Source organism: Bipolaris maydis (genome assembly GCF_028858645.1).
Source record: "Bipolaris maydis strain C4 unplaced genomic scaffold PSV08scaffold_19, whole genome shotgun sequence".
In the NCBI taxonomy this organism is placed as follows: Eukaryota; Fungi; Ascomycota; class Dothideomycetes; order Pleosporales; family Pleosporaceae; genus Bipolaris; species Bipolaris maydis.
This window is the reverse complement of record NW_027093875.1, coordinates 1,215-257,373: the sequence shown is the minus strand read 5'-3', so window position 1 is coordinate 257,373 and position 256,159 is coordinate 1,215. Positions and strand designations below refer to the sequence as shown.

General features: G+C 50.3%; 81 protein-coding genes across 81 annotated transcripts in view; 39 read left to right on the top strand and 42 right to left on the bottom strand.

The window, feature by feature from the left end:
• Positions 1-2,314, top strand: part of PSV08DRAFT_383339 (uncharacterized protein) — a gene marked incomplete at its 3' end in the record, with an annotated part of 6,301 nt that extends 3,987 nt beyond the window's left edge. Inside the window, exons 6-10 of the mRNA XM_066093417.1 lie at positions 1-91; positions 122-172; positions 203-307; positions 341-425; positions 474-2,314. The exon at positions 1-91 is cut by the window's left edge and continues 442 nt beyond it. Coding sequence (XP_065947932.1) covers positions 1-91; positions 122-172; positions 203-307; positions 341-425; positions 474-2,314 — 2,173 coding nt within the window. The remainder of the gene's footprint in view (positions 92-121; positions 173-202; positions 308-340; positions 426-473) is intronic.
• Positions 2,315-3,128: 814 nt separating this feature from the next.
• Positions 3,129-4,443, top strand: PSV08DRAFT_406118 (uncharacterized protein; the record flags this gene model as incomplete). The annotated part of the gene is made up of 1 exon (XM_014217757.2): positions 3,129-4,443. One exon carries the CDS (start codon positions 3,129-3,131, stop codon positions 4,221-4,223), a length of 1,095 nt encoding a protein of 364 aa, XP_014073232.1. The 3' UTR covers positions 4,224-4,443.
• Positions 4,444-5,647: 1,204 nt separating this feature from the next.
• On the bottom strand, positions 5,648-11,260 carry PSV08DRAFT_191496 (Spo7-like protein-domain-containing protein; the record flags this gene model as incomplete). The annotated part of the gene is made up of 5 exons (XM_014217759.2): positions 5,648-7,162; positions 7,926-8,566; positions 8,618-9,810; positions 10,111-10,124; positions 10,796-11,260. 5 exons carry the CDS (start codon positions 11,258-11,260, stop codon positions 5,648-5,650), a joined length of 3,828 nt encoding a protein of 1,275 aa, XP_014073234.2.
• Positions 11,261-11,451: 191 nt separating this feature from the next.
• PSV08DRAFT_212471 (Alpha/Beta hydrolase protein) lies at positions 11,452-13,550 on the bottom strand (the record flags this gene model as incomplete). Its single annotated transcript, XM_014217761.2, has 5 exons — positions 11,452-11,919; positions 12,276-12,506; positions 12,604-13,269; positions 13,328-13,402; positions 13,454-13,550. 5 exons carry the CDS (start codon positions 13,548-13,550, stop codon positions 11,834-11,836), a joined length of 1,155 nt encoding a protein of 384 aa, XP_014073236.1. The 3' UTR covers positions 11,452-11,833.
• Positions 13,551-14,003: 453 nt separating this feature from the next.
• Positions 14,004-14,823, bottom strand: PSV08DRAFT_233201 (uncharacterized protein; the record flags this gene model as incomplete). The annotated part of the gene is made up of 1 exon (XM_014217762.1): positions 14,004-14,823. The coding sequence occupies one exon, from the start codon at positions 14,821-14,823 to the stop codon at positions 14,014-14,016; it is 810 nt and encodes a 269-aa protein (XP_014073237.1). The 3' UTR covers positions 14,004-14,013.
• Positions 14,824-34,805: 19,982 nt separating this feature from the next.
• PSV08DRAFT_383316 (uncharacterized protein) lies at positions 34,806-35,483 on the bottom strand (the record flags this gene model as incomplete). Its single annotated transcript, XM_014218311.2, has 1 exon — positions 34,806-35,483. The coding sequence occupies one exon, from the start codon at positions 35,481-35,483 to the stop codon at positions 34,926-34,928; it is 558 nt and encodes a 185-aa protein (XP_014073786.2). The 3' UTR covers positions 34,806-34,925.
• A 1,619-nt stretch (positions 35,484-37,102) lies between these two features.
• On the top strand, positions 37,103-38,057 carry PSV08DRAFT_406114 (uncharacterized protein; the record flags this gene model as incomplete). The annotated part of the gene is made up of 2 exons (XM_066093733.1): positions 37,103-37,346; positions 37,405-38,057. The coding sequence occupies 2 exons, from the start codon at positions 37,103-37,105 to the stop codon at positions 38,055-38,057; spliced, it is 897 nt and encodes a 298-aa protein (XP_065947931.1).
• Positions 38,058-39,033: 976 nt separating this feature from the next.
• PSV08DRAFT_252742 (uncharacterized protein) lies at positions 39,034-40,403 on the top strand (the record flags this gene model as incomplete). Its single annotated transcript, XM_014218386.2, has 3 exons — positions 39,034-39,184; positions 39,247-39,691; positions 39,914-40,403. The coding sequence occupies 3 exons, from the start codon at positions 39,034-39,036 to the stop codon at positions 40,401-40,403; spliced, it is 1,086 nt and encodes a 361-aa protein (XP_014073861.2).
• A 522-nt stretch (positions 40,404-40,925) lies between these two features.
• PSV08DRAFT_366818 (Alpha/Beta hydrolase protein) lies at positions 40,926-42,808 on the top strand (the record flags this gene model as incomplete). The annotated part of the gene is made up of 4 exons (XM_014218303.1): positions 40,926-41,036; positions 41,088-41,134; positions 41,187-42,564; positions 42,638-42,808. The coding sequence occupies 4 exons, from the start codon at positions 40,926-40,928 to the stop codon at positions 42,806-42,808; spliced, it is 1,707 nt and encodes a 568-aa protein (XP_014073778.1).
• Positions 42,809-42,930: 122 nt separating this feature from the next.
• Positions 42,931-45,013, bottom strand: PSV08DRAFT_22221 (thiamine pyrophosphate enzyme, N-terminal TPP binding domain-containing protein). Its single transcript, XM_014218385.2, has 4 exons — positions 44,987-45,013; positions 44,772-44,934; positions 44,429-44,722; positions 42,931-44,380 (listed from the first exon to the last, which is right to left on the bottom strand). The coding sequence occupies exons 1-4, from the start codon at positions 44,989-44,991 to the stop codon at positions 43,061-43,063; spliced, it is 1,782 nt and encodes a 593-aa protein (XP_014073860.1). The 5' UTR covers positions 44,992-45,013; the 3' UTR covers positions 42,931-43,060.
• A 559-nt stretch (positions 45,014-45,572) lies between these two features.
• On the top strand, positions 45,573-46,610 carry PSV08DRAFT_252739 (uncharacterized protein; the record flags this gene model as incomplete). The annotated part of the gene is made up of 1 exon (XM_014218302.1): positions 45,573-46,610. One exon carries the CDS (start codon positions 45,573-45,575, stop codon positions 46,608-46,610), a length of 1,038 nt encoding a protein of 345 aa, XP_014073777.1.
• A 286-nt stretch (positions 46,611-46,896) lies between these two features.
• Positions 46,897-47,790, top strand: PSV08DRAFT_357359 (P-loop containing nucleoside triphosphate hydrolase protein; the record flags this gene model as incomplete). Its single annotated transcript, XM_066092938.1, has 2 exons — positions 46,897-47,626; positions 47,678-47,790. 2 exons carry the CDS (start codon positions 46,897-46,899, stop codon positions 47,788-47,790), a joined length of 843 nt encoding a protein of 280 aa, XP_065947930.1.
• On the bottom strand, positions 47,716-49,879 carry PSV08DRAFT_233189 (glycoside hydrolase). Its single transcript, XM_014218384.1, has 5 exons — positions 49,692-49,879; positions 49,405-49,599; positions 49,074-49,201; positions 48,938-49,026; positions 47,716-48,873 (listed from the first exon to the last, which is right to left on the bottom strand). The coding sequence occupies exons 1-5, from the start codon at positions 49,796-49,798 to the stop codon at positions 47,872-47,874; spliced, it is 1,521 nt and encodes a 506-aa protein (XP_014073859.1). The 5' UTR covers positions 49,799-49,879; the 3' UTR covers positions 47,716-47,871.
• Positions 49,880-50,468: 589 nt separating this feature from the next.
• On the top strand, positions 50,469-52,126 carry PSV08DRAFT_383313 (general substrate transporter; the record flags this gene model as incomplete). The annotated part of the gene is made up of 3 exons (XM_014218383.2): positions 50,469-50,748; positions 50,810-51,853; positions 51,905-52,126. Exons 1-3 carry the CDS (start codon positions 50,491-50,493, stop codon positions 52,124-52,126), a joined length of 1,524 nt encoding a protein of 507 aa, XP_014073858.1. The 5' UTR covers positions 50,469-50,490.
• Positions 52,127-53,700: 1,574 nt separating this feature from the next.
• On the bottom strand, positions 53,701-54,807 carry PSV08DRAFT_233186 (uncharacterized protein; the record flags this gene model as incomplete). Its single annotated transcript, XM_014218382.2, has 1 exon — positions 53,701-54,807. Exon 1 carries the CDS (start codon positions 54,718-54,720, stop codon positions 53,701-53,703), a length of 1,020 nt encoding a protein of 339 aa, XP_014073857.1. The 5' UTR covers positions 54,721-54,807.
• A 1,303-nt stretch (positions 54,808-56,110) lies between these two features.
• PSV08DRAFT_233184 (uncharacterized protein) lies at positions 56,111-57,200 on the bottom strand (the record flags this gene model as incomplete). The annotated part of the gene is made up of 4 exons (XM_014218381.1): positions 56,871-57,200; positions 56,596-56,825; positions 56,325-56,545; positions 56,111-56,277 (listed from the first exon to the last, which is right to left on the bottom strand). The coding sequence occupies exons 1-4, from the start codon at positions 57,150-57,152 to the stop codon at positions 56,111-56,113; spliced, it is 900 nt and encodes a 299-aa protein (XP_014073856.1). The 5' UTR covers positions 57,153-57,200.
• Positions 57,201-58,022: 822 nt separating this feature from the next.
• PSV08DRAFT_22185 (uncharacterized protein) lies at positions 58,023-59,068 on the bottom strand. The gene is made up of 2 exons (XM_014218380.2): positions 58,396-59,068; positions 58,023-58,330 (listed from the first exon to the last, which is right to left on the bottom strand). The coding sequence occupies exons 1-2, from the start codon at positions 58,983-58,985 to the stop codon at positions 58,138-58,140; spliced, it is 783 nt and encodes a 260-aa protein (XP_014073855.2). The 5' UTR covers positions 58,986-59,068; the 3' UTR covers positions 58,023-58,137.
• A 286-nt stretch (positions 59,069-59,354) lies between these two features.
• Positions 59,355-60,658, bottom strand: PSV08DRAFT_233179 (uncharacterized protein). Its single transcript, XM_014218301.2, has 2 exons — positions 60,517-60,658; positions 59,355-60,465 (listed from the first exon to the last, which is right to left on the bottom strand). The coding sequence occupies exons 1-2, from the start codon at positions 60,567-60,569 to the stop codon at positions 59,610-59,612; spliced, it is 909 nt and encodes a 302-aa protein (XP_014073776.1). The 5' UTR covers positions 60,570-60,658; the 3' UTR covers positions 59,355-59,609.
• A 190-nt stretch (positions 60,659-60,848) lies between these two features.
• On the bottom strand, positions 60,849-62,295 carry PSV08DRAFT_343366 (uncharacterized protein). Its single transcript, XM_066092773.1, has 3 exons — positions 62,205-62,295; positions 61,947-62,150; positions 60,849-61,890 (listed from the first exon to the last, which is right to left on the bottom strand). Exons 1-3 carry the CDS (start codon positions 62,276-62,278, stop codon positions 61,089-61,091), a joined length of 1,080 nt encoding a protein of 359 aa, XP_065947929.1. The 5' UTR covers positions 62,279-62,295; the 3' UTR covers positions 60,849-61,088.
• Positions 62,296-62,864: 569 nt separating this feature from the next.
• On the top strand, positions 62,865-64,430 carry PSV08DRAFT_212440 (mitochondrial carrier domain-containing protein). Its single transcript, XM_014218378.1, has 3 exons — positions 62,865-63,071; positions 63,124-63,421; positions 63,474-64,430. The coding sequence occupies exons 1-3, from the start codon at positions 62,886-62,888 to the stop codon at positions 64,220-64,222; spliced, it is 1,233 nt and encodes a 410-aa protein (XP_014073853.1). The 5' UTR covers positions 62,865-62,885; the 3' UTR covers positions 64,223-64,430.
• A 46-nt stretch (positions 64,431-64,476) lies between these two features.
• PSV08DRAFT_413213 (exocyst complex component Sec5-domain-containing protein) lies at positions 64,477-69,177 on the bottom strand (the record flags this gene model as incomplete). The annotated part of the gene is made up of 4 exons (XM_014218329.1): positions 64,477-65,358; positions 65,409-67,510; positions 67,563-67,886; positions 69,165-69,177. The coding sequence occupies 4 exons, from the start codon at positions 69,175-69,177 to the stop codon at positions 64,606-64,608; spliced, it is 3,192 nt and encodes a 1,063-aa protein (XP_014073804.1). The 3' UTR covers positions 64,477-64,605.
• A 2,251-nt stretch (positions 69,178-71,428) lies between these two features.
• Positions 71,429-73,074, bottom strand: PSV08DRAFT_366806 (uncharacterized protein). The gene is made up of 2 exons (XM_014218317.2): positions 72,987-73,074; positions 71,429-72,758 (listed from the first exon to the last, which is right to left on the bottom strand). The coding sequence occupies exons 1-2, from the start codon at positions 73,006-73,008 to the stop codon at positions 71,704-71,706; spliced, it is 1,077 nt and encodes a 358-aa protein (XP_014073792.1). The 5' UTR covers positions 73,009-73,074; the 3' UTR covers positions 71,429-71,703.
• Positions 73,075-73,369: 295 nt separating this feature from the next.
• On the bottom strand, positions 73,370-75,816 carry PSV08DRAFT_406102 (major facilitator superfamily domain-containing protein). Its single transcript, XM_066093732.1, has 7 exons — positions 75,481-75,816; positions 75,363-75,434; positions 75,178-75,310; positions 75,024-75,128; positions 74,650-74,976; positions 74,369-74,585; positions 73,370-74,321 (listed from the first exon to the last, which is right to left on the bottom strand). The coding sequence occupies exons 1-7, from the start codon at positions 75,571-75,573 to the stop codon at positions 73,700-73,702; spliced, it is 1,569 nt and encodes a 522-aa protein (XP_065947928.1). The 5' UTR covers positions 75,574-75,816; the 3' UTR covers positions 73,370-73,699.
• Positions 75,817-75,986: 170 nt separating this feature from the next.
• PSV08DRAFT_406101 (serine incorporator/TMS membrane protein) lies at positions 75,987-77,795 on the top strand (the record flags this gene model as incomplete). The annotated part of the gene is made up of 4 exons (XM_014218376.1): positions 75,987-76,037; positions 76,086-76,168; positions 76,218-76,806; positions 76,853-77,795. 4 exons carry the CDS (start codon positions 75,987-75,989, stop codon positions 77,594-77,596), a joined length of 1,467 nt encoding a protein of 488 aa, XP_014073851.1. The 3' UTR covers positions 77,597-77,795.
• A 1,147-nt stretch (positions 77,796-78,942) lies between these two features.
• On the top strand, positions 78,943-79,822 carry PSV08DRAFT_406100 (uncharacterized protein). The gene has a single exon (XM_014218375.2). The coding sequence runs from the start codon at positions 79,042-79,044 to the stop codon at positions 79,720-79,722; it is 681 nt and encodes a 226-aa protein (XP_014073850.2). The 5' UTR covers positions 78,943-79,041; the 3' UTR covers positions 79,723-79,822.
• A 79-nt stretch (positions 79,823-79,901) lies between these two features.
• Positions 79,902-80,461, bottom strand: PSV08DRAFT_366802 (mediator complex, subunit Med21; the record flags this gene model as incomplete). The annotated part of the gene is made up of 2 exons (XM_014218374.2): positions 79,902-80,365; positions 80,420-80,461. 2 exons carry the CDS (start codon positions 80,459-80,461, stop codon positions 79,940-79,942), a joined length of 468 nt encoding a protein of 155 aa, XP_014073849.1. The 3' UTR covers positions 79,902-79,939.
• A 200-nt stretch (positions 80,462-80,661) lies between these two features.
• On the top strand, positions 80,662-82,249 carry PSV08DRAFT_343275 (uncharacterized protein). The gene has a single exon (XM_014218308.1). The coding sequence runs from the start codon at positions 80,747-80,749 to the stop codon at positions 81,998-82,000; it is 1,254 nt and encodes a 417-aa protein (XP_014073783.1). The 5' UTR covers positions 80,662-80,746; the 3' UTR covers positions 82,001-82,249.
• Positions 82,250-82,949: 700 nt separating this feature from the next.
• On the top strand, positions 82,950-84,125 carry PSV08DRAFT_343267 (uncharacterized protein). Its single transcript, XM_066092772.1, has 2 exons — positions 82,950-83,952; positions 84,020-84,125. The coding sequence occupies exons 1-2, from the start codon at positions 83,380-83,382 to the stop codon at positions 84,089-84,091; spliced, it is 645 nt and encodes a 214-aa protein (XP_065947927.1). The 5' UTR covers positions 82,950-83,379; the 3' UTR covers positions 84,092-84,125.
• Positions 84,126-84,442: 317 nt separating this feature from the next.
• PSV08DRAFT_366799 (uncharacterized protein) lies at positions 84,443-86,441 on the top strand (the record flags this gene model as incomplete). Its single annotated transcript, XM_014218334.2, has 1 exon — positions 84,443-86,441. One exon carries the CDS (start codon positions 84,443-84,445, stop codon positions 86,105-86,107), a length of 1,665 nt encoding a protein of 554 aa, XP_014073809.2. The 3' UTR covers positions 86,108-86,441.
• Positions 86,442-99,597: 13,156 nt separating this feature from the next.
• Positions 99,598-101,716, top strand: PSV08DRAFT_212426 (uncharacterized protein). The gene is made up of 2 exons (XM_014218316.2): positions 99,598-99,703; positions 99,973-101,716. The coding sequence occupies exon 2, from the start codon at positions 100,065-100,067 to the stop codon at positions 101,271-101,273; it is 1,209 nt and encodes a 402-aa protein (XP_014073791.1). The 5' UTR covers positions 99,598-99,703; positions 99,973-100,064; the 3' UTR covers positions 101,274-101,716.
• Positions 101,717-106,021: 4,305 nt separating this feature from the next.
• Positions 106,022-108,351, top strand: PSV08DRAFT_22123 (uncharacterized protein; the record flags this gene model as incomplete). The annotated part of the gene is made up of 2 exons (XM_066092166.1): positions 106,022-106,103; positions 106,329-108,351. Coding segments are annotated over 2 exons (1,906 nt in total), but the record flags the coding sequence as incomplete, so codon positions are not given.
• Positions 108,352-108,475: 124 nt separating this feature from the next.
• On the bottom strand, positions 108,476-110,125 carry PSV08DRAFT_413205 (uncharacterized protein; the record flags this gene model as incomplete). The annotated part of the gene is made up of 1 exon (XM_014218332.1): positions 108,476-110,125. The coding sequence occupies one exon, from the start codon at positions 110,123-110,125 to the stop codon at positions 108,476-108,478; it is 1,650 nt and encodes a 549-aa protein (XP_014073807.1).
• A 1,954-nt stretch (positions 110,126-112,079) lies between these two features.
• Positions 112,080-116,345, top strand: PSV08DRAFT_413203 (uncharacterized protein; the record flags this gene model as incomplete). The annotated part of the gene is made up of 8 exons (XM_066093950.1): positions 112,080-112,455; positions 112,503-112,685; positions 112,737-112,851; positions 112,903-112,994; positions 113,089-113,644; positions 114,056-114,115; positions 114,174-114,584; positions 114,640-116,345. Coding segments are annotated over 8 exons (3,499 nt in total), but the record flags the coding sequence as incomplete, so codon positions are not given.
• Positions 116,346-116,566: 221 nt separating this feature from the next.
• Positions 116,567-117,273, bottom strand: PSV08DRAFT_366793 (uncharacterized protein). The gene is made up of 2 exons (XM_014218369.2): positions 116,829-117,273; positions 116,567-116,772 (listed from the first exon to the last, which is right to left on the bottom strand). The coding sequence occupies exons 1-2, from the start codon at positions 117,117-117,119 to the stop codon at positions 116,734-116,736; spliced, it is 330 nt and encodes a 109-aa protein (XP_014073844.1). The 5' UTR covers positions 117,120-117,273; the 3' UTR covers positions 116,567-116,733.
• A 3,299-nt stretch (positions 117,274-120,572) lies between these two features.
• On the top strand, positions 120,573-121,159 carry PSV08DRAFT_191693 (uncharacterized protein; the record flags this gene model as incomplete). Its single annotated transcript, XM_014218368.1, has 2 exons — positions 120,573-120,874; positions 121,024-121,159. 2 exons carry the CDS (start codon positions 120,573-120,575, stop codon positions 121,157-121,159), a joined length of 438 nt encoding a protein of 145 aa, XP_014073843.1.
• Positions 121,160-122,116: 957 nt separating this feature from the next.
• Positions 122,117-123,419, bottom strand: PSV08DRAFT_383270 (carbohydrate-binding module family 20 protein; the record flags this gene model as incomplete). The annotated part of the gene is made up of 3 exons (XM_014218367.1): positions 122,117-122,763; positions 122,817-123,255; positions 123,318-123,419. 3 exons carry the CDS (start codon positions 123,417-123,419, stop codon positions 122,117-122,119), a joined length of 1,188 nt encoding a protein of 395 aa, XP_014073842.1.
• A 1,422-nt stretch (positions 123,420-124,841) lies between these two features.
• PSV08DRAFT_212411 (carbohydrate-binding module family 20 protein) lies at positions 124,842-126,899 on the top strand (the record flags this gene model as incomplete). The annotated part of the gene is made up of 3 exons (XM_014218366.1): positions 124,842-125,103; positions 125,157-125,266; positions 125,324-126,899. The coding sequence occupies 3 exons, from the start codon at positions 124,842-124,844 to the stop codon at positions 126,719-126,721; spliced, it is 1,770 nt and encodes a 589-aa protein (XP_014073841.1). The 3' UTR covers positions 126,722-126,899.
• Positions 126,900-126,931: 32 nt separating this feature from the next.
• On the bottom strand, positions 126,932-128,080 carry PSV08DRAFT_233136 (uncharacterized protein; the record flags this gene model as incomplete). The annotated part of the gene is made up of 1 exon (XM_014218365.1): positions 126,932-128,080. One exon carries the CDS (start codon positions 128,078-128,080, stop codon positions 126,971-126,973), a length of 1,110 nt encoding a protein of 369 aa, XP_014073840.1. The 3' UTR covers positions 126,932-126,970.
• Positions 128,081-128,490: 410 nt separating this feature from the next.
• On the bottom strand, positions 128,491-131,885 carry PSV08DRAFT_212404 (uncharacterized protein; the record flags this gene model as incomplete). Its single annotated transcript, XM_014218315.1, has 3 exons — positions 128,491-129,574; positions 129,624-131,606; positions 131,654-131,885. 3 exons carry the CDS (start codon positions 131,883-131,885, stop codon positions 128,547-128,549), a joined length of 3,243 nt encoding a protein of 1,080 aa, XP_014073790.1. The 3' UTR covers positions 128,491-128,546.
• A 1,671-nt stretch (positions 131,886-133,556) lies between these two features.
• PSV08DRAFT_357327 (uncharacterized protein) lies at positions 133,557-134,241 on the bottom strand (the record flags this gene model as incomplete). Its single annotated transcript, XM_014218364.1, has 2 exons — positions 133,557-134,106; positions 134,180-134,241. The coding sequence occupies 2 exons, from the start codon at positions 134,239-134,241 to the stop codon at positions 133,557-133,559; spliced, it is 612 nt and encodes a 203-aa protein (XP_014073839.1).
• Positions 134,242-134,670: 429 nt separating this feature from the next.
• PSV08DRAFT_413199 (glycosyl hydrolases family 31-domain-containing protein) lies at positions 134,671-139,310 on the bottom strand (the record flags this gene model as incomplete). The annotated part of the gene is made up of 8 exons (XM_014218325.2): positions 134,671-134,835; positions 134,889-135,420; positions 135,473-135,887; positions 135,937-136,142; positions 136,193-136,241; positions 136,957-138,434; positions 138,481-139,234; positions 139,295-139,310. 8 exons carry the CDS (start codon positions 139,308-139,310, stop codon positions 134,671-134,673), a joined length of 3,615 nt encoding a protein of 1,204 aa, XP_014073800.2.
• Positions 139,311-140,336: 1,026 nt separating this feature from the next.
• On the top strand, positions 140,337-141,110 carry PSV08DRAFT_406087 (uncharacterized protein). The gene is made up of 2 exons (XM_014218324.2): positions 140,337-140,627; positions 140,687-141,110. Exons 1-2 carry the CDS (start codon positions 140,488-140,490, stop codon positions 140,970-140,972), a joined length of 426 nt encoding a protein of 141 aa, XP_014073799.1. The 5' UTR covers positions 140,337-140,487; the 3' UTR covers positions 140,973-141,110.
• An 853-nt stretch (positions 141,111-141,963) lies between these two features.
• Positions 141,964-144,736, top strand: PSV08DRAFT_383243 (uncharacterized protein; the record flags this gene model as incomplete). Its single annotated transcript, XM_014218323.2, has 5 exons — positions 141,964-142,172; positions 142,489-142,625; positions 142,712-143,226; positions 143,294-143,645; positions 143,705-144,736. The coding sequence occupies 5 exons, from the start codon at positions 141,964-141,966 to the stop codon at positions 144,538-144,540; spliced, it is 2,049 nt and encodes a 682-aa protein (XP_014073798.2). The 3' UTR covers positions 144,541-144,736.
• Positions 144,594-146,061, bottom strand: PSV08DRAFT_366787 (uncharacterized protein). The gene is made up of 7 exons (XM_014218362.1): positions 145,888-146,061; positions 145,815-145,834; positions 145,718-145,754; positions 145,596-145,663; positions 145,154-145,533; positions 144,998-145,099; positions 144,594-144,948 (listed from the first exon to the last, which is right to left on the bottom strand). The coding sequence occupies exons 1-7, from the start codon at positions 146,030-146,032 to the stop codon at positions 144,630-144,632; spliced, it is 1,071 nt and encodes a 356-aa protein (XP_014073837.1). The 5' UTR covers positions 146,033-146,061; the 3' UTR covers positions 144,594-144,629.
• A 3,656-nt stretch (positions 146,062-149,717) lies between these two features.
• PSV08DRAFT_22045 (fatty acid hydroxylase superfamily-domain-containing protein) lies at positions 149,718-150,945 on the bottom strand. The gene is made up of 3 exons (XM_014218361.2): positions 150,313-150,945; positions 150,166-150,232; positions 149,718-150,111 (listed from the first exon to the last, which is right to left on the bottom strand). Exons 1-3 carry the CDS (start codon positions 150,854-150,856, stop codon positions 149,781-149,783), a joined length of 942 nt encoding a protein of 313 aa, XP_014073836.1. The 5' UTR covers positions 150,857-150,945; the 3' UTR covers positions 149,718-149,780.
• Positions 150,946-151,594: 649 nt separating this feature from the next.
• PSV08DRAFT_233121 (ferric reductase like transmembrane component-domain-containing protein) lies at positions 151,595-154,021 on the top strand (the record flags this gene model as incomplete). Its single annotated transcript, XM_014218360.1, has 2 exons — positions 151,595-151,691; positions 151,965-154,021. The coding sequence occupies 2 exons, from the start codon at positions 151,595-151,597 to the stop codon at positions 154,019-154,021; spliced, it is 2,154 nt and encodes a 717-aa protein (XP_014073835.1).
• A 2,289-nt stretch (positions 154,022-156,310) lies between these two features.
• On the top strand, positions 156,311-157,039 carry PSV08DRAFT_366784 (uncharacterized protein; the record flags this gene model as incomplete). The annotated part of the gene is made up of 1 exon (XM_014218314.1): positions 156,311-157,039. The coding sequence occupies one exon, from the start codon at positions 156,311-156,313 to the stop codon at positions 156,779-156,781; it is 471 nt and encodes a 156-aa protein (XP_014073789.1). The 3' UTR covers positions 156,782-157,039.
• A 5,554-nt stretch (positions 157,040-162,593) lies between these two features.
• Positions 162,594-165,735, top strand: PSV08DRAFT_233119 (uncharacterized protein; the record flags this gene model as incomplete). The annotated part of the gene is made up of 4 exons (XM_014218358.1): positions 162,594-162,708; positions 163,039-163,071; positions 163,178-163,194; positions 163,696-165,735. The coding sequence occupies 4 exons, from the start codon at positions 162,594-162,596 to the stop codon at positions 165,733-165,735; spliced, it is 2,205 nt and encodes a 734-aa protein (XP_014073833.1).
• A 92-nt stretch (positions 165,736-165,827) lies between these two features.
• Positions 165,828-167,296, bottom strand: PSV08DRAFT_343136 (RmlC-like cupin domain-containing protein). Its single transcript, XM_014218357.2, has 2 exons — positions 166,769-167,296; positions 165,828-166,691 (listed from the first exon to the last, which is right to left on the bottom strand). The coding sequence occupies exons 1-2, from the start codon at positions 167,139-167,141 to the stop codon at positions 166,081-166,083; spliced, it is 984 nt and encodes a 327-aa protein (XP_014073832.2). The 5' UTR covers positions 167,142-167,296; the 3' UTR covers positions 165,828-166,080.
• Positions 167,297-167,481: 185 nt separating this feature from the next.
• On the top strand, positions 167,482-168,953 carry PSV08DRAFT_22022 (uncharacterized protein). The gene is made up of 2 exons (XM_014218356.2): positions 167,482-167,842; positions 167,936-168,953. Exons 1-2 carry the CDS (start codon positions 167,600-167,602, stop codon positions 168,800-168,802), a joined length of 1,110 nt encoding a protein of 369 aa, XP_014073831.1. The 5' UTR covers positions 167,482-167,599; the 3' UTR covers positions 168,803-168,953.
• On the bottom strand, positions 168,828-169,724 carry PSV08DRAFT_233108 (glycolipid transfer protein domain-containing protein). The gene is made up of 3 exons (XM_014218331.1): positions 169,473-169,724; positions 169,301-169,419; positions 168,828-169,250 (listed from the first exon to the last, which is right to left on the bottom strand). The coding sequence occupies exons 1-3, from the start codon at positions 169,674-169,676 to the stop codon at positions 168,956-168,958; spliced, it is 618 nt and encodes a 205-aa protein (XP_014073806.1). The 5' UTR covers positions 169,677-169,724; the 3' UTR covers positions 168,828-168,955.
• A 281-nt stretch (positions 169,725-170,005) lies between these two features.
• PSV08DRAFT_233107 (uncharacterized protein) lies at positions 170,006-171,412 on the top strand. The gene has a single exon (XM_014218355.2). The coding sequence runs from the start codon at positions 170,144-170,146 to the stop codon at positions 171,242-171,244; it is 1,101 nt and encodes a 366-aa protein (XP_014073830.1). The 5' UTR covers positions 170,006-170,143; the 3' UTR covers positions 171,245-171,412.
• On the bottom strand, positions 171,068-172,248 carry PSV08DRAFT_233103 (peptidase S24/S26A/S26B/S26C; the record flags this gene model as incomplete). Its single annotated transcript, XM_014218354.2, has 1 exon — positions 171,068-172,248. The coding sequence occupies one exon, from the start codon at positions 172,246-172,248 to the stop codon at positions 171,325-171,327; it is 924 nt and encodes a 307-aa protein (XP_014073829.2). The 3' UTR covers positions 171,068-171,324.
• A 165-nt stretch (positions 172,249-172,413) lies between these two features.
• PSV08DRAFT_343090 (uncharacterized protein) lies at positions 172,414-174,004 on the bottom strand. Its single transcript, XM_014218306.1, has 3 exons — positions 173,839-174,004; positions 172,680-173,672; positions 172,414-172,622 (listed from the first exon to the last, which is right to left on the bottom strand). Exons 1-3 carry the CDS (start codon positions 173,923-173,925, stop codon positions 172,548-172,550), a joined length of 1,155 nt encoding a protein of 384 aa, XP_014073781.1. The 5' UTR covers positions 173,926-174,004; the 3' UTR covers positions 172,414-172,547.
• A 1,445-nt stretch (positions 174,005-175,449) lies between these two features.
• PSV08DRAFT_233098 (uncharacterized protein) lies at positions 175,450-178,973 on the bottom strand. The gene is made up of 5 exons (XM_066092273.1): positions 178,829-178,973; positions 178,297-178,766; positions 177,304-178,237; positions 176,782-177,219; positions 175,450-176,682 (listed from the first exon to the last, which is right to left on the bottom strand). The coding sequence occupies exons 1-5, from the start codon at positions 178,956-178,958 to the stop codon at positions 175,601-175,603; spliced, it is 3,054 nt and encodes a 1,017-aa protein (XP_065947924.1). The 5' UTR covers positions 178,959-178,973; the 3' UTR covers positions 175,450-175,600.
• A 162-nt stretch (positions 178,974-179,135) lies between these two features.
• PSV08DRAFT_233096 (uncharacterized protein) lies at positions 179,136-181,155 on the top strand. Its single transcript, XM_014218330.1, has 3 exons — positions 179,136-179,286; positions 179,433-180,639; positions 180,753-181,155. The coding sequence occupies exons 1-3, from the start codon at positions 179,207-179,209 to the stop codon at positions 180,960-180,962; spliced, it is 1,497 nt and encodes a 498-aa protein (XP_014073805.1). The 5' UTR covers positions 179,136-179,206; the 3' UTR covers positions 180,963-181,155.
• A 420-nt stretch (positions 181,156-181,575) lies between these two features.
• PSV08DRAFT_343066 (cytochrome P450) lies at positions 181,576-183,704 on the top strand. The gene is made up of 4 exons (XM_014218352.1): positions 181,576-181,792; positions 181,857-182,007; positions 182,066-183,317; positions 183,371-183,704. The coding sequence occupies exons 1-4, from the start codon at positions 181,630-181,632 to the stop codon at positions 183,410-183,412; spliced, it is 1,608 nt and encodes a 535-aa protein (XP_014073827.1). The 5' UTR covers positions 181,576-181,629; the 3' UTR covers positions 183,413-183,704.
• Positions 183,705-184,363: 659 nt separating this feature from the next.
• On the top strand, positions 184,364-185,640 carry PSV08DRAFT_191506 (cyclin-like protein; the record flags this gene model as incomplete). Its single annotated transcript, XM_066091983.1, has 2 exons — positions 184,364-184,771; positions 184,831-185,640. 2 exons carry the CDS (start codon positions 184,364-184,366, stop codon positions 185,638-185,640), a joined length of 1,218 nt encoding a protein of 405 aa, XP_065947923.1.
• PSV08DRAFT_343050 (uncharacterized protein) lies at positions 185,633-186,360 on the bottom strand. The gene is made up of 2 exons (XM_014218305.2): positions 185,891-186,360; positions 185,633-185,842 (listed from the first exon to the last, which is right to left on the bottom strand). The coding sequence occupies exons 1-2, from the start codon at positions 186,065-186,067 to the stop codon at positions 185,696-185,698; spliced, it is 324 nt and encodes a 107-aa protein (XP_014073780.1). The 5' UTR covers positions 186,068-186,360; the 3' UTR covers positions 185,633-185,695.
• A 1,074-nt stretch (positions 186,361-187,434) lies between these two features.
• Positions 187,435-190,686, top strand: PSV08DRAFT_413185 (P-loop containing nucleoside triphosphate hydrolase protein). The gene is made up of 6 exons (XM_014218350.2): positions 187,435-187,470; positions 187,569-187,584; positions 187,705-187,762; positions 187,828-188,483; positions 188,537-190,312; positions 190,366-190,686. Exons 1-6 carry the CDS (start codon positions 187,463-187,465, stop codon positions 190,381-190,383), a joined length of 2,532 nt encoding a protein of 843 aa, XP_014073825.1. The 5' UTR covers positions 187,435-187,462; the 3' UTR covers positions 190,384-190,686.
• A 247-nt stretch (positions 190,687-190,933) lies between these two features.
• On the top strand, positions 190,934-193,460 carry PSV08DRAFT_366772 (uncharacterized protein; the record flags this gene model as incomplete). Its single annotated transcript, XM_014218349.1, has 4 exons — positions 190,934-190,998; positions 191,064-191,185; positions 191,253-192,862; positions 192,915-193,460. 4 exons carry the CDS (start codon positions 190,934-190,936, stop codon positions 193,272-193,274), a joined length of 2,157 nt encoding a protein of 718 aa, XP_014073824.1. The 3' UTR covers positions 193,275-193,460.
• A 601-nt stretch (positions 193,461-194,061) lies between these two features.
• PSV08DRAFT_383205 (uncharacterized protein) lies at positions 194,062-194,936 on the bottom strand (the record flags this gene model as incomplete). Its single annotated transcript, XM_066093416.1, has 2 exons — positions 194,062-194,086; positions 194,152-194,936. The coding sequence occupies 2 exons, from the start codon at positions 194,934-194,936 to the stop codon at positions 194,062-194,064; spliced, it is 810 nt and encodes a 269-aa protein (XP_065947922.1).
• Positions 194,937-196,050: 1,114 nt separating this feature from the next.
• PSV08DRAFT_413182 (MFS transporter) lies at positions 196,051-199,586 on the bottom strand. The gene is made up of 9 exons (XM_014218346.2): positions 199,398-199,586; positions 199,068-199,339; positions 198,894-199,008; positions 198,078-198,841; positions 197,843-198,021; positions 197,273-197,386; positions 196,527-197,213; positions 196,181-196,460; positions 196,051-196,128 (listed from the first exon to the last, which is right to left on the bottom strand). The coding sequence occupies exons 1-9, from the start codon at positions 199,526-199,528 to the stop codon at positions 196,079-196,081; spliced, it is 2,592 nt and encodes an 863-aa protein (XP_014073821.2). The 5' UTR covers positions 199,529-199,586; the 3' UTR covers positions 196,051-196,078.
• A 1,853-nt stretch (positions 199,587-201,439) lies between these two features.
• PSV08DRAFT_375282 (uncharacterized protein) lies at positions 201,440-201,954 on the bottom strand (the record flags this gene model as incomplete). Its single annotated transcript, XM_014218321.1, has 3 exons — positions 201,440-201,649; positions 201,701-201,892; positions 201,952-201,954. 3 exons carry the CDS (start codon positions 201,952-201,954, stop codon positions 201,440-201,442), a joined length of 405 nt encoding a protein of 134 aa, XP_014073796.1.
• Positions 201,955-202,116: 162 nt separating this feature from the next.
• On the top strand, positions 202,117-204,427 carry PSV08DRAFT_21951 (uncharacterized protein). The gene is made up of 4 exons (XM_014218320.2): positions 202,117-202,398; positions 202,487-202,578; positions 202,637-203,461; positions 203,515-204,427. Exons 1-4 carry the CDS (start codon positions 202,278-202,280, stop codon positions 204,286-204,288), a joined length of 1,812 nt encoding a protein of 603 aa, XP_014073795.1. The 5' UTR covers positions 202,117-202,277; the 3' UTR covers positions 204,289-204,427.
• Positions 204,428-204,846: 419 nt separating this feature from the next.
• PSV08DRAFT_21960 (mitochondrial 37S ribosomal protein uS4m) lies at positions 204,847-206,356 on the bottom strand. Its single transcript, XM_014218345.2, has 3 exons — positions 206,247-206,356; positions 205,762-206,190; positions 204,847-205,702 (listed from the first exon to the last, which is right to left on the bottom strand). Exons 1-3 carry the CDS (start codon positions 206,286-206,288, stop codon positions 204,902-204,904), a joined length of 1,272 nt encoding a protein of 423 aa, XP_014073820.1. The 5' UTR covers positions 206,289-206,356; the 3' UTR covers positions 204,847-204,901.
• A 129-nt stretch (positions 206,357-206,485) lies between these two features.
• Positions 206,486-208,310, top strand: PSV08DRAFT_233067 (uncharacterized protein). Its single transcript, XM_014218344.2, has 3 exons — positions 206,486-206,849; positions 206,902-206,962; positions 207,013-208,310. The coding sequence occupies exons 1-3, from the start codon at positions 206,575-206,577 to the stop codon at positions 208,075-208,077; spliced, it is 1,401 nt and encodes a 466-aa protein (XP_014073819.1). The 5' UTR covers positions 206,486-206,574; the 3' UTR covers positions 208,078-208,310.
• Positions 208,311-209,060: 750 nt separating this feature from the next.
• Positions 209,061-211,177, top strand: PSV08DRAFT_233062 (uncharacterized protein; the record flags this gene model as incomplete). The annotated part of the gene is made up of 2 exons (XM_014218343.1): positions 209,061-209,193; positions 209,250-211,177. The coding sequence occupies 2 exons, from the start codon at positions 209,061-209,063 to the stop codon at positions 211,133-211,135; spliced, it is 2,019 nt and encodes a 672-aa protein (XP_014073818.1). The 3' UTR covers positions 211,136-211,177.
• Positions 211,178-211,463: 286 nt separating this feature from the next.
• PSV08DRAFT_252684 (uncharacterized protein) lies at positions 211,464-212,111 on the bottom strand (the record flags this gene model as incomplete). Its single annotated transcript, XM_014218342.1, has 1 exon — positions 211,464-212,111. One exon carries the CDS (start codon positions 212,109-212,111, stop codon positions 211,464-211,466), a length of 648 nt encoding a protein of 215 aa, XP_014073817.1.
• A 1,914-nt stretch (positions 212,112-214,025) lies between these two features.
• PSV08DRAFT_212330 (FAD dependent oxidoreductase-domain-containing protein) lies at positions 214,026-215,678 on the top strand (the record flags this gene model as incomplete). The annotated part of the gene is made up of 2 exons (XM_014218319.2): positions 214,026-214,679; positions 214,731-215,678. 2 exons carry the CDS (start codon positions 214,026-214,028, stop codon positions 215,664-215,666), a joined length of 1,590 nt encoding a protein of 529 aa, XP_014073794.1. The 3' UTR covers positions 215,667-215,678.
• A 2,683-nt stretch (positions 215,679-218,361) lies between these two features.
• PSV08DRAFT_383182 (glycoside hydrolase) lies at positions 218,362-219,202 on the bottom strand (the record flags this gene model as incomplete). Its single annotated transcript, XM_014218341.2, has 3 exons — positions 218,362-218,701; positions 218,767-219,093; positions 219,151-219,202. The coding sequence occupies 3 exons, from the start codon at positions 219,200-219,202 to the stop codon at positions 218,418-218,420; spliced, it is 663 nt and encodes a 220-aa protein (XP_014073816.1). The 3' UTR covers positions 218,362-218,417.
• Positions 219,203-219,730: 528 nt separating this feature from the next.
• On the bottom strand, positions 219,731-221,554 carry PSV08DRAFT_342915 (major facilitator superfamily domain-containing protein). The gene is made up of 2 exons (XM_014218340.2): positions 220,991-221,554; positions 219,731-220,921 (listed from the first exon to the last, which is right to left on the bottom strand). Exons 1-2 carry the CDS (start codon positions 221,496-221,498, stop codon positions 219,936-219,938), a joined length of 1,494 nt encoding a protein of 497 aa, XP_014073815.1. The 5' UTR covers positions 221,499-221,554; the 3' UTR covers positions 219,731-219,935.
• Positions 221,555-222,065: 511 nt separating this feature from the next.
• Positions 222,066-224,973, bottom strand: PSV08DRAFT_21927 (sulfate transporter family-domain-containing protein). The gene is made up of 2 exons (XM_014218313.2): positions 223,548-224,973; positions 222,066-223,479 (listed from the first exon to the last, which is right to left on the bottom strand). Exons 1-2 carry the CDS (start codon positions 224,810-224,812, stop codon positions 222,213-222,215), a joined length of 2,532 nt encoding a protein of 843 aa, XP_014073788.1. The 5' UTR covers positions 224,813-224,973; the 3' UTR covers positions 222,066-222,212.
• A 144-nt stretch (positions 224,974-225,117) lies between these two features.
• Positions 225,118-226,586, top strand: PSV08DRAFT_413174 (uncharacterized protein). Its single transcript, XM_014218318.2, has one exon. The coding sequence runs from the start codon at positions 225,290-225,292 to the stop codon at positions 226,451-226,453; it is 1,164 nt and encodes a 387-aa protein (XP_014073793.1). The 5' UTR covers positions 225,118-225,289; the 3' UTR covers positions 226,454-226,586.
• Positions 226,587-228,148: 1,562 nt separating this feature from the next.
• PSV08DRAFT_233047 (glycoside hydrolase) lies at positions 228,149-229,659 on the bottom strand. Its single transcript, XM_014218339.1, has 2 exons — positions 228,968-229,659; positions 228,149-228,918 (listed from the first exon to the last, which is right to left on the bottom strand). Exons 1-2 carry the CDS (start codon positions 229,568-229,570, stop codon positions 228,250-228,252), a joined length of 1,272 nt encoding a protein of 423 aa, XP_014073814.1. The 5' UTR covers positions 229,571-229,659; the 3' UTR covers positions 228,149-228,249.
• A 3,452-nt stretch (positions 229,660-233,111) lies between these two features.
• Positions 233,112-234,494, top strand: PSV08DRAFT_212315 (uncharacterized protein; the record flags this gene model as incomplete). Its single annotated transcript, XM_014218338.2, has 3 exons — positions 233,112-233,200; positions 233,262-233,810; positions 233,869-234,494. 3 exons carry the CDS (start codon positions 233,112-233,114, stop codon positions 234,437-234,439), a joined length of 1,209 nt encoding a protein of 402 aa, XP_014073813.1. The 3' UTR covers positions 234,440-234,494.
• A 1,068-nt stretch (positions 234,495-235,562) lies between these two features.
• On the bottom strand, positions 235,563-241,644 carry PSV08DRAFT_413171 (fungal-trans multi-domain protein). The gene is made up of 6 exons (XM_014218327.2): positions 241,399-241,644; positions 239,826-241,188; positions 238,590-239,768; positions 238,397-238,524; positions 235,988-237,152; positions 235,563-235,924 (listed from the first exon to the last, which is right to left on the bottom strand). Exons 1-6 carry the CDS (start codon positions 241,626-241,628, stop codon positions 235,715-235,717), a joined length of 4,275 nt encoding a protein of 1,424 aa, XP_014073802.2. The 5' UTR covers positions 241,629-241,644; the 3' UTR covers positions 235,563-235,714.
• Positions 241,645-242,871: 1,227 nt separating this feature from the next.
• On the bottom strand, positions 242,872-245,052 carry PSV08DRAFT_191631 (uncharacterized protein; the record flags this gene model as incomplete). The annotated part of the gene is given in 5 exon segments (XM_014218336.1): positions 242,872-244,586; positions 244,644-244,728; positions 244,803-244,807; positions 244,979-245,015; positions 245,035-245,052. 5 exon segments carry the CDS (start codon positions 245,050-245,052, stop codon positions 242,872-242,874), a joined length of 1,860 nt encoding a protein of 619 aa, XP_014073811.1.
• A 572-nt stretch (positions 245,053-245,624) lies between these two features.
• PSV08DRAFT_406056 (uncharacterized protein) lies at positions 245,625-247,026 on the top strand (the record flags this gene model as incomplete). Its single annotated transcript, XM_014218312.1, has 2 exons — positions 245,625-245,722; positions 245,905-247,026. Exons 1-2 carry the CDS (start codon positions 245,639-245,641, stop codon positions 247,024-247,026), a joined length of 1,206 nt encoding a protein of 401 aa, XP_014073787.1. The 5' UTR covers positions 245,625-245,638.
• Positions 247,027-248,030: 1,004 nt separating this feature from the next.
• On the bottom strand, positions 248,031-248,924 carry PSV08DRAFT_406055 (uncharacterized protein; the record flags this gene model as incomplete). The annotated part of the gene is made up of 1 exon (XM_014218309.1): positions 248,031-248,924. The coding sequence occupies one exon, from the start codon at positions 248,922-248,924 to the stop codon at positions 248,031-248,033; it is 894 nt and encodes a 297-aa protein (XP_014073784.1).
• A 2,976-nt stretch (positions 248,925-251,900) lies between these two features.
• On the top strand, positions 251,901-253,350 carry PSV08DRAFT_233031 (uncharacterized protein; the record flags this gene model as incomplete). Its single annotated transcript, XM_014218335.2, has 2 exons — positions 251,901-253,020; positions 253,083-253,350. One exon carries the CDS (start codon positions 251,901-251,903, stop codon positions 252,909-252,911), a length of 1,011 nt encoding a protein of 336 aa, XP_014073810.2. The 3' UTR covers positions 252,912-253,020; positions 253,083-253,350.
• Positions 253,351-256,159: the final 2,809 nt, after the last annotated feature.

Sequence of the window (256,159 nt, the reverse complement as noted above, 5' to 3'; positions counted from 1 at the left end):
GCAGGAAATCCAATCCTCTGGTCAGAGCGAGTCGCCACGCACGTACAGTTTGCAAAAGTTGGTAGAAATCAGTGGCTACAACATGACGCGTGTACGTTTTGAGTGGACCAATATCTGGCAGGTACTGGGCGCCCACTTCAACGACGTGGGCTGCCATACCAACACCAACGTCGTCTACTTTGCTCTCAACTCGCTGCGGCAGCTGTCGATGAAGTTTATGGAGATTGAGGAATTGCCTGGATTCAAGTTCCAGAAAGACTTTTTGAAGCCTTTTGAGCACATTATCAATAACACCAATGTCGTGTCCGTCAAAGACATGGTACTACGCTGCTTAATCCAGATGATCCAGGCACGGGGTGAGAACATTCGCTCAGGTTGGAAAACTATGTTTGGTGTCTTCACTGTGGCTGCGAGAGAGCCTTACGGTATGTTGAAATCGGTTCAGATCATGTATAGTCGCTAACGAAAAGCAGAGGGCATCGTCAACCTTGCATTTGAGAACGTCACTCAAGTGTACAACACACGCTTTGGTGTCGTCATATCGCAAGGTGCTTTTGCTGACCTGATCGTCTGCCTTACCGAGTTCTCAAAGAATTTCAAGTTCCAGAAGAAGTCACTCCAGGCGATAGAACTTTTGAAGTCGTCTGTACCCAAAATGCTCCGGACACCTGAATGTTCATTGTCTGCTCGCGCTGGCTACTTGAAAGAATCCGAAACGACCTCTTCCATACCAAAACAGCCCAGCCGGCAAACGCAGGAAGAGCAGTTCTGGTTCCCGGTCCTCTTTGCTTTCCACGATGTATTGATGACTGGCGAGGACTTGGAAGTGCGGTCAAGAGCCCTGAGCTACCTGTTTGACACTCTGATCAGCTACGGCAACAACTTTCCTCGTGAATTTTGGGACATGCTTTGGCGGCAGCTGCTGTACCCAATCTTCATGGTATTGAAATCCAAGTCGGAGATGACAAAGGTTTTGAACCACGAAGAGCTTTCCGTCTGGCTTTCCACAACCATGATTCAGGCTCTGCGCAACATGATTAAGCTTTTTACTCACTTTTTCGATTCTTTAGAGTACATGCTCGACCGCTTCCTCGATCTTCTGGCACTTTGTATATGTCAAGAGAATGACACATTGGCGCGCATTGGCAGTAATTGTCTCCAGCAGCTTATACTGCAAAACGTCCAAAAATTCACGCCAGGCCACTGGAGCCAGGTTGTGAGGGCGTTCGTCGATCTCTTCCAAAGGACAGAGGCTACTGCATTATTCTCTGCAGCCACCAGCGGATCATCACCACAGCATCCTCCAGTGAACGGATCCGGAAACTCGGCAGACAGCATGACACCAACAACAGATGGGCCAACAGGCGAGCTATCCCTACAGACACCTGCGGAAGAGCCAAAGGTAGACAACGCGCTTGGCATCAACGGTCTGTCAAATGCACAGCAGCCACCCCTTGTCGCCTCAGAGTCTACCAGCACCCTTGGCGGCGAGCAACGTATGCCCTCTCCGCTACCCAAACGTCAAACACAAGAGCTTGAGGACTATCGTCCTGAAGGACAAGACCTCCAGCAGCCTCCTGTTGTGGTTACCGCCGCCCGCCGGCGTTTCTTCAATCAAATCATAACCAAGTGTGTTCTTCAACTGCTCATGATTGAGACTGTACAAGAGCTCTTCACCAACGACGCCGTTTACGAAAAGATCCCCTCGGGAGAACTCTTGCGTCTCATGGCCGTACTAAAGAAATCCTACCACTTTGCAAAGCGATTTAATGCGAACCGCGATTTGCGGTCCCGACTCTTCAGAGAAGGTTTTATGAAGCAGCCGCCGAATTTGCTCAAGCAGGAAAGTGGATCTGCGTCGGTCTACGTCAGCATTCTCTTCCGGATGTATCACGACACGTCCAACGACCGCGCTGCCTCGCGCGCAGATACTGAAGCTGCGCTGATTCCCCTATGCGAAGACATCATCGCGTCTTATGTGGAGCTTGATGAAGAAACCCAGCAGCGCAACATTGTCACTTGGCGACCTGTTGTTGTCACCGTGCTGGACGGCTACACCGGTCTTCCTAACGCCGACTTTGAAAAGAACATTGATCTTTTCGCGCCTCTTGTAGTCGGGCTCCTGGGCACTGAGATGGCGCCAGACTTGCAGCGCAGCGTGCAGGCCCTTGTGGGGCGCATTTTCGAAACTAAACTCGGAATGGCCAAGGTACCGCTCATGCCAGCAGCCAGCCGGAGTCCACGGGGAAGTTTTATGGGCAGCCCTACGATGGCGATGCAAAGGAGGTTCAGCACAAGTAAGGGCGGGAGGTAGTGTTTTAGATTTCTTCTTTTGGCGTTTCATTTCAACGATACCCTTTTTAGGGGGTTTTACAATTTAACTCGATCGAGGAGAATAGTAGGATTTTCTTTTTCACTTAGCTTCTAGCCTCACAGCAGCTTTAGGGTCTGTGTTTTGCATATTTGGTTCCTCCACGGCTGGAGAGGGATATTCCTCTTTTTCTCATATCTGTGCATCTGTGACGACAGGCGTTTGGCTCTAGACACGAAAGGGTGAATGCAATCCAATAATGCGGCTGGAATGACTGTATGAACAAATGTACATTCGGATATGTTATTTAAGCTGAAATAATTCCCTTAGGATAACACCATTTTTTGCGATCTACAAATCTTTTTCCTAATTTCTATAGAGCCTTTTCTCCAGTGATTGTAATCTATAGCAGCTAAAGAGTAGAGTTATTTTATAAATGTGGTGCTCCAGATATTGTTTTGTAGTTTTGTACTGTCGACCTCGGAAAGGCTGACTTTCAATGTACATTGACTTAGAAGCACTCATAGTATTCATTGTTTATTTCACTGCAGAATTGGACTTACATGATAACATGAGACGAATAACTGGGCAGATCTTATGTCACAGCTTCCACGAAATGAAGGACCTAAGGATGCCAATGTCTAAAACATGGTGGTGGTACAATATCATCGGCGGTATTACGGATATGAAAACGCCCAAGCTTTGTCGATCTGGTAAACAGGTTTAGTCAGCCCCAACCTGGTTATTCTCGCCACCTCGCGACTCTCTATTCTATTTCAACTCCACTTATACTACTAGACCTTGACAAACCGCGACCATGGAACAATCAAGTCCCCTCATAGAACAGCCTGGCACCCCTAAACGTCGCCGCACCACTCCTCTGACTAGGGATGATCGGTTGAGGATCCATACATTATGGAAAGCTGGTCTTAAACAGCAATGGATAGCAGACCATCTTGGCTTCAAACTTCGCCAAGTGACATACGTGCTTAGCGGACCCGTAACACCACGAAAGAAGACTGGTCGACCTAAGAAAAAACCAGCGTCAGAGGAGGAGGTGCAGGAACTCAGAGATGGGCTGCAAAATTTGAACAGCAGACTACTCGAGTTGCAGCACGGGGTGCAAAGTCCTAGTAATGGGCAAAAAAGTATCAAAAACAGACCGGACAGTTTCAGAGGCATGCCTAAAGACATAGATCATTGTCTACAGAACGTAAAGCATCACCCACAACATTTTCAGCAAGTTCCGCAGCAAGTATACCATGGCCATCATTTGCCAGGACATGTCAACCAGGTGCCACAACAAATATACCATCATGAGCTACCAGGGCAAGCCCACCAAGTGCCGCAACACCCACACCAGGGGCTTCCACAACACCTTCAGCAGGTACCACAGCAGATTTATCAAGTGCCACAACACATCCATCCAGTACCACAGCCAATTCACCAGGCACCGCATCAAGTCTACCAGGCGCCGCAGCAGATCCATCAGATACCACAGCACGTATCCAAAGAGCTACCGCAGCAAATACCAGGACTTCGGGCGTCCCCGCAGCAAGTACCAGGAATCCAGCAGCCACAACAGCCAGTACCAAGACCCGAGCAGCTGCAACAGCAAGTAGTTCCAGAACCACAAAAGACGCCAGAAATCCAGGAACCGCAGGCACAAAGAGATCAAGATTTGCAAGATGCAAACAAAGAGACACAACCGACGGTTGAAGACAAAGAACCGGAAAAACATTCTGTAGACAAGGACCGGGAACAGGAACACATCGTTCAGAAGCCGCAAAAGACAGGCCCGCACAAGACAGAGCAGGAGCCTCAACACCCTCAAAAGACACAGGACCACCAAGAACCAGAGCATACAGACAACGGATCGCAAGATACAAACCCCGAGTCGCCTGAAGAATAACAACGTCGCAGAACGCCAAGTACACACTGCTCTCACTCATCTCCGCACCAAATGACACGAGCAACCCGCCCCGGAAAACTCCACATACAGCAATTACCGCGCCGCCGGAATTCTCTTACGCCACAAAGAACTCTAATAGTAAGCTTATGGTGCTTACAACAACTCCAGCCCGCCACTACATAGAGAGCAAGTTTTAGATCCCCCCAACCCAACCCAATCCAACCCAATAAACTGTCTCCATAAACAAGCGTTTCCTTATTCGCAATAACTAAAGAATACAAATCCACATTTACACCGGTCCGTATTCTCCTGCCACGATGTTTGCTTGTTCGTCCAAGCCCGTTTAGCGGTGTGGAAACTTAGCCATGCATCCTGCGAAGAAAGAAAGAAAAAATCGTGGGAATGTTAACGGTTGTCTAATGGGGTAACTGTTAGGACGACATGGGAGGAAGGGGGGGGAGCGGGATCAGGAAAGAAATGTGTATAGTTGGGAATTGAGTTTGATCGATGAAGTAGAAAGGCAGAAAAATATCTCCTCCGTTACTCCAATTAATCTAATTCCTACACCCCCCCATTCTAAGCTCAACCTACAAAATATAAATCCACTTTCAAACCCGTGACTCTACTCTTCTCCATTCTCACTAAGTATCCCATCCCATCCCATCCCATCCTTCCACACATCTCCAAAAAAAACGTCCAAGCTCAGCCACCACCCCCACATCACCCCACCTATTTCCACCCCGCCCCGATCAAATTTTCCCTCTTGCCCTGACCAAAAAAAAAATTCAACCATGGAAATGAAATGGAAACAAATAGACAAAAAAGAAAGCGACCGATGTGGGACTCGAACCCACAGCCTCAGCCTTAGGAGGGCTGCGCGCTACCATTGCGCCAACCGGCCTTGTTGATTTGTTGAAAGACCTGGCTTTTAGACCATTGATATACGCTATATAAAAATTGAAATGACGTACTACCCATCCCGTTCCAGTCCCAGCACTTCAAACATGCAAACATGTATTCGAGGTTTTAATTACTCTTGACAGCAGTAAAAAAAAAGAATTGTAACACTACAACACCTTCTACAACTACTCTCTTGTACAATACTCTGTGTAGCTAGATGAAGATACCAAACTATGCAGAAGAGTAAAAAAAAACAAAGTTAAGAGAAGAATGAAAAAAAGATATCATTTTGGTGAAAAAAAAAACATGCCAGAACATAAGTGCCCCATGTAGACCTACATAATTTCTCTCTTTCCCTCTCTCTCTCTCTCTCTCCAAAGGAAACAAAACGCTTTTCATAACTGTACAAAAAAAAAGAAACACAAATCTCAAACGACGCCCCCATCAAAAAATCTCAAAAGATGAGGACGATGATGATGATGATAAAGGGAGGGAAACATGAAAAAAAAGGGTAAAAATGAAAATCATGCACTTTCCGCCCTCCCACTTCCCCTCCTCCCTCCACCACTTCTACCCATCCCTTCACCAACCGACGCTTCATACCCCGGATCCTCACTCAACTCGCTCATACTCTCCGTATTGCTCAGCATACTGGCTCGTTTACTCTGCCAAGAAGAAGGTACATTGCCATCACTGGGTGTACTCGGTCTCGACGAAGTCGATGATTGCTTTTGTATAGGGGAGGGGGGTTGACGAGCGGATTGCGCCGTTCCTTGGGCGATAATCGTAGAGCTGGATCGGAGGGACGACTTGCGGCTCGCAGTGGTGCTGCTGGAGGCGTTGCTCCAGCGGCGCTCGCGGGATTCGAGGGGGCGGAGGCGGGCGTCGATGTCGAGGTCGGTGGTGGTAGGGGTGATGCTGCGGGAGGAGCTGCGGGAGTGGGAGCGGTCTCTGTTGCGGGTTGGCTGGAGGAGGCTGGAGCGGCGCTTGCGGGAGGAGCCGGTGTGCGAGAGGGTGCGGTGGTGGGCGTGGGTGTGGTGGCCGGATTTCTCGACGTCGGCGCTGCGGCTGCTGAGGCCGCGTGCACGCTTCCATCCGCGCCAGCCAGTCCACCAGAGCCAGCCGCCTTCTTCGCGGGCGATTTCGCGTTGGCGGGCGCGGACGCGCTTGCGGAGTTCGGCTCGTCGCTCGTTTTCGGTGGCCCAGTATTCGTTTCTGTAGACTTCCCACTCTTGGCGGAAGTCGGGTGTGAATGGCTTCGGTAAAAGAAGAAGCTTGATGTAGTCTCCTCCAGGCGCAATGTCTTCCTCGGCATACTCCTTGCCATCCTCGACTATACGGTGTCGTGGGCGGCCTCCGTCCAACGCATGCTTGTTCTCCTGTGCAACATTGATAAAGTGATATGAGCTTCCTCCCGTCTCTCCGCCCCATAGGCCACCGGAGAAGGGCACAACAAAGTGCGCCCACTCGACCAATTCTCTCCACCACGGCCCTCTTATGACGACAATCTTGGCATTCATTCCCCTCAGCCCGCGGTTGGCAACACCAATCCAGCGTCGTGGCCATCGGACTCCTCTCTCCCATTGTCCCGTTGCCCAGAACAAAAGGGCCGTAACCACACCCGTGATGAAGCCGACCTTTTGCAACATATCAAGCAGCCAGTATTGTGAACCACCAATTCCCTTGCCGTCCTCTCGCGGCCGTAGCCACAGCAGGTAAAAGCAGAAGCCTATCCATACCGCCAGCAGCGTAAGCACAAAAGTGTTTTGTCGGCGCCGCGCGCGGAGGGTGAGGTACTGGCTGCGCAGACTGGCTTCTAGGATGAGGAGATTCAAGTATATCTGCGGCGGAGACGACGGAAGGAGGGCCGTGGGGTCGCTAATGACGGGCGGTCGCGGGGTCTTGATGGTAGGGAGTCGGTCGTTTGCGTCGTGGGGGCCGTGTGCGAGTATCGAGGCCGAGTATGGCGGCGGGTCTCTCTCCATGCTCTCGGCGAGCTTGTTTACGTTTGTGCTGGGCGGCGGAGCGCCTTTGACCATCTGGTCCAGCGTCTGGTTCGCCATTTTGCGTGTGTGGTTCACCGTCCGTGGCGTGCTTCTGTGACGTCGACTGCGTCTGCGTCTGGCGATGACATGTGAGGCCCGAGGCACAGGAGCCGAGAGTTGTAGTAGCAGCAAGGGCAGAGCGCTATTGCATGGCGATATATGTGCCGGGAGAACGCGTCCCTGGGTTTGTGACTTTCATGTGAAGATGCAAGGGTCTCGTGCTCATATCGAACGAGAGAGAGAGGCAGAGGGTGTCGTGTATGCGCGACTCGGGTGGCATGGGAGGATGCAGCCGCTGGCCTAGCCGGGAGCGGTGAAGACTAGGATTGCTGGCACCGTTGTCTGTCTACCCCACCACGCCTAGCATCGTATAGGCAGGCCGGGCTGGGAGGCTTCGACGGTCTGAGGTGACACGTCCTAGGCCATGCACTAGATCAAGACGTGGACGGGACGGGGCCGGGGCAGACTGCATGCAGGGCCTCATGTGAGGAGATCATCTCTGCGCCCGCCGGCCATGGGAGGGGTACCGTCCACCCGGGCGGAGTCTCAACACACACCACCCATCACGAGTTGACTGCATCTAAGCAAAAAAAAAAAACACTATGCTAACATTGTCATGCCTGCCGTTGGAGAGGCTCGACTCTACTAACCAAACGCCAAGCGGTTGACAACCCAACCTCCAAACGCCCAGTACTATGCACATCCATCTATCCACCCAATTCTATCCGCGTCTTCGTTCCTGTTCTCTCCGCCTGACTTCCTCCATCTCCTCTAGCATCACCCGGTTGAATTGCTCCCACCCGTCCAGGTACACATGGTGACCAGCCTTATTGATGATGATAACCTTGGCAATGCCGTGGTCTTGCTTCTTCTCCTCGGGCGATGCCTTTGCTAGTATGCGTTCACGCTCCTGTTTCATCTTCTCCTCAGCAGCGAACCCGCCCGCAACATCCATCCAGTCATTCTCGCCGTACATGAAGATGACAGGGAAACCCTTCTCGCGCTGCGCAGCCGGTTCAGAGCCTGCAGATTGGTTTGGTGGGGCATCGCCATCCACAGAAGGCGTGTCATGTGCTTGTATCCACTGCCGCCCTACGCCCTGTATCCTCCGAATCAGAGGGCTGCGGGCAAATGCACCGGGGGCTAGGAGGTATGACAGCGCATACTCTGAACTACCACGCTGGCGGAACAGAGCATAGCTGTAGTCGTGCAGTGCCTGCGCTTCCTCTTCGGGCAGATGTGAGAACCGGCGTGATGTCCATCCCGACACAAGACGCGGTCCAAGAGGCCCTGACCAGCGGACAAAGGTAAAGGGGGATACCATATTTGCTTCCCAGAGTGAATACAGCCACCATGGTAAACGTCGTCTGGGTGGCTCCTTGCCGTCTTTTGCTGGGGCTGGGACATGTTAGTTGTGTGCTGACGCCACCAACCCTGGTCTCAACGTACCTTTTCCCTTTTGCTGGTTCATGAAATTGTTTTTATCCGCCGTTGACGCTTGTACCCCGCTTTGGTTCGTCTCGGCAGCGTCCTGGGTAAACTCGTTTGCCATGGTTGAATCCCGGGGTCCAGGCATCTCTTCGTCTACTGCATATGGGTCTTCTGGTATGCCCACAGGGGAAGCCAGGATCAACTTGTTCAGATGGCCCGGATACTTCAATGCGTAGGCCACGGCCAGGTATCCACCCAGACTATGGCCCAGCAGTGTGAAGCGCTCCAGCCCTCGCTTGATCCTCCACTCCTCGAGCGCATCCACGAACCACGACTCGGTTTCTGCAATCTTGCCCTCCTTGTCTTTGGCATGGATTTTGAACGGCGGCCGGCTACTTCGTCCCATGCCTAGCAGATCCAGTGCATAGACCTTCCAACCCTCGGCACGCGACATGGCCTCAAAGTTGCGATAAAAGAAGCCCAGCCCAGCACCGTAGCCATGCAACATGACCAGATTGTTCTCCACCTCCTCGCCCAGCCGCTCGACAGAAAACTCATTGAGCGCACGATCCTTGCCACTCAGCGCAACCATCTGCGAGTTCCATCGTCGTGGGCCATAAGGGTCGTTGGCCGCAGTGGTCGTGGTGTGGTCCTCAGGGTGTTTCGGTGGCGCATGCAGGTCGACGGACGAAGGCACCGCAGAGCCTGAGGCGGTGCCTGTTTGCGTGTGTGTCGGTGGGCTCTGGAGGTGGGGGATAAAGGAGAGGACGCGGTGTTCGGTTGCCATGGGAGAGAGGCCAGCCCACCACTGCTCGAAGCCTGCCTTTGCTGACAGCGGGAACCATTTGGAGAAGCGGCCTTGTTGTGCCTCTCCCTGCTCCTTTGCGCGCTGGCTCGCCAACATGCTCTGCTGGCCTCCCTGGGCGCCTTCTGCATGATCCGCGGCCGCCATGGTGGAATTCGCTTTGCTTTCGATACGAATGGGAGTGCTGAGGCTCAGACTGATATAACTTGCGCCGCCAAATCCAACGCTCTTGTGAAGCACGTTGCGTGCGGTTGGTCGTGCCAGATAGGACCTGAGCATTCGCAAGCGCACCGTGTATGCAGACAGGGGAGTCTTTGATGTAGTAAAAGTCCGCAGGCGCGAACTCAAAGTAGGTGGCGGTATGATTGCGGTATTTGTGGTGTCGCAGAGCGCACTGAGGCGCTGACTGCGATGAAGTAAATTGGGGCGAAGTGCTGACGTCGACGCTCCCTGGACGAGTGCGGATGGCGAATGGAGATTGCGACCCGGAGATAGTGAACACCGGCCCGTATCGACCAAGACGTCGGGCGAATTATCAGCCCGCCCCCGTCACACCGAGTATGTAGTAGTAGTACACTTGTGTATCATATAAGGGCTGGGGTGAGCAAGCCAGGTATGTAAGTCAGTCTTGGCAACGAGGCGAGCAGAGAAACAGGTGTTCAGAATGCCATGTGCCATTGCCCAAGGCACCATCGATAAAAGTCACTTGAGCCTCCTCACCTGCCTGACCGCGCGCACTACCGCCCCCCGCCAATCACATTCCCCTGATCCACCACACCGATGACCGAGGCGTTCCTTTGGCGGCATCCACCCCTTTGCCTAGACTCTTCACCGTCTACGCACTCGTCATAGGCACAAGTTGACAAAAGTAGCCGGGACAGTTTGTATGTATGTATTGTTGCTTTGTCATGTACATCGTGATATGGTATCCCGCCCTATGCGAATAGGAAGAAACAAAAACGCCGGTCCCAATGCAAATGTCCCGCATGCATGTAGTGTACAGTAAGCACCCTTGGTTCCCTTGTATTCTTACACTCTCTCCGCTTGCCGTCAAAAGCATTTGCTATCGCTCGACGCATATTTCTTCTTTCTATGGTGCTGTGGTAAAATGCGCCATGGAATCCAACAAACCTCTTTGTCGGTGAAGCTCTCGTGCTAGAATGTGGTAGACCGCCAGATGTGATTTGTCCATTTTCAATCTGGTATTTCTTGTTGCGTGTTGAGGGCTGGTATTCTGCGTTGTAACGCTGTCATGCAGACTTGACTTCCAGTAACATGTCCTCAGACGAAGAGATCTAAACTCCCAGTTCCGAGCAACCAGCGCCTTCATTCGGCCAGCCGTATGCGCATGTACTGATTAAACATTACGCCAGTCTTGAGTTCTCTCATACAAACGGTTTGGGCTCTTGCGCAAACGGCACAGAGTTGGCACTGGTTACGCTCTGCAGGCTCATCCTGGTATCCCTTTTGTAGTTTGCGCTTCCCGGCCTATATTGTTTTTGGAGACGCCCGCTGTTGCTAGAACTTCCAGAGTCCGTTCTGATCTGAGCAGCAAACGGCCGCTGGGGGAGTCCCATGCCCTGCTTTTCGAACAGTGCTTCCTGGCTCATGGGCACCTGGCTCATGGGCGCCTGGTTCAGCACACTTTGCGGCTCCGGGCGTCGCTTTCGCTTGATGCAGCACCAGTTGCGGTCGTATGGATAGGCCCAGAAGAGATAGCAGACGGTCCATATGACGGCGATGGTGGGTATGATTCCGAGGCAGATGATAAGGGCGATGGCGGTTCCTGTGATTGCTGGGCCACCACTGCTGGTCCCTCCCAGAAAGCGCGCTTCAAGGTGGTTGATGGCAGGCATAGTGGTCGTACTGTGTTCAAATGAGGCAGTCGATGTATTTTCTGGCCACAGGGAGGAGTGGTGTGCTAATGCGAACGAACAGTCACAGTGGGGGTTATGGTCAGATTGCTATAGAAACGACTGGACGGGAATGGGTGCACAACGTTCGAGCAGCGAGGGGTGCAAGGTGGTAATCACCTGTGAAAGTGGATGGAAGTTGAAACACAAAGGTATTGCACTTGCCGATGAAGCGCTTTGTATGCGGGTCTCAAAGGAGCCCACTCTCGGAAACGTCATGGGGCATCGAGGGTGAACATGACGCATATAGCCATTATGCCGAGCCTTTTGACACTGTGGCGTTTACGTACTAACTATACGCTACTACGCGCGAGGTGTAGATCCAAGTCTTCCAAGTAGTAGTCCAGCTGTCGCCGAGCCCAACTCGTCATTCACTGAAGCCGTAGCAGTGCTCTATCTCGACACGGTGCAATCCCTTCAAATTAGTGGCGCAGAAATTGCCTGCGTGCACGGAGTAGTTGTTGTTGTTACAGAAATAGCGAGGATATAGGGGATCTCCCGTTGTCAGGCATGACGCTACCCGCGTGCCGTACCAGCCGCGAGGCCAAAAGCCTGAAGGATGGTGAGCGCCACAGGTGACCAGGTCATTGACGTATTGTGGCCTGTAGCGTAGCGTTAGCCCTGGTTTTCGCTACCGGACTCGGAAGACCCGGCGATGACAACATGGATGCAGGGCCAGGCCCTGGCCAGAGAACATCAATCTGTGGGGAAAGGGTCTGCCGTGCGCGCACTCAGGCATCGAATCCAAGGCCAGCACACTCCGCCTCGACTCTCTTCCGATGAGCCTCAAACGGTCGTTGCAGCCATAAAATGAAGGACCGTGTCTGCGTCGCGAACTTGTCAGACGGATGTGGGGCGCCCGTTCCAGCAATAGGCGAAACGCCTTTGCTGTCTAGACGCCGACACCCACAGTCTGAGCCTGAGGCGAGGCGAGGCGAGGCTGAGTGTGTGTACGTACCTCCATGCTTTGCAATCGTCTTGGATATACTGCGTGAGTCGCTGCGCCATATTTCTCGCCTGCCCGCTTCACCCAAGTCAACAACTTCGACCGCCTTGAAGTTTTCGTCATCTGGGCTCGCGTCCTTGGCGGCCCGCAGAGTTGATTGGAAAAGAGCTTCTGTTTCGTGCCATGGCATGGTCGAGTCACTTTCGGCGTGTACCAAGACCAGATTGAACCTTGAACAAGTTCCTAAGCTGTCGTCAGCGACGGAAAACTCGGCTCCAGCATCTCATGATGGTGAGACTTGGCGAGACGACGTGTGCCACAGGAAATTGGCTCAACTTACGCGCCATGGCCGCAAGTCGATCGTCGGTACGCCATGTACAGACCATTCTCTGCGCGAACCATTTCTGAAATGCAGGGAAGATCCTGATTGGCGCCAGCACTGGAACTACTCCGCCAATAGAGTACGATGAAAATGCATTGCCAGCATTAGTAAATGCTGCACACAGAATGAGACATGCGAATTCAATGCCCGAGTTAGCCGCGTAACGGTGTGCGATACCAGACACTACCGCTGTTCCTAATGAATGACCAAGAAGCACAATTCGCTTTGGGGGTATGTGGCATTTGTTTAATGCCCAATCTATAACTGCTTCTGCGTCGTCCAGCAACCCAGATTCCGACGGCTCTCCCTTGGAGAGGCCGAAGCCGCGGTAGTCAAATGCTAGCACGAATATTTTGTCTGATGCACCGGCGGAGAATGATCGATATTCGATTGTTCGACGCTCCTGCGCCAAGGTTGCAGAGTTGCCGTGAAAGTAGATGAGTAGCCTTGCTTCTGGGTCCTTGCATAGTGATTTCCAAGCTACTGTGTCCTCTACTTTGCTGCCGGTCTTTTCTTCAACGAAAGTACTTTCGTTCTTCGCATAAACACCGAGTGGTGCAACAAGCCATGCAAACAGTTCATGTTTGTCTTTCGTTGCAATGCGAAAGGGTATAACCTGGTTTTCTGCGTCCGTGAGTATATACATTACTGCTTGGCGCTGGCATGGGCATGTAGGACGTACTGAGATACCCGGCTCTTTCGGGTTCAGTCAACCATTTCCCAGGAAAGAAAGTGATGTTGTGGAGGTACAGCATTTCTGTTTCTGTCAGCGTGAATCAGCTTCAGCTTGTGTCTCGTGAATCCTGACGTTTCTGCACCCATGGCAAGCAACAAAGCAATGTGGCTGGTACCCATAGTAAGCTGATAAAGGATAATATTGTTCCAATCGAATCGGTGATGCCCATGTCGGAGTCGTTTGTGGATGCGAGCGTAGGAAAGAAACGGATGAGGACATGGGCGGGAGCCTAGTAGCGCGTGGCTTCCGCAGACCCTCTGTGGCTTCCACTTCCAGATGTCAAGCCACAACAGCCATCAATTTACAGACTTGCCGCAACCTTTACCATCGCCAAAAACTCTGATTAAATGGAAGCACCAACATATGTGCAAGAGACGGTATTGCTGTTTTGCCGATGGAGAGATGGTAATTAAGTACATGCTACACATCACATAATTTGATTACTACGCATTCTACAACTCGCAAATTCATCAACAAGTCATATTTATGTGCTATTAAATCAGGAAAAACGATAGCCATTCACTATTGCACTGCAAAATCGATAAAAACTTATGGAAAAGTCATTGCCGTGCTATTTTCTCACCTACCACTTGTCCACCCTGCAATCCATTACGAACCATAAAGGTCATCATTTAAACAAAGTCCCTTGTTCCCCCCTTACGCCATTCAACCATCTCATACTGCTCAGGCGGCTCCGAGCCACGAAACTCGGGATACAAAGACGGATGGCGCGCAACATTAAGCTGTTGATCCGCCAGATTAACGATGCTCGTCGCGCGGTGGATCACACTATCCCTAGCCGTCCCGCGCTTCATAATCGTCTCCGCTCGCTTGTACTCTTCGGACTGAAGAGCTTCCCGAGCGAGCATGATTTCCTGGTTTCCGTCAGCCGTGTAGCGCTTGGGCTGGGCGACTGGGACCTCGGCAAAGACGCGTGATTCGCGGCCGTTGGCGCGCTGGATGCCTGTAGGGGAAGAGTAGAAGGAGGAGCCTGAGAAGCGATAGGCTTCAGGTACTGTGAGAAAGGTGTTAGGTTCGTACTCTACCCTCGGCGCTTCTGGCGAGACTCGGAGCAAATTATCTGGGTAGTTGTGAACTGTGTCGCCCTCAGCGGCGCTGAAGGGGCGATTAGCTTCAGGCTCGACATACGGATTCTGCGTTGTGTCCGACGGCTTTTTATCGCGCAAGATATTGCTCTTTACCTTTTGCCAAGTCGATGGCTTTTTGCTCTCCTCATGCTCATGTGCGCCACCCAGTTCGACATCCAACTCAGAGGGGGCATTGTCTTGCGAGGACAACCCATTGTGTGCCTCACTCTCCTTGGCCATGTCTGGAGTAACAGGCTTCAGCTTACCAGACTCCCACTTCTCAAGCTGCTTCTGCATCTTACGACAGTTGGGGCATTTTCCTTTGCTGCGCAAACAGAGCAGGGCGGCAAGCATCACGATTAGCAGGGCTGCTAGCAGAATGATGACTGCTAAAACGGCATAGGCAAAGGCGTCGTCGGTCTTTGGTGTACTAGAAGCTGCCTCAGGAGGAGCAGTTGAAACGGGCTGAATAGCGGTCGCAGAAGAGACTGGTGGCGTTGTCTGCAAAGCTGTAGATGTTGATGAAAGAGTAACTGTTGAAGGGCTATCAGTCGTTGTCGGGGTTACAGATGTTGACAAAGGAGTGGGATTTGAAGGGACATCTGTCGTTCTTGAGCTTCTAGGCATTGATGAAAGTGTAACCGTTGAAGAGTCATCAGTGGTCGTTGATGCTACATTTGTCGTTGAGGCGGCAACATACGTGCTTGTGGTCTCAGGAGCATCTGTTGCATATACAGTGGTATGTTCAGTGACTAGAACTGTACTGTAAGCTGGATATGAAAATCCCTGCATTGTTTCCCTGATCTTATGAAGTGATTTCGAGAACGCGATAATGCCTTTCCTATTCCTTGGAGATATTTGATGATGTTTTGCTTTGGTTCTTTGAGGGTCAATGATGGATTATGGAACTATTCTAGTGAAATTATAAGTGAAGTCAGCCACGATCATTATTGCATATATCGTAGATAGACGCTTGACTTTGTGAGTACACAATATGTGGGGCTAAAGTGTGAAGGCACACTTCCAGCACACGGATTGGCCTTGGTGAAAGAATGCTATGTATACACACAATGTGTCTCAGACATATTATGAAATAAGCAGATATAGTGGATGATCTTGAATAATTTACTTGATAGGGCCTTGGAAGAGCTAATGACTGTGTTCCAAAAGACTTCCCATCATCGTATTTGGTTATAAGAATAAGCAGCTATCACCGGTTAAAGTTACCGAATAGCAAAAGACCCAATTTACACTCTTGACTCGCCACCTACATTGAACCGTTCTAGCTTACTGAATGTTGCCATGTGTCCGCCCCATGTGTTCATAGGTCTCACCCCACTACCAAAGGTCACCATGCAGAAACAGCAGATGTGAATCCGAGACAATATACAATCCATGTGATTGCAACGAAACACTTTCTCAGTCGGCACCCCGCACTTGAGGCAGTCTGACCCATCACTTCCCTTTTTCCACTCGATGAGTTCTTCGTCGCCCCCCCAAAACAGCCTTTGTCAGAGCTTTGTTGGCCTTACACATAAGAACGTCGTAGGGATTTTGATGGCAGCTCATGCAGATCGAATCTGACAAATGTTTGGATTAGGCAAGTGGTTAGACGAGCCAAAACCCTCCCAACTTGATTAGAAAAGATACAGTACAAGCAATAGTAAGGTAATTGTTAGCAAATAGATTCCATTGGAACTTAGACGAATTTCTAGAGAGTATCTCTAACAATCGTGGGGCTTATATATATTAGGTGCTGACTAGGAGAGGCTAAGGTAGACCTAACAAGACTAGAAGAGATGGTTTTGAGATTTTCTAGATATAAAGTACAGTAGCAATCATAAGTACAGTTAGCAGCGATATAAAGTATTCTTGCTACTTATATACGTTTTCACTAGCATGATGGGATGGATTGTCCTTCTTTTCTCCTTAGCTAACTTTGCTCTAGGTATAGGCCTTACTAGAGCCTAGGCTATGGATAGAATTAGTTTATCAAACGTAGGTACTGCAGTCAGAAGACTAATTATAGGCATACCTAGCGATAGGTGGAGCCGAATCGATACAACAGGTGTTCTAACCTTGTCGTGTAGTCTTTCGTACTTTATGTTCTGGCTGCCCGCTACATATTTTGCGCTTACGGCTTTTTTTTTCAAGTTATATGTGGGGCTACCGTTGGAGTCTTTTGGATGGTACGTTAGGAGTACTGACCTCTTCTTTAATTCGCTAGTATAGGTCCGCTTCGCGTTGAGGTTGTATTTATGAAAAACTTGCAATTGTTATTGGCTCTATCTTGGGTGACAGGCTGGCATTTCATAAGTAGTCCCGAGCGGATTTATGTTTTAACTCCGCAGAGTGAAGAGTGTAAAGAAAGTATCGTTCAAAGGGGAAATAAAGCAATACTTTCTTCATATAAAAAAAATAACTAGCGTATGAAGAATATAGAAGCTAAGATAATGTAGCATCTTGGTAATAATAGATAAAGGTAGGTAATAAGGAGATAACTTGTGGTTTGGTAACGATTAACTTGTAGCGGGCTCAACGCCCTTTAAATGGCTCCTCAATGGAATCTCGGTTAATGCAGGTTCTCTGCTTGTCGCCTGGACGGTGTTCAGGCGATAGCCGCAAGACTAGGCGTTACTACGTATGCCTAAACCTTACAAGCCTAATTACTACTTAGATAATTAGTTTGTATATAGATAGCTGCGTAGCCTAGTAGCTTAGCTTTCTATTAAATACAATCTCTTGTATACCTCGCGATTGCTCCCAGGAGCGCAGCCCCTTACATTTGTGTTGACAGACCGCTGTCCTAGCACTGTTAGAATGCACTCAACTATAAAGTCTAGCCTATCTTGATAATTGCTCTCAAAGTTTCTAATTAAAGTGACCTTAGTAAGTCAGAAAGTTAGGGCTGGAAATCGCTTGAAGCAAACATAACTAAGAACATTGACTAGGGAGTAGTTGCACAAAAAGCATCTAGAAGCGCTTGTAGCTTATCTGGCGGGGCAAGCGCACTTCTAACAACTAGATGCCTAGCATACAAAACACACTCTGTTATAGTCATTAAAATAGATAATCTATTTTTACTTCTAAATTCCACGCTTCTTATAAAATTGTTATCATTATATCAGTTGATTTCCCCAGTGCACTTGATCAAGAGTTAGCTAGTGTTTATTCAATAAGGTGGTATCACATACACAATATAACTTGCCAATTTCAGGAATATAGTTCATGAATCGGCAATTATTATTAGGAGGCCCTTTCGCCATTGAAGGGTCATCGGCTGAAGGAGAACACTGAATCAAAGTTAGCTTATCTACTTGTACCTGAACACTGAGATACTAGGCAGAGTCATTATACGAAGGTGGATGAAAAATATCAACGTACCCAGTTGGCAAAATTCTGGTTACCGGAACATCCCAGTTGAAGTGAGCCAGCAGTCCAGCAATGCGCCGCGTTGCCACTCGCAACGAAGACACCAAGTGTAATTGCAATAATAGAACTCTTCATGATAGATAGATATGTAAAGAAATGATAGTGCTTTTAGTGCGAAAGATTCCCCTTTATTTATATTGTTCCACTGTCTAGTAAGGGATAGTAGACTAGTGCGAAGCTACTGTGTGATCTCCGAGAGTAATAAGCCAACTAATAATCTCGGAAGTAAGCCGGCTATAACCTCGCAAGTAAGTCGGCGATAATCTTGGAAATACTTTGCTACATGGTAATATTCATGTATGTAGGCTACTACTATGGTACATGGCATAAATAATGTATGTGGAGACGCGCTAAGATGACGATTAGGCTCTTTATCGGATGACTATACAAGATTTATTACAGACAGATTCTTATCATCACGACTGTTTACTCTTACCCTGGCCTGTATTATTTCCTAGTCAGCGTCTCCACATGCATTATTTATGCTATGTACCATATGTACACGCTGAGCACGAAAGTGTTTGATATACGAGAGCTATCCCGTTTTTGTTCGGCTGTACTTCGGATGAATCAAAAACTCAGGATTAATGCTAAATATATTTAATATTACGTGCCAAGATTATACCTCCTAAATCTCAACGTAGCTTCAAGGATAATCTCTCTTTATCAAGCAACAATAGATGAGCTCGTAACGCCTCGCCCTCGCCGCCGCCGCCTAGATCTTACCCGCGACTAACGTATCGCAATCTATACATTACGCTAAGCTAGCTGTTTATTAAAGGAAATATAAGAGCAAGTTAGCTACTCTTATAGGCAAGCTTAATACGCTGCCACTATACCTCTTACCCTAAAGAAAAAGAGTAGCTGTCCGCGTAAACTTAGCCGCGAGCAAATTAATAAGCTAATTGCCTTTATCTAATAAAGCCGCTATACCCGCTAAATAAGCTATTAAAAACTTGCTACCTACTTCTATCTACGCTGGCACGCTAGTAAGCGCTGTATTTGGAACGTTCTTTAAGCTAAAGGATATAAAAGAAGACGAGCTATCTAAAAACTAGTTAATAATAAGCGGATTCGGAGAAATCAACTCTAATAGGCCCTTACCTACAAAGACTAGACTATTAAATAGTAGAATAAGGTGCTTTAGAGCGATAAGACGTAGGTTACTAGTGTAACGGCTGAGCTACTGACACGACCGATATCCGAACAGGGTTCGAACTAGTTTCTCTTAGGGACTAGTGGGAACTGCAAAGATATAAAAGCCCACCGTCTATAATAGCTTATTTAGTAGTTTTTTAATATCCTTTCGTATAAGGCCTATAGGTGTTAAATTAAATCTTAGATTACTTATATTCTACGCACTCCTATATGCCTCTAAAGTAACCCTACGTCTAAAATAGATCTGATTTATCTTATCTACGCCGTTATATTATATTAAAAAACTTACTACTACTAGTAATAGCATTTAAATAATATTATAATAGTCTGTTTAGACCTTATTAAGACTAAGAACTATTAGAGTTAACTTATAGTTTCTTCTATAGTAACCTTAAATATTTACGTAGATAGGATCCCCTAAATCTCTTATTAACTAAAGCCTTTAGGTTTAGAACTTCTATACTCTTTATAAGATAGATTATCTTTAGAAAAGTTATATAGAGTACGCTAGGATAAAGATATAAAGACTATTAAGAACCTATTAGCCTAGAAGATAACTACTATAGTTAACTAAAACCTATTAGGTTTAGTAGAACCTTTAAAGTAAGTTACTTACTAAACTCTATACTCTTAAGAGAAAGTAACTAAAAAGAGGCTAGTTATTAAGATTAATAAAGAAGATTTAAAAGATAATTAAATAAGAGCTATATAAGCTAAGATCGCTAGACTAAATATATAAGTTAAATAGTTAATATATAAAAATACTCTAGCTAGAGATATCTCTATCTACTTAACTAAAACCCCTCTAATAATAACTAAATAACCTATCTTTAAATTAAGAAGGTTCTTATTAGTTATACTAGACCCTCTTAGCGTTAAACTAAGTAAATATACTCTACTTATTAAAAACCTTAATAATAAGATTAATCTAACGTTCTACTAATAGTAAGTATCTATATAAGACTAACTAGATATTAACTTAGATTACTATTAAAGTAAACGCGTAAGAATAGCTCTAGTATAAAGTTATACTATAGGTATAGCTAAAGGATACCTAGAACTATAGTACCTTACTAAACTAAGCGAGGACTAGTTTAAAACTACTAAAAATATAATTTCTCTTCTTAAAACGTATTTTATATTTAGTAATAAATAGGTAAAAAGTTATATAGCTTTTTACTAACTATTAATAGAGAAAAAAGAGACTTTTTTAGAATTTAAAGCTTAATTTATTAGCGTAGCTATAAAAGGGTCTATATTTAAGTTAGAATAGTTCTTCTACTTATAGAAAAAGATTACGCTAGTATTAAGAATACTAAATTTAGAATTTAAATATTTATAGGTAGGTTTATTTAAAAAGATAGTATAATACTTAACTACTTTTAATATAGAATAAAGGAATACCTTATTTAAGCTACCCTTAGACTATTAACTAAATTTAAGATTACTCTTAATAAAATAAAATTCTTAACTAAATTAGAAATATTACCTATATTTCTATAATACTAGACCTAATTTAGTTCTAACTTCTTCTTACGCTATTTCTTCTACCTTAAAACTACTTTCTAAGACCTCTAACCCTAAAAAAGCTAACTATAATAACTACTATAATTATAGTAAGCTTAGATACTATACTAGTAATTATCTAATTTCTAGAGTAAGAGAGATTAAAGCTAAAAGAGAAGAATTTATAGACGCCTAAGAATACTACTTAAACTTAAGCTAGATAAGAAATAATAAAGCTTAGAAAAACTCTCTAGCCTAGATATAAATAAGTATAATCTTACTAAAATTAACTTTTTAAACTTATTTAGAAGAAAGTATTTCTATATTCTTACTATTTTATACTTAAAGAGCTATAGTATTAGTTTATAATTATTAATTAATACTAGAGCTTAAGGTTTTCTTTTCTTAAATTCTATAATTACTTATTTAATTTTTAGGTCCTTTTAAGTTTCTATTTAAAAGCTACTTTTTAAGATTATAGTAAAAGGATTTTAGAACTAAGTCTAAACTTAGGTAGATAAGTATATTTAACTATATATTTATATTAATAGCTATAAGGTTCTTAACTATCTTTTTATTATTATAGATTTAGGTTCGTAAGATTATATTATAAGAATAAAGTAGTTATAATATTTTTAACTTTAGCTAAATATAGCTTAGAGTAGAGTTATATAGCCTACTAAGTATCCTTCTATATATAATTCTAGCTCTTCTCTTTTAGTATAGTTAAAATAACCTATATATAATATAGATATAAAATTAGATATTTAGCGCTAAGACGCTCTTTAAGAGAAGAATAATTATTAGAGATATACTAGCTCTTATTAAAGAAAAGTTTAATAGATCTATAGTTACTTTAAACTCTCTAAAGTATACTTACTTCTACTAGTAACTAAACCCTCTTTAAAGTCTAACTAGACTCCCTCTATTATAACTTTATTTTCCTATATTATAGTTATTTTTACTAATACTTTTTACTATACTATAAAATAGAAAGAGAATATATTTTTTACTACTAGTATTTATAAAATTAATTAGATCTTATAAGAATAATTAGATAAAGATAATCTTAAAAACGTAAAGCTTATTTAGGACTAGCTTCTCTTTAAATATAATTCTTACTATAATATATTTAGTAAATCTACTATAAATTAACTACTAGAATATTATTAATATAACTATAAGATTATACTTACTAAACTTCTTTTAAATTAGTTTAGCTCTTTATATAAGTAAAGCACTAAGAAGCTAAAAGCTATAAAAGCCTTTATATTAAAGAACCTATAAAAAGAATATATTAACTTTAGTAGTAGCTTCTTTACTTTCTCTATTTTATATATTTAGAAGCCTAATAGTAACCTTTATATCTATATTAATTACTATAGGCTTAACTTAATTATATAGAAAGACTTCTATCTAATTCTCTATATTAATAAATTATTAGCTTATACTTATAAAGCTAAAATCTTTATAAAGCTAAATATTTATATAGCCTTTAATAAGATTTAAATAAATCTTAACTTTAAAGAATATACTACGTTTTAGACTTATTATAAAACTTATAAATCTAAGATTTTACTCTTTAAATTATATAATAAACTAGCTATATATTAGCACTATATAAATAATATACTAATTAAATTCTTAGACTTATTTTATATTATCTATTTAAATAATATCTTAATATACTCTAAGTTACTTAAGAATTATATCTAATATATATAGTAGGTACTAAAAAGGTTATAAGTAGCTAAACTTTAAGTTAATATTAAGAAAAGTAAATTCTATATTACTTAGACTAAATACCTAAGTTATATACTAATAAACTAAAGATTAGAAGTAAATTTTAAAAAGGTAGAAGCTCTAAAAAACTAAAAACTACCTATAACTATTATAAGTATAAAGTTATTTTTAAACTTTACTAAGTTTTATTAGTAATTTATACTTAAATACTTATAAGTTACTAAACTACTTTTAGCTCTTTAAAGTCCCTTATATCTTTTTATATAAGATTTAGATTATTAAGCTACTTTTAATAAGTTAAAATCTACTCTTCTCTTAATACTAACCTTATATTACTACTAACTAGAGTATAATATAAAGATAGAAATAGATACCTCTAATAGTATTATAGCTAGCGTTCTCTCTTAATTTTAGGTTAATAATAAATAGTACTTAGTAGCGTTCTTTAGTAAGGCTCTAGCTAGATTAGAACTAAATTAAGAGATCTATAATAAGAAACTATTTACTATAGTTATTACTTTTAGTAAATAGTAACTTAAACTACTTTTTACTAAATCTTAAGTTAATATATATTTAGATTACTATTCTTTAAAATACTTTATAAGTACTAAGGTTTTAAATACTAAATAAGTAAAATAGGCTAAGAAGCTAGCTCTTTTTAATTTTCTTATTTATTATACGCTTAGTAAGAGTAACGCTTATATTAATATCTTCTTATAGTAAGAATAAGATATAGAAAATCTTAAGTTAGCCTAAATTAATAATAAATTATAGGTCCTACTAGGACTATACTAACTAAATAATTAAATTAACTCTAACCTAGTAGAGATTTTTATATTCTAAAAGTACTAGTAATTTATTACTATTTCTACTATTAAACTCTTATTAGAGCTAATATCTTTAAACTCTCTTAAACTTATTAAAGCTATTCTATAACTTAACTATTTCTCCTTTTAAAAATAAAGAGTATTACTACTAGAAGAATACTAACTCTATAGTAACCTCTTATTATATATAAATAGGCTATATATTCTCTCTAAGTTAATTCTTTATACTTATCTTATATAAGAAGTATATAATTAGATTTCTTTTATATACTTTAGTACTAAGAAAACCTACTAGTTACTAGCTTAAAAGTACTATTAGAAAGGTATAGAAGCTTCTTATAAAAGATATATTTAGAACTATATAATATATTAAAAGATATATCTAAGATAAACTTAAGTCTTTAGTATAATTTACTTCTTTCTAATTTCTAATAAGCCTATATAGTACTTATATATAAACTTTAAAGAGTTTCTCTAAAATAAGTTTAGTTATAATATAATTATAGTTATTATTAATTACTTATTAAAGTAAGCTATCTCTATCTCTTATTATAAGACTATTATAGTAAGAGATATAGCTAAGCTATTTATTTAGTAAGTATACTATTTTAACTATATACTTAAAACTATTATCTTAGATAGAGGCCTATAGTTTATCTCTTAATTCTAGTTTAAATTCTATTAAATCTTAAGTATTAAAGTTAAACTACCTATAGCTTACTATAAGAAGATAGATAGCTAAACTAAGATTATAAATAAGTATATTAACTAGAGACTACGCTTATTTATAACCTACTATTAAGATAACTAAAGTAAGTTATTATCTCTAATTAATAGAGCCTAAATTTTCTTACTTTATTTCTTTATTAGAATATCTCTATACTAAATTTTATATAAAATAGAACTATAATAAAGCTAGAATTAGAACTAAGCTCTAAAACTCTCTTCTACTTCTAATAAGTTAAACTAAGTAGAGGCTCTTATATTAGCTAGCTAAATATATAAAGCTTAGAAGATTACTAAAGAATAACTTAAAAAAATCTAAGAATAGATATAAACTATAGTAAACTAGTATTAATATTCTATTAACTAAAAGGTAGAAAATTAAGTCTTTTTAAATACTTATAATTTTAACCTAGATTATTTTAGCTAAAAGCTATCTAATAAATAAAAAGAACTATTTAAAGTATTAGAATAAGTAAGAAACTCTTATTAGCTCTAGCTACTAGAAGAGTCTTATATTACAAGTAACAAGAAGGATTCTCTCCTTGACGAAGGATGGAAGGCAAGGAGCCTATGGACGTCCACGTCAGAAGGTAATGATCATCGCGGGGCGAGGATCACGTGATCTAGCATCTCGCCAAGATCGGACATCTCGCCAAGAAGGCAGATGCCACAACATCTTGAGATGCCAGGACATCTCAAACATCTCCAGATGCCAGGACGTTTAGGAGATGCCACAGATATCAGAACTAGAAGCAATAAGGATATAAGGATGGATAGATTTCATTATTACTCTCGTTATAGTCAACTCAAATTATACTTTCTTACTAGTATTATTACTTCACAAGATAGTTACATATTAGTCTATCGAATAGATTAGCGTTGTCAAACCCCGGTTACATCCATAACTCTTTTCCACTACGAATCGCCAGACAACTCTCACGGAGCTAGTCCCTATTCCTACTCGCCCTAACCCAGATCAAGCCAGAGAAGTATTAGCACCCAACCCCGTATAACACTTTGACCACCCACGGATTCAGTAGAGGATTAACCAACAGCGTCCAATTAAGATTCAAACCATGTCACAGAACTCTAACGAGTATATCAACATTCCAGGCCCGGTGCCTGACGAGAACGTCAACATAACTAGTCATACCCAGGGAGGTATCAACGAGCCGGCGGCAGGGAGCCCCGAGTACGAACTCGTTAATCTTAGACGCGAAGGCCAGAATCAGGCTAGACAGATCGCCGAGTTGCAGAACATAATCAACCAACTCACGAGTCAGCTAATAGCCACACCGAACGAAAAGCCTATCAAGAAACCCAAGATGGCAACCCCAGACAAATACGATAGTAACCAGGAAGGGTTACGGACGTTCCTCACCACTATCGAGTTATACTGCGGCTACAACGATGTGCCAAACGACGAAGAAAAGATTCTCATAGCCAACACCCACCTAAAGGGAAAAGCGGCAAGCTAGATGCAACCCTACGTAGAGGATTTTCTAAAGGACATCAACAACAAAGGAACGAAGGACGAGACGCGTACCTTATTCAGCAGTTAGACTAACTTCAAGGAGGAAATAGGACGCATCTTCGGGGAGGTAGACGCAGAAAGCCAGGCAGAGAAAGCGATATCTCGCCTAAAGCAGACCAAAGCAGTATCAGCTTATACGGCGGAGTTCAAGCAGTTACAGGCACGAATCAACTAGGACGATTCGGCACTCCGGACGGTATACGAAGCAGGTCTAAAGGAAAACATCAAAGACGAACTTATACACTACGACAAGCCGAAGGATTTATACTCATTAATCAAGTTAGCAACAAGAATCGACACGCGATTATAGGAACGAAAAGAAGCCCAGAAAGGATACAGACCAGGGCCACCCTTCGCCAACACCCGACGACATCAGAGTAACAAGGATCACGACGGAGACACGTACATAACCGGCAAGGTACAAGACAAGTCTAAGGATAAGAACAAAACCCGAGGAAAGTTTAACGACGGCCTTTCCGCGGAAGAACGCAAGAAGCGTTACGACAGTAAGGCATGCCTCCGCTGTAGCGAAGTAGGACACTTCCGCAGGGACTGCCCGAAGAACGAAGTCAAGCAAGGAGCGGTCAAGATTGGGATGCTACGGATAGCAACACCTTACCCAACTGAGGAGCCAGACGAGACTCTCAGCGACCTAGACCTATACAACAAAGCAAGACAAGCCACCGACGAGGCCTTTGAGCTAGTACAAGAGGCAATAGGACTCCAAGACTTCAAGTGGGACGACCCACTACCAACGGATTAGCAGGTTGAAGGGGCCGAAGTACTACGCCGCCTAAGAAACCAACAGTGCTGGATTTGTGGAAATACCAGGCACCAAGCTAATAATTGCGACATCGAAGGACGGGTCACAATCACGGGGCCTAGAGCAGAGGAAATTGCCTGCAAGGCTGCCCAGGAACAACCCAGGTTCAAGGAACCTGATGACGAGGAGACACCTCGGACGTTCAAGGAACGAATGGAGCAACACGAGCGCCTATGTTGGGTTGACTGCCCAAGACAGTGTGATTACCACTTGAGGAAGCGAGAAGCGACCAGGGACAACGAGGACGATTGCTGCCACACGAATTTATGGCATAACGAATGTCGAGCACCGCATTGTCACATGCACTAGCTAGGAGAAAAGGAAGCTCATGAGGAGCTATGCTGGATTAAATGCACGACCAATTGCTAGTTCCATAAGGAATAACGACGGAATGCTCGAAAGGTAGACGACTACTACCATAGCACGATATCCGCCGAAGAATGTAATGCAAAGCACTGTAAGATGCACAGGGCACAGAAGCCGAGAGTCACGACGACCAGAATGCCTAAGCAAGTGCTGGGAAAGCCTAATAAGGACAAGAGCCACGAACGACTCTTATGGACGCATTGCAGGAAGGGATGCGCCTTCTACTAACAACAGTTTGAGGATGCTCGAGGAGTGAACGACCATCTCCATAGCACCCTGTTAGCAAACATTTGTGAGGCAATGGATTGCCCGATTCACAAAGTAAAGAAGCCGAGACTAACGAGGGAGGTAGCGAAGCAGGAAATTCCGCACTAGAATACCCATTGGAGCTTCTGTTACGACGACTAGTGTACGATACACTATTCCGCCAAGGCAGGCGAAGGCTACTTTCCTACGCAGAGGAAAGGTAGGCAGTTAAAAAACTAGGATGCCACCAGGGACAGGGTCACGCTGGTAAAGGCAGTCCTAAAACGACCCTCAAAGAAGTACGCGAACTGGGAGCGCAAGACTTGCGGCTATAGGCTACGGTACTTATAGACGGACACGAGGTGACGGCGCTCATAGATAGTGGGGCCGCACGAACCGTTATCACACCCCGAGTGGTGGAGAAGAAAAACATACCCTATCGGACCAAGAAGGTGCCGATGCGAGTGGTATTAGCCGACGATAGTCCCACGACATATGGGAACGGCTGGATCCGACTTGAGACCGAGGCAGTAACGCTACGCTTGGCTGGTTAAGAAAGCCGAGAACGAATTAGCATTATAGATCTCGGAGAAACAGAGATGATAATTGGCTACGACTGGTTGTTAGAACACAACCCTGCCATCGATTGGCAAAAGAAGACGTTGCTCAGCCGAGAACCTGTGCACAAGGTTGCTGGAGCTAGACGTAAAGAGATGCGCCCGATTATCCAGAGCTCACCCCAGGACGGGAGGATAGGCCAGATCTCGCCGCATAAGATCGCGAGAATCTATGCGAAGGACCCTCAGAGAGTAGGAGTCATTTGGATACGGCAGGTCGCGACCACGAAGGAAGGACCGGTACCACAGGTTGCGCCCACGAAGGACGAACCACTGTTGGCGATTCCAGCAGAATACTGAACACGAGAGTTCAAGGAACTGTTCGAGGAAAACGAAGCAACAGACTTAGCAGAACACCAGGATTGGGATCATGAGATCATCCTGGAGGAAGGAGCGAGGTTGAGCCCAGGAGGAATGTACCCTATAGCGCCCGAGCACGATGCTGAGCTGCGGGATTACCTCCAGAAGAACTTGAAAAAGGGATTTATCCGACCGGGATCAGGCCCGATGGCCTCACCCATTTTGTTCGTAAAGAAGCCTAACGGGAAGTGGCGACTATGTGTCGACTTCAGGAGGTTGAATAGTGTTACTCAGAAGAACTGATATCCCTTACCACTCATTACAGAGCTCATGGATCGACTCCAGGGAGCGAAGTGGTTCACGAAGTTCGACGTTCGGGAAGGATTTTACCGAATTAGGATCAAAGAAGGTCACGAGTGGATGACGGCGTTTAAAACGAAATATGGACTCTTTGAGTATACAGTTATGCCATTCGGGTTGACGAATGCGCCGGCAACCTTTCAATCAGTCATTAACAACGCGCTCCATGAATACCTCGGAATCTTTGTTACCGCGTATCTGGACGATGTACTAGTGTACTCCAGCGGCACACGCGAAGAACATGTCGAGCATGTTAAGAAGGTCTTACGAAAGCTTAAGGAATACAAGCTATACCTTCAACCAGGAAAATGTGAGTTTCACACTCAGGAAACGGAATTCCTCGGATTCATCATCTCAACCGAAGGAGTGAAAATGAACCCAAAGAAGATACAGACTGTACAGGAATGGCCAAAACCCAACACAGTCAAGGATGTTCAATCCTTTTTAGGATTTGCGAACTATTATCGAAAGTTCATAAAAGATTACTCAAAGATCACGGCACCCCTTACGGAGATTACGAAAAAGGAAATAGGTTTCAAATGGAATCAGGAACATCAGGAGGCTTTTGATCGGATCAAGCAGATATTCCTGGAGGCGCCTGTACTCGAGATGTACAGCCCTCAACGACCCACCAGAGTCGAGACCGACGCGTCTGACTATGCACTCGGAGCTGTATTGTCACAGCAGTGCCCAGATAAGAAATGGAGACCGGTGTTCTACCATTCACGAAAGTTCTCAGGAGCAGAACTCAACTACGATGTTCACGATAAGGAACTACTTGGAGTAGTCGATGCCTTTGAACAATGGGAGGTGTACCTGCTAGGACTCCCCGACACGATCGAGGTTTTTACCGATCACCAGAATCTGACGAGTTTCATGACAACGAAGAAACTCAACCGACGACAAGTCCGATGGGCTGAGACGCTTGCTTAGTTCGACTTCAAGATTACGCACCGCGCGGGAACGCTCAACGGAGCAGCAGACGCTTTAAGTAGAAGGTCTGATTTGCGCGAAGAGGGTCATAGGGAACCACATGACGCCTTACTTAGGACGATGCCCGACGGCAGTCTAAAGTACAACCAGCCGGAACTGGCTAAGACAGCCAAGGTGGCCGAGCAGGTAGAAACGCTACAGCAGCAATGGCAGCGAAAAGCCACGGAATGGATACCCAAGGAAGGAGAAAATGATCTCGCCGGACTATTACCAGATAAGCGAGAAATCCAGGATCCAAATAAGGTACATGTACCTGAACATATGAGATCGAGTCTCATCAAGGAACTGCATGAGTCCAAGGAATACGGACATGCAGGAATCGAAGAAATGGTTAGACGACTGTCTAAGGTGTTTGCGATACCACGTATGCGTACGAAGGTGCAGGAAATACTAGGCAACTGTTTGGCATGTCACCAGAACAAGCCCAAGAGACATAAGCCCTACGGCCTGTTACAACCCTTACAGCCACCATCTAGACCATGGACAAGTGTAACGATGGACTTCATAGTGAAGCTCCCGAAATCGCGAGAACCAGGATCCGGACGATTATGCGACACAGTCCTAGTCATCGTGTGTCGATTGACTAAAGGAGCAAAGTTTGTGCCCACAGAAGAAACAATTACGGCAGACGAGTGCGCGTACGAAGTTTCTAAGGCAATGGTGTCAGAGCATGGGATACCTGAAGAGTTCATCACCGATCGTGATAAACTGTTTACGTCTAAATACTGGAGCACGTTCTTGGCAAAGTTAGGTGTTAAGAAAAAGCTTTCGACAAGCTTTCACCCGGAAACAGACGGCCAGACGGAAAGGACGAATCAGACATTAGAACAGTACTTACGAATATACGCCAACAAATTGCAGGACAACTGGGTAGAGTTGCTACCAACAGCGCAATTGGCCTACAACAGCACGAAATCCGCAACGACAAAGCATTCGCCGCACTACGCGAACTACGGATATGAGCCGGTTGCTCATCGAGACCCAAAGGACATTGAAAGTATCGCGGTAGGAGCAGACGACAAGGCGAAGCTTATGCGAGAACTGCACGAAGAATTGAGCAAGAACATAGCTCAACGGAACCTCACGACATCCAAAGCAGCGAATAAACTAAGGATTGAGGGACCAACCTTTAAGAAGGGGGACAAAGTTTTCCTGTCACGACAAAACCTGAAAACTAAACGACCATGCAGGAAATTGGACAACCTCCGAATAGGACCATTCGAAATCCTAGAGGAAATAGGAAAAGTAAACTACAAGTTGAAACTCCCACAAGGCATGCGAATCCACCCTGTCTTTCACAAGAAACTCCTGGAACCAGCACCTCCAGATGCCGAGCTAGCAACGGATATAGAGCTCGAAGACGACGAGTACGAGGTCGAGGAAATCAAGGACCTGCGGAAAATCGGTAGTCAGTGGAAGTACTTGGTCAAGTGGCAAGGATGGCCAGAGAGCCAGAACACTTGGGAACCTGAAGGAAATCTGACGAACTGCAAGTCACTGGTACGTGAATACCACCGGAGACACCCGGAGAAACGAGGGGCAGACCCTCGGGGAAGAGGAAAGAATAGTCAAAAGAAGGATCGAAAAAATCAGCCTGTAACCCGCCCAGATCAGCCGACGGTTCGGATAGCGGTGGTTCGACAACAGGAAGGCCCGTACCCCCAGGGGCTGAGCTCCCCTCGGCCTGCTCCTTCGCACGATCTTGGACAGCAATTATCGCCAGATCACGACGCGCAAAGGCACGCTTCCTATTCTTCACCTCAAGAAGTTCGCGACGTAGGCGAGACGCCTCAGCAGCAGCTAGAGCCTGACGCTCTTCAGCTTGAGCAACCTCCAATTCTTTGCGCTCTTGCTCAGCCTGCACTTCTTCCCACTCTTTCTCGGAAACGAATAAACTACACTCAGCACCAACCGAGATGCACCCAGCACAACGACCGGAGGACGTTTCAACGAAGCAACGGAGCTTTTTCTCTTCACAGCGCTTACACCGAAAATCCATTTCAAGACCCTCCTCTTCCGCTCGCGCAGCACGAGCACGTTTCTGTTCAGTCGAAGTCTGAGCACGAGGAGCACGGGGCTTTTGGACCTTGGGCATGGTTAGGAAGGCTAGAGTCAGGAAGGGACGGTTACAATGGCCCGGGGCCTACCGACCTTATATGCAGCCAGCGCTTCAACACGCGGCACAGCAAAACGATAATCCAGGGTATCGGGACGATACGCCTAAGAGGGGGGATAATGTTACAAGTAACAAGAAGGATTCTCTCCTTAACGAAGGATGGAAGGCAAGGAGCCTATAGACGTCCACGTCAGAAGGTAATAATCATCGCAGGGCGAGGATCACGTGATCTGGCATCTCGCCAAGATCGGACATCTCGCCAAGAAGGCAGATGCCACGACATCTTAAGATGCCAGGACATCTCGAACATCTCCAGATGCCAGGACGTTTAGGAGATGCCACAGATGTCAGGACTAGAAGCAATAAGGATATAAGGATAGATAGATTTCATTATTACTCTCGTTATGGTCAACTCAAATTGTACTTTCTTACTAGTATTGTTACTTCACAAGATAGTTACATGTTAGTCTATCGAATAGATTAGCGTTGTCAAACCCCAGTTACATCCATAACTCTTTTCCACTACGAATCGCCAGACAACTCTCACGGAGCTAGTCCCTATTCCTACTCGCCCTAACCCGGATCGAGCCAGAGAAGTATTAGCACCCAACCCCGTGTAACATCTTAAATTTATAATATCTTTACTTTAGAACTTTTATATAAAGACCTCTAAGATCTTCTTTTAAGATAAGAAGTACTTAAACTCTTAAGTATTCTAATCTATAGTATAGAAAAGTAGAAAGTAAAAGAAATCTTAGCTAGTAAGTTATATTACTTAAATTTAAAGTATTAAGTAAAGTAGGTTAGATATAATTTAAACTCTACTTAGTAGTCTATCTCTAACTTTATAAGAGTATCTTATAAACTTAAACTCTTCTATAAATAAAACCTAACTAAACTAGAACTACTTTAAGCCTTATTAAGGTAAATTTAGACTTAAGAATAAGATAAAGATAATATAACTTTACTATAAAATAATTAAATTTAAAGAAAAGAAAAAAAAAATTAAGATTTATAATAGGTATTTAAAATAGACTAAAAACTTCTATAAAAAGAACTTAAACCTCTCTAGACCCCCTACTATTACTTAAACCTCTAACTTAGAAGTAGTAGTAGTAGTACTATTCTTCTCTAGGCTATAGTAGTTAAAAATAGACTACGTGACTACGTCTAAATTCTTCCTCTTCTTACTACTTCTCCTCCTACCTTAACTTAACTAATAATAAGAAATAGAAGCTAGAGTAGCTATAAGGCTAGTAATAGCCTACTCTAGGCCTACTACTTAATTCTTTAAATAACTAAAGTAGCCCTAAATCTCTACTAGGACTTAGTAGCTAGTAGCTAATAGTTATATAACTAATAACTCCTTCTCTTAACTATAAGTTACTTAGACTTAGTAGGCTAAAACTAAAGTAGCCTTCTCTACTACCTTCTTAGTAGAGTAATAATTAGTATCTAGATTCTTACTCTTGCGGGTAATAGCGTAATAGTCTATAGTAGTAATAAAATCTATAAACTTATTAGCAACGTACTCTAGAACTTAGCTAAGTTAGTAAACTATTATTACTAATAAAGGTAGTTAAACTTATAAGTAAGTACTTCTTCTTCTACTAAGTATAATAATTATACTTCTTAGACCCCTCTAAGTTAAAATTAAAATTAACGTTAAAGACGCTACGTGTAAAAGTACGAAGTAAATAAAGATAGATAAGGTAATACGCCTCTAGTAACGTACTAGTAGAGTAGTAAAGTAGTATAATATATATATATATATATATATATATATATATAGATATAGAAAAAGTTTTATTATTATTATTATTATAGAGGTAAGGCAGCGTAGTATTAATATATTCTATAGGTAAATAAATAGACTAATATTACGTGCGTAGAAAAACACTAGCCTCTATTTTAAATTAAGTAAAATAGTAGGTAGTAATATTATAGGTAAAAAGTTTAGATAGTTTTATAGTAAAAGTTCTTAATAGCTTAAGATAAGCTATTAAAGAAGGGGGGGGGGTAGTATAATAGCTAAGCTACTAATATAACTAATATCTAAATAAGATCTAAACTAGTTTCTCTTAGAAACTAGTAGGAACTGTAAAGATATAAAAGCCCGCTGTCTATAATAGCTTATCTAGTAGTTTTTTAATATCCTTTTGTATAAGGCCTATAGGTGTTAAATTAAATCTTAGATTACTTATATTCTACGCACTCCTATATGCCTCTAAAGTGACCCTATGTCTAAAATAAATCTAATTTATCTTGCCTGCGCCGTTACAACTAGAGCCCTCTACCAGCACCTATATATAACTTAGCAGAATTATAAGCGACTAGATCCTACCTATATAGTAGATAAAATACGCCTACGGGGAGGCTAGATGTTTTAGAGCAGCTTTAATAGTAGTGCTAAAAGTCCTTACGTCTTTTAGGAGAAGGACTAGAGCACGATTAATAGAGCTAGCTATTATAAATATATCGTGCCTCTTATATCTAAATAGATATCTATTAATCTAGAGCTACTTTTTATATAAGATAACGCATTATCCTATAGAGTAAAAGACACTAGAGCACTTCTTTAAAAATAAGGCGTAAAGCTAATATTTTAGCCTACTAACTCACTAGATTTAAACCCTATTAAGACGGTATAGGTAAGGATAGACAATTAGATAGAGGAGAAATATCTAGAGCTCTCTAGAGTAAGCCTAAAGAAACTTTGGACGATTGTAATAGAAGCCTAGGAAGCTATTACACTAAATATATTATAGTCACTAGTAAATACTATAAGAGCTCAATGCGAAGCTATAATTGCGGCTTAAGGTGGGTATACTAAGTATTGAAATATATTCAGTTACTTGATTGGGATATGATCTACACTGTGGCTGCCGCCCCACATCAAACACTTTCGTGCTCAGCGTGTAGTAACAAGGGGACAACAAAGGCCAGGGTGAAGAGTAAGCGCTAGTGTACTAGAGAGATCCCGTTCTATGCCTTTTAGAGTCGCGATTACGAAGACTTTCTCTGTAATTACATAGTAATCTGCTTTAGTCATCCGAAGAAGAACCTGATCTTCATTTTAGCGCGTCTCCACACACATAACTTGTACCATGTAGCACAGTGTAAGTAGTCAGCTTTGATCAGGGCTTTGTTGGCCTCGCATGTGAGTCCGGCGTAGGGATTTTGATGGCAGCTAGTGCAGATCGAGCTAGGGTAACCATGGCAGTCAAAGGTTCGGGGATTTTAATGGTTGGGATTCTGTAGAAGCTGTCGCAGTCTGGTGTAGAGCAGTATTAGAATTCAGTTTTTCGACAACGGAGGTATAAGGTCAGGGATTTCTGCAGAAGATTGTTGTATTTGTTCCCAGAAAGAACTTTCTCAAGTCAGCAAGATTTATTGGAGCGCCACAGGCGGCGCCCTCACCGAGGCAATTTAGCGCTGAATAATCGGCAAACGTGTTCCGTGACACGAGTCAGGAACTGCACTAGAAATGGCCGCATGGCGTCTTGATAGGATCTTCTGGTGGGGTGACACAGACCTGGTATAACAGCTCGGAGTCCTCACCGCTGATGGAGAGCCCGAAGATCTGTGTTTCCAAGGTAGAAGATGCGGACGAGGTCAGGATTTCCTGTATCTGGACCACATCTTTTGTGAAGACTTCGACAATGATTCGCTTCGGATTGCTGATGATATCCAACTTGACTTTGTTCTTTCAAAGAGCAGCGACAATTTTTCGAAACCCCCGTTTTAGGGCAAACGCCAGAGCCTCGAGATCAGTAATGCTAGTGTTGGAACGTTCTTGGAGTTCTGCACGTTTCGCCACCAGAGCGTGTTCGACTTGTTTGATACCCGTGTCGTCTCCGTGTAGTCGGAGAACCGATCGACGCAGATCCTGGTGTATGAAAACACCATTTGCGGCTCCGAGATTGTTCAGAAAGCTCTTTAATGAATGTCTGAAGTAGGCCGGTTTTGTGATTGGGCCATTTCCATCGGCGGCGATCTGGCCCGCAAGGAGCTTCTCCACGGCCGACTTGGCCTTAGCAATTGGTTCTCTGGACTGCCCAAAAATCCGGATTTGGGCATATTGTTTGCCTGGAGCTTCGTAGCTTTTGATCTGGACGTGATCCGTTCGCCATGTTTGGTCAACAAGAGAGTTCAGCTGTGTCCGAATGGCTGCTAGGGTTCGAGAGGAGGTCAACAATTTGATGGATACGAGAGGAGTAACTTGCATCTTATTATTGAAGCTGGGAGCGAGGCGGGTTCTGTGCATCTTCTTGACCGCACTACGTGCTGCCTCTGCTTCGCTGGGCTTGGCGAGACGTTTGTTCTACTTTGCCCCCTTTGTGAACTGAGAATATATACACTCTTCTGTGAGAGTACCGTGACATCGAGATTCCGTGATAGCTTTTTCTTTTAGCTGTTCTGCAGTCAACATGTGGGATTCAGGCCTCCAAGTTATGTCAACAGGCTTTTGAGAAAGAAGAAAGCGTCGAAGTCCCGCTTCATTAGTGTTCAGGTCAATATTGTCCACTTGCAAGGACCGAACTGGCTGATACAGACATCGAGCTTCCGTCCCATGAGCTGGGTTGAGTCCAGGTCTTTGATGCCTTTGAGTGCCTACTTCATTTTCCAATCCATCTCATTTTGGAGCCACATTGGAATGATTGAACCATGAACATGCAACACGAGCGAGCTGGAGCCGATTCATGCCGAATTCTGTCTCCCCTCCAAGTTGCATCTTCGACATGTGAACTTCCGCATCCCTAAGACGAACATGGCTATCTCCAAGGCTCTGGAGAAGATTTTTGGCAAATTCTGAATCACGGACTTTGGTTACAGCTGTCTTATGGAGCCTTTGCGGGATGTGTTTGCCTCTTTCATCTCTCGACAAGCAACGCATCTTGACATTTCTGTTATGACGTTGCCATGACTCACCCTGTTTGGGTATAGCACCTTGGCTGGGATACGTACTACTTAGCCTCACCCCCGCAGTTCCGAGATAGATACACTTGTATAATACTGTTTCGATATACTTGTCCGTTTTTGACTGCCGTACCGGCCGTGACATTTGATAGCTGCTCCAGCTTCGATCAGCATTGCGCAGTGTCGTCCTACCCCTCGGCCTATATTGCGTAGCGTCGCTGAACGCATTGCGCGATCGACATCGAAGCCGTGGCACCGTCAAGGTCCAGCCCGGACAATCAGCCCAAAGCAGGCCCCTAGCAGACTTTACCGAAAAGGAAAAACTTATCTACAGTGTAACCTGTCAGCTCCGCGAGTTTGATGGCACCTAACACTTATTCACTCACGACCCAATGCCAACTATTAGTTCACGAGAACTAAAGGACCTCAGCATCGACCCCCAACGCGATCTATACAAACTACGAACATCGCAACCTAGCAGCTCCGGACGCCGGTATACCCGAGCGTCTTCAGCTTCTTTGACTGCACCATCGAATCGTGTGGAGAAACGGAGCGCGCGAAAGGGCAAACGCAGTCCAGCCCGAAAGCCAAGTCCAGGAGAAGCATTTTCCTAGTCTAGTACAAACAACCACTCTCATTGATTGTATAGTAACCATTCCACTTTTGTTCTTCTTGAGTCATTCGCTGATCCATAAACAGGTATCGTATTAGTGGTCCGAACATAGCCAACCGTGGTTTAGGAAGCAAACCTCCCTTGTTTTTGCAGGACGCCGACCTATGGATCCTTTCATCTCGCTCGCTCTCTTTCCTATTTAATCCGGCGCTCTCTGACTTCTCATTTTGTCCTCTCGCAGTTTCTTGACCTGCAGCTTCCACCGTCTGCAGCTTCCACCGTCTGCTCCCTCCTCGACTGACTTCACCTCCCGCACCTCCCTCCATTTACGTCACTCTCTTGCCGCCAATAAAATGACTCAAAAGCATCCCGACCTTGCTGCATCCACCAACTCCACTCCATCCGTTAACTCTGCTCCATCCATTAACTCTGCTCCATCCATTAACTCCGCTCCACCCCCTTACAAGCAGCTCAAAGGCGAATTTGCAATTCCATCACACGCAACTATGTGGTCCCTCAAACCCGTACCCACAGGCGAACCCGACGCAAGCAAGTTCGACCGTGAGCAGCGGCGTATTTCGTTATATGGAGACTTACGTGAGTACATAGCACATGTTCCAAAGCAGTAGATCATAGCTAACATTGGAAACTATAGTCTTCAAGTCCCTGAACTTCTGCCTCGCAATCGGTACCCTCATTCTTCTGTACACGGCGCCGAATTGGGCTACCAGGCACACAACGTCAGCCAACACGATGTCGAACATCAACCAAGACATTCGAGTGCCTACCCATACCCTCAACGTCGTGACGGAAACCATTGCATCGCATGACCATCACTTCACGATCAACACGCCAGAGTCTATGCCTTATACCACGGATAATCGACGTAAAAAGGTGGACCTTGATAACTTCACGGCCTTCGTCAAACACTATAGAGAACAGTGTGAACGCCCGGATACGGATCCCAAATTGAAAGCGGCACTTGATAAGTTCACGGCCAAATTACAAGACATTGGTGGACGACCTCAGGACCAAGATTCAAATCCTAGTCATCTGCATCCAGATGTTCAACTTCCCGACATGAAGCCTGATTCGCTCACCGCCAAGTTTGATTCGTTGATCGCCAAGTTTGATTCGTTGATCGCCAAGTTTGATTCGTTGATCGCCAAGTTTGATTCGTTGATCGCCAAGTTTGATACCACCACGAAGTGCACAATGGACACACTTCAATCAGACATCACGTTCATGAACTCCACACTCGTTACCGAGCGCAAGCCCATCTTACAAGAGCCTACCGACGCATGGTGAGCTCTAGCCATCAAGGGACGGTCCTAGGACTGGCTAGTGTTAGATCGAGTCATACACAGGGGTGGTTCGTTAGAGTGGTGACCTAGTGATATGAAAAACATCGCATCTCGAGAAGCAGATCAAGGAGGGTACTCCAAAGGGCGCAGGGCATCGGCGGATATCTCGTAGTAGCAGTAGTAGTATTAGTACTAGTAGTTAGCCCAGCCACTCGGCAGCTCTTCCAAATCCATCATCATACTGCTACAGTTTTGACTACCTGTCTGTCCCTACTGCCTTTCTTGGTTCTAGCATTTCAACCTAGCATCTGCTATCTGCTCTTTCGATCTGCATTGCGCAGTACCGCCCCGCCTCCATTGCGTAGTGCTCCCCTGAACACATTGCACGATCGTTTTGAACCTGCGGCACCATCGAGGTCCAGCCCGGAAAACTGCCCAAAGCTGGCCCCATCAGAATCTTACCCAAAAGGAAAATTGTCTACAGTGCAACCTATCGACCACTGCGAGTTGATAGCACCCAGCCCTCACGAACGTACTAACAACTCCATATTGCCGATCAGTTCATGAAAAATGAAGGAACTAGGCATCGGCTGGAGATCCATTATCTGTCAATACATCCTCAATGTCTTCAATACTGTGGTTGCCTACACCCAACAAACGATAACGCTACGTCATCGACCGACGAACCACCACTCTCATTAATTGTATAGTAACCATACCAGTAATTCCGTTTCAATTCATGTGCTCATCCTTTAACAGGTATCCTATTAGGTGCTCGAATATAGCCAACCATGGCTCAGGAGGCAAAATTTCACTTATTCACACAAGATGCCGACCCAAGGGACTTTTCATCCTACTCTGTCTCCTACTTGATCTTGTGCTCTCTGCCCCTTTATTCTGTTCTCTCGAAGTTTCTTAACCTGCAGCTTCCACTATTCGCGCCTTCCTCGATTTGACGTTACGTACTTGCTGCTAGTAAAATGACTCAAAAGCAGCCCGACCCTGTTGCATCCACAGACTCCACTCGACCACCTTGCATTCAACCACGTGCTCCACTTGTGCCTATGAAAGAACCCGAAAGTACCAAATTCGACCGTGAAAAGCGACGCTTTTGGGCACAGTTAGACTGCTGTAAGTATTCAATATAAACTCTAAGGTAGTATGTATATCAGAGCTAATACTAGAAACCGTAGGGTATAAGCTCGTGACTATCTTGACCTGTGTTACTGCCATTATCTTCTTGTATAGGATCCCAAACTGGACTGTCGCGCACTCACTGTCGACTGCCAATTTGGATATCTTGCAACTGAGTCATAGACTTGACATCATGAAGGCAAGAGTCGAAGAACATGACGCCAGCATCAAAGATATCGTGGATAAGCTTCGACACGACAATCCAGACCTTCAATCGATCCAACACAAACTTGATACAATCACTTACACTTTCAAATACGCCATGAAACAGGTTAGAAACCAGAAGTTGGATGTTCAACACATCAACACCCTCATTAATTGGTTCACTGCTGCCGTGGAAAACACCATTGAAAATGTTCAAAAGCATCGACCAGACCTTGTAGTTCTCAAACATAAGCTTGATACATATACTCTGGCCATCAAAGATGAAATGAACAAGCTTCAGTCCGAAATCCAACTCATCAAAAACAAACTTGATTTGATCAGAAGAACTTACACGTGATGAGCTCTATTCATCAGAGGAAGGTCCAGGGGCCGGCGAGTGTTAGATCGGGTCATGTTTTGTGTAATATAATGGATTTATTGGCTAACTGTGAATGGGCTGGAGAGGGAGTACATGTGCGAAACGTTAGGTGGCTGGGCCTAACCACCAGCAACTTCAGGAAGTTCGTTCTCCACGACCGTTACTTTCAAAATTCAACAAATCGGGGCAATCGTACTCCCATACATTGGCAATTTCGAGGTCGAGGGTGCCATCATCAGCATCTCGCGTCACGAGAAGCAAGTGCACTTCCAGAGAACAGAAGAAAAGAAGACTAAGAAGAGGACTGATCTTGACAAGGCTGTGGAAAGCAAGACTGTCAACGAGACCACTGACTCTAAGACCACATATGCCAACAAGCCTATCGACGACAAAGGCACCAGCAACGAGACCACTGATCAAGCCGCTCCCGAGCGCCCACCCTCCTCCAAGCTGGAGAATTTAGGCTATACCACTATGGAGATGGGACGCATCACGACCATGGAGATGCAAAACGAAGCTGTCGATGCACAATTCCTGTTGATGAAGGCCATTAAATGCCAGCTCCCCGACGACACGAAAGTTCCACCTCCACTAGCGATTCGCCTACAAGCTACTACTAGTATAATCTTATGATAACTATTTGACCTACTTGGTCTCTCCCTGGGTTATGCACTATTATTTTGGGCATCACACAATTGACCTCACTGCTCTTGGCAGCAATTCAAAATACCTCCTATAGGATTCGTGAACGGTGCATGCGCACACGAGGCGTGCCACTTCCCCAAGCACCGCCATTGCACTAGACCTGATTTGGAAAACATGATGGCCAAGACATCAGGCCCCAACAGTAGCGTCGGGGTAGTGGCTTTGATAAAATGCAGTAATACTACTGGATCTGGAAGAGAATCTACAGGAGAAAGGCACAGCCTTGTTGTGGAGCAGAGCTGAACATACGTAGTGGCTTGCTTGTTGCAATGCATTTGCTATTCTGGTGTACGGTTGGGGCTAAAATGCAGCTTATTGCATCACTCGGCGACCTTGCAATTCACGTTCTTGGAAAGGGTAGACATGTATAAGAAGATGGAGTAGTTTCTTGTTGTGTTCTATCATCTACTATCAGACCTTCTTTCGCGCTTTTCAAAGACTAAGTGCATCATGAAAGCGTACACACAGTATACAGCAGCAATTGCTGCCATGTTGCCGCTGGGCCTCGGCTCCCCTCTGAATTCAACAGGAAATGCCAGTATGGTTTACGATTTCTCCGAAGTAAGTTTCATCTGTTCGTGTCAAAATCGATGGAGACTTACACATACACAGTTGACCGCGAGCCCATCGCTTGCTTGGTCCCCATGTTACAACAACTTGTATGAACAGTCCGATATTTTGAGAAGAACAAAGGCCAATTAACATTGCCAGTACATGTGCCTTGCTAGAAGTACCACGCGACTACGCCAACAAAACCGCCGGTACCCTCAACATCGCCATCATCAAGAAACCCGGTCCAACACCCAACGCACAAGAAGTCCTCGTCAACCCTGGCGGCCCCGGCGGCTCATCCGTGAGCATGATTCTCTTCAGCTCCGCCGCAATCGAAGCCAAAATTGGGACCGATTACTCTCTCGTAGGCATCGACCCCCGCGGCATCAACAACAGCGAACCATCCAGCGACTGTTTCCCCGGCTACGCCTTCCAAACCCGCAATGCCATCCTCGAAGAACCCCTAGGTCTCGCAGATATAACCTCTGAAAAAGCACTGAAAACCCACCACCAATCCCTCCTCGGATACGGAAAATGGTGCTCAGACATGTACGCTGTAAACGGCACCGCACGCTACGCCAGCACCGTCGCCGCAGCACAAGACATGCTACACTACATCCAGCTGCGCGCCACCGACACGGGAAAAGCACCCGAGGAAGCAAAACTCTGGTACTACGGCATAAGCTACGGCTCCATCCTCGGACCCACCTTCGCCAGTCTCTACCCCGAGCGTGTAGGCCGCATGATCATCGACGGCGTCCTCGATCTGGCCGACTACTACGACGGCGGCTGGGAAACCGCCATAGACGACAGCGACAAAGCCGCAGGCTACTTCTTCCAGCAATGTTTCGACGCAGGCCCCGCACTCTGTTTATTCCACCAAAACGCGTCGTCTCCGCGCGCCATCCAAGACCGGTACGAAGCGCTGCTCGACGATCTAAAGACAAGCCCGTTTGCAGTAGCCCAGGCGATCCCGGATCCAAGCAACCCGCTGACTGTCCCCGGAGCGCTGGCCCCGACTCCGTATGTGATGCAGTGGACCGACATCACGAGCCAGTTCTTCGCCACGCTGTACTATCTCACCCCGGCTGCCGTGGTGGCAATGGACTACTTGCTTCTCGCTTTGCAGAATCGCGATGTTGCCATCTTGTCTAGCATTACGCTCAAAGCGCAGGTTAATAGCTTGAATCCGAGCTACGATGAGCGCATGGGGAGGGCGCTGGTCGTGTGTTTGGACTCGGATGGGCGGTCGAATTATACAGAGTTTGAGGCGTACAGGGGGTTTATGGAGGGGATGCATGAAAAGAGTAGGTATGGTGGGTTGCATGTTGCAGCGCTGAGTGGACCGGTGTGCAGTCAGATGCGTGTCAGGTCGCCTGAGAGCCAGCGGTTTGATGGGGTACCGAGAGTGAATGGGACGCATACTCCTATCCTGTTCGTGTCTTCGGTTGCGGATCCTATTACGCCTTTGTCAGCGGCAAGGAAGATGAATGACCAGTTTCCTGGTTCTGGTCTGCTGGTGTTTGATAATGTTGGTGTAAGTTTTCCCTTCATTCGAGATTTGTGTGTGTTTTTTTAGGGGGGGGATGCTGACTGACTGGTCTTCACAGCATACTGCACACTTCCAGTCGATCAAGTGTGTTTCCGAGCACGAAAAGCAATACATGCGTGATGGAACGCTTCCACCTGCGAACACGGTATGCGAGGTTGAGGAGCCCAATCCATGGATCGCTCTTGCAAAGCTCTCCAATGCCACTGGAACTACACCTTTTATGAACTGAGTACGATATTCATGATGGAAGTGCTCCCGTCGTTGCTGCTGATCAATCGAAAAGGTACATCGGCGTTGGATCCAAGAGATAGACAACCTGCATGCAACGATCAGGATTTAGATAGAGTTGTATACAGGGATAATACATGACTATGTTCTTTGACACATGTCCCAACATCGCCATCTAACCTCTCGGCGTCAATCAATGCTCACATATTCTATAATCAATGCCACATTGGCCCCAGAGATATAGACCAGTTCTTCAACTGAGACGACCCTTGCCACCTCCATACTTTCCTTCTGGACCCTCAAGATGAGCATCCAAAACAGCTGAAGTACCACTCAACACCGACTTGATAGCTTCCGGGAGAAGCTTGCCCAGCTCATCAGCTGTGCTCGCATGCGCAGCCCATATCTCGCCACCACTTGCCGCCTTGGCGATACCAGAGTAATCTGGCGTGGGCGCAAAGCTAATATTGAGCTCTTCGTTGCTGACTTTGGAGCCTTCACCGTCGGGATGGACGAGTAGCATGGAATGGCGCGGGGCGTTCCAGCCCTTGTTGTTGAGCACAATGGTGAGAACGGGAATCTTGTAGCGCTGCGAGATCCAGTAGACGGAACCTGGCACCGAGAAGAGATATGTGCCGTCGCCAACAATTTGGCATACAAATTTTTTCTTGCCTTCATAGTCGGTCGCGAGTTTGATACCCAGGGCACCACCGCCAGACCATCCAAGACCTCCACCGCCACAGTTTATCCATGATCCGGGCAATGTCGCTTGTATCTGGTCCGCGACAAAGCGGGTTTGGGTAACAGCCTCAATGGCCCAAATGGTATCCTCTGGGCATTGCTTCTTCAGCTGGGCGCAAAGGTAAGATGTGCCATAGTGGCCTTTGTCGTCGACCTTGGCTTCGCTAGCGATGACTTCGAGTTTCTTCTTGTATGACTCTTGCAGGGCCGACCATCGCTTGTCAAAGAGCTGACTGGTGAGTTGGTCCTTGAAAGTCGACTCCAGGTACTCATTTAGCTGGTTTAGCGACGTATATGAATCGGCTTGATAGCGTTGGATGGCATTAAGATAAAAGACAGGCATCTGCTGCTTGAGCGGATCAACGTCAACATGGAAAATCCTCGCATCGTCTTTGGGGTGGCATTGTGTGTTGATCCATGGTACATCGCAGTCAAGGACTAGAATGACATCGGCTGTTTTGATGGCCGGATCATTACCATAGCGCAGGCCCAGCCACGCCGGGTGGTTTGCTGGGAAACACATGTCACTGCCTCCTGTATCTAACACGCGGATGCCTTTGACATTGTCTGCCAGCCGAACAAGCTCTTTCACTGCTTCGTGGTTTCTACCAGAGTAGCCAGTTACGATAAGAGGTTCCTGAGCCTTGACCAGAGCTTCGGCGATTGCCTTGACGCCTTTGGGAGGAAGTGCAGCTGGCTCGACGGGTGCCCAGTAGTCCTTTTTGAGCTTGTATGCGGTTAGGTCCTCCTCCATAGGCTCGCGCGCGCCGTACAGATATACCGGCCCCTTTGGATCGCTCATGGCAAAGGACAAGGCCCGGTTGACCATTTGCTATGTTGTTGTTAGCGTTTCCTCATTGCATGTCGCCGTCTAGCACACCTTGACATTCTTCCCAGACTTGATCTCGCCCGTATATCTGCAGTATTGCTCGACAATCTGTTTCTGGTCTGGCACATCCTGTATCCAGTGAATGTACTCGGTCCTGCTTCCGCGCATCTCACCCTCAATGGTAAATGGAGACAGGCCGGCAAAGATGAGAACAGGTGCGCGTCCACACGAGGCATTATGGACAGCAGCTCCAAGACCTTGTGTTCCAACATCGACATGGACAATGACACATTGGGGCTTGCCCGTCAACCTAGCATATCCATCGGCCATGGACAGCGCAACCATCTAACCATATCAGCCATTGTGTAACCTTGGCTGCATGTAATCTATTCACCTCATTGGGGCACGTGATAATTTTGGGGAATTGGCCCTTGGCCTCATTCTGGCCTTTGACAATGGCCTCGATAATCGAAGGATGGTCCGATCCGAGGTTGACAAAGACATGGCTAACGCCATACTCCCAAAGGGCCTCAAAAAAGGCAAAGGACGCAGTGTATCTAGGGAGGGTTAGAGAGCGTTCCATACAGCACCGAGATAGTCTGTGCTTACACCATGGTGTCTGATGGTTTTCTGGAGAAAGTTGGAGGAGGGGCATTGTATCCCCGCGACGGCCATGTTTAACAACGGCTGGTTGCCCCACAGGCGCGGGGAAGCTGCGATCGCGGCAACGGTTGTCGGATGACATCAATCGTCGGCCCGGGGATTTTTCGTCGAAAGTCAATGCTGTTCCACCTCTTGTCTTCAACTGCATGGATGAACCAGAAGGACTATCTTCACCCCGAGCGCACCTCACTTGCGCCGCGCGTTACTGCGTAGTAGTAGTAGTGCTAAGTATCCGTGCTGCGGGGCGACACGCTTCCGCTCTTCCCTAGATGATCACCACGCTCACAGAACTACGACACTACAAATGCCGATCAAAGCCACGCAACACCGTCTCAGAGATTTGTAGACTTTCGCGTTTCGTAACACGGCTGAGTATGGTTCTGCACCAGTGCCATGTTGCACAAATGTCCAAACGAAACCCGTTTCAAACTCTAGCATGTGTTTGTACGCCATCACGGTAGGCCTCTAAAAGCTCAAAGCACCCATTGCTCAATTCCTTTTACTCAATTTCTAAATCACTTCCAAAATCACAATGTTCGTCAAATCCGCCTCTGTCGCTGTCTTTTTTCCATTGTCCGCGCTTGCCTATAGTGCAACATGCTCGAACCACCACACACCCAACCATCTTCTGCGTCATATCTGCAGTGGGCCTCCAGACGTCTATGTAGTCGAGCCCATCAAGGGCAAAGGACTGGGTGTCTTTGCTATGCGCGATCTTGACGTTGGCGACGTTGTCATGCGCGAATCACCCGTCATCAGGATCAGCCGGTCCAAACTCACAAAGGGAGGCGAGGATCCCATGGCTGCTGTTGCAAAGCTAGTCCACGACGAATTCAAAACGCTTTCACGCAGCGCACAAGAGCAGGTTTTGGCACTGTCTTATTATGCCAACGGTACGGTGAACACGCAGTTAGAGACAGTGGGGACCATATTCCGCACTAATGCGTACAATACCGGCGACAAATTCAGCCTGTTTCCTCGAATCGCTCGCATCAACCACTCCTGTCGACCAAACACGAGTTACTACTGGAGCGAGAAGCTCAATCAGCACATTGTCTTTGCTAGCCGGAAGATCAAGGCTGGAGAAGAGTTCTCCGTCTCTTACATTTCGCTTTTGCTTGCTCAAGAGGACCGGCAGAAGCTACTTGATCAATATGGCTTCAAATGCCAGTGTGAGGCATGTGCTCAGAAGCGCGCAGCCAGCGAGGCCAGCGACAACCGTCGCGTCACTATCAAAAACGCTTTTGATAGGTTTGATAGCCAGCTGCTTCTCGATCCCCCAAAGACCAAGGCCGAAGTAGAATATGCTCGCAAGAGCGCTGAAGTGAGTGTTCAGCTGGCCCAGCTTGTACAAGCAGAAGGCCTTGCCGACTACTACGCGAGAGCTTACCGGATCGTCGCCCTCAGCTTTGCCAAATTGGAAAACTGGCCGTCTGCCACGGATTGGGCGAATAAGGCATACAAACTACGGCACATGGAGGATCCAGAATCGCCGTACACTATAGAAATGTACAAGTTGACGTCGACGTACATCTCGAAATGGCAGACCCAGCTCACGGGCCAGTCCTGAACTAGATGCATTTCTTCTCAGTCCATCATCCTCTCAATGAATAGCGCGTGTGTTTCAATCCCGCTATCCAGCGGAGAACTAGGCGTCCCAGACCTGCGGCTCGCACATGCGGCCCTGTTCACCCGACATGCCGCTAATTAGCCTAATCCGGAACCACGCCGCTGCATCTCATACCCACCACGTCTCTTCATCTCTCGGCATACTTGAGACCTTGGAAATTTCCCTCTCTCTCTCAAACCCCAAACTCCCATTCAGCACACACATACACAATCAATCAATTGCAAAAATGGCATCCCAAAGATTAATCGACACCACCTCGCGGGTCCGCAAGAAGCCCATGCGCATCCTCGTCCTAGGCATGTGCCGCACCGGCACAACCACAATCACCGCCGCACTCCGCAAACTAGGTTTCACCCCCCACCAAATGCGCAACGTGCTCTCCAACCCCTCGGACCTCGCCCTCTGGCAAGAAGCAATCAACCTCACCCTGCTCCCCCCTCCAGACCGGCCTTCCCACCAACGCAACCAAGCACCCTACACCAAACAAGACTTTGACAAACTCCTGTCCGACTACGACGCCGTAACCGACCTCCCAGGCTGCCTATTTGCAAAAGAACTCGTAGAAGCCTATCCCGACGCCAAGGTCATCCTCACCCTACGCAACTATGCAGACTGGGAAGGTAGCATGCGCGAAAGTCTCTGGTGCCTCGATACATGGCGCTTGTTTACGTTCTGTCGCCAGTTCAATCTTACCCAACTGGCGCCGCTGATGCAGCTTGTGCACTCGGCCTTCAAGGTGCATAGTGGGAATCACTATGGCGGGGCTGCGTCCAAAACGGCGTTTGAGCGGCATTATGAGGTGGTGAGGCGCGTGGTGCCGAAAGACCGCCTGCTGGAGCTGGATATGGATGGCGAGCTGGGGTGGGAGCCGTTGTGTGGGTTTTTGGGCGTCGAGGCGCCGAAGGAGGGGTTTCCGGTTGTGCAGGAGGAGAAGGCTATGCGGAGGGGGCTCGAGAGTGCGTGGTGGGGTATGGTCCAGTATTTTGTGCTGCTGATTCTGTTGCCAGGGTCCGTGGTTGTTGGGTCCTACTTTTTCTTCGTGTACGCCGATGTGCTGAGGGAATATAGGGATATGGTCCTTTTGATGCTAAAGAAGTATATGGATACTGGGGAGTGGTAACTTGATCGTCCCTTTTTCTTTTCTTCTTCAAGAAATCTAATGATATTGTCTATTTGCATGCCAAGTCATGATAGTCCAAAGCTAAGCCTTCCATCGGAGTAGCGTAAACGAATGCTTTCCAAACGTGAACTTACCCTTGCCATCCCAACTACTCTCTTTGATTCCCACTTTCTGCTCCTCATTCGTATTCACCACCCCAATGTTCGCTCCGGTTACGGTATGCACCTCGACCTTATCGGCCTTCAGCCCAGGGATTTCAACTTCGAAATCGCGTGTCTCATGGATATTCGTAACAGCGAGGTTGACGAACCCATCATCACTGAGCACAGCGCTGCAGTCCAGATACGGCGTCTCAATGGTACCGCGGATCCACTGGGGATTTGTGCGGCCAGTGTACTCGGGCGTACGCACATTGAGCGCAATAGTGTGACCACGCATGTACTTTGAAAAGAGGAGGAGTGGCCACCAAGTGGTTTGCTTGACAAGGCCCTCCTTGGTAGTCATTAGCGGAGAAATGACGTTGACACTCTGCGCGACGGTAGCCATGCCCACATCTTTGGCCTGGCGAATGAAGCCGTTAAGGAAGTTGGCTACGGCCAGAGCGTCGGAGAGGGTGTACTTTTCTTCTGCACCCTGTTCACCAGGGGCACGCACAGGGTCCCAGACGTTCCATTCGTCGAAGCAGATGGTTTGGCGGGGCACCGTTTCTGGCACCTTGTTCTCGATGCGGGCAAGGTCGATGAGACTGGAGGCCATTTGTATTGCTCGCTCGGCTGCCCGGGGCGCTGTGGCGTTGGGGAGGTGCTCTTTGTCTGCAGTGTAGATATGGATCGAGTGCATGTCAATTAGGCTCTTGGTCATGTCGCCGCTGAGGCCGTGAACATCCAACTTGACGCATTGGTTTAGCACGTAGTAGTCCCAAGATGAGTAGCCAGTCTCTCCACACAAGATGGTGGTGATGGTTGGGTCGAGGAGCTTCAATGCCTTGGCCCATTGGTAAGCCTTCTTAGCGTAGTCTTCTTTGGTCATCTGCTCCACTTGCCATGGGCCCCAGCACTCGTTTCCGAGAGCCCAGTACTTGACCTATCACCAAGGTTAGCAGACTGCTAGTGCAAGCCACGACCCGCACCGTCTGGAGCTAACGCACATTGTAAGGCTTTTCGCGGCCATTCTTGCGTCGAAGGTTGGCGTAGTATGTATCTCGGTCCGAGTTACAGTACTCAAGCCATCCAAGAGCTATTGAAATCAGTCAGGTGTGACAGTAGATCCACTTTGTTGCATACCTTCGTCCAGAGTGCCAGTGCCAAAGTTCAGGCAAAGGTAAGGCTCCGTGCCGACCTCTTCGCACCATTGCATGAACTCGTCAGTTCCAAAGGTGTTGGGCTCGATGCCGATCCATGCAAGCTCCGGCCTGGCGCCGCATTAGTTCAAATATCTTCTCTAGGATTCACTCTTCCGAAATGCTTGGTGGTAGATCTCCGCAGGGTGATGGACCCTGTAAGCAGACCCGAAATAACACATGGGCCTTTTGTTGACACATGGAAGATTTGGTCCAATGTGGAATTGCCGACCGAGGCTCAGGCAAGACACTAGTGAATACGATGATGGGCTTACCTCTTAGGCCTACTCTCTTTTGGTCCAACGCCATCAAGCCAATGATATGTTGCAACAAAGTTTCCGCCTGGGTAACGCACCACAGGCACCTTGAGCTCTTTGAAAGCCTCAATGACGTCTTTACGAAAACCTCGCTCGTCTGAGAGAGGATTGCCGGGATCGTAAATGCCGCCGTATATGCATCGACCCATGTGCCTGTGGCGTGGCTTGTTAGCCGAGGGAAAAACAAAGAAATGCACATTTCGAAAAAAAAAACCTAGCTGATAGGGCGCCATTGTCAAGCTTACTCGGTAAATCCTCCATAGAGGTTGTCATTGATCTTAGCGACCTTGTGGGAGGGGTTGATAGAGATGGAGGGGGTTTCGCTTTCTTCGATTCTAGTAAAGGACGCCATGATGGATAAAGTTGGCAATTGTCCTGGAGGTGATGAAAGGAGCAAAGAAGACGAGGTCCAGGTATTCAATTGCAAGTTGATAGTGGTACGACCTGCTCGAGGTCATAGAAAGCTTCATGGCGGAGCATGTGGTTTCCAACTAGGCGCGGGTCCTAGTACAAAGCCAGCTGGCGTCTCCGGCACAAAATAGCATGCTCATTCGTGGAATTTAGGCTGTACACATCGTCGCATCACACGTCTGGCACACGCTGCACTTGAGCCGTTTGAAGTAAACCACCCGTGTTTAGGTTCAGGCAGCCAAGACACATTCCACCACTGGTGGGATGATGTATCCCCCAATTCAGGCCTCCGAGTGCAGATTGTAGCCAATTAGGACTGGCGCCGAATGTATGCATCGGTTTGATTTGAACCGAGCCTCGGACATACCACCGACAACCGCTGTGACAGGGATCAGCACGCGAGTTGCGGAGGTAATAAACGCGGAATCGAGTCAACATCCCCGCCATTTGTGGAGATGGTGGAGTATAGTCGCTTGCATGCGTTCCCCAGACTTGGACAGCCATGGGGTGATACCAACCTGGCAGAGACATGGCAATGTGCCCAGTATAAAGAGCGAGGCTGCTCGTCGTTGGCCTGTCTTACGTTCCGCTCCCAACCTTTCTGCAGTCCTCTCAATCCCAGCTGCAGTCGCCATGGCGCTCCCTCCCAAAGTGTACCAGTTCCTTGTGGGCCTGTTTGCATCGCTTGGTTCGTTGCTATACGGTTACGATCTTGGTGTCATTGCCCAAGTCATTTCTTCACCAGCCTTTAATGCAGAGTTCAAACCCACAGATGATGAAACCGGAGCAGTTGTATCAGTCTTTACCGGCGGTGCTTTCTTTGGCGCCTTTTTCGCCGGTCCTGCTGGTGACAGGCTTGGTCGTCGACTCACCATTCTGATTGGTGCCTTGGTAAGAATTGTCAAAAGCTCCTAGAGCACATGAAATTTGCTAACCGGAGGCGCAATGTTAGGTTTTTATCCTCGGTGGTGCACTACAAACTGGCGCACAAGCGCTATCTTATCTCTATGCTGGACGCGCCCTTGCTGGTGTCGGTGTTGGTTTCCTCGTCATGATTGTTCCCATGTACCAATCAGAGTTGGTCCACCCCAGTATTCGTGGACGAGTCACGGCTCTCGTGCAGTTCATGTTGGGAATTGGTGCCCTTGCAGCAGCCTGGATCAGCTATGGATGTGATGTCGGCTTTGCAGACGATGATGACGGCCAATGGCGCACATCGCTTGGTATCCAAGTCGTTCCAGCCGTCTTTCTAGCCGCACTCATCATGGTCTTCCCCGAGTCGCCCAGATGGCTTATCAGCAAAGGTAAGAGCGAGCAGGGTCTTCGCAACCTGGCGAAGCTCCATGCAAACGGCAACGAGTCGGATGCGTGGGTCATGGCAGAGTACCAGCAGATCCAAGAAGCCATTAGCTTTGAGCGCGAAAACTCGGCCAAGTCATATGGCGAGCTCTTCAAAGACAGGTCATGCTTCCGCCGTCTCTTCCTCGCCTGCGCTATCCAGGCTTCTGTTCAAATGACTGGTGTTTCGGCTATTCAGTACTATTCCGTCAAAATCTACGCTCAGATTGGTATCAACGGCTCCGACGCCCTCAAGTACCAGGCCATTTCCTCCGTTCTCGCTCTTTGTGGACAAGCACTCTGCATTGCTTTCATCGATCGATTGGGACGCCGATGGACTCTTATCGGCGGCAACCTCGGCAACTGCGTTACTTTCATCATTGCGACCGTTATGTTGGCTGTTTTTCCGCCCGGTAGTAGTGGAAATGCCGCCGCCGCATGGGGCTTCATTGTTGTCACTTGGGCATACAACTTCTGCTTCAGTTCCACATGTGGGCCGCTCTCCTGGATCATTCCCGCCGAGATTTTCGATACCAAGACCCGTTCCAAGGGTGTTTCTATCGCCACTATGACTTCTTTTGCGTTCAACACCATGATTGGACAAACTACTGGAGTTGGCATGGCAGATGTTGGTTGGAGGTTCTATTTGCTCTTCGTCGTAAGTGTGCCTCTACAATTCACAATCGATTGAAAACTGACCAAATGTTAGGTATGCAACCTGACCAACGCCATTTTCTTCTACTGCTTCCTTCCCGAGACTGCTAAGCGCCCACTTGAAGAGATGAAGTACCTCTTCACCAACGCCCCGCTTTTCGTGCCTGGAATGAACAAGCGCGACTTTGTGCCAGACATTGATCGTCGCGTCGAGGAGGTTGCTGCGAAGCAGGGATCTATTTCCCACGCAGAGAACGTAATTGAGTCGAAGCATTAGATGCAAAAATATGCCCAAGTTGGGCTATTGTATCTTGATGTTGCTTCTAGCATATCAACGACATGAGGAGATAGAAGCTAGACACATAATGAACGCATTAACACAACTTTCTTGAGCAGAGTTGCTCTCTTCGTGTATGTTCATGATACCTTTTTCATGCTTGGGTGATATACCCGGATATCGCTTTCCAGAGAACCAAATTCAAAATTACCCGCTCACACTCCAACAACAAGGTTACGCTAGTTGATAGTTGGCACGGTATAACCAAACGGATGGGCAGTGCAAGCCACCGGGATAAATGCGATTTGGCCAAACAAGGAAGTCGGTCCGACGCGTCGACAGGATATGCATCGGAGAGATGCTTACTTTATCCCAGCATGGTCACACGGGCAATGCATTATAGCCCATGGGTCAGAATAGCCCGAGGTGGGGTGTCGAATATGATGAAGCTGTTGCTGTAGGATACGTTGGTCAAGCCGTCTTCGTATCCGTGAGCCGTGTCAGTCCTTGTTATGCTTCGGAGCTGCGGTTGAATAGTACACATGGGCAAATTTGGTTAAATGACGTCAATGCTTGGCAACCCCCACGCTTCCTCTAGGTCATTACTGACCCACAGCGGAATAGCAAATGACACAGCATGGACATATGAAGTGCGCGTGAGTATTTCTATTTGGTGTCCTATTTGTGATTGTATACATTTGGTAGCACCGCAACATCTTCTTCTCACTTCACTTCATATCCTACCAGCTTTCCCACTCACAAACATTACCTTTCACGATTGCATCTTTCCTTCAGCGGTCAATTATAGTATCGTGTTAGCCTACAGGCTTATTTCTAAGGTGAAAAAAGGTGACGACATAATTGCTTGTAAAATACCATGTCTAAAGCCTATAGTGATTTCAAACCAACCCAATAGTGCCATCCTACTTAAATCCAGTGAATATCGCTTTACTAGTCAGCTCACTTACTGAACTTTGTCAATGTGTTTGGCAGAAGCGAAATTCCCAATCCCACAAAATAGTTCAAACTGGGACTAGTTATTTTCCAGAGATTTTAACCTTCTCGTAGAAAAGGACAAGATGTCACAAATGGCCCAAACGGACTATTGCGTATGCAGGAATGGTCGCCATGGCGGCCAAATTTCTCAGCGAGACCACCGGATACGACTGCGTCACAGCCCTCTCTCGGGATTGTTTGTGCATCTGGCTGTTCCGTATGGTGGAGTGGACGATTCTGCTAATGATTGAGCTTGCCAAAGCAGTTGATGCGAAGGTATTTGTGAAGGAATTCGACGGCTAAAAAGGTCACAGCTTTCCATTTTTCATATGGTTCTTTGGAGTGAGGTGGTGAGGTGGTGAGGTAGAAGGTTGTTTGATATTAATTTAAGAAAGGCTGTTTGTCTTTCGTCAGGCACACAGGGTGATTGCGGCTACGGTACTAGAATTATTATCGACTACCATGCTACAAGATGCCCAATTCCTAAATCCATAGACATAAACGCCTCATGCGCATAAAACGATGCCAGGTCTCCCTATTAAACCAATCATGGCCTTACACTCACCTCCAACCCTTCCTTAAAAGATCGCCACAGCATTCGGCGCACACGCCACACCGCCTGGTACATCCGCCGGCTTGCTCACAAGCAAGAAAGTCCACCTCCCCTCCTTCTCGCACCTATTCTTTAACTCTTCCAGGTTCCAAAGCTCACCAATCGGCATCCCCCACAGCGGAAGCATACTAGCATGTAAACTCCCCTCCCAAGTTGCCGGCGGCCAAACCTCAAAACCCACACAATCCGTCGCGGCCGCCGCAAAATATCCATCATGCAAGAAATCCTTCATCTCCTCATCCGATGCCAGTCCTACATAGAAATGTTTATCCAGCGCTAGCACAGCTAAATCCGCCTTTTCAGCCGCAGACAACGTGTTGTATTTTTCCTGCCACCCGGTCCTAACCAAAAGAATGTCTGCTGTGCGCAACTCGGTCCCCTGGCTCTTTGCGCACGCCTTCAAATTCTCGGCTGTAATGGCGTATCTGGTAAACGGATTGTATTCTTTGCCTTGTTTTTGCGACCAAGACCATATGTCGAGGAGCACGCCGCGCCCAATGATTCCCTTCTTCGCCCAAGCATCTATACCCAGTTTACGTGAGGGCTCAGGGGCATCCTTGCCATCTTCCCCTTCATCATTGACATTTGTTATGATGCTATCTGACAAGACGCCATTGTAATGGCATCCGTGCGTTGGGTGTGCAAAATGGCGGAAGCCGTCCCACTGGGTGCTGCTTTGCGTGTTGTACGATACTTCGTCATCATAGGCGCCTTTGGCAGGTGATCGGATGCGGTGTTTGAATCCCTGGCGGCCGAAGAGAGCTGGGCCGGGGACGTTAAGGGGGAGATCGAGAGAGATGGAATCGCCTGTTTTGACGTTTTCTTGTACAGTTACAAGTGTTCGTTCGGGGGTGAGCAGGTTCAAGCGGCCGAGTTCGTCGGAGCCGCCCCAGAACCAGGCGTTACCTTTCGGGGTGCCTGATACGTGCGGAAGAGCTGAGCGCTTGGGGAAGGTGACGGCTTCGCCGTTTGGATTCAGCCGCATCTTTGTTATTGATTACCAGAGAAAAGGATACTTGGATGTCTTGAAAAAACCTTTCCTGGGGTGATGTTCAGAATTCTGGGGAAGCACGCTATAAACATGACGTCGATGCTTTGTAGATGACGATACGTGCGAAGGAGTTCCCCGCCCCCACTATTGGACCCCATTAGGATTATGATAATGCGAAATACGATCCTATCTACATGCATCTTGCCATGTGGCACCACACACTCACGTTTCTCGCATCTGAGTTAAGTTCGGTTCAGTTCGATTCCATTTTTTGTGTGCAGCTGATCATGTCTAGGCTTCATTTGGGAAATAGTACTGGAAATGCCATCCCATCTAGTAAATCGTATATTTTAAAGCCAGTAGAAGACATAGATTCTTCTTTTATCAGGATCCCTAGATCTCTGAATACAGCTAAAATGCGGTTTATGATTTAACCACAAAAGTTCTGTTGGTTTCTGACATAACTAGCACATCATATGAGCTTCGCATGACTGCTACAGTAAGGTCAATCCCTACGACGCGAGACGCACCCTGTGGCAAGACAAACCATAGGTACTTCGAGTTCAATTGGCTCTCATAATCTCAGCGCGTTGAAATTCCCTAAAGTCTTTTGATAATAAATTTCCAAGCCTACTCTGGACTGCTCTGGCCCTTGTGTATATAAAAATTACAATGGCGTTGATGCCTTTACGCCCTGAACCGGAGAAGCATTTTCTTATCCACAAATATAGGTCTTCGTTGTACAGCACGAACTCTGGCTTCTATTTACTTCTTAGAGTCATGGATCAACTTGGCTCACGCTTTTGAATTCTACCACGAGAACAGAAGTCATCCTCGACCTCGTGGCGATCGTGGCGCGCAGATTCATGCGTGATTGCCACCCCGGTCAGTACTTCGGATTAAAGCATCTGTACAAATAGCATAAACATTACAACGCTACTATAATATGTTTTCGCCCACAGAGTCCTCCACGGCACTCCTGCAGTTTTCGCTGCGTTTACTTCGCTGATTCGCGCCACCTTGTCCTTCGGCAACGGTGGGATGTAAGGTCAGGAGGGATGCTTGATCTAAATAGGGCGGCCATGCTGGTTGGTGCCTCCAGCAAAAGCGATCGCTGAACTTAGCTAGTACAATATGAACGGTTTATTCTCGTCTGTATACAAGCCTATCAGTTATTAGCAAATACATTACGCTATGGTTGTATCTCAAGCTTCGCAGCCTTACGATTAGACTAAGCCTTGGCTAAATGTTCATCTTATAGATTCGCCAATTGACAACTGTGAGGCACGCAGTAGCAAGCATGCAGAATACTCGAATAGCAAAAACTTGTATTTGAGTAGAGATCAGACGGATCGTTAAGGAGGAGAAATGGCCCATGCTAGTACTATGAAGAGGCCGTCACGTGAGCATGAACAGTTACTGGATGAGAGTATACCGGTAGATGTAGGATCCTTAGCATATAATTATAGTATGCCCATAGTTTGCTTAGCTCGCACTCTTCCCGCTCTGCAAAATCAAGAGGGGTGTGGAACCACTGGCAATTCAACAAGCCTTCCTACAATTGGCCAGCGTGTTTATAACAATTCTAAGATTTAGACCATTACTTGCATCGAGATGGATATGCTCAAGCGTCACACAGCTTTGGAGAATTGTGGGTACTGTAACGTCTGCTGGTTTGTGTATCCAACAGATGGATGTCCCGAACATGATCACAACAAACGACAATGCTGTCAGCTCTAGTGTAGTTATTGCGAGGCCCTGAAAAGCACGCGCAATAGTATTTGCGAAGAACCAGATAGCCTGAACAACAGTAATCAGCCTGGACCGTATTATTAGTCTATGAGTTTGAGAAGTAAGATAGGTGCGAACCTAGCCAGACCATCCGTCTTGTTCTTGTCATCGATATCTCTCACCTCAACGCACGGCCAGTCTATATGGCCTTTGTTTTTGAGATACAGAACTTGTTTTGAGTTGACAGGGAATACCAAGTCATATTCCTGACCATTGTTGCGAGACTTGATTTTTAGAAGCATACCACCCATGTCTGCATAGAAGGCATATGTAAGGCTCCAGTCTTTGATCTTTGCTTTCTGGAAAGCCTACATAAGGTCAGTATTTGCCTCGGAGAGCTCGTTGATATCAACCTTCGCCGAGCGCTTCGCTGAACTATATTGGCCCGCGGCAAGCCCAAGCAGAAACTCTGGCCCAAGAAATGCAATCATAGCAAGCGTGACCTTGTCGTGAAATTGGTCCCATTTCGAGTCTGACAGTGCGGGAACATTTGGGCAAACGGCGTTCCAGCAGCAGAGAAGAATGGTGGTTAGGCAAGAGCTTAGAATACCAGCTGTTCCGCGGCCCGAGGGCGAAGACATCCACCAGTGTTGCTCAGCTTCCCTTGCCGTGATATTTGGAGGGATTTTACTCATTTTTGCGGGGATGGAGGCTCGGAATATACTAGATGACTGCAATAAGGCGAGAGTTCAACGATAGGACGAGTAGAATCGCCTTAAAGCGAGTCGGGGAAGGCTGTCAGTCAGTCACGTGACCTGCGCCAATGTGGCACAGTACCCATTTTGACCACGAAATTAACGGGAAAACACTGAGAACGGGAAGAAGCGACATAATTCCGTCCCGATTCCGGTAGACAGACTAGGTAGAACATGGAGTAGGGAACAAATGATTGGTAGGGGACCACTCGAACTCCAACTCTACACAGTGAATCAGACACTGACTACATCACATTAACCTTACAAAGCTCAACACCTAACTAGCTCCATACCAATCAATCTACCAAAAAACACTGACTAGCGGGAGATATTATTGTTCTCCCAGGCAGCGAAGGAGAGTGCGGCAATAAAGGATACATTCCCGAACCCCCGCCATGTGCCACAGCTATTTCTAGGTTGTCTGAGGTAGGAATACGTAGCACCAAAATGCGTTACGGCTCGATATCTTGAAAACTTGATACTTTCGTTATAGACCCCCGAAATCTGTTTAGAGGCCTTGATGCGCTGTTGAACAAGGGGTTATTGCTGAACGGGTGATAAATGGCAACCATGAAATGATCAACGACATAGCCAACATTCAAGAGATCTGCGTCGGAGACCGGTTCAGTAATAGAAAAATGTCTATAGACTCATAGCTCATTAATCAAACTTTATTAGTACGCACAACGGAGATTCCGGAGGCCAGATTTGTAAAAGTGTCTCGCGACAGGGTGCGTCTCGCATCGTAGGAATTGACTTTACCTCTATAGAACGGATAAAAGCGCCTTCATTCTCTACTCTAATCTGGTTATTCCCAGTCGCGGCGCTGAACAACACCCACTAACCCAAACCAGTTCAGAAACCGAGACAAAAAGAAGGAACAATCAAACAGGCTCTTCCATTCAGTCATATTCTAGTTTCTCTATCAGCAAGTCAATCCTCCATCAGCAACATGCAGCGAACCCGTCACAAAGCTACTCTCATCGCTCAGCAAAAAGATCACCAAACGAGCCACCTCATCGGCATGTGATAATCTCCCCAAAGGAGTCGCATGTGTCAGGAACTGTATCGCCTCTGGGGTTCCAGATGTTTGCAACATTGGCGTGTCGATTGCACCTCTGCCATCTCGCATCAGCCTTTCCATCTAGCAATCCGAGACTAAAAATTAAAATAGGACACTTACGGTGCAACGGCATTAACTCGGATTCCCAAAGGCGCCACTTCTCTGGCAGCAGTTTTTGTCAAGCCAACGACACCATGCTTACTCGTTGTGTAAGCCGCACACGAGTAGCGACCGGTCACGCCTGCGACGCTTGCCAAATTCACGACACTGCCTCCGCTACCTTGCTTAATCATAGCTCGTAGCTCTGCTCTTACAGAGAAGAACGTGCCGTCATTGTTAACGCCTTGTATTTTCCTCCATTCTTCATCACTCATGTCTACAACCTTTGTTACCTGGGTGCCGATGCCGGCGTAGTTAGCTGCGCCGTTGATAGCGCCGAACTTGTCGACTGTGGTTTGGATCCAATTATCGACTTGAGATGAAGAGCTGACATCGACGGCGGTTGTGATGATGTCATCGGCACCGGATGAATTGGACGCTCTCAAAGCGTTGGCTGCTTCGTCTAAGGCGGCTTTGTTAACATCAGCTAAGGAGAGCTTGACTCCCATAGGGTAAAGCAATTTAGCAGTTGCAAGGCCCATGCCTGATGCTGCGCCTGTAATTGCAATGACCTTGCCGCGTAGAGATGGGTAGGAAACTTGAGACGACATTGTTGGAGGCTCGGGTTAAGCGTTGACGTTGGTTTGGTCCTGACTGCGTTGATCAATGATGCGTAAATCGCCTCCTCACAACTGAATGTTTTTGATCCAAAAGAGGAGTTCGTAGAGGGTTTATATACACGTGTGTACAAGAGCGGGGACTCCGGATGCCGAGGACTGATGTGGTCGTACTTGTACATTACTCGTTAACGCGTGACAAGTGCCACCACTACTTAGCCATTAGTGCTGCAGTAAATCTTGTTTTGAGCTTGAGTATAAATAACGTGAAAAATATCAGCTGCATGTGGTTAAACTCTACTAGGCTTTGGTATTCAATACCCACGACAACTCTGGGGAATTAAGCACAGGTAGTGTTTTTCCAGGCCAGTTACTGGTGATGCATACGTGGGGTAATCTTGGCTGTGATTTTAGGGAATTGAACAAAGCAGCTTTCGTCCGGCTGCTCCGACATGCTTACAGACCTGAATCCACACAATTGAGAAAGTCGCCAAGGTACTAATGTACCCCGCAGCATACACCGATCCCCTCATCTTGAATAGGCAATTTTAGTCCTCCCAGAGCATACTCTCGGTTTGCCCCTACCCCACCTTTTCAATTTTGCAATGTCCTATTCACCTACGAAGCAACGCAAATCTTCTTGTGTGTCTTCCAGTCCACCTTCTGACACTCCTGCGAGCAGTACCTCGCCTTCTTACACTTTGCACAAGCAGGAAACATCTTTTCTCCCTTCGGACTCCTCCCACATGTCGTGCAATCCCCCTGTTTCCTTTCTCCTCTCCCCTTCTGAATCACCTCAGCCATTTGCGGCACTTTCTTCTTCATCATTTCCACCAAGATTTTGACACTCATACCGTCGCTATCTTTGTTTTCGATATCGCCGCCATGCTCAATGTACCACTTCATCATTTGCACGTTCTTAGTAGTGTCGCCGTGGAGATCTGCTTGTGCTATCTCGCTCGCTGGAGTAGCATTGAACCTGTTCTTAGTGTTCACGGAGCCCCCAGCGTCGAAGAGGATTTGCGCAAATTCGGGTTGTACATAGGGCTTTGTGGATATAGACCAGAATAGCGCTGTAGAGCCTAAGACGTCCTTTCCGTCGACTGGTACCTTCAGGTCGTTTGCAAGATACCTTACGATTCCGAGTAATTCCTCCTTCTTTGCTGGGAGCATGTGGAGTGCGGGTAGCAATATTGAGTAGACGGGGGTTTTGCTGGGACCCCATCTCTTCGTATACATGTCCTGTCTGACGGTCTCGCGTGCATTCTCATCCCCGCCTAGTTGTTTAATCATCATTTCGCAGTAGTTTTGTAGCGCATCGAACTCTCCATTGAATGCAGCGAGGAGAGTTTGGCCCACTGGATCTTTTAGGTCACGACTAGGCGCAGTGGGATTGGCTTGGGTCCAGCCTCTGAGTTCCATGCCGTCCATGCCAGCCAGCTGATCATCAGAATTTATGAGATCCTCTATCGTGCTTCGCGTATATGTCAGCGAAGGGCCGCCCGTCTCAGCCGCTGGTCCTTACCGCTTAGACCGCGGCTGCATGTTTTCGAGCATTTGCAGAAAGTTGGCAGCCATTTTGGAAAGTGAGGTTCAGTTTACGATCACGTGAGATACTGGGAGTAAGACTACTCTCTCGGGTAAATGAAGATAATTGGAGATATAGATTGGGGCTAGACCGGCAAAGTGATAATAGTGTAGGTGTACAGTAAGAACGTAGCGTCCATTGTAAGAGCGAGACGGCCCGCGTGTGCGGCGCCACCGCGCTAGGATCATTGAAGCGAATGTAGGCGGCCTAAAAGCTTAACCCTCCTTACTGGCGATTATGATTACATCACCATGCTCCCCACAATTGTTCGTGTAGCACAGATCTGACATGATCCTTGTGTAACTTTGCTAATTTAAAGTCTTACATAGGAGTACAACCATACAGGATAATGATAATCGCTGATGATAATAAAACGAATTCAACATAACGGTTCCAAAGACCCAACCTGCTGCCATCCCAAAAATCAAATCCGAACGCCATCGAGGACGCGAGCATCGAAGCTCCAATCTCTTCAATCTCGGTCGTGTTTTTTGTGAGCTGGTGATTGCTTACTTCTTCAACGCAGCATCGTACAAGCTGACAAGGATACCGACAATTGAGCTGATTTGTAGACCGTAATATCCTCCAGGTACGTGATTTCCAACGCGGGCTACTGCGTACTCGGAGAAAGGACCCCAGGCCTTCGGGACGAGAGACGCGCTGGTAGTGTCGCGGTAGGCGCTGTAAGCCAATATCGCCCTTGCGATGTTGAAGATGAGGGGATCAGCAGGATACTGGCGATCATCTGATTTGCGGGAGGTGTTTGAACGGAGAGTCAGGTTAAAGAAATATGAGAAGAAGAGTGGCAGGACCCAGCTGGTCAGTGACCAAAGGGTTGCGGGCGCCCACCAATCGGCTGTCAGAAGTGCCCAGCCGTTGGGCCCTCTGATTTCCTGGCTGTTGGAGTATGAAGCGAGCGCAGCGGGCGTAGCAAACAGGGGTGTTGTATCAAGCGTGTTCCACTGGAGTCCTACAGCCTCAATGAGGAGAATTATCGTCTGAATAGTAGCAACGGAGCTCGCATTTTCACGGATAAATTCTTTCAACTCGTCGATTCTGGTCCGGTCCCATATTTCAGTGGCCTTTGTCTTTACAAGTTGAAGTGATTGGTCGGCAACTTCAGCTAGTTGCGCAGGCGATGGTGGAATATCAACTTGGGGAGCGATTTCAGAGACGCGTCGGGAAACTGGTTTAGGCGTTCGCGACTGTACGACGCTGTTCTCAAAGGCACTTCTGCGCTCTATAGCCGTGCTGCACTCTATAGCTGGGGTACGTTCTACAACCGGGGTACGTTCAGGTTTAGGCTCCTCGCTGTGAAGGTGTCAGTCTCAACACGCAACGCGTCGCGTGCTTGGGGTATGACGTACGCAGGCTCCTTGATGATTGTACGTCGGCGCGTCGTCTTGGTCACAGTAGCAGGTGCCGTAGGCGATGAGCGCTCGCGCTTCACAGGCGACCCGTTGCGACCATAGTAGTCGCGGAACTCTGGGAGTTTGGCAAATGTCGTCTCATTGGTGTTCAGATGTTTTGCCAGCATTTCCACCAAGTCATCCTTCAACAGACCATCCGCACTGCGGGGCGAGTATTAGTTTCGCGGCATACGCGCAAGATCGATTTGAGCCTACTCGGGGAGTCTGGCCTTCTGTGCAAGGTCAATCAGGTCGGCTTTGCGCTTCTTCTGCAGCCAAGTGTGAGACATGGTGAATGGTACAGTCTGAGTCGCGTGCGCGTGGCGATTACAATGATATAAATAATGAGGCGAAAAGGGAATGGGGTGCGAGAAAAGGTGGGGGCGGTGTGGTGTTGACCAGGTGGGAAGAGAGTTAGTGGTACGCGAGGCTCGAGATGTAAACACGAAGGCTGGGGCTCACGTGGGTCAGATGGGCGCTAAGTCGGCGGCTATGGGGCCCAGCCTTGAAGCCCTTTGTCCTGATCTGCAGCAGGACAGCGCATTGTCGTAACGCGCAGGGCCACGTTGTGCATGTTTCGTGCTGCATCCGATACATGACGGCTCCCTCCGCAGTCTGGCCTCTTATCTGTGCTAATCAGGGCCTCATCAGGTCCCTGTGCTCCGTGTGCCCCGTTGTGGCGGTGCATGCAAGGGGTCATGTGGCGTCGCTGTGGCGCAGTCCCGGCCTTGGCCGAAATTTTCTAGACAACAGCATCATCGCAGGCCCGCATCGGCTGCAACGTCACTTTTTGCTTTTATCGCCCTCTTTGCCCTGCGCCTGTCTTCTATATTTGCAGAATTCCCGCTACATCACTCACAATTCCTCTCACAGCGCACCACCTCCATCTAAGCGCTCATGGTACTTGCCCGCGTGGCCAACTTCTTCACCAACGGAGACTCTACCAGCACTCTCACCGATAGTAGCCGGGACTATGTCGCAAATACAGCACGAGCAAGGGAGCCACCCATGCAGGATACCAAGCGGAGAGTGATGGAGGAGGAGGAGATAGACGACGAAGCAGCGCGGCCGCCATACCTACATGTGAGGATGCCTAGTCGGCAAACATAAAGGCATGCCAATTGACCATTTACAGGCAATGCTGGCAGGAGGCATAGGAGGAACCACAGGAGACATGCTGATGCACTCACTCGACACAGTGAAGACGCGCCAACAGGGCGACCCGCATATGCCGCCAAAATACACATCCATGGGTAATACATACTACACCATATGGCGGCAAGAGGGATTCAAAAGAGGACTTTATGGGGGTGTTGAGCCCGCCTTTCTTGGGTCGTTCATTGGCACCATGTGCTTCTTTGGCGCATACGAATGGACAAAACGGACTATGATCGACTATGGCGTCACTCCATCAGTCGCATATTTCTCAGCAGGTGCACTCATGTCTAACCTACATTCAGAAGAAATATCCTAACACGGTATCAGGCCTACTAGCCGACCTCGCTGCAGCCCCCGCATACGTTCCGTCAGAAGTCCTCAAAACCCGCCTTCAATTGCAAGGCCGGCATAACAACCCTTACTTCAACTCCGGCTACAACTACCGCTCCACCATTGACGCCGCGCGCACAATCGCCCGAACAGAAGGCTACAGCGCCCTCTTCCACGGCTACAAAGCTACGCTATGGCGCGACCTGCCCTTCTCCGCACTCCAATTTGCCTTTTACGAAGAAGAGCGCGGCTGGGCAAAAAAGTACATGGGTACCAACAACATTGGGCTCCCCCTGGAAATTGCGACCGCAGCAACAGCAGGAGGGATGGCCGGCGTCATAACAACACCTCTTGACGTAGTCAAAACCCGCATTCAAACCCAACACAACGGACCTTCTCCCACTTCCTCAGCCGCACCCAAAGTCTCGCTTTCCCCAGCATCAGCAAAGAAACACGTGCCATCCAAGCAATCAAATACGCCCCGCTCAATAACGCAAAGCAGACCCATATCTACCTCGTCGCCCTCGACAACGCTCAAAGCACATGGCGCAGCAACTCTCGACACATCGTCCGTCATCACGGGTTTGAAGATAATATACAAGACAGAAGGCGTGGCTGGCTGGTTCAGAGGCGTAGGACCCCGTGCAGTCTGGACGAGCGTGCAGTCTGGTACAATGCTCGTCTTGTACCAGACGCTTCTCCGGTATTTTGAGGAACATCCCCTCTCACGTGTTGAGGATGTATAAGATTAGTTTTTTTTGCATAAGCATTTGTACGATCAATGAATCAAAGGGAGGGTATGAAGTGATATAGAAGTATGCATTCGTGGCGTTGTTTTAAACGTTTTTCTTTTTGTTCAAGTCGGGACAATCGCCTCTTTTGGTTCATATGAGGGGCAGCGTATTTGTAGAGGGATAGAATTGTCGGAATACCAAGGGCTCTTTGCACTCAAAACATATTTTCACGAATCGTGAGGGTGAGAAGAGACAAAGACTTGCGTGCATGGAAACCAATCACTTCACCGACATATCTACATGAGTCTAAACAACAGATCAAGGCACCTGTACAGCAGAACCTTCTCAACCCCCTTTCCTGCTCACGTCCTCCAATCCCACAAAAATCAAATTCCCTACCGCCTTCCCCTCTCATCCTCCCCACCCCCACCTCCACCGCCACCCGACCCAGCCATCTGAGCTGTATTAGCCCTCTTGACCCGCCTGAAACACGCAAACTGGACCTTCGTCCCCTCCCTCAACCTCTTAAGCACTGTCCTCAAATTACTCAACTCATCCTGCAACTTGACTCTGGCCGCATTATCCGTCTTCTGGTCGAGGACCTGATAAATATCCGTCTGAATCTGCGACGCCCGCTCCGTGGTATACGCAGACAGCGTTTGCGCCATGAATTCCACATCGAGAGTTGCTTGCATGAGTTGCGGGAGGGAAATGGTGGGAAGATTGTCGGACTGGAATGTTTGGATTAGGGAAGCGGTAGTGGATTCGAAAAGGGAGCGCAGGATACGTGGGGTGAGAGGAGCGGAGGTGGTGCTTGATTCTGTATGCACGATTACGAGGTCGAGGAGAACCGAGAAGACGTAGGGGCTTGGGTCGCGGTCTGCGACGGATTTTTGGTTTGGTCCGGGAGGAGGAGCCCAGGTTGGGGAGAAAATGCCGGATTGGATTGTCGAGTTTATTTTTGTGGCGTGGGGTTTGGTGTAGGAGCGGAAGAGTTGCGAGTCGAGTTGGGAGAGGACGTCGCGGATGCGGTTTGTTTCGTCGGTAAGTTGAACACTAAAGAGGGTTTCAAAAAGGTTGAGAAGGGTTGGTGTTATTTCTGATTGGAAAGCGGACATGTTGGCAAGAGTCAGGAGGAGTCGGATTGACTATGGATTGTTAGGCTGATACGTTCTTTGCAATAGTTGAGGGTTCCTACCTTTTTGTTGGCATCGACTCTGCCCCACTCGTTTCCAGTATGATCTTCCTGCTCGTCAATGGTAAGGTCATCACTCTTGACCTCGAATTCGTCGCCAAGTGCTTTTCTGCCTCTTTCAGCACATTCAACCATACCGCTCAATGTTCTGTACAAGCTTGTCACGAACTGGCTTCTGACCATCTGCAGCAGTTTGTTGCTCGGCGGTACAACCACATCAATCTTGGTCTTGCTCGATGCCTCGACATAGAGTATCTTCTGAAGGTTATTCAGCAGGAAACTCTGTACTGCAAGGAAGCGCTGAGGCAGATTTGTAACATCCTTGCGGTCAACATGACGGGTCCAGTCCTCGAGCACTTTGAGTTTCTCTGCATCGGTATTCCAGGCTGCACATACAGCCTGCACAGAGCGCTCACGCACTGCACCCAGCAGTAGGCGCAAGGATTCATCAATACGCCCACTGCCTCCAGACTCCGGTACTTGTAATGACGCCAACTCATTAGCTGCAGTGCCAATCAGAATAAGAGTCTTGGAGAGATAGTGGGACCCCGAGAGAGCATTGGAGTGAGGAGGCCAGAAGGCATACTTCTCCCATGTCTCACCTCGACTGGGTGATGGCGGTGGTACTTTGCTGAGATCAAATCGTGACCTAGTTGCCGAGGTAGGGCTCAGAATACCGCTTCTTGGTGTTCCAGGTGTTGTTGGTGTAGGAGTTGTTGGTGGTAATGGCGAGAAGAGCAGCGACACATCCTCGATAGGTGGGTCTGAAAAGAAAGAAAACAGGTGATCTCGGAGAATTCCAATGAGTTCTGTGGTACCCCTCTCTAGCTCAGCCTTGTTTTCACTACTCAGCCGATGATGTACAGATGACTGGCCGTGATGGCCCGTGGGCAAATTTCTTTGCGCGCGTCCAGAAAGGAAAGATTGGGCAATATCCCAGTATTCGATAAGCTCCCCCAATAATCCGCCTTTCGTGGAGAGAAGGGTATTCATCAAAGCATACACGTGCTCCCAGAATTCGATCACTTTGGGAGTGTCCAACTTCGATGGTTCGGCACTGATATTGCTGCTAGTCGGAACCGAACGCAAATGTTTTTGCAGCAAACGTAGGCTCGGCTTTTCACCGTGAACCAGATGCCGGCGAAGGATTTCAATTTCAACGACCGAACGCTGACAAGTAGAGTTGATGTGCAGTTTGAGGTGCTCATATCGTGAGATCAGCCATGCCCAGATTGGATTTTCCTCCACCCCCAGCTCGAGCAAGATTGAAATGATGCTCAGGTACTCGTCCGACTTGGTATCTTCACTTCCAGTCTGCAGGTTTGTGAAGTGCGTCGCTGTGAGGCGTTTCCATGAATCGCGCTTGAACTTTTCAATCTGTCGCTCAACATCCGACCACATTCTTGCTGTAACAATGACCTGATGTATCTCGCCGTCGGTGAGTGGCGTTTGGGCAGAAGTCGCTTGCTCCGCAATATATCGGGCTTCTTCTGCATACTTGCGCGCGCGTTTGTATTCCTCTACAATTGTCTCGTGATCTTTGTGGCGTATTGCCTCCTCTATAGCGGACCCAACCTCGAACATGCCGCGATGGTGTTCCACAGACTCTAATATGGACTTGAGTGTCTCTTCTCTTTCTCGCCCATTGAGTGCAGGACCCCAAACCTCCTCTGCTTTAACAGCGACTTCGGTCAGCGGGACCTTGATGCCTTGCACACCATACTCGCTCTCCTTGACCAAGGCATTCTTCCTCTTTTCCGCAGGCACGGCATCAATCATGCCCGATGAGAGGTTTGCGCTCGACTTGCGACCAGAGAAACTGGAACGGCTTCTTGTGCGACCTTGTGGTGGGGCACTGAGCGACTCTGACTGGTCTTTTCCTTGGGCGCGCATCTCGTTGTAGACGCGGTCAATGGTAGCCTTTGCGCCCACAAAACGATCAAAGTTGGACTCGACAAGGACCTTGAGCGAAGCTGACTTCTTCTCAATAGAGCGAGAGAGGAAGTCAAGGCCGGAGAGAAGGGCGTCTGTAGAGGCTTCATTGTGGACTTGGGAAAGGAAGAGAGAGGGCGAGAAGGTAGTGGAGCTCAGGAGGAAGCGGTTGCCTGTGGGCCATTAGATATGCCCCGTTTCTATTTCTATATTGCTTAAACATACGCAGCTTGATATCATCCTCGACCTGCACGTTCTTGGCTCGCAGCACCTGCACTACACTGGGATACATGCCCAACGGGTCCTGTTCATCCTTCTGTACCAGCGTCTCCACGCCATCCTTGGACCGCTCAGCTCCGGGAATTTGCCGCGAGAATCGGGGGCTGGGTTCTAGTATGGAGAAGCGCGACTGCGATCGGCGAACGGGTTTCTGGGTGACTTTGGTCGCTGGTTCGACATACTCCTCATCTTCATCGGCAGCATCCTTCTCCTCGGGCCATACCGCGGGGTACAGCGTCGTGAGATTGTATTTGTTCAGTATCTCTGTCTCTATTGACGAGCTCATTGTAGCTGTGGCGAGGTTCGAAAGGTCATCCGATCTGGAAATGCCCCCGTGGAGCGGTTGTGAGTTGTGTGTCGCAAGTGACAGCTCGCTGAGACGCGGTTGCGGCCACCAATCAGACACGCGTAGTGCTTGGCAGTGGGACTGCTTAACTACTACACCTTACAACCCGACCTCCTCTGCCCCACTTCATGACATAACATCTTGTCCAGAGTCAGATAAAGGCAAGCTTACCAGAAAAGTGATGTCTGAATGATGTCTCAAGTATTACCGTTTGGTTTTCTAGTAATCGAATTGGAGCACTTACACCCCCACTCTCACCGCCCGCGAATTCAAGAGATACATGTACACTTGCACCACGCCGTGCCCCCAGTAATCGTATCTGCATTGGCTTTACTAATTCTTTTCATCGACGACAGTCTTTTCAGCTTAATGTACTATTTGTCTTTATTCAGGGTTACATTCTCTCTTCCGAAATCATAATGCCCATCCGAGTTCGAATTCCAGTATCAGCGGGGAGTTTGCCATACTTACTGGTAATTTTGTAATTGGAAATCTCCATATCTCTCTCCACGAAAGCCCTGATATCAGCCTCTTCTTCTCTCACTTCTCGACCCATGCACGCTCTGCTTTTACCTCAGGCTCTCACTCCTTGGACCCCTCTCATGCAGTACCAGTCTTCCCTCTGAATATATAAACCATTAAATTGAGGGACCATCATTTTCTCCTCTTCTCCATTCGGTGCTATCTCAGAACCACCTATAGTCTATTCTTGTCAATACCTACTTCCAGTATGGACTTGTCCAAGTCCGCATCTCCTGCTCATACAAAAACGCTTGAGGAGATTTCGACACCGGCCTCGGAAGCGACATGCGCAAGCCCAATCCATGGACAAGACGTCTTTGATTTAGATGCTGAACCAAAGGCTTCACATGTTTTAGATGCTTATCAGCCAGCGGTGCACACTGCCTCTAAGCAATCAACTCCTGATGATGACGATGATGATCATGAAGAAGAACAAGAGTCTCACTTCACGGGTGATCTAGCGGAAAACCAGCGAAGAGAAGTCAAATCCCGGTTTTTGGGCACCATCGAAATGTATGTCTCAAAATCTCAGATTATATTCCGGAAATACTTAACAAAAGTAGTACATTTGACTCTCAGGACGAAAACATGCGTGCCCAATGCAGCTTGTTGCCAAAAAGCTTCTATCGGACATTCTACGAAACCTCAGCCACTCTAAGTCGCTATGTGACTGTTGATACCCACGTGAAGCATCGCGAGAGGAAGGATCTGAAGATGGATGATTGCAACGCCTTCCAGGCTGTTGCGGTTTTCTCTCTTGACCAAAACATGTTTCTGGAGGATATCGAGAGGCACCTAGTATGGAATCAAAAGAAAATTCCATCTCCATTTATATCGGTTTTCAACGGTATCGGTAAGTATTCTACTCAAGCACCTACATCAGATTAGCCTGAACTAACACATCTCAAGACCATGCAGAGAGACGGGCGAAATTCCATTACGATACGAGCAAGCGCATTGGACAGCGTGTAAGTATCGCCAAAATCCATACTAATGGCCTCATTCCTGCCACTATACAGGCAAAGTGCCAAACAACTGTCAAAGTTTTTACCAAAAACTTCGTGCTTGGGGAGAGTGTGGACATCAAAAATTACTGTCGAAAGGTCAAAATTCCTGTGTGGATCCATAAGAAAGCAATGGATCAATATGGCCGTACTATCACACCTGAGCAGTTGAAGAAATCCGGCGCGGATATGTGGATGTCGATTACGGAACTTCGCATATCGAATCTCAAGGTGGCGGGGCCCAAATTCAGTAAGACCAGAGATGTGATCTGCGCTAAAGGACACAACTACGAGTGGCTGTGTTGCGGCGGCATTCTCGAGTCGAGAGTTACGGGTGTTTGGCCATGGGATGGCAAGCAAAGCCACATGATTCACCCTGGCTATTCAATCCAAAGTACCAAACAAAGTGGCCAGCCCTGGGTCTGGGATTGGAAAAAGAAGATGTGGCTCCCGGATTTGTTCTCAGCCTCTGTTGCTCAGAGTGAGGGTCGCGGCACCAAGCGCCAGTGTACTAATGATGAGCTGGCTGAGGATAAGAAAAAGGCAAAGACGACAGCTTGTGAGTGCTCCAAAACACGCCCGCTACTCTCGGTCAGTGCCGTTCATACGATTTGGTCTGAGCTTTGAAAGGCACAGTTGATCCTTGCCCCGATATACATCGATGATTGCGCCCTCAGATTCAACATATTTCACGATACACAGCAGGTTCAGAAAGCTAACTCGACCCTGCTCATCACATTGGCTTCTTTCTTATTCCACCTTCAGTTGATCCTGCTTTCTATCCAGATTTTCACTCCATCCAAGCGTATCCAACCACATCATCAGCATGCACTCACTTCCCTTTGATTTCACCCCAGCACACACATTCCCATGCAATCCATGCTTAGATACATGGATGAATGCTTTTATCACGATCCCAAAAACCCACATAACGAACTATTAGGAGAAATCATGTCATTTCCATTACATTCACTGCCTTCCCCGATATTTAGTACTTATGATACCCCCTACAAGAAATGAAATCAGTTGATAGCCCATATCCCAATTCTCCCACTCACCCAATATAGTGTCTTGCAAGAAAAACATGACTTGATGTCTTACCTTTACCAATTCATGTCCTCTCCCGTATTCCACCCAGATCGACAATACTCTATCCCGATATAAATACTTCCTACTCATAAACTTGCACCATATGAAGGCGGAATATGAGTTTTGTTACCAAACGTTGTTACCCCATCTCAGCAATCAAACGTTTGAAAGAACCTCTCTTTTTAGCCTTTCTTGCTCCTTCCGTCACTAACGATTTCCCCTCGACCATCTTTTTTTTTTCATTCAGTGAGAAATTCGATCATTCAGCGTCAAAAAGAAACTTGAGCTTTGCTTATCGAAGACGACTATACTTTAGACACTGTCCGTGTGAATTAGAACATGCACGAAAAAGTTAGCTCCGGCTGATACAAATTCAGGTCGGGGTCTCCGTCAAGAGTTAGTGTTTCTCAGGGAACTGAACTAAGTAAGGGACTAGGGATTCTCATATTCCAGTCTGTAGAGGTCTCCGAATGAAGACTTAGTGAGGAAGAGGAGAAACATGATGGTGATGTTGAGTATGGGGACGCTTGGGGGTATGTCGTTGCACTTCGGGCTTGACTCACACTCTCAAAGCCACCATCCTGTAGTGCCTCTGGCTCCTCTCTATGTAAAGACTACGTCTACTATTAGCTGATCACAGCCTAGATTCGCGTGAAGAGCACATTGAATTGAAAGCGTTTAGAACCCTTACAAATCAGAGTGCTGTTTATTTATATACACGCAATATATAGCTCATACATAGTTTTGCATGGTTGCATTGTTTGTGGTAGGGGACAGTGTTTGATCCGACCGGCGTACCTGTGTCACCTACCATAACCAGTACAACAAAAGTCCGGGGGAGCTGTAGGATATCAGAAAAAAAGTGGTTCTTATATTCCCTTTCTACTTGTATAAAGGAGAAAACCCCCAAGGAAAAGAAAAGAGGTATGCAGTTGTTACTTCCCTCCAAAAGAGAAAAACGCCATGATACATGTACCCAGTCCCTTCCCAATCTGCCAAGGAAACCCAGAGAAAACGAGACAAAGGAAAACGAAGCAAGGAAAAAAAACCAAGAACACCGTGAGTGCTCCCTATATCATTTTGACATCCAAAGTGAGAAAAAAAATAAAGAAAGAGGTTACATCCTTCACTGATGCATTTGACTAACGTGGCCATTCCCCCACTCACTCTCGTCATCACTGCCGATATGCGACCACTCGCTTGGCGTCATGATGCCCGCCCGATTCTCAGAATCAAACTCGCTAAAGCCGCCTTCTGAAAAAGCGTCTGTGAAGCCACCTTCGGAGAAGATTTCGGAGCGGGCATCATGGTCAGAGTCGTTTTGCATGCTGAGGATGCCAATGTCGTCAGCGTGGACGGAGGCGGCGGAGGCAGAGGCGAGGGTCATGGAGCGCTCGGAGCGAGGGGTTAGGGTACCAGTGGAAAGGTGAGAGGGGGATGAAGGGCGGGGTTCTGGGAGGGGTGAAGTAGAGGATGCGATGGAGTAGAAAGATTGTGCGGCTTGGTCTGCTTCGTCGGCTTGGGGTTGGGCGGGTGAAGATGGAGCGTCAGGGGTGGGTGTTAGGTCAACCAGGGTAGCGGCGGCTGGGGTAGAGGTGGTATCGGGTTGAACGGTTGCAGAACTTCCGCGGGTATCAGCTTGGGTGGAAGTGGAAGGTGTTTCGGCGTGGTCGTTGTCCAAGAGAGTGGCATCATCGTCGAATGGGTTTGCAAGAACAGCCGCCGCAGCGGAGCCGGCGGCAAAGCCGGCCACGCCGCGTTTCCTGATGTCGCCCTTTGCAGAGTCTGTGCCAGTCGTGTTTGCCTTGTCCTTGAGAGTACCGTCGCTGCCAACCATGTCGTCGAAGCTCTTCGTGCGATCCGCCCTCGATCTCTGTGCGGCGACCTCAGCCGTCTCGGTCCCAATCTTGGCCAACTCGTCGAGATCCACGGCAATTCCCTCTTCTCTTGCTCTTCTAATCAGCTCATTCCGATTTCTCCGAACCAACTCCTCTCTCCTCCGCTTCCTTTCCTCGAAATCATCCGACGTCTCACTGGGGCGGCGAGGCTGGATGTCATCGCCGAGATTATGCAGCGCAAGGGCAATCTTACGGCGCGTCTGGTCAGCCCATTGTCGGACCTGAGGCGATTCGTAAATGGCGATTCCGGCGGCGACAATAACGGATGCGGCGATTATAAGGCCTGATGTCAAGGGGTGGTTAGGACGATATGGTGGGGTGGTAGCTCCATGGCAGGGAGGAGCTGAGCGTGGGCCGGTGCCTGCAAGCAGGTTGGCAGAAGACTAGAGAACGAACAGGAAAAACACGGGGGAATGGAAGATGGGAAATGGGAAATGCCATCGTGAGCCCAGACGGGGAACACGAAGCTAGGCATACATTAAGTGGAGAGATGTGCTCGTGAGTAACTCACCTTTGGCTAGTGGCGCAGGCATCTTCGCGAAACTACCCGAACAGCAGGCGCTGCTGGACGGAACAGAACTTTTGAGGAAGCAATGAATGGAGGAGCGTCGATGCCGGGATGATGTGTTTTATAGCTCGACCAGAGGGGTGTGAGTGGAAGAAGAGGAGGACTCGAAGTACAGGGGACAGCAGTCGGGCGGTTGTCAGGCCGTCGCCACTTGCACAGCCGCAGGTCCGATATGCAGGGCTCCGGACGGCGTTGGCGGGGTCGCGTGCCCACGCGCGCTAATCCCGCCCGACGTGAACCTCATCGCCTAGTACAAGCACGTAGTGGGTTTAAAGCCACATATGTTCCGCAGTTGGCACAGTTAGTCACGCATAGAATATGCAAGAAGAAAAAAACACGCACATCTTTCTTGGTACCACGCCACCCTGGTCAATGCATAACTATGTACACATTATTCATGTGTCCAATATTCGAGACTCGATGACGAAATCTTGTGTAGGGACCAACACTCGGCTTATGTCGTATTCATAACCTAGTCCTCTTGCACCCTTATCTAGCCATCCACACACTCTATACTCAGTTGGACAGCACGGACAGGCGCTATTGCAGCTAGCCTGTATGTACGCAGCGCTTGCGTAGGTGTTCTAAAATCTAACTATAAATCTAGTAAATGTAGGCAGAATATGCACGTATTGGATCGACCAAAGTTCCGACAATTACACGTCCCGGTGACCCTCATGTTCTTCCAATTCCCGCATCTTCCTCGAATGTTCGCCATAGATGCCCCAGAAACAGGCAAAAATACCCAATACACTCGAGCCGAGGGTGACGTAGTATGCGGTGCGGTAACACGAAAGTCCCACCTCGCAACCGCGCTGGCCGTCGGGCTCCACTATCGAGTTGGAGTCGTAGACCGTACCGTAGAACAGATTGAACACGTTGCCGCTGACAACGGGTGCGAGAGTCATGAATCCCCAATTGACAGCGAAGCCATCCGGGCCGAAAGCGTCAACAACCAGCGCAGGGAAAACACCAAACAAGACTCCGTATGCGAGACCAGAGAGTCCAGAAACAGCCCATAGGTAATGAGGATCCTCGACACGGATCGCAGCGCCTTGAGCAAGAGCAAAAATCGCGGCCGAAATTGCAGCGCACCAGAAGCGCGAGTGGTTCAAACGCTTCACAATGACATCCGAACCAATACCAGACGAAAGTCGTCCGAGGAAGGAGCAAAGCGAGATCAAAGAGACGTGCCACAGCTGGCGGTGAGCAAGGAAGTCTTCAGCAACATTCTGATCCCAGAATTTCCAGAGTGCTTGCACGTCATGGCCAATGTTGCTAAACAAGTCAGCGGCAATATAGTGCCCAGGTACAGCTGAACATACTTGATGGTCATGAGGCCAACGCCCGACAAAAGACCCATGAGAACCCAGAGTTGCCAAAACTCCGGTCTACGTAGCAGAGCCAGTCCAGTCACATCTGCTGAGGAGTGAGCCGACTTCTTGCTTCCGGCTTCGGCATCATCGTCGACAATGTCGCCAGGAACAGATGACAGAAGTGATGATACTTCTGTAGAAGGGCCGTCTTGTTCTTCCTCGGTTGCTAGAAGTGGTTGGCGGGAGACAGAAGAAAAAAGACGCGGACAGGTAAGAAATGGGGTGCTTACTGGTATCCTGTTGCGACACAGCAGAGGACTTGAACTTGGTGCTAGCGCGGGACTTTGTCGTATGAAGCACATTTGAATCACGTCGTGTACGCTCACTAGTGGGTACCACTGCGTAGCCAGTGCCAGCTTTATGATCGACAACAATAAGGAAGGGTATTGATACTAGTACGAGACTCGAAGTTGCAAAAGATAACATCGTAAGTAGGCCGGAGGTGTTTCCTGGGAATGCGATGCCGGCGATGAGCGTGTAAAAGAAAGCACTAAGGCCAAAAGCAGCCAGCGGACATGCCGTGGCTGATCCACGGTGAGTTGGCCAGTTGAGAGTAGCTGACAACGGTCAATATGAATCTATAAGGAGTCGACGGGGGGCGTACCGGTCTTCAAAGCAGCCTGAAAAGCAGCACAACTGCCAACGCCGCTCAAGAGAGAACAAAAGGATATCAAGCCCACGCTCATGTAGCCGGGGCCTCCGTCATATGCTGGCACCGGTCAGACACAACCTTGACAATCAAAGTCGAGGTAGCATACCGAGTTTGATAGGATAGTAGCCCACAAAGAGGGCAAACATGCCGATTATAGCAGCAAGTCTTGGACTCTTCCGATCCGTTATCATGCCCATGGGTATGCCGGCCGCATACATACCCAGATTGGCGGCAGTTCCCTAATGTTGTAAGAAGGGATATAAGTCGAATGTAGCAGGGAGGGCAGCATACGATAATGTTGGTCTGCGTCGCAGAGAGTTTGAGCTTGTCGGCGAACTGTGGCGCCCATGCTGAGTAGGCATACTGAGGGGCGTTAGCATCCGAGGCGCCCTTGGTGACGGAAACGTACGTTTGTGCCACAAGCCAGGGCAATCAAAGTAGCAGCAACGACGGAAACGATGCGCGTCTTCTTGTGGGTAGGAGGAATTGTATCGGCGACCATCTTGGCCAGTGGAGAGAAGGTGTTATTGCAGCGCGCGGGTCATGAAATGCGCGATATCTTGAGTTGCACAATAGTGATAGTCGGCACTTGATAGGCCGAGGCAAACAAGGGACGCGGGAAAGATAAGTGTGCAGACGAAGATAAGATGCACGAAAAGAATGACGGGGAACGCAGCCTACACGACTCTTCAACGAAGCCAGCCGGGCAAGCCTTGGGAAACTGAACCGAGGGGTGTGATCGAGTGTTGAGGCCGGATGCAGCAATGGGCGTCGGAGATAAGATGGGCTGGCATGGCTTGGCGCAGTACTAGCCGCAGCTGGACAGGAACGTCACCGGCCTCGCCCTCGTGCCTGTTCTCCAGATTCTCCACCACCACCCGCCCTTCATACGCGACCCCAGCGGCCATCACCAACATGGGCGCATTACTATCTGTTCCCTTTCTGGCCATGCCGGCCATGAGCACTGTATGTCGCGTGCTCCATCACGTTGGCGCGCCATGCTAACATTGTTAGGTCTGGAGCCTTGCCGCCTCCTGCTGTGGCGCTGCGACATGCAGCGCCGTCATGGGCTCTTGTGGAGGAAAATGCGGCAACAGGTGGGTGTACAGATGCATGCGCTGATGTGTGTATACTGACATTCTGCAGCATCGCCACCCGTATTGCATACGCGCTCATCCTGCTCGTTAACTCGATTGTTTCGTGGATCATGCTCACCGACTGGGCTATGAAGAAGCTGGCACACCTTACCCTCGATTATGTCGACATTAAATGTCTTGGGGAGCAATGCTACGGCTACGTTGCGGTGCAGCGCATCAACTTTGCCCTCGGCTTTTTCCACGTCATCATGGCTCTTATGCTCATCGGAGTGCAAACTTCAAAGGACCCGCGCGCAACTATACAAAACGGCTTTTGGCTGCCCAAGATTTTTGGCTGGATCGGCATGATTGTCTTGACTTTCTTCATCCCCAACTCGTTCTTTATTGTGTGGGGAAACTACTTTGCCATGGTTGGCGCATGCCTGTTCCTCCTCATTGGACTGATCCTGCTCGTGGACTTGGCGCATAACTGGGCCGAGTATTGCCAGGAAAAGATTGAGACTACTGATTCGCGTATCTGGACTGGCATGCTTGTCGGTAGCGCCTTGTTCATGTACCTTGCTTCATTTGCCATGACGATTGTCATGTACATTTACTTTGCTAAGAGCGGATGTGGCATGAACCAAGCAGCCATTACGGTACGTCGAATCTTGTGCCAGCGCAGGATATGACTGACATTCACAGATCAACCTCATTTTGCTCCTCATCTCTTCCGTCGCTTCTATTCACCCTGCGGTACAGGATGTAAACCCGCGTGCTGGCCTCGCCCAATCTGCCATTGTAGCCATTTACTGCACCTACCTCACCATGTCCGCTGTAGGAATGGAGCCCGATGATCATCAGTGCAACCCATTGATCCGTGCACGTGGTACCCGTAAGGCGACCATCGTCATTGGCGCAATTGTTACCTTCGTTACTGTCGCATACACCACTACTCGTGCAGCAACATACGGCCTGGCTCTTGGCGCTCAGGGCAATCCTCACGGAAGCGGTTATGCCCAAATCGGTACCGAAGATTATGAACACGGCCTCGTTACCCAACAACCCGAATCTCGTCGTGAAATGCGCCAGGCCGCACTCCGGGCTGCCGTAGAATCTGGTTCCCTGCCTGCCTCTGCGCTTGACGACTCGGACAGCGACGACGAGGACGAAGGGCCCTGCAACAAGAAGAACCCACGTGATGATGAGCGCAACGCTACACAGTACAACTATACGCTGTTCCATGTTATCTTCTTCCTCAGCACAACCTGGGTCGCTACACTACTCACTACCAACTTTGACGAGAAGGACGTATCCGGCAGCTTTGTACCCGTTGGTCGCACCTACTGGGCTAGCTGGGCTAAGATCATCAGCGCATGGGTGTGCTACGGCATCTACACCTGGACATTGGTTGCGCCACTGGTGCTCCCGGAGAGATTTGATTATTAGTTGTGCAGTCAAGCTGAGGCTCAAGTTGAAATTTGGCTCGTCTTGAGGAAGCTGCATCAGTCTAGACTTTGGAGTTGATGTACACTTGCATACATGTATTTTTAGAACCTGATACGATTCAAGCGGGGCTAGGCGTGTGGCTGGCACCCCTGTTGTTAGTACCTGCGCATTCATATCAGTGGCTTGAAGCTCTGTGTTCATGGTGTTTGCTAGCTTTTTCTTATGTTGTTTGTATTGTACCTTGGAATAGCATCACTACCCGAGATTCTCGGGTCTGCTTTGGGATCATAAAGATCATTGCAAACTCACGTTAAACCTTTATTCCCCTAGCGCCACTCCAAAAAAACACCAAAAAAGGAAGAAAACAAAGAACAACGCTTGTCTTCGCTTTAGAGAGAGAAGAAGGGGAAAAAAGGAAAGGGAGAGCGAGTCAAACATGTCGCGCCAACTGTCACTCTAGCCCGACAGCGCAACGACACTCCCGCAAACTCTCTTTTTCCCCCATCCCCTTTCAGAAATCGGCAATCTCAACATCTCCTCAGCCCGCACGCTCACTTTCATCTTTTTCTTAGCACCATCAACACTGCCGGCGCGGCAGCATCAATAAACCTCGATCTCTCTTCCTCCCCCTTTTATTTTCCCTAAATGCAGTCATGCTTACGATGTGCGGCCGTTGCGCGGAAAAAATAAGACCGGCCGGCTAGACGGGCAAAATCAAAAGATCAAAAAAAACAAAGATCGACATAGTTGTTTTGCCTTTTTCCCGTGAACGCCGGAAGGGTTAAAGAAAAAGCGGCTTAGACGGATAAGGCAAAGAGAGAGAGAGAGAGATGGTGATGTGCGGATGTCGGGGATCGGCAGTGTGGGGATGGGAGATGTCATGGTGAAACGAAACGAAAGAGGTACGTGGGTGAAACAAAGGAAGATGTGAAGCACAGAAGGGGGGGGGAGGGGGAGGTGGGAATAAGCTTTCGCCCCCCGTTCTTGGGGTGGGGAAATATACGCAAGGAAGGGATTGGGGGAGGGGGAAGATGTGGTGAGGGAACAAGGGGGAAAGAAAGCAAGGACGTGTGTATGTGTGTGTGTGTGTATGGATAGTTTTGAAAGCCGATGGTTTGTGCCGTATCACGGTGCTAATCCGGAGATTTCATCGCCGCTTTTCTTGCAGAACGGTGGTAAGGAAAAAGGTGGTGTGGTATGTAATGGCAGATATAGAAAATTGGGAGGATGAGAGAGTGGATTAGGTTCTGACAGGCAAACCATTTCATTTCCCGGGAGGTCATTTGGACGTTTTTTTGACAGTATGTAGCGTGAAGTGTCCCCCCCCCCCCCTTCAAAAAAAAAGCATCAGTCAACGGACAGGTACCTTCGCATCTGAGCATAATCTCAACAAAGTCTTCTGTTGCTTTTTTATTCTTTTGAAATATACTATTTTGTGAAGATCAATGGCCTCAACAATGACTATGGCGTACCCTTCGGATCCCCGCCGTATTGTCGTGTTTTCCCAACAACAACAACAAGAAGCACAAGCTCGAGCTCAAGCGTACTCTCAACAACGACACCGAGCGTCGCAATACACAAGAAGAATGCCGGCGATAGACGAGTACGACTTGCCTCCCCGGCTGACAAGACAGCGCAAGATATCGCATAGAGGGGCCGGCGGGTTATTCGACGATACCGACGAGAGGGGTTACCGTGACGCTCACGAGATGCATCAAGTACAGAGTCTACAAAATGGGGGGCTCCAAAGCGCGAGGGGGGAAAAGGCTGCGCGGCGCGTGGCGATGGGGAAGCCGGCAGAGTCACGATTTGAGGGTTTTGTCGCGAAGGTTTTTATGAGGCAGAGCAGGAAGGCGGCTGGAGTGGCAGAGGGGAAAGAGATGGACGACGAGAGGAGTGAGACTGAGACACAGGGAAAGAGCACCGCTGAGGAAGCTGCCATCTATCAGCAAAAGGGAACCGCGGCGGTTGCAGCGGCTGCAGCGCCAGATAGTCTTTTCTTACGAGAGTGCGGTATGGTCAGGGTCCAGACGAATGCGCCGGGGGGTTGTATTATTCTTCCGAGGAATTTTGTCTATCGCGAGGATTTTACGTACAGGGAGGATCGGGATGCTGGGTGGATTTAATGTCGGCTGGATTTTTCCCCAAGTGAAGTAAATCCGGATGGGTTGGAGACCGTTCTTTTACTATGATGCCTCATGTGGCTGTTGATGGGCGTGATGCAGGACTGGAGGCGCCAGAAATTCATGAGATCCGGGACGAACGAGGCAGAGAGAACCTATCTGAGGCTCTCGTGGTTTTTCTTTTCCTTAATCCTAATGGAGGACATGGCCGGTAGCAGGCTCATCGGACCCTCCCCACACCTGCAATCTTGTCTTCGACCATCTTCATCAACATGTCCTTCTCTTTGACTGCTTTGACTCTGTCGCCCTCCAGGTCTTCCAGCTGCCTCTCTAATTCCTTCATCCTCTCCACCTGTTCTTTCTCACTCCAGTTTAGGCCTGGCAGATGCGCAATCAACTTTTCAATTTGCTGCTCTTTGAGCGTTATGTCCTGTGCTAGCTCTTTGATATCTGCTTGGAACTGCTCTGGCGAGGGTTTGGGGGGCGGCGCAAATGGTGGCTGGGAAGGGTCGTTTGTGGCATTGTGTTGAGCGGCTTCACGGGCTTCCAGTTCGGCAAAACTATCGAGGCGCTGTTGGCCTGGGGGTACACTTGGCGGCGCATTCTCTCTTATTTGGCGGAGAGCAGCTGCCATTTGATTGAGGAGCTGGGGTTATCAGCATGGCTGTGAGGTGTTTGCTTGTTGCGTGGATTGCAGTACCATGTCCAGCTCATCCTGGATTTGGGTCAAGATGTCGCGCATTGTCTCAGGGCGTGTGTCGTCCAAGTAAAAGAGTCGGGCGAGTGGGGTTGATGTAGTGTAGTGCAGGCATACGTACATGTAGTGTAGTATGTACCTACACACCAAGACGCAGCTAGCTGGCTAGCGCCTCCCTCAAAATTACTATGGAGACGGACCAATCCTCACCGCGCCCACCTGACATGCCAGTAATTCCCACGCTCACGCCCACCACGCTCGGCCTGCGCTTCACCCACTGCTATCGGCTGTAAATATGTTCCGCCCTCTCTGTTCCTCTAGGATACCGTAATGCGACCTTCCCTCCGCCCGACATGGCCCACAAACTCTTCGCAACTCGCATGGCTTCCCCGAGCAACTCCGCACCGCGTCCCCCGCCGCATCGCAACCACTTCAGCCCACAATGCAGCGCCAGTTGACCTCCCCAAGATGGTAGTTGCCCCTGGCTCTCCTCACCATAACTCACTGCCCACCTTTCTCGACTATGCAAAGCGCATCAATCTATCGTCGGATAGCACCATGTTCATTGGCACACACTACGAGTACACAAGCGCGCTCGCCCTCATGCGCCTGGGCTTTTCGCTGCTACGCATAGGACGTACCTGGGATGCGGGCATTGATCTCATCGGCCATTGGGTCTTAGCCCCATTGAGGGAGCCGCTGCCAGTCATCATTCAGTGCAAAGCGCGCAAGATTTCCGTAAACCCCAGCCATATCCGCGAACTCGAGGGCTCCTTTCGCGGCATACCGCCTGATTGGACCAAGAAGGACGTACTTGGATTGCTGGTAACGACGAAGAAGGCCACCAGAGGGGTGTTGGAAGCTGTGGGCCACAGCCATTGGCCTATGGGCTTCGTCTTAATCTCTCGGCAAGGCTTAATACAGCAATTTGTCTGGAATCGCGCCGCGTGTGACCGGGGGCTGGAAGGCGTGGGTGTTACAGTGAGGCACACGCCACGGATCCTATTACCCGACACCGAGCACGAGACCGAGCAAGATGAATCTGGCACAGCGAAGAAACGCCAGGCCAAGTTCAAGAATGCCGGTACAAGGAGGGACATTCAGTTGACCTGGATGGGCTCGCCTATCTTCCCAGAAAGGAAGGATCTGGATCGGGAGACGCTTGGCCTCATGCAACAAATCCAAGCCGATGTCAAAGTTGACAAAGTTGCTAAAGTTGCTAAAGTTGCCAAAGTTGCCAAAGTTGCTAAAGTTGCTAAAGTTGCTAAAGTTTCAAAAGCTACCAAAGTTGCCAAAGTTATTGCTGTGGAGAAACGGCGTCCAGGGCGCCCAAAAGGTTCCAAGAACAAACCACGGGTTAAAGCTATTGAAACAGTTGGACCAAGGCCCAGAGGTCGTCCAAAGGGTTCCAAGAACAAAGCAACCCTTCAAGCCGAAAAAGAAGCTGCATACAAGCCCAGAGGCCGACCTAAGGGCACAACAAAGCATTACGCTGAAAAGATGCCATTTCCACGCGGTGGTTTAGTTCCACGCACTCTTAAGCGCCACTGTGGCCGACCCAAGGGCTCCAAAACAAAGCGATGAACGACAGTTGATGATATGTAAGTAGAGATAGGGCAATGTCCGGCTTTTCAGCCCAGGGTGATGCCGACAATCAAACATGATACCCGTTGCTTGGCTGTCTGTGTAGTGCGATGCTCGGCATGTCATTAAGCAACACAGCAAAATCTCCAGAAAAGGCTTGGAATAGAAGAATGCCAGAATTCCAGAATAGTCAGCCGAAATATTCTCAATGATTTCAGGATACTGTAGCGCATTGCACATCCTCCACCTTGCATCCCGGCTCTGTACACTCTTCATGTGCTGTCATGCTCTCAGTACGGATTGGGATCTTCAAGTTTGAAACAAAAGACAGCATGTTGGAGGTTTAGGCATTAGTTCGGTTTGGCAATATTGATAAGACGTGCATATTGGATCAGCTCAAGTCGATTGAACTCACCGTTTGGCCGTACAACAAACACTCACTCTACACGCGCCCGAAACTTCACTTCATGAATCCGGAACACCAAATTGAGCCGTTGTTTAGGATCAGCAGCGCTGATCAATCGCGAGACATAGCTTCTTTTGGACACGGTGGGATCAGGTCACTTCGTGTCGTCACGTGCTCGGACTCCATTGATCGACCGCAGGGACTAATCAGGACCTGTTTCGTCTGCATATGTAGCGTTCCTGGTCTACAGCCTGGGCGTTGATGTGTTTATTACTGGTTGTGCTTGCAGCCTTTGTAGCCACATATCCGTGACCCATAACTTCCCGCTCTGCACCGCTGCACCCTGTGCTCTTGTCATCTCCACACTTTGCTTTCCTCAACCACTAGTGATGACTTCTATCATGTGTTATGGGGGCATGTGCTCCTATTGCAAACTTGGTACCTCTGTTGCCCGGCTCCTCCCGAAGAAACCAGCGGTGCCTGATTGGTGGGTAGCGTTCGCCAGCACCCCTTTACCGCACCTGCACCCTCCAAACCATGGAGAACTATGGTCATGATGCGTTTTCCGAAACAGTCATGCGAACTTTTCTCCACCACCATCGAGCGCAGAGTGGGCAACGACTCCTTTGTCACGCAATACATCAATCGCCTCGTTTGTCTCTAATTTCATCGCCTCTCATTGAGCTCATATCACTATGAAACGGGCCACCATTGTGGGAGTGATTTGTTTGTCTGCTCCTACAATACCAGAGTTTCACCTCACCGGCTACGCAATCAGGAACTCACAAGCGAAATCTTAGGACTGAGCTGCACGGCAGAAAATACGATAACACTCTACTGAAGTTGTATCTTGGTTTACAACTCTCCAGCTCATATAACACCACACGACGACTAATTACGACTAACGACGAACTTTGCCTTCCGCGTACAATCCTGAAAAAGGAAAACGAATAAACCGTTCGACGAGCTCCAAATGACCCAAAATCCAAAACGAGCGCTTACAGCATCTGCGTATCAGCAACTCGCTCCGCCTACATACTACCGCACTGGACCCTACCCACCAAATGTGTCACACGGAATGCAAATACCACAACTCAGACATGCTACACAGCCACTGATTACCAGTCGACCTGCTGATATTGGGATGGGTGCGCAAATCACAACGAGGGATGATAGGGCTATCAGCAAAACGTGGCATGACGAGTGGGATACTGAGCCTAGACCATTCGGTCCTAGAAGGCCGTTGGCGCTGCTCAACCAGCCTGTGCAAATCAATCTTCGAACACATCCTCGCAACGCCAAGCGTGTCTACCTCAATCACTGGGATCGCCAACACGAACCGAACGGCACTACTGCACAACGGCTGGTAATACAAAAGAAGCAGGACAGGATGGAAAGGCGTACTATGTTACTAAGAGCTGAGCAACAAGAAGAAAGGCGCAGAGAAGTGAAGCAGGCGGCAATGAATGCGGATGTGGTCGATCTTACCGGAGATAGCACATCAAATGAAAAGGGCCCGTGGAGACATGACTCTGTCGGACATGCGGTATTTCCCGGTTCCTCTGGAGAGACGATTCACACCTGGGGTCATTCATGGCAACTATAGGTCACAGTGCTGTCCGCGTTTGTCTCTGCAAATGAGCGAGATGTATGTAGTCGGGCTTGGGATGAGAGCCTTCAGTTAAGTGCAGTTTCCTCTTTCACGAACATGCAAACATTTTCAGTAAAACCTTTCACTTTCATACATTGGGTAAATGGTATTCATGTCTGAGACGTCAATACTACCAAGTGATAGCAGTGAGTGGAAACTTCGAGTAGTCAGAGTCACTACCTATCACAACGCATTCACTCTCATGTTTGTTGCTAGGTCAAAGCTTGTGATGATATTTTCACTTACACTGGCTCAATTCACGTCCCCAGACTTTGTGCTCCTACGTATAGAAATATCTCGCTCTTGTGCTCTTGCCTTAGTTCTCCATAACCTGTTTTGCAGAATCAACCAGCGGTTTCTAACCCATCTTGAGATATCGAAAGCCATGAACAACTTCAACCCTTTGTTCTTTTCTGATATCACATCTGCAAATATGCACAGCATCGAGGGGCTGGACCAAACCAACTCCCAAGACAATTTTGTCTCCCCGGATCCTCTGCTCGATCCGCAAATGAGCAAAGGGCCAGTCCCAGAAGGATCGACATCCCCCGACGCATTGAAGACAATCACTGGAAGGCCGCCAACCGCACCTGAAAAGACGGACTGTGATGTTCTTTCGAGCAAAGAGATATCACAGAAAGTTTCAGTGGCAAACTCTCTTGATCATTCTCATGACACCGCTGTGTCTACTGCCACTCATACAAAGACGCACAACGTCACACCCACAGGAAAGCCGCGCGCACATTTCATGCTCGACATGGCACATCATGAATACATCTTTCCCACGGGAGGAACTATCAACGCGACCATGGTAGAGATCCTTGTTCTACTCCCTCAATGGTTTCGCAATCCCCAAATCTTGATGCGCTTCTTGAACAACGGCCTCACGTCCAACATTCACATGACGATCCTGGAAGAGTACCGTCAACTCGAGCTCAATACAAGCGATGAGATAGAGCGCGCTCGTGATTACATCGCCGACTCATATCGTAAGGCTATGCGGAAAATTATGCCCGCCTGGTTAAGACGTAATCACAAGGCGCCGGAAGATTGGGATGCGACCGTAATGTCTATCGAGAACATCATTCCCGAGGCAGCAAAGAAGGGTGGATATGTAGCACCAGCGTCTATTCCATTCAAGGATCTCGCGGTCGGACTGAAGAAACTGCCTCAAGGTTATGACGCTGGAGATCTCACGCGTGCGCTCGACTTCGCTATGAAGAACGACAAGCCTGGTAAAGATGGCAGCACTACTGAGCTCATGTTCCCAGACGACATTCACACGATCTTGGATCACATCGGGAGGACTGAGATTACGCTCACCCACCTCGACACTTACGTCGTCCCCCGATATGCAACTGTTATTCGTGCCACAGAGCAAGCGCGTCGCAAGAAAATTGCTGATTGTAGAATGCAGAGGCAAGCCAGGGTAGAGTCTATTCAGAAACCCATGGATTCAACTCAGTCACCTCAGCAATCTGGATTGAATCAACATGCACAGTCCCTGCCATCGTCTGAGACCATGTCAACCCAAGTCCAAATTCAGCAGCAGACGCGTTCCACTACTATGACCTTTTCAGGCCTACAAAGCAGCATCCCATATAGAGGCATGGATATTATCCAAATGCCTGTACCCCCTTACCCGCAGCAAAACCTAGCGAACCTCGGCATCCACGCCTTCAACAATCCTTACAACCCCATTCCACAGCCGACCCACAATCTCTTACGGTCTAGCTCGCAACAAGCAGCCGCAAGCGTAGTCTCTGAGCTATTAGCAGCCCGTGGGTACGCTCAGCAGCAGCAACAGCAGCAGCAACACCAGTCCACTGTGGGGTTACCCAATATCCCAGAGATCTGTCAGTATCAGGGCGAGGAAGTCCAGGCACAGTATGACTTTGATCAGGTATTGAATTTTCAGGGGCATTGGACACAGGAAGAGCAGATGAATGCGCTTATGGAGGCAAATCGGATGGTGAACGGGGAGTTGTTTACGAAGGTGGAGAGGTGGATGGAGCAGACTGATGAAGAGGGTGGTAGTTCGTCAGTTTAAATGCGGGATTGTGTAGAAAATACTGGGGAGGGCGGCTGGGCGGGTTTCGCCCGTGAACACTTGGAGGATTAGGGGCATGGAGGAGATGAGTTGACGGTGTTGGGCTTGGCTTTGGGATACTCGACAACAGTGACAGTACAGTTCTGTTGCTTGCGTCTGGTGTTAAGGAGTACAGAGCGCGGGAAAATTTACGGACCGTCTTCGGGGAACAGTTGGCATGTCCACGGTTCTGTTGGAGGGTGTAGGGCTTGCATAGGATTTGATCTGTAGGCGTATTTTGTCTCTGGTCAATCTGGATGAGAATCATCATGACAGTGAAAGCCATCTCTAGAAGTCTTTCCGTATTCAATGCGAAACGTACCTTCACGTCGAAACATCATCACTGTCATGTCACAATCATACCCACAATTTTTCCACTTGCAGATATATCACGTGATCGTCCCTTCACCGGCTCGCACAACTCACCCAACCAATGAGACGCATCAGTCGTATATCAAATACAAGTCCCCAATCAAACCAACCACTCTCACCCTCTCACCCTCTCACCCAAACCAACCCCCCCTACACTCCCACCTCACCCTTTCCCCTCTTCGTCCACCAATTCCCACCCTTGCACCCCTCCCCACCTATTACCTCGTGCCAAAGCAGCACTCGCAGCCCGCACACCCATGCCGGACCACCCGCCCATCATCTAAAAACGGAAGATCGCCCTTCCCTCTCGCTTACCCCTGTCGCCACTGACCCACATAGCCAACCCCCCGCCGCGCCCAACCCAACCCAAGCCGCCGCCCCAATTCCTCGAAAATCCGCCCGCAGCATGCGCGCAAAAACGCCACGCCCGCAACAACCCCGTTTCGAAACATGAAGAAGCGCGTCGGAAGGAAAAAGCAAAGAAAAAATCACTTTGGAAGAAGTGTATTTTGTGGGATTGTTGCGGTGTACACGCCCCCCTCCCCTGTCCTGCCCTTGCCCTGGGTCATTGAGGCTTGCGGCGCTGGCGGGGGGCGCGCACGCAGGGCTAGGCTTAGGGGGGAGGCAAAAAAAAGGCTGGAACTCACAGGCGCGCAAAAGGAAAGAAAGGAAAGAAGAGGGGGAGAGAGGGGGCAAAAAAAAGGCCGAGAGGTGCGGGCGGATGAAGGGGGACAGCGTCAAGCGAACACACACCAAAAAAACGGGCGTTTACCTAAACTCACACGAACATGAACGATGGACGGGACAAAAGCAACAGCCAAACTTACTCATGCAACACGGAAAAAGGCGTGTGTGTGATTGAGTTCACGGACGCACTAAGAGGCTAAGTTACACTTACCCTATTCTCTATTCCCCCCCTTACTAGCTACACTAAAATATACGTTTTCTTCTTTTTTGCTTAACGGAAAAGGGACGTCGGCGAGGCGGGACGGAATCAATCAAAGAAAAAAAATACTACAAGGCTTGGGTTTGGTAGTAGCGCTGGCGTTTGGTGCGCGGAGCGGCAACACACAGGCATGCCCACTTGCCTTTCCTTCGCTATGTCCGTTTTCGGGATGACTTTTGGAAGGCGCTTTTTTTTTCTTTCGGGGTTACTCGATTCTGTTCGCCAAAGGTTTAAACAAGACGAGGGCATTGGGCGACGGAAAGGGAAAAAAGGGAAGTAGGTGGGGCGGTGCGGTTACTGGATTAGGACTGAGTCGATAGCGATTCGGGAAGATTGGGGATGTTTCTTTTTATCGGTTGGGCGCTCTTTGGTTGGTGCCATCGGCCGAGAAGGATTGGGATTGCGTTGGATATACGTGTGAAGGTATTCCAGCGTAGAACGCTGTTCGCTGGCAACGGCTATGGGAGAAACTTGGAAGTGTCCAACGGGAGGAATTGGATACACACAACCTCTCTTTCTGCCTTGCTAGAGAAAAGACAGAGAACCAAAAAAGAAGAAGGAATACATACTACTTTTCCGCCCCCAATCTCCGCCCCTCCCCTACTCTGCCCTTTCCTACCAACTTCCACAACCCCCAAGACTCTACAGTCGCCGACCATACCCAAATCCTTCGCCCCCCCCCCCCCCCCCCCACTTTACCACTATCTCTACCTACGTACTCACAGCACAAACCCGCAACTTACCACCAAACCCCTCTTTACCCCGCCACCGCTTCCCCCCGTCAAGGAAAAGTACCAACCTCCAAACCGGTTTCAGACGCGCGAAGGATTCCGGAAGCCTTGACTTCCGGATTGGACCTAAACTGGGAAAAGAAGGATTAGGTCTATAGATATGCAGGTGAGAGCGAATTGGGAAAGGGGGGTTACGTAGGAAGAGGTATTTGGGAGGCGGGTATGTGCTACAGATGTTATGGATGCGTTGTTTGGCATGATAAGTAAAGTTTGGGGGAGGTAAGGGTAGGGTGGGTTATGTGTAGTGGCGGTGTGTGAAGATGGGCGAGGCTTGGATGGATGGATGGAAGAAAAAGTGAGGATGGTAAATTGAATTGAAGTGTGGTAGGGATATTTCTAATAGATGGGGAGTTTTTTTTAAATTCCCATGTAAAAAATGTATGAGGGTTAAGTTGGAAAATAAAGGAATTGAAGACCCCGAGTTTTCTTTTCTTGGCTAATTGTATGTGCTGTTGAGTGAAAATTTGTCATCTATATCACACGTGTATAGAGGTTTAAAAAAACCCACTGGGGTAAGTAAGAAGGTTTTTCCTTGGGTAATGGATAGTGGTGCATTGGAGTATTTGCGGTAGGTAATGTTGCCAGTCTACGTCTTTTCTGCGTTTAACTGCATATAGCATCTACGTATCTGTAGTTATGAGGCATTTGAATAGTCTCCCATTGTCTATAATATAATTTATTCTTTTTTGAAAATCACACTCCAACTTCTGCCTAGCATGTTAAAAGTGAGATGCAGGATGCAGAGGAGAGGTTTTGGTTTCATAGGTCATGGCAGAAGAAGAACGAGAGTGCTGAGACGATATGTAATGTACATCACATCGTGGATATGGAAGATAAATGATAGGAGGGGTTAGTGTATCTTGCGTCTCTGCTTTATAGTTCTACAGACTAATTTATGAAGTTTACACCATATACGGAATTACAAAGTAGTATTTACTACGACTTGGTAGATTGTGAGACCATCCCTGGCCCTTCCAAGGATCAACGACAAGAAAAGCTCTTTCCATGCAGAAATTCAAAAAGAAAGAAAGAGATATCGTATGATACTGACCGCACGTATACTGTAGGTGTACTTCCAAGACTCTTGATATGAAGATCTACACAATCACATGCAACATTTCGGTGGTGATTTCAAATGTAACAGCACAGCCACACAAGCACAAAGCGACGATACTACCTACCTCTCACGTTCGTATCAGAACCTTATCCAAACCCTTGCCTCTCCCTCAGGACCCTGTATCCATCCATCCAGACCGCCCCTCCCTACGCAGTCGACGCACAACAAGCCCCTCTTCATCCGAGTGAAGCAAGAAAAACCAGCCGCCCAGCGGACGATCACGATCTCAATGACGTAGCCCGCCCGCCCTATAGTCCCGCATCCAAACCCTCCCCCCGTAAATCACTTACATACATAGTAGTAGCCGCCCGCGTGCCCCTAGCCCTAACCCGGATTCGCATTCGGGAACACCAAAGAGCAACGCAAAGAAGTAACAGAGAGAGAAAAAACCACGAGTCAAACCCGCAAACCTGACCGCCTGTTTGCCAATAACTCGACTCATCAACGGGGTTCGTACATGATAACCCAGAGAGAGGGCGGGATCCCCCAAAAAAGCAAATGACCATCCTCGCTCCCCCCCCCCCCCGGACAACTCGCTATCCCATGTCGATTCTGCGAATGCTCCGAACGGGCATCTCAGAAAAAAAGCGCAGCAAGGGCAAGCGCGTTTCGGCAAATTTCTGCCGTCGTCGTCTTCCCTCGTCGTCGCCGTCGCCGTCGCCGCCGCCGATGGGCGCTATCGCCCCGCCCGCCCGCCATTTTTGCAAACTACCTACGTTTTTTCCACATACCCTACCGACTCGCCTTCGCGCGCCCCGTATTACACGTATGGGTAAGTATATTTGTGAAACTTTGCACTTGTGTACAATAATGCATCTTTTTTTTTTCGGGTACGATGACAAGGAAAACCGTCCCAAACCGGATAGCATAAGGCTAGAGAACTGAAGTGCCGATGCCGTCGCCCTTAGGCGCCGTCGCCGTTTCTTCCTAATACGGAAACAAACCGTTGGCCGAAGTGTGAGTGAGTAAGAGAGACAGCAGGCCGAGGGCGACCAGAACTAAGGCGCCGCGTAGCGAAGACCAAACGGTAAAACTAAACGTTACTGAAGGGGGCAAACACGTCGTAACGCAGATATCATACATAAGATTCAATTTAATATCTCCGAAGCGTGACCGTTGTGATTTATTTTAGGTTGCGGATAGCCTGGTAAAGGATGGGAAATCTTGAAAGGATCGAATGTGGGGTGATACTTGCGCTGGGGGGAGAGAGAGGGTGGAGGGGGGCGAGATTGATTGGCCGGAATGTTAAATGTCCCTCTGCTTCAGATAGATTGCAAAGAGCTGTTTTGCCAACCAGAGAAAACAAAGGCGGAAAGTAAGTCAGCAAAATTGATGGCCGTGACTCCTCGAAATGCGGCAAACAAACCAATCAAAGTGCGTTGTTGGGGTTCGAACGGGATGACGATACGGGGACCAGGATTGCTCGCTCGATGCGTACAAAATAAGCGAGCGGAGTTATCTCCGCTCCGCTCGCTGGCCGTTCAAAAGTCTGTCAATCAATTTGTCTGACTTTACCCCCACTCCACTTGCTCAACTTCCCCCCTTCTTTGCAGAGTGACATGCGTAAGTGTACCCCTTGTGCCGCAGCGTCGGTTCATTAGCATCTTGTCTCGTATAAGCCAAGGGGACTGGTAAAGCTTTTTGCTTCACTTTTTGGATTATCTGTTGCCCCGGATGCCTATCAAAGTCAAACATGGACCGGTCAAAGAACACGAGATTTGCACAACGGCACACGCTGCGATTGGACCTCCAAGCCCGCCTGTGCCCCTCTGACCCCAACCGCTGGTGTGCGTAAATAGACGCATCACAAATTGCAAGGAATGACAAGCAGCAGTTACAGCTGTCCGCTCCGCTATAATTAGACGAAAAGTGGTTTAGCGTTGCACAACGGCTTTTCCATGGGACTGGCTCGACAGGCCACCAGCGGCACAAGCGGGCTTCGACTGGCATTCTGGATCCTTGGCCCTGGCCTTCTTGTGCCCGCTTATTCGTTCGTACGCCAATTTGGCCTTGCATCAAAATGCCACCCCGGTCGTCTATCTGACAGCCGCGGGTCGTTGTAGGTGATGAAAGGATGGAGACTTAGATTGTAGTTCCGACGGCATCGGGCCGCGCGCGCACCTACGACTGATTGGGGTATGAGGTGCGAAAGGCACAATGTCCGCTTCGCTTGTTTCGTGACGCTCTTGGGATCAAGGGCAAAGGGTTTTCTGGTAGGGATTTCTGTAAGACGATGCAGAGAATTAAAGGGGGGGTTCGTGCGCGTGTACAAGTGTGCTCAACGACACTCTCGCCCACGTATCAGGACCCAATGCTGGGGTTTTCTACTGTGACTGCTGCAAGCCGGGGAGCCGCATTCTGCAGTTGGCCGACGATGACGCAGCAGACTGCATGTCGCTGGCTCGCCCGCCCCGTATCTGCATTACACCCACGTTGTACTCGCCTTTAGAAGAGCCTTGGAAGCATTGCACAGGGTGCGGCGCTTGCCTACGGCCCTTATGACCCAAGTGCAAGGTCTCGGGTTCGTGTTCAGTTCCTGAACTGAGTCCCGAAGGTGGCACGGGGGGCCAAACGGAGGAGGGGCGAACGCCATGGTTGGGCGAGAACAATGGTCTCTCGTCCACGCCGCGATTTGGCCGCTGCTAATGCATGTAGTGTGGAGTCGTGCAGCAGCAGCAGCAGCAGCAACAGCCCATGTCTCTTGATGAGATGAACAGACAGCTGTTTGGTGTGTTCAGGTTTGAGCGAGGCCCTACAAAGCTGCAAGGGTAGAGACGAGTGGGCGTGGAGCAAACGAAAGCGCAGTTCCCATATTGCGCAGGGTAGTATGCATGGTCTGTGGGTGTGGTCTAACTCGGCAGCTCGGTATTCAACAGCAATCGCCAGCATTCTCTGCACAATGTGTATATATGTGTGTGTGTGTCTGTATAGACTGGTGGTATTAGCCGTCTTGCAATAGTCGGCATTTGCTGCACAGATGCCGTCTACCTGCGCTTTTGATTAAACATGGCGTACCTGTCCCCTTCGGTCACTCACCCGTTCGAGTGCAAATGCGGTGTACCATAAGCTCAATATAGTCATCCTAATTATCCACCATTCGAAGCCTCCCGAGGCTAATTGTGTAGTCGCATGCGGCAGAGTTTTGTGCCATGGCCGTGGCCCTGGGTTCTCGCGTCCGAACGGTGTTCGTCGCCTCAACGGCCTGCCGGAACGGATATTGTGTGTCGTGGAGTAGTAATTATGCGCGAAGTGCCATGTGAGCTGTTGCGTCTACCACGTTACCGCAAATGGAACAAAGGCAGAAGCCATGCCTGGCTGATGCAGCAAAGCCTGACGAATCATGTATGCGCTGTGTTCCGAGGTCTAGCACATTGCTGCATGGCTTGAAGTGGATGGGGGCTGATGACCTGTATCAGCGTTCTTATTCGACTGGATCTATTGCTGTGTCAATACAACGTACTTGGCGACCAAGAGCTAGTTTTGAAGTGATGAAAAAAGCTGGCAGTATTTGTAACATGAGGGGCTGTACGGCAGGATAGAGAGGAAAGATTTGTTGAAACTTCAATTTATTGACGTTAGGTCGAATTGGGGACAATCATAATTGATGTTGTGGGGCTATTGTCATCTGCTGAAGGAAGAGCAGTGGTACAAAGTACATCGGTAAAGATGCTTCTCGCCGGCACTCGACGGTGTTTGCAATTAAGGAAAGACAGGATATCTGTTGCGATGTTGATTTTAGCTAGTCAGATGTGAGCACTGCTGAAAGTATAGTTTGTAGCATCGTTATGAGCGAAGGAACGGCTTACACCGCTCACGTGAATGACAGTGACACATCGCATCGCGATCTTGGAATTGATCGGCAGGATTCGTCGTTAGGACCAATGCGCAAGTCTATCGAAAATAATCTGAAATCCTACGGTGGTTGTCGGCAGGTATCAACGAGTCAGTAGTACTCAAACGGAACGGCGAGATTTTCAAACAAGTTTCTGTTGTGTCTCGTATAATGTTGCGTTGTCCGTTTTGATTGGTGCTCTGTCATATTGATGTAACGGAAGAAAAGCAGGCTACCTGGAAGACTCTTGCTGGCAGGCAAGCTTGCCAAAGATAGGTATCTCTGGCGATGCACAGTTATTTAACCGTCGCCTACCCCTACCTGGAGCTTTCTGAAACACAGCGTGGCTTGATTTGAACGGTGTCAAGAGCCACGCTTTTTATCGTCTGCGTAGAACGACTCATTTGATAACATGCCAATTATCAGCTGGATGAATAGACTAGTGCGCCTCAAGCTGACATGACAAAAGTGGAAAGAGAAAGTCAGGGAAAAGGAGGAAAGGATTTGTGAGGCAATAACGTATATCGGCGTTTCAGTGTACGACCGGATACTAGGTCTTGGAAGACGAAAAAGCAAATGTAACACCCTGTTTACCAGACAGTGCTGAGTCGTGGATCTCCATCCGGGTGTAGCCAAGCGGACGATCACTGCTACTGCAGATCATATGCGCGCACAGGTCTCGGATTTGACTTGAGGGGGGGTGGAAGGGTCAGCGGTGCTGTAGAGTAGGGTAAGCTTGGTAGCTGCGACACATGGTTTTGCTACTGTAAACGTGATGAAAGGATACAACTAGCACATGGCTGGACCAAGGGTGAGTGAGTACCACTCCGGATAGCATCAAGATGGGCTTGGGCCGAGCAGTCTAAAAAGTATGTCCGAGGAGGCGCCTTCCGTGCTTGCACACATACATACACAGCACTTGAGGTTGCATCATACAGTCAAGTGTACAAGTCAAGCTGACTCGAGAAAAAAAAAGCAGCATTTCCTGGATTTCGATAATGAGTACGGTGTGTTCGGCGAGGTTGACCCACGCATGGCAATACTCGTCAGTCTTGGCAGAGGGCGATGCGGGCAAGCGTCATCATCGAGGTGTCGATAGTGATGAAGCACATCAGTTTTGGCGATAAGGATTCGGCTTCCAAAAGGTTAATTGATTGCAACAGCGTCAGATGATGGCGTGGATGCAAAGAGAATTGCGCTAGCGACGTCTTCAGTTGGTAATGAGAAACAGGGGATGGCCATGTGTCGGCATGGGCCGAACAAACAAGACGTAAACGGAGAGACTCGGTCTTGGCCGTCGATCTTGCTTGTAATTTGCAGGCCACGTTGTGTTGTGCTGGGCTTGTGTGCGCGCGGACGTGTGTGTGTATGTGTATTTGCTTCTGTTGCCCTTTTGAACAGGGAGAGAAAGGGGTTTGGGCGGGCCTGTCGATCCGATTTGGGGCGTGGCCTCAGATCTAAGCTAAACGGCTTTTCCACGCTGGTGCTGCATCTTGCTTTGGGCGATTGAGAAACACGCGGCGTAGCTGCAGGCTAGTGCACTAGAATGGAGTCAATGACGAGTCAGGCGCGCTCATCTGCGGCCTGCACAAGACAATGTTGTGTACATGCGTATTGTCGGCCCTGATTGCTTGCTTGCTCAAGGGAGTTGACAGGGAGGGAGCGGGGCCAGGTTGCATGTATGTAGATGAAGACGTACGTAGTAGCTGTGGGATGAGGGCCGGGTTGGCGGGACTGAGCCTCGACTCTGGCTGTCACCTGGATGCCTGGCATAGTGAGGCTGGAGGGGGGCCACGGCGCGGTCTAGGTCATGAGTTTGACCGCTGGTGTGCCGCTGTCAAAAACCGTGGACTCCAAACCTCGATTAGTAAACGTTGATTCAACGGTAAACTGCATCGAGGAGAATGTGCGCCACAGTCGCCAGAGGTCATGGTGGCAGGGGGGGGTGTCATGGTGAAGAGGGAAAAAAGCAAGGCCGGGCTGCAATGGGGGCAGAAGTGGGTTTCAGGTTATGGAGGGCGCGAGGCAAGGCACGCGATTGGCCCGGCGGGTAGAATTCGTCAATCTGATCTGTGCGATCTGAGCCAGGGATCCCTGCCTGCACAGTATGGAGGATCCGAAGGACAAATGCAAATACTACCGTGTAAGTGCGAGTCGGTACAGCGGTTACCCCTTCTGTGACGGCAGCTTAGCAGCGGGATGATGTTCCTGCTCTGCAGAGGCCCACACGCGGCACTGCGCCTGATCGTGGTGGATTGTGTGTGTGTACACACAGGCATACTACAGGGCCTTCCGCTTGCCTTGATTGGGGAGCAGGGCGGCAGTGGATTGGCTGGCACGGGTCCATGTCACGGGCGCGGGAGCAGAATGGCAGTGGGCGTGCAACCACGAGGTTGTATGTCAAGGTTCAGTGTCGCCGACCTGCGAGTAGTACGGCGCGGGAGGGCGACATGCAGACACAGACTTGGTTGACAGTAGCCACCATTGTCGCGATCTACGCAACCAGGGGCCCCAAGGGCAAACCAGACCCCTCCATGACACAAGTGCAGGCGTCAGAGTATCTGCAGGGAAGACGTCGTAAACCTTGGTAACTCGTAGCTTGTCCCCTTCTCCCCTTCCACCCGCGCAAATCCTCTTTTGCGTGCAGACGGGGAGAGCGGGGCGGCCACGAGCACAAAGTCAATATTGCACGAGTCGTGGCGGAGTAAGTTTGTCGCAATGTGCCGGTGCTACTCCGCGGAATGTATACATGCCGACTCGGCGCAAGGCGTACTGGGCGACTACTTGGTATTGTGTATGTGTGTGAGAAAAGCGAGAAGGGCATGTGGATGGAATGGGACATTGATGGACGTGTTTTGCGGTGGGCCGGACGGGATTCATTCGGTCGGTCGGGCAGTGGGACTTGAAACCTGTCGCACGAGAGAGAGAGAGAGCGTGGGCTGCAGACGCGACATGCAGAGCGACGCAGGATGCGATTTGGTTGCACATGTAGCCAAAGCTACTTTAGAGTGTGTAGAGACAAGACAGGACAGGACAGGACCATAGACATGGACGGTGAGAGCCACAGCTGGGTTGCTGGAACCACCGTTGGTACCAGGGGACGGGAGCCGGCACAGCAGCATCGGTCGCAGTAGCGCGAGGGGAGATTTAGGTGCGGCTGATGCGCAAGGCCACCAGTGAGCGTCAGGCCAAAGGAAAGGGCAACCAAGTCTCGTGGCCTCTTGGGCCAAGCGGAAGGCCCCGCGCGATGCTCCGACGAACAGACGGAGTTGGTGGAGGATGGACGAGGTGGTGGTGGTGGTTGTGAATAGCATTTGGGCGGCCAGTGGGACATGGGTTGGCGATCCGGCGACTCAGGGACCCCCGGCCGGTATCCAAAAGTCCAGCGGCAGGCGCTGGCAGTGCTGGGGAAAGCGAACGCGATGCTCGGCTTGGCGGGGGTTTTCGCAATCGTGTTCGACCCCTGCGCGGGCAAGGGGGGTGAATCAGCGGCACACGACTGGATGATTTGCGCATCTCGACATGTATGTAATAATGTGCGTGGCGCAGGCGTACCCAGGCAGCAGGTCGGCCTGGGGACTGAGGGGACGGGAAGGGAAGGGAAGGGGAGGGGGCAGGGTGTGAGGAGAGGTTAGTGCATAGGATAAGGGGGGTGGGTTGGAGTATAGTGGCCGCAGTATGGGCATGTAGCAGCAGCCGCCGCCGCCGCCAGTCGGTCGGTAGTCGTAGCAGATGCGCGAGTGGGATATGGCAGTTGTAACAATAGATTGGCAGCAATATGGTCGCAGCAGCAACAGCAGCAGCATGGCCGCCAACCGCAGCGGCTGAGGCTCAGCAAAACACTCACACACACCCATTCAGTCGGATGCTGCGCGAGCCGGAACCTCTAGCCTCCCGCCTGGGACGCGCCTTGCCGCTCTGGGCCTAGCGCACACGACCCCGGATCTGATTCAGCCACACTCGTGCGCCGCATGGCTGCAACCTCTCTGCCTCTGCCTTTGCCTCCGGCTCGACTTCGGTGGGCCCGACACCAGCAATGCAGCTTCACGCCCTGCCCTGCCCGTCTCGCCAGCCTTCCAGCCAGCCTGTCCGCCTGCTCGTCGCCCTCACGCTCACTCTGCCTCCCTGCCTGCAGCGTGGGGTTTGCCTTTCACGGCCATTGCCACGGGCCACGCTGCACCCGGCATCCTGGCGGCGGCGACGACAATAGCAACAGGCCGGTATCAGGTAGAGTAGGCGCAGAGCATCCCCACCGATGGCGTAGCCGGCCCACTGCTGGCTGGGGGCATGAATGGAGAAAGTTGGGCGAGCCCTGTCCTCGACACAATCAAGCAACCAAGCAGTCAATCACTCGTCACCCACGGCGCGGGCAGCCTCACTCGCTGCACGCAGCAATCGAGATGCAAGCGTCACACCCTCCCAGATAGCCGCACTGGCAGCGCCCGCCTTGCTCCCACGGCCCAGGGCACCTCGCCGACAAAGGCCACGGGCAGGCGGGTGACGACGTCTTTTGGCAATCAACGGTCTTGCTGCGTCCCAAAACGTCGTCGTCTGGCCCTCTGCCCCCTCCGAGCATGCCGAAACGGGCTCCCAGACGGGCGTCGCCAGTGCGCTAAGGGTATTCCAAATGCCACACCTGCTGCTGACTGGCGCAACCATCCCACACGCACCCACACGCTACCTTCTCGCTACCTTTCGCTACTTTTCGCTACTGGCCCGCTGGCAGATCGCTCTCCAGCCCACCAACGGCTGCCAGCACCATCCTGCTGCTGCTGCTCTTCTCGCTCTAGCACACGTCTGCTGTACATACGTACCCAGTAGAGGCCTGCTAAACTGCCATTACCGCCGTGGCGGCCACGCGCGCCCCGTCTTGTTTCCTGGCCTTCGCAGCCCTCTCTAGGCCTAAGGCTCCCCGCCCACGAGACCGCTTTTGAACAGCCATGCAGCTTGCCGCGCTCGACGCAGCATCGGCCAGCTCGACAAAAAGGACGGCCAGCGCCCGACTGAGGCCCATGGCGCTAGCCCCCGGGAGAACGACAGGCCCCAAAAGGAGTCGTCGTAGTGCCAAGCTCACCTCGCCGACCTCAATCCCTCCCTTGCGAGGGCCGTGACGATCGCACTACCAGCGCCCGGAGCGCAGCCCAGCACCAGCACCCGTTTGATCGACGCCCGAGTGCTGACTGCAACGTGCATCGTGCGCCGCTCGAGAGAACGCTGCCTCAGATGTAATGGTTCGCACGAGAAACAGCACACGAGAATGCCCTGCCAATGGCCGCCCACCTCCCCCCCTCTTTCCCTCTCAGTCTGCCAACCATCACCACGGCCACATGGTCGCCCGAGGCGGTGATCCACCACTCTGCCCGTGCCATGTATGTATGCAAGTATACTGACAAGCTCTGCCAGGCCTACGACTACTACCAACACCATAACTCTATTCCAGGGACCGTTGCGCTGTGTCCATGCATGTCCACATGTATGTGGCCAAGTACGTATCTATGTATATTCAACTTCATCCACACATCCATCCACATACTGCACACATGCACCATGCACTGTATAGGGTGACGGGATCTAGGGCCTGCCACCATGGCAGCGCATCCTGCTATCCATTTGGGCTCCTCTGGGTGCTGTGGGCAACCAAAGCTGCCAGCCCGGGCACACCCTGGAAGCTGCTGAGGCTGGCTGAGGGGGCCTGCTGCTCAACCTTTCGGCCATGGACATGTTTGGTTTTACAGTGCGCAGGGCAGGTCGAGTATCGCGCCCAGTGGGGGTATTCCTGACTATCGCTATGCTGTCTACAAAAGCCCGCCGGCCAATGTGCTACGGGCGCACCGTCATGAATCGGCAGCCAAACGGCCAGGGCCCCTAGTAGGTGCACCATGCTGCGCGAGCGGTGGGCCGCTGACGGGGACGAGCGCGCTCACGGCGGCCAGGGAGCGTCGCAGGGGGTGCGCGGGCTATTCACCCTGGTCCTCCCACCATGGAAATGCGAGCTGGGCGTCCCACTTGCTTTTTCGGTCTCCCCAAAGATGGCGTCCGGCGAGCGCCATACGCCATGCCACGATGTGATACAGGGTACTTGTCGAATCCGACGATCTGGTCCTTCTAACTAGGTCCATCGCTGCCTGTGTGCGTCGTAGACAGCCATCACACTAGCCTTTTGCTGCTCAGGGCCCAGTCAGTTGCTCTGAGCGCCCCATGACGCCCCAGCGCTCTGTGTCCACCATCTCACCATTGCCTTAGCCGCATCTTCTGAAAAGCAGAATCCTCGCTCACCTCTGCCCGTCCCGAACAAGTCAATAACTCCTCGACCACCTTGGCGTCCAAGTGCCAGGACTACTCCCTCCCCACGCCCGCCTTGATATATACCGGTGCTTCGCCTCTACCACGTTTACCGTTGGTCCGTCAGACAACGTTCACTACCACTCAACAACACACTTGCACACACACACACACACACTTTGAATCAATCCTGTCGTAGTCACCAACCCGTCATCCGGTATGTCTACTCTTTCTCCCTCCTTCGGACCCTTTGCCACATCTCGCACTCCCCTGGGTACATCCCATCCTCTGCATTTTGTCTGCAACACATCTTGTCAATCTACACATTGTCAGTGCCTGTTGCAGATATACCCCCCCCCCCCCCCTTCTCTCATCTCCCCTGTTTCCACCTATCAACGCTCAGCCTCATGGTTGTCTCACCCCCCTCGTACTTTCATCTTGTGTCATGGTTACCTCCAGTCCGCGAAACTGACCTGTCACGCTCAGCCTTCCATCGAACATCGACTCAGAGTCAAAGTTCGCATTTCTTCTCACTTGTTTTCAAACAACTACACCCTTCTTAACCGCAAAACTTCATAATGGTTGCCCACAGACGCGGCCCCTGGTCGCAGCACGAGGATCAGTGGCTTGTCAACCTCGTAGCTCGCAATGGACCCCACAACTGGGTTCGCATTTCACAAGAAATCGGCTCTAGGTCACCAAAGCAATGCAGAGAGCGCTATCACCAGAACCTGAAGCCCTCATTGAACCACGACCCAATCACTGGCGAAGAGGGCGAACTCATTGAGAAGATGGTTGCTGAGATGGGTAAGAGATGGGCAGAGATTGCTCGGCGGTTAAAAGGTCGCAGCGACAATGCCGTCAAGAACTGGTGGAACGGAGGTCAAAACCGCAGAAAGCGCAACCCTGAGCGTGCAGACCAACGACCCCGCGACTACATGCACCAAGCACAGCCTGGCTTCCACTACCCACTTCCCAGCACTCTTCCTCACCATGAAGAGCACCACCACATGACCCCTCGCCATGACCAGCAACGACACGACTCCCACCGACCGTCAGTACACTCGCCACATGCTCTTAAGCTTCCCCAGCCCCAGCGATTTGAGCCCTACCCAGCACCTCGACCACAGCCTCTCGACCTCGCCACATACGGATCTCACGCGGCTGTACGAGCACGAGGATTCGAGACGCCTATGCCTTCACCTTCTGGATTCTCCATCGTATCTGCCGATGGTGCTCCTTCCCTCATCACTGACACTGGCTCAGAGTCGAGGTCACCCCGTGGTGCCGCTTCTCCCCCAGACATGACACTCGCACCATTAGTCGGTAGCCGGGAAGAGCGCAAGAATTCCAGTACCCGCTACCTCCCTGCCACTGGCTTTGCACCTGAAGACGACTCTTCTAGCGATCTTTACAGACGCCGTGGCTCACTTCAGCTGCCTCCTCTGCACCGCAACGAGGCCCAGGCCTCCAAAGCAGCCCCTTCTTTTCGCGAGCCAAACTATGAGCGCCCGCAGCCACCACAGCTCCTTACCCAGCCGACCCCTCAACTCACACACCACCACTCCATGCCTCAGTCTGCTCCCACAAGTGTACCACAACGACCACTACCACCTTTCCACTCACTTGCTGAGCCAAGACTACCTCTGCCCCACTCCACAAGTGCAAGCAGCAGCCCAGCATCGAGGCAACTGCCATCCCCTTACGTCTTGCCCTCAATGCCGGCAGAGGCACGAAGCGCACCCGTCTCGCCAAAGGATCGAATGTCTCTGCGAAACATCATGTAGATTGCCTGTGTTTCACACTGTCTACCATATCCCTTCTTGTCTATATGTCACGTCCGCCACTTCATGTATCCCTATTAATAGCCGAGTTGTCCACCATCGGCATCGCTTGTTCTGGTCTTTTTTTCTTTCTTTCTCAAGGTTTACATCTGCTTGTATTGTACGAAATCATTAGGAAACATTAGGCATGACTAGCAGGATTTTCCCCCAAGTAGGGCCTGTCTACAGAAGGGGCATCACGTTGGGAGGCTGTATCATCTGGTTCTCGTTTCGGCCTGTTGCGGCCACTTCTCTGCATTCTGTGCGTTAAAGTTCGAAACGCTACTTTGGCGAGTCATCTGTATCTTGCGACAAATTGTCGCTAGCGATAATACCCAATAGTGTCATCGACACTTGTATTTGCTCTATGGCTATGTCAAACAAAAATACGAATCGTATATCCATCAGCTCGCTTCTGAACTTACACTCCCTTGTCCATCCACATGACTGATTCCTCACTTCAGATCCCAGAGGTCCAGCGACTCAGCAACAGACCAGAAGGACCACCCTCATGACCGACGATCGGCAAAGACTAATCTGTTGCCCCTCAACCCCTACCGGCAAGTTCTCACCGCCCCAATGATACCTCGTACTACTAGGCGTACCCACCACACGACAGACATTCACAAACGGCCAAAGTACCCCATGGCAGTGCCTCTACCCCCACCACACCTCGATCAAGGTCTGGACCCGATCCTGCCTCATGTACCGATCAGCTTGTGCAGTCTTATCCGTTTCAACATCTGCAATATCGCCTAGCCGCCCTCGTCATTGGGCTATGATAGCATAGCTAACGAGAAATCCTTCGTGTCAGCATTTTTTTCACTGGTTACCTCCTTCTTGGTCACTGCAGCTGCATGTAAGCTGTGGTGGCACTGGATTCCAGGTCATGATAATGTCACCTCGATACATGCAGGCTCCAGCGTCTCCTCTATCGGCTGATCCCCCCCTTCCCCCCCTCTCAAGGCTGTGCTGTGGGTCAAGTTCCCAAATACCGCCGTTAGCAGGCTTTCTCTTCTTGTACGTCAACACTTGTCGTAAACTTGTGCCAAAACCCGCACACCTGCCATCCTTGTCTTAATTACAGTATCACGCCGGCCTCATAAGTATGAACCATTTACACATCTTGTGTTCAAGTGCATTGTCACACGCACTGGGATGCTCCCCGTTGCAACCCCAAGTCTCGAATCAGAGCGTCGGCTTTTCCCCCGCTACGGCACGCCCGGCCCCCTTCTTGTCGCCATCAACGTCCACATGCGGACTGTCCAGCCTCCACATTATGCCTAACGCTTCCCTGTTCAATCCATCACTTTTCTTGCTGTGCCGTTGCTAGAAACGTCAAAGTCAACGGCGCACCCAGATCGATGCCACTAAAAACACAGGGTCGGCGACTAGAAACTCTTCACCACACCCACCACGACCAAGACGAGTAAAGGAGTCAGTGAGGGCTAGATCATGCGCCTCCCCCCCTCCCCCCTCGCCTACGATCCTACCATGTTCGGCTATTAGACTTTGATCGCCCGCCTAGCGCGCCACAGCTTCAGTGATGCCCCCTTAGCGTAAATCTGCAAAGTAACAAACCTGCTGCAAGCGTTGAGAAATATGGCATGGACCTTTTGGCCGCAGGGGACCGCTTCCATGGCTGGTACCCTAACGTGGCTATGCATGCACCAATCGATAGTATCCTCCCGGATCCTCACGCCTCGGGTCTATGCCGTCAGGTCGGGCGTCCCCGCTATCCTCATCTTTGCCGTCTAAATTGCCACAGTCCACCACAATCATCTTCTGTTCCTACCGCTAATGCATGCGCCGTTGGAAGGCCGTCCATTTGAGGCCTTTTTGGGCCTTCAAGGGAAATAATAACAGGGCAGTTTTCCAATCTGTCGGGTTCGAAAATACTCGGTCACTGGCTGGAATTTCAACCCACCTTTCATTACACGATGGCTACCTCTACTTAGGCGCTCGGGAAAAACGGTGCCATTGTGGGACAGCGCCCCCTCCCATCCGTAGATTCCCGGTCGAGAGCTTGTTATACGCATACGTATTACTATCGGCTTGCAGGTTGGGCGCTACGGGTCCCAAAAGTACAATCACCCGTCACAAGCCCAGTCCCGCCTTCATGATTACTTATTCTTACTAGATACGATCATTTCCGTTGTGCCATGTCACGTTGCTTCCAGCTGCCCCTGTCAGTGTGATGAAAATCTTGTGCTCATCGCGCTTTGGCAAGCATCGCAGCATCTCAGTGTCACCCTAATCGCAGATCCCGCCGGATACCCTCCGCAAAGGAGGGCCTTCTTTTGGCTCTTGACGTAAAGATGCATGAGCAATACCCCATAAATCTGTGCATTTATCCTGTGCAAGGTGATGCTGTCTGAACAGATTGCCAGGATGGCGTGGCCAGAACAACCTCGTCATAAGAGGAGGAGAGAAAAAAAAATTGTGCATGAAACACGTAGCCGTCAAGGCAAGGCTATAGTTGTCAATAACCTGCAGGACAAGCCAAAACAGGTGTCAGACGAAAAGTTCCTCGGTCCCAGGTTTTTTTGGAAACCATGGTACCGTGGCGGGTGCCCTGGTGAAACGCACGAGTTGACGGTTGTCTGTCGATCGTTGTCTCGCTCGATCTTGTGCGGTTCATGCGCATCATGGACAGTCGGTGCCCCAAGTTACTATGCGGTGAAGACGTTGCACGTCAAACGACTTGCGGAGTACGGGTTCCGGAACATTGCGGCTTGGAATGTGCTGGCACAACGCTTATGGGACCGAGTCCCGCACTTTTTTTTGCCTCATCCAACAGATGTACCCCACGGCCCCCGGTATCTGTCAGGGCAAGAGCATGGCCGATCTCACTTGCAGTACCTGGCTTTTGCTCTTAGGGAAAGTCTGGTTCAGCTACGGAGTACCGCGCTTTTCTTTCCCTCCCTCACTCCCTTCCTTCCTTTCCCCCCATCACCCCTTTTACCCCTTGAAAAACCAAAGCCTGCATGTACATGACATGTACAGTAGCTCTGGTGTGTGAACCAAGAAATTCAAAAGTATCACACTTGGGCGGGATATCCCCACTGGGCGTAAGTAATCAAGTGGATCCTCCCCAGTTAATAGAGACAAAAGTCAGAGGGACCCATCCATTCTTCCACCGGTCCGCCGTTCAATCGCGAGACGCTGGTGAAAAATGACACGGTGAAGCCCACTATGGCTCGTCGCGAAGGTTTCCCCGTTTGGTTCCTGCATGATCACCAGCCATTGTTGCGCTGGAAAAGCGACCAGTGCATGCACGGCGCTGGACTGGTTGTGCTTGCAACGGCATAGAAAAAAGGAGGGAGAGGGGGGAAAGATGGGTAAGGTACTAGGCACCTTGCAGCCTGACTTCGCAGCCTAGCCATCTACGGAGTCCGTCAAAACTCCGTCACAAGCGGCAGCCAGTGTTTTATTAATTCTCCTTCAACATAATAAGTATACACTGGACCTGCATGCCACCAGCAAGCGTGCGCAAAGGAGTTTTAACCCGCCAACACGGCCACTCCCGCACATTTTTTCGCATCTTCAAGTTTTCCTGCCTTCCTTTTGAATAATCCAGATGATGCAGTCTTCCGAGGGCACACAGCATGTGGTTTTTCTCGACGTCCGACGTCGTCGTACAAGAGGCGGGGTGAGAAAAAGCTTCTCGCTTACCAAGGTGAAGTTGCGGCATTGCGGCTGATCTACCCAGCTATAACACCTTGTCATAAGGGAGCATAATCTCCCTTGTAACAATGATACACTTACCCCAGTCCACCCTCTGCCCTGCGCTTACTCTTTTTTTTCCTTTTTCTCTTAATTTTGCTGCTTTTACGACAGAACCCAATATTGCATCGCAACACGAGCTAAACAAAAAAGCGTCAAATTACACCCATCCATTCTAAAATCTTACGCAACTCTATTTTCTTTTTAGATTAAATCCCCCTTCATCACGCGAGTTCAGAAAAAGACATGGCAACTTGTACGGCATCGGGCCTTTTGTTGTTTTACCACAGGAGAAAACAATCAAAAATGGTCATCTTCCAATATATAACTTGCAGGGACAAACGCTGCATTGCAAATCCCCCGGGTTATATTTTTTCCCTTTTTCTGCGCTTGGTCATTCGGGGCGCGCCAAAGCGTGTGCTATCGCAATTGGCCCAGGGGGGAGGAGTGGGAAATTCCTACCTAAACCAGATTAGGGCAGCATTGGTAGGAAATACAAATAAAAAAACTTGGTTGCGTCATTGCACGCACCCTTTGGCACGTGATTTTCTTTCCACCCCCCCCCCCCCCCGGTCGGTCGCGCGTTCATGTTCTCGGCCCGGCGGATCTTTCCCCAGCCCAGTCCAGCACAGCACAGCACAGCCAGCCACAACCACCCCCTTCATCCGACATTTCCATCTACAATATTGTTCATCATCAAAACAAACACATCACCACGTGCAAGATTCTGTGTACGAGATTATCGGCTGCGTTGTACAGAGAAAAAAAGCTAAGAGCCATCCTAAAGGAGTGGTTCATAGCTTACGTGCTTTCGTCGCGTCGTCCCCCCCACACCTCCCCCCCCCCTTTGCTGCAAGGCCCTCTTCTTCGGCATCGCCGGGTTGGCAGGAAGAGGCCAAGCTGGGGACGGTCTACACGCTCTGCAAAATAAGCTGTGCAACGCACCGCGCGTTTTTTTGTTGATGTTCTGCAGCTTAGCTGGCAGGCATGTCGGCTAATGGGCTGTATGACCCTGATCAGAGTGCTGTAGATACCCGGTGGATTCAGCCATGGAGTGAGACGTTTAGGGTGAGTTTTTTTAGTGGTATATATTGCTGTTATCTGGGGGGGACTGGGTTGAATCATCCTTACCCTATCCTTTCCCAAAAGTCAATGTGGCATATTGCGTGTGGAGTGGTATCCAAACCAAGGTTGTTTTCGGATTACAACGTGCTCGGCGGAAAAAGGCTAGACTGGGGAAGGAGGTGTGGGGGGATAAAGTGACCTGCAGCTAACTGGTGATACAAATTTTAGGCTCAGCGCGATGTTGGACTCCGCGTTCCTATCAATTACCAAACTGTGCCGGGAGTCTCGCTGACAGCGGCATGCTTTGGTGAAAATCAGTTTGAGCATTTTGCTTTCAAAAGGTGCTTTTCCAATTTGCTGGCCGTGGGGTTTCGCAGGTTTACTGTGGATACCTATTGGGATCCTCTACGTCAAGTATGGAGCTTGTGTCCTGTCGAGCTTCCTCAAGCGAATGGGGGTGACGCGAATGGTGCTGGGGCGCCGCTGAAGACAAGCCAGACGGTAGTGCAGTCCAGTGATACTGTGAGGGCTTCAGCACCAATGTCAACAGTGCCTTTTCCTCCGGGGGCGCAGAAACGCCAAGAGACAGCGACATCAGCATCTGCTTCTGCTTCGCCAGTGTCTTCGGCACCAACCAGTGCAGCGACTCCCACCATCGTCGACTTTCCGAGTCCAGATGGACCCCCAATCTTGCAAGTTGGCAACTATAATTGCACTTCTCTCACGACATTGGATCTTCTCACGGGGATATTGGAAGATTTCCTAGACGCAACCTCCACTACTACTGGTGCTGCTTTAGTCCTGCTTTCATTCAATGTGCATGTCGCGTCCTCGATTGCCAACCCCAATGCCGATGCTCCTCGCCTTTCTCAAGGCCAACTACCAGGGCAAGGAAAGCTCCTTAGCGATATACTGCGAGGAAATCTCTCGGATGAGTTGTACAAGCCCACCAACCTGGCTGACGACCGAGCGAATCTGAACAATTCTTGGTATGATGTCGAGTGGAACAATCAGCCAGTACATGGATACTACGAGGGGTTGGTCGACGCTGAGGGTCACCTATATACGAATATCGGATGGCCAACAGAAGCCTATATGGAGTTCAAAAAGCTGTTCCGTTTGGTCGCCAGCTATGGCAGCATCGACTCTCAAATGGGCGATTACAACACGACAGCCGACTCTGGCTACATCTTCCCCACAGGCACCCTTTCGAACCAAATCTCTACCTCGGTCGACTCAGACGGCAGCGTAACATCCGGCTGTCTCTTTGACCCCTCTTCTACCAGTATCACGACCCCAAACGCCTCCTGGGCCATATCCACCGCCCCGCAACTCGACCTACCCGCAACCCCAGACCTCTCCCTCCTCATTCCCTCCATCACCAACCTCACCCGCTGCGGCACATCCCCCTTCCTCAACCAGACCCTCGCCAACGCCCCCGCAGACCGCAACCCCCTCCCCTACGCCGCCTTTGTCCACTCCACCCTCTGGTCCTTTGCCCCAGGCGAACCCCTCAACGCAACACAAAACGACGACACCAACAGCGTAAACCGCTGCGTCGTCATGACAAAATCCCAATATCCCAGCCGCTGGCGCACAACAGACTGTCGCGAGCCCCACCGCGTCGCCTGCCACGACCCTTCCTCCCCATACGCCTGGCACCTCTCCCCCAGCACCTCCCCCTACGAAACCGCAGAATCCCTCTGCAGCGCCCCCTCCCGCTTCAGCGTGCCCCACACCACCCTCGAAAACGCACACTTGTACTCCGCCCTAGCCGCCAGTTCTGAAGACAACGTTGTCTACATCAATCTGAACAGCATCAACACGCCCGACTGCTGGGTCGAGGGTCGCAACTCGACGTGTCCGTATCTCGCGAGTACAGATACAGATCGCACGCGCATCGTCGTGGTGCCAACGGTGGCAGCGATTATTATCTTTGTGCTTGCGGCGCTGACGTTTTTTGTCAAGTGTGCGGCGAATCGCCGGGATAATGTTAGGGGGAGGAAGAGGAGGTTGGTGGATGGGTGGGAGTATGAGGGTGTACCTAGTTAATGTTATTCATATTTTACAAAGGGAAAATGTTGTATGACTTGGTTACAAGTGGTTACCGGGTAGAGAGGGAATGGATAGAGAGGTGGGGAGAGATGTAGAAAAGAAGTTATTATTTGGATATCTGAAAAGTAAAACTATGAAAGGGTATGCAATGGGGGATAGTGGGGGTATCACTACAATAAATAATCAATCAAACTCCAAGAAACCAGACCCCATCGTTGCTCAAAACCAAGGCATCATCAGTATAACCCCCCTCCTTCCTTCTTCCCTTCTCCTTCTAAACCCCTCAAGCTGCTACAAAACGCCACGCACACTCCACTCAATCAATCACAATAAGACCCCGCAAACCTCTTCGTCCGCCCCGAACTCCTCGTCGCCACCCCACTCGCCGTCTTCCTCGCCTTCGTCTTCGGGCCCACATACCCATCGCCATCACTCTCATCCTCCTCTACTGCCTTGGAGACGCTCGACCGCGTAGCAGTTTTCCTATACCGCTTTGCTGACAGCGGCGACTCTGCGTTCTCGGAAGAAGAAGAAGAAGAAGAAGAAGAAGAAGAAGAAGCGAATTTGCGTTTTGTCGGGGAAGGAGGCGTGGATCCAGGAATTGCATCGCCATCTGCATGTGCATCTCCGTGGTCGAAAGAGGAAGAAAGAGACGAGGTAGAAGCAGAAGCGTGATCCAGCAACTCTTCTTCAGATTCAGACTCAGACTCCGACTCCTCGACTACAGCTTTCTTGCGCTGAACAGCGCGGACACGACGACTACGTCCTGGTGGCGCGCGGCGCACTTTCGCCAGCCTCAATCCCGCAGAGTGTCTAGCGATTGCTGCAGCGTCGGCGTGCTCGCGGTGGACTGGGGCGGGGCCGCCGATGCGCTGGACGAGAGCTGCGAAGTCGGTGGGGTAGATCCAGTCTTCGTCTCTGTGGTCCAGACTGTACTGGATGCAGCGGGTTAGGTCCAGGGCGTCGGGGCCCGAAGGCATGACTTCGACGCCCGTGGCCAAGTCGCGGAATGGGATTGTCTGCGGGGACTGCGGAGACGACATTAGATTGTCTGGGGTGTGGAAGTTGGAGACGCTGACGCTAGCGGGGTTGAAGGGGGTGGGTTTTTTGATGTCGGTGTGGGTGGTGACGGTCCAGGATTTGTAGGCTGGGTTGGTTTTTGCGCGGATGTTCATCTGGCCTTTCATCATGCGGTAGATGGTGTTGTTTTCGATGGGGCCGGCGGGCATGGTGCGGTAGTGGTTTATCATGCTGGCGAGGGTCATGGCTAGGGCGCCGTTGGAGATGAAACGGTCGATGATGTCGAAGGACTTGATGGATTGCGGGAGGAAGGCGGTGATTTCTGCCATGGTTAGATTGCCTGAGGGGAAGGGGAGCCAGGGAGATGGCGCATCTCGGAGCTTGTTGTAGTTGAGAGATGCAGAGGATGTGGACGGTGTCCATGTGGTTGGTGACTCGCTGTTAGCTGGCTTCTGAGGTGTGCGATTAGGCAGTGTCAACGTCTCTGATGAGCTGCTCTCCATCGTGTGTTCCTGGTCAGCTTTCGTAGTCTGCCCGACTTGATAAATGGGCAGTGCCTGGATGTCTACATCGCGCTTCGATACTGTGGCTCGCAGTGGAAACCATCCAAGCACCTCAGGTATGTTCTCCTCTTCCCTATATTCTAAAGCATTCTCCGGATCGAGAACCCGCGCATTGAAGGGAGTCACAGCATTCCCCAATCGGTGCTTGTTGTAAGCATCCAGGATAGTCCGCTCATTGAACATTGCGCGATGTAGTACTTCCATGGGGTCGACATGGCGGCTGTTGCACTCTTCAATGGCTTCCCAAAGGAGATGCTGGAGTTGGTCTCGCAGACACGGGATGTTTGTGTAAAGATACCCAGCATCCAACTGTGCGTCATCTAACATGTCTTGGACCTCTGTACGCGAAAAAGCGTCTGGAGTGAATTGCTCTGAGAGAGAAGCCATTGTGAGTAGCTTCGCGTTGGCTGGCTACTCTATGGGAGTTGTGTGAATGCAATGGTATTGGAGCGTTTATGGGATTTAAAAAAAAAACTCTGTTTTTATAAAAACGAAGCCTACTGCCTAACAATGCATTGAGCCCCCGCGTTCACTGAGGTACCGGTGATCTCGTCACTGTGAAGTGAAAGTGAACCCCTAGCGGTGATTGCGACACCTCGCTGTGTAAGGACATTGTGCGTTGACAGAAATGACTGGTATATAACAAAGGGCCTGTTATTTCAACAAAATAACAGAGATGTCCACTCGAACATTGTTCAGGTCTTTGTCTTAGCCATGTTCGAGGTGGTGTAGCACTCCAATCAACCGGAGTGACTTGCAAGAAACCCGCATACTCATGAGCCTTGGTGGGGAGGACGGACATGCATTGATATATTTTTTGCAACAGCAGCTGGTGGCTTAATAGGGATACTCGTTTCGCACCTGCAGGCAGAGCCCGTACTTTAATGGCCATTGTTATAAGAGTGACCTTGTAGAATCGTTCTCACTGGTCGTTGGATTGTGTTTGGCCTATTATTCCCAGTCTTGGTCTTAGCTTTGCGTCAGCCGATTAATGAAATAACCCTAAACAAACGGCCAGGGATATGCTTTATTCGAATCCGGGGCGTCGGCAGCCATGCTCGGCAATAATCCAGAAACCCTGTTTCACAACGTGCTCCTATCGGATAGTTGCGTTTAATATGAGGAAGAAATTGAGGAAGAAGGACAAGAGGGTGGATGATGAAGTATAGTTCTTATCGTGACTTGGCTGCGACAAAGACGGCTAGGAACTGTTCGATTCAGCTGCGTTTTCCCTCTATATTTCATTCCCGTCTTGGATTTGAAGCTTCGATAGGGAGTGCTAGCTGCTTACTCTTATAGCCCAGTCTTTCCAAACTGGGATAGGAAATGGAAGGGTTATTCAGTTGGAGGTCTGTTTTATGTTAATTCGAGGATCACGTGATGAGCAAAGTCACCGGATCTGATAACAGAATTTAGTTTTCAGGTACAAGTAGATGTCGAGCGACCTAAGGCTACATTCTCGTAGCTTTAGATGCGCATATAACCGAACACGCTAGTAGCTTCATGAGTTCCGTTTCCGAAACGGAACCTGAATTGGGGAAATAGAACGCAGAATGTAGCTTGCAATTCGCGCAACCGAACAAGCTTTCCAGCCCTGTTTTGTAGATGGAGCGGACGGAAAACGGATACGTAACCGAACAGGGCCCTAGTAGTCGTCTACCGCATCAACGGTTGCGCATGTTTTCGTGGGTTCCCGCATGTCCAACCACCACAGCCTCAACAATGGCTGCATTGGAAATCCTACTTTATACCTTTCTCGCTGAAAGCTTATATTACCATGCTTGCAGAATTTGTCATTACTCTGGTTGTTGCCTTTGTACACAAGTCGGCACTTAGTCCCATGATTAGACCGTGGCAAGTTGCCCTAACGTTCACTATTCAGCCTCAATAAGCACTCTTATTCAGAATCACCCAATGCAAGAACAAAGAAGTTGGAGACGGACAAGGAGAGTCTCCCGCACCAATGTGCGGGCCCATCTGACATTGCGAAGATGCACGGGTTGATGACGTTGCCGCTCTTGCGCCCAGCAACGCCATGCAATGCCTAGAACACAACTGGCAGGTCAGAAGGCTAACGACTTGGGATATTACCGGATTGCTTCTTATCCACGACTATCCCGTGTATCCAGCGGACATGTATAATGTCACCGTGCGCCTGTAGTACGTACGGCTGATGCTGGCATTGGTTGCCTGAAGACGGCATGGTTCCTTCTCCACCCGGGCTTCCATGGACTGCGGTCTTGCCAAGCAAACGCATAGTGAAAGGGATATAAAGTGAGGTTCGGGCAAGAGTTATAAACTTCCCTCTTACACCCGCCCCGTTGGTTGCTCGTCAGGTCATCATGAAGTTTGTATTCAACCTTGCCTGGCTGTCGCTTGCTGCTGGCGCGACTATTCGCAGCTCGCAGCCAGTTACCTACGATGGCTACCAGGTCCACCGCATCCGGGCCATTGGTCAACAGGGCGTGATGGCAAAGCGTGCAATGTCGTCCATTCCTCACGAGACGCTCAATGAAGCTCGAGGTTCCTGGGACGTGCTCATTGCACCAGACCAACTCGATGCATTCAGCCGCCTCGGGCTGAAGTCGCGAACCCTGCACAAGGACTTGGCCTACTCCATTGCTCGCGAGCGTCAAGTCAGGAATGTTTGGAAGAGGCAATCAAACGGCTCTGATGATGCTTGGTTTGACAGCTATCACCCCTATGAAGATGTAAGTGCATGTTTATCAGTCTCGAGGAAAGAATCATGCTAACATCATTGAAGCACATCACTTGGTGGAAGGATCTCCAGGCCACTTTCCCCGAGCAGTCAAACTGGACGAGTAGCGGAACGTCCTACGAGGGACGCGACCTGTTCGGTGTGCATCTCTGGGGAGCAGGTGGCCCTGGAAAGCCTGCAGTCATCTACCACGGTACTGTACATGCCCGTGAATGGATCGTCGCTCCCGTTAGTAAACCCAAAAAGGCAGTTCTCCTTATCATAACTAACACTTTATAGACCATTGAGTACATCACAAAACAGCTCATTGATGGATACAAGGCCGGAGACAACGACACAAAGGCAATCTTGGACAAATACGACTTCTACATCTTTCCCTTTGTGAACCCGGATGGTAAGCTGCGACTCACTGCATTGCGTTGACCAATTCACTCACACGTGACAGGTTTCGTCTTCTCCCAGACCGACGACCGTCTCTGGCGCAAGAACCGCCAGCCCCCACCCGCCAACCAAAACCAAACCTGCTTCGGCCGCGATGTAAGCACTCCCCAACTTCCCCCAAACTTCGTATTCCAATTTCAATCTCAATTCTCAATTCCAATTCCAGTCCCACTAACCATATCTTGTAAAGATCAACCGCAACTGGGAAACAAACTGGGACGCCGACCCCCGCGGCGCCTCGCCAGACGCCTGCTCACAAGTGTACCGCGGCGAGAAACCCCGCGACGCGCCCGAAAACGAGAGCATGGACAACTTCATCCGCAAAGTCCGCGACGAGCAAGGCATTACGCTCTACATTGACTGGCACAGCTACTCGCAGCTCATCCTCTTCCCCTTTGGCCACAAAGAAACGCTCTACGCCCCCGAACTCGGCATGTGGACCAAGACGGCCTCGCTGATGAGCGAGTACATTCGCGATTCGTCAAGGAACGATACTACGTATCTGTTTGGTCCGAGCGGAGCGACGCTGTACCCCACGACGGGTGCGTCGATTGATCATGTTTATACGATTGGTAGGGCCAAGTTCTCGTTTACAATCGAGTTGCCGGATACCGGTGACTTTGGGTTTGTGCTGCCGCCAGAGAGGATCAGGCCTGCGATTGAGGAGCAGTGGGTGGGACAGCAGGTCCTGCTGGCGCTCTTGGACGAGCCGTTTTTTGACGGTGTGGGCCCTGCGATTGGGACTAGTACGTGGTAAGGCTGCTATTCGTTTCTAAGATGATTGATATGATACACTATGTATGTATGTAGTAAATAGAAAGATAAGAAAGTTGAGCGAGAAAAGAGTCAGGCCATACTGTGTTGAAAGTTCATGCTTGGCTTCAAGCGTTGATGTGAAAAGTCGGCTTCACTTGGCCTTGCATGAAACTAACGTCAGTGATATGAGTGAGAGCAGCCGCGCCATTCTCCATGCCCTCAATCTGATCTTTGGGCGTCACCAGATCACTGCCCCTTTCAAACCTCACTCGTCATCAATATCATCATCACTGCAAATCAATGCCAGGAGAGACTTAACTTGAAGTCGCCCAGCATGCAACGCAGTGCAAGCAACTCAACCGCTCCAGACTCTGCACTGCAAGATCTAACAACACCAGAAGACAGCATGGGCGGACCGTATCGAACGCCATCACCAGGCAAGGGGGCGTACATCAGTACAAGTAAGTAGATCCAGAATATGGTAGTCTGAGAGATACCAGGGCTGACAAATCCCACCAGACACCACCGCCGAGCCAGAACGGCTTCTTCCTGGATACCACCATGGTACCAAGACTCGAGATTGTTTCGTCGGAGAAGATCAATTGGATGAGCCCAAGACTCCTACCAAGAGTCGTACGGTGTCCTGGCATGGATTGCTCTCACCGCAGACTCCTGGTTTCGTGAGTGATGGCTCGAAGGAAAATGTGCATTTGGACGTCGATATGAGCGATGTCGGTACACCCGGAGCTCCGAATGGCTTTGCAGTTGGAGGAAATCCCGATCGAGACATCAATTGTGGAGAGAACAAGAACGATGGCGATGTCAAGATGATAGAGCGGGATGCGACACTTGCGCGCGAGATCGAGAGAGCTTCGAGTCCTAAGCCGATGCGTCGTAGTGCTAGACTGCGCAGACCGCCGCCGTCCTTGTGTAAGTTAGCTGCCACACGAAACTCCTCGGATATTTACTGATTTTGTTCATGGAGATGACTTGAAACCGTCTACACTGACTACACCTACTCCACGTGCTACCCGCAAGCGCCCCGTGGACCAAGAACCCTCCGCTCAACCCGAATTCAGCGTTGTAGCTTGCAAGTCCAATCCCATACCTTTCGAGGGTCTTCCGACTGTGCACTCATTGTCCTGGCAACTGCAGTACCCGCCTGGCGGGAGCACGCATCCGTCCTATCCATACCCAGTTCTAGATCCGCGGCTGATATTCCACCCACCATTCGTACCCGTTGTCGATGGGCTACCGGATATTACTCGTGTACCAAAGCTTGTTCTGCCAATGAACTGGAAGCATGTCTCCTGGTGTGGGCTTCTCCCTATTGTCTTCGATCCTTACCGTCAGGCGTTCAAGCTGACTCCTGTCGGACCACTGCCACTCACTTGTGAAGAGCTACGTCAGATTGGCCTACACAAGTACGTACCAGGCGGAGAGCTTCACCCAGAGCATGGCTTGCTACCCGACATGCTCAAGTTGAGCGACGGATCAGACGCAGAAGTGTTTGACTTTGATGGTATCGACTGGACGTTGCCGTGGGAGGGCCAGTTGAACTTCCATGCACCGGCTGCCTCAGGACCCGAATCGAGCAATATGACTGGTAGCCTAGCCGGCTCTGGTACTTTCAACGTCTTCAGCCTAGAGATGTCGCACCCGTGGCGTGAGGCGCGAGACTGCCCCGACATGGTCATCGACCTCGCAGACGGCTGGCGCTGGCTTGCCTCGAAAGAAACCGATCCAACCGCCAACTTCATCCCCACACCAGGAAAGACCCGACGCGGTACTGGATCTCTCCGCTCAAACCGCAAACTCAAGTCTCCAATCCCCGAGATCATGATGCTAGCTCTCGAAGCAGAGCCCTCTGCCTCACCGTTGTCAACTGAGCTCAACCCCATCCTCCAGAACCAAGACCACTACCCCACCAGCCCAACAGTCAATCTATTCTGTCCTTTCAAGAGCGTTGCCACACCCGTGAATGTCGATGTCACACTACTGGGCGACACAGAATTCACCATCATGGAGCTGCTATCCTATTTCCCACAACACTACTACTGGGGTCACGCAGCGGACCGCCTAGCACGTGCAGGCATCCCCGCGAGTTTTGTTTGCAAAGTACTCATCATGACGCGTGCGCTGGACGGCGATACCGTACCCAAGTCTGGCACTATTAATAGTGCGGCTAGGAATGCGCGGGAGAGGGATGTCCTCAAGCGCGGAGCCACGGACGAGATGAACACCGATAACGGCGATGGAGATACCCTTGTTCCCGGGCCGGCCTCATCGACTAAACCTGATGGTGCAGAAATCGTTGCTAGCTATACGGCTGAGGGCTGGGCCTACGATATCTGGGGCAAGATCGACTATCCACTTGTTGCGCTTGCGCACGGGTTGCAGTCGCTTCCTTCGGGTGTAGATGCTGGGCCATTGACTAAGGCGATTCTTTGGTGCAGGGAGAATGAGGGTTATCGCGTTCTCCTGAGCGAGGTTCCTGGTTTGCTGAAGGAAATGGGTATTGAGTCGTTGATTGAACCTGGTGAGGCTGGATGTCCTGACAAAGATGTCACGGGCAGGTATGCAGAGGCGTTGAAGAAGGAGCGGTTGAGGTTGTCGAGGATGGCGAAGGCAGAGAAGATGAGTATGGAAGGGGGTGCGGAGGGAAGGAGCAAGAGGAGGAGGCTGGTGTAGGGGTGTGTGGTGGAGGGAAAGTTATGGCAAGGAAGTGATTGAGATGGAGACGAAAATAGGGAGGTGTGTGGGAAAGGAAAAGGCTGCTGGGTGAGGAATGTCATGTCCCAGTTGGCTGTTTGGTCAGTCCTTGTAGAGGATCATTGGGAAGTGACACCCATCGCTCCTAACAATCTGGGTAATGGCACAGTTTAAGCTAAGCAGGTAGTCAACAACAGCATCACACTCAGTCCGTGTGATACAACAAAATCCTAAGACAATTCATTTGCTTTCGTATACATCCTTTCCGTACCTGCCATTATGCACTTTGTACAAAAAAACGCGACATATAGAAGCCAATTTGATGGTACAACAGCCATTTTACACCCGCACCGGGCTCGTCCACACACTATAGCGAAGGAATGCCGCGTAAAGGACCGAGACCACACTACTTCTAGTCAGCACAGGCCCATGGATACCCATCTCACGAGTTGGCAAACTTACAGATGGAGGTGGTGAAGGGCAGCCACCGTTGGAGCTCATGTAGCATCCCATACGCGCAGCATACTTGATCATGCACTTCTCGTTCTCACTAAGTAGATTCACGGGCACAACGGGGTCGACGCATTTGCATGGCTCCTTGAACGTTGGCGTCCTTTCGTGTCGGTGAGTGCGATTGGGTTTTCGGCCGTTGTTGTTAGATGGGACGCTAGCTTGGGGCTCGGCCCACGCATATGGCGATGCGAGGGCGGTAGTGGTGAAGAGCAGGGTGGTGAGGACAGTTGGGAGATGCATTTTTGAGTAATATGTCGACACGGACTGGGATGTGAACAAGGTAAAGACCGGATGTTGTCGGATGGGCCAAGACTACTGTGGTTTATGCGACGCAGTTGTTTGGCAGGACTTTTTGTTATGTTTAGAAAGGGAAGAAAGCAGTGCAGCGAAGGCTGGGCGGGAGAGGGGGTTTTTCTCTCTAACACCCAATATGTATTGACGATCGCGTACGTCGGCCAATATATGCAGCTTATGAGGCTGCACCATGTCCGTTGGTGCTGTCCAATTACGCCGGGCCGGCTAAACAGTTTTGCCTCAAAATAGAGAGGCGTGCTGGAACGACAGCGCCGATAGGCGAACTAGACTCTCAGCCGCGAGATCTAGAGAAGTCGAAATGGGAACGAAGGCTGAGGCTGCATGTACACATTCGTGTTCTGGAAGAGGGGCTGTGGGGGGCTTGGCAATGGTCGTTTGCTTACTGCCGGGCTTTCTACTGTTCCTGTCGCTATTGCGAAGCGAACAAATCCAGTGTCTTTAGGAGGCCTCAGGTAATGGCGAAATGGTCATTGAACAATATGCGCAAGATTTCTGCCAGTTACTCGATTGCTGCTTTGCCCGTTCTTCAATAGCGTCGCGAAAAAAGGACCTCCAACGCCACTCCCAGCATTGGATCCTTCTTGCGCCTCTTCTAATCTAGATGTGGAAAACCCCAGTTCGCCATTACGTTCGTCGTCTTCTGTAGCTGGCCAATGAAGCCAGAAACTATAGGCTGACTTGTAGCGCTGTTCCGGGGCGTTTGGGGGCCGATCGACTATTTCTATGGAAGGCAAGGCTACGTGATGGTCTAGTTCAACAACGAAATCGTAGCCATTGGATTCGCTTCTTTTTCGTGCGGCACGGCCTCGGTCAGCTTACTATGCATACGTGGAGACTTCAGCTTTCCCCAGGTAGTGTAATGGTACGTACTAGGCTATCCCCGCTTCCAAACGACAAGAAACATGAAAAGCTCTGGTCTTATGTGCCACGGCTCTGGACTCGCGAAAATCGATAAGTAGTCGTTCCGAAAAGGCCTCGAAGCTGCCTACATTTTGCGCGTCGGCCCTTGTATCGAGCGAAGGATTCGTACAAGCTTGCTAGTGTCGTCGTGTTGGCGAATGGCTGTGGCTTGGAGACTTGCCGCGTGGCGAGCCGGCGCCGGCACTTAGCGCGTTTTGCTCTGCCCCAGGATTCTGTCTCCTCACTTCTTCATCGCGCCATTACTCGACAATTACAACCATAAGCCAAATGCAAACAAAATTAGCGCCTGGCAACAATAGTTCGAGTGATCTTTGCATCGGATCAATGCCCTGTGTGAGACTGGAGTAATTCAGATATGTAAGTAAACAGACATACTATATTTAGGATAGTTAAGCTCACACTTACGTACGTACGTAGGCTAAGCTCACTTCAGACTAGTTCAGAGGCAAAAGCATAGTATGTACCAATCGAACTCAGCAGGTAGTTTGCACCTGCGTGATACCTATCATTTCAACCAATCCGAGAGTTTGTCTACTGTTGTATCGTCAAATCATGACTATGAAGTAGACTATAGTGTAGCTGGACGTGATTGGACCGTGGCTATCATATCCAAGATTCATGTCTTAGTGACCATCCCTCTCTGGAAATTACATATCTTTCAATATCTCAAGTGCCTCTCCAAGTTCAAATGGTGCTATACTAATGAATTTAGCGAATCCCGCTGCCGTTTGTCAGTATGGATCGAATAAGGACACCCATCTGGGGTTCCATTCAAAACGAGTGTATGCTGCACTCCATGAAGATACAACGTTGCCTGACTCGTCTTCGCATTGGATTTTGGGGAAGCGGTTGGTGGGGGGGGGTAAACTAGGTGGGGCTAGTCAGGCGAAGAGTCCAGAGATTAGGAGTTTAGCAGTAATCAAACACCAGACAGTGGGTTATTACCAAGGGCAAAGTTGCTGTGTGTAGTGAAAATGTTTCAATACAAGCATGGGTGGGTGTTTAGGATGGGGTGGCATGATGACAGTGGGGTAGCTGCTAGCCTGCATAGTAAAGCCAACTTCTGTAGGAATCAATATATATGTGAGACGTTTAAGTGGAGTTAGCCGCAGGTAAAGAGTAGCAAGAGTTGATTGGAGTAAACGGTCTGGATTCACGTAGACGAACAGCTATCGAGCCTTGGTAGTGTTCCTGCTGCTTACATATGTAGTAGAAGGCAAGGGCTGACTAATAGGAGCTAGAGTAAACTGGGCTAGCCCGAGGTAGCTGGTAAGATAAAGGAGAAGGTCATGTCTTGACAATATAAGTTTGCCTAGGATCGCCGACTCGATCAGAAACTTCTTTCGTGGCGAGCTTGCCGCCTGGGTTGAGATTAGTGAACTTGCCAGTCGCAATGTGACAAGCTCTCGTAGTTGTGACAGGATAAAATGGCCTGACTGTAGCACGAGAGAGCTTAGGACCAGAGAGAGGCTGTGTAATGCGCCGAGATCGGCTCTATTGTCACAATACTCTCAATTAAGGCATAGGAAGGCTGATTTTTGGGCCAATGAAGCTATAGTCACGTGTATAAAGTATATGATCCTATCCGTACCTTGGGTAACACCTCAAGGATTCATCTCAATTCACTCTAACTGAGATATTTTGTGCTTATCTGCCGAGGTACCACAAATCTATCCTATAACGTCCCAGTGAATTGCTTTCCGGGGTTTATGGAAAGATAAGTCATCTTTTTCAAAAGATCAAAGTGAGATTCGCAATTGACGAGGAGAAAATTGGCTTAATGGCAACTACTGGTATAAATTGATTGAGAAGGTAACCTATCTGCAACGAAAAGCAATCCCAACACATTAGACTACTATGGCTATCGCATATCTCCGTCATGTATCATACAAAAGAAAGGGTTCTATTTGGTTATGCGCAAAGAAATCCACGTGAGGCCGATGAGAGTTATGATTGACCTGTTCAACCCGATCCCATGTTCAGTACTCTTCAGCCTCATCCTTGGACGCCACACACTCACTTTATAACAAAGCATGTAGCATTACCACCCAAATTTTCAGTGTTCGAAAGCAGGGTCGTGCTGACGTGACTCCCTGAGCCGCAGCTCTAAAGCGTTTGTGCAGGCTTCTCATATGAACCCTTTCACTTTGACTACAATTTTTTTCAATACCCAATTCTGGCAGGTTGGGCCCTGGCCTGCTATTCTTTTCTGAGAAAATTAACCTAATACGCTATACAGCAATCCTATAAAAAGAGGTCAAGTCATAACAAAGCATTTAATTACCGCAGTCACAACAGTTCTACCACGAATTAGATGCAACATCGCCACACTCCGTGTCCTCGGCTTGCTGATAGTAAATGCTCTTTGGAGAAGCTACTCAACATATCTGGACTAACATATTTGCAAGCCGCATAAGCCACTTGGCACCCGAACGAATCCAGCGGAACGTCTCGACAATGGCCTCCAACGTCGTAAAGATCCGCTTCCTGACTGCTGCCCAGGTCATCCATATTCACAACATCCTAATCACGGCTTCCGAACCCACTCAAGTGGCCATGCTAGAGTCAGCAGTCCAGTCACCCATAAATATCAAGCACTACACCAATGAACAGAACGTATTCCAGCTTGCGGCAAGCCTCTCTGAGAAGGTCATCAAAAACCACGCCTTATGGGATGGGAACAAACGCACAGCACTTCTGGCAGCGGACCTATTCTTGAAAATCAACGGGTACAATATCCAGATGGCATCTCTACAGGGGTTCGCTATTGCGAAACAACCAATACAAGAAGCGATTCTTGCCGTATGCACTGTTATGGGCTGGGCCTTTCAGGATACTGTTGGAAGCCAAAGGTTATTGTATTGCTTAGGTCTATATAAAGTAACGAAGGTATGGTGTCTACTTATAGTGTCTGTTCTCTTACTAAGCTAAAACAGGGTAGGTATATAACCTACCCTACAATATGCACAGGCAAGTGGACAGCCGAGTACCTCGGTCAATACTACCAGCAGACGGCTAAAGAGCTTGACGAGTTCAACTCCTGATATTGTACAAAGATACTCACTGCCGTAAAAACATCTAAAAACACGGTAAAGATTGTGGGAAGTTGCAGTTCTCTAATGTTGGGTTGGCAGTCACCTCCTTTGGCCGCCGCAGCTACCTGTCATGCAATCAACCTCACCACATATTTTCACGTGGTGAAGGAATCTTACACACCTGACCACGCATAACTGCCTGAAACTAGTGATAAGAAGTGGTGTGTGATATAGTATGCGACTGTGTGGAACTGGTGGACTGATAGAATTGAAAAAAAAAGGTGTGAGCGGGTATGCGTGAAGTAGTAGTAGAATGAAGACGGAAGAAAGAGATTGAACCCAGAGAATTAAGAAAAAAACTTCGTACGAACCCCCTCCTCCCCCCCGTAATACCGTTGGGTAGGTATGCATCCTTACGTACCCTCTCTTCGGCCTATCCATCCAAGAATGGAAGTTAATCCTGGCTCCCCCTCTTCATTACATAATGCAAGTCGTAGTAAGTAAAAAAAAAACACCCTGGTACATTCTCCACCGGCACAACCTTCCCCAATAGCACTAACCCCAAAAAAGAGAGGCATTTCGCATCCCTTGGCATATATGCAGACGAATAAGCAGCAACGCCCCCCGTTAGCGCCTTTCTCCCGCCCTGACCCCATGTTTCCGCTTGTTGTGGGGTACATGGCTTCTAGGGCGTTTTCCAGACGCATCTGCAAGTCGTGCACGTTCTGTATTCCCAATTCGGACTTTTTTTTTCACATGTCAAAGTCACCAGAAGATTGCGGCACCACTTGGTGTGCAACCACGCAAGAAGAAGAAGAAGAAGAAGAAGAAGAAGAAGAAGAAGAAGAAGAAGAAGAAGAAGAAGAAGAAGAAGAAAAACCTCATAGACATTGATTCAAATGATTGCTACATGCTTGGGTACACAATTCTCCATAGCAACTGGAGAAGATGTATTTTAATTTTATTTTATTTCCAAGTCCCTTCTACAGTGACAGTGTTAGCGCACCCGTTAGGCACAGTGTACTGTCTATTGGCCCCACTCTCGTACGTGACGGCGCCACTACTGTCAACTTTGATGTACTTGTACTCGAAGCTGGTGCCTGCAGGTAGGTTGAGGGTGGTTGTCCAGAGCGGGTTGGACGAGGTGTACTGGGCGGCGGACAGGGCAGGCGCATTGGCAGTGTTCCAGCTGCCGAGCTGGGAGATGGAACCTGCGAGTTTGACGGTTTGGCCAAAGGAGGTGGTGGTTTTGGAGTTGAAGGTTACGGCGACGGTGGAGACGGGGGTGGCGCAGGCGGTGGGGGTTGCGGAGGGTGCGGAGGTGGAGGTGGAGGTGGAAGTGGGCTTGGAGGAGGACGTAGGGGGTTTGCTCGAAGTTGGGGGTGGGGAGGTGCCGGAGCTGCTGCCGGTGATTTTGATGTCGGCGCAGGTGAGGTAGACCTGCGGGGTTTGGAAAGAGTTCCATTTGAAGGAGAGGAGGGTGTGGTTGCTGGTGTAGTTTGGGATTTTGATCTTTGAGCTGACGGTGTAGCCGCCTGCGATGCTGGTGTAGCATGAATTTAGGGGGGCGTTGTCGACGCTCCTGCATTTCAGGTTGTCGTTGAAGCCACCGCCTGTCTTGTGTCAGTCTGTGTCACTGATTTGGTCAAGATTCAAGTCTACTTACATGTGAACCAGTCATTCCTCCAGCAGGCTTGGCCTTGCTGGCAGTCAGAGTTGAATCCGCATGTCTGTCCAGGGACATCTGTGCACTTCAACTCTCCAGCTTGGAAGCAATCCTCTGCTGCTTGCTTCTCTGCTTCAGTAGGGAGGTATCCAGGGGTCAAGAGCTTGTCGACAAGAGCTTGGTTTTGGCAGATGCGGTAGGTGAACATGCCACCATGGTCACCGTTGGCATCTACACACCACTGTACATCGACGACATCCCCAGCCTTGTAGGTAATGACGGGCTCAGAACCCCAGCGAGGCCCGGGCTGGTTGTAGTCAACTGACACACGAGCATTGTACCCGCAAGGACCCGAGCGGCCGACAGCTGCGGCGTCAAGATCAGGCCATGCTGTTACCGGCTCCAGAATTGTGCATTCGGGGCACGTATCAGCCCCAGACTGTGAAGTGTGAGAAAACTCTATTTGGTGGCCATGTTCAGATGTGTTGAGGGAATTTTTACCTGTGCATTCAGCCCTGTTCGGCTCATGGGTGAAGTGAGGTAGCCATGCGCATTGGCACTGGCTGCAAGTGCAACAACGGGTAGCAAGATCTTGGACAACATGGCCACAGAAGACGTTCTCTTGAAAGATGGGGCTGAGAAGAACAAAGTTGTGTGTGATGAAGACTCGAGTGAAGGGCTGGCACGACACATAAATACAATCACGAGGGCAGTGTATGTTGGCTGTCTACAAGCTCGCCCTTGGTCCTTCACGATGATCAAGTTCAAGTCATCTCTCTGGACATGCCGATGTTTCGTTTCCCACTTCAGACGCCATGTGATGGCTCGCATGGATGCCGTGGTCGAAGGGCGTTTGATTGGATTGAAGTCGGCATAAGCGCAGGCACACGTCTCCCCCAATTAATTTTCTGCCTGGCAACACGTCCTGATGGGGTCTTGGATGGTTTCGTCGAGGCTGGCGAGTTGCAGTATGCAGCATGCCGTAATTTCATGCATTAGCCTGTCCGGCTCCGCGTTTTCAGACAGGAGCGGAGATTCGTGGAATTTTGCCGCATGCGAGATGTATGTGCCTGCTTGAGCAACGCAGTGCCGGTGCATGTCCATCTCCAGGACGAGCAGCGATGAGGAGGGTAGTCTGCTTCGGCCGCTTTCCCTATCCATCGTAGCTTGGCGAGGCCGGCTGGATGGCGATTGGGTCGCTGTCGGGAGCGCAGGTAAGCTTACCAGACCAGCGGCCGCAAAGGCTGTGGGCAAGTGGTCATGAGAACAAAAAGAACGTCGCCCGGCCCGCACCTTAAATTGAAAAAAATACGCTGCTGTGCCGTCCAAGGCGGGGACGCGCGTGGCGAGGATGGGGGAATGGCAATGCTGGCCCCCAGTCGGAGTAGCCCAAGGCACATCAGCACATCAGCTCGCTTACCGTCCCGCCACCGTCGTGATGACTTGCGACACCCTTCATTTCCCCTACCAACCTGGACAGCCTCTCGTCGGCTACCACTCCCATGCGCCTCGGATGCCCGACACGCGACCGGGCAAGACGACTGGGCGAGTGTGCTCCAAGTCCGCCCTCTTGTTTCCCCAGCTGCCCGAATAGGCGTTTGCACCGTCATCGCCAGTCCGCCGCCCTGTTTCACTCGTCCACGAGGCTCACGCCGGTGCCCTGTGCTCGGACCGATACTTCTCCATGTGTAGGCCCTTCATCCAGGCACGTCGTCTTGAATGGATTCATGACGGCCCGGGCGAACAAGCTCCTCCTCTCCATGCCCCCATGCCCCTTCCGGCCCATGTATGCAAACGTTGTCGGCGCCCATCTCGCATAGACATCCAAACTACCGAGCAAGCACCACCAGCGCCACTCGATTCTCGTCTGGGGTTGTGGGGTTGCCGTAGCATCGTGAGCGGCATTCTCGTCCCCGTACCCTCATCCACCGTCTATAAATCCCTCCCTCGGCCTCGTCTGCTTTCGAAACCACCTCACCAGAGCCCTTCAAGCACCAGGCCCGGGAAGCCCCCCTTCTCTTCAACATGTTGTTGCTCAACATCTTCACCACCCTCTTCTTCTACATCACCTGCATCGTCTCCGCCGCCGACACCAATGCTTGGAAGTCCCGCAGCATCTACTTTGTCCTGACGGATCGTATTGCCCGCAACAGCAGCGACACGGGCGGCTCAGCGTGCAGCGACCTCGGCAACTACTGCGGTGGAACTTTCCAGGGCCTCGAGTCTAAGCTCGACTACATCAAGGGACTTGGATTCGATGCCATTTGGATTACCCCCGTCGTCTCAAGTATGTTCATCACGGCTTCTGCCAACACAGAGCAGTACTAATCCAACTTGTAGACAAGGCTGCTGGATACCATGGCTACTGGGCCGAGGACTTGTATGCCGTCAACTCAAACTACGGCACTGCTGCCGACTTGAAGAGCTTGGTTGCCGCTGCCCATGCCAAGGTATGTCCGGATTTAGTATCTATGTTCATAGCTAGTACATTTGCTTACTCATCATAGGGCATCTACATGATGGTCGACGTTGTCGCAAACCACATGGGTCCTGGAGCAATCACAAACAACCGCCCTGAACCTCTCAACCAGGCTTCATCATACCACCCTCCTTGCAACATCGACTACAACAACCAAACCAGTGTCGAGGTATGTCAAATAGCCGGACTCCCCGACATCTACACCACCAAGAGCGAGATCCGCACGCTCCTCAACACCTGGGTCAACTGGCTCGTAAACGAGTACAGCTTCGACGGTGTCCGCATCGACACCGTCAAGCACGTCGAAAAGGACTTTTGGCCTGGCTTCTCTGCCGCTACCGGTGTCTACAACATTGGCGAGGTGTTTGACGGAGACCCAGCCTACCTTGCCCCGTACGCCAAGCTTATGCCCGGCCTCCTCAACTACGCAGTCTACTACCCGATGAACAACTTTTACCAGCAAACGGGCTCTTCCCAGGCGCTTGTAGACATGATGAACACTGTCAGCAACACCTTCCCTGACCCATCTGCCTTGGGAACCTTCCTCGACAACCACGACAACAAGCGCTGGTTGAACGTCAAGAACGACCAGACTCTGCTCAAGAACGCTCTTGCTTATGTCATCCTCGCACGTGGTATCCCCATCTTGTACTATGGTACCGAGCAGGGATACGCTGGTGGTGACGACCCAGCTAACCGAGAGGATCTGTGGCGCAGTGGCTTCAACACCAATGCCAACCTCTACCAAGCCATCAAGAAACTGACCGCCGCCCGACAGGCTGCCGGTGGTCTCGCAGGAAACGACCACGTCCACCTGTACGTCGCCGACACGGCTTACGCCTGGAGCCGTGCCAACGGCAACCTGATTGTCCTCACCACCAACGCTGGCGGCAACTCCAACACCCAGCACTGCTTCAACACGCAAAAGGCAAACGGCCGCTGGACCAACGTCTACGGCAACGGCGCCACCGTCTCTGCCGATAGCAACGGCCAAATCTGCGTCTCCGTCACAAACGGCGAGCCCGTTGTCCTCCTCGCCGGCTCCGCTACCCCCACCACTGGCACTACCCTCTCCACCCGCACCGCCACTGCCACCGCCACACCAACCGCATGCCCCACCGCCGTCTCCGTCTCCTTCACCCACCGCGTCACCACTGTTCCCGGTGACACCATCAAAATCACTGGCAACACGGCCCAGCTAGGTAACTGGACTCCCGCCAACGGCCTTGCCTTGTCCGCAGCTAGCTACACATCCAGCAACCCTATCTGGACCATTACCGTGCCCCTGGCCGCTGGATCCTCCATCTCGTACAAGTTTGTCAAGATTGACAGTGGAGGAACTGTCACCTGGGAGAGTGACCCCAACAGGTCATACACTGCGCCGAGCTGCCAGGCGAGTGCCAGTGTGAACAGCTCATGGCAATAGTTGAGAAGATATAAGAGAAGGATTTATGTGTAAATTCTGTTGGATAGAGGGGTTAGGGGGTTTAGGAGAAAGAAGCAAACATACGCGCCAAGATACTCATGAATGTAAAGAACCTCTGTTTTTCAAACGTATATATATATATATATATTTTCCAAAAAATTCTCATACATACTTTCTCTCTCTCTCTCTCTCTCATCAAAGCATTCATCTTCACCGCTCATAAGGAAGAGGGTGGGGGTAATTTTTTTTTTAAAACTTGATATCCCACTCACACCCCGCATCTTCCTCCCACACCTTCCAAATCCGCCTCGCCACCTCCTTGAACTTGTCCTCGCCCAGCTTCTCCCTCCAATACTCGACCACAGTCATCTCGCTCTCCATGCACTCCCAGTACTTGCCTCGCTGGACGCCGTCCTCGCCCCCACACGCCGCCAGCCATGCGCCCGTCTTAGCGCCCTCATCCGTGTCCGTCGCCACCACCGTCTCGGTGTAGTACAAGAAGGAAAAGGCGGGATCGTACAGCAGCGTGCGCCAGCTCATGTCGTATTTTTTGAACAAGGGGCTTTGCGTGAAGCCCGGCGAGAAGGCGTGGACGGTCCTCTTGTTGTCGGGATAGGAGGCGTCCAAGTGGTTTTGCAGCAGAGTGGCCAGGAGGATCTGGTGCGCCTTGGTCTGGCCGTAGACTAGGGCCGCGCTGTCGCGCAGACCCAGGGCGGCGCGGGTGCGGTGCCAGAGGCGCGCGACGACGTTGCTCTTTGCGTGGTCGGGCCGTGGGGGTCGCGGCAGGAGGACCGTGTCGCGGGCGAGGTAAGAGCTGACGCTGCTGGTAAAGACTGTGCGGGACGAGGGACTGAGAAGGGGTTCGAGGAGGGAGGTCATGAGGAAGGAGCCGAGGAGGTTTGTGACGTAGATGATGTCGAGGCCTTTTTCGTCGTAGCGGCGCTGCGAGCCCGTCACGTCTGGGATGCCCGCGTTGTGCACGAGCATGTCGATGGGGGTGCCTTGGGTGCGCCAGCGGGAGCAAAAGGTGCGGACGCTGTCCATGTCGCTTACGTCGAGGGTCCAGCAGAAGATGTTTGCGGTTTTGCCCGAGGAGCCCAGTTGCGATCTGATGTGGGCGACGGCTTCATCGCCTTTTGCTTGGTTTCGGCATGCCAGGTAGACGGTTGCGCCCTGTCGGGCTAGTCGAATGGCGATGCACAGTCCAATGCCGCTGTTTGATCCGGTTACAATTGCGGTTTGGCCGGTGAGATCGCGCTGCGGAGGGTTCTGGGGTGTGTATAGTCGGGCGAGGACGAGGTTGAGCGAGCACTTGAGGTAGGACGAGTAGAAATCCCAGTAGAGCAAGAGTGGGGCCATTGTGGGATTAGTAGCGTAGGGTCCTTTTGCTCATGAACAGTGAGCTATACGCAGTGCAACGGCTGGAACTAAAGACAGGGGCGTTGGAGCGCAAATTATATCCACACGTAACTGCCAAGAAATGGCATTATATCGTTTAATCCCCAGGCTGCCAATCCACAACGGCTGTTATCCAGGCGGTGTCACGGCCAGATCGCCTGTACGGGCGTAAGATGGGGGCGGAAAAGTGGGGATGCTCCCTTTGAGTTGACCACCCTTGTGCTCAATCATGTGCTACTGCATTACCGATTCTCCCTACTTCCGTTATCAGTAACCAAAGAATTTCCATATTGGGCAGGTGCTGAAGGCCGAGTACATCTCGTGGTACAATGGCGTACATGACATCAACGCAAGCAATCCAGAGAGGACAGTGTGCAAAATTCGTGATTCCTATCATAACGGGAAGATCCAAACACGGGCCCCAGGCTTATAGGTCCCGCATAATATCGTCAATGGTGACAGGTTTCCTGACTGCGTTCGAAAAGCCTTCGTGAAACGATACCCATATCCTTCCCGCATCTCCCTGCGTCTCCCCAAGATCCTGCCGCCTCTTCGTCTCCTTCTTGCTCGCATCCGTCTCTTGTATTACTCGTCCGAAGAAGTCACGCTTGACAGCCTTCTGATTTACTGCAGCAATCTTCTCTTCGGTCGTCATCTCCTCCTTCTTTCCTGCCTCTACGTCATCGTCAAACTCGTCTTGACCTCCGCGGCGCTTGCGATTGGCCTGTTCACGGATCGCAGATTCTTTCCGCCATTCTTGCTCGAGGACACTTCGCACGGCGTAGCGTGCTTTTTCGTCTTTCTTGCTCGCGAGAGTCTCAAAGGTGGCTAGGACGTCGAGGGCGGGCTCCATGCGCCAAATGAAGCCTCCACTCCTGTGTGACACTTCTTCTGTTTCGATTCTAGATTTCTCAAAGCGAACTCCAGTTGCGACCATGGCTTCGACAGCCTTCTTTACCAACTCTTTCTCTGAGGCTTTGCGTACTGAGGCTGTGGCAAACGATTTTGATCCCGATGCACCGGTGTTGACGAGAACAGGTTTGACGTCTGGTGACAACATGCGTAAGACATAGGGTATCAGCTCCATGACCATCTCTTCTGGACTTCGAAACATGCGAGTTAGAGACAAGCTCAGAGTTGTTTGCAACGCCATCAATTGAGCCCTGCTAGCTTTGGTCTGCTCCATTGCAGCAAAACTTGCGCCAGGTCCGGAAAAGGGAGTTGGCTGCGCGTCCGGATCGGTTACGGGATTCGTAGTCGACCGAATGGGTGAGGCAAATAGATCGTGGAATGCTAACACGGAGTTGGAAAGGTAGGGTGCAAGCTCCCATTCCTGTGAGCCATGCACGGCTGCGTTGATTGTGTCGTGAAAATGCAACCATTCGTAAGCTGCGTTGGGTTTGCTGAGAAAGGTGTCGTCTTGGAAAGGCTTCTCAGGGTATGCAGTAAAGCAGTCTGTTCATCGTTAATACACCCTGAGTACCCAGTATTTTAGCAAGCTCACCAGTCACAACACGGTCGCAATCGCCACTTGTATCGACCATCTCCCTAAGACGATCCATGGCGCGCCGCTTTGCCGCTTCAGCAACACCGATCACACCGCTTTTCGCTCTCGCTAGTGCCGTTGCTGGGTCAGTAGTTTCCGCTTGTTTAGGAAAGCCAGCGCCTTCGCGGAAGACACGGTCAACCACATCCTTCGCACCGCCTCGCCCCAAGCTGCGAGTAGCTCCCCCACCATGCTTCAGGTCGTTGATGAGATTGTCTTCTATCCATTTCCGCGAGAGATGTGGCGGCTCTTTGGAACTGTAACCATGTGTAGCTCGTAATCGCCCTGCTATCCACTCGCTGACTACCATGATGCCACGAATATCACCTTCGCCTGTGCCACTACCTGTTCCACCCTCTTTCTTTGTGCTCACCCCCCATGTAGCCTCGCACAACCGACGAACACCGTCAGAATCGCATTGAATGCCTTCCTTGGTGAAGATATCCTGCATGCGAGAAACTACCATGTTGAGGCCAGGTTTGCGGATGTGCACTATCTCGGCCAGCGATGACTGTCGTAGCGGCCGTAACGAAGGGTGATAGAGATCGTTGCATATCAGTATAAGTGGCCGTAGTAGTCGAAATTTGTCTCCCTTCTTCTTCTTTGTTCCGGTATTTGATTGCCCCTGCCCAAGTGCTTTTGAATTTTTCTCGTCCAAATTAATCAAGTCGATCAGGGCCTTGATGAAGCCACCCTCACCCGAGCCACCACTTCCTACTACACCGTCTACCTCATCAACCACGACACATACTGGCTTACCAGCTTTACGAACTTTACCATCTGCTGTGCTGGTGTTGATGCCACGGACGTTCTCAGTCCCTACCATATCTCGAATACGGCCTTTGACAACGTTTCCACTGCGCTCATCGGATGCATTAATCTCTTGAACCTCGTAGCCTGCTTGCCGCGCACAGACGTGTGCAAGAGTAGTCTTTCCAAGTCCAGGAGGGCCAGTCAATAGTAGAATCTTGCGGTGCCTTTGCTCGTCCTCCTCGAACCCATTCTTGGCCTTCTTCGGCTTTGCCTTTGCAGATCCTGGAAAGACGATAGGATCCCAAGCCTTTAGCCAACGCAGTACTGATCGATGTGTTCTTTCGTCTCCAACCAGATCTGTGAACTTCTTTGCCCTGTACTTCTCGGTCCACATGAGCGTACGACTACTCTTGCCACTTTTGCTGGTGGGTTGTTCCACAGACTGCTTTGGTAATTCGAGGTTCTTCATTGAATTGCTCAGTGCCTTCTCTTGATCCAATGTCTTGGCCTCGTCCATCAATTGGTGAATGTTGAGCCCGTAGTAGCTGGTCCTCGCTTTTCCTTGAACTGGCTCCGAGCGTGCGGCGATGATTTCTTCATATGATTCGACTTGGCGCTTTGCCTTCTTCGGTATGTATATTACTTTCCCAGCTGCGTTGCGCGCCACCATGCCACGCATGGGTTGTGCTGAAGTAGGTTCGTGTGACGTATGCGGTCGCTTGACGGGCGATTGTGACTGCGACTTGAAACTGTAGTTGTCGAGCTCTTCGACTGGTATCGATTCGGGATCCGCCAATTCATCTTGGCTTGCCGGTGGTGTGTAGTCGGCAAATCCTTCTGGGACTTCGGGTAGATCTTTGATGCTGCTCACTGCCCTCCTCTTTAAGGTATGCTCCTTGAGCGCTGCAATGTCCTCTTCATCATCTGAGTCGTCAAGAAACCCACCAATTTTGCGGGTGGTATTATTATTTGGTACATCCTGCAACGGCTCACGGGCATCTTCTGGGCGCTTTCTCTTCTTTGGCGACGGCGGTTGTGGCATTGATGAGCTGGGCGGATATGCGATAGGGGATGATATGAGTGGCATGGCGAATGCTGGAGGTGAAGAAGGAAATGACGGGTCTCCAGTTGATACGTCAGTCGGACAGCGCTTGATTGGCAAATGTTGACGGCGCTTTGCGGGTGTTTCTAGGGGGATTAGTACTGGTTGCAGTGTGTATTCACACCAGCAGTACCAACTAGTCCTTCGCCCTCACTTCGAAACACGTCTGCAACTCTCCAAGCACGGTGTTGTATGACGACTCCTGCGCGGGTCTTCTTATCAATGTCTTCAGCGATGCACTGCTGAATTGCGCCGATGTCGTCAGAATACGAAGGAGTAGCAGGCGCGCCGTGGATAAATTCGAGTTCCGAGTTGAGCAGAGCAGGATCGAACGAGGAGGGAATGCCTGGGGAATAGCTACTCATCGGTCCGTGTAGACAATGTCAATCCACTGTCTGGCGTGGGGAGGCATTCTAAAGCGCTATCGACGCGTCGCGTGGAGTCGCGTTTTGACGCTAACCGCTTCTAGCCTCATCCCATTTTAGAGCCCCCGCCTATTGTAAGTATGCATGTCCGCCAACACCAACACCAACGAGCAACGTCGAGAATCGCCCTCGTCATTCCTTGCTAGCTGGGATGATCAGTTTGAAGTTCAAGCAGAAGAAAAATCTTTTCCAGACATTAAGTATGTACGCAAAGTCTTGACGTAGAGTTGGGTATTCCCTCTGCCTTGGACACGGCTCTACATGCCAGTATTATGCAAAAGCATTGTTTCCAGTCCGACATAACGGCGTCCTCTTCCATTCACAAACAAGCACATTTGTGTCCTTATGTTTTCCTTACCATGGCAAGCCAAAATCGTCCCACTATCCCCATATGGCCGCAACTGTCCGACGCCCGCCGCACTAGCAAGCAGAAAAAATGCGTTCGCACCCCCACCCACGGTCCAGTCACTGAATCAAAATAATTGTCTCAAGATTGGTCGATAGCACGTCAATCCACTGACTCACACCCTTCTTGATCTATATTGCATGTAATTTGAAATATTCTTCATACTCAATTGGTAGTCCAAAAGCTGAATGGCGCAGCGGAAGCGCGCCGGGCTCATAACCCGGAGGACGCACGATCGGTAAGCAATACCTACTCACAAGGAGTCATTCGAATCCAATCACTAACAGTATCTAGAAACGTGCTTCAGCTACTCTATCTTTTTTTGGGTGGAAATCTTTTTGCTTCTAATGTCTTTTTGGTCTGTAGAATTTGTGTGAACATTATTTCACTCGTGATGAGCAGAACAAAGATATTCAATTTAGGTTTTTAATTTTTACCCGCCAGTTTCATTTACCTTTTTTCCCCTACATAAAACTTGTTTTGTACTACATCTCGAATGAAGGCGGAGAGAACGCATCTTGAACGAATATCAAGTAGTCATTGCACATATTGCTCCTTGAAGCAGACTGGTGTCAAGGCTCTTAGGGAAAGTAAGGAATCATAAAAATAATCTCCATTTGTCTTATTTGACATGGTGGAAGTTATGATACATAACACTAATTCAAAATACTGCCCCAGCTTACCCTTCAACTATCATTTCTCTCCAATCTCGCCGCACACTTGCATTCTCTTTTGTAGCTATAAAACTCTTTAGAATTACTCCAGAACAAGATATGAAAGAGAAAAATGGAGAAAATCCTCTCGATCTCTTGGAACTCCCATGCTGTATTGTCGGATCACCGATATCCCAATACCTGCAGGTGCGAATCATGGATTGTTCCGCAGTCTAGCAGCGATGATTAGGTGTATTCCGCATGTATCCATAGAAACAACACGCAGACAGCCGCAATATTTCATGAAGAATGTCTTCAAAAATGAGCTGAGTGGCTTTGGGAATGCTGTCGAAATTCGAGTGGCGAGAGCGAACAATGATGGCTTGGAAACTAAAGCGTTCCCTTGTTATTGGCCTCTAGAGAATTAGGTTTGCCCAAATGGCTCTTGAATCATAGATTTCACTACTCTATGTCGTCTATGACGTTCTATTTCCAAGAGCGGCCCGCTCTTAAAATCTCCGGGATACGTTTTACAGTTCTGCCACGACAATGTCACTGATCGCCCCGTTTCACCCTCGTGAACTTCAGCATTTCCTTTTCGAAAACCCAATTTCCAAAGCTGAGAGGCATAAAATGGGGTTTTTTGCTATTCTGATAGAACCACGGCCGCTGCAAGCCCCAGTAACACAAAAGTATTGTCCTCAGGTTCGGAAAATTGTTCCCGTCGATAAAGATATCATTGGTGTCATCGTAGGAGACAACCAAGGTTGTCAGCTCCCTTGCTCGTACGTGGCAGTTCTCGTTATAAGAGGGAAAATCCTTGAGATATTCGCAATCCATGTGCCAGGGGTTGAGGGTAAATGGGAGCAATGCTGTTTCCATGTAGAACTGGCGGCATACAGTCGCCAGGATCAAGATGGGCCCCTGTCTTCTTTTTGCAGATATAGTGCTCCAGGATTCCGTTGTGTCCTCGCTCCGAAATTCAATTGAGATTCTAGTGCTATTGCGTCTCGGGTATGCATATATATGATAGCCTCCAAAAACTTGCTCCCAGATCATCAAGCGTATCTCTTCCGGAAGTCGCAGCAAAGGCGACTCAACACTGGTTGCGTTTTCGTCTGTTCTTGTTAGCATGTTTACGAGAGCCTAAGATGATAGGGCAGGCTGTTACTTACAGCAATGCTTCGCGTGAGCCTTCGGCAAATTTCTTCTCCCGTATGCTACCTGAATTAACCATTGTACCTCGGAAGTGTCAATGGACAGCTCTCACTTGGATTTCGGGGATCCATTCAGTCTATTTTGCGAGTTGTATATTGTGTATTGACTTTTTTTCTCGTGTTCGAAGGTGTAGACTTGAAGCGATGTGTCAGATGTCAAGCAAGGCAGGTTCATATATAACTCCAGTACGTGATGCAAAAATTAACTGATTTAATAATCAGCCCCGAATCCAGCCTCAGCTAGAGGTTCAGGCAGTATCAAAAATATTGCAAGAAGTCAATAAGTCTATCCAATGAATATGAAATCCGACTCCAGGAGCCACTTTCCTTCACTATCAATAAGTTCACTGACAAATATGGGTTTGTGAGATGTGCAACTGCGGTACCGGAGCGAGCTTCTCCCGCAGTGTCACCTATCAGTTGAGAGCCATTTCAATAGCAACATCCATCTAGTGTACAGCAGTGACTCTGGAGCCAGCCAGCTGCTTCTTCGCGCTTGCAATGCGCTCCAACTCGATTTGCTTTTGCTTATCGTCCAAGCCACCAGCCAGCGTACCCATGTCCTCGTCGCCAAAGAGCAAGTCAATCTCCTCCAGCGTAAGCTGCTTAGTCTCCTGCAACACCTATTAGCAATTTGATTACGTCTCTTACTTTGATGCAAACGTACCTTGAAAACGAACCAAATCGTGGGCAGTGTAACGCAAATGTTAAAGGCCACGAAAATAAAGTAAAATCTATAAGTAATATCGTCCAAGCCAATAGGCGAGACCTGATTCCAGATCGTGCCCACTAGCCAGTTACCAACTCCAGTCGAAAATGCCGAACCGCGTCCACGTATACTCAGCGGCATGATTTCAGAAGCATATACCCAAGAGATGGGACCGAATGATACGCTGAAAATGCATGAGACGAGGAATAGGAAAAATATGCCAGCGCCAGATAGGGAGTCTCTTCTCGATCCAGTAGCTCCTTCGACTTGGGATCCGATGATGGCTTCACAGATGAGCGCAATGGTGATACCGATAGTGCCAAAGAGAAGAGGTTTCTTACGTCCAACGCGGTCGACGAGGAAGATAATGAAGAAAAGGTTGCAAATGGGGCCGACGAGGTTGTAGAAAGCCGTTACAAGGAGGTTCTTATCGCCAGTGATACCTAGATTTTTGTAAAGAATCGTGTTGTAGTAGCCGATGACATTGATACTTGCGCTACTGTCAGTTTGGATCAAAGAGCAAGTGTTTGGAAAAAACGTACCCAGTCATCTGCCCAAAGAATTGCACAAGCGTAGCATGCATCAATCTCGTGCGCCACGCAGATACCGTAAACATGATTCTCCATCCTGGTGCGGAGATTGCCCGCTCCGCATCGCTGGTTATCTTGATCTCGTTGAATTCGGCTTGAACCCAGTCATCATTGGTTCCATCGTAGTGCAGCTTCCGAAGTACTCTCAATGCTTCATCTGCACGGTCTGTCTCGACAAGGTATCTCGGAGATTCCGGGAAAAACAGTATGCCAGCAATGAGAATTATGCATGGGACGCATTGAAATGCAAGTGGGAAACGCCAAGAGAAGGAATTTGTAACGGGGACCTTCGAGGACCCATATCCCACCCAGGTCGAGACGATAAATCCTACTCCAATCATCTGCTGAGTGACTCCGGTGATGAGACCTATCCAGTTTAGTCTTCAACAACTCAGTGTTTCCTTGTTGATACAGACCTCGCGTTTTTGGATGAGCGCATTCCGTTTGGTAAATAGGCACTGACATGGACAGCAGACCTACCGCCCACCCCGCCATGATTCGGCCAACCAGTATCATGGCGAGATTTTGTGCGGCGCATTGAAGGATTGCCCCAATAAGATTAATGGAAGCGGCAATCATAATGGTCTTTCTCCGACCAACGCTGTCCATAGTAAACCCACCCCTGCCAATTGTCAATACAACTCGCCTCTGCCACAAAGGCTCGATCCTTACATCAACGAGCCGAAAAAGGCTCCACCCGAAAACGTAGCATTGACAGCACCTATAATCGGCGATGCTGTATCTGCCCTGAAGAAATCTTGAAAGTTTTGAGATTGAATAACAATAGTCATTACTCCCGAATCGTATCCGAAGAGAAAACTGCCCGTGCCAGCAAAAATGGCGAGGGCCAAATTGAAAAAGAGCCCCATTTTTTCGCTGGTCCTCGAATCAGTTTGAGAAAGAAGAAGGGATAACTCGATACTGCTGGTATCCCGCGGCTTTTAAGAAGCTGTTGGCCAAGGTACCAATTGCCCCGGGATGCAAAGTATCGATGCATGTTGGTCATCGGGCCATCCAACCAGTATTAGACACCAAGCATTCAGCCGGAAGCCCGCTCCTAGTTTCCAACAATTTGTCCCTCATAACCTTCTAAACGTGCGGCTTGGTGGGGATGCGGCTTGCCGATCACTAAGAACCCAAATCCGGGGGGAGAGTGGAATGTTGTTGGGGTGCAGTAGTGGGAGGGGCGGGGATTTAGTATGTTGAATTTCCGCCAATAGGCAACATGCACAGTGAGAACCTGGACGGCTCACACTCAAAAGATGCAGCAAACATGACTGCTGTTCTAATCCCTAAGGTTGTATCCCTATCTTGCATAACGAATATTGTCCCGCGGCACTGCATGACCCCTCACATTCTAGCGTTATGCTGCCCTTACTATCCCAGTTTTGAGACTTTCCAATCCCCGCTCAGCACATCCATTCCTTTGGCTTCGCCATTGGCGTCGACCTCCAAAATACCCTTGTGCTCGCCCTTGCTATCCACCAACACTGCTTTATCACCTGACTTTACGCCGTAGAGTCTAACCTCGCCGCCAGAAGCGAGCCAGTCGTATCCGAAGCCGTCCTCGCCTTGAGTTTGTCCGAGCACCAACACAGTGCCTTCACGAACGAACAATGGCAATTGGAGAAATCCATACTTTTCCCGGACCCATCGGCCGCCTTGTTCTTCTTTGCCATCCCAGAAGCTGAACCAGCGACCAGGCGGAAGATAGAACTCAGCGGTACCATCTTCTTCAAAGACCGGAGCAGCCAGAATCTGGCTACCAACCATGAATTGGCGATCCAAGTACCAAGATGTGGGGTCATCTGGGAATTCCAGAGCCACTGCACGCACGCTAGTCGGCCAGCCGTTTGCGATGCTCTCCTCAGCCTGAGCATAGAGATAGGGCATAAGGCTGCGCTTGAGTTGCACCCAATGTCGCAGCACATCAGTACAACTCTCAGGCTCTGTAGAAGAGTCATCGACCAGCCATGGCACACGGTACGAGCTTGAGCCGTGAAGTCGACTGTGAGAGTTGAGTAGGCCAAATGCAACCCAACGCTTGTAGATCCAAGGCGGCGGCTTACCCTCGAACCCTCCAATGTCACTTGTCCAAAATGCAAATGATGCAAGTCCCAGACTCAGACCCCCGCGTACTGACTCGGATAATGCAGCAGGGGTAGACTCGCAGTCACCTCCCCAGTGAAGTGGGAATCTCTGAGAGCCAGCGCATGCCGTGCGCGCAAAAAGGATAGCTTCATGCTTTCCGTATCGCTTCTGGACTGCCTCGTATACTATCTTGTTGTAGACGAAAGCGTAGTAGTTGTGCATGCGGTTCGGGTCCACAGTCTTGTCATGCCACTGGACCTCCTTGGTGGGAATACGCTCTCCGAAGTCGGTCTTGATGGAGTCGACTCCGACCTCAAAAAGCTTCTCCATGCAGTCCCTGAACCATTCACATGCTTTGGGGTTCGTAAAATCGACAATACCCATGCCCGTCTGCCAGAGATCCCACTGCCATACATCGCCGTTTGTTTTCTTGAGCAAATAGCCTTTGTCGGCTGCGTATTGAAAAACTGGACTTGCCTGCCCAATGTATGGATTTGTCCAGACGCTGACCTTGTTGATGAGTCCTTCTTTTTTCATGCGTGTAATTTGACCTGCAGGGTCGGAGAAGGACTCAGGGTCCCAAACGAAGTCGCACCAGTGAAAAGCACGGAGCCAAAAGCAGTCAAAATGGAAGACCTCGACGGGAATTTTGGATTCAGACATCTTCTCAACGAAATGGCGGACTGTCTTTTCATCGTAAGAAGTCGTGAAAGAGGTGCTAAGCCACAGTCCATACGACCATGCAGGCACACGGTTCGATTTTCCAGTAAGGATGGAGTACTTTGTGAGAACTTCCTTTGGAGTAGGGCCATAGATGAGGTACCTTTAAGAGTCAGTCGTTGTCATGTCCAAGTATCTGGCAATCTTACCATTTCAACCGTTGTCCTTCCACTGTAGTCTGCAGTCTAGCACACCTTTCGCTTCCAATTTCCAGGTCAATCTTATCGGGAGTATCAATGAAGACGCCATATCCTCTTGAGCTGAGCCAGAATGAGACATTCTTGTAGGCCTGTTCACTTGATGTGCCGCCGTCTTCATTCCATATCTCAATGTTCTGGCCGACTTTGTTCCAGGCCCCAAAACGCTCGCCAAGCCCATGAATGGTTTCACCAACACTCAAGTCAGTCTGAGTGAACATGTAATGCTTGTGAGCACCTAGGTCTCCAGCGGTCTTGGGTGTGCTCAAAGCCGGTGAATAGGCGAGGCCTACACTGCGGTGGCCCAGCGCAGTCAACGATTTCGATCCATCGGTAGCGTGAAACTTGATATCAAAAGTGTGCTCATCGGAACTGACAGTGGCGCTCAAGGCTCCTGAGGTGATTGTAGTACCTCTGTCCTTCTTGACAATTTCACCCTTGCATTCGGGCTTTCCGTCCGGGAAGAGATCGAAATCCGGACCAAGACGCCTTGCACCGGCAAAATGCGTGACTTCGAGGGAAATGACGCCATCGAACTGGGCTTCGACTTCCACAGATACAGTGCTCAGGTTGAGGGTATCGCCACGAGAGAATATCTTCTTAGTCGGACAGAGCAGTGTGATTGCCTTGTTGTCTTCACGAGGGGTAACTGTGTATACTTCCTCTGCATGCTGGACTGTAAAGCGGTCATTGACCAGCCACATGCCTAGGTTACATTAGCCAAAATTCAAATAAATTAATGTTGGCTGTTTGCAATCATACGTACCATCGCGAAACTTCATCTCCTCGGTTGACTGGTGATTGTAGGCAATGTTCAGCGAGAAGTGTCAGCGTCACTGAACTTTGGCCGCTCTTTTCATCTCAAAATGTCTCAAGATGAGCAGAGGTACCATCTTGACGCTCGGATGCGCGGTCCGGCCCGTGGAGTGTCGCTGCGAGCATGTGGACGGATGCTTCGGTGGCAAATAGTCCGCTACCCCTCACAGCGCGGGGTAGTTCACCAAACACCCCATCAATGGACGCTTCAGCGTTGACTTTTGCATGTCCGAGCCAAATTGAACTCCCCCATCTTCTTTAGTTGTATGGTGCGAAAATGATAGTGTCCGATTCAGGTAATCTTCGAGACCCACTTCGGAATCGGTGCCCGGGCTCCACCAACGGTCAAAAGGGGTACGGGGTACGCTCCGATGCCGACTACAAGACGTCGTACGCAGCCGACGCGGCTCTTTTTTATTGTCTTATCTCTCGCGATGCTGGAGTGTTGGCATCAAGGGGGTAATAGCCTTTCCTGCCCAGCGCCCGTTGTCGCCGTTGCCCAGCCCCGATGGCAAACTGGTTTTTTCACCACCCCCTATACTATGCAAGGGGTCGCTGCGACCCCAACGAGCAGTAACTGTCAACTGAATAGCAGCGACTTGGTTGCTTTAAAACGTCAGTACCCACTGATAAGTCTTGGAATATTGGTTTTGGAGTGCGGCACAGTCTCGAAAACAGGCCAACTGTCAAGTGCCGCAGCTAGCTCCGTGGAAAAGAAGCAAGGAAAACAGAAAACAGTAATCGAGAGTCAGTATCAGCCGTTTGACCTGCCTTGAGCGAATCGTTCATTACGTGCCCCACTATCCGCCACGACGTACGAGGCAACAAGTGGTTCTGATCGCCAGGTATGTGTGATGATTTGCCTCAAAGTTTCGGCGTAGTCACTGCGTGTTGAACCCCTTTTAGAATGTAGCCTGTGCATTGACGGTAAGCCGATCATGTGCTAATAGTTTTAGAAAACATAAACCGGCGTGTGATTCCGCCGGTAGCTTCGTCGTGGACAGGTCTAAAACAGCTGGTTTCCTCCGCCATTTACGATCATCTGCAAATCGCATTATATTCCAAGCCCGCCCATCTTGACGATACTATTTGTTTTTTCTCTCATCTACAGGCCTTGTTTCAAACACCCGTAGCACCGCAAACATGACGGTTACGGTAATGGTGTTCTATACCCGTCGCCCCGAAGTAACACCGGAGGACTTCCAATCTCACATAGAACAAGTCCATCTGCCCATATATCTGGAAGTGTTCAGCGAAAACAAACCACTATCGTTCACAATACGGTAAGGACTACTCTGCACACACTGCTCGAAACAAGTGCTGATAAATCTTCACTCTTTAGCTACACCGAGCGGGTTAGTTCTGGAGCTGGAGATCGACTAGGAGCAGTAACCTCCATGACGGGACGAGCTGCTCCTGATGACCCAGTTGTCCTTATTGGAGAACCAAAGGAGCTTGGATGGGATGCGGTCAGTGAGATGACATTTCGAGACGAGCTGCACATACAGCAATGTCTTTCTGTTATGGACGGAAGCGGTGGGGAGCGCATCAAGGAAGACGAAGACATGTTCGCTGTGTTGGAAAAAACCAAGGCGATAATTATGACAGAAAAATCCGTTTTGATGTAGGCAAGATGGATTGAATTCGGGCAGCTTTGGGCTGGTTTGGTGAATTGCGGATGTATATTGTACAAAAGGAAGGCGGCGGCGTACAACTGGAATGTGCACGGTGGCTTTTTTTTTTAGAATAGAGTAACAAAAACATCAGCATTGCAATTTTGGGATGGCCTTGTGTTTTGACAAGTGCTGGTCGGTTCGTGAATATTCTCACTTTTATGTAATACGAAGATGTGACAATGCTCTTCATGATTTGGAGGAGACAATCGACATATCACTCATCCGACCCCTTGCGTAAACAATCAGTCGAATTGAATTCGATACGAATTGCGTTTCTCAAATCTCACAATGACTTTACATACCTGCATCTCACCTGACAAAGACGTTGCAACGGATGCGGTGCCGGGTACCCCAAAACACGGCCCGAAGCCTCTTCTGCCAAGCCAAAGTCACGCGATTCTACTCTCTGGGGAGAGGAATGATAGACATTGCATGGACCACTGTCAAAGAACTCGAAACCCCATACCAATTGTCCGCGACTCACACAAAAAGTCATTGCTCAATTTCGCCTGACCTTACAATCGTCGATAGATACGGGTAACGAAAAGCCACTACTATGTGCTATTAGCAAAGGTTGGTTCCAAGCAAAGACTCCAAACTACTCCAAATAGGCCTCTAGTATAAACAAGCTAGATCTTAGAAGCATGACACAGACTGACTACATACGCGCCGAATACAGAGACCGTGGATCTGGTTCCAGGTGAGCACAGAAAGGGGGCAAGAGGGGTGTGAAAGGGGAAATGGGGGTTTTACTAGTACAGCCGAATAACGCAACTCGACCCAAACTCTCCATGGTTCGCATGAACAGACCGACATTTGACAAGATACGCATCGTATTCTCGACATTTGGGGCTCTTCTCGCTCTGCAGGGAACGTGTGCAGGGAACGTGTGCAGGGAACGTGTGCAGGGAACGTGTGTAGTAATGAACCACGCTTGCAACCCATGCATTGCGGCACAGGGCCTGGACGGTCCTCTCCACAAGCGCGCGGGCTGGCGGGCGGGCGCTGGCGCTGGCGCGGGCTGGAACAGAACAAAAGCCACGAACGGAGTACACGCCTCGATGGAGCTGCGAGTGTGACGATGCGACCATCATTCATGCGCGCCCGAGACAAGGGAACATGCAAGCCTCCAATATGCCGGTACCTGTATCTGTAAGTCTCCGTTTCTCTGTGATTGGTGTGGGCTTGCGGTCGGCCCTTCACAGGACGGCACACGACTCAGCTCGTGAGCCGGACCCAGCCTCCAGGTCTCTTCTATTCCTTCTCATTAAAGAGCCCAGGTCCAAGGGACAGCGGTGTGCGAAGGAATGGAAAGAAGAGAACAATTCCCTTCTCGTGCCTCATTTTTTTTCCGAGAACATCTCCACAATCCCATTTCCCGTGACTACGATCAGCGCCCAAAGGAAATTTAAACGGGTAATTACTGTTTATTAGTGCGACCGCTAAGCCTTTTGATGAGTGCTCCAAGAACGATCACGTACAATCTGCCGAGCATGACACGCTGGGCTGCTAGTGTTGCCGCGCTAAGCTTCATCTCTATCACGAGTGTGCAAGCAGCGGCGGTTCGTGAGGGCACTCCTGGAAACGCTTCTTTTGACTACGTGGGTACGGAAATCTCTCTCTCTCTGAATACTTTGTTCCCACAGAAAATGTCCCTTGGAGTGTTCCTGCAATCTGACTTGAGATACTAGTCATTGGCGGTGGTACGACTGGGCTCGTCTTAGCAACACGACTCTCTGCCTTTGCGTCCGTCGCCGTTGTGGAAGCCGGCGGGTTCTACGAGCAAGACAATGGAAACCAATCCGTAGTGCCGTACTATGGCCTCGTAATGCCTGTTCTCGGAACCGCAGAAAACTATCCTCGCCAGCCTCTTGTAGACTGGGATTTGTTAGCTGCTGCGCAGCCCTCGGCTGGTAACCGGCGCATTCACTATGCGCAGGGCAAGACTATGGGAGGAAGCTCGGCGCTCAACACCATGTCTTACCACCGAGGAACTGTTGGATCATACCAGCGCTGGGCTGATCTAGTGGGAGACCAGAGCTATGTCTTTGACAAAGTTCTTCCGTTTTTCAAGAAGAGCAGCACGCTCACTCCGCCGAACTTGGAGAAGCGAAATGCGCCAAATGCTACGGTGCGTTATGATGCTTCAGCATTCGATAATTCGCTGCGTGGTCCGCTGCAGGTATCGTGGGCGAACTGGGTCGACGTAAGTCTGATAATCCAATCAAGTAGCTTGTGAGGCATGAACTGACTGCATACTTTAAAATCTGTAGCCTGCGCAAAGCTGGCTAGTACGTGCTTTACAAGACATAGGTATGAAGCTCAGCATCAAGGGACTTAGCAGCGGAGTATTGGATGGAGGCGCTTGGGTACCTACGACAATTGATCCGAAGAATGCAACAAGGAGCACCTCGAAAAGTAGCTATATCGACACGCTCGCTTCTCCTTCATCAGGTCCAGTCGTCTACTTGCGATCTCAAGCCGGTAAAGTCCTGTTTGACAATGGCAAAAAGGCAACTGGTGTAGCCGTAACTACAAACGGCAAGAATTATGTGCTTTCTGCGAAGAAGGAAGTCATCATTTCGGCAGGCGTGTTTCATTCACCACAGCTACTTATGCTATCCGGTAAATTACTCCAACATGTTTCTCGTCAACAGATACAGACGTGCTAACATTCAATGCAGGTATTGGACCCGCAGATACTCTTGCCGAACACTCCATTCCAGTCGTTTCCAGCCTTCCAGGCGTAGGCCAGAATCTCTGGGACCAGATTTTCCTAAATGTACTACGTGGTTTCAAAGTCCCAAACACTGGCACATATCTCAGCACGCCCGCCCAAGTAGCTGTCGCATTACAGCAATACTATTCCAACGCCTCGGGTCCATATAGCTCTGCAGGAGGCTATCTCTCTTTTGAAAAACTTCCGTCCAAGAATCGTGCGAGTTTCTCGTCTCGTACGGCCAAGTTGCTAGCCGATTTCCCCAAGGATTGGCCAGAGATCGAGTATATTGCTTCTGGCTTTCCCAGTGGCAGCCAAGACTACCCAACCATTGGTTCGATTAGTGCTACGTTGCTCACCCCTTTGTCAAGAGGAAACGTCACAATCAGTAGCGCGTCTATTTCCGATCCACCAGTCATCAACTTGGGCTGGTTGACTGACCCCGCAGATGGAGAAGTCCTCGTTGCAGCATTCAAGCGCGTCCGTGAAGCCTGGAATAGTCGCGCCATTGCCAACTACGTCGTTGGTCCAGAAATTGCGCCCGGTGACGCGGTATCTTCTGATGCTGATATCTTGAAGTTTATCAAAGAATCTGCACAGCCAATCTGGCACGCAAGTTCAACATGCGCAATGGGCAAGTCTGCAATGGAAGGCGCAGTTGTGGATTCCAAGGGCCAGGTGTTCGGTGTCAAGGGATTGCGCGTTGTCGATAACTCGGTGGTTCCTTTCAGTATTCCAGGTCATCCACAAGGCACGTTGTACATGTTGGCCGAGAAGATCGCAAATGGGATGCGAAAGTAGAAGAAATTCCAAATCCAGTGCACTCAAGCGCATACAGGGTTTTGTTCCAATCGAGCTACAGTGTTTCAGTCACTATCAATGATCCAAATTCACACTGCTGGAACTGCTGTAGACCGAGTGTTGCTTTGCGAAACAGGAGGCAAGGAAGCTTCTTCGCATACTATTGTTCGAGCCATGGACGAGTCGCTTCCATGACTTTTCGAATCCAAAAAATTTATAACCGCGACTGGTTTTAAGGCCGATGATGGTTTCTCTGGGGTATCCTGTAGTCCGATCCATTGGTGGTACGGCATAGCATTGCCGTTATTCTTAGCAAGTTTGGCGCGTCGCGCAGCCCATCGATTCTTGACGAATGTGTGCAGTGTAGGCAGGCATGTGCAGATGACGCCCATCCACATTTCAACAAGACTACCAACGTTAGTAAGTATACGTGAAGTGCTGCGAGTGGCAAACTGACATCCAGATGAAGTTTGTAACCATGGCCCAAGTCCCGTCTTTTGCAATCTTTCCCATGCCTCTGACCACAGCTTCGACTCTAATTATGCTGACAACCAGAACACTGCGATGCGATCAGTCTAAAGCTTCACTGAATGACTTCAAGTGGCCAACTCACAAAGAACCAGTCATTAGCAACAGTGCTACACCAATCTTGCGTCGTTTGGGTAGGGTGAGATCTTTGATGATAAACAGTGGCAAGACCAGAAGTACGAAATCCGTCGCCGCATTGATACATGCGTTGGCCAAGAACAAGGCATCAAGGTCGACACATGACCCGCTCGTGATGCTAAAGTCCCAGTATTTTTCTTTAGGCTGACACACCCAGGCAAAACCGAACGCGGCAAGGCTGCTGTAAATGACACAGACAGCCAGGAGAGCATAGATGACGAAGTGGAACCCTCTGGAAACGGAGAAGCGCAGGTAGAAGAGACAAAGCGATGTTTTGATGCACAGAGTCGAGAGATTGTAAAAGATCGGGCCGGCGATGTCACCAATCTGTGGTGATGGTAAGTAACTTGCTAGATAACAGTTGCAAGGTGCATGCAGCCAATGCCTACCTTCATCAGTTGGTGAAACTGGTAGGGTGACACATCCCAGATATGCTTTCCTAAGCCGTTGGTCGTCTCTGAGTCGCTTTAGCTGTGATCATGTTTTCGATAGTTGTACGTCTGCGTCTTACGGTAACAAGTAGTGATTGAAAATCCAAGGGCTAGAATCTATGACTCCTGTCAATTCCCATGCGCGTGGAATAGTATTATCCGAATGCCAATGCGTACCGTCGCTAAAGCAATCGCATCTAATCATACTGTAAGCATTGTCCTCAAAGATGCAGACGGGTGGGTTGCTTACAATCATCATATCCTGTATTGCGCAATATGTACAGTTTCGTGTACATTCGAATGCCACACAGGGGCAATGCAACAACAGGCCCGAGAACGCTTGGGATGATGACGCGATAGGCGATCGACTCGCCAGCCGTGTTTGTTGAACTCATGCTCGCGGTGTTTTGCGAGGGCAAGACATGGCAAGCAAACAGCGCGTCTGATGCATTTGAGCAGGTCGAGATATAGACCAAGACAGCCCAAACGTTGGCGCCAAAGGGGCGTGAGCGCCACCAGAATCAGATTCTCCAGTGATCAATCATATGTGTGTATAGAGTTCATATCACGAACCGCATGAGGTTAAGTCTGCGGCTAGAGATACGGCTCGGAGACATTTCCTTTGGAATACCGCCGATCACACCCGCCTCCCCGCCGTGAGGCGCATGGGAGGATGCGCTCCTTTGAAGCCCATTGGGACAGACACAAGTGCTGGACCAAGCAGGGGAATGTCAGGTACTTCCGGTGGAGGATTCCTTCATGCGCACTATTATCGACATCGTACCTTGGCCACCTGAAAGCGGAAGCGGAAGCCCTCACGAAGCTAACGGCTGGCTGAATTTGAGATGCCGGCGCAGGGGGAGTTGCAACAAATCCGTAGTAGTGTGGCGAGCGGTCTAGCAGTAAAGAAATTGATTATACGCGACGGTCCTGGTCCGCAGCGAAATGTTTGGCTGGAGGGCGTGAAGGATGTGTGAAGGATCGGGATGCCTGACCACGTACAGATCGCGTCCAAGTCACAAAGGGTCACGTGATAGATACATGATACATCATCGCACCTCCGACTCCCTGTATGTCTATGCGTCTAGACCGCAGCGTCGCGTCCCGCCGCGCCTCGTTGCCCCGACACCCTGTTAGAACGGCGACCTGACCACGTGTTGAATATGACGCACAGCCTCTCTTTGTCCAGAACGTACTTTGATCGATTGCAGTTCAGCCAGCATGAACCACAGGCAGTGGCACGATCGTCGTTCCACAGATCGCAGCAGGTTTACAGTAGTGCCAAGGTCTACCAAGCGTCATTTTACAGCTGCTGGGCTGAACTCCCGGATTGGCAGGCCATATCCAGCCCCTGTTTAACATCTCATACTGCCTACTTACTTACGTACTTACATACTGCATACTTGGCAGCATCCTCGTTGGCGACTTTGGTCAATGAAGGTTGCATAAGCAGCCACTGCCGCCTCATCATTCTCCGCTGGAGCACGAGCCTATTGTACCGTCGTGCGAATCCGAACATGGCGCACACGGACACGGTGCGGCGCGGGTGCTTGGGCAACAAAACGCAATCCTTAAATCTCACCGGAGTCATTCCGCATGATGCACGTTGTCAGCGAACCATTGGGGAAAACGTCCTTTCAACAACATCATCAAAGTGCCCATGTCGGTAATTGAAACCTGAAGCCAATCTACCCCAGTTTTATCCCATCCTAATCTTTTTCATAGTCAACAAGGCTAAGCTACCACATGTTCATGCGCATCAAAAGCACAAGATGGAAGCTGTCGATAAAACATGATCGCGGTGCGATTTATCCGGCCAGTCCAGCATCTTATCGCCAGCTGCATATCCCAGAGAGCAATACGAGGTCTCTAGATTAAGGGGCATAACAAACTTCCTCTACACACCCTTAAAACCAAAGACGTTCAATATGACGAGCCTGGTAGAAGATGCATGACAAACACATATACCCCATTATGTCCCAGGATCTAGTTCGATATGCCGCTCGAGGCGGAATGATGATCAAGCATTTCGTTCCCGCCCCAATCCGCCCCGGACTCGGTGAATTGTGTAACACCACGTCCTCGGCGTGTGCGTATCCGTGTCTAAGATTGCTCGCAGATACATGTACATGGCATGCAGACAATCCCAGTATTCTTGCATATTTCAAACACGGCTCTTCAGATATGATAAGTACGTACACAATTGAAGCGCAAATAGTTCTATCTGAACAGAATAACGCTTGTGGTTAAGCGACATGCACTACCAATTGAATCGCCGGTAAACAGTATTTTAGATTGTGCTCCAGAAATATGTAGTGGACCGAGGCATATCGTTCCTTCGAGTCGCGAAAAAATACCCAGTGATAAAAGGGAATGATGTGCCCGTGAAATGCTACCTTTGTGAATAGAAGTCCGAACCACGTATGTACAAAAGTCCGAAAACAGAGACACTCAGTATAGTGTATCCGCGCCATAAAAGAAATCGCCAAGATTTCCCTCATCACTGCTGGAAATTGATGTGTTACGGCCTTGGAAGATACGTATGCATTATCTGCTAAAGAGAAAAAATAGGTAACTTCAGCTTTTGCTATGGTTGCATGCAGCCTACCCCATTGTTGAAAATACATTCTGCTAGGCTACTAAGATTATTGCCTAACTTACGATGACACTATGTATCACAGTGGACTAGCAAGCCAAGCAAAAATGTCCTTGGCAACCTCTGGAAAATCGTAGCCTCAGAGCCAGTGAGCTGGTACGGCTTCCCAAATGAGTATAAAGCTTTGGTGCTCACCTGGTATTTGTAATTGTCTCAAGACTTGACCATAGATTCAACCCTGAACAACACTCCCTTGTGAATTCTACCTAGGCAACATCGGCCACAATACGATTTGCGCAGCCGTTGGGAAATACGCTGATATCAACATGACGACGACCATGAATGATTAGGAGCGGACAGCAGCGCACTGCGAGACACAAATGAAGGCAGAAAGTAGACGAATCATGAAAATTCACTCCTTTGGAAAACACCTTTAATCAAGCTATTGGTGTTCAATGAAACGAGGAACCATAACTATCCAAAAACCTACTATTAATTCTTCATCTAGACACAATGCGAGAAATTATACCGGAAAACCCTCTGCAATTAACAAAACTAAACATCAAGGTCTCACAGTAAAAAAACAAGAAAGACAAACGTAGAAAGAAAGGACGGTACCAAAAAAGGAAAATACCGCAAAAAAAGCCACGTAGAAAAACCCTCAACAAGCAAAGGCTAGGAAAGCGTCCGTGCGAACAAAATACCCAATATACCCAGAGAAGTTGATGCCAACGCCTCCCCTCTTTTCCCCCAACAAAGCAGAAGCGAGGCTACTATCCCAGACATAGTATAGACATGGTGGTACAAAAAGTGCATGGACCAGGTAGTATAACGCAACGTACAGTGCCCAGATACTACACGAAAGGAAAAAACAACAACAAAACTACGCATACACTGCGGCTTGTACGAAAGAGTAGAGGCGCAAGTATGTCTTTATTCGCTACGTGGAGAGAAAAAAAACTGACAATAGAGGTGTCTGTCAAGAAGGTTCCGCACGTGGATGTTTGGTATTTGTATAATTCGTAACTCGTACGCGGCGTGCTGGGGGGGAAGGCGTAGCTTTCAGCTAAATCTATTGATTTTTGTCTATTCTGCTACCTGGAAGTGCTGGCTACTCTGGTTGCATAACGGTGTATGTGTGGCTGTTCTGGCTGTCCAACTGCGGCGACTGACGGATGTTCTGGCTCGCTGCTATCAGCGATTTGGCGGCGTTTCTTATCGTTCAGGGTATATGTAACCCACTTTATTGCTTTTATCGCAGGCAGAGCTGAAGCCAATAGCAGGAGAGATGCGTGGGGGCCAATTATGTCGCATTCCTTCTTGCATGAGATACCACTGGGGCGGATCGCGATATGCAGCCAAGGCTGCGATCATCATCTGTAAAAAGACCTTGGTGAGACATCAACTCATGCACCGCGAATGCACCAGAAGAATGGTTTTGTTTACTACGGGTGTGTTGTATAACCAACACACCACAATATGACATTACATTATCGTATTAACAAAGTCCATATGATACATCGGCACCTCTAAAAAACTTTTTCCCGTTACTCATTCTTGGCATGCTTGATCAAATTACCCTGCTCGTCGACAAGACCCTTTGCACGCATCACTTTGAGAGCGTCGTGGATGGGGTCGAGCGAGGGCTCTGGGGCCCTGTGGGAGCCAAAAAAGCTATCGGCCCAGGTAAAGTACTGCCCGTAGTTGACGGTAAAGTACATGTGGTGCAGCGTGTGGTGCGCGGGACTGTTGATGAACTTTTCAGTCCAATGACCTGAAATCATGTCGCCGTCGTGGATGAAGATGGTCCAGATTTGGACACTGACGAAGAGGACCATGTACAGGTACCTCTGCATTGGGCATATGAAAACGAAGATGCTTTTTTAGGTTTTAGAAATGGCTTCTTGGAGGCACGGATAATGGGATACTTACTGGTATGGCAGAGACTGGACGAATCCGTCAGCCGGGTGGAAAGCCAGGGCAGCCCATGGTGTAGGAACTTTTCTTTTGTTAGCATTTTCTCCCAAGTGCGCAAAGCAACAAAACAGGCATAGGAAACGGATAGAAATCAAAACTTACCAATCCATTTGTGGTGTGGCTTGTGGATGTACTTGTACACACTAGGGTGGTGTTCGAGGCGGTGAATCCAGTAGATGGCAAAATCATTGAAAGCCATGTACAGGACGGTTGACACCACTAGCCACGGCCAGCCATAGTCGCTTGTTCGGGCATAGAGCAGACTCTTGCCGCGGACCTCTGCCAGAAACACGGGGAGTGTCATCAAGTTGATGAAAGGGATGGCAAACAAGGAGGATCTAATCTCCTGTCGAACCTGGTTCTTCAAGAAACGCGGGTGGTACTCGAGACGGCGGTCAAAGACAAGGTAGTATGACAGAGCGCTGAAGAAGAGATAGAGGGATGTGGCGCCAATCTGGGTAATGGTAAGAAGGGACACAATCTGACGATAGATGTTGTCGCGCGGCCATTGTGAGCTAAGCGGTGAGACCACAGGCGAAAGTGTGGCTGAGGAAGAGTTTGTAAAGCCTGGGGATGAGGCGGGTAAAGCCCATGCATAGGCTTTATCCAGAATAAGAGGATCGAGGATTTCGAGAGCTACGTCCATGGCGGGCTGCTATGCAACGAGTGGGCATAACAATTGAGGTGAGCGGCGAGGGCAGCGGCGGAAATCATGGCCGCAGAAATGGCTGTTACTTTAGGGCGTGAAAGGTTCGTCCGAGCATCCGTGTGGCATCTTGGCAGGGGTCGAAGGCTACAAGTGGGGCCTCCTTTGTTTTTCCAGCCCAGGGGCGACGTTGGCAAGGCGTAAAAAAAAAAGAGCCACCAGCAATCTCCAGCGTCTGGTCCCAATTCAGTCCAGTCCAATCGACGCCCTGTTCGCATCCAGCCCATACACAGGTACGTCTGGACATGTATATATACACGGCAAGCGTATCAGGTGCGCGTTGTACGCATGGTCCGCCGCAGCCCGCCCGAGGCAATTTCCATAAACTCAACCGCCATTTGGAGCACCGCACGCGTGGCGCTACTCACGTGACACTCTTCACGTGACCTCTTTCCTCACGTGACATACTAGCGCTGCCAAGCATCACAACCATCCTCGATCCATCGAAACTTCGTACTAGCACATGACCTGCAGTGCGCTGCTTACCTCAACACCGTCTCCATGTAGATTAAAACATCTTCGGCATTGACCCAAGTCACCACTCAAAGCACCTGAGCCAGCATCTTCGATCCCCTGAAGAATTCAAACATTGTCATCATCGATGGCATCATCTGCCCGCTCGTGTTTTATATGGCCAAGAGGTATATGGTGTTGGCATCATCGTATAGTCGTACTGTTATGGTAGTGACAGTTTTTATCCGGCCGTCGAGACTTACCAAGAGGCCGTCGCGGATGCTGAATCCGGCCATCAAAACGAACGGTCCCTCGCCGGTGGGTATGTGGGTACAACCTCGTTTCGGCTTCATCAATCAAAATGCTACGATTGGACACGCCGCTCGAAGGAACCTGACAGCTGCAACAAAATCCTGTCAAACGTCAAACAAGAACGCACTGCAATATACTGTGGTACTACTGTGGGAACTAGAAATTTGCCAATGGTCTTGGGTCCTCAATTCGTCTTTAGTCAAGTAATCGCCATGCCGGATTCTTGCGACTCCCTCAACTTTCTTCTCTTGTACCTGTATTTATTTGTCTTTTTTTCCTGCAGCAGCGCTGCATGTGCTTATTGCCATGTTTTTCAATTCGACTTCCCACCTACTGGCCGCTCGTCATATCCAGTCCGATGACAATGTCCAGTATACAATCGATTACTGGGGCTATGCGGTGCGAAAAATGCCATGCACCAACGACAAAGGAACCTGTGAATACCTGGATTCCGTCTATAGCGACCACGAGACATCAATGATCTTCACCTTTGTCATGTGGGCAGTTATCGGCCTCATCCTCCTCTTGTTCATTGTATTTCGATTCGCGCGCCCGCAGAAACAGAACAGCCCAAGACAGAGCTTTGTATATCGCTTTGCAAGACTGGCATCATCAGCTGTTCGCAAACACCTATTGCCCGAGTGCTCGAAAGTATTCAAGTATACCACTAGGCTGCAGGTATTGGTACTTGCCTTGCTTTGCGCCTACCTCACAGCCTTTTCTTTTGCTGGTATCACATACAAGACGTGGGTTACGCCAATCAAGGACAGCAACTTGCACAATACTCGCACCAGTATGGGTGGGTTCGCTGACCGTATTGGTGCCTTTGCCTTTGCCCTCACTCCATTGACCATTGCCTTGTGCAGCCGCGACTCGATCCTCAGCATGGTCACAGGCATTCCCTACCAGAGCTTCAACTTTTTGCACCGTTGGACAGGCCGCATCATTCTTGTCCAGTCATTCGTTCATGCCATCATCTGGACTATTATCGAAGCAAAGCTTTACCAACCACAACCTACTGTCTATACCAAGTTCATCAACCAAAAGTACATGGTCTGGGGCTGCATTGCACAAGCCTTCATCACATTCTTATTCGTCTTCAGCCTCCGACCCGTGATCCGCTGGACGGGCTACGAGTTCTTCCGCAAGTCGCATCTCCTTGTCTCCATCCTTTACATTGGAGCCTGCTGGGGCCACTGGGAGAAGCTTTCGTGCTGGATGATCGCATCGTTTGCCATCATGGGGTTCGATTTGGTTGCCCGAAGTATTCGCACAATTCTCATCCACACTGGTTACCAAGAAAGGGATGGTGGCTTTGGCTTCCGCTCGTCTCCAGCAATCCTGGATACCTTCAAGGATCCTACGGGCACTATTGTTCGCATGACATTGTACCACAAGCATAGCCCTTGGGCAGTTGGCCAACACTTTTACCTTACCTTTCCTGCACTCAACATGTGGCAGTCGCATCCCTTCACACCAGGCTCTAACCCAAATGGCTCTTCTCCCCTACAGCACCATACCTACATCATCCGCGCCTGCAAGGGCGAGACGGCCAAACTCGCTGCTCTTGCCGATGCTGCTGAAAACCGCTATCCGCGCATCCAAGCATCTACCCCCGTCATCATGATGGGTCCGTATGGCAGCTCCGTCATCAGCAACGAAGCTTCCAACATTCTTGCCATATGCGGCGGCACAGGAATCACCTACACTCTCCCCGTCATCATGAACGCTCTCTCCTCCTCTTCACCCGCCCGCAACATCGAGCTCATCTGGACCATCCGCCACATCGAGAACCTCGCCTGGATCGCCCCCGAACTCGCATATCTAAAATCCCAGCTCTACCAGAGCGACGAAGCAACCGGCCTTAGCAGCAGCGACACCGAGAAGAAAGACGACGCCCCAGTCGTATCCGTAAGCGCAAGCAAGCGCTTCCGCATCCGCATCTTCGTCACCAGACCAGAGACTACACAACAAGACGCCTCACCCCAGCTCGACAGCGACAAAGGCAAAGGCAAAGACTACGGCGACGCATTGGCGCTGGAACCAGTGTCTTCCATCGAATCCATGGATGTCAACCGCCAGATTGACGAACTCAAGCGCGAATGTCCGGATTTCAGCGTCACGTGGCTGAGCAATGCACGCCCGGATGTAGCGTCTCTGGTCTCCAATTTCATGAGCGAGACGGTGGAGAGCGGGCGGACGCAGGTTGTAGGCTCTGGGCCACCGGAGCTGGGCACGCGGATTCGAAGTGCGGTTGCGGCGCAGAATGTGCCTGGGGGAGTGTGGAAGGGGGAAGAGAGGGGGGACGTGGAGTGTGTGTGGGATGATCGGATGGGGTAGATGGGGGTTTAAGTTAACTTCACTGTAGATATTTTGTTGGGGGTTGTCGAAGTGTATATATTGAACAAAGTAAGGATGTGGTTGGTGGCCTGGTTACTACTACTCTCTCTCTCACACAACTTGCGCTTGGTCAGCGTGACGGGATGTGAAAAAAAAAGACCGGACCAACAGGCGTTGTGGGAATAGGCTGGTGTTTTTTTTTGCTCGGGAATAATGTCTCAAGGGAAGAGCAAAACCCGGGGCTGATGATATTCCAAGAGGAACATGTTGCATCTCAAAGCTGCATAACGCGTGATGTCACAGAGGCCCATTTTAGCATATGCATACCAAGCACCATTTTCTCCCCTTCCTTCTGGAAACCAACCTAACCAACCTAACCCAACCGCACACCAGGGGTCCAGTCCAGTCCAGTCCAGTCCGGTACAGCTAGGCTACCTTCGTATCCCCTCCCCCCCGTAGCGCCCAAGCCCTGCGCTGTACTCTACACCGATAGTCCCCCTCGCCCTTAGCCCATTCAGGCAACCCTCCTGAACAGCAATGCCTCTCAGCTAACTACGTGGACACACATTGTGCCTTTTCGGGCCTATTTAGCTGATGCATACTACTGCGCATACTATATTATTGTTGTGTGTTATTCCGGTCATGCGATTGGCAACGCAATCAAGGAATGATTTAATATTAGAACAGAGTACGTAGTAGGTGTGATGTATGCAGGCAATGCAAGAAAAAAAAATGCCGAGGTAAGGAAAATGACTCGAAGGAAGAATGATGTCAGAGGACTACGCGGCCGTTTCGGGGAATAAGTTAGTCTGGCAATGTAGTTACGTAGACAGGGAGAGGCTTGACAATTTTTTTGTGTAACCGAGAGTAAAATAACCAAGGCAGGAGTTGCGATTGCGTGAAAGAGTGGGATGGGAAAGAACTGGGGAATATGGCAAGGTAGCCGGCAAAGACGGGCTTGGCTGGTTAGGCCCCAACGACAGGGGGTGGGTGGGGTGGTGTCGACGGCGAGATCGGCGTAGGGCTGGGGTTTGGGTGTGGGTATGGCCAGCCAGGCACGCAGCCAACCCGCAGCACAGCATCATCGCACAGCCCGTTTTTTTGCCTTTGCCTCATACCCGCGCCACAAGCTAGTTTGGTAACCCAGAGCCACAATTTATTCCACATTGCGGTGCGTCATTGTCTTAGCCGTCGAATCCTTCGGCTGAGGTGAGCTCGGGGTCAGCTTGGTGGTTACCCTTCAAGAGGAGACACGGCCGACGTTGCTATGTGTGTGTGTGTGTATGGCCTGAGTCAAGATGAAGTCGGGGACATGTGACGACATGCTCGTTTCATCACCTGTCCATGGGCTGGAAAGGGCTCCAGAGCGCCCGAGATGCACGGCCAAGGCTTGGATGGGGGTTGCCCTAACAACAAGGTGGATCGGCGGGACGTTGGAATCGCGTTTCCCACTGCAAGCCCGTTGTCCAACAAAGGCTGTGTGTGTAGTTGACGAGTTAGAAACAAGGGCAGTGGCAGTAGTTACTGTTAGTAATATTGCTATTGCTGTTCTGTTACTAGGTCTAGGGAGATGGCAGGGTCCCTTCTTTGACTTTGAGATGGTGCTGACGGGGCGAAAGCTTGGCCCAACGACGGACTACTATGCTCGGGGCAGGGCGAGTTTCAGCTCGGGAACAAGGCTTTTTCTGTGCTGGAAATAGCATCTTACTCTAGACCGTAAGGTAAGGAGAGGCAGTGTTTGGGGATCAGACGAGGGAATGACATGCGATCACACAAGCCGTGTCCGCGGACCTTGGCTGCAACATGGGACAAGGAAATTGGGAACGTAGTATTGACCTCTTAGACGACGTCATGAGCTAGGGACGAATTGATCGCCCAGCTCACTTGCAACTCGTCCGCCCGTGGGAGGACGAGTAGAGTGGAGACGGGTACGGCTGTTGCTGTCTTCCGACAGGCTGGGGGAGACGAAAGAGGCGCGACATGTGGCGTCACCCGCTGCCGCTTTTCCCAATTTTAGCCTCGTGGGAAAAAGTGGAGGAGGCGGTGCGTAGTGTGCATTGCAGGTAGCCAGCCAGGCCAGCACACTGTTTTGTTGCCCCGATGGGCTGTGCCTGCGATTGATTGACGGCGCTAGTACTATGCTCGCGGCTGGTATAAGAGCCCTTCACGTCGCCCAGTCTTGCTTGTACGCTCCATTCCACATCAGATACCCACACTCCACCATCAACACTTGATTCAATTCTCCTCGACTCAACCGTCAACCACACACACCCCCAACCCACCATCAAGATGCGTTTCTCCTACATTGCCACTGCTCTCTTCGCCGCCGGCGCTGCCAACGCCCAGGTTGACAGCATCATCGCCTCCCTCACCTCTGCCGCCGGCAGCCTTCCCTCCAACGTCGCCTCCGACGTTGAGAGCCTTGCCAGCCGTGTCACCTCGGGCGCTGCTGGTCTTCCCTCTGACGCTGCCTCGGCCGCCTCCAGCATCGGTTCCCAAATCACCTCTGGCGCTGCTGGCCTTCCCTCTGATGTCGCCTCCCGCTTCTCCAGCATCGCCTCAAGCGCCAACGCTGCTGCCTCATCTATCCGCTCCGAGGCTGGCTCTGCTTTCAGCTCGGCCACAGAATCTCTCGGCTCGGCAGCTTCCTCTGCCACCTCATCTGCTGGTTCCCAGGAGACTGGTGCTGCCAACCAGAACGCTCTCCCCGCCATGGGTGCCGCTGCCGCTGGTATCTTCGCTCTTGCCGGCCTCCTATAAGTGCTACTAGATGGATTCTAGCAATTCTTTTTGTCGATAAATCATCTTCATCAGCATCATAGTTCCCTCCGATAGTTTCTTGCATCGGCTAGCGATGCGCGGCCAAGAGCTGGCGTCGCTTTGTCTCAAACAAACGAGACATTAGGGATAAGAATGGATTCATGGCGAAACTGGGGTATATCCAGACGTTCTATATTGTAATATTAAGTCATTTCAATGGAGATATTCAAAGCTCATTTCTCTTGCTTGGTGATGCAGCTTTCTAATCGTGTGTTCTATGCTCTCCCTCGTCTTACTACTTACCTCTCGGTGCATGTAGCTGCATGAAGAGAAGTTCCTCAGTCGAATGTCGCAATTGTCCAGCGCATGCCAATGCCAATGTTTGTGCATTCACCTGTTCAGTCTTCAGCGCCTTGTCATGCATGATGTGAGGTCTGCAGCCAGCCTATGACGTAACGCCGCGCGTCCACTGCCGGGCGTTTCAGCCGCGACAGACGGCTTCAATAATGCACCTCCCCGCTAGCGTCATCCTACCATGCACTCCGCATTCACCCACACTCACACACCCACTCACGCACTCTTGCCCTCTCTTGGGTCAGCAATCCTTTCGCTCATACTTACGCCATCCCCTCTTGATTCGCCCATTGCCACAACGGCTTCTTGAGTCGTGTAACTTGGCCCACTACCTTGGTCTCTAGGCGGACGCTGCATCACGATCTATGCGCTGCAATAAGGGGGAGGGGGGCCCGCTGCTGAGCGACATATGGTCAGTTTGAGGCAATGCAATAACTGGCGTTGTCCTACAGCCGCACGGGGGTTGCAGCTCAACAATTATGCCCTTTTGTTTTTAAGCTGCGCCCCTCGTGTATAACACCGACGATCTCACCAACATCCAATAAAACATACGAACATCCCCCCTTGTGTCACGCAAATCCCCCCGTGCCGCAAAGAACCTGCGATTTTAGTATCTTAGAACTCACGCTATCGCTAATATTGCACCGCGATAACGAAACTCTTGTTCTTAAACCTATTATCTATAAACTTAGAAGGGCGGTTGCCAATATTATAGCGTGTTTGGTCCTGTCGTCGCCCATTCCGTATTGACTAGTCGAGGGTTAATTGGCTTCACACCCCTGTCATAGCACGATGTATTCAAGATTTCTACATACTAGAACGGATAAATAATCAAAATATCGTAGAAGAAGACATTTTTACATTCATCTAATATCTTGTCTTTAAATAAGTTGTATTCCAGACTTTTCCGAGTTCTACCCGTGATTCTGTTTTGTTAGCTTGTAACTTTGGCGTGCTTACGTGATAGCGCATCAGTTCATGCTAGGTCGGATTAGGCCAGTGTGGCGTTCAGTTCTCGAAGCATCCATCTGATCACGTGCTGATCTATTTGTAGCATCAGAGCGAGTGTCTTTGTCTTCCAAGCGGCGTGGTAGGGAGGGGGGTGTCTGTCGTGGTGGCCTTCGTGGCAGTATTCACAACACCACGATCGTAGGCATGGCCCAAGCCATTCCCTTTAATCCACCAACAACTCGGACTTCCCCATTGCAGGATAATGCTATCCCATATCACACTCGGTACTATCGCAAGAGTGGACGACCCTCTATGAAGGAGAAGGCCCAAGGCCAGCAATATCTCACCCCAGATGAAGAGAAAGCCCTTATCGCGTATCTTTTACTAATATCTAAACTTGGACAGCCCGCCCGAATTAAGTATGTACCCTTGTCAGCCTTTAGTCTCGCACGCTAACGAACGATAACGACTAGCAAACACATCAAGCCCCCAGGCAAGAACTAGGCTCGGTCTTTTGAGAAACGCAAACCTTGGCTAAAAAGTATAACGGCGCAGGCAAGACTACTCGGATCAGTATCGGCCGTAAGGTCACTCAGAGGCATATGGGAGTGCGTGGGACACAAATGAGCCTTGATTCGAATAGACACCTATAGGCCTGGTACGAAAGGATATCAAAAGTCTATAGAACTAACTACAGGCAGAGTCTCAATATATACCTAGCTTGGTCGGATCCGAATCGGATCCGACTCTAAGAATGCTAGACTGCTGAAGGAGGGCGGCGAATACTCGTTCCGATACGACTCCGGCATGGGTCCGGTACTGGGCAGAACTGTAACGTCGTTACAAAAAGGAGGAAGGTGAAGGTAATAGACTGGCAACGATATAAACGGAATATCTATACTAAGATTATAAACTAGCTATCCCTAGAGGCATAAAAAGGGATATTTTAAGCGCTTTTTACTCTCTTAAGATAGGACATGGTTACTTAAATGCCTATCTAAAAAGATTAAACAGAAGAGACAGTGACCTCTGTAGCTGTGGGAGACCACAGACAGCAGAACACCTTCTTCTATACTGCAGGCACTATAACGCAGAAAGAAAAACGCTTAAGAAAACGCTGAATCCAAAGTCGATTAAAATCCCACTCTTATTCCATACTACTAGCGGTATAGAAGTGTTACAAGTAACAAGAAGGATTCTCTCCTTGACAAGGGACGACGAGGTTGAAAGCCAACCACGTCCACGTCAGTGTTAGGAGCTCAGCCCTGTGCCACTGGGCCACTTCAACCAAAAAGGTACGAGTGATCAGCGTTCTGCTGATGCTCTGCACAGGATAGTATACATAGTCAGCGCAGCGCCTGACAGTCAGAAGGTAATGATCATCGCGGTGCTTGGAGTCACGTGATGTGACATCCCGCCAAGGCTGGCCATCCGGGATGGCAGTGCATATAGGGATGGCAGCGCCATCACAACCATCCCGCCAAGATGGGATGGCAGGACCAAAGGCAATAGATATAAGAATGGGTTGGATTTCATTATTACATTCGTTGTGGTCAACTCTCATAAGTTCTTCTCTTACACAGATTGATACTTAGTTATTCTATCGCACATAGAATTGATTGTTCTTATACTATCGGTTAAACCTTGGTAACTTCATTCTACTACGAATCGCCAGACAACAATCGCACGGCTTACAAGCATCGACCCGTCTCGCCCTAACCCAGACCGAGACTAGGCAAGTATAGCCCAACCCCGTGTAACACTTAGGATTATCGTGATCAATGGCCAGTTCCATCCGCACAATCATCTGTGACAATTAGTAAACACAACTAATATTATACTTCAGGATCCCTACTGCTGAGTTGAGCGCAATAGCTACAATGGCAACATTCGTGATTACCAGGGCAGGCGGTAATGAAACATCTAGCACAATTCCATCTCTTCTGAATATTAACGCTCTGGAGCGGCGATGAGCGCTTAAAAGCCTCAACGCGCTTTAGACCCTCAACGTGCCTAGGATTATAGGCAGCTATCAAGGATAAGGTGCTTAGCGTGAAGAATAGAGTAGAGACTATGACAAAAGTTAGTATATAAACTAACGTGTTCGGTTTAAGAGTGAATCTAGATTACACTTCATATTCCAGAGAGATGCGTGATAGTTGAGTAAAACAACACAATTGCTAGGGAAGAAAGTAGGTGGTTCAAAGTAGAGTTGCACGATGGCTGTTAGCGAAGTGTCTAAAGAGTAATATATAGTAAAACTTTAAATCAGTCAATTTATAAATGCATAGCACTTCCTCTAAACAAGTGCTAGTTAGTGCTTATCAAAGCTAAGTATAACATAAACTAGCGCTGAGATAATCGAGTCTTACTATGCTACATGGCAGAAATAATGTATGTAGGCCACTAGCAAGGGGACAATACAGGCCAGGGTAAAGAGTAAGCCCTATACTATAAAGAGTACTCTCTATACTCTATAGAGTTGCGATTATTCAGAATATCTCTATAGTAAATACGGAAGTCGCTCCCAAAAGTTATCGCTAGGCCGGAGGAGCTCGGTGAGAAGTTGGTGCTAATAGGGGTGCCCGTAATATCACCGTAGTACTACCAAGTCTTTGCCTAGTTAGAATTACGCTATAACTTAAAGCTTGTTACTTCTATATACTTTAGATCCTCTTTACCTAGTAGTTAATAGCGTCGCTGTAACTAATACTTATAGCGAGAGGGCGTTAGTAAAACGCACAACGTTGTCGTCGATTCCGCTTAACAAAACGCTAGCAAGAACTTCTAACTGAGCTCCTCCGGTCTGGCGATAACTTTTGGGAGCGACTTCCGTATTGTTTTGTCATCCGAAGAAGAGCCTGATCTTCATTTTAGCGCGCCCCCACACACATAACTTGTGCCATGTAGCGTTGTACAGAGTAATTTAATAGGATAAAGTGCCATAAGTTAAAACTTTGAATAAAGAGGTAAAGTTTAAACATGTGGCGCCGGCTGTAACGGCGCAGGCAAGACTACTTGGATCAGTACCGGTGTGAGACGGTTAGGTACAATTAGACACAGGTACAGAGTAGCAAGAGTGATAGTGGAGTAAACAGTCTGGATTCACTTATACGAATAGCTACCGAGCCTTGATAGAGTTCGTAATGCTTATATATGCAGAAGAGGGCTAGGGCTGACTAATAGGGGCTAGGGCTGGGTAGGCTATCCAAAGGTAGCCGGAGTCGTGATGGGAAAGGTAATGTCTTGACAACTGGCAGGTGTAACGGCTGAGCTACCGACACGACCGATATCCGAACAGGGTCCGAACTAGTTTCTTATAGGGATTAGTGGGAACTGTTAAGATATAAAAACCCACCGTCTATGATAGCTTATCCGGTAGTTTTTCGATATCCTTTCGTACAAGGCCTATAGGTGTTGAGTCAAATCTTGGATTGCTTGTGTCCCACGCACTCCCATATGCCTCTGAGTGACCTTACGTCCAAAACAGATCCGATTCATCTTGCCTGCGCCGTTACAGCAGGTAGTGTCACTTAGAGGCATATGGGAATGCGTGGGACAGCATAAGATCCTTGATTCAAGTAGACACCTATAGGCCTTGCACGAAAGGATATTAGAAATCTGCCTAACAACTACAGTCTTCCTGTCTACATTTATACTTCCTGGAAGTGAGGGATACTCTAGTACGAGTCCGGACTAGATCCGGTGCTTGTCCGGTAGTGTTCCAAACTGCACCCGATCTTTGGTATTGGTCGCTGATCCGGCTCGGTTCTTGTACGTAGTAAGTCCCTGCATCTGGCCTTGGTGAAGGGCTGTTTCGTTACACCATCAACATTGCGCGCTACGCCGCACTAAGAGCTAGGATTAGCTCTATAGTATAGCTAAAGGTTTCCTTAGTATATATAACTTTATTACTTAGTATAGGAGTGCAATAGAGCGAGATAGAGGCTATCTATAGTAGTATTATAGCTAAGCTCTAAAAAAGACATCTTTTACATATTAGCGCGGATTTAATAGTAATAGCGTATTTTTTATAAGAAAAGGTGTCTACACCTATAGAAGAAGGTAAAAAACATAGCTAATCTATAAAGAGAGTTTAAAAATAGCGCTTTAAGAGAGATATTGTATCCTAACGATAAAGTACCCCTCTTTTCTTGCGGCACGGGGGGATTTGCGTGACGCAGGGAGGGACGTTAATAGTGTGTTTCCATATTCACTAGCACTCGTGTCTAGACTTCCTGGTCTTTGCACATGGAAATAGCCCCAAGGCTGGGCATTGTCGGCCTATGATGCATGCCAACGACATTGTCTGCCCACAACGCATCTGCTCACGAACTACAAAATTGTACAAGATCCAGTTAAAAATTTTCCTCGACACAGCTGCGCCGTTGTTTTTCTTTTAGTGAAACAACTCGCTGATCTTTTACGTGCATATACTGCTTCCCGAGATCACTAGTATCGTTGCCTGCCGATCACCAAAGATTATTTTAGATATTCGCTGCACGACATGGACCGTTCCGACATGGCACCCATGTCCAATTGCTCGACATCTCAGCATCACGCCTCAGTCAAGCGCGGCGTTTACGCGTCTGAGACTGATGTATATTTTACCATGCACAGGGGTACTCTAATCACCGTTGTAGTAATTACAGGTGTGGCAGTCATTGCCCTCCTCGTCTTTGTCGTTGTCCACGAGCGGCAAAGCAGGCAGCGTGTAATTCAGCGCACCAAGGACATCGAGGCCAATACTGCTGCTTTTGCTAAGGTTATCAACGAACCCTCTAGCAAGCCGACGACGCCGCCTAGCGAACCCAGCTCGCCGTACATGGGTGACAAGTTCCCTGATGGCAGAATAGGCAACTACCAAAAGGCTCGTGTGTCATCTGAGAAGTGTTTTTGTGACGGCAAATGTGGGCAGCATAGCGAATATCAGTTTTACGAGGTTGACCTAGGCGAGGTGAGGTTACTGGGTGAAGATAAGATGGGTAAGTTGTGAGGTGTCTGGTACTGTACCTTGCTTCAGGATACTGGGAATCTCATGTTGAGTATTTGTACCGGTAATCTGGAAGAATAACAAGATAGTCGATCTAGTCTTTATCATCCAAAAGGTATGTAATACAAAAAAGGTTGTTGAATAATCGGTTTCAAGTGTTGTTGTATTTCATCCCGATGCCCTAAAATTGTCTTCAATAAGAATCCTCATTATCTAATTCCACAGAAATTGTAGCGCCGTGTATGTTGGCCGGCGCTTAGGGAAAATTGTTGACAGTTGGGCTTTCACCATCAGTATGTTGATAGTGGTTACACCAACCTTAGCGCCAATGCGCCGCAGTGCAGCAACCCCGCAACTCACAACACCAGGCTGACCCAGCTTTCTTCACACCATTCTTTCATTCTTCATTACCTAGACTTCTGCTTAGAATGAGGGTTCCGACAATCTTGTTCGCATTATTGGCGATCGCTAGGGCTGAGGATGTGCTACAAGGTGATGATTCCCCCCCAGTCCTCGGTTGATCCTGGCGCTAAGTCAGGCTGTAGACATACTTTTCCATCCTACTGAGCTTTTGTCGGACGAAGAACCACCATCAGTGACACCACTGGACGCTCAGCATGACTGGGTCTATCCCGAGACTTTGCCACCCATGCCTCAGTGCATCGCCGAGCAGGACCAGGCAGCATGGCTAGGTGCCATGACAAAATGTACAAAGAAGCAATGCATGCGACACTTTGGAGTGATCTGTACCCGCCACCAATGGCGCACTCAGCTCAGCTGTCTCAACACGGAGCTTTCCCCTCAACTTCTTAAACAGTACATTGGTTACTGCAGCCGTTCGGTTCTGAAAAGGGCACAGCTGTACCAGTGGATCCGCACAACGACGGGCCGTACATGGCTCACCGAGGTCGGCGATGCTAACGGGCTACAGAGGCTTTCTCCAGGCTCGCTAATTAAAGGATATGCACCTGTCCGTATCAAAGACAAAGCGCCGGCATGTCTGACTGAGTCGGTATCTGCCTCATCAATGGAGCCATTTGGACAAGTCATGGCATCTTGCGGTTTCGGGGCCTACACTAGACATATGGGGAATGCTAAACGTCCATGGGAGTATCATGAAGGTGAGCATTCAATGGTCGCCCTGGATATTGAGGTTGCCGGGTACGACCTGACGCATGCCACTATCCCGGACAATTATTACTTTGACAAGCAGTGCTTCTGCAAGACATTTGATGCAAGTCTTGCAGCACATTATTGTGCAGGGCCTGGGATAGATTCGACGAGGCAACGATTATGGATGCATGCTACTTGCGGGCCTGCTTCACTTCCTCCTGACTGGAGGGAAGGACTCAAAACCACTCCTCGCGACTACATTCCTACGGAAAGATGGAAATGGCCTCAGTGCTTCAATTCGATGCCGGATAGCGTGATGCGGCTCAAGAATCAATGCACGACTAGTGCTTGCAGAGTTGGCTTCGACGGATACTGCTATGTCCAAAGTGCAGTAGAGAGATCGTGTTTCTGCCGCAACATCAGCTACGACACATGTAAAGGATCCTGTCACGTCTTCGACAACCGAATCGATTACGTACGCTGGCTCCACGATTTATGCGGCGCCGAGGAAGATTGGCATGGTTTTCCAGAAGACTGGCATCGACTAGCCAGCGTCAGTCGTCGCGATGCCATTCCATGGGCATGGTACACGGAATCATTTGGTCTTTCAAATCTCAGTACGGGAGAAACCAACCCCTCAACCTCCAAACAAACATGTGCATCGAGCGAGTGGAAACAAATGAGCCTCCTCCTTGTCAACCTCGCCGCCCTCTTCACCGCCGTCTTCGGCCCAAAATCAGCTTCCGACCCAACCACAAACCCCTTGAACAGCATCCTATGGTTCCCACGCGGCATCGCCGTAGCAGCCTTCTACCTCCTCGCCAACGCCATCAACGCCATGCTCATCCAATCAACCCCTACTTACGAGGAAACCCCCATGACGGAGCTCGCCCTCCTCTGGTGTACCATACCACGCCTAACCTGGCTCACCATCATCCTCGTCCTCGCCTCGCCCTACAAACGCTCTACTTTCTCCGCTGTAGCCACAGCTATCGTCTCCGAGGCGCTCCTACAAGCTCTCTCCTCTCCCACCATAATCTCCACCGTATCCTACGGCATCAAGCACGGCTTCTACAACCCAAATACACCCGTACTACACAACCTGCCAGCAGCAACGTACATGTATGCCGGCGCTCTCATGTGGGTCGTCGTCATGCTCCTGTCTATAGTATCTTTCTTAATCATCCTCCTCGATGCAAGTGCACCACAAGACAGCCCATCTGTGTACTCTAGTTACACCCAAAACGCTCATCTCGCAGCTCAGCTCAGAGAACCGTTTCTAGAGCGCTGGACATGGATCGAGGAGAAAATTGCAGAGTATTGGATCGATAGGGATTGGGATTTCGAACACACGCCCCTGATGCAGAATCAGGGTTACGTGCATGCTGTGTATGGGACGCTGCCGACCAAGACTCCACGAGGGCGCGGCATGAAGAGGAGTATAGTAAGGGTCACGCTGCTGGCTATTGTGAGTACGTTTTCGCTGTGGATTGCGCAGTGGCTGTTTTGGATTGGTTTTGTGGGCATTTCGGCGGAAGAGTAAGTCAGCCTTTTTTTTCTTCTTCTCTCTCTTCTTTACGGGCCAATAAAGTATGAGATTGGGATCCTTCCTCTAGATTTACTGACGATATGCAGGTTTTGTACGCCACAGCTGGAGCTATCAACGTTGACGTGGATTGCTTCTTCCGTGGCTGCGGTCATTGGTGTTATAAAGGCATAGAATGTGGTTTTTTTTTCAGGGTTTGGACAATCATTTATCATGGAGATATCGGAAAATCGCCTTCAAAGCATCATGTGTCATATAATAAATTTGTGCCGAAGTTAGTGCTATTCAATTCTAAGACAATCAAACGAAAAAAAGACAGTTAATAGTAAATCACCCCACCGGTTATGCGTCCTCAGGTCCCATATCAAACAGCAAAAACTCCGCATCCTTATCCCCCACACTCTCAATCTCAATCTTGCCCGGCCCCTTTGCCCCATCAATATACGCGCCATCCCCCTCTCCCAAGATGGTCTCCCCAATCTTAATCTGCGCACCCCCAGTCTGCGGCTGCGCGCGTCCACCCATGACAACATGCGCAAACAGCTTCCTCGGGCCCTCGGCCACAATCTCATGCACCACCTTCTTCCCGGGCGTCAAAATGGACGCATCCATGCTCAGATCCGCCTGCAGTCCAATCGCACCCGCGCTCTTTGGCAATCTATCCGTATACTCCATAATCCTCACAAGCTTGTCCTTCTTCTCCTCATCGCTAAACTTCTTGGTTTCGTAATGCGGCTTGAGGCCCCTCTTGTTGGGCTTGGCCCAGATCTGCAAAAAGTGGACTTCAGAGTCGCGGTTGCGGTTGTACTCGGAGTGCCGGATGCCTGTTCCCGCGCTGGTGAATTGGACTTCGCCGCGCTGCAGGTTCTCGAGGTTGCCCATGCTGTCTTTGTGCTCGAGGGTACCGGAGACGATGTAGCTGAAGATAAGGAATTCGGCGTGGCTGTGTGTTCCTTTTGTTTTTTTTTGTGTTAGCAACTTCGCCATATACATGGATGTATGGTTTTTAAAGAGTGATAAGGATGCTTACCGAAACCAGTTCCAGCTTCGACTCTGTCTTCGTTGATGACACGGAGAGGACCCCAGCTCTCGTGTCGCGGGTCGTAATAGGAAGCAAAAGAAAACGTGTGGTACGTGTAGAGCCAGCCGTGGTCGGCGTGGCCGCGTTGCGACCAGGGTCGCTTTGTGATCTTCAGGGAAGCAGGTGTTACGGTTGACATTGTGCGGAAAGTAGGTTTTGAAAGGAGAGAAGAAAAAGAGGTGCGGAAGGCGGTTGAGAGAGCCAGGGTGAGTGCTAGTAAGCCTACGAGGACTGTGATTGCTTTTGTGGTGGTTGAGTACGAGGTATCAGGTGTAGATGAAGCACGTTGCTGGCTTGATGCTTTTGATGTTGTGTCTGTCATCACGAAAAGGAGATTTCAGCTCATGCGACGACTCTGCGTGTTTTTATATTCTCGGCCTCCCAGCCGAGATTTTAGTTGCTGCATCATGGCGATGCTGCGCTTTCTTCTGTTTGTTACATGGGCATTTCCAATTAGTGACTAAGATCCAGTAAGGTGGACTAGCGGAGAACCGCATGTGGGGACGGAAAAGAACCGCTTGGCTGATTAGTGATGGATGACGAGACGGCCGCCACTTATTGATCAGCGACACGTCATTGGCTGCTTGCCGAAGAGCGCAGAACGCCCAGTGTCTGACGCTAATAGAGGGTGACGAGTTTTTGTGTATTATCTACAACCGAATTGAGTAGTCCAAAGAGTTTGAGGAAGAGCTTGGAGCATAGGGTGTATACTTTTACAGGTTATTCGGTGGGGTGAAGAACGCAGACATCGTCTAGTCACGTGCTATCGATAGCACCATCATGGCACTGAAGAACTTCAACCCCGATACATTCCTGGATGAATGGTCAGAAGAAAAGTACTCGCCATTACACACCGATAAGTCTTTAGCAAGATGTTTAGGAGAGGCCTTCGACATTCCGCCTACAGATGCCTATGTTTATCGGGCGCAAGCAGAGACTACGCTGCACGTCACGCAGCGAGCCATTGACGCAAAGAGACAACACGGATTACACGGATGGTACACAGACGATGAAGGTCAGCCTGTATGTGTCTTCTCTCAACCAAGCACCCAAATACCTTCCACCCAGATACTTCCCAAACCCATCCTATTCCATCCCCGTACCAACACACTCTAGATCTATCCCACCCCGGACGAAATAACCGCCTACACATCCCTCTTCACCCCCAGCACCTCCCTCCCCAAATCCCTCTCCAGTTTCCTCAAAAGCTCAAAAGCCCATTCCCTCCGCCAAAAAATCGCCACCCACCTAACCTCGCGCTACCTCAACACCACACCCCCCAATTCCAGCCTCCTCCCCAGCAAAAAAGACCGAGAGCACAAAAACCCCTATCTGGACCTCTGGAACTACTCTTGCAACGAACTCGAATGGGCAGGCCCCGTTCCAGCAACAGCAGGCACGAAAATAAGCCATCACATCCTGCCCCTCTTCTACCACCACTTCGGCTGCGTCGTCCCCTCATATGCGGCTTTGCACGTATTAGCCAAACTAGCGCAGCCCGCACGCCCAAGCAAAGAAGACGTACGCCCGATTCTCGACATAGGATCAGGAAATGGGTACTGGACGTATATGCTTCGGCATTTCCCCGTGGCGCATATCGGGGCGACCAAGGCGTTGGATGTGCGGGCTGTAGATAGCCAGGTGAGCGAGTACAGGGTCATGTGGATCAAAGATACGATCAAGATGGAGGGGAAGCAGTATTTGATGAGGAATGGTGGGGGCAAAGGGTGCGTGATGTTACTTGTGTATCCGCAGGCGACGGGAAATTTTACGGGCCCAATGATGAAGTCGTTTGAGGGGGATACGATTGTCGTTGCTGGGACACAGAATGGGAATGGGTTCACAGGGTTTAGAGATGTGGTTGTGGATGAGTGGGTGGAGAGAAATCTGAGTCAGTTTGAGCTTGTGCTGAGGATGCCACTGCCGAGTTTTGCTGGCAAGGACGAGGCGCTGTTTGTGTTTCAGAGGAAGAAGTCGGAGTGAAGGGGATGAGAAAAACATCACAGCATGCAGACGATATGAGCTGGGTCATGTTGCTATGATAATCATGCAATATAGCACGTAAATGGCGCTAGCCAATCTTCATCTGAATCGTTCACATTTTGTCGTGTTCACATACATGTGGGAGTTATGCGCCTACCACTTGGCCTCCTTCCTAGAGAGGAACTCGTTCAGGACGGCGACATCTTTCTCCAGCGCAGCCAGCCACTTTTCCAGCTCCGCTTGGACCTTGGCCTCGTCGTCTCCCAGCTTCTTGTAAAAGTCGGCGCGGTATGGGGTAGCGCTCATGGCGGCGCTGAAGATGGGCTTGACGACGAACGAGTGGTGGGGCTTGAGAGTGTTGCCGTAGGCGTCACGGAAGGATTGGGCAAGCTCCACGGATGAGTTGGTGATGTTGTGACGGAGAGCTTGGGCAGTAAAGTCCAGGCCACTGGAAAAGCCGTTAGCACAGCGTCTTTGGAGCTGGTAGAGAGTGCATACCGGTTCAGCCATACAAGGCCTTCAGTAGCAGTGTGCTTCTTCTCCTTGAGCTCGTTGAGGACAAGGTCCTGAAGGGTCTCGGAAAGTGCTGGTGCAGCGAGCTGCCTGTCTTGGATTTTCTGTCTTGTGTTGGTACGTGTACAGGTGTTGAGTTGGGTTATTTGGTGCACACCTTGATGTTGCCGGCCATGTCATTCTTGACGGGCTTGAAAGCTACTCCGCCCAAGACATCGAAAAGGGTAGTCAAGCTCTCGGCGGCCTGGAGGAAGTCGGTCGTCTTGATGGCTTTGTCATTGGACTCGTCAATGGTGACATCAACGAAGCTCTTGTTGAGCGTGTCGAAGAAGGTTCCGCCTGGGGGAATTGCAACTGCCATTGTGGAATATGTATGTGTGTAATGCAGGAAAGGATGAGGAAAAAGCAATGGCAAGCTGGGCAGCAGAGGAGCAGAAGGAGCTTTTGATTGTCGGCCAGGTGGTCTGGCTAAAGCGGTGAGCAGGGATGACGAGCTAGCGCGGGGAAACGCGCAACAACACACAGGGTCTCGACGAGGGGAAGTCATTCCGCGCCCGCTAACAGTTGGACTACCGCAGTGGTTGCATAAACCAGCAACCACCCAGGCAGCTAGCACAGTTCGGGACAGGAGAGGCAACAGCTGAGCTCCTTTTCCATCACCTGCATTCCTCAAGTCCAAAGAATGTCTGCCTGGAGAACAAGAGAAATCATTGTTGAGATGTATAAATAAAATGTACTAGCCCGCCTCATGGCCTGGTCGTGATACGAGTCTAGCATCATCTGTCCCTCTCCCGCTCATGCCGGGCTGGACGTCCAATAACATCAACCATGGCCTCGCACGTCCATGCCACAGCCGTTATATACCGCATCGCCTGCATTCCTGGGGACGGCGTCGGCCCCGAGGTCGTAGAAGCCGGTGTCCGTGTGCTGAACACACTATCCTCTACCCTTGGAACCTTTGGACTCCACTTTACTACTTTTGACTGGGGCGCCACATGTCTGTTCAGCGAGGGCGAATGTATGCCCTCGAACGGACCCGACGAGCTTAAGGATTACGACGCCATCTACTTTGGCATTGTGGGTCAGCACGGCGTCCCAGATGAGTTCTTGCTGACTTCTTTGATCCTGCCCATACGCAAGTCGCTAGATCATCATGTCAACGTGCGACCTAAGCGCATTCTCCCGGGCACGACCTCTCCATTGATAGGTTGCATACCTACCAACCTCGACTGGATCATCATCCGTGAGAATAGCGAAGGCGACTATTCGGCCCAGGGTGGTGTCCTTCATGAAGATGGTCCACACGCAGTAGCTACCGAAGTGAGTATCTTCACCAAGGTCGGTACCGAGCGGGTCATGAGATATGCATTTGAGATAGCCAGGTCGCGACCACGGAAGAAATTGACCATGGTGACCAAGATGAATGTCCACAATCATGGCATGGCGCTCTGGGACAAAGTTTTTGACGAGGTTGCAAAAGAGTATGAGGACGTGCAGAGTGACATCATGCTTGTCGAAGCAATGCCGACCCGCATGACTCTGTATCCCTCGGCCTTCGACACAATCGTCGCTACCAATTTGCATGCAAATATCCTGTCAAATCTTGCAGCGGCGCTCAGCGGATCAACTGGCATAACTCCTTCATGTCATCTTGACCCTTCACGTAAGAATCCAAGCTTATTTGCGCCGACTCATGGTTGTGCACCTGGCAATGCTGGAAGAGGCATCGCCAACCCCATTGGAGCGATTTGGAGTGCTGCCGAGATGGTGCGATGGATTGACGAGGACAAGGCAGCCGATGTACTGATCAAGGCTATCGAAAACGTCACTGGACGTGGTATAAAGACCACGGACCTTGGTGGGAATGAGACCACCGAAGGTGTGACTGATGCTATGTGCGCCGAAGTCGAGAGGCTCCTGAAAGCATGAGTAGCATGAAGGAAGTAATCCATAATACACACCTAGAACCATATACCCCGTATCTCCAAATCCACAACTCCTCCTGCCACTCACTCCAAGAACACAGCAGGAATCTCACTTCGTCCCTCTACAACCCGACTTCTCATCCCCCTTTCCCCCCTCTTCCTCTCATCCCCCACATCCAACAGCCCAAACCAGTCTCTCCAAACCTTAACCGCCTTTCCCTGAATCAGCCCTTTGCTAATCGGCCCAAAGTCATTACTATCAAGACTCTTCCGCCAATTATCACCTTCAATCCACACATGCCCATACGGCACCACCACCTTCCCAAGCTCCCGCTGCTGCTCCTCAGGAACAACAGAGTCCGGGTCATAATCCGCAAGCCCATCCGGCGAGCCTTGCACCCTAGCCGCATGCGCCGCAGAATCGAGGGCGTAGCCGCGAATGGGATATACGGTGTCGCCTTCGATCGCTACTATGCGTTTGATACCCATCTCGGAGGGCTTGTGCGGTTTCCAGAATGTCACTACGTCGCCGCGCTTCACGCCCCATTCGTTGTTGTCGTTTTGCTCGCTCTTCGCTCCGCGTCTGGAGCGCTCGAGGTATGGGCGCACGAGGACGTAGTCTTCCCGGCCTGTCTCGTGTGCATTGGGACTGAGAGTGGGGGACATGGAGGAGCCGCGGACGTGTTGGAACTCGATGTAGTGATCGCGTAGGAAGAGCATTGCGCATATCGCTACGAGGCCGTTGGTGCCCCATTTTACGTAGCGGCTGCTTGAGCCCGAGCGACTCTGCTCAGGCCATTTTGACGAGGGCGGGGGCGGAGGCGGGGTGGAAGCATTGCTCGGTGTCGCAGGTGTGGTGGACTTTGGATGCGGCGGGGCTCGGGCGGCAGGTTTCGGGGCCAGGCCTGGCAGAGAAGTCTTTACCTGCGCTTTTGGTGCAGCGCGAGGTTTGGGAGGGAGGCGCAAGGGAGGTTTGGGAGGGAGGCGCAAGGGAGGTTTGGGAGGCATTGGGGAGTGGTGGTTACTTAAAGGTCAAGCTCGTCCTTCACAGGCCATGGCGCATCCGCTTCGGCTATTCTTGCTCGCGCTGCACAATCATTATCCAGGCATACGTAAACAGAGCAGAACTCGCATCTTGTCACACAACCTAACATACAGCGCATAATGTCCTTATCAACATGCAAATTTCAAGTGGTATAGGCGTGTATCTAGCTAAATGGCAGCTATAGTACAGGGACTAGTACATATCCAGATATGCAATGGCTACCATTCGGTCGTGTCAATGCTCATCAATTCCATATTCCAATCTACTTGAGCGCCTTGATGACAGCGTCGGCGTACTCGAAGGTCTTGGCCTTGCCGCCGAGGTCACCGGTGATGGTCTATGGTAATGTTAGCGAATTGTCCTCCACAACAAAAAATGGAGAGATACTACGTACCTTGCCCTCAGCAAGGACCTTGAAAATAGCCTGCTCAATGTTAGCAGCCTCGCTGTTGAGGCCCATGTGTCGCAGCATCATGATGGAGCTGAGAAGAAGCGCGGTGGGGTTGGCGAGCTGCTTGCCAGCAATGTCGGGCGCAGATCCGTGGACAGCCTCGAAGATGGAGCAGTTGTCGCCAATGTTTCCAGAGGGAGTCAGACCGAGACCACCAATGAGACCAGCGCACATGTCGGAGAGAATGTCGCCGTACAGGTTGGGCATAACGAGCACCTTGTCGTTGTAGGGGACAGGGTCGGTGACCATCTTCAAGCAAGTGTTGTCGAGGAGCTCGGCGTCAAACTCAATGTCGGGGAAGTCCTTGGCAATCTCGCGGGCGGTGCTGAGGAAGAGACCGTCGGACATCTTCATGATGGTGGCCTTGTGAACGGCGCGGACCTTCTTCCTGCCAATGTCGCGGGCGTGCTGGAAAGCGTATCGCAGGACGCGCTCAGAGGCCTCGCGGGTGATGAGCTTGATGCTCTGTACGACGCCATCTACCACAATGTGCTCAATACCAGAGTACTCGCCCTCAGTGTTCTCGCGGATCAGGACGGTGTCGACGTCGTCGTAGGGCGTCTTGTAGCCGGCAATGGACCTGCAAGGACGGACGTTGGCGAAAAGGTTGAAGGTGCGGCGGAGGGTGAGGTTGAGCGAGACGTGGCCCTTGCCAATGGGTGTGGCCAGAGGGCCCTTGAGAGCGACGAGGTTCTTCTTGACGCTAGCAATTGACTCGTCGGGGATGACCGTCTTGCCCTCCTCGTTCAGGCGCGGGGTGACGTCGACCGACTCCCACTTGATGGGCACGTTGGCAGCCGAGTAGATGTCCTTGACCGACTGCGCGATTTCGGGGCCGATACCGTCACCCTCAATCAGGGTGACGCAGTACTTGCCATCGCTACCCTTTGTGCCGTGGAACTTGGCGACCTCAGAGGCGTATGTGCGGGCGGAGACCTGGGCCATGTATCAGCCTGTTTTTTCTCGTCTTCTTTCCATTTCTTTTCCCCTTCTTTTTCTTCTAGCATTTTCTTTCCCCTCTTACTCTCTATCACAAGGGCACATGCGAGAGCTGGTGGTAACTCTGGCAAACGTGCGGTCCCGCTATTACATGGAAGCTCACCTGGGACAGTGCGGGCGCCCATCTTGAGCGGTTGGCCTGGCGCAGGCATTGGCGCGCGGGCGAGGCGAAAGAACGAGCAGCCAGCATGTTGAGCGAGTAGAGAGTTGTTGGTGGGACCCAATTGCAGCTACACCGGGGGGGCAGTGGCAGGTCGTTGAAGTGCGGCGGAGGAGTTGCGCAAAGCTTGGATACAGAAAAAGAAGGCTCCACCGGCCGCGGGCGTCTTCGTGCGTCAAACCGGTACCTTCCGCCTTTGTCATGCGCATCCCGCGCTACGCATCCTTGCATCCTCGGCTCTTGCCCTTCATCTTTCTTCTCTAATATGCCCACATCTATTTCTTGTATGTACATATAGTTGGAAACTACATACTACAAGACCTTGCTCATCACAACTATCGCATCATCTTTCCTCACTGGAATTGCTGTACACAGAACTCGCCGCATAGGGGCAACCAGCCATCAAACCATTATCCGAAGAGCGGAAAACCGGACTAGCATCTCCTTCTCCATCTTGGCGAGCACGGGGGATTTCGTTCCGACTGTTGTCTCCATTTTCGCCATGGACGTGATTCTGCCAGTAAAAGAGTAGACACAAAGTAATGGTGATCTGGACAACCAGTAAACCGAGCGTTACCGCACACATGACGATGATGATTTCCGTCTCCATTTCTCTTGAGATGATACTTTCGAAAAGACACTCTGCGCAAGAAAGACTTCATATAAGAGGAGCTCACGCAGTGTTTCCACATTGTGAAGAATGCCCATCTCACCAGCAAACACACAGGCTACGCTACAATAACTCTCTACGTTTGCTTTTACCCATTTTCTTCTCTCTAGTCACAATCCACAGCCCCTCGCATCAGACGCCTTGATACCCTCTCCAACAACATATACATACCGCCCCCTCTTCTCAACCCTCGTATCCACCCCACACACCCCTCCCTCATCAAACCGCTCATACAGCGGCAAGACAGAAACCTCGCTCCCTCCACTCACCCTCCTCGTCATCACCGTTACTGCTCTAGCTGGTCTTTGCACACTGCGTTCCTCTCCCACACTCAACCCCGCTTGCATATCCGTCCCATGTTCTGTTTGCATTGGTCCGTCTAGTCCGATGTTCTGTGGACCGCGGAGTCGCTTTCTGGACTGGAGGGTTTGGTGGAGCTTGTAGAGAATGTGGAGGAGCAGGATGCAGGAGGCGATGATGAGGATTATCCAGAAGGGTTTGGAGTGCGGCCAGGAGAATTCGGGGTTGGAGGAGGAGGAGGTGGTGGTGGTGGTGGTGGTGGTGGATGTGTTGGGATATGGAAGTGGCATGCTAATTTGGTGTACAGGTGTTGCATTTGGGACTTTTTCGCTGGGGAGAAAGGAGAGCAGAAGAGAGAAGAGTGTAGCGGGAATGTGTATGAGGAGAAGAAACGGGGTTTGTTGGTTAGCAAGGTTTGCTGTTGTGCGTTGGGGGTAATGCGGGAGTGGCAAACGCAGTGAGCTTTGGTGAGCTGGGGGATACAGATGTAGTGGTTTGGAAGAGGAAAGAAGGAGTAGGTTAGGTAATACTGATGAAAAGGATGAAGAGAAAGTAAACGAACATATGAGGCGACATCTCTAGCCAAACAATTCGGTGTCAAAATGGCAAGCTAATAATAATTGGATATCATAGCCACAACTACACTACCATACCACTGCCAACCCCCCAATACAAGCAATATCCTTATAATCTACCCTGCCCAAAATATCCCATCTACAACTCCATGACTCTACCTTACCCCCTACACCTCAAATACTCACCCCAATCCGTCTTCCCTCCTTTAACCTCAACTCCCACAACCCCGTCCCCCTCCTTCCAACCTACCCACTTCTCCAAATCCAGCAGATGCCTCATTGTCGGCCTTCCGTGCGGACAAGACCATGGCTTATCCATACCCCCCATATGCCTTACAATCTCGCGCATACGCTGCGTCTTGAGCGTCTTACCAATCATAACCGAGCTCCTGCACGCACGACTAGCGAGTAACTTGCGGACTTTAGAGGGGCGCAATATATATGCGGATGAAGATGAGGTGGAGGAAGAAGGAGGGTTGTCGAGGATGAGGGAAAGGAGCTCTTCGAGGTCAGAGGGGGTGAAGGTTACCTCTTTGGACATGGGAAGGGAGGTGAGGCTTGCGCGGGTGCCGGGCCGGGGTTCGGTCTCAGATGTAGGGTTGAGCTCGACGACGAAGCCATTGGCAGCTAAGGTGGGTTGATTTGCGAGGATGATTTCTTCTTCTACGGCGGTTAGTTCGAGGGGGTGGGGGTGCACGAGACGCTGGGAGACAAGTTTGGTGGTTGCGGATAAGCGTTCGAAGTTGTATTTTTCGTCGCTGGCGTGCTGGTCGATAATGAAGAGATGAGAGTTGGGCGATGTTGAGGTTGGGGGCCGTACGGCTATGATGAAGCCTAGGTTGAATTGGCCGATTATACGCATTTTTCCAAAATCAGCTTTTGTTACTGTTAGACTGAGGCGTTCTTCTGCCTCTTCTCCGTTTGACTGGGCGTCAGTAGACAGTATCGCCGTTTGGTCAATTTCTGCCCGAGATGCATTGAAAGAGGGTTGAATGTGCTGCGCATGACGGGCAATCGATTCAATATTAGTCTTGATGACACGCCTGAGGTTGATAGTCCAGTGCTTCTTTTGGGCGACCGTAAAGAGTTTGTCGGCACGCTTTAGGCTCATCTCACTGGGCTGAGCCGCAGTCTCTTCAGCCTCAGCAATTAACTTAGTAAACCTGGCTTCCTCTCTGGCCTTCTTCTCGGTATCGTCCTCGTACTCATCGTCGGAATCTTCACCAGCTGCCTCTGGTTCTTCTTCAACAACCTCAACAGGCTCAGCGTCCGAGGATCCGCCAGCCATGGACAACGAGCGATCTGGAGAAGCGCGGGACGAGACAGTCAATTTGTTGATACGTGGCCCCTCGAGTGGCCTGGATGGCAAGCGTTTCGCGGGAGAGGGAGAGCGTATCGGTACATGAGTCGTGTTTCCATGACCCTCATCCTCATCCTCGTCATCTTCATCTTCATCTTCATCCTCGTCTTCGTCACTGCTCTCCATTTGCGTGCCAGGTGCGGTGAACCCGCCCAATCCCTTCTTGAACAGATTTTTATTTGGCGTCTGATCTAATGACTTGGCAGAAGAGGAAGACTTTGGGATGTGTATCCTCGATCGCCTTGAAGCTACCGAATGACTACCAGTACCAATTGTAGAGACAGTTGTAGTATCACCAACAGTTATTGTGGCCTGCTGAACCGGTGTTCGCATGGGGCGCATACGATCAAAAGCATTCTGAATGGTGCTTTGTGATGAGGGCTTCTGGGGAGTTTGCTTTATAGCCGGGACTGGCTGTTCTGCACATTCATCTTGTCGATCAGGTTCAGCAGACATTGATGGGCGTGTTCGTCCAACCGAGCGAGGGCTCTGAGATGCCACACGTGCATTAAAGTCTTGAATGGCCCTGGGAACCTGCGGGTGCCCAGCAGTAACATCACCTGTGTTTACTTCGGGTTCAAATAGTGGAGATTGTGATCGTGGACGAGTCGTCTCGGTTGGATGACTTTCATCATTATGCAATGAACTGTCTCTTGCAAGCTTATGTGGTGGACGAGTCGTCCGGTCTCCAGAGTCGCGGCCAGCAAATCGTTCGAGAAGGCTCGCTTTCACAAATCCTGGACGGTTATTCACATCCGGCACGTCTCGTGTCGAAGCTCTTCTAGAGCTTTCTTGTATTACTGCCCCGTCATCATCCGAGTCTTCTGGATCGCTCTGATCGCTTTCTCGTACAGATGTAGTGCTTTCATGAGACTGGATCGTGAGAGGTTTAAAGGCAGATGTCGGTGTTTTATTTTTTAGCAGCTGGGACTGAGGTACACTTTGTTCATGTCCCTGGAACAACTCGAGTAGGGAGTCCTTGATGTTCTCCAGGAGCACTGCTTGGTCGTGGAGCATGATGGTGCGTTTGTCTGGGCTTACATTGACGTCGTAGGCGTTTGTGTCAAGTTTGATGTCGGCAAAGATGAAAGGAGACTGTGTGATGTTGTAGGATTTGTAGACCTCATTGAATGCTTTGGAAACCTGAGGCAGGTTGCAGGGCCGCGAATTCACAAAGAACATTTGTTTGTCTGGCGTCTGACGGCCCTCGCCCACGACGGGACGGGATATGTGACCTACTATCCTCACGGTCCGCGATTCTATGTCGTCGTGCGCGTCCGGGGCCTTGATACTTTGTGTGGCACCCGGCCTATTGGAGGGGTCCATGATGAACTTGAGGTTGAGGGGTATGAGGGCGGTCACTGTCTTTGCACCAAACACATTGGAGATGTTGTCCCGCGTGCTGGTATTTGCATTGGTTGCAAAGGCTACTGTCTTCTTCCTTTGGATATGTGTCAGTATAATTGGCAATGCATGCACATGCTATCGGTTGCCACTGACCCTTTGGGTATCTGGTTGCTGACCGAAAACTTGACTCCGACACTGATGCATGCATATGCATTCAGCAGATGTAGGACCTTGTTGTATTCGCGTTTGATGTTCTTTTCGAGTTCCTTTCGTCTGACGGGTAGATTATGGAACAGAGTGTCGACCACGACGGTAGTGCCCTGCTTAGCAGCCACGACCGACGTTCCCTTGAGCTTGCCCGACTGCTCGAAGTCGAGCCTGGTGCCTTTTGGCCCATCTGAGACTCGGCTTGTGATGATGTGAAATTTGGAGAGGGCACATAGCGATGACAAGGCCTCGCCACGGAAGCCAAATGTCTGCAGCGATGTGAGGTCGTCGTAGGTGGCAAGCTTGGAAGTGTAGTGCTTGAGGGCAATGGTTTGGTAGTCTTCGGGTGAGATGCCAGAGCCGTTATCCTGGACTTCTATAGTATCGAGACCGTAGTTCTTGAAGCGGACCTCTACGCTGGGCATCAGCTGACTGCCGCCGTCTTTGGTCGAGAGTGTCGTGGCAAGGACATACCAATGGCCGTGGCGCCTGCATCGATGCTGTTTTCCACTAGCTCTTTGCAGACAGACTGTAGGTCGACAATGACCTGGCCCGACTGTATCTGGTGCACAGAACGGCTTTCTATGGCCTTGATTGTGGCCATGTCAATTCAGCCCATGTCCACAGTGAGCGCTCACTCACAGACAGCCTGCTTCACGGACTGACGCGCGACGCGTTGGCGAGCGGGCCAATGAGCGCACGCGCGCTAGGGCTTAATTAATTCGCATGTGGGGTTACAGCTGCATCTCTGCTCCGGCTCGCTTGGGTTCGCCTCTACCACATACTTCCATATTCATGGACTTGGTTGTGTAGAGGTGCATGCGCATGTGCTCTCACGTGTGATTACATACAATGGGCGTCCCAAGCGATCTTGCGCAACTGCAGAGGCCTCTGCGTTGCCTGCAGGCGCGGTCTCAAAAAAAGCAGGATGAGTGAGTTGGCCCCACTGACGCAAGCCCACTTGTATCAAGCCCAAGAAAGGAATACCTAGAACAATTTCCAACGCTCAATCAACCGTAGCGCATCGTTGCTTAGGCCTGCCTATAGACTTTGACATGCTTGACTAACGCATGAACAGAGTTGCGAGGCTGAAGCGCGAACTTGCTGAAGCTGAAGCCGAGGCGAAAAGCGTCAAGGCCGACTACTTGAAAACCATTATTTACTATGCCCGGACCGACTGCCTTCAGCTGGCAAACATGATGTATGAGAAGCTTCCTGCCGAATTACGTGAGATGGTGTACGAATATCTCTGTGTAGACGCCGATCGTCCCATTCCGGTTGGCCCTTACTATCATTTCCATGCATACAACAAGCCCTATGTCTATCCTGCGAAAGCCAAGACAGAAGTGGACGCGGAACCCGACCTGATTGAGAGACTTTTCGGCAAAAGGTCAGCATCCAGCACGGGGTCAGCATCCGGTGCACCCGGCAACAGCGCACCAGTAACATGGAAGCCGTCGGTTAACTGGGGGGATGAACTGCAAATAGACCCAGAGCTCGTTGAGCGCGTCTCGCGCCTGTGTGTCGACGAAGATGAAGAAGAGGCGGAATCAGATAGCAACTACACCATCCTCCCAGATGGCCGAGTCAAAGAGAAGCACACACACAAGCCCCCTAGCGACATGATGCTTCCTAGCAGCCATTTTCTGGACCCCAGATACGTTGGCCCATTAGTGTCGCATGAGACGCAGAAGGTGTACTACGCGCGGAACACCTTTTCTGTATGCAACGTTGAGAATGCGCTTGCCAATTTTCTGGGCCGGGATACTTGCTCGTATCACCGGGAGAAGTGGGAGGACGATCTTGCTCCAACTCACTCTACGACGCTTGAGGAGGTCCCGCCGTTGTTTGCAGCAGACCACATACGTCATCTGCAAATCCGGCTCAAGTTTGAGCATTTCCGCAATGATCTTCCAGCGAGGCAATGTTTCTTGGACCGATACGCATACGAGCAGCGCTTCCTGCGCACGACATGGGGTCATCTAGAGGGGCTCAAGCACTACCTGGAGCGCCGACCCAAGGGTAAGATAGAGATTGAGTTTATCATCATGACGAAGCTGTCAAACATGGAACATGTCGCGGGGCGGGATGAGTATAATAATGAAGTGCTAGACCGCGACCGTTGCTTTATGAACTTTTTACAGTGCATGCGGAACATGGTGTACAAGGCCATGTACGACCACGAAGACACGCTGGTCAAAGTCACGCATTACGATGCAAGGCATTGGATATTTCCGAGGGACATTACCGGCGTGTTTGGGCTGACGGCAGAACAGTGGGAATATGTAAGTGCAGTCTTGTCTTTCGAGTGGGGTACATGCGTAGTAGACGGAGGCATGGCCGTGGACATGACGGGGGCTGTTGGGGGTGTTGAGATTCAAGCTGATGTTGCTTTTAGGAGAAAAGCAAGCAGGGCGGCCAGCACGACTGGGTAGGGGACTTTTTCGTGATGCAGCAGGACGCTGGTCTGCGGGGTCTGCCTGGCGTGTACGACGACGAGCTGGAAGACATGGTGTGGGAGAGATGGGGCATGGCAACTGTGTTCGAGAAGGTCGCGACGGAGCCTGTCAAGGCAGGGCGGTTCTGGCCTGTGGTGGCCAAGACATGAGGAGCGGACAGAGGCGTATCTAAGTACTGTGTGCAATACGACGTGCACGCGCGACTTATCGGTATGTAGCATGGGCTTTGTAATACCTCATCTAAGTACTTACATATCATTTGGCCTGGGGGCGCGCGGACGCCGGGGCGGACGAGCAAGCCGATTGGCTGGGTGCCTGGGAATGCAGCCATTTCCCTACGTAGCATAGTCTTCGTCGCCCACTAGAGCAAGGGCAACCACACGCCGGGTGCCTTGGCCGCCCGCCAGTCGTCGGCTCTGGTCTGACTGTACTTACTTTCGCTACTCCGCCAGGGACGGTGTACTTGTACGGCGCAATCGGCGCGGAGGGTACATGCTTGCGACGCCCTCGACGCGACCAAGGAGCTTCGCCGAGGGGCCCAATGGCACTACGACAGTAGATCCGAGTCCACGGCCCCGTCCGGCAGAACGCGCCTGGCGTCTAAGTAGTGTGGCGGCGAGTTGCCGGGGGGGACGGCGCCAAGTCATGCAATCAAACATTCAAAGACCCTCTGCGGCCCTGGCTTGAGCCGACGCCAGCGGGAATTTCTTGACGCCCTCGACTTCTCGCTTTTCTGGGCTTTCCCTCCCGATCCTCCTCGTCCTGCCCCTGCCTGGCGCAACCCTCCCCTCCCCCCTCCTCCTCAGCACTGCTACCATGGCCGCCAACGGGAGCTTTGTCTCGCCCACGGCGGATGCCAAAGCCGCCCAAGTCCTGCAGCATTTCGACACCGCCGGCCTCCTTTCGTCCGTCCTGAATGGCCTCACCGTCTGGAAGCTGGCCTTGACGCTCATTGTGACGGCTGTCGCATACGACCAGTGTATGCATTGCACCGCACTTCGCCATGTGTGCGCGCCCGACACCGCCTGCTAACCCGTGCACAGTCAAGTACATTTGGAACAAGGGCTCCATTGTTGGCCCCTCGTGGAAGATTCCCTTCATCGGCCCCTTCCTTGAGTCGGTCAACCCAGACTTCAAAAAGTATCACGAAAAATGGTCGTCGGGCCCGCTGAGTTGCGTCTCGGTATTCCACAAGTACACCGCCCCACAAACCACCACCCCGCGACTCTGCATGTCCTAATTGCGCTCCCAGGTTCGTCGTCATTGCTTCGACCCGCGACATGGCCCGCAAGATCTTCAATTCGCCAACATTTGTTAAGCCTTGCGTCGTCGATGTCGCCTACAAGCTCTTGCGCCCCGAAAACTGGGTTTTCCTCGATGGCCGCGCCCACGTCGACTACCGCAAGGGCCTCAACGGTCTCTTCACTCGCCAGGCGCTTGAACAGTACCTTCCTGGCCAAGAGGACATCTACAACCGATACTTTAAGCAATTCGTTCATCTTTCCCAGGTTGAGAATAAGGGCAAGCACGTGCCCTGGATGCAGGAATTCCGTCTGATGATCACGGCCCTTAGCTGCCGCACCTTTGTTGGCCACTACTGCTCCGACGAGGCTGTCAAGAAGATTGCCGACGACTACTATCTGATTACCGCCGCCCTTGAGCTGGTCAACTTCCCAATCATCATTCCCTTCACCAAGACCTGGTACGGCAAAAAGTGCGCCGACATGGTTCTCGACGAGTTCTCCAAGTGCGCCGCAAAGAGCAAGGTCCGCATGGCTGCTGGGGGCAAGAAGGAATGCATTCTGGACTTTTGGGTCGATAACATGATTCAGTCGGAAAAGTACCGCAAGAGGATCGAGGCAGGCGAAAAGGTCGATGACTCTGAGAAGCCCGCTACCGTGATCCGCTGGTTCAGCGACCTTGAAATCTCCATGACCATCTTCACATTCCTCTTCGCCTCGCAAGACGCCACCTCCTCTGCCGCTACATGGTTGTTCCAGATCATGGCCGACCGACCCGAGTACCTTGATAAGATCCGCGAGGAAAACATCAAGGCCAGGAACGGCGATGTCCACGCCTCGCTTTCCCTTGACGCCATTGAGAAGCTCCAATGGACTCGCGCCGTTGTCAAGGAGACTCTCCGCTACCGTCCCCCGGTCATCATGGTCCCTTACCTTGCCAAGAAGGACTTCCCTGTGACGCCAGAGTACACTGTGCCCAAAGGCTCCATGGTCATCCCTACCACCTACATGGCCCTCCACGACCCCGAAGCTTACCCTAATCCCGACTCATTCGAGCCTGAACGATGGATAACTGGTGACGCCGATCAGCAAACCAAGAACTGGCTCGTCTTTGGCACAGGCCCTCACTACTGCCTGGGTCAGACATATGCGCAAGCCAACCTCATGTTGATGATTGGCAAGGCGAGCATGTTGCTTGACTGGGACCACAAAGTCACTGACAAGAGCGAGGTCATCAAGGTTTTTGCCACCATTTTCCCTATGGTATGTCTCATTCGTCGTTTCACATGCTTTGGACTCTCGCTAACACTATGCAGGATGATTGCCTTCTTACATTCAAGGACCGAGTAGCGGCATAGATGCTCCGAGCCCAGCCATGTGATGCGCACTTTTAGCGAGTCTTGGTTGCATTTCGTTGTGTATGGTTCGAGGTGAAGACCTTAATTTTAATTCTCCCAAGGCGGAGGCCAACACGCCTCTGTCCTCACTTTTTAATTATAATGATCACGGCCTGTTTTGGCTTGATGAGTACAGTGCAAGCTGAGATGAATTAATACTGGGGAGGATGGGTCTACACAGGACAGTGGATAATGCAATTAGAGCAGAGGGAAAGATTGGAAATCCTACCCTTTGTCTCATTACTTATACTACTTTTGGTCCTTGTGTTGCGCAATGCGATGTCGTGCAAATAGAGTATATGTGTATGCAAGAGAAACGAGCCATGCTAGGGGGGCTGAGCCATATCTTATTGTTTCAGCCTGTGAGAGCTTACCTTGATGTCATCGATGTCTCACACTGAGCTTAGCACGGCCACACGAATAGAATGTAATCTCTTTACCCCACTCTTTACACATTGTATAGAGCTAGTAAAAACTTCAGAAAAAGAACAGATGAAGCAAAATTGGCAGACCTTTGCATAAGTAGTGCTAAATATGTAAGAGTATAGGCGTAAAACTAGTATCTCTGAACTGTCCATTAGAGTGATGGTGTACTGCTGTCCACCAATCGTGTTCGAGCAAAGCTATGGCCAACTACTCTGGTAACTTTGAACTCATCGATCGCTCCACAATTCGATAGACTTTCAATCGCTCCCCGACATGCAACTTACGAGCCACTCTTGAGCCTTTGCTCGCTCTCCACGCTCTATTCGGAATAAGTACCGGGTACCCGGGCAAACTTGCGCCGAGCAACGCATGCCAAAGGTCCGTGTGTTGAGTTGCCGACCAAGCTGCTACCGTGCTGCATCACACCTACACCTACACACTTTCTCCTTCAGTGCAGCACGACGGCCCTGTACATAATATTGCACCATGGCGCCGGGCGCTTCCACCTCCGACCGCGACCGCGTTGGCCCACATCCGTCATACATCGAGATTGCGAAGCCATACATTTTACAGTCGCGCATGCAGAAATGTCTCTCAGACATCAACATGAGCGATGCCAAAGAAGATGCTGTACGTCTTCAAGGCGTCGCATGGATCGACCAAGTACGACGAGCGCTGCAACTACCTATTCGCACCTTCAACACTGCCGTCATCTATTACCACAAGTTCAGGCTGCTACATGCAGACAATGAATACAATTGGGCCGATGCGGCTGCGGCGGCACTGTTCACGGCGTGCAAGATTGAGGACACGTTGAAGAAGAGCAGGGAAATTCTGTGTGCTCATTGGAACCTCAAAGTTGCGCCCGGGGAAACGCTGAGTAGCGACGATCCTGTTCGTCCACCTCCCAACCCGTACGTTTACGACAATACTGGGGCTGACATTGTATCCAGCGCTTCGACAGTCACTCCAAACTCATCATCGGTCTCGAACGGCTCATGCTCGAAAGTGCCGGTTTTGACTTCCGCAATCGATATCCTCAAAAAGTCATGGTCAAGCTTGCTCGAGCCCTAAAATTTGACGCCAACGTCGAGGCGAAGACAACTTGGAACCTGAGCATCGACCTATACAGGACGTTTGCCCCACTGAAACAATCCACGCCAACCCTGGCCATCGCGTGTCTAGAGCTGGCTGCGAGACTGCACGGAAAGGACGCTACAAAGTTTGTCGATGCAGGACCTGTCAAATACAGCACATGGGCAACTAGCCGGGCAGAGGTTATGGAAACGCTGCTTGATCTCTTGGACCTTTACACCCACCACCGTGCCGCGACATGCGTTGGGCCCAATTACACGCTCGAGCACTTCCTCAACATTCGTATTGGATTGAACCAGGAAGCGTCGGCTGCGAATATTCCTCGCTACTCTCAATATGCATCTGGGGCGGCATCAGAAACCGGGGTTACGGGTAATGGCACAAAATCTCGAAATGGCCTCGGTCCTGCAAGCCCATTGACACCAGCAACTCCTGTCACGTTGTCGCCTGGGACCGAGCACGCACCCAAGTCGGCTATAGGAATTCGCGGTCAGAATGGTACGGTCAGGTTTATGCTAGATGCTGCTAGAGCCCATGACGAGCGCGCTGAAGTGGAAAAATTTCACAAGGTCGAAGAAGAGGAGTACGAGGTAGAAGTGTCCAATGACACTAGGCCCGACGACAGGGAAAGAGACAGGATACGAGTTGGACGAGTGCGTCGGGAATAAGCATTTAACATACCACATGGCTTTATGTCATCCTACTTGATATGGTAGTGAGAAGCTAAGAATTGTTAGACAATATTCCCCCAGCGGTTTGAACAGCTGGCGTGGTGTCTTTGTTGTATCCGGAGATCAGCAAGGGACTGAGTCTATTTGAGACCACTGGGACAAACCTTGTCCAAACCAAAGAAATTCGGGCGGTGATTTCCTTGACGACGGTAACGCCCACTTGCCCATCGGATAGGCGTGATCAAACGCATGCGACAAGGATCGTCTCAAGATGGAAGAGTGCACAGGAAACGACGACCATCAACGGAAATGGTCTGGAGCCGAAAACCGACGAAGCTAATGAAGGCAGCATGGTTATGGCGGCGGTTGAAACAGTCAGCGCGCAGGCAAGGGTAGAGGAGGGGGCATGGTTCTGATGGTTCATCTCTATAACCTAGACGCTCGCGTCCATGACCATGGTTGTCCACTTCTACCAAGCAGAAGAAGCGTATGTGAAGCGGTGTGCACAGATGAGAGTTGTCCCTACGGAGGTTTTTTTTTGTGCTCAGCAATGGTCCCTGAGTATACTTCCAACACTAAGCTCAAGTCTCTCCTGGGTGTGACGCTCAAGAGCCGTCAGCACTGCTTTAGCTGTAGTGATAACGCAATACGACAAGCTTGTAGAAAAACACGGATCATACACCAGTTTGGGTTAATAATAATAATCATAGGAAACGACGCAAATCCACCGATCTTGTAGCTGTGCGATGTCAGTCCTTGTGTTGATTCCCTTTCCTCATGTGTCTCGAGACATTCTTGGAATTTTCACCGGACATAGCGGAGATAAGCCCGATGGGATCTAATATCGCTCCAACGTCTCAGGTGCCTGTGACGATCCAATTTCTAAGCGCTCATGATTAGATTGGCGCTGAGTACAGACACAGCCATAACTCTGGAGGAGAAACGCAGTCAGGGCAGAGTGGCAAGGGCGTAGAGTATGCCTAAAGCACCCAGAAGGTTTGGATGCATGCGGTTCCACGGCAACAGGCGTTCGCGTTGGTGCTGCAGAAAGTCGCTTTTGGGCGCAGCGCCGGCGCATTAGAGATTACCCAAAAACAATTGCGGTAGTGATGGCGTAAGAAAAGGTAGAGTCACGGAAGGATGTCTGGGCGCGAGGGCGTTGCGATGGCTTATAATGGACAATTGGGCAAGATGAAGTCGGGCATCTGGGCGCTGCGAGACCAGGTGTAAGTAGAATACCCAGTGGCTGGAGGGGGGCAGTGACGATATTCAAGTCGAATCAGTCTCCACTTGTGTCGCAGCACTATCCAATGACATGCATTGGGCTGCAGTGCGGCAACCCCAGATGGAGGGGATGACGATAGCCCGTATGCGTAGCCAGCAATTGCAACTGAGCCATTTAGCCAATGCCCGTCCATGGGACAGCACGAGGCAATGCTGAGCTGTTGTAAGCAGAAAGAGGGGGCGGGCAGAGTGCAATGGGCAAAGGGCGCTGCAGACAATCTGCTTTGGGCATTGCAGGTTACCTCGCGCCACCAGCAAGGGCCGTGCATTAGCGAGGAAAGCGCGACCGACCCCACCACTAGCCCTACTAAAAACCTTCGCTCCCCCTCGCAGCAGAACTCTCCTCACTCAGACGCCTGCCCGCCTCTACGGCTTACAATCACCCTCTCGTCTGTCTGACTCTGGTCGACTGCTGCGCCAGAGACTTCAGCTCAACTCCCACTCCATCCATCGAGCCCGCGCGTTCAAAGCGGGGTATTCGTTGCTCCCCCACTACTGAATTTTCGTAAAAGAAGACAGTAAAAACACCGCCAAAATGGTCAAGTACGTCGCCACTTTTTTCCTCGCTCATTTCGAGACATTAGGAGCCTCTGCCCTTGTCTCGTCTGGCAATCAGGAAACCATGGCTAACAGCATGACAGCTTCACGGTCGAGGAGGTACGTAGCGCGCTCGCACACACAGCAGCAACCCGCATCGCGCCACAATTGGCGGCAGCGACGACGATGCCGACGAAAACAACACCAACCCGAGGAATTGCAAACTGACAATGCCTCTAGATCCGTGGTCTCATGGACGATCCTAAGAACATTAGGAACATGTCCGTTATTGCTCACGGTAAGCGCCCACAAGAGAACCCCGCAATGCGTGGCAAGAAACATGGCTGACGTACCCCACCACAGTCGATCACGGAAAGTCCACCCTCACCGACTCGCTCGTCCAGCGTGCCGGTATTATCTCAGCTGCCAAGGCTGGTGAGGCTCGTTTCACTGATACCCGTGCCGACGAGCAGGAGCGTGGTGTCACCATCAAGTCGACTGCCATCTCTCTGTACGCTCAGCTCAACGACGCAGAGGACCTTAAGGACATCCCCGTCAAGACTGAGAAGAACGACTTCTTGATCAACTTGATCGACTCGCCCGGTCACGTTGACTTCTCGTCCGAGGTCACTGCCGCTCTCCGTGTCACCGATGGTGCTCTCGTCGTCGTCGACACCATTGAGGGTGTCTGCGTCCAGACCGAGACTGTCCTGCGCCAGGCTCTTGGTGAGCGTATCAAGCCCGTTGTCATCATCAACAAGGTCGACCGCGCTCTTCTCGAGCTCCAGCTCTCCAAGGAGGATCTGTACCAGAACTTCTCTCGTGTCATCGAGTCCGTCAACGTCGTCATTGCCACCTACTTCGACAAGACCCTTGGTGATGTCCAGGTCTACCCCGAGAAGGGTACCATCGCTTTCGGTTCCGGTCTCCACGGCTGGGCTTTCACTATCCGCCAGTTCGCTGCTAGGTACGCGAAGAAGTTTGGTGTTGACAAGAACAAGATGATGGACCGTCTCTGGGTAAGTGCATGATTTTTTTCGAGAGGAGATTGCAAGCTGCTAACCAGTACCAGGGCGACAACTACTTCAACCCCAAGACCAAGAAGTGGACCAAGGTTGGAACCCACGACGGCCAGACTCTTGAGCGTTCGTTCAACACCTTCATCCTGGACCCCATCTTCCGCATCTTCAACGCTGTCATGAACTTCAAGAAGGATGAGATCCCAACTCTCCTCGAGAAGCTTGAGATCAAGCTCACCTCCGATGAGAAGGATCTCGAGGGCAAGGCTCTCCTCAAGGTCGTCATGAGGAAGTTCCTTCCCGCCGCTGACGCTCTCCTCGAGATGATGGTTCTTCACCTTCCTTCTCCCGTCACTGCTCAGAAGTACCGTATGGAGACTCTGTACGAGGGTCCCCACGACGATGTCAACGCCATTGGTATCCGTGACTGTGACCCCAAGGGTCCTCTCATGCTGTACGTTTCCAAGATGGTGCCCACTTCCGACAAGGGTCGTTTCTACGCTTTCGGTCGTGTCTTCTCTGGTACCGTCAAGTCTGGTCTCAAGGTCCGTATCCAGGGTCCTAACTACACCCCTGGCAAGAAGGACGACCTTTTCATCAAGGCTATCCAGCGTACCATTCTCATGATGGGCCGTTTCGTCGAGCCCATTGAGGATGTCCCTGCCGGTAACATTCTCGGTCTTGTTGGTGTTGACCAGTTCTTGCTCAAGTCTGGTACTCTTACCACCAACGAGACTGCCCACAACCTCAAGGTTATGAAGTTCTCCGTTTCCCCTGTCGTTCAGCGTTCCGTCGAGGTCAAGAACGCTCAGGATCTCCCCAAGCTGGTCGAAGGTCTCAAGCGTCTGTCCAAGTCGGATCCTTGCGTTCTGACCTACATTTCGCCATCCGGTGAGCACGTTGTCGCTGGTGCCGGTGAGCTGCACTTGGAGATTTGCTTGAAGGATCTCGAGGAGGACCACGCTGGTGTTCCTCTCCGTATTTCCGACCCCGTCGTCCAGTACCGTGAGACTGTCAACGCAACTTCCAGCATCACTGCTCTGTCCAAGTCGCCCAACAAGCACAACCGTCTCTACCTCACTGCTCAGCCTTTGGACGAGGAGGTTTCCAGGGCCATTGAGACTGGCAAGATCGCTCCTCGTGACGATATCAAGACTCGTGCCCGTATTCTGGCTGACGAGTACGGCTGGGATGTCACCGATGCCCGTAAGATTTGGTGCTTCGGTCCCGACACCACTGGTGCCAACTTGCTCATTGACCAGACCAAGGCCGTCCAGTACCTGAGCGAAATCAAGGACTCTGTCGTCTCTGGTTTCCAGTGGGCCACCAAGGAAGGTCCCATTGCTGAGGAGCCCATGCGTTCCATCCGCTTCAACATCCAGGATGTTACTCTCCACGCTGATGCCATTCACCGTGGTGGTGGTCAGATCATCCCTACCGCGCGTCGTGTCCTTTACGCTGCCACTCTCCTTGCCGAGCCTTCCCTGCTCGAGCCCGTCTACCTCGTCGAAATCCAGGTTCCCGAGCAAGCCATGGGTGGTATCTACGGTGTCCTTACCCGAAGGAGAGGTCACGTTTTCGAGGAGAACCAGCGTGTTGGTACTCCTCTGTTCAACGTCAAGGCATACCTCCCCGTCAACGAGTCTTTCGGTTTCACTGCCGATCTCCGTGCCGCCACCGGTGGACAGGCCTTCCCTCAACAAGTCTTCGACCACTGGCAGCTTCTCCAGGGTGGATCACCACTTGACGCCACCACCATGGTTGGTAAGATTGTTGCCGACATGCGTAAGCGCAAGGGTATCAAGGTTGAGGTGCCTGACGTCTCCAACGTAAGTTTCTCGCTAGGCTTCATTATCCAAGCATATGCTAATAAATTTCGCAGTACTACGACAAGCTATAAAGGAAAACTGTCAAAAGTACTAGATTTCCTTTCCTCGCAACTCTGGGTCATCCCTCAGTCATGGGCAAGCTTGTGGCCGCTGGTATATGTATGACGCAAACGGCTCCCCTCTATTTTAAGAGCAGTTAGAGTTAGTAAATGTCGGTCCGGGCGGTTAGCCCATTACGGTCAGGTTTTTGCGGGTTTGCACGAAAGATACGGATGATGACCCATTATTTCCTTACCTGTTCTCGGTGTCGTGTAGTTGGAGAAAATCAAACTATGTTGCACAAAACTTGTTAGTGGTTGATCTGATATTCTCGTGTGTGAGCAATGAATGTGATATTGCTGGTATGGGTGGTGAATGTGGAGGGGCAGGTCCAGTCACGTGCTCACGGGTCAGCGAAGCTATGACCTTTGGTCGCGCTAAGAACAACGCGAATTACATGCGCTTGGCTCAACTCCCGTGCCGCCGAATCTACCCTCCACTTGCAGCAAAAGTTTACTTATATTCCTACCTTCCGAATCGCGCAACCCGGAGGAGAGCGGGAATTTTGGTGCCAGAGTCATGATGCTGCTTCAGGAAAAGGACCAGGCCGCTTTCAAGAACTGGCTACTGCCGAAGCTCGAGACCATGTAAGTCAGAGCCGATAGTTGCTGTCGCGAAAGTCCTGGATTCATAGTGCTAATAATGAATACAGCTCGGACGCTGAGGCTGGGGTCCTTGCCGATTATGTTGCTGCGCTTGTTACTGTTGACGAAACTGAAGCAAACGTTCGGCGCAGCTGCATCGAATCATTGGAAGATTTCCTCGGGAAAGATAGTAAGCAGTAGTCAGACAATGTCGCACATGCTCGTCGTGCAGGGTATTAGTGGCTAACAAGGAACAGATACCGAGCCATTCGTAAACGACGTGATCGCGGCGCTGAACGACAAGAGTTATCTTCCAAACGCTCCACCTTCTGCACCTATACAGTCCATAGTAGGCAGTACGAATCTTGAATATGAACCTCATCACTCAAACGTGCCATTCAACGCACCGAGGGGCCCAGCCGCGACTAGATTTCCGCCCACACCACATCGTCTACTCGACCGGCCGGCCCCGCAGGGAATGCAGCAGGATGGATCAAGTCTAACAAGGAAACGCAAGGTATTGGAAGAGGACAATAACCAGTTTTGGGAGGGTCAGGACCCGCATTACAATCGCAGCGGGGGCGGTGGTAACAGACCATCGAAGCAGACAGCGCGTAGGGGCGGTAGAAACGCAAGAGCTAGGGACACTCAACACAACGCCTTGTATGACTTGAGTCGCATGCCAAACTTTGCAAACCTTCCAGCGCCCCCGCCAGGACCTCTTCCGTTCGACCCGTCAGATCCTATGGCTTTCTTTGCAATGGCTGCAGCTTTTGGCGCAAATCTTCCTGGTATGCCACCCTTCTCCTCAAATACCCAAGGTCATAGTTCTCGTCATAAGGGTCCCAAGGGCTCCAAGGGCTTGTGTACCAATTATTATGAAAAGGGATTTTGCGCCATGGGAACCCTTTGCCCCTTTGAACATAGCGACGCTGCTGTTGCCGTTCCAGCCAACGAAATCCCTGAGTATGACCCGGAACAGTCGTATCTTGCTGTACAGCCTCATCGAGGTACGGGCAACCGCGCCTTGTCACAGACTCGACGTCGCACCAATAAGGGCGGTAAATCACGTGCGCCGTTCTCCCAATCCGGCCCGTCACGCGATCCGTCAAACACTATGTTGGTGGTTGAGCAAATCCCCCCAGAGAACCTCAATGAAGATAGTGTACGAAATTACTTTTCGGAGTTTGGCAATATCGAAGAAGTAGACATTCAGACCGACAAACGACTGGCAATCATCAAGTTCAGCGATCATGCTGCTGCAAGTCGAGCATACAGTAGCCCAAAAGCCGTCTTTGAGAATCGGTTCGTCAAAGTCTATTGGTATCGACCGGAGGAGCACCCAGAAGAGGAGAAACTTGACCTCGAGGCCATTGCGATCAGACAGGCAGAAGCACAGAAGGCTTTTGAAGAACGCCGTCGAAGAGAGGAGGAAGCTGATGCTAGGGCCGCAGAGATTGAGCGGCAGCTGAAAGAGAAGAATGAAGAGATGCAGGAAATTAGACGACAGCTCGCAGAATTATCGGGCGATAAGGCTGACGAATTTTCGCAGACATTGGAGACTCTTCAAGCCGAAGCTGCCGAGCTCTTTGACCAGCACGACCCTAGCGACCCTTCAGGACGTGGCCGTGGCTATGGCGCATTCCGTGGGGGTTATCGAGGTCGCGGCTTTGCCCCCTTCCCTCCCCGTGGCAGAGGCTTCACATCCTATAGAGGCGCGTATCATGGTCGTGGGTCTAGCTTTGTCGCTTCTGCATTCCCGGGTCGTAGTGCCGTCAAGAGACTTGACAACAGGCCCAGACGACTTGCTGTTTCTGGCATTGAGGCTGACACTCCAAGAGATGAGGCTTTGAGGCAGTATCTTCTGGTAAGTGGATATATGTCTGTGATGTGTTTTCTTCTGCTAATGAGACGTATAGAACGTTCCCGATTGCACGTCTATCGAGCGCCATCCAGAGCAAGACGATGCTCTTATCCTTACATTCAAGGAGCGTTACCAGGCAGAGATGTTTCTCGACCAGTCGCTTCAGATTCCTGACGTGGGCAAGTTGGATCTTGCATGGGTTCCTAATGACGCATTTGGTGGTCTTGAACCTTCTACCACAACCGTAGGTACAGCTCATGCCAGGGTTGAAGATGATGACAATTCTTCTGCCACTGTTGGTGAAGCGGACATCAGGGACGAAGACGATGATGGCCAGCCGATTGGTGGCGCGGATGCAGACATGGACGTTGCTGATGACGTTGATCGATGGATGCAGGCAAACACCGCGCCGTGAGACACGATGGCGTTTGTAGCTTGCTCTTCCCTTTTCCCAAGTTTTTTGAATCCTTCTTTGCATGAGCATGGCGTTTTTGTTTAATCTTACGAGATGGCATGGCATGGGATGAATTGACGTCAGTGACACTGGAGATACCAACTAGATAGTCGGTACATATTTAATAAATTCAACAATGCTATGCAGAATTGTTGGCTCTCTGGCCAGTGACTCCACATCCCTTTCTGCGGTAAAAGATGTGGCATATCGCTCTTAACCCATCCGAACACCAGTGACGCAACTGAAATCCCATCCAGACCCTCCCCTAAATTCAAAGATTGCCATGACCCCGTAATTCAGATACCTCGTACAATATCGCTAAAGAAAAAAAGAGAATCCCCTCCCCCTTCAACCATGCCCCGAAAAGAAAACTCGTTTGTGTACCCATACAAGTCAAAATCATGAAAACAACCCCACCCTCCTCTTCACATCCTCCCCTTTGACCCCACACGCCCAACTCGCCCGCTCCTTGACACACAGCTCGCGCGTCGGCCTCAACCTGCCCTCGACCAGCCGTGCATCATCCACCGTGCCCAACCGCACAATCGCGCAACCAGGAAACGCAGTACCGACCCTATACATATTCGAACCGCAAGCCTGACAGAAGAACGTAGTGGAGCCGTGACTTGAAGGGGTCGACACAGGTTGTGAGTAGGAACAAAGATTTGACGTTCCACGGAGATGTTTTAGGAAGCTAAAAATAATAATTTCAAAGCATTAGTTTGATAAAACAAAAAAAAGAACACTTTCAAGCTTGTGTGTGTGTTTCGGGGCTTTTTTTTTAAAAATTTTTTTTTTGGAGGATGAAGGAAAAGGGGGGGGGAGAGAGAAAACATACTCGTCTTTAACAACAACACCGGCTTCAGCGCCTCCTTTTCTGCAGTCGATGCAGTAGCATACAAAGGACGCGACGAGACCCGGTGAAGTGGTGGGAAAGGCAAGGTGGACTGCGCCGCAGAGACATGTTGCTGTTCCTTCTTGCGCTGGTGCTGTTGGAGGCACGCCTGGAGTCCATGGAGATGTAGAAGAGGATAGGCCTGTGAGTCCAAAGTATGGTGCGGTGATAGTCGTAGTTGTTGTTATTGGTTCGGCGGTGGCGGCGGGATCCAGCTTACTACGGTACGTGCTACGGCCTGGTGTAGCGGTTGTTGTGCTGGCGCGGGTGCGGCGTGTGGAAGATATAGGGGGAGGGTATGATCGTAGAGTTGGATCTTGGGTTGCTTTGGCGGAGTAGTCTTTTTGGAAGGCGGTCGAGAGTGTGGTTTTGGCTTCTAGGGTTGATATTGATGGTGGTGGCAGTGGCGGCGCTTGTTGTGTGCGTATTGAAGCAGATTTTCGGCTTAATCGGCGGACGGAGAGGGAGGAGCGCCTGGAGGAGTATTTGGTTCCATTGTGAGATGATGGGACGGATGGCGCTGCTGCTGCTGCTGCTGCTGCTGTTGCTGCTGGTGGGGATGAGGAAGCGGAGGATGGGGGTGGCGAGGGAGATGAAGAAGATGAGGGTCGTGTAGCACCATGCGAAGGAGCATTGCTACTTTTACTACCGCTGCTGTCTGGGATTTCGAGATCGGGGTTGAGGACTCGAGTTACGTGCTTTACGCTTGCTGCTAGGTTGAACTTCATGGCTGATTTACTTTGCATACGCTCATACACACTTTGGTAGTGGCAATAACAACACGCATGCAAAAACCCCTCCAAATTCCCACAAGAGCGCGTTTGTATCAATGTATCACGGGATATCCTGCGTGTAGCCGTGTGGGCAAGGATGAACTAAGACTCGAAGCGCGCTACCTACTGGCTGACGAAGAAAAAAGACTTGACCTGAAACAAAAGTGGTTAACTGTGGATAATACGTTATTTTTGAAAAGAGAGAGAAAGAGAGTATGTGCAACGCGCTCCGAGGAGAGAGGGCTGGACTCGGTTCTTTGGGTCCCCCCCCCGTTGCTACCCTTGTTTTGGGGGCATGAAAACGTGCGTTGCGCGTTTTGCTCGTGCTTCATCTGTTGAGAGATGTGGGTTGAACCGAGATTTCGTCATCATGTTAGTTGTCTGCTGTTCCTGCGTCGGCTGTTGGACCCGGCTTTGGATTATCGGCTTGGGTTTTGGTAGGTGGGCTTCCTGGTGGGTTTAGGTTTAGTATGTGGACTAAGTAGATGCGGGTGTGTATTGTAGTACAGTACTTGCTTGGCTGACAGCTTGACAGCTGTTTTTGGATTAGATGGTTCCACAGCCGCCTATCGGCAAGGTCGGGTGGTATCTGCAGGTGTGGGGATCCATCTTTCTCGGGAAGGGTGTGGAGAAACACGGGTGTTTGCTGATCCACTTCTTTTCCGTTTCGCATGTAGATGCCAAAGTGCCACATGCTGTTTCCCAGAGAGTCGCATCCTGTTCGTCCTGCGAGATGTACTTTTCCCACGGTTCACTGTCCAACCTTATTTTGCATCACGCCATGAAACCAGCAAAAGCCATGGCCTTGTCGCAGTCGGTGCAGAGATATGTGACTCTATCATTGTGGTCTGAGCATGCCTCAAGTTAGCTGTACCAAAATGTCATATGTACGGCCCCTACCGGGTTATTTTCAATTGCTCCGCGCCACATGGCCGGGTAAGTGCATGTGACATCTCCCGTGCATAGTGAGGGAATTGCGGATTTATTCCAAATGAACTCTGACATATATGGGGGGAGTGCGGAGGATGTGATGGTGGTTGTTGTCATGGCTTCCAAAAAGAAAACAGAGCCAGAGCCACAACTTAAAATAGATCTGCTTAGTATGAAACCATCTTACTAGCCCTCCTGTTGGACAACACCGGTATAGCTAGGGACAAGGATTCAATCTCTCGATTCTACTATACTCCCTCACAACTTACTTGCTTTCCCGTTCCCAAGAGTAACAACCAACTTTCCAAACTGGCTTGCGTTCTTCATATCATCAAAGAGCGTGTCGATCTTCTCAATATCCAATCCGTGCACACTGCGACTCACAACTGGCTTCATCTTTGTGTCGCGCACAAATTGGACCATTTCTGCAAACTCTTTGCGCGAGCCCATGGTGGAGCCACGGACTTCAATGTTGCGCAGCACGGCGGACATGAGGAAATCCATCTTGGGTGAGACGGTCATGCCGTAGACGGAAATGACACCGCCAGCCTAAAAATAAACTCGTCAGTCTGTGGAAAGAATAAAAGGGAATATGCAAGGCAGAAAGTAACGGACCTTGAGAAGTTTGCTTCCAACTTTGATGACATCGCCCCCAGCGCCATCGACAATAGCATCAAGGTATGGCCTGTCCTTTGGAAGTATAGCCTGCAGCTTCTTGTCCCAATCTTTCTCCTTGTAAATAACACCGCCCTTGGCGCCCAACTTGACAGCCTTGTTGATCTTGTCTTGGTTCCCGCTGGTGACGTAGACATTGCACCCACGGGCGACGGCAAAAGACAGCGCCATGAGGGCGACACCGCCGCCAATGCCCGTGACCAAGATGTTCCTGCCAGCAACGGCATTGCCGCTCTTGACGTGGAATGCGCGCCATGCGGTCAGCCCTGTGAGGGGGAGCGCAGCAGCCTCTTCGTCGCTCAGGTGCTCGGGGCATTCTTCTAGCTCACCTGCGTCAAGCACGCACACATCTTGGAGTGTACCCACGGGATTGCTCTTGGTTCCGCCCATGATGGAATATCCCTTTGGGTGCTCTGGCCCTTCGAGGCTGTCCTTCCAGCCTGTGCCGGGGTTCAGTAGGACGCGCTTGTTGAGCCATGGCTTTGCCTTCGCCGAAGAGCCTGTGCTTGTTACGATGCCGACGCCATCTGCGAGAAGAGGTACGCCAAAACTGGTGCCGGGGTAGAGGTGTTGGCGGATAAAGAGGTCGCGGTGGTTGAGGGCGGCTGCTGTGAGGGTTATGACGGCCTGAGGTTGAAGACAGTTAGCTGGTGTGGTGGGCGAATGTGCGGGCAGAGAGCCATTACCTCATTTTCCTTGGGCGTGGGCTCAGGCACGGTGATCTTTTCCAGCGGGTAGTAGACCTGTCCTGGCTTGCCTGGAACCTGCTTAATCACAATGGCAGAAGGCATGTTCTCTAGCTTGTGAATTGAATGTGCAAAAGAAAGAAGATAGTTTGAGTAGCAGCACTCAAAAAGACACAATACAGAGATTGGAGCTGGACAGGGCGATCAACTTATTTTCTCATGCCGACATGCAACTCAGCCATGCATGACGAGTGAGGATCGAACCGAGGTCGACGCGGCTTGCAGGGGTTCTCCACTGTGCGGGGAACGCCTATCAGTCTCGGACTTTGTTCTGTCGTCAGCAACTGTGCACCAACTTCACGGCCACGACGGGTGTACGTTTACTTTTGTTTTTCGTATTGCAATTGTACTACGCAAGTTTATTCGAGTGATCATGTCCTACCTTGCGCACAAAATACCCTGACCAAATTCATGACACGCTTAAGCCTTCCATCGGAAAGATGGATGTCTCCAATCTAGGTCCTCAATTTCCTCTGGGGATTTGCCCGCCAATTCTGCTTCGGCGTCCACATTCTTCCGCTTATTGTTGCTCTGCTTCATCCAGAATAGAAGCACGATACTTGAAATCAGAATCACGCTGCTGGTGGCTAGATTAAGCCCGTTACCAATGGGATAGTTTGGCGCATCAGTCGGCAGGAAACTCCATGTCGAAATCAACCCGCCAATATTACCAAGCATAACCACAGTGCCTGAGAATACATGTTAGCAGTGATTCTGTATTTAGTTCATGATTTGAGCAACTCACCAATGGCAGATGCCCTAGCCGTGTCAGACACAACGTTGGCCGAAGCCTGCGCATTGCACAGCGCGCCAAAAGAAAATGCTCCTGAAGCGATCAAGAAGGTAGCTCCGTAGCGTACTTGGCCATCTTTGCTTGCCAAGAACATGATATAGCCCACCATCATGAAAGGCGCTCCTATGATGAAGAAGATCATGCGCCTGTCGAACCGCCCGCTGAGAAATGGTAGGAGAACCGTGAAGAATGCCCCGACAATGTACGGTGGGACCGTGTGAAGCTGCTGCGAGACAACTGAACTCTTTGGATAGATTGTGCGGACAATGGTGGGCGCAAAGAAAGCCAGGCCCTGCACTGTGATATTGTCCAGTAAGAAGATGAAGGCCGTGGTCAACACCACAGGATTGAAGATTCCGCGCATAAACTTCTTCTTATCCACCTTGTCGAGCACCTCTTTTTGGCCCAAACGCTCAGACTTGACACGAGCAATCGCCAATTCCTTCTCTTCCGGTGTCAACCAGCGCGCAGTTTCGGGTCGGTCCGTAAGCGTGAAAAAGGCAATGATTGAAAGTCCACAGGTAACAATTCCTTCAATGACGAAGATCATTCGCCATCGTGTCAGCGATCCAAACTTATCTAGGGTCAAGATGGCTGACGCGAGAAGACCGCCAAATGCGCCAGCAAGGGGAGCCATGACGATGTAAAGGGATAGCCTGAATGCAAGTTCAGAGCGGCGGTACCATCGCGATAGGTAGTATGCGATACCGGGCAACCTACAGAAAACCAGTAAGCTGGCATCTCAACAGAGCCACCAAAGGTACTCACATTCCGGCTTCAAACATCCCCAAAATAAATCGGACGGCTGATACTTGGGCTTTAGTATGCACAAAACCCGTTGCTATGGAGACTGCGCCGAAGCATAGCGAGATGATGGGAATAACTACAATCGGAGTTATTAGTACTTTGCGCCCAATGCTGATTTGCAGAGGTAGTACGCACACCACCCGGGACCCATCCACTTGCAAGCCATATTGGACGGAATTTCAAAAATAATGTAGCTGATGTAGAACACGGACAAGACAGAGTTGTAGTCGTGTCCCTTAAGATGGAGGTCTTTTTCTAGGCCGGCTAGACGTGCATTTCCAATGTTTGCTCGGTCGATGAAGCAGAAGAGGTAGAGGAGAGCGACTGTAGGAATGATGTACAGATCGATCTTGAGTCTCAGCCGCGCTTCAGCCTTCTTGTCAAAATGGATTACAGGCTCTCCATAGCTACACGATTTATTAGAAAACAAAACGCACAACTTGGATACAGCGACTGGACACCTACGCGTCTGTGGTAGCATGGCCATGAGCAGCCACTTGGTGCGGAAGTTCAGACTTGACGTCTTCTTGCTGGCTGGGCGAGTACTGGCCAGCCTCGTACTTTTCAGGCACATAGTCGGCCTGAGCATGAGCCATGGTGAAGGCAGTGGTTTGTCGAAGAAAGTAAGAGAGAGTCAAAGTCTTTACCTGACGCGGCCCATGGCAGGTCGCAATGCCGCAATTGCGCTTTATAGTTTGATGATTCCAGCACGACCGGGGCCCTGCCCAGTCTCACCGTCCCGTCTGCGCATCCCCTGTTGGACCGGGTGGATGCCAAGAGCCGTAGCTGGGGGAGGCTAAGCCCTTTTCAGGTGGACAGTAACGCTAATCGGCCCACCTGGCCAATACGCGGGATTCCCCCCAGAACTAACGACGACCGACGTGGAGTCTAGGTCAACTGCTGCCAAGAACCCCGTCCAAGCCTGTCACCGGGTAGTAATGTCGGAATCTGAACTGAAGCCTTTCTTCTCCGCTCGTTCACATAGTAAATCTCTTCGTCCGGTTGCCTCCCCCGCACGTACGTACCCCGCAGCGCCACCGAGTCTTGGTTTTGGGGACTGAGGAGCCAGTGGAGATGTGGAAGCTCCATTCGCTGGTCTGTTCAGCCAAGATTTGGCGTTTAGTCTATGTGGAAAAGCCTTCCTTTATTTCAGCTGGATGGCTAGCGCTTCGACATGGGGCGGACGATAAGAGACGGTTTGACATGTCGACGCAATGCGTTCCATGGATGGCTATCCACAACGGGAAAGATTTAAAATGCCACAGCTGAGTATTGAATAAGAAGACATCGTACTTACTACTAGTGCCTGTGGCATTGATTCAAAGGAGCCGAGTTGATTGTGATTTCCGTATAGCGAGTGCGATTCATGTGAAAGCACGGGCTCTGGGGGTAACTGCCGATTAGCTGTGCATGCATATTAGCATCGTTATTATTACTGCTCTTTTTATAATTGGGCACAATGCTTACACCAGTTTGAACTCTCTCTACAATCCCAACAGACTTATCATCGCATGCGTTGTCACTGAAAGTAACGCACATGTGGCCCACATGGCGAGAAGCGCCTCAGGTTAGTCTATGTAGGGTATGCGCTCCTCCCGAGACGTACCGGCAGATCGCCCCAAATTGACAGGAAGTCTGCCGCTGCCAGTCATTCCCCTTAGCGCGACATGTCTACGTGCCACAGAATGCCTTTTCCTACCCCACGTCAGCGGGTACGGTGCAGGGAGCGATTTTTTTCCTAACCTCGCCATGCTTACCAAGTCAGCGTTCTCGTGTCACTTGCTTAGATGCTGCTAAGCAATCTGTTGGCAATGGGAATAATGCCGGCTTGAGCTGTAGTACTAAGGTTTGATACGGACACACTTACTCTCTGAAGCCAAGTCTAGACCCTTACTTGGCTCCTGATACCCTCAATCGTGTAACGACTTGTCTTTTTATGATACTGAGGGGTTGTGGGCGTTTGGGTATTCTTTACTTTCGGCCCAGCACATGCTGAACCCAAAGCATTGTATATAAGAGTAATAATCCTGAAACCGCAATTATACTCTATAGTAGAACGGCCGAGTAAGATGAAGCTTCGCGCCAAGATGGCACAGAACTGTACACACGCTTGAGTTGCTTCGCGAGCCATCTCATCAGACACAAGAAGCACACGATTAGTGAACATGGTGAATGTTTGCTGCGGCGGTAGGAGCTCGCATGGCTGACAAAGTGTCGAGGCTAGTTGGTAGACTGCTACAACTACAAAAAGGAGCAGCGAGGCGTGAGGTGTGGTTCTCCAAGGCCAACGACGGTGCTCATGTAGAAGTTGACAATCAGGGTATCTCGTGATGTAACCAAGTGCGAATGCGCCCGGCAAGACAAGGTAGTCGACAACGACTGCCATCAAAGTCCTGCAATGTTGTGCCCGAATATCACCGTATCAACGTCGCCCTGGGTCGACCGATCGGTGGGTCTATGCATGGCATGTGCCATCGGGCAAAGCAACCAGATGGACATGAGACCGTTCAAGCACCCCCACCACCACCACCGCCACCACCGCCTCTGCCACGACCGCGTCCTCTGCCCCTCGTCCCCCTACCTCCCCCGCCACGATCGCCGCGGTGGTCTCCTCGCCCGTGCATGCCACCTCCTCGTCCGCCCCGGTTCGCTTGGTCCTTGGCCTGTTGTTCTTTTACAATATCGACAATCTCGTCGGGTACTCGTAGGTATTTGATCTTGGCCCACGTTAGTCTCGCGCTGGCTTCGAAGGGGGGGTGTAGACATGCTGTGCTGCCGCGGACATAGATCTCTGGTAGCCTCATGAACTTGTCGCCATCTGCGCTTGTTTGTACAACCTCGCGAAGGGTAAGGTTCATCCAGGTGTCGCAGTTGACCAGGAGCCCATTGAGTGTCTCGCCGCTCTTGAGCTCAACGAGCATTGGGTGGCCGGTCGCGGCCGTAAGAAGGCCCAAGGGAAGCTGGCATGCGAGTCAGCCAAGTTGCGGGAGAAGGTAGCGCGACTCTGGGAGGGACATACCATGGCGCTGGCCGATTCAATTGATGTATACGCGTTGTCAAAGTGGGAGCAGGCGGCGAATATCACGACTCTCGACTGACTGCACGATGATGCTGGCCCGAGCGTGGGTCGGGGGCTTGGCGGAACAGCCACAAGCACGTGACGCGCTGGACGCCTCAAGCCGTGGCTGAATCGCAAGCAGTCGTCTCAGACGTCTAAGCCACGCCAGTGCTGACGGTAGCGACTGGTGCCTGATTCTCTGGACACACTGTCCCATCGTCCGGGCCTCGCTCTTTAGTTCTCCTGCCCCCTTCTCTGGCCGTGGTTGTCTCGGCCGTCCGATCGTGATGCCTTGGTTCAGGTCAAAGGTGCTTACAGCGTGTGCGTGGGCGGCTCCTGTGCTCGCCGTCGTCCTGCCCCACCACTCCCACGGTCGAGCTGCTCGAGCAGAGGACCTTCTGCATCTCGGTATGCCCCTCTCTTATACTACGACAGCCATAGCCATCCGCCTTTTGCCATGTCTAGGCAGCTGCTGACCAGGTGTTACCACTTGCAGACGTGCAGTACAATTACGCGCAAGCAACCTTCAGCGTCCCATGCATTGGCTGTCTTGGCCCGGCTCACACGGACCAGAATGACGAGTCTCTAGTAAGGTCCACTTCAGGCAACTAGACACCACCGTCCCACCTGCTGACCCGCGCCCCAGATCCTGAGCTTCACCAGCCATGCCCAAGATGACGCCTGCGGCTCTTCCAACGTTACCCTGAACGGAGTACATCTTCCCCAGGAGTGGTCCGGAGACTTTGCCTCCGGCTCGGGCTCCTACCAGGCTCTCACCCACCTCACACAGAATGAACGCTTTTTGCAGCGCAACTTGGACCTCGAATGGAAGACGGCCTGTCTCCACGGCCACAGAGAAACAGAAGCTGCGCAAGTCCTGACAGTTAACATCAAGGCCATTGACGGCAAACCCCTTGACGCTCCCTCTGGTTTTACCATTTCCTTCAAGCAGCACACCTCACCCCCGTTGCTGCTCAGGCTCGAGTCTGCACCAGACCCTTCTGCCAGCAATACAGACGTTGCTGAATCTTGGCGCGAACCGCCCCAGGCCTTGCGTCTTATCGTTTCTGACAACGTCGAGGGCTCACCTCCCGCTACTGGAGCTCAGTCCCTAGAAGACGAGATTCGCAAACTAAAAGCGCTTGAAAGTGAACTTGAAGTACTCCAATCACTCATCGCCCAACAGAAGAAGCTTATTCATTCGCGGTTGAGAAAAGAAGCGCAGGACGTCTCACAAGAATTGAGTAACTGTGACGGCCTTTCTTGCATCTTCAAGACTGTTGCCCACAAGGCCATCGACGCGTGGAGAGTAGCATATATCCGCTACAATCCTGGCCAAAAGCCAATAACCATGGGCCGTCCAGAGCATATCTTCCCCCAGGCACATGGTCATGTCGCACAAGTGGCACAGGTTTCCGATGATAGTGTGAGGGTCAGCACACCGACCCCTCAACCATACAAAGTGGAAGCAGTATGTTGATCATTTCCTTGTCTTCGTCCAAGATCCAAATTGACACGTGCTAGGTTGAACTTCCACCAAGACCTACCAAAGAATCATCCTTCGTTTTGGCCATTGAGATCACCTTTGGCATCCTTTGTTGCGGCTGTCTTTTCACCGCAATCCGCCACAGGTGTAGCAGCCTTCGAACACGTACTGAGCGTGCTGCTGCCCGGGAAGAACGCATCAATGCTCGTGCCTATCGCCGAGCAGCGCGCCAACATGCATGGAGCAAGTGGTGGCGCGGTAACTGGGCACGGAGGGATAGTGAGCGCATTGCTGACTATGAGGAGAAAAGGGCCCTCATCTCCGAGCAGGAAAACGTGCTTGAAGATGCGATGCAAGAAGAGATCAGACAATTGAGGGCAGCACATGATGTTGTCAATGATCTTGTGAGAGACGCCGAAGAAGGCAGAAGTGTCAATCACCCTCCTTTCACTTACCAACGGGAACAAACTCACGCGCCCTTCTCCCCACTATCAACAGCATCTACATATCCCCCCACATCGCTTCCTGAGATACCTTCGCGACCACTGTCGCGGACCGAGAGTCTGCCAAGTTATCGTTCAGACACGCCCACGGAGCCACCTGGCTATGATTCTGACCGAGACATGTCTGACGTTGTCGCTAATGGCTTTCATCAGTATGCCGCCGCATCCACAACATCCGAAGTGAGCTCCCACTGGACACCCGAGAGTAGTGTTGTCGACGTGAGTCCTAGGCCTAGTGCAGAGACTCTTAGGTACCCTGTGAGCATCTATACTCTTGATGAGGATGAGGAAGAGTCAGACGATGACTGAAGACTTTGCGGTTTGGGGCCCGCAATGGCACCCTCAACGCGTCTTTAGCTATTCATCCTAGTTCCTACATCCCGGTCTTGACGCTTCATATCCATACACTCTGTTGTCTACATACAATTAGAGCTGCATACCTTGCAATTCGAGCAGCCAGCACAAAGGGATTCTGCATGGATCCTGATCCTTGAAATCATATTCTGCTTTGCAGATATGGCGCCGAAAGGCACACTTGACACTGTCACTTCCAAGGCCTAGCAACCAGGAGGAGAGGATATTCTCCCATGACAGCCTCAAGGGATAGTCCGAGGACGCTATCCACTAATATTACTACTGCCCTCGTGTATTATAGCGTTGGAGTTTTGTTGTTTCTGTCAGAGGACTGCAGCAACCTTTTTTTCCCTCTTTTCGAGCGTACTGCCGAGCCGCATTTTTTTTTTGTTTGGGTGCACATTTCAACGAGGGAAGATCTCTGTTGCATATATACAACAGGCCCGTCATATATATAGTCAAATATTCTTGTTGTTGTTCAAGACAATGTTATACAATGCAATTGACACCGCTGGTAGCGGATTTATCTACAGTTATACAGACGCCCTCTCACAATCCATGATTTGCTTTAGCGATTGCGCAGGTACCAGTTGAATGCCAACTGGCCTGTCTCGATATGGAACGGTGTCGGGACCTCTGCCAGTCCAGGTCTCGCGACAGGATGCCTCAGGTACACAGCTGCGCAAATGTTTTGATTGACTTCAAGGTAGCGGGGGATAAATGCAAAAGCGCTCATATAATCCCTTGGCCGCCAGGGTGTCGCATACGGTGCCTGGGCATCTCGCTTATTCCACGCTGAAGTATGTTCAGTTTCCAGCCTCAGTTTCTCAAATGCAGATCGCAGACGCGCTTGGTCTTCCTCAGAGATGAGGGGTTCTGCGGCCGATGCGGAGTCCTTGGATGACGACATCGAAGACATGGCCGCGTTGCGTTCAGCAATTTGCGTCTTGAGGAAGTCGAATTGGGCGTCTAGAGTTGAGATTGTTTCTGGGTTTGCGGAGCGCCATAGGCTAATGGCTTTTCGTATACTTGAGCGGAGGGCACGGAATTTTTGCTTGTCTTTTGCTTTGACGTCTTCGGCGAGGACGCCGTCGACTTGCTCCATCAGGTCTTGCAGCTGCTTTTTGAGTTCCGTGGGTGTGGGTTCTTCGCGCGAAGATTGCGAGATGACCAGGTCGGTGTCGTTTGATTGCTTGGGGGCTTGACCGCCGCTCTGCTCACGTTCTTGGGCGCGGGCGGCGGCTTTCTCTTTGGTCACGCGGCGGGCGGTCGATGAGCGGGTCTTGGGCGCTCCGGTTGCAAACATGACGGATGAGGGCTCGACTTGGAACATGTCACCTGGGTTGAGTGCGTAGCCTGGGTATACCATCTGGAGATTGAAGTCAGCCCGGGTGGGGTGCTTGGTCATTCAGACACTGTCAGACGCACCTTCTTGCCATTGACCTTGACCAGGCCATGGACGACAAATTGCCTGGCTTGCCGCACACTGCTTGCGAATAGAGCCCTGAAAATGGCAGTATCTAGTCGCCGCTCCAGCGGATAGTAGGCCATTTGCATGTATGGCGTCATCGGGGGAGTCTTCGTTTTGTCATTGACATCAGCGCCCATGCCTCGTCCCGCCGCCTGCTCAGAGCCATCGTGGCGAGCGAGATATTGGTGGTCCATGGGCACTACGGCGGGGAGATTTCGCTTGAACATGTGCTTCCATTTCTTCTCTCGTATATGCTCGCCGTGGTACGCTCGTGTCGACGCCTTTGCCGTCCATTTTTGCTGGAAATATGTGCGTGTCGTAACATTGGGTGCCTTGAGCTGAGAAAGGGCGTATAGAGACCAGCGCGACCAATTCTGGCGAACATTCTGCAGTGGGTTAGCGACCGGAACGCCCTATTGACTGCAGGCAACGGGATGCATACGAGCTTCTTGAGTGAATGGAACCTCGGCTTCTTGCGCGGCATGGTGACGGCGGGGGTGAGTCAATTGGAGCGGCGTATTGTCGCTGCTCCCAAAGGGCGTACGTCGACTGGTATTATTAGCGGGCGTGCAACAATTCCGCAGTGAGTGAGACTTGGCGCCCATGGACCCTGGTAGTACTAATGAAATTTCCCCACTAGCAGAACCATAGCTCTTCGCCCATCTTCTGCCTTTTCTCTTCACCCACTCTCCATTTTGCTTATACAAACACAAAAATTACTTCAGCAGCTCCCCAGTGCCTACGCGACTCACGCTGCAACCGTTTTGAAAATGGCCGACACCGAAGTCGCTGCTGCGGCGGCCTCCAACCCCGCCGAAGCCTCACAGGCTGAGAAGGCGCTCCAGGTCGAGTCTGACTCCAAGACCGAGACCAAGCCTGACACCAACGCCGCTGAAGGCGAGGAGAAATGGGAGCTTAACGGAAAGTCGGGCGAAAAGAGCGCCCACCACAACGACCGCGAAGATCGCAACGGTCGCAACAGTCGCGACAACCGTGGTGGACGAGGCGGCCGCGGTGGCAGCAAAGGCAATAGTCGCAACAAGAAGTACGCCCAGAGCCCCGTTTTCCATGATGCTTGCAGTAGCTGACTCTTACAGGCAAAACCAAGAATTTGACAACCTCCCAGAGTCCGACGATCCAGCTGAGATCCGCGCTCAAGTATGACTCCCTTCTTTCCACCTTTGGCCTCGCTTACTAACCGCGCCCAGATCGAGTTCTACTTCTCTGCACAGAACCTGGCGACCGATGAGCATATGTTCAAGGAGCTTGAGGGCCCCAAGAACAAGCCTGTCTCGATTCACCACATTTGCACCTTCAAGCGCATGCGCCGCTTCAAGCCCTATTCCGCTGTCGTAGAAGCCCTTCGTCACAGCAGCGATCTTGTTGTCGTTGATGATGGCGAGTACAGCAAGCCTGGCAGCGAGGCCGTCAAGCGCAAAGAGCCACTAGCCGTCCCAGCTAAGGAAGGCGACGACGAGAAACCCCCCACCACAGAAGAGCTCTTCTACCGCCTAAGGAGCAGTTCATCCAACTCCATGGAGACAAGCGCCTACGTCAAGGGATTCGGTGATGCCGAGGAAGCTGGCCAGATTGCGCTCGAGCAGTTCTTCCGCCCATTCGGCTCAGTCATGGTCCGCAAGCGCCGCGACGACGAGGGTGTCTGGAAGGGTAGTGTCTTTGTCGAGTTCGATTCCAAGGACTCTCAACAGCAGTTCCTCGCTCTCGACCCCAAGCCCAAGTTTAATGGCAACGAGCTCACCACTATGGGCAAGAAGGAGTACATCATGATGAAGTGCGAGGAGAAGGGAATCAAGCCAGATTGGGAACTCACCGAAAAGGAAAAGTATGAGAAGCGCAAGAAGCAGCGCGAGGCCAACGGTAATTTCAGCAGCAGCCGAGGCAACGACCGTCGTGGCGGAGGCCGTGGTCGCGGATCCAACCGTGGAGGACGTGGTGGCCGAGGTGGCAGTGACCGTCGCGACAACCGCCGCGATCGTTCTCCTCGCAGGCGTCGTGACCGCAGCGCTTCCAACGACTCTGTCGACAGTGACGACTGGAACAAGCGTCGTGATCGCTTCAAGAACGGCAAGGACGACCGTGCCAACTCCAAGGAAGAGAAGAAGGAGATTGAGCGTGATGCTCACGGCGTCCCCGTTGTCAAGGACTCCCGCACTGAGGCCGAAATTGCCGCTGCTTCCAACAAGCGCAAGGCTGAGGATGACCAGAGTGGTAGTCCTAAGAAGACCAAGCTTGAAATCAAGCAGGATGAGTAAGACACATGTCTTGATGCGATTTCGATGACTGGTCAATCTTTGTTTATTGCACCGTCTTACCTGGCCTTCCATTGCATACAGCGGCGTTTGCGGACGTTTTTCTTTATTACTACATATATGAATTCATCTCTAAGGTACTCTCTTTGTCAAAGGACGAACAAATCCGGAGTTTATGCCAAAAGCGTAGTCTAGCTTACAGATATGCTAGTATTTGAATCTATCTATCTACTCTGTACACTGTAGCTGCCAATACTGGGCTTACCGCCAAAACATTGACTACGTATGATATTAGTGACCGGGACTTGGGAGGCTAGAAACACGATTGCGGCATTTCGATCTCCCTTGATTTTTTTATGGCTTAAACTGAAGTTTTGCAGGGCCGTGCACGCTCTGGTTGGCACCAACGGTGAGACAGGTGTATAGGTAGGGAAAGACAAAATCGCACTCGTCTTGTTAGGACTGTTCATTACTCGTTGGTTGGGGATTGTATTTGTCGCGAGCGATAGTATGCTATACCTTCTACCTTTTGCTTTTCGACATGGATGATGTCAACTACAAGCCTCTGACAGAGAAGCTTGTGGCGTCCCGGTGCCACTCTACGCTGATCAACAATGCCTGCGACTGGGATCCACTGTTATCGACCCCCAACAAGCAGGTGCTTGTCTGCCAAGCCAGCCGATGGAGCGCAACTAACCTCAAGAGGCAGCCGGATATACCGACGAACCGTATATCGATCATTCTTGCCTTGAATACGCGGCTATCAGCGTGATATGATGCGGGTTTTTATTGCGATGGGTCGGTTATAGACAAAGTATGCATGTCCAGATGCTGCTATGATGGTACAAAAGCCTCCCATCGCCTACTCTTTGGAAAGCTTTGCGTCTTGCTTACTTTCCTCCTTGTTTAGACCAAAAGCCTTCTTGACCTCAAACGGGGTCACCGGAAGCTCAATGGTAGACAAGAAGCAGTCACCAGGTGCCGCCATGGTGGTACTTGGGAGTGCAATGCTCAGGCTTGCCTCTGCTGCCGTGCTTCCTCGCCAAAGCCCATCTTCGGATCCGTTTACGCCCATTGATCCTCAGAATTGGGTAAATCCGGATAATATGACTTGGGATGGTAGGCAAACCATCCTTATTCATGGAGTAGTGTCCCATTTGCTAAGCATACAACAGACTATGTTGCACCACCGACAACCAACTGGGCCGACCCATCGCGCAAGGGCAGAGACAGGAACTTCAACATCGCCATGATAACAGTCGACTATCCGGATTCGCCTTTTGTGGTTACTCTCCCAGCCAACTCCGATATCTTTGGTAACCCGCAACCGCTTGCTGCTGGCTTGAGTCGTGACGATGTACCCAAATTCTACCATGATCTTCTCAACGTTCCGAGTGAGATTAACCAGGGTCATACGCTGCACGAGTACTGGATGGGCGACTCGTTTGGAAAATATGGAGTCGACCTGACCGTATTCGGCCCGTATCGCATGCCCTCACGTAGCTACCAGTACGGAATCGATGATGAGGAAGGCGGCTTCAATGAAGGTGCTTGTCCAGAAGGCCCTCCGTGTTCAGTCGACCTGCGCACTGATGCTCTTGGAGCATGGCGAGCGGAAGTTGGCAATGAAACCGCAGACGCATTCGAATTGGCGTTCATTCTCTCCGCGGGCCAGGATGAGTCCTCGACATGGCAGGAATTTGGCGAAATGAAGTTCCTCAGCAAAGAAGATGTCCCCGCCGAGTTTGGGCCCCCGGGCAACTCTTCACTCCCCAACTGGGCAAGTACTCGCTACGTTGAGTGGTCTTCGTGGGCTGCAGCCTCCACGATCTGGCCAAATGCAGGTGGTGGCTCCTCCACACAGGGAGAGTCGAGTGGCATGGCTACGTTTGCTCACGAGTTGTCGCATCTGCTTGGTATTGGTGACAACTACAACAACCCATTCAGTAACCCCGCTAGACGTACCTATACTGGCCCTTGGAGTATGTTGTCTCGTGGTAGTTTCAACGGCCCTGGAGGTCCACACACACGTTGGCAAATCCCACCTGTTCAAGGTGCTTCCATGGGCTCTCTACACACGATGCGCGACAAGCATCAGATTGGCCTCATCGACACGACTCCCATCTTGCAAATATCCCGGTCTGGTCTTGCTGCTTCTGGTCCAGTTATCGCTCAGCTCACAGCTCGATCAGTCGATCCAGTCGGCAGCCTCATGGGTTTTAACGTCACCTTTGATTCCGCAGGCGACCTCGCGCCACCATGCAACGTCACTGTTGACCCGCTCTGCGACGGCCGCCGCTACAACAACTACAACGTCGAGGTCGTTGACCGCATGGGTGCTGATTCCTTCTGCCCCGATTCCGGTGTAATGATTAGCAAAACTAAGAACAGCGACCGCGTGCAACCCTTCCAGTGGGTCATCGACGCAAACCCTCAAGATGCTCGCCAGATTGATTTCTACCTTCCAAACGGCACAGCTCGGTACTGGACCATCGGCGACTACAGACAGCTCGTCGACGCTCTGTTCCACGCTGGCACAAATTCTGGCTCCGAGTACGAATACATTGACGAGCCCAACGGCCTGCACTTCTACATCCTCGAGAAGCTACGTGATGAGGCTGGTGTCTTGCATTATACCGTTGGTGTAGCATCCACCGCCACCGCCAACGCCACCACATCCACCAAACACGGCATCGAGCTCGGATCTGGCAAGGTAGCGCAAGACGGCCCATCCCTGAGTGATGAAAATGCCACGTATTGCACCTTCGAACTGAAGAACACGGGAAAAGCCGCTAAGCTCAGCACTAATCCTCACCCCCAAGATCTCTCTGCTTACCTTGGCTCTGATATCTACCGCCTGGAAGCCAAGGTCGAAGGCGAGGGCTGGAAGGTCGCGTTGCCGAATGCGCTTGTTTATGCGGGCGCTGGAAAACAGAAGACGGTTAAGGTGGCGGTTGGAAGAGAGAGCAGGGCATCGACAGAGGCGACTGTTACGTTGACGGCGACGAGTGAGAGTGATAAGGGGGTTTCGAGGAGTAAGACTTGTAAACTCCGGGTGTAAATTCATGTATAGCATCTACTGAATGACATACCTTATTCATGACAAATGCTACGTTACGAGCCCTTTTAATGGGTGATTTGCTTCAAAAGGTGTATTGTCAAATTGTATATGATTTCACGCCAACTGAGCAGACCAGAGCTATTGTCAATTGTAAACATTCAATTGAAAATCGCGGCCAAGAGTACCAAGTCGCGACTTGAAGAATAAATAAATTACGTAGAACTTTAGGTACATTGATCCCTGACTACTATCAGGTTTTCAGCTCCGGCAAAAACGACACGCCAGACTCTGCTCCATAGAGCTAGACGGGTACTCATTTAACACCAAGCTACCCGACGATATAAATATCAAGCTCAGCCCTAACGGTAGTACGGCCATCGAGAACCATAATCAGGAGCTCTAGCGCAATCTCCTCAGGAATATCAACAATGGTGTAGATAGCTCCAGCAATGAACACACCGTCAATATGATGCTGACCAGTGCAGGGGGGCGCATCCGTCTTCTGCACATCATGCGAATCATCGGTGCTGTTGTCGCGGTAGTAGCTGTAACCGTGGTCGTTTACGTTGTCAGGAGTGCTAAGACACAGCGTGTTCCCCTTGACGACCTCGCTGTCGCGGACAGTGCCGCACTGAAGGGGCCCATCCGCGTTGCTCCCCGGGCCTTCGTTCCATGCGGCGAAGGTGGGGTCTGTGTACCCGATTTCGTTGCGGACAAGGCGGCCAGACTTGACGAGCGTGAGTTTGTCGGCGATGGCTTGGCTGATGTTGAGGCCAGCGCGTGTGATGGATACGGCACACGTGTTGGGCTGGAAGTCGCGGAAGACGAAGGCGGAGCCGGTACAGCCTTGATGCTGGAAGGTGTACAGGGTGTTGTTTTGGTACTTGACAGGCTCTGCAGAGGGATATGTAGGTGAGGCTACGGCAGTGCTGGCCAGGGCACCGAGGGCCAGGATGTAGGACAGAATGGGAGCCATTTTTGGTGCCGAGTGGTGATGTGTATCAGTGGTAGTGAGGAAGAGAGTGTGGTGATGCTATTCAACCTGGGAACTACAACTGTATTTATATACAGAGTGATAGGCTCATTTCGTGTTACTTGCAAGTATGGAAAGATTTTGTTTGCTCACACTTCGGAGTAAGCGCCGGCTTATGAGCTGCGTGTGTAATAGCATAGGTTCAAGGTTCTTGACGTCGGTAATTTTCTACATGAGATATGTAGATCTGATGAAGCTACTGCTACTGTTAGTTGTGATCGAGTTTTAGCAGGAACTACGTTGTTATTCACTATACATTCATCCTGTCTCTTATGAAATGTGGCGAAGAAAAAATCATCTAAAAATAGTGTATGGATATTTAGATCCTGATTTTACGATGCCGAATCTTAGTGAAAGAGACTTTGGGAATCGGATGCCTCGGGAATGGTCCATAAGAAACAAGCAGGGTTTTGCAGCATCAGTGTTCCGCTGATTTGATGGTACCTCTTGATGAGAATGGTGATCATCAGTAAGTAAGTATGTAAGCTGACAAGGAGTACGTATGTATGATCTACGCAACATAGTTTATAGCAACCTCTTAGCAATCCTCAGGCCATGCTTGCAAGCATCCTCAGTGTCAAAACTCTGCTTTGGAATTTTTGGTATCCACTCTTGCTAGGTTTCTTTTGTCCTCTCGCATGGAATGTGGACTACTGTCCGAGTTTGTAGTTTCGATTACCTCATTTAGTTACAAAAATCTCATCCGCTGTGCTTTGGTCAGCTTCCCGACGGCTGGTTTAAGGTTGAAAAGCCAAGCTGCATCGGCCCTTTTATAGTTCCAATCTTACGGTAGATTTGCGGTGCAGTACCTGATCAGGGTCACGGTGAGTGCGGAGAAATCTACAAACTATGATGATTTGCTTCCTTGCTTCCTCGCAGCAACTTCTGTTGAGTCTATAAATAGTGTGTTAATCTAAATAGTATGTTAATTTTAAACAAAGTTTAGAGATATTGCTCCAAGTCTCTCCAGCGAAGTCGAATTTCTGCCGCGCTATCTTTACAGGATGGATGTCAGGACATGTGTATGTCCAGCCACATCCGGGGCTATCGCTGCCACCGTATGCGCTAACCTTATATATAAGTATTGGTCCATGATCCTGGGGTAGATCTTATTAACGCAGAGTATCCAATAATATATGTACTATGCACGTTTTCAACGTTCGCCAGCGTAAGGGATGCTCACGGACATCAAAACAGATGAGCTGAACTGCCAGAAGAAGCTTGCATGCGCCTCGGGACTTCGGCTAGTCTTGTCGCGAAAGATGCCAACATGGAGATAAAAATCATCTTCAGTAACGTCAGCGGCTGGCAGGGGTGCGCCGAACCTCCGGCACCCGTCGGTGCTTTTTTGGATGCCAGCAGGTAACTATTCAGCGGTATCCTTACATACTAAGCATTCTTCTCTCCACTCGATGGGCCAGAAAAAGGCTCATGACATAAAGAATGTGCACGGTTTTGAAACCTTAATCGAAGGTAACAAACGGTGAAGAGCCTTTTAACCTCATGGATGTTCCGGCGTCAGTTTAGCCTTCCTGTGTGCATAAGAGTATTACATGTATCATTACGACATAATATTGTGCCAAACTCGACTATGAACTCTTACGTCGAGAGCAAGTGACTGTCGCGCATTCTTGGCACATACACAGATCTATCATTTCTGAGCCATGTACAAGAAGACATCTGGCTATGTATTCGATGTGGCCTCATTTTGACAATGTGTTCGCGCGGTGAACGGACCGATGTAGGCGGGGGTCGATGTTGCCAAGACCAGCACTCTACTACTGATGGTGTCTCTCTTTGTACATACTACGCACCAACCACATTTACACCTCAGCTTCAAAAGCAGATCATACCGCAATGGGTGTGGTTCTCTCAACCCTCCAGGGTTTAACCAAAATCTGTGTTACAACAGCTTCTCTCCTGAAAGCTCTGTCGACCGAATTCAACCAAGCTTTGAAGCGTGCATCGCAATCTCCGGGTCTTCCTAGCCCCAACCCAACCCAAACCTACTGGCTCAATGATCCTCCATATCCTGAACTTGTTAATGCAAGCTCACCCAGCTTACCACAAACCACAGATGTGGCAATCATCGGTTCTGGAATCGCAGGAGCATCCGTAGCACGATCATTACTCCACGAGCGACGCCGTAGCAAGACCAATCCAGATGAAAAGGTAGTTGTTCTCGAGGCTCGACAGTTATGCAGCGGTGCTACTGCTCGGAATGGTGGCCATATCAAACCTTCACCGTACGAATGCTTTTCTCTGCACAGCAAACTATTTTCAAAAGACCGTGCCACCGCCTTAGTGCGCTTTCAATCTCTGCATATCGATTATTTGACTGGATTATGCGAAATCGAAGGTATTGAGGCTGCTCAGGCTCGAAAGGTTGAAACAGTCGACTTCTTTCTGGATAACAAAAGCTTCTCCAAGGCCGTCGCTGATTCTCATGCGTTGAAGCAATGGCTACCCGAAATTGATATTGTCATATGGAACGGGGACGAAGCTCAGAAGGTTTGCCGATTTTTAATGGAGCAAAAGGAGACCATGAGCTGACATTAATAGAGATTTGGCATCAACGAAAGCGTCGTCGGTGCTTTATCCTACAAAGCAGGTGCTATCTGGCCTTACCGGTTTGTTACGTCCATCTGGAATAGTCTACTGAACGAGTTCCCTCATCTGTCTGTGGAGACAGATACTCCTGTAGAATCCATAAGCGTTCCGGAAGATGCTCCAGCAGGCTTCCCATATGCTTTGAAAACTCCACGAGGAACTATTTTTGCCAGGAAAGTAGTCCACACTACCAACGCATTCGCAAGTCATCTTGTTCCTGGATTGCGGAGTAGGATTGTAGGAGCAAGAGCTCACATGTCCGCCCAGACCCCAGGACAACGATTCCCACATGCTGACGGTACAAAATCCTGGGGTGTAATATACGACGATGCATTTGACTACATCACTCAGATACCGCCAGCTTCGGGTGAAGATAAAGGGGACCTGATGATTGGAGGTGGTTTCAAGCGATCTTTGAAGCAAGGTATTGATCAAGTCGGTCTCTACGACGACGGTTCCGTGCTTGACCCTTTGACGATCACGCACATTGCAGGTATATTCCCAGCGATATTTCATCCAAAGTGGGGTGCGGGGAGCGAGCTGAAGCAGATGTGGCCTGGTATCATCGGTCTAACTGGCGATTCTCTCCCCTTTGTGGGTCGATTAAACGCAAAGTTGACGGGGCGCGACATTAAGAAGCGAAAGGGAAGGTCAGATGGCGATGCCCATTGCGGAGAGTGGATCGCAGCGGGATTTTGTGGAGAAGGCATGGTGTGGGCCTGGCTTTCTGGAGCTGCTCTTGGTATAATGATTGCTGGAACTGAAGAGGACGACTTACCTGAAGATCCGGGAAGGCCGGGTGGAAAATTAGCAGAATGGTTCCCGCACGAGCTTTTGATTTCCGATCAAAGGCTACGTAGTGCTAACATCAGCAACTTGGTAGATTAGTTGCTATCTCCATTCATGCGTGGTATGGAGCTGTTGCTTACTATTCGCGTAGAGGTGGTGCATCCCTGTTATTGTGTTACTACGTACGTACAGCCGCTTGTTGCCTTGGCTCAGCTGGAATCATTACTTCTACAGCCTTGCAAAATCCATGATACGAGGTCATCCATCGTTCTTCTAGCAGGTGATTCTACGATTTCGCGTTTTTCGCTTTGAGTTCGAAGGACCGCTACGGAGTCGCGCGAAATGGCTGATAATAAGAAGACCGACCACGGACGTGAGAAGGCTATTCAATAATAATGCCTGTCGGATAAAGGCTCACTCGATTCATTGAATCAGGCCGTAAGACGAAGGAGCAGTATGACAAACAAGCGGAGGAGTTGAGTGATAATGTCCTGAAACAGTTGAAGAATGGGTGAGCTCTACACTAAAAAAAAAAGGCTACCGGCTTCAAGAAGCGCACGAGCGGTAATAAGACGGGGAAACTGAAAGGCAATGTAAAGATCGTCCTCGTGATCGGTATTGCCGATGCTGGGAAGATTAGCATGTTGAAATTGATGACGGGTCAGGATCTCCGGTTGGGACATAAGCTGGACGACGGTAGTACCCCAAATATTGTGCTTATATTGTCCGACCTGCTCGACGCTAACTCGCCCTCGTCCAAGGAACTCCCATTCTTACATGCATCCCCGTCGAGGTCGATGGCGAGCGCTACATCTTTATCGACAGCCCCGGTTTCGGGTATGGGGCAGTTCAACCGGGAGTGATCAAGAAGCAAATTCAGCATATGCTCGGCTTCCTCCCACGAACACTTGGTGGTATTCATGCCATCTTATACGTGCAGGACATCACGGTTGAGAGGAATACAGTTGGCATGGGCGAAGCTATCGGCTTTCTTGATGAGCTTGCTGGTAGAGAGATTGGACCGCACATTACTTTCATAACCACCAAGTGGGATATACCGCAGTCAGCCGCAAAGCTGATGCACAAGTGAACGAGCCGGGAGGCCGAACTCAAAAATGTTACATGGGCTAAATTCGAGATATTTCCGCCACAGGGTTGACTATAGGTGGGATAGCCAATAGGAGCAGAACCATGGCCGGGATCTGCTATGGTCCAATGTGATGAAGCATTACAGAAATGCCAGCGCCAATTTATTGGTCATGCCGTTCTCGGAGTGGACGTACCTCGATCGAGTAGTCAAAATAGCCACCGTGGCGGGCGAAATAATCGTGCTGGGTACTGTGACAGCTTTTGTGGCGTTCGTTGTAGTTTTGGCTTTTGTTTCAGCTCCGGCAGTAACAGTAGGAATCTCCTTCAGCATAATCATTTGAGTCATATTGTCACTCTTATTCAGAGTACGACACTATGGGATGAGTTTTTTGTGTTAAATGTTGAAGGTAAAGGAAAGGCTTTGGGTGGCTGGGCCCAGCCACCGAACATTTCACCTATATATACTCGCGCTCCAACTACTTTAGTTAGCCAATCAATCCATTATCCAATATTTTGGATCGTGAAAGAGTCTTTACGTATGTAGGCAGCAACAGAAGACACTCTTGTGAAAACATACTGTCCATTCTAAACTGCTCCCCGGTTTGAATGTGCTAGTATATTAGAATTCCACGAAATGCCACGCGCCAATTAAGGTCGAGTCGCACCAACCTTAGCTAGTCGGCGTGATTGAATTACTCGTTAGTGTTAAAAGACAAGTAATCAACTTGAAACAAGGTTACCTCTTCTTCTTTGTGCTCCTGGAAACCACAGCGCCTTATTTTTGCCAAATTGAGAAGCGGCGAGCAGTGGTTCTTGATACCCAAGCTATACGTCTTCATAATGCTACGTATATTCCATTTTCCCTATCATTTATATCATGGTGTCTCCGCTTCACTTACTCAATACATCTGGAAACTGCACTTACTATGCTCCGTCAAAAACAAGTCAGACAATCCTATTGCGCCTAGCATCCTTGCTATTTTTGTTTTTCTTGTAATCATATTAGGCAGCAAAACACAGTAAACCACTACCCAAATTGCTCTCATACAGAGAAAAGCCAACAACAGTCTATGTTAAACTCCAATTTCTCAACTTTGCATTGGAGGGTTGCCATCCAACTCATCCTCTACACCACAGCCAGCAAGTCAGGAGTACCCAACTGGTAGATCAAATCATTCACCTTATAATTGTGCGGCCATAACCTAGGGATAATACAAGTCATCAACGCTATCATCTCCTTCAACAAATTCCCCTGTCTGGATTTTTGTAACCTTGCCGTTGGATCTATTTCAAAAAGCCTTATCTGCTGCAAACCAGGTTGTTTTCAGTATTGTCAACTCTGTATGTGAGACAATTGTTTGCATGACCTTAGATATAGCATCCAACTGAATGATCAGAGGTGAACTTTTTTCTTGGGCTGTTACTGCATACCAAAAATATGGACGCTTGCCAAGAAGGGAACTCATTGTGGGAATAGTCCATCAATCACCTCAGCAGTCTAGTCAGTTGGAAAGTCAACCATTGTGTGTCGTCTCTAAAATTGTAATCTTCATAGAACATATTTACATTCTCTATAGTGATATCATATCATATCGAGACGGGAAGGAAGGCAGAAAAAAAAAGGTTTTTCTACCCTCCCAAACCCGCAACCAAATCTCCCTCGGCAACGTGTGGGGATGGAGGAAAAAAAAAGTATATACAGGACCCCCGCTGTTGCTACCTCACACCCCCCTTTACGTACTCCAAACCACGTAAGCCATCCTAGCAAGTGAAGGTAGGTGGGCCAGGGTTAACGTAGCTAGTAGGAATGGGCCAGTTGATGTTGATCAAGATACCTGGGTCAGTCGCGCTGTAGGCGCCTGGGAAGGCAACAAGGTTCCTGGGCGACGTGCTGCCGCCACCGGTGACCTCGATCTGGGCGCAGGAGAGGTAGAATTGTGCGCCGCCCCTTGAGCCAGCGGTGTGAATGGCAATGTGCTCGTTGCGCATGAGGTACTTGCCGGGGGCAATGCACTGGGGGATCTTGATGTCGTAGCTGCTGGCGGCTGTAGCAAAGAGTATTAGTGTGGGGTTCGGTGATGGCGATGGAGGGGTGGAGGAGACGACTTACCCAACCAGGTCAGCTGGCTGCCAAACTTGGGCTGCTCGGCGTAGATGCGGAACCAGACTGCGCCAGTGGGGTCCCAGGTGTTGATGTCTGCACCTGCGGGTACTTTGGCAAGGTACGACTGGAATGGACCTGGGTGGTAGGCGTTGGGGTTGACGCTGACTTTGACGCTGGAACCAGCGGCGACAGTCATGGTGGCAGTGCCAGGTTTTAGCTGGTTGCAGCGGATGTCGTTGCTGGTGACATCGCCGACGAAGCCATTGTCCTGCCAGTTCTTGGCTTGGCGGACGTGAGACCACGGTACACCACCGTTGATGCTGGGGAGAGTGTCTTGCAGAAGAAATCAGTTGAGGTTAAGTTGGAAAGTGGAAATGCTGGTAGGCATACAGTGAGCGCTGGCCAGCGAGGTGACAGCGAGGATAAGGGCGGAGATCTTCATCTTGGTTGCAAAAGCCTCTGTTTATGCTGCAGATAAAGAGAGACGGATGAAGAGATGTGGTTCTGTTTCACTGTCTACCAGGCTCCCTATACTTATACCCGATACCGTCGCATCATAACGCTGCCCAAAGGTAACACAGCCTTCGGCAATATCATCGCTTAGACTAAAGCCGCGACAAGGAGCCGAAGGTTGAGGGCAGTGGAATGGCGAGGCACCGCCATCCAAGGCGGCGTGATGCGTGGCATAGATTGCTGGATATGAAGACAATCTGCTTGGGTTGGCGAGACTCTACAGGTGATACTGCACTAGAGACGGATGTCGTTTCCGCATGAACAGCGTAGCCAATCAGGCCAATAAGAAGCAAGAATAATTTAGATTGCCTACGTCAGGCCTATAGGTGCTATAATATGCTACGACAGGAAGCGCGATCACACAGCCAGCACAATATTAATGTCTCTCCACTTGGACCCCGATGTGGTGGGCCCAAGAGTAGAAGCATCTATCGACACCAACGGAATAGCAAGTCTTGGTAGTGTCATGGATTCATTAATCAAGTCTGTGGCTAAAGGGTTTCGGCCTTGGTCGCTTGCCGAAATGGTAACGCCAAGCCTGGCTGTTTTTTTTCGAGCATGGTGAAGATACAAACTAAGACGTCGCGGCTTGGCTGCTGGCCCGACCCCGAGGAGCCTCCTGGCCTCGCACCCAGCATTCGCATCTCCCGGCTAAACATGTTTCACGCATGCGACCCCGATTCCACATCTTCCACCTGCTTTTTGGTCTCATACTTACCCGCATCTGCACCGGTAGCAATCGCCAAATCCTCATCCGCTGCAGCGTCAAAGTCCTTGCCCCTGTACTCGGGCCCAATTGCCGTCAGCAAAATCACATATGCATAGACGCATCCCATGAAGATACAGATGACTAGCCCGTATTTGTACCGCGATTCTTTGCCCTTTGGTGGCAGAGGGAACCTCTCACCAATCGTAGCTTCAATGGTAGATGAAGCAGACGAAGCGAGATTGCCAAGCTGGTAACTAGTTCCCACGACAAATGTGCGGAATGAGCCCGGCGAGAGTTCCATGAGATGGATTGGAATGACCCCCCACGCGCCTTGGACGCAGAATTGTTCGAAAAAGGCTGCGGCTATGACAGCATCACTCGAGGTAAACGTGTAGGGATAGAGTAACGCCCCACCGAGGAAGCACATGACAATGATGCTGATGCGACGGCCGAAAATGGACGAACAGTATCCGACAACTGTGCCCCCAGTCATAGCCCCTAGGTTAGCTACGACTTGGGTGACGGTCACCTGGTTTGCCGAAAAGTTGTATTGGTTCACCAACATTGTCGGATAAAGATCCTGGCTGCCATGGGACATGAAATTAAAGCCGGCCATGAGGAGCACAAGATAGACGAGCAGCATCCAGTGCCTCTTCAGCGCCACCTTGCCCTCCTCGACAAATGCCTTGGCCGCGTTGGGTTGTTCTTCGCGGATACGCTGGCGTTCGCGATAGGCGTTCGTCTCTGGAAGGCAGAGACGGAAGATGATGAAAAGAACCGGAGGCCCCGCGCCGAACCAGAACAGTGGGCGCCACCCATGCCCGACAGTATCAACAAAGGCACGTGAAAAGACCGTGGCAAGCAGATAACCGAATGCATAGCCTTGTTGCAGCATACCAGACATGAGTCCACGAGCTTGGTCGGGACAGTCTTCGAGAGCTGTTCAGAGGTCAGATTTCTGATTGGCTAACATGTGCGAAACAAGAAAAGAAAGAAGAGTCTACATACCAGTTGCAGCAGCGTTGCCATACAGCCCACCCATAGCGATGCCAAACAAGGCGCGTACGCCCAGGAACTCCTTGTACGTCGAACAGAAGCCCGTGCCGAGTTCGAGTACAATGAACAAGAGATTGTTGATAATAAACGGCCACTTCCTTCCATAGCGATCAGCAGCCAAACCAAAGATGATGCTGCCCACGCTTCTCAGCATAAGGACTAGCGTAATGCCCCACGTGATGTCGGCTTTTGTCTTGCCAAACGTCTCGGCGAGGTTTTCAATGGTAAGGGAAACGGTGAAGAAGTCAAAGGCATCCCATGTCCAAGCGAAGAAGGCAACAAGAAAGAACAGCCATTGCTGGAGGTTGAGCATGCGGACAAGTACGATGGGATTTGCAACTTTGTCGCGTGCAGGCTTGAGCGTCGGGATACGCGTTGCCACATAACGGGCAGCCGTCATGGTGGGAGCGGGCTCCACATACTCGCGCTGCTCAGCGTCTTCGTACTTGGTGTCTGCCATGGCGGCCAAGGTGCTTGGAAACAAGATCAGACGGACTGGCCGACCAGTGTACTCATGAGGCAGCACAGGCGCCCGTCAGGCAACCCTTTATACATGGCCTGACGTCGTTACGAGCATGCCTCGCTGCCCCGATACGATGCCCGACAAGCAGTGTGCAGGCCATGCGTGCGCGGTCCACTGACACCTGACGTGCCCGCAACCCCGCATTGCCCGCTCCCGTCCAGTGAATGTTTGCGGAGAGGCCGTTAGGGCCGATGAGCTTGGAGGCTCCGTACCACGCTAGGCGCCATCCGGCCGTGGCATGACTTGTCAAGACATGCTAAGCGTTATCAAGACTTGCTTAGTCTTGCGCCCTCGAGAAAAAACCGGGGCCCAACACATGTAGCCAAGCACGGTCGCAAAGCTTGTCGGGTGGCCGGTTGACTGAGGGCGCCAGACCAAGCTCCGCGTGCGAAAAGGCCCACATTCTCGTCCTAACATGGCGCCAAACTTGGTGTTTCCGCAATGCTGGAGACCGGAGACGCTTGTCAGACCTTCCTGCTGGTAAGCTGAAATTTTTTTGATTCCCAATGCCCTTTTCATGTAGTGCCTATGCACATACGCCCTCGTCTAGTTCTATACTTGGAAACTCAAAACGCCGTGTCGTCCAATGCCATGCTAGAAACGCCTTTGCTCATGTTGCACGATTCCAAATGCTTCGTGGCAAAATCCTCGTCACGCACGGCTGGAAACAGCGCGCGAGCTCTCCGCGGAACTACCCCATTCTTCGCTTAACCGCTCCATCTCCGTCATCCGAAGCGCCTCCTCGACACTGTGTACAAAGTGTCTTTTGCCACCGCACATTTCGATAATGCCGCTCTTGTCGAAGAGCTTGTAAACTGCACTCGACTCTCTGGGTACTCTGCAGAAAAACACTCTAACCCCTCGGTTTCTATACGACTCTACAATCTCAGCAAGTACCTGAGCACCGGCTCCGTCAAGCGACGTAACGCCATGCACATCGAAAATTATGTTCTTGTTGTTTTCTGCATGTCGAACCCGCGGCAAGGCAGGGTGCGCTCTAGCGGTGCCGTGGTCTTCTAGGCGGCGAAGACGCGTCTTGAGGTTGCCCGTATTGGCAAAAGTCAGGGGTTCTGGAATCTTTACTATTAGACATCCCTCAATAAACTCAACATCTCCCGGGGCTTGCTCTGCGTTGGAGAACTGGTTGGTTGTCCCAGGCACACGGCCGAGGATTTGAATCCGTGGGCGGACCGAATGGCGGATGAGGCGCAGGATGGACAGACCAATGCCAACGCCGATACCACGCTTCAGATCCCAAATGATGGTGATGAAAAAGATGAGGCCCATGAGGATCAATTCAGACCAGCCCTGGATCTTCAAGAAGAACTTGATGTCGTGCGGTGCTTCTTCGACAAGCGAGTAGGCAACAACCGAAACCATGGCGCAAAGCACACCTTTTGGCAAGTAGTAAAAGTAAGGCAGCATGAATACAGTGCACAGAATGGTGATGATGGAGAGCAAAACGGAGCTCATGGGGGTCAAACCACCAGTCGAGGCATTGACTTTGGACCGGCCATAACCACCAAATGCGGGAAGAGCCATGAAGAGGCCACCAGTAATGTTGGCAGTACCCAATGCGATGAGCTCTCGGTTTGCGCTGAGTGGCATCTGCACCCCTTCCTTGTTCTGCTCGCCGCTGCCTAGAGATTTCGCTGCAACAGACGACTCAAAGAAACCCAGCATAGCAATAATGAGGGCGGTGTTGATGGCGTCCGATACATACTTCAGATGCGATGTGTCGAAGGGAAAGTGGACTGCGAAGAGCTTCGCACTCGAGTTTACTTCGCCAAGAACCGCGAGCCCTTGCTCATCAAGCCGGTATCTCCAGGTGATGATGGTAGCAAGCACGACGACTACAAAGCGGTCCGGGATGTATGCGACATTGGGGTAACGTGGCTGCAGTCGCTTCTTGAACTCTCTGCGAAGTTGTAAGCAAGGAGAATCAGAAAGAGACAGTCACCAGACGTCTGGCGTGGAACAACATACCTGAAGAACATAATAATAGCAAACGCAGTAAAAGATACAGCACATGTAAGACCATGTGCATTGCCAACATTGCGAACGAGGAATAAAAATTTGTCCAAGCAGCTTCCGTGAGATACTTGGTCAGCAGCAAGTCTTGCCAGTCCCATCTGAGGGATGAGCTGGTCGATGAAGATGACTACACCAATAGCGCTGATGAAGCCACGCAAGAAGGGCCTGCTCAGGACGTTATCCAAAAAACCAAGCCTGAAGAAGCCGCCAATGAGAATGAATGCGCCAGCCATGCACGTGACAATGCCAGCAATCTCGGCATTGCGCCTGCCGTCATTGTCGTCTGTAGTGCCCTTCTTGATGTTCTCACGCACAATTTCGCCGACGAGGAGTGAGCCAGGTGCTTCTGGGCCTACGACCATCTGTGGACAGGTGCCCAGTATGGCATAGATGAGCGGGTTGAACGCGAAGCTGTAAAGGCCGTGTACGGGGGGCAGATGAGCGAGATTCGAGGCGTACGAGAGGGCCATAGGAATGTAGAAGGAGGCCATAGTGATAGCTGCGACAAGATCGCCCTTAAAATAACGCCATTTGTACTGCTGGGTCCAGTTGAGAATGGGGATGTAGTACTTGAGGTACATCATGCGCTTGTTCTTGATACCATGGCGTTCGGCAAGCCATCGCGTGGTGCTCATTTGTTTGCCGCTGGCCTTGTTGAGGACGCCATCGGCAACAGCGTCGCCCAGCAGCGTATGTGTAGCGTCTGATGTGTCGCCCTCGAGCGTCTCGCGTATGCCAGGAAAGGCGCCACCGAAGCTCTGCTCCGAGTGCACGCTGCCCGCAAAGCTACCATAGCTGCGATGTGTCGCTGGCCTCCCAGCACCTGCGTCGTGTTGTTGGTGGTTCAGCAGGCGAGTGCGCACAGTGGGTTCGAGGTCGATTTCTATGATGCCGCCGGACGGGCCAACATTCTCGTGGATCGAGTGCGCAGACAGGGCATCTGCTGTGGGTTGTATGCCGTCTACACCAAAGTCAAGATTGGGCAGAGTGTCACTGGCCGAGGCAAGAGGCTCTTCATCGTCATCGTAGTAATGTCGGCGGTGCATGGCCTCGTCTGGTGAAGTGGACGGGTCCGAGGGCACATGGGCTTGTCGCAGCTGGCTAGGCGTGGCAGGCGCATGAGCATGGCGGGCGCTTGCATTCGACGAGTCTCGCGAGTGTGATGGTGTAGCAGGCGGGCGACCGCTGTCGTCTAGGGTGGCTGGTTTGGGCGGCATCTTCGATGGCCTTGGTGGTGATGGTGGTGATGCTGTTGTTGCTAATAATGATGACGTCGCCGTCCTTTTTCGCTTCTTGTCGTTTTTCCTCCTCTTTTGTTAGAGTCCGTCGTCTCGAAGCGGGCGACTGTTCCAAGCAGTAATCATAATTTGCGCTTCTGTCCCAAGTGCCGCACGAGCAAGAGCATGGACGTGGAGCTGTTGGTGTATCATGGGCAATGGTTTTTCCGGTGCGGGTGGGACGCCGTTCTCGTTGGCCTGTCCACTTTCCACCCCCACCCCCGGTCTTGTCTCCCCCCGTTCTCGGAGCTCGAAATTTGGGCGCCGGGCAAAACAGAGCATGGAGTCATAGTGGGCTGCTTTAATCCGGCACTCCCTGCTCCACACTCCGAAGTCCGTCGCATTGTCTTTTATAAGACTGTCGGTTTGCAATTGCCCACCACCACTACAACAATAACAACAGTCACCACCTCCAAAATGGCATTCCCCACCCTCCACGCCCGCGCAGAGGCCAAGCCACTTGAGCACCGCTCGTGCCTCACGCCCACCACAGCCAAGAAGCTGCTCGATGCCGGATACCCTGTCCTCGTCGAACGCTCACCCAAGGACCCCAATTACGCCCGCATCTTCGCCGACGAAGAGTTTGAGCAGGCCGGCGCAACTCTCATTGAAGAGGGCGCATACAAGACGGCGCCCAAAGACCACATCATCCTTGGTCTCAAGGAACTTCCTGAAGACTCATTCCCTCTTGAGCACACATTCGTCCACTTTGCACACTGCTACAAGCAACAAGGCGGTTGGGAGAACGTCCTCGCTCGATTCCCCCGCGGCGGTGGTACTCTTTACGACCTCGAGTTTCTGCAGGATGAGTCGGGTAGGCGTGTGGCTGCCTTTGGATACCATGCTGGCTTCGTTGGCGCTGCCCTTGCCATCAAGACTTGGGCATGGCAACTCACCCACCCCAATGGCGAACCCCTCCCCGGCCTTGATGCATTCACCGACGGCCGCGGCTACTACAACAACGAGGGTGAATTGATCGCTCAACTCAAGGACGATGTCGCTGCTGGTGAGAAGGTCGCGGGCCGCAAGCCCAGCAGCTTGGTTCTCGGTGCCCTGGGTCGGTGCGGCTCGGGTGCTGTCGACCTTCTCGAAAAAATTGGCTGCTCAGATGTTAAGAAGTGGGATCTGGCCGAGACCAAGGAGCGCGACGGCCCCTACCCCGAGATTGTCGAGTCGGATATTTTCGTCAACTGCATCTACCTCTCCAAGCCCATTCCTCCCTTTGTCAGCAAGGAGAGCCTTCAGTCGCCAACCCGCAAGCTAAGCGTCGTATGCGATGTCTCGTGCGACACCACCAATCCCCACAACCCTATCCCCATCTACGACATCAACACAACGTTTGACAAGCCCACGGTTGAGGTACCTGTCCAAGGCAACGGCCCTAGACTCTCTGTCATCTCCATTGACCATCTTCCATCCGCACTTCCCCGCGAGTCGTCAGAAGCCTTCAGCAATGCCCTACTGCCTAGCTTGATGGCGCTCAAGGACCGCGCCACAACCCCTGTATGGCAAGGTGCTGAGAAGCTGTTCCAGGAAAAGGTACAGACGTTGCCAGGTGGTGTCCCCAAGAAGGAGGTGTAGAGCTGCCCACTGGCAGGATGATGATACCCTGCTTAGATGATGTTATGATTCACACACGATAGATAAAAGTAACTAAATGAAGCGCACAGTGACCATGTCGTCACAGCTTTGTGCGCAAGTTATTCTTTTTTTGCACCTCTGGCGCCATTGTCATTGTTGTCTTCCTAGCCCATGGCCATGTCTATATTTGGTATGTTTTGTGATATGTTGTGTGATACCACCATTCAAAAGGCAGATATTACCCTCGTCTTGTGATGGCATAAAGTCAAAGTTTGAGCTTTGGGCTACTCATCTTCTACTGCATGCTAAATTTCTATCAGACAAAAGAGCAGATTGCCTTCACTCAAGCCTTGTTTGCTCAAAGCACTTGTGCATCGGACTGTTAGGACAATAGTAATAAAAATCAAGACCCTGGTTCAATTCCTCTGTGGCATCAAACTATGATGCACTATCGTCTCCTATCAACCATCCCTATCTGCCATCGCTGCGCTGTGACCAAAAACACACTGCATAGCAGCAAGTAGAAAAGAGACATGTTATATTATGCCCAAAGTATGTATAATAAACAAAGAAGGAAAACGAATTGGGGAGGTTCTCAAACCCCAGGATATCTGCACCAGAACTAACCAGTAACTGCGTCCCTCATTCATCGCTTCATCTCTCCCATATCACCTCCTTGTTACTCGTTTCCTTTTCTACCGATGCAACGCCCAATCATGCAAAGCCTCGGCCTTTGTCAACTTCCTCTCCGCCTTTTCCGCCGGTGTCTCTGTAGCTTTCGACTTTGCAGCTTCCGTCTTTGTCGCCTTGCTGTCCCGCTTGGACGGGAGCAGCGATCGAAGAAGCGACTTTGTACTTGTCATGGTCGACGAGGAAGTTATCGACATTGTGTCCTTTTCCGGTGTAGATGTGGATGTGGAGCGTGCAGTCGACATGTTTGAGTATGACACGAATTCCGATATTCCAACGTTTCTCAAAAATTCGCGTGGTGTTGTTTTTTGTTGTTTCTTGGATTCCTTTTGGAATGACGACAAAGTAGTAGGCGGATGATCAAGTCTTGGGATAGTAAGTGATAGTAGATTGGAATTGATGAGGATGTTGCAATTGATTTTTTTTTGATGCCTCAACTAACTGGATTACATCCCTCAATCTTTATACTTGCCCCTTGTGCATCCCAACCCTCAGCTTAGCAATACAACTCTTGTTGACCCATTCAAACAGCAACGCACTTAGACCGCACTACGCCATCGCACCGACTCATGCACCGCCTCCCTACCCAGGCTCCCAGGCATTCTCCCCAATGTCCGCGCACGGCAAGACGGCTGAGTCATCTAGTGGCGGTTCTACACATGTAGAAGCAAAGGGCGTAAAGCTTGTTTTTGCTGTAACAGGACAAGTTTGCAGGTTGCGTGGTGTTTGAGTCAAACGGGCGTCACCGGTGGGTGGGAATGCGGACTAGTGGTTTCCGCATCTGGACGGCAAAGTGGGTGTGACTTTGTAAGCTGCATGGGCTTTGTAAGCTGCATTCGTATTTGCTCGCGTCTGCTGTCGTGACATGTCTGGTCGGTCAGCCCTTGACGTGACCGGTCGTTGAACAAAAGTTTGCGATTTATGAGGTGAGGACTCATACTGCGTTTCTGTTGACATGGTGTTTCCCGACGGTTACTGCGTTTCATCTGCGGGATAACAATATTGCAAAAGTCATCTGCGTGACTCAAGGTATTCTCACGCGTCTCTATTTGAGAACGTACATATACACATATCTATCATCCTAATATATACAAAGCCGCCACGCTCTAAGCCTTCCAGTACTTGGTCGTTGCATTCGCAGCTCGATACGTCGAGTCAATCTCACCCCACTTGACCTGGCTAAAGGTAACAGTGGGATTCTTGACCTTCGACTGAATGACATCTGGGAAGCCCTCGGTGGCATTGCAAGGTCCGCTGGCTCCGCTGTCAAGCCACTGCATGCCTCCGCTCTTATCCCACCAGATGCTCAACGCGAGAACCATGCCGCGCTCCAGAGCCGCACCAATGGTCTTGTGGCCGCCGAGCCTGTTGTAGGCAGAGTCTTTTCCCTGCCTATCGCACCATGCCTGGTCCATGACTGCTTCCTCAGCAGTGAGGTTGCGCATGGCGTTTTCAATGACCACACCGTCTTGGACGTACTTGCGGACAATGGCCTGGAGCACGCCGTCCTTGGCTGGGAACTGGGTGACAACGGTGAACGGCCTGTTGGTATCAACCTTAAGACCCGGTCCGTAGTACTCCTTGTCGTTACGGTCCCTGTATGGGTTGTCACTGCATCCGGCCTTGTCGCAGAGTCCAGCACTGCCGCAGTCATTGCCCGTGCATGCAAAGATACCTGGCTTGGCGCAGGTGTGAGGAGCGATCTGGGTGGCATAGCTGTTGGCCTCCCAGATATCCATTTCGTTGCAGCAGGCGCCCTCGCCATTGGCGTTGGCCTGTGTACAGTCAGTTGTTTGTTCAACACTAATAGGCAAGCAAACTTACCTCGCCGTTCAAGAATGGTTTGACAAAACACTGGGCGTCGCAGTACCCGCTGCCCCGGGACGCACCTCCGGTATTGTATTCAGACCGCCCACCATTGGCTTCCATCTCGCTGAGGTACAGAGCACTATTCATGCCACAGGGCAGCTTCGACATGTCCACGTCAAAGGATAGCTCATTGCCCGTCAATTGCAGCATCTCGTACTTTTGCTTATCCTCGGCCAGCAAATACACCCTAGGGCTCATGTATTCGCCCTTGGGGTTAAACATGTCTAGGCGAAGCTTGTCGTTGTCCGTGAAAATTGCTTGTGTAGAGTAATCCTCGATGCCATCGATTACGCAATTCTGAGCGCAAGTCTTCTTGTCCGGGCACAGCGCCGTATTGAGCGCAGTGTATTCATCTCCGCAGCTCACACTTGTGTCGTTCTTCAGGTGAATATTGTGGCGTAGGGAGTCGACGACGATGGCAGTGTCCAGCGCCTTGCATCCACCAGCCTTTGTGCATTTCCAAGTTGTCAACTTTGGGTGTACCTCTGGTATAGTCCCCGCTATTTGGGCAGTGGCCAAGCCCAACAGGGTTGCCGCAACGACGGAAGAAAGTGACATGTTGAAGCGTTTCAAGAAGGAGTGGCTACGCTGGCTCAAGGAATCAAGTGATTGGGGAATTGTTTCGATTGAATCCACACCATACTTATACTGCCTCGTGAGAGCACGGCCTCGTTGGGCGGAAACGCTTCCCGTCACTTCGTATCAAGTGTGAATATGGACCCGGGATACCACCGAGGCCTTGATGGTGAGGTTTCTCGGTGCAACCAGGCGTGATGTTCATTGGCCAAGCGAGTCTGCGAGCCTCATCTTCACACCGTGCGCCGTTTCAGACCGCTGTAGATATGTTGAAAACTAAAAAGGCGGCCTAGAGATGAGCTTTGTATGGGAAGCCTATTCTCCTATTTTGTAGCGTTAGTAGTGCCTGAATAGATGAAATTTGATTGCGGGGCCCCGCATTGGCGCGTCTAGCCCGGATGATTTCCCGGCCTTTGATTGCGCTTGTTCTGAGATGGGATAGGCCATTCATACACTTTGCCGTTGCGCTGCCAGAAGGATCATTAACAATGCATTTGTGGCGTATCGAGACCTGCTCTCGTGTATGGTCTTGTACGTAGTTATAAACGTAGTGTCCCCTCAGTTTGTTTCTACCTTCACCAGTTCTTCTCTTGAGAATTCAGAATTCTTGTTCGACGCGGAACTGGCGCAATTTATCTAACAAAACAGAGTTCAATCAGATAAGCGTGATTTACAATCCGTCACGTCTATGCACTGGAAATGTGACCGCCAACCGGAACAGGATCCCGAATTTCACGTGCACTCACTTACACGTGCCGAAGGACCGGTAGTAGCGGTTCATGCGACATGTTACCACTCCTGCAGACCCTCGTTCAGAACTAGTTGGTACGATAGGTTCATTCTGATGCAGAAACGGAAGTTGGCATATAGTATTCACCCGGCAATTGTAACTTTCAGGCGTCCATTTCCAGATGACCAATTCGACCCAAACCAAGGCAAAGATCCGAAGCTCAAAGCATAATGCCTATAAACCAAGACTTCCTTCTGCAGTCCAACTTACATCGTCACCCCGCATGTTTCATGCAATGAGTTAGCCAGTTCAGGCAAGAGAAATGTGAAGTGCACTCATTCTGCGCAGTTATTCCTAGGATGTCGAGATATAAGGGTTGGAACTGAGGTAAGGTCGTGTTGGCCGGTGAAGGCAGAATCCGATGCTAATCCACTACCAGGGGCCATTACATGGTGATAGGTTCCAGTGGAGAGTCGGGAGAAAAAACCCACGAATGAAGCGATAGGTTGCGTCTCATGGTATGAGTCCAATTGGCGATCAGTCGTATCCAACAATGATCAGCTCATGCATCTTGCCATAGTCGGTGACATGAGAATGCAGCAAAGATATCCCCACAACTTCCCAGTTGCGATAAATGGTCAATAGCAGCTATTGTATGGCTATCCCATCGCAATGCAGTCAAGCCCGGGTCCAGACGGGACTGGAACTTTGGATGATATTAGGCGAGTCACGGCAAGCTGCGTTTATAATTGCCATCGACGCAACGATTGTGCGCAGTGACAGTCAGCAGGCTTGCCCCAAACCCCCCTTGGCCAGAATTTGCACGGGTGGACCCTAAGATAGCAACCCAAGCTGTGGCGAAGTTGAGGGCAGAGCTTCCGTGGTCACATCGCCTCGAGTCTCGCAATGGGTGAGCATTTTTTTCTCTGGCAGTTGGCATGAAACAGAGCGGGAGGCGGCATAGAATAGCTACGCGTAATACCATGCTAGCGTCCGACTGTTGGTGCTTTTTCTGGGCATGTCTCCGCGTCGAGGAATCGAGACATGTGGATCTACTGGATATGGTGAAACCTCATCGGATGTGGTTTTGCCGCAGTAGAGCCGAGACTGGTCTTGTCGGGTTTCCGTTGGCATGGATGGGGGATTCAAGACAGGTTTGGCAAACACGCCCCTGAACGAACCTACGTTGTATACAGGTACGAACTGTAGATACGAGGGATCTACCTTGGGATTCCAGAAAGATTGCGCCATGCATATTTGCCAGGGAAAAGAGTAGGATCGTGATTAGGGGGTTTGCCATGATTTGAATTACCGACGTTTGTATACATGTACATAGGTATATGTATATGTACTTAGGTACACATTGGATCCACTGTGTTCACATGCCCTTACAGCAAGCAAGTATTGGCAGCAAAACGCGCGTCACAAGGAGAGCACTACTGAATCCTTAGTTGCCTCAGCAAGGAGATGCTTGCATGCGCTGCAGGTTGGCTTTGCCAATTGCTGTGCCGCCGTCTGGCGGGGGGAGGGCAGAAGCATACTCGATGACAGCAGGGCTGGTGGAGGGGAGCGGAACATGGATACCGTGTGGTTCCCGTGCATCCCGTGCAGTAGAGGCAAGGAACGCTCAACAGCCACCCCCTCGAGGCCCACTTGACCTTGTAGTCCGCGCTGCATGGCCACCAGCGCCAGCAGATGCAATGTGCACATGCGACGCGAGTTGGCAGACTAAGTACTACCCAACGAGCGGCCGGTCAAGGTTGCATGGCGCCGAACGCCGTCCCACGGGACGGTGCGGGGGAAGGATATTTTCTCCTAATGGCTGTGTCCTGCGCCACCTCGGAAAGCGAACGTACCTGGTACAACATGGGCATGAGAGCGCAAGCACGCTCCCGCACAGCTGCAATGACGAATTTGCCAAAAACAGAAACCCTCGGTACGGACAAGGCTGCACATTTGGAAGATAGGTCGAGCATGGACGTGATGACATTGCGACTGTCAGATCGCGATGTGGCTCATGAAGCGGCAACGATGGAGCTGTCCAAGACACGGCATTTGGACACAGTCCCGGCTTCTTGTTCCTTCGCGAGATAGGAGAGACACCATCCCATCTTCTTCCCGCTGGGATCGCCTGCCCCTTTGACTTGAGTGGCAACCACCAAGGTCCACGGCAAATCAAAATCCCTGCCTTCTCTTTTCAGAACCAGCGCCCGTCCCAAACCCGAGCGTCGCCAACCGGTTGGGCCCTGTGCCGCGTTCAGGGCTAAAAAAGGGCGCACGGGCATGTTACTGTTTAGACCTATCCACTTCATCTTCTTCGAGCGAGTGGAGCTCCTCATGAAATCAACTACTACGCTGGCAGGCATGGTCCGAGTTTTTTTTCCCCCTTCGCCGACTTGTTCCAGCAACAGACAGCCTGTTGAACTGCTCCACTTTGCACGTTGCCGATCTTCCAGTTGGAGGGTCTCATGTATGGAAGCAGAAGATTGCCCCACGAAGATCTTGGCTTCATCGCCCGGCCCCGTCTCAACCACCGCTGCCAGGGTTCCAGTAAGAGGGTCGGTCTTGTTGCTCACAAGATTCTAGCGTTAGAATGGGCCAAAGCAGACTGCGAGACGGGTTAGGCCCAAGTGTCAGCCAGCATCTTTGCTCGGCAAGATCGCCGGAGAGGAGAACATATCCACTGCATACAATGTGCTCCCAACTCGTCGGTGTTTTGGTTTGACTGTTTGCTTTTCCCTCCCCAGATATCATTGCTTCCCAATCGATCCCCTCATACCCCATCATCTCATGATGAAGGATCGCAGTGGAGAGGTCCTAGCCATAGGCATTACCTTCTTGATCCTGTCATGGCTTACTGTCGGTCTCCGATGCTTTGTACGGTAAGAGGTCGCCTGATCATTTGAGTCCACCAGGTCGTGTAGCTAACTTTCTTGACTGTAGCATCCACATGGTCAAAGGCTTCGGCATTGACGACTACACAATGGCCGTCACGCTGCTCTTCTTCACAGGATACCTGATATCACAGATTGGTGGCGCCATCAACGGAACAGGTGTGCGCCGCATACATCTTACCGATGAGAGCGCCCAGACGGCTCTTCACTTTTGGTTCTTCTGCGAAATCTTCTACACACTGTCGACATGTATGCTCAAGATCTCCGTCGGTTTCTTCTTGCTACGCATCACCATTGTCCCACTTCACATCTGGATCATCCGTCTCATCATGGTCGTGTCTGGAATCGTGGGAATCGCATACACGTCCGTTGTCATCTTCCAGTGCAAGCCCATCTCATATTGGTGGGATCTCAATCCGAACGCTGTCGGCTCCTGCCTCTCTCCAGTACTGGTCATGAACTTTACCTTTGTCGTCTCTGGACTCAACGCCTTTGCCGACTGGGTCTTTGCCATTCTTCCAGTACTTATCGTCCAGGGTCTGCACATGAAGAAGCGCATGAAGGTGGTTGTAGCCTCGGTCATTGCACTGGCGGCCATGTAAGTAGCACTTGGATCATCTTCTTTCACTCAATAGCCGCCTGACATGCATAAACAGTGGTTCTACAGCGACCATTATTCGCTTGCCGTACACGACAACGATCAAGGGATACAAAGGCGAATTCCTCTTCCGGACGACTGACTTTGCAATTTGGAGCACTGTCGAAGTAGGCCTTGGTATATCAGCTGGATCAATTGCGACACTGCGACCACTATTGAAGCAGGCGTTTGAAATTACCCGATCGGCCTCAGCCATGCCGTGGAGCAAGCCTTCACTCAAATCAGGACAAGAACACTCTGGCCATCAGCTCAGTGCGATCAAGCCTTCGATTCAAAAGTCCATTACCATTACCACATCGCGGGCACGGCGAGAAAGCAAAGAGTCGGACGAGGAAAGATTCCTTGGCTCGAGCATGCCGTCAGAAGCATGGCAGCAGCAACAAGGACTGCCGGGATACATTACATCTACCGTTCTGGATGAGCAAGCTGCGCGAGCTTCAATGGATAGGAGTCGGAAGCATGGGCAACAACAAAATCGGAGAGGCAGTCCTGGGGGCACCAGCCAGTCGACTGTCGAGAGCAAAGAGTCTGGGAAAGCACCAAAGGCTCGTGTACACGAGCGTTTTTAGTTGGAGGCCTTGTATAATCTTAATCCGTGGGTCGAACATTCACCATTGTCATTCTCAAACCTCGCCCCTTTTTGAACTACTGCAAGCCTCTGACACGCGCTCTCCCTCTTCTTCCACTTGGCCGAGAATACGATATGAGACGTATTTGTGCTTCACTTTTCTTTTGTTCCTGGAGGATACTCGTACTAAAAGACGGCGACAATGTTTGTGGCCAATGGTTGAGGATGGGTAAAGTATCGGCAATAGGCTCGCCTATTGCCTGATCGACTCCCGACTGCCGTGATGTTAACGAATCCGCATAGGACTTGTCCGCTTCATTGCAGATTGTAGCTAGTGCAGGGACAAGACTGGCTACACTAGTCAAGCCAGCGTTCGCGCATGGTCTGAGTCAGCAGTTGGATAATGGTTGTTATGCTACGTCAAGGCAACAACACTCGCAGAAAGGTATGGCATGCGGGTGGGCGCCATGTGGATCGTCTTGCCGGACGAGACGGCGTTTGACTCGAACATGTGGAGATATGGACACAACTTGAGCACCTCGTCTCGACATTTCATGTATTCACGTTGGCCAAGTGTCTGGGGTGCGCGTAATGCCGCAAGTGCCCGAGTGGCGGATATTGGTCTGGAGCTGAGCGGGTGTGGGTGCGTACATAGTACGTAGTTTGTGTGGAGAGGATAGCTATTTAGCGCGAGTGAAGCGCAGCTGGCCAGTGCATGATTATGGAGAAAAGGAAATAGAGAAAAAAAAAGAGTGTCGGAAAGAGCGGGAAGTGGGTATGCTTGATAGAAGAAAAAGCTATGGCCTGATCGTCTTCATCAGCCATGGTCTGCATTCGGATCATCTTCGTGTCCATTGGCTCAATTTGGCGCATTTAGACCACTGCAAATCCTCGTCAAGCATTCCATGCGTTGGATAAAAAAAAATCCAGACTCTGGCTCGACAGGCTACGTCCATGCAACATGTGTCCAGGTACAAGGGCTGAGTAAAACCCCTCGGTCCACATGGATTGCCAAGAAGGCCAGTGAGTTCTCGGAACCTCGGAAAAAACGCGGGGGAGCAGATGCGCCAGGCCACATGTTTGTGTGTCAAAGTACCCTAATAACCAGAATAAGCAAGGATGGGTGTGATGTACTTTGTACCATGTCCTTGGTAGATTATTGTTCGTATATATATAGTCGAATTAAACTCCACGCTGCCCTAGTGTTTACATGTGTATTTCGTGTTGCTGTCAAATCCAAAATGACGCAATATTCAAGAAAGAGAAAAATATACCATTACCAAAGAATGTCGGCAAAAGCTGTTCGGAGTACTTCGGTGCGCGTCTTTTGCATTTCGGGGGCAATGCCGACCAGGTCTAATATTTCAAGACATTTTCGCGCATCAGCCTTTGCATCTTTCAGCAGGGGATCTGACGAAGGAGGCAAGCCTGATTGGGTTGGCGAAAGGGGTTGGGCTTGTTGGCCCAGAATACGAGCCATGAGAAGCTAAGCGTCATAGTGAGTAACCAAGTGGAGCAGAGGAAAATGGATAACGGGTACAATACGTACCGCTTCCTCGAAAGCGCGGTGCTGGAACACCCACCAGACACTTGCGTCGATTCTGAGATATTCCCAAAAGTGGAAGAAGGACTGCAGAGCCATTCTGGCAGCGTCGAGGGCACCCTTGACGTCACACGATACACCCTTGGCGGGGTTCTCGTCCGCTTGGATAGCCATGACGCAGTGCCAAAAATTGCTCCGGAAAAAGAGATTTTGCCTCAGACCTCTCGGGTTTTGTTCGGCCATGGCTCGTATGGTAGCATCGTCGGATGCTGTGAGCTCGATGGGAAATGTGCTGTGCAGGGCAAAGTATTCGCTGACCAGCTCCGTCTTTTGGGCGACGGACGTGGTAAGGGGGGTTGCTAGAGAGCGTGGAATGCAGACGGTGCGTGAGACGAGAATGGCCATGTGCCACATTGAGCGGATGTATCGTCGGTCTGAGAGCTCATAGGGAGGATAGAGGTCGAGGTTGGAAGCAATGTTGCTGATGCTCATGGGATTGATGACGGCATCGGTGGCACCGTTGGCTGACGAGGCATTTGGGATGTAGTCGTCCAGGTCATCGCTCAACGACTGGGGCTGTATGTCTGAAAAGACGGTGGTTGGTGGGAGCTTGAGGAGGACGGTGAGGAAGGTGTCTTGAAAGAAGATGGCCTGCCATAGCTTGCGGCGCTGTTGCTTGTCACTTCGAGAGCAACGAGGGGCAATGATGTCCGGGTCACGGTGGAGGCCCATGGCATAGGCTTGTCGTACCAGGACACCACCAAAGGCCCATGCGTCTGAAGCATGGTTGTCGTTCATCAAGAAGTAGCCTATCAGGACCATGGCCTGCAGCGTCCTGACCGAGGCACGGCTGAGATACGAGGATATGCGCAGGGCCTGTTGAGCGGCTGAGATGTAGAACTCTGCAATCTGGGCGCGCTCACGGTTGTCCGTCGTGTGGATGAACTGGGTGCCCATGGCATAGACGACAAAGTGAAGGGCGACGAGGACAGGGTCGGCGGCATGCTTGTCGTCGAGGGGCAGGGACCAGAAGCGTTCATAGTCGGCATAGAAGTTCCTGCGGTGGACCATGGGATAGACGGGGTCGACGGCATCAAAGTACTTGTCGACGAGGATGTCGGCCTGCTCCTTTGCGGGCAGGACGCCGACGACCTCTGCCAGGCCACCGCGGCTGGTCCAGTAGTTGGCAAAGGGATGCTCTGAGCCGAGGCCGAAGAAGGGGGCGGGCGTGTGGTTAGAGTAGGGGATGTTTGAGAGCAAAAAAGGCGACGAGCCGGTTGAGGACAAGGACACGCTGCGATACTGGGTGCGGAGGGGCGTCGGGGGCACCTGGATGGACTTGGCATGGGGATGCGGGTCGTTGCCAAGTCGCAGTGCCTGTTTGGCCGCCGTTTTCCTGGAGCGAGGCGTGGCATGTTGGGCGGCGCCGACTCTGCGCAGATGGTTAGCAGGCGTGAGGCGGGCAAGTCGACGGGCACATACATACTTGTCGGCAGACGAGGCAATCAGGTTGGCGATGTCTGAGTAGCGGCAGGGCGACTGGCGTTTGATGCAGGCCAAGCAATGGGGTCTGGTGCGGTCGCACTGCGCGTCGCGTCAGCCGGCGGATGGGTGAGCGTGGTCATGACGACGGATGGAAGCGGGAGAGTGGGAAGGTGGGAAGGTGGGAAGGTGGGAATGTGGGCGTGTGGAGGTGGAGGTGGAGGTGGAGGTGGAGGTGGTCTGTTTGCACCGTCCGTGGGGAGGCGAGGGGGGCGAGTTGCGCCGAAGAGACGGCCGTGGTTGTCTTGGGCTCACCTTTGTCTTGCGCTCGACGCACTCTTCGCAGCTCAGCGTGGGCTTGTTGCGCTTCTGCTTTTTCCTGGCCGGCGCATGGCCGTGGGCGGCAGACGGCGCGGCCGGGCTGGTTGACGAGGGCTGCGAGGTGGGCGTGGTGGTGATGGTGGCGTCGTGGTTGTCGTCGTCGTCGTCGTCGTCGCGCTTCATTGTACGGCACCGACGGCGTGGCCCGCTCTCGGGCTCCAAGCAGCTGGCAGAGCGACGCGGGCGTGGATGTCGGAGGCGTGTCTGAGTGGGCGGCGAGGCGCACGGGAATAAGATAGGGCTGGCGGGTGTGGTTGTTCCCACGAGTGTGTGTTCGCCCTTTGCCCCCCAGCGATGCCAGCGGCCACGACACGACGGCTGGCACGCCCCGTTGGTGGTGGAGACTCGGGGCCAGCCACGCGCTTGGCGGGCCTGAACATGCATCCTCGTGCACACCACTCCTCTGCTCGCTGTTGCTGCTGCGCACTCACTACCATTGCATACTACTACATACAGCCATCATCATCATCATCATCGTCGTCGTCGTCGTCGTCGTCCTCGCCGTCGCCGTCATCGCCTCCTCACGTGTACTGCCGCATCGCATCCCGGTACCCCTTCCCCCCTCGCATATCATCGTCAAATGCCTGCCCAGCCTCCAGCACCCGCCTGACGTGCTCCATGCTAAACGCGCTCTGCTCGGCCACTGCAATCGCCTGCGATGTCTTGACCGTGTTCTTGATCTGCCCAACAAACAGTTAATACCCATCGCCCGCGCTGACCATGGCGCGCCCCTCACTCGACGTACCTGTCGCCCATTCAGCACCCTCTGGCTCAGCACGTCAAAGTCGGCCTCGCTAAACGCCTTCATTCCCTGGCTCCCCTTCATCCTCTGCACCCTGCCCACGTGCTGCTGCCAGATGTCCCGCCTGGCCCGTGCAGACAGCTCTTCATACCGAATCCCCATGTGAATCCTCGACTGGAACGCCTCGTCAAAGGTCTCGACCCGGTTCGTCGTCAGGAACAGGATGCCCTGGTAGTACTCGGTCAGCCGCAGGAACACCGACACCAGCGAGTTGCGATGTAGGTCATTCGGCTGCCGCGCCTCGAGAAACACGTCCGCCTCGTCCAGCAGTAGGATGGCGCCCCACGCATGCGTAATCTCCATGATGCGGTTCAGATCCGCCTCCAACGCCCGGCTGTTGGTCCCCAGCTCCCCTGCAGACACTGCGTACAAAGGGCACTGCAGATACTCAGCAATCGATTCACCCGTCAGTGTCTTACCCACCCCGGGCGGGCCATGCAGCACCACATTGAGCCCCTTGCCCTTGCCCTGGATCACATCGTCAATCGTCTTGGCCGCGTGGAACCGATGCGAAGACACCAGGCCCTTGAGATTCTGCTTGATCTGGCTCGGCAGCACCAGACTGGAAAATGCTTCCTCGTTCCACTTGATCTCCTCAATCCCAGATAGAGAAAATTCGAGCCAAAGCTTCTCGGAAAAGGCAAACCCCAGCACGACCGGCGACGCAATGATGAGCTCCTCTTCAGTCAGCACTTGACGCTGCTCCTCCTTCGTATCGTCGTCCCTGTCAAGCGGCTGTTCCGTACCCGTGCCCATTTCCTTGTCCACAACGCTCTGTGGTACTCGGATAGCATGTTTCCTGCCCCTCCTGTCCTTCCACATGACGGTGCGCATCCTTTCCTTTTTTTCGCCGTCTTCATCTTCACTCGAGTTGCAGCAGCACTCTTCGTCGTCATCATTGTCCTCATTGTCAGCTAGCTCGTCTGGCCGGAGGTATGAGAGCGGGTAGTTTGGGTTCATGCGGCGGAACATGGCAGGATCAATCATGACCCGACCATTAACAATGAAGCGCACGATGCTGTTCTTGTGCTTCATATATGCAATCCCCTTTTGCACTCGGTAATTCATGCCCTGGAGCGCGACAAATTTCTTGCCCCGCTCAACCAGCTGCTTCTTGATACCCTGCCCGCCTCTGTCAGCACTCATTCATCCCAGCCCCAAACTGTCCATCCAACATACCTTGGCATCCTTGTGATACTTGAGCGGATATGCGGCAAGACCGGTAATCTTCTTGTGCCCCTTGAACGCCTGAATCGATACCTCGTGTTCCCCAAGACCAAACGATTTGCCGTCATACTCGAGGTACTTGCCATCAACACACCACGACTTGATGCCCGTCAGCCAGTTTTCCGTCTCGTACGCTGTCCCCACCCTGAAACACCGCGCATCGTCCTTGTTGTTATACGTAGGCGTAAACGCAATGGTGTTGGGCTTGAAGAGCGCCCATACCAGATCGTACGTAATAGTGCCTGCTTTGACCATGGGCTTTAGAGCTTTACGAGTAGCGCCAAAGTCCTCGTCCACATAGCTGAGCAACAGCTTGCACTGCGCAACCTGCTGCTTGAGCCGCTTCTGCTCCTTCGACCTCTTCGCTTTTCCAAGCTGCCGCTTCAGCGTCTTCTTGACATGCGTCTTCAACTCGTCGTAATAGTGGAACAATGTGCGTGGATCCAGCTGGGGGGTGTCCTCGACAAGACTAACGCTTTTGCAGTCCTTCAACACGTCTTGGAGGGTTTTCCGCAGAGTCTTCGACTTGATGTCCACCCGAGTTTCGATATACTTACCTTGCCAGTCCAGACGCCGCCGCACCGTGAATATACAGTCAAACTCACCCTTCTGATCACTGCTGCTCTCGACAAGCTTCCAGTCGTGGATCTGCATGTCAAATACCTGGTCCACGCGCTTGAACTCTGGCCCCTTTTTACCCACTGCTTTCTCCACTTTGGGAATCGACACAGCCGCCGCGTCTACACAGGCCTGCTTTGCCTTGAGGCGCTGTAAAAGGCCACTGATCGTCGCCACTTGCGCCTCGAAGTCCTCTTCTACCACATGAACGTCTGGCGGGGAACCTGGCAATGGAATGACCTCGTCGTCGCTAGACAGTGATTCCGAAGACGACAAATAGTTGTCCTGTTTCTTCTTCGTCTTCCTACTGTTCCGCTTTGCCTTTGCCCTTGCCTTTTTTCGTTTGGCGCTTTGGTCCTCGGTGCCCAGGTCACTGCTGGACTCTGCTGATAGAGCTTCTGAGTCATCATCATCATCATCATCATCGTCGTCGTCGTCGTCGCTCGATCTGTGCACGCGCTTGCTCTTCTTACGCTCGATCTTGGTTCGTCGGGCTTTGCGTCGGCTTTTGGTGGCTGCCACTGCGTCCTCCGAATCAGAATCAGAACCAGATTCAGAGCAGTCGGCCGAGCTCTCGTCCTCATCAGTTGATTCGTGCTTCTTGCTCTTGTACTTCTTGCTCTTCATTCTCTCCTTGAGTTTCTCCTTTTGCTTCTGCTTCTTCTTCTTCCTGGCTTCTGCTTGTGCAATTGCCGCTCTAATCTTCCTCAGCCTCTTTTTCTCCTTGAGTTTCTGGTCTTCGCTACTTTGTTCAGAATCGCTTGAGCTCTCAGTGCTGCTAGTCTCGGATGCGGAGCTGTCGTCCACTTGACGTTTGGATTTGTGCAACGGCCTGCCCTTACGAGGTGTCTTCTTGCCAGCTCCACGTTCCGCCTTTGCGTCGTCTGTTGTTGGTCCGACACCCAACTTATGCTTTTCTTCATCTTGTGGTGGTGTGTTGCACGTCTGAGTCGCTACGCTCTCCTGCAAAGCCTCCATCTCTTGCTCACGTAGTGCCATGGCTTCGGGTTCAGAGACCATAGAAGGAGTAAAAATAACGACCGGAAGTGATGAAGATGTATCTGATGACTCGTTGTTTGCTCGACAAGCCAAAGTGCAGTCAACCGCCAACGTGCCAGAACTGTCTAGACTGTTCATGAGCTCCAAACACCCATCACAGGTTTGATCCAATGCACACTATCCCAACGACTTATCAAGCGTTCAGAGCAAACTAGGACGAAAAAGGTGTTTGGAATGAGATAGTCCCACCAAGGACAATGGAGCAGCGCTGTCTATCCTAACCACCTTTTTATCCCCAGACAGAGCCGCAAGTACTGCTTGGCCAGGCACTTCACACTCCTGCAACTAGACAACGCCCAGTCCTCATTTAGACAAAACCAAGCATTTCGCTGCATTCCTTGTACACCCACTCCAGCGAATCCTCTTGGCTCCGCAGCTTACAGTAACAACGGCTAAACATGTTGAGGCAACCACTAAGCCTGACCTCAACCCTTTGCTGAGGGTCTTATGAAACGCAAGTAAACGTTTCTGCGGGGTATTGGCTGCCCTGTCTCACAGCCTTCCTTTGCTTGACCGGACGCAACCCATTCTCCTCGCATTGAACCTGACAGAGTAGCCGTATTAATATCCTTTATGATTCTCGTACCGGAGGGGCGCCACGTTCCTACCACATGCACACATCTTGTCGTGGCCACATTCCACAATCAGGTTTTTGTGTAGCAGTTTCTATGCATGCTGCTGCGGTGCGCTCCTTCGCCATCGTGTGCTGTCATCAGTGGCCAGACGGCCCTCTGCTATGTTTTTTTTTTCACGAGGGAGAAATCCAGATTTGGTGCGCTAGCTGCGACGAACGACATATCGAGATGCTTTAGCGATAAGCGTACAGCATTCGCCTCACTCCTCCAACCCCTCGCCACCAAGCTCGCATATTCTCTACCGTTTACCAACCTCTAGTGCTCGGACAAGGAAAATTGAAGCCAGACGACAACATGTGCTCAGGGGGGCCAACAAAGCAGGAGTTACACCGATTGACAATGTAAAAGCAGGTGGATGTATCTGAAACAGCAAGGCAATCGTCCATGCCACGAACCAAACAGCGATATAGTGAAGCTTCGGTAAATACACGCGCGTGGCCCCCCTCCAACGCCACATGGATGCCAGAGCACCCATGCAACGTGTACAGGACATGCTTTGTAACAAAGGCTGCGATACCAAGACCAGACGCCAATCACACAAATCCCCCCAGAAAGCCCTCATGCAAGTTGACCCCCCCCTTCCTCCTCCCTCCCTGAACGCCCCGCAATGCCCCAAGCTAAGCACATGGCCTTTTGCAGAGCCATGCACGCCCCCTCAGTACCGTTGGTGCAATGGGTTCTGGTGCTCACGAACTCGTCTTGTTCTTTCCAAAGGCCAAATGCCCTAACCCGTGCTCTTTCGCATCCTTCATCTCGCTCTCGGGCTTGCCGTCGGGAAGCTCCCCAGTCGAGACTGCACCAGAAATGTGGTACTTGATGTCCTTTGCCACCTCGCTAACAACACTTGTGTGATGCGACGCACTACCTTGGTCTAGAGGCTCCGACTTGCTCGTTGTGGTGTTGCCGCTGCTGCTTTGAATCTGGCTCGGCAGTGTGGAATCTGTAAGTGCTGTCGCTGGCCCGCTCTCTTCTGCGTTGGCGGATGTTTTTGAGTCGCTGGGCTCGGCAACAACTTCCTCGCCATTGAGACCGTGAGAACGTACATCCTTGGTATCGCTGTCATCACTGTCTCTGCGACCAGGAGCGCTGATAATGGTCTCATTCCTTTTGTTTTCGCTTCTGACGCTGTTTGCCCGGCTAATGTCGGATTGAGTGTTGGTTGGACTTGCTCTGCGGACACCGAGGTCTTTGCCTTCGGACGGCTCTACGCCGTGCGTGCCTCTCCAATCCGCAGGTTGCGCCTGTCGCACAGGCTCGCCTTCCTTTGGTTCTGTGATCAATACACCAGGCCGACCTTCATTGGCCGACAGAGCACGCCATACCACGGCTATTCGTTCAAAAGCCTGGGTACCTTTCCGAGACGAGCCTTTGATGCCGTCCATGGCATCCCATGAAATCTCGAAAATGCCAGATTCGTCTGCGTTGCCCTTTTGCTCCGGGCCATTGCCCTCAAAGTACGTGTTGAACCAAACGTGAGCGACAGCCGTGACCATGGTGAGATCAAAGGCGGCCTTGTTGCGGCGCTCGACATCGATGTTGATGTCGTTGGTGGGAAGGACTACACGCTTCGAAGGGCGAAAGACGACGTCGCCTGTGCCTAGCGGGAGGCTCTCGCTTGAGATCTTTCGCTCAGCGGCCGTGCCGTCATTGTTGCTCTGTTGTTCCAAAGACAAGGTACTGCTGTTCTTAGAGCCTTCGTTCGTCTTTGAAGGACCGAAGCCATTCTTATACATGACCTCTTGAACGGCCTGTGCCATGCCCGTCGTCTTGACCTCGCCGCGCACAATCTCGCGCTCATCCCGGGTAAATGTGTGAAAATTCTTGATAAGTTTGCCGTCCTCGACAAAGCCTTCTATCTGGATCTTGACGCCGTCTCTGAGTCCCCAGCAGTGCACTTCGAGAACCTCGACCTGGCGCTCGACGTAGATCTTGTCATGCTTGGTCCAGCGGTCAACGTAGCCTACCCAGCGCAATTGGCTGGGTATGCTGACGCCTTTGCCCATGTTGGGGCGCATGCGCCTCTCAGTGAAGCGGTCGAGCGCCTTTTGCATTGGCCAGCCTTCTTCGCTGATGAGATAACTGCAACTTGCTGTGCCGGATCGACCCTTGCCAGCTTTGCAGTGGACCACAACGACACGGCCTTTCTTCTCATGCAGCCAGTTGCGCATGCTTGCCATGATGTTGGGTATGAGGGCGAAAGGTGGAGGGTGGTGGTCCGGGAAGGGGTAGTGGTAGACGCGATTGTATACCTCTGAGTCTGGGTAGCCTGTGCCTTCTGCGCGAAACTCCCATATGGCCCAGTCGTCGCCATGCTTGGAGTCGAGAAACTTGACGAGCGAGTCGAGCGGGTTGCGATAGGCACGCTGGGGATATGTGCCACTGGGGCCCGAAGTGGCGATGACTGCAAGAAGAGGTCAGCGCATGAAGAGTGAAGACAGTGGTCTTGTGGCGAGTGTACTGTTGTCGGTTACATAGCATAGGTCGAGGCCGGCCTCGGGATGCCTGGCGCGAGGGCCGGCGACGAGCTGTCGCAGGAGCGACGCCTAGGCAGGACAGTCAGTTATCGTTGTCGCAAGCAGTTGCAGTGGGTGCATGGTTGCATGCATGCCAGACGTACCATAGCTAAGGCGAGAGAGGAGTGTATGCGAAAAGAAAGTCAGCTTGGCACATTGCGAGACTCGCAACCGTGGGATGCAGGCGGGCACACACGCGACGGCAAGGTGGTACGTCACCCTGGGCTGCTCCCTGCCTGCTAGTACTATTCATACCACTACATAGTATGTGCACACGTACATGCGACTATCTGTCCAAGTACATGGTACAAATCTGCCTAGCAGTAGTGTACTTACACATGTGCATTCATACATGTACTAGCTCCAAATCATCACCATCCAGTCCCTCTCTCTGCAACCGCCACCAGTATGGACATGTGCTTGGGCCATGCGATTGGCGCAATGCCGCCCCAGACGAAGCCACGGTCATATAGGCTGACATTGTTACGTACTACTTGTACGACGCCAAACACGATACCATCCTCACCAAGACGCCTCATCCAAACGGCGCATGGCAATAGTTTGTTTTCCGGTCAGACCAACACAGGACGCATTCGTAGGAGCAAGCAGAGAGACGACGCTTGATGGAGCAATGCCGGCACGCCGGTGCACCGGCTGACTTGACAGATCGGAAGCAGGTGGCCACGGGCTGACAAGCAGGGCATGTTCTGGGGCACGTTCCGCCAGCCAAGTTCAGAGTGGCCATACTTGTGAGTGATGTGGTGGAACAAGACAAGATGCAAAGCGACCATGGGACGGTGGCGCAACAAAAGGCATCCACCCACACCTTCTCCTATCCAGCCACGTGGCTGAGGGCTTACATAATCACCTCAGCCTCCGAGGGCGAGCATTGGTCCTTTACGAAGAAGCAACTGTCCGCACCCTAACCCTCACCGCGACCATGACAGAGAAACGCGTTGCAAAGCGCAAGACGCACACAAAATCCCGAAAGGGATGCTTCCAGTGCAAGCAACGCCACACAAAAGTAGGTGCGAAGCCCGACGCCCGTCCCAGCCCTGCCCGGCCAATCAGCAACTCTTGCTCAAAACTTTCCCAATCTCCAGACATGATGCCCGACGCAAATCCTCGTGTCTGCTCATGACATGGCCAGACTGCACTGCCTGCCGCACCTCAGTTTCACGCCCTTTTGCTTACCCTCTGTTGTAGTGCAACGAAGCGCGACCACGCTGCGCAAACTGCGTTCGCTTGGACATTCATTGTACATTCCCAACCATACCAGACAGCTACACCTCACCCTCCCAGCACAGTTCTGGCGTCAGCTCATCCTATGGCGAGCCTGGCCTTCCCGAGAGCCCCGACGCACCTCACAGCCACACTGGTTCCGATCTACCCCTTGCCGACCTGCAATTACTGCACCACTGGATCAAGTCATGTGCCAAATCACTGCATCCCAACCCTTCTCCACGGAGCAGTGCTTGGCAGATCGAGTTTGTAGAACTGGGCTTCGAATTCCCCTTCCTCCTGCGTGGCTTCCTAGCCCTGTCTGCAATCCACCAAGCATTTCTCCTTGCACCCAACGATCGACAGCCCTTTTTGCTCCAGGCAGACTCCCATATCAGCCGAGCATTGGACACGTATAGGAAAAATCTCCAAAATCCGGACGTGAAGCTAGCCTTGCCCATGTTCATGTTTTCTTCTGTAATCTTCATGTACAACTTCGGCTCGGCACATCTTCAGCAGCCCGAAGATCCGATTGCCGCACTTCACCACTGCTTCATGCTGCTGCAAGGCATCAAGGTTGTCGTCATGCCCCATTGGAATCAAATCAAAGACACCGCGTTCGTTGCACACATGACTGACTATCATTCTGAGGACCTTTTAAAGGGTCTGGATAATCTGGCGAGCCAGGATAAACCCCAAGAAATCCTGCGCTTGAAGGAGCTTACCGAATTACTACTAGACAGCCAGGACAAGGAGGCTTGTACGGCTGGCATTGACGAACTCCACACCACATGGCTCCGCTTCCGGCACCTGCCTATAGACCGCGATGAGTACTCTCTGCTATTTTACTGGCCCTCCATGTTGGAAAGTCGATTCCTCGAACTCCTCGCTGCTCATAATCCTGTGACATGCATCATCACCACCCACTTTGTCGCCATGTTGGCTCAAAGCCGCCCTGTGTGGTGGCTTGGCAAATGGCCCCAGTGGTTACTCTCAGCCTCAGAACAGTTGTTGGCAGCAACCCCCGATCTCCTCAAATGGCTAGAGTGGCCACGGGAAATGATTTGTCCACAGACTTGGAGCCCAAGTACCACGTTAGGCGGTTGACAAATTATTTGATTCGCAACTACTGAGACCACTGCAGTGCAAGGGCCTCGGGGTTATCATTGCGCATATGTATACACGCATTATCTGGTGAACGGTGAACATCACCAAAACAATACGAAAAGCCATCGATTGGCAAGATACTACAGAACCACAACCTGTGGGTTCAAATGATGGAAGCACCGAATTCACCTCGCCAAGGCAGTCCCGACCTACACACCCCATACGCACGCTAGCTTGAAAGCCATGGCGGATTGAGTATCGTCTGGATCTTAATGGCGATCGGATTCTTCATGGCGCCCCCCCCCCCCCCCCCCCCCCCTGGAATGACAAGATCATATCATTGGCTCCTCATAACTTCTCTCTGTAATGGCCTTTGTAAATGCATTGGGTCTCGTAGTGTTATATCTGACGTACCTAAGAGAGTATCTGGTAATTGTCATGATTTTTTGTCATTACAAGAAGCACTTGGAAGAATTGTTGCTCCTTGCTTCTTTTCACCGCCAACAATTCATCTCATCAAATCACATCTCAGTTACAACATGTGGGTAGTCGACGCTTGACAAGCCGCTCTGTATAGATCTCCTTGCAGCTCTGTTCTCCTTGTTTGGAAAAACCGCTTGAAGCCGGAGAGATCTGCAAACAACATAGATTTGTAATACAAAGGTATTTATAGAAGTACTGAGGCGAAGAAAACCACCAAGGACTCTTTCTCAGATCGAAATGCCGTGATTTTGTCAAGTTATATTACAATGGATCGTCGACCCTGATTCTACTCAGGGGCCAACTAACGTCCCCAAACAACATCAACGTTTCATAGCCATCCCAAGCATCCATGTCTTTTTGTTTTCATACATAGTCATGTCGCGTCACTCATGTTATCCCAACGGTAACCCAGCCAAGTTATGACATGTTATCCCACCTCCCTATACTTGCGTTTTGACTGAACGAAATAAAGAAAAAAAAAGAAAAGATACGACATGGTGATCCAAGACAGGGCTGTCTGATCAAAATGACGCTCGGTAGTCTCGTGAGGAAGCTAAGCGACTTGCTTCCATCTGCAGGTACTGTGCTATCCTCTGGTCGGGACAATGGGCATGTTGGCCAAGCAGGTCCTTGAGAGCCCGCACCTCAGCCTGCAGCATGTCTACCTCTGCCTTTAACATTCGGTTCTTGCGCTCATACTGCCTCGACCTTTCGACAAGCTGTTCTTGCTCGTGTTTTTGTTTACTCCGACACTTGCTTGCAGCCCGGCGGTTCTTCTCGAGGTAGATGGCCCGCGCCGAGCCTGGTTCTACGTACTCTGAGTTACGCCTTCGCCGAGTACTCCCCATTGTCGTTGTCGTCGTTGTTGGTGTTGTTGTTGTGTTGGTGGCGGTAGAGGGCCGCCTTGAGGGTGTCTCGTCACCTGGAGGGTATAGACTGCCACCCTCCTTAGGGTACAGGCTGTCTCGGCGAGAGGGTACGGGGAAGCTGACTGGTGATGCCGAGTTGCTGGTATCAAAGTGAGACTGCGATGGAGAGATAGTCGAGGTGCTGTCATAGTATCCAGTAGTTCGGTTGGCGGGCGTAAAAGTGGGGGTTGAAAGAGCGACTGGGTTGATGCTTGGTGTCGACGTCGGGTCTGCGTTGGTGTGTGGTTGTGAAACAAATGAGTGTTGTGTGTTCTGGGGCTGCACTATCGACAGAGAAGACGAGCTCCAGTCATGGACAGGTGCCTGTCTAGGGTTCTCGTGTTGCGAGGCGTGGATATCGTAGTTGGTCGGTTCTGTCGCTCCGGTGGGGCTGAAGGTACTACTACTAAAAAAGCTCCCGTAACCTGACGGCAGTCCCGAGATTCGAGCATATGGATCTGGTTCCCCGAACGAATTGCTATGTGGAAACATGACAGTAGTCGTCATTTCGACTGTACGAGACTGGCTCGGATCAAGTCTATGCGAAGGTAACGCTGGCAGATGGGGAGGAGTGAAAACGGGCTTGATATGTTGTGTGCAAGGATTCAAGAATCAATGACAGCCTGTGTAGATAACACAATTACGAGGGTGTTGGTGGAGCGAATGATGGCCGGCTGTGTGGCATGCTTCCCCCTTGGATGTTGGAGGATAGGGCAAAGGCAATTTAAGGTCTGTATTGTGGACAAGATGGTTGCCGTTGCAGCTGGAAGCTTCGTCATCCCAAGAGGGACCCATCTGTTCACCTACGGTCAGGGTTGGCCCCGACCGTGGGCGCCAGATTCTAAGGAGCGACCTTTGTCCTGGGCGCATGTGGGCTGCAGGTGTGGTTGGGGCCTTGCTAGCAATAGCCGAGGGCGCGTTGAGTTGAGGCCAGCCAACGGGTGGACTGGTACGCCAGCCAACGGTTTACTTGGGCGACGAATTATCACGAGGGGGTGCGGAAGATTTGCCCGTGCATGATCAGCAATAGACAGTGGGTTCATGGCGGATACGGTTGCGTTGACCGTGGCCAATCATGGAGCGATCGCATGGCGTGCAGGCGCAAACAGAAAGGTGCTGAGGTGGATTGGCACCGCATTGTGCTCGCGCGGCTTGGGTGGTTGCTGACGGGGCCAGTTGTGGCATCTGGTCAAGGTGAAAGGAGACGGACATACAGTGTCGTCGGGAGTGGACAATGGCAGGGCAGCCAAAGCGAAGCGGCGAGACGCCGGTCAGTTTGCTAAGAAAGGGAACATTGTCAAGGGCAATGGAGTGCAGCCAGCTTCCCCGCCACTACTGCTGCTGGTGACTAGCGCCGTGGATACGGACGGGTCCGTTGATTGTGCCCTAAACCACTTTGCCTCTTGGCTTCTGGATGCTGCTGCAGCACATCCAACCTACACAGTACGCGGCCGTCTTTGGCCCAATGCAGCGGCGCAAACAGCCACCAGTAGGATCGCCTGCCTCCAACCTTGCCAGCATGCGTTCGACGGATACGGCCATGGGGCCAGAAAGCCACATCTGACGCGTGCTGAACGACAGCGGCTCCCCAGACGACACAGGCGGCTTTCCAGTACTCTACGTACGTAGTATGTCGTTTCTTTTTTCTTTGCCGCACATACCGCCCGTTTCCCATCAGAGCAAAGCCTCGCTCCAAAAGGCAGAGGCCAAAACGGGCCTGTGCCCATCTCGTGTGCAGTACCCGTACCCGTACCTGGACTCTACTTACTTGCACAGCCCGCCAGACTGCGACTGTGGCGCCTCTACAGGCCTCCTCGTCAACATGACTCAACCTCATCGCCCTGTGGAAGCTGGCGATCCACATTTTTCAAATTTCGCAGGATGCAATGAGCAATGGATACTTCAGCCGGTGCCTCATGCCGAGCCGCAAAACTGGCAGCCCACTGCCGCTCCTCGGAGTGATGGCCATTATCAGCTCCATGTCGGTCAGAGTTGGCCGTTCCAATGAACTTGGGCGAAGCCTCCATCGTCACCGCTCCGCCATTTTCTAACCCGATAAAGGGATTTCTTCTTGCAGCATCTTTGGCACCCTGGGGTGGCATACCAGTAGGGTCCGCCTTTTTCGCTTGCACACTTGCGCCTTTGCCCTCCAAAACTCAACACCACCAGCCCATGGAAAGTCGTGTATCTCTGCAGTCAATGCTTTCCAATCTTCAGCTGCGTTCCGGTTACCCTAATTTGTCTCTGGAGCCCTGGTGCCAAGATATTACATCCTGGTCAATAGAGGAGACCTTTTTCTCCGCGGCACGGTAAGACCACACAGACAAAAGCGGCACCAAGGTTCCATGCTTAACTCTCACACCGCAGGGTTTGGTTGCCTGGTTCGCTACCGATCAAGATAACAGTTTCTGGGGTCTGGAAGTACTGCTAGGCTTCGCAACACACACTGGCTCACCACCAAATACCGTCGTCGCGCCTTGGTACCAGCATTAATCGTCCAAGCATGTGACTGGGGTCAGCTTCATGCTTTGGGTACCTGTTCATTGCAACTAGCCATTTACCTTCTTCAGCACCGATCCTCGGCCTTTTCCGAACACTCAACCCAAATGTTTCCACTCATGCCATTATCCGGTTGCTTTTGCAAGGTTCTGTAGATAGGTAACACGTTCGCTACTACTGTGCTCGTCTTTTTGATGGGTTGAATTTAGCATGTCTTGAGCAAGAAAGAGAAGTCCATCTTACCTGCATCTGTTCAGCGAGCCCCAGTTTCGATGTCAGTGACCCGAAAGCTATGTTTCTTCGGCTTTGGTGTTTCGCATACCGCAAAGTAGCTCTGTCTGTACAATAAGTCGCCAATAGAAGGGTGGGGTAGTAACCGAAAGTATTGTGGACGACGCAGCCACATCTCTGGGCAGCCTTATTGGACCAGAGACTCTGTGATAATGGCTGGACGGTGCCCCGGAACGTCCTGGAGCGCAACTTAGAACCCAGTGCCACGTGGAATAGATGCTACAACTAACTAGTTAAGGCTAGACTGGAACCTAAAGGTCTTCGTCGTTTATGGTCCAGTTGGGGACATACGAGCGCAACCACACAACCGGGTAGCTATGTGTTACATTGCTCCCCATTCTCGTATCCCTTCCTTCCGTCTTTGTGTTTATTCGGTGATCAGCGACGCAAAATTTTATCAAGTACAGACGGTCAGCCCACTTGTGCGTAGCTGGCCTGGATGGTTGGATGGTCTGTGAGCAAATTTGGAGAGGTATGCTACACCCCGGATTCCAGGGGAGTCCTGGGAACGCAATGACGCCACAATCCTCGATAAAGAAATCAGGCAAGCAGCAAACAAAAGTTTCATCTGCGAGTTGAGAGTTTCATGGACCACAATTAAAGGTACACTGATATCGGCTGACACCTTCAAGTGCACAACGCGGATATGATTTTCCGTGGCGGCTGATCAACTCCGCTGTGTCTCCGCTTCGAATGACGCCAACAAATACAAGAGCGCAACCAAGACGACCGTATGTGAGACAACTCAATACCTCTCAACCAAATCGAAGAATAAGGAACTCAGTTGTGATGCGTGTCGTTGTATTTGGAGCTTCCGGCGTTCAGGGCCGCCATCAAGTCCACGTCCTCGCGCAAGCAGACCATTCCGTGGTTGCGGTCAGTCGCAACCCTCAACCACTACAGATTGACAGAAAGCCTGTCGAAACGTTTGCTGCAGATTTTTCCAACAAAGCTGCACTTGAAAAGGCACTCCAAGGCGCAGACCGAGTGTTCCTCAACCTGCCATCAACTTCTTTCAACAAGTCCGAACCCATCATCGCCGCTGCACGAGACATTGGCGAAGCTGCGAAGAAAGCCAAGGTTCCCCTGATACTTTTCAATACCAGCATGCCGGTTCCCAAGCAGCCGCAAGATATCCAAGCACAGGATGATCGAAGAGTAATGAGATCCTTGTTACGGGAGCATGTCCCGGTAATCAGCATTGAGCCCGTGGTTTACCTTGACAATCTTCTTGAAGGCTGGGCTTTGCCTCCAATCCGCGACCGACAGACCGTCGTCTACTGCCACAAGCCAGACCTTCGCGTATCATGGATCTGCCACCACGATGTTGCGCAAATCATGATGGCTGCCATGCATAGACCAGAACTTGCGGGACGCGACATTCCTATTGGAGGACCTGAAACGGTTGTACTTTCTCAGCTTACTGAGAAACTATCGAGAGCCTGGGGTAAAGAGCTGAGCTACGAAAACCAGACTGTGTCGGATTTTTGTGACAAGATTAGCAAGACGATGCAGGGAAGAGGGCTGGGAACGGAGACGGTTGTGAGCCAGATGTTCAAGGCTTATACATACTACAATGAGGCAGAAGATGAGCCGTTCAACATCGACATGAAGCCTATCATTAGTGAACTGGGTGTTAAGCTTACGCCGATTGAAGAGTGGGCTGAGAGAAGAAGTCCTTGGAATGACAAAGGTTACTACTAGAGATCGAGTTGAACCAGAAATTGGAATGGATTGTCATGAATCACTCTGACGTCACAGCTGGAATATATTATGACTTTGAGCTCATCGCTATACCTTAAGCGAGGGATAAGTAAGTCAATCCTACTCAAAGGTTTCGGCTATGAAATCGTGCCAAGTGCTAATCTACTTCAGGTTGCATCACAGGATGATATCGTATAATAGATGTGGACGTCCGATAGTTGCATACCCAGCATTGAAGAATCGTGAAAATTGACTTGCAAACTATTGTAGGTTACTTCTGAGTATTATTGTAGCTAACGTGCGGGATCAGTAAGCTGGAAAGATCAGTAAGCTGAACGCCCCACCCAACCTGACGCGACTGTCTGCACAATTGAGCCACAACAACGCAATAAAATAAGATGAGATTAAGAAATATAGTTTATTGTATAGCCTTACACGTAGTGCGAGTGTGTCCTTGAATATAGCACTTCGTGCACGTCGGCGGCGCGCGCTGACGTCGCTGACTACTCTCACCCTGTTCAGCCTCTATAACCACCCTTTCTGCCTCTGTAATAAGCTGCTGAGCCTATCGTACCTGGAGGGCTCCGCTAGAAGCAATATATTAACGCCGCTAGTCTTACTTTTGGCGTTAACGCTAGTAGACTGTACGTAGCTTCTTATTCTCCTCTGTAAGTATCGTTACGGATTATATTGCAAGCTGCGCGCTCTTCGCGAGCTGGTGTATAGCAACGCTTATTAGACTATCTAACTGCTGGCGTTGCTAGTGTAGCTGCTCTTAGAGATAGAGTACCTACTGCCGAAGCTACTCTATTGTATGCGGCGTTTCTGCCTGCGTAATAACGTTATTGCTTATAGCTGTCTATAGTGGAGATGGCGTCTAGACGACTATTAGCGACAATAAAACGCGATCTAGATAGAGAGGAATAAGGCCTATTGCTTAAAAGCCTGTCTAGATATTCTGTTGCGTAAATACTATCTACTGTATCTGCGTATAGACTGTAAGGAAGTCTATCTTATTAATATAGTGGACGCCTTAATAGGCGAGCTCCTTAATCTCACGCCTATACGCGCGCTTAAGTAGTAAGAAGTAGCTTACGTTAAGAGGCTGGAGGAAGTGCGACGTATAAGGCGGTATATAGAGAGTAATAATCTTATTCTTAGCGTAGTACTAATTGAACTCTAGCGTAGCGTGGCTACTATAGCCGTCTAGAATAAGAAGCTAATAGACTCTAGCTGTATAAGCGGCTGTATACTAGTTAAAGTGCTTCACTTACTCTACACTAAGCTTATCTATCGTCTAGCCGTTAGCTAATACGGCGATAGTCTAGTTAAGTAGGAGCTCGTCGTACTAGCTAGCCTAGTAGACTTTACTAGATAGTATTATAAACGGTAGAAGACACTAGCTAGACGCGTTAACGCACTTAATAGCTATTACCTACTTACGATTGCCTAGCTGGATAATAACTACTCTATCTACTCTATTAGCGCTAGTGACTACTTTTAACGTCCTAGCGACGCCTATTACGAACCTAGTCTCGTTAAAGTTATAGACGTCTTAATTTAGGATGCTATACGTCTAGCGTGTCTCCTCTACTAGCTTAAACTAGGCTATAATTGCAATAGGATCCTTATAGGAGGCGCGCTAACTATATAACCTTCTAGTCTACTTTATCTAAAGCTCTAGCTAGCTTTAGATAAAGCGTAATACCCACTTCTTACCTATAGGTAGTTGTAACGGCTGAGCCACCGACACGACCGATATCTAAACAGGGTCCAAACTAGTTTCTCTTAGGGACTAGTAGGAACTGCAAAGATATAAAAGCCCGCTGTCTATAATAGCTTATCTAGTAGTTTTTTAATATCCTTTCGTACAAGGCCTATAGGTATTAAATTAAATTTTAGATTACTAGTGTTCTACGCACTCCTATATGCCTCTAAAGTAACCCTACGTCTAAAACAGATCTAATTTATCTTACCTACGCCGTTACATTATATTAAAAAACTTACTATTACTAGTAACAGCATTTAAATAATATCGTAATAGTCTATTTAGACCTCGTTAAGACTAAGGACTATTAGAGTTAACTTATAGTTCCTTCTATAGTAACTTTAAATATTTACGTAGATAGGATCCTCTAAATCTTCTATTAACTAAAGCCTTTAGGTTTAGAACTTCTATACTCTCTATAAGATAGATTACTTTTAGAAAAGTTGCGTAGAGTGCGCTAGGATAGAGATATAGAGACTATTAAGAACCTATTAGCCTAGAAGATAACCGCTATAGTTAACTAAAACCTATTAGGTTTAGCGGAACCTTTAAAGTAAGTTACTTACTAAACTCTACACTCTTAAGAGAAAGCAACTAGAAAGAGGCTAGTTATTAAGATTAAGGAAGAAGATTTAGAAGATAATTAGATAAGAGCTATATAAGCTAAGATCGCTAGACTAAATGTATAAGTTAAATAGTTAATACGTAAAAATACTCTAGCTAGAGATATCTCTATCTACTTAACTAAAACCCCTTTAATAATAACTAAATAACCTATCCTTAGATTAGGAAGGTTTCTATTAGTTATACTAGACCCTCCTAGCGTTAAACTAAGTAAACGCATCTTACCTATTAAAAACCTTAGTAATAGGATTAATCTAACGTTCTACTAATAGTAAGTATCTATATAAGACTAACTAAATATTAACTTAGATTACTATTAGAGTAAACGCGTAAGAATAGCTCTAGTATAAGGTTATACTATAAGTATAGCTAAAGGATACTTAAAACTATAGTACCTTACTAAACTAAGTAAGGACTAGTTTAAAACTACTAAAGATATAATTTCTCTTCTTAAAATATATTTTATATCTAGTAATAAATAGGCGGAAAGTTATATAGCTTTTTACTAACTATTAATAGAGAAGAAAGAGACTTTTCTAAAATTTAAGGCCTAATTTATTAGTATAGCTATAAAAGGGTCTATATCTAGATTAGAATAGTTCTTCTACCTATAGAAAAAGATTATACTAGTATTAAGAATACTAAATTTAAGATTTAAATATTTATAGGCGGGTTTATTTAAAAAGATAGTATAATACCTAACTACTTTTAATATAGAATAAAGGAACACTCTATTTAGGCTACTCTTAGACTATTAACTAAATTTAGAGTTGCCCTTAATAAAATAAAATCTTTAACTAAATTAGGAATATTATTTATATTTCTATAACACTAGACCTAATTTAGTTCTAACTCC

What these genes read in the sequence shown, in the direction of transcription:
- PSV08DRAFT_343090 (XM_014218306.1), bottom strand. Translation starts at nt 173,925, where the DNA reads ATGCTGGCTGCTCGTTCTTTCGCCTCGCCCGCGCGCCAATGCCTGCGC. An exon ending in GGGCGCCCGCACTGTCCCAG is followed by an intron (nt 173,673 to 173,838) that starts GTGAGCTTCCAT and finishes TACATGGCCCAG; the next exon opens with GTCTCCGCCCGCACATACGC. An exon ending in AGGTCCTTGCTGAGGGCAAG is followed by an intron (nt 172,623 to 172,679) that starts GTACGTAGTATC and finishes ACATTACCATAG; the next exon opens with ACCATCACCGGTGACCTCGG.
- PSV08DRAFT_21960 (XM_014218345.2), bottom strand. Translation starts at nt 206,288, where the DNA reads ATGCCGCGCAAGAAGCCGAGGTTCCATTCACTCAAGAAGCTC. An exon ending in TCCATTCACTCAAGAAGCTC is followed by an intron (nt 206,191 to 206,246) that starts GTATGCATCCCG and finishes AACCCACTGCAG; the next exon opens with AATGTTCGCCAGAATTGGTC. An exon ending in TCAAGGTCAATGGCAAGAAG is followed by an intron (nt 205,703 to 205,761) that starts GTGCGTCTGACA and finishes TTCAATCTCCAG; the next exon opens with ATGGTATACCCAGGCTACGC.
- PSV08DRAFT_233067 (XM_014218344.2), top strand. Translation starts at nt 206,575, where the DNA reads ATGGCCGACACCGAAGTCGCTGCTGCGGCGGCCTCCAACCCCGCCGAA. An exon ending in GGCAATAGTCGCAACAAGAA is followed by an intron (nt 206,850 to 206,901) that starts GTACGCCCAGAG and finishes TGACTCTTACAG; the next exon opens with GCAAAACCAAGAATTTGACA. An exon ending in CAGCTGAGATCCGCGCTCAA is followed by an intron (nt 206,963 to 207,012) that starts GTATGACTCCCT and finishes AACCGCGCCCAG; the next exon opens with ATCGAGTTCTACTTCTCTGC.
- PSV08DRAFT_22022 (XM_014218356.2), top strand. Translation starts at nt 167,600, where the DNA reads ATGGCACTGAAGAACTTCAACCCCGATACATTCCTGGATGAATGGTCA. An exon ending in CAGACGATGAAGGTCAGCCT is followed by an intron (nt 167,843 to 167,935) that starts GTATGTGTCTTC and finishes AACACACTCTAG; the next exon opens with ATCTATCCCACCCCGGACGA.
- PSV08DRAFT_343050 (XM_014218305.2), bottom strand. Translation starts at nt 186,067, where the DNA reads ATGAACCATCAGAACCATGCCCCCTCCTCTACCCTTGCCTGCGCGCTG. An exon ending in AGACGATCCTTGTCGCATGC is followed by an intron (nt 185,843 to 185,890) that starts GTTTGATCACGC and finishes ACCGTCGTCAAG; the next exon opens with GAAATCACCGCCCGAATTTC.
- PSV08DRAFT_366793 (XM_014218369.2), bottom strand. Translation starts at nt 117,119, where the DNA reads ATGCATCTCCCAACTGTCCTCACCACCCTGCTCTTCACCACTACCGCC. An exon ending in GCCCTTCACCACCTCCATCT is followed by an intron (nt 116,773 to 116,828) that starts GTAAGTTTGCCA and finishes GACTAGAAGTAG; the next exon opens with TGTGGTCTCGGTCCTTTACG.
- PSV08DRAFT_233047 (XM_014218339.1), bottom strand. Translation starts at nt 229,570, where the DNA reads ATGTCACTTTCTTCCGTCGTTGCGGCAACCCTGTTGGGCTTGGCCACT. An exon ending in AACCATTCTTGAACGGCGAG is followed by an intron (nt 228,919 to 228,967) that starts GTAAGTTTGCTT and finishes GACTGTACACAG; the next exon opens with GCCAACGCCAATGGCGAGGG.
- PSV08DRAFT_366806 (XM_014218317.2), bottom strand. Translation starts at nt 73,008, where the DNA reads ATGCCTGCGCCACTAGCCAAAG. An exon ending in GCCTGCGCCACTAGCCAAAG is followed by an intron (nt 72,759 to 72,986) that starts GTGAGTTACTCA and finishes CCTTGACATCAG; the next exon opens with GCCTTATAATCGCCGCATCC.
- PSV08DRAFT_212440 (XM_014218378.1), top strand. Translation starts at nt 62,886, where the DNA reads ATGGTACTTGCCCGCGTGGCCAACTTCTTCACCAACGGAGACTCTACC. An exon ending in CGCGGCCGCCATACCTACAT is followed by an intron (nt 63,072 to 63,123) that starts GTGAGGATGCCT and finishes GACCATTTACAG; the next exon opens with GCAATGCTGGCAGGAGGCAT. An exon ending in AGTCGCATATTTCTCAGCAG is followed by an intron (nt 63,422 to 63,473) that starts GTGCACTCATGT and finishes ACACGGTATCAG; the next exon opens with GCCTACTAGCCGACCTCGCT.
- PSV08DRAFT_22185 (XM_014218380.2), bottom strand. Translation starts at nt 58,985, where the DNA reads ATGTCGTCTCAAGTTTCCTACCCATCTCTACGCGGCAAGGTCATTGCA. An exon ending in CGAGTTAATGCCGTTGCACC is followed by an intron (nt 58,331 to 58,395) that starts GTAAGTGTCCTA and finishes GCGAGATGGCAG; the next exon opens with AGGTGCAATCGACACGCCAA.
- PSV08DRAFT_413174 (XM_014218318.2), top strand. Translation starts at nt 225,290, where the DNA reads ATGGCATTCCCCACCCTCCACGCCCGCGCAGAGGCCAAGCCACTTGAG.
- PSV08DRAFT_233189 (XM_014218384.1), bottom strand. Translation starts at nt 49,798, where the DNA reads ATGGCGTCCTTTACTAGAATCGAAGAAAGCGAAACCCCCTCCATCTCT. An exon ending in CTCTATGGAGGATTTACCGA is followed by an intron (nt 49,600 to 49,691) that starts GTAAGCTTGACA and finishes GCCACGCCACAG; the next exon opens with GCACATGGGTCGATGCATAT. An exon ending in AAAGAGAGTAGGCCTAAGAG is followed by an intron (nt 49,202 to 49,404) that starts GTAAGCCCATCA and finishes ATGCGGCGCCAG; the next exon opens with GCCGGAGCTTGCATGGATCG.
- PSV08DRAFT_413185 (XM_014218350.2), top strand. An exon ending in CATGTCCGTTATTGCTCACG is followed by an intron (nt 187,763 to 187,827) that starts GTAAGCGCCCAC and finishes ACCCCACCACAG; the next exon opens with TCGATCACGGAAAGTCCACC. An exon ending in AGATGATGGACCGTCTCTGG is followed by an intron (nt 188,484 to 188,536) that starts GTAAGTGCATGA and finishes AACCAGTACCAG; the next exon opens with GGCGACAACTACTTCAACCC.
- PSV08DRAFT_21927 (XM_014218313.2), bottom strand. Translation starts at nt 224,812, where the DNA reads ATGCCGCCCAAACCAGCCACCCTAGACGACAGCGGTCGCCCGCCTGCT. An exon ending in GCTATTATTATGTTCTTCAG is followed by an intron (nt 223,480 to 223,547) that starts GTATGTTGTTCC and finishes ACAACTTCGCAG; the next exon opens with AGAGTTCAAGAAGCGACTGC.
- PSV08DRAFT_343267 (XM_066092772.1), top strand. Translation starts at nt 83,380, where the DNA reads ATGACCCAAAATCCAAAACGAGCGCTTACAGCATCTGCGTATCAGCAA. An exon ending in ATGACTCTGTCGGACATGCG is followed by an intron (nt 83,953 to 84,019) that starts GTATTTCCCGGT and finishes TATAGGTCACAG; the next exon opens with TGCTGTCCGCGTTTGTCTCT.
- PSV08DRAFT_233179 (XM_014218301.2), bottom strand. Translation starts at nt 60,569, where the DNA reads ATGGCTGCCAACTTTCTGCAAATGCTCGAAAACATGCAGCCGCGGTCT. An exon ending in ATGCAGCCGCGGTCTAAGCG is followed by an intron (nt 60,466 to 60,516) that starts GTAAGGACCAGC and finishes ATATACGCGAAG; the next exon opens with CACGATAGAGGATCTCATAA.
- PSV08DRAFT_343366 (XM_066092773.1), bottom strand. Translation starts at nt 62,278, where the DNA reads ATGTCTCACACTTGGCTGCAGAAGAAGCGCAAAGCCGACCTGATTGAC. An exon ending in CAGAAGGCCAGACTCCCCGA is followed by an intron (nt 62,151 to 62,204) that starts GTAGGCTCAAAT and finishes CTCGCCCCGCAG; the next exon opens with TGCGGATGGTCTGTTGAAGG. An exon ending in ACAATCATCAAGGAGCCTGC is followed by an intron (nt 61,891 to 61,946) that starts GTACGTCATACC and finishes ACACCTTCACAG; the next exon opens with CGAGGAGCCTAAACCTGAAC.
- PSV08DRAFT_413171 (XM_014218327.2), bottom strand. Translation starts at nt 241,628, where the DNA reads ATGAACAGTCTAGACAGTTCTGGCACGTTGGCGGTTGACTGCACTTTG. An exon ending in GATATGCGAGGGGGGAAGGG is followed by an intron (nt 237,153 to 238,396) that starts GTACCGGGATGC and finishes CTACTGGACCAG; the next exon opens with CCGCGGTGGCCTGGCAGAGG. An exon ending in ACCGCGCTTTCGAGGAAGCG is followed by an intron (nt 235,925 to 235,987) that starts GTACGTATTGTA and finishes TATGACGCTTAG; the next exon opens with CTTCTCATGGCTCGTATTCT.
- PSV08DRAFT_21951 (XM_014218320.2), top strand. Translation starts at nt 202,278, where the DNA reads ATGCCTTGGTTCAGGTCAAAGGTGCTTACAGCGTGTGCGTGGGCGGCT. An exon ending in AGAGGACCTTCTGCATCTCG is followed by an intron (nt 202,399 to 202,486) that starts GTATGCCCCTCT and finishes TACCACTTGCAG; the next exon opens with ACGTGCAGTACAATTACGCG. An exon ending in ACCAGAATGACGAGTCTCTA is followed by an intron (nt 202,579 to 202,636) that starts GTAAGGTCCACT and finishes CCCGCGCCCCAG; the next exon opens with ATCCTGAGCTTCACCAGCCA.
- PSV08DRAFT_212426 (XM_014218316.2), top strand. Translation starts at nt 100,065, where the DNA reads ATGGTTGCCCACAGACGCGGCCCCTGGTCGCAGCACGAGGATCAGTGG.
- PSV08DRAFT_406102 (XM_066093732.1), bottom strand. Translation starts at nt 75,573, where the DNA reads ATGGTCGCCGATACAATTCCTCCTACCCACAAGAAGACGCGCATCGTT. An exon ending in CGACGCAGACCAACATTATC is followed by an intron (nt 75,311 to 75,362) that starts GTATGCTGCCCT and finishes TTACAACATTAG; the next exon opens with GGAACTGCCGCCAATCTGGG. An exon ending in CTACTATCCTATCAAACTCG is followed by an intron (nt 75,129 to 75,177) that starts GTATGCTACCTC and finishes GACCGGTGCCAG; the next exon opens with CATATGACGGAGGCCCCGGC.
- PSV08DRAFT_413182 (XM_014218346.2), bottom strand. Translation starts at nt 199,528, where the DNA reads ATGGCTCATGCTCAGGCCGACTATGTGCCTGAAAAGTACGAGGCTGGC. An exon ending in GGGATGTTTGAAGCCGGAAT is followed by an intron (nt 198,842 to 198,893) that starts GTGAGTACCTTT and finishes GGTTTTCTGTAG; the next exon opens with GTTGCCCGGTATCGCATACT. An exon ending in CCACGCCCAAGGAAAATGAG is followed by an intron (nt 197,214 to 197,272) that starts GTAATGGCTCTC and finishes CTTCAACCTCAG; the next exon opens with GCCGTCATAACCCTCACAGC.
- PSV08DRAFT_233098 (XM_066092273.1), bottom strand. Translation starts at nt 178,958, where the DNA reads ATGGCCACAATCAAGGCCATAGAAAGCCGTTCTGTGCACCAGATACAG. An exon ending in TGCAGGCGCCACGGCCATTG is followed by an intron (nt 178,767 to 178,828) that starts GTATGTCCTTGC and finishes TGCCCAGCGTAG; the next exon opens with AGGTCCGCTTCAAGAACTAC. An exon ending in CATTCAAGACTTTAATGCAC is followed by an intron (nt 177,220 to 177,303) that starts GTGTGGCATCTC and finishes ATGAATGTGCAG; the next exon opens with AACAGCCAGTCCCGGCTATA.
- PSV08DRAFT_22045 (XM_014218361.2), bottom strand. Translation starts at nt 150,856, where the DNA reads ATGGACGTAGCTCTCGAAATCCTCGATCCTCTTATTCTGGATAAAGCC. An exon ending in GCCACACCACAAATGGATTG is followed by an intron (nt 150,233 to 150,312) that starts GTAAGTTTTGAT and finishes ACAAAAGAAAAG; the next exon opens with TTCCTACACCATGGGCTGCC. An exon ending in GTCCAGTCTCTGCCATACCA is followed by an intron (nt 150,112 to 150,165) that starts GTAAGTATCCCA and finishes AACCTAAAAAAG; the next exon opens with CATCTTCGTTTTCATATGCC.
- PSV08DRAFT_233096 (XM_014218330.1), top strand. Translation starts at nt 179,207, where the DNA reads ATGGGCGTCCCAAGCGATCTTGCGCAACTGCAGAGGCCTCTGCGTTGC. An exon ending in TCTCAAAAAAAGCAGGATGA is followed by an intron (nt 179,287 to 179,432) that starts GTGAGTTGGCCC and finishes ACGCATGAACAG; the next exon opens with AGTTGCGAGGCTGAAGCGCG. An exon ending in CGGCAGAACAGTGGGAATAT is followed by an intron (nt 180,640 to 180,752) that starts GTAAGTGCAGTC and finishes TGTTGCTTTTAG; the next exon opens with GAGAAAAGCAAGCAGGGCGG.
- PSV08DRAFT_233107 (XM_014218355.2), top strand. Translation starts at nt 170,144, where the DNA reads ATGGCCTCGCACGTCCATGCCACAGCCGTTATATACCGCATCGCCTGC.
- PSV08DRAFT_366787 (XM_014218362.1), bottom strand. Translation starts at nt 146,032, where the DNA reads ATGAGTTCAACAAACACGGCTGGCGAGTCGATCGCCTATCGCGTCATC. An exon ending in ATGCGATTGCTTTAGCGACG is followed by an intron (nt 145,755 to 145,814) that starts GTACGCATTGGC and finishes CAGGAGTCATAG; the next exon opens with ATTCTAGCCCTTGGATTTTC. An exon ending in TTCAATCACTACTTGTTACC is followed by an intron (nt 145,664 to 145,717) that starts GTAAGACGCAGA and finishes AAAGCGACTCAG; the next exon opens with AGACGACCAACGGCTTAGGA.
- PSV08DRAFT_342915 (XM_014218340.2), bottom strand. Translation starts at nt 221,498, where the DNA reads ATGGCAGACACCAAGTACGAAGACGCTGAGCAGCGCGAGTATGTGGAG. An exon ending in TGGCAACGCTGCTGCAACTG is followed by an intron (nt 220,922 to 220,990) that starts GTATGTAGACTC and finishes ACCTCTGAACAG; the next exon opens with CTCTCGAAGACTGTCCCGAC.
- PSV08DRAFT_406087 (XM_014218324.2), top strand. Translation starts at nt 140,488, where the DNA reads ATGACGGTTACGGTAATGGTGTTCTATACCCGTCGCCCCGAAGTAACA. An exon ending in CCACTATCGTTCACAATACG is followed by an intron (nt 140,628 to 140,686) that starts GTAAGGACTACT and finishes TTCACTCTTTAG; the next exon opens with CTACACCGAGCGGGTTAGTT.
- PSV08DRAFT_22221 (XM_014218385.2), bottom strand. An exon ending in TTATCACGTGCCCCAATGAG is followed by an intron (nt 44,723 to 44,771) that starts GTGAATAGATTA and finishes TGATATGGTTAG; the next exon opens with ATGGTTGCGCTGTCCATGGC. An exon ending in AGTCTGGGAAGAATGTCAAG is followed by an intron (nt 44,381 to 44,428) that starts GTGTGCTAGACG and finishes ACAACAACATAG; the next exon opens with CAAATGGTCAACCGGGCCTT.
- PSV08DRAFT_343066 (XM_014218352.1), top strand. Translation starts at nt 181,630, where the DNA reads ATGGCCGCCAACGGGAGCTTTGTCTCGCCCACGGCGGATGCCAAAGCC. An exon ending in GGCTGTCGCATACGACCAGT is followed by an intron (nt 181,793 to 181,856) that starts GTATGCATTGCA and finishes ACCCGTGCACAG; the next exon opens with TCAAGTACATTTGGAACAAG. An exon ending in TGCGTCTCGGTATTCCACAA is followed by an intron (nt 182,008 to 182,065) that starts GTACACCGCCCC and finishes TTGCGCTCCCAG; the next exon opens with GTTCGTCGTCATTGCTTCGA.
- PSV08DRAFT_233108 (XM_014218331.1), bottom strand. Translation starts at nt 169,676, where the DNA reads ATGGCAGTTGCAATTCCCCCAGGCGGAACCTTCTTCGACACGCTCAAC. An exon ending in ACATGGCCGGCAACATCAAG is followed by an intron (nt 169,420 to 169,472) that starts GTGTGCACCAAA and finishes AACACAAGACAG; the next exon opens with AAAATCCAAGACAGGCAGCT. An exon ending in GGCCTTGTATGGCTGAACCG is followed by an intron (nt 169,251 to 169,300) that starts GTATGCACTCTC and finishes CGGCTTTTCCAG; the next exon opens with TGGCCTGGACTTTACTGCCC.
- PSV08DRAFT_343136 (XM_014218357.2), bottom strand. Translation starts at nt 167,141, where the DNA reads ATGACAGACACAACATCAAAAGCATCAAGCCAGCAACGTGCTTCATCT. An exon ending in CGAAGCTGGAACTGGTTTCG is followed by an intron (nt 166,692 to 166,768) that starts GTAAGCATCCTT and finishes AAAAAACAAAAG; the next exon opens with GAACACACAGCCACGCCGAA.
- PSV08DRAFT_343275 (XM_014218308.1), top strand. Translation starts at nt 80,747, where the DNA reads ATGCGACCTTCCCTCCGCCCGACATGGCCCACAAACTCTTCGCAACTC.
- PSV08DRAFT_406100 (XM_014218375.2), top strand. Translation starts at nt 79,042, where the DNA reads ATGGCCTCAACAATGACTATGGCGTACCCTTCGGATCCCCGCCGTATT.